Source organism: Pelophylax lessonae, assembly GCF_965119305.1.
Source record: "Pelophylax lessonae genome assembly, chromosome: 1".
Taxonomy (NCBI): domain Eukaryota; kingdom Metazoa; phylum Chordata; class Amphibia; order Anura; family Ranidae; genus Pelophylax; species Pelophylax lessonae.
Window position 1 is genome coordinate 596637132 of NC_138768.1, and position 256784 is coordinate 596893915.

Below are 256784 nucleotides of genomic sequence, written 5' to 3' on the forward strand. Positions count from 1 at the left end.
GCAGTAATAAGCCATTATGGTCACAGGTGCAGATGTATCCTCCACCATATAGGTAAATTTCAAACTCATCAGAGCCCAATGCTGTCTAAGTTATAGGACAGAAATAAGGTATTTATCCATGGAACTCATGATCTTGGAAAGCCTGGAGATCTGATGATTAGGGATGATCGAACTTTTCAAAAGTTCGGTTCGGCCAGAACATCCGAACTTCCCGAAAGTTCGGCCCGGATTTCAGAACCCCATTGAAATCAATGGGACCCGAACTTCGGTAATCAGAAAACACAATTTTGAAGCCCTAAAACCCAATAAATGCCCCTAAAAAGTGCCTAGGGTTCTGGGTCATGCCCCAGGGCCTATTAATCACACAAAAAAAAGTTCTTAAAAATTGTCATTTTTGATAGAGAGCCAATTATTGAAAAAAAAAATTAGATTTTTTTATTTTGACTTTGGATTTAGTGTCTGGGGGGTCTAAAAAGTGTACCTGTGAAGTTTCAGCTCTGTAGCATGTCCAGAACCATAAAAAAAGATTGTTTGTATTATGTCACTTATAGAACAGGGATATGGCTCCGCTATTTTCACACCTTGCCGGTTTAGTAGCAGGAGTTTTTTTGGGCATTTTTTGGGTTTTTTTGAGGCAGGCAAAACATCTGAACTTGTGTATAGGGGTATATATATATATATACACACATACTTATATGTATATATACCCATACACATATATAGGTGTGAAAGTAGCAGAACACTATACTTGCGCTAATGAAATAATTAACACTAATATGGCTCCGCTCCTAACACATCTATATATGTGTAAGTGTAAAATACATATAAGTGTGTGTGTATATATATACCCCTATACAGAAGTTCAGATGTTTTGCCTGCCTCCAAAGAACCCAAAAAAATGCCAGCACCAAACGATGGTCGACCCGAACATTGACTGTTCGAGGTTCGGCCGAATTCTGAACTTTTTGCTGAAAAAGTTTGGAATTCGGCAACCAGAACCGACCAAAATGCAATGGGACAGGAAATGGGCTTTAAAAGCCCGTGATTGGACCAGAACCATCAGTAAAAGCCAATTGAGGGGGCAGGAGAATGCTAGGAATGTGATTGGAGTGACTAGGGGGTCCAGAGGCCAATCATTAGTGAATGCGCCCCCCAGTATAAGATAGCCCCGCTAAATTCCTAGCATTGTAATACAGGGACGTGGAAGAGAGTGGAAGCAGTTCTGTTACTTCTGCTTCAAAGTGTCATTTAGCAGTTATTCTGTGCTATATTAATTCTAATACAAACAAACTTTTTTTTTTCTGTTTCTGGACATGCTACAGAGCTGAAACTTCACAGGTACAATTTTTAGACCCCCAGACACTAAACCCAAAGAAATCTCTTTTTTTTTTCAATAATTTTTTCAATAATTGGCTCTCTATTAAAAATGACAATTAAGAACTTTTTTTGTGTGATTAATAGTCCCTGGGGCATGACCCAGAACCCTAGGCACTTTTTAGGGGCATTTATTGGGTTTTAGGGCTTCAAAATTGTGTTTTTTGATTCCAGAAGTTCGGGTCCCATTGATTTCAATGGGGTTCTGGAATCCAAACAGAACTTTCAGGAAATTCGGGTGTTCTGGTCGAACCGAACTTTTCAAAAGTTCGATCATTCCTACTGATGATATCAAATACTGAGATTTTCCTCCGACAGTGTAGATTGCTCAACATGCCAGATGGGAGAGTTTGAATAAAAAGAAAAGGCTCATGGTGTAGAAATAAAAATTGAATAAAACATTTCTGCAACACTGACAAGCCAGTACAGTGTAAATAGAATAAAAAACAATGATAAAAAGAAAAAACTCACATCAAAAGCCACCACTGCATGTATGGAGTGATGGCTGGACCTTAGGCGTTGAGGTAATAGCTCATTGAACACGCTGGATTCCTGTTCACAATATGTGAGAGTCAGTCACTCATCTAGAGTGGCATTTGTTTGGCTTTCCTAAAGTAGCGCAGTGCTAATCGTAAAAAATGCTGGTCATGAAGGGGGTACACCTACAGAAACTGAAGTGGTAAAAAAGACTATGCAAAAGTCTGCTGTCATTCATCTCTGTACCACTGCAAAATGGTATAATATATAATATTACTGTATCAGCACTTTCAAAGAGCTCCTTTCCTCCTGGTCTTCCTTTAATGATTGCCTGGTTGTCACTGAACAACTGGAGGACAGCGGACATTGAAGAATGGCCAAGATGATGTTCATGTGGACAAAACGCATCAGATCGTACTGAGTTTGCTCCATGTCATTGCGCCTGTTGGATGCTACCTGTGATCACATCATTTGTACTTGAATTGCTTGTAAACTGCACAATGGATGTAAGTTTTCTATGATGGTTTTACACTATGAGGAGACTTTTTGTTTTCTTTGGGTATCTGAGTTCCTATACACTTAGAGAAAATTTGATTTGATAAAGGAGACATTGACAGCCATTCAGAGATCATTGTTTCATCACAGTTTCAATACCTTTTTTTTCTGTAAACGACTCTCTGCCACTGGCCACTGGCAGTAGAGTCCAAAAACTCTTGTAAGAGCTTTTGACTCTCCCCTGTGGTGAAGGTCGCACCTTTCTGGCAAACTTCCATTCTGAACACGGGATTCCCTTTTTGGATATGGACTCTGTCTTTTATTTGAACACACATTAATATTCACGTTTCTGAGGATTATACATATTTTATTTTTTTTGTTTTTGTCAACTAGAGGTTGCTTGTTTATACATTTGTCACTTTGCACTTTAAATGGTTTTACAATTTTCACAGGTAACTTTTATACCAATCACTGTATGTTTATATGCAGCACTTTATAGGTTTGATTGTCTTATGCATATAGTGTGGCACTTTTCCCCTTTATTGAAGAGTGAAGGACTGTAAAATCTCATTTTGTAGTTTCCAATACATTTACCAACAATTACAAACTGCAAATGCATACTAATTTGATATAGACTAAATTGATAATTTATGTTGGCTTTTGTCCTAAATAAGTATTGGAGGATTATATAGTAATTTTAAAACCAATTGTAATATAAAGTAAACAGCTAGCATTATTTTCTCCTGTTGTCTCCAAAGGTTTAACAAAGCCGATGGTGGCACTGGTTGAATTTTCTCCAAAGACAAAGTTCCTGTTTATATACAGTAGACTTACTTTTACTTGTTTTCATATGGGGTACATTCTATTTCCCCCCCTAAAGCAGTGACCAGTGGCTGTTTATATGAGTACTTAAGTTACAACAAGCCGTAAAGTGATATCATCTTTACAGTGGTCAGCAAGTGCAACTTTCTATATGACATAAGGCTCAGATCACAAAGGTTCAACACAAAGATAAGGATCTTCATATCAGCCATGTGACAGTATTGAATCTCACTAAATACAGATGAAAATAATTCAATAATTTTTTTTCTAAAAAAGTGTCTTACCCCGAGCAGGACATTCTGCAAAATAGAGCTAATAATGCATTATACTGCAAAAAGACATATCTTTTTCTGTTTCTGCTTGAAACTTTATTTTTTCTTATTCAGAGGCACTCCAAGCATTAGTAACCACTAGTTGTGCATTTTTGTTTTGTGAACAGGAAATTGTTACTTTTTGGCCATAGAAATTTTGAAACTCTTTTAAAAGCCTTTTATTTTGGGTTATGTCAACGTAATTACATTGCACAAATCAGCTAAATCAGATTACATTAAAGCAAATATTGTCTCTTTTATATGTGCCAAACAAATGTAAGCATTAGAAATAACACTGCTCCAGGAAAGGCCTTCAATTTAGAATAACAAGACTGTTCGGATGCTTAAAAAAGAAGAAAAACAAGTTAGAACAGTATATAATAAAAAAATATATATATATAACACACACATACATACACTGTATATTAGTCACTGTTCTTATATATTCCTATGTATGATCCAAACCTTTACTTATCTATTAAATATAATTCAAGGTGATGTCTGATGCTATATAATCTGGTCTAATATACTGGAATATACTGGAAAGCAGACGCAATGACATTATCATAAGTTCTGGTCACATGAATGAATTTGTCATTATGACATCTATGGGTAAATCTAGTGTAAAGAGGCGTTTAATGTAAGGTCATCATGTGGGTAATGTGGTGCATGGTGATCTCACTCCTGCCCCATCATTCTTTTTACTACTCATATTATAGATTGAAACAGGTAGTGAGTAAGGAAGTCCTAATTACTGTTGTTTTAAGCAAAATAAATACAGTTTGGCCAGATGGGAAAGTGAGAATCTTATTTCTACTAGCATGTGTTTTCCAGTATTGCCAATTATGCCATCATGCTTACAGTTCCAATTCATCTTTGTTGCCAGTTGCTTTAAAGCAGAACTTTATCTCAGAAAGGAAGTTACGCTTTATGTCGTTTAAAGTTTTCTCTGGGGGAGGGGGTGGAGGAAGAGGGAAGAGGAGGTATCTAGTTTTGTCAGGTACTCAATCCCATTTCTACTTAAAGTGTTCAGGCCAGGGGTCTCCAAACTTTAATAACAAAGGGCCAGAATACTGTCCTTCAGACAGGGGGGCTGGAGTATGGCCAGCAGGAGTTAAAAATGTCCCAGTGTCAGTGGGATTAACCACTTGCCTAATGGGCACTTTTACCCCCTTCCTGCAAAAAGAGCTTTCTTTTTTGCTAAATAAATTAACAAAGACCCAAAATTTTGAAAAAAAAACAAAAAAAACAACAACGACTGGGCACTGATATGCTGCACTGATGAGGTAGCACTGGTGAGCACTGATGAGGAGGCACTGATGGGCACTGGTGAATCTGTCTGCACTGATAGGTGGCACTGATGGGCACTGATAGGTGGAAATGATGGGCACTGATAGGTGGCACTGATGGGCAATGATAGGCACTGCTGAAAGGCGACACTGATGGGCATTGATAGGCAGCACTGATAGGCACTGGTAGGTGGCACTGAAAGGCAACACTGATGAGGTGGCACTGATGGGCACTTGTTGGCAGCACTGGTGGGCACTTATTGGCAGCACTGGTGGACACAGATTGGCAGCACTGGTGGACACAGTTTGGCAGCATTGGTGGGCACTGTTGGGACTGCACTGATAATCAGGACACTGATAATCAGTGCCTTGCTTATCAGTGTACATGCCCCTTTCAGAGAAGATGGTTATTGTCTCTCTTCTCGTCTCTCCCCTGTTACCATGTGGAAAGGAGTGCTGATCACCGGCTACTATGTACATCAGTGATCAGCTGTGATTGGACACAGCTGATCACATGGTAAAGAGCCTCTGATTGGCTCTTTACCTCAATCTTTGGACACTGATTACAGAGTGTGCCACCCGCGCCCCCTAAGAAAGCATACAGTGGGCGCGGTCATGGGAGGAAAGATCATATGACCGCCTCCCAGAACTAGCTAGCTACGTTGTAGCCATCATTAGGCTATAGTGCGGTCGGCAATTGGTTAAAAAAAAAGCCTCAGGATTGGTGGTCTGAGGGAAAAATAAAATTATATGGCGCCTATGGTCAGTAAGAGAAAGAAGAGTGCCCAATCATTGGTGCCAGTGGGAGGAATAGTTCCCCATAATTGGTGTCAGTGAAAGGAATCGTGCCCCATCATTGGTGTCAGTGGAAGGAATCTTGCCCCATCATTGGTATTATTAGAAGAATAGTGCCCCATCATTGGTATCTGTGGGGGGAATATTGCCCCATTGTTGGTGTCAGTCTAAGGTATAGTGCCTCATCATTAGTGTCAGGGGGAAGGAATGATGCCTCACCATTGGTATCAGTAGAAGGCATAATGCCCTGAAGGCCAGATAAAAGCAAACATCTACAACCCAATTCCAAAAAAGTTGGGACACTGTACAAATTGTGAGTAAAAAATTAATGGACTAATTACAAAACTCATAAACTTATATTTTATTCACAATATAATATAGATAACATATCAAATGTTGAAAGTAAGACATTTTGAAATGTCATGCCAAATATTGCCTCATTTTGGATTTCATGAGAGCTACACATTCCAAAAAAGTTGGGACAGGTAGCAATAAGAGGCCGGAAAAGTTAAATGTACATATAAGGAACAGCTGGAGGACCAACTTGCAACCTATTAGGTAAATTGGAAACATGATTGGGTATAGAAAGAGTGGCAGTGTCTCTCAGAAGTCGAGATGGGCAGAGAATCACCAATTCCCCCAATTCTGCGGCGAAAAATAGTGGAGCAATATCAGAAAGGAGTTTCTCAGAGAAAAATTGCAAAGAGTTTGAAGTTATCATCATCTTCAGTGCATAATATCATCCAAAGATTCAGAGAATCTAGAACAATCTCTGTGCGTAAGGGTCAAGGCCGGAAAACCATACTGGATGCCCGTGATCTTCGGGCCCTTAGACAGCACTGCATTACATACAGGAATGCTACTGTAATAGAAATCCCAACATGGACTCAGGAATACTTCCTGAAAACATTGTCGATGAATACAATCCACGGTGCCAAAACTCTATAGGCCAAAAAAGAAGCCACATCTAAACATGATCTAGAAGCGCAGGTGTTTTCTCTGGGCCAAGGCTCATTTAAAATGGATTGTAGCAAAGTGGAAAACTGTTCTGTGGTCAGACGAATCAAAATTTGAAGATCTTTTTGGAAAACTGGGATGCCATGTCATCCACACTAAAGAGGACAAGGACAACCCAAGTTGTTATCAGCGCTCAGTTCAGAAGCCTGCATCTCTGATGGTATGGGGTGGCATGAGTGCGTGTGGCATGGGCAGCTTACACATCTGCAAAGGCACCAACAATGCTGAAAGGTATATCCAAGTTCAAGAACAACATATGCTCCCATCCAGACGTCGTCTCTTTCAGGGAAGACCTTGCATTTTCCAACATGACAATGCCAGACCACATACTGGATCAATTACAACATCATGGCTGCGTAGAAGAAGGATCCGGGTGCTGAAATGGCCATCCTGCAGTCCAGATCTTTCACTCATAGAAAACATTTGGCGCATCATAAAGAGGAAGATGCGACAAAGAAGACCTAAGGCAGTTGAGCAACTAAAAGCCTATATTAGACAAGAATGGGACAACATTCCTATTCCTAAACTTGAGCAACTTGTCAAGTCAGTCCTCTGACGTTTGCAGACTGTTTTAAAAAGAAGAGGGGATGCCACACAGTGGTAAACATGGCCTTGTCCCAACTTTTTTGAAATGTGTTGGTGCCATAAAATTGAAAATCAACTTATTTTTCCCTTAAAATGATACATTTTCTCAGTTTAAACATTTGATATGTCATCTATGTTGTATTCTGAATAAAATATTGAAATTTGAAACTTCCACATCATTGCATCTGTTTTTTTTCACAATTTGTACAGAGTCCCAACTTTTTTGGAATTGGGCTTGTAGCTTGCAGACCACAGTTTGGAGAGTGCTGGTCTAGGCAACCTCCCCCTAAACCTAAGACCTCTCCCCCAAGCCGCAGCCTTCTGGGACACAGACTTTAATTTTTTTTTTGTTTTTTTGTCAGAATGAAGAACCTCTCTAAGTAGATATACTTATATTGGGGCAAAGCCAGTCACAATTTGCCAACCTCCTAACCAAAGCTTCATATTTCCATCCTGAACATGGCTAAATGGGCTCAGGTTGCTCTATCCTTAAGACTACAGCAGAATTAGGATGGAATTGGAATCATGGCCAGTATCCTATTGGATTACTTTGTCCACATTATGCCTGGTAGTAAACAGGATAATGCTTGCTGTGTGGTGCAGCCAAAGAGCTGGATAAAGACACTATAGAGGCTGGATGGGTTTATAAGAGTTGTGAGTCAGTCCACTCCTTAAAATCTTTCTATCATGTAGCCGCACTTTAGCAAACTGACAGGAATTGGTAAACAAGCAAGGAGGAATATAGGGACTGATAGACTACAGGATGGAGGTGTTGGTGCACCTTGGTACTTTCCTAATATGTTGTAAATAAACTGGCACAAAAACACATTTGCTGGCAATGGTACATTTTGGAATGTATTGTCTACAATGAATGTATTTCTACATATGGTTCTGAAGTTTTTTTTTTGTTTTTTTTTTTTTATTTTTTTTAGTACATGGATGTTAATCTCACATATAGATGATTAATTTTATGGTCAGTGGTTTGTTTATGTGCATATCACCACTTCTCTTATTCTACATGTTGGGTATAGTTTTTCAATATCTGTTCTAATTCTGTATACATGAGCCTCACATAGTACCATTTCTCTTGTTTTGTAAAACCAGTGTAATTTTCAGTATCTGTTGGCTCAGTATCTGTATTTATGGATACTGCAAAGTACCAAGTATTTTGTTTCGTATACTGGGTGTAATTCTAAGTATTCACCCCAGTTCAGTATGTATGGACAATGCAAACTATCACATTTCTTCTTCTGAATGATGAGTAAAATTCCCAGTATGGATTCTTCTCTATATTAAGGAATGCTGCACCCTTAACAGACAGCACTTTAAAAAAAATGATTGAATTTATTATTACAAATACCAACCTTTTTCCAGCTCTCAGAAGTTCAAACCCTTCATTTATTCGGGCAAAAGGCAAAGTATGGGTCACTAAACCATCAAGATCAAATTTGCCTGCCATGTACTCAGAAAATAACTGGGGCACTGAGTCCAAACTTTTATAACCTGAAAAAGTCAGACACTAGTTCAGTTTGGCTTACAAATCATACACACATGTAAACATGCTACACATTAGGCATATATATATATTCTATATAAATAAATAAATATATATATATATATATATATATATATATATATATACATACAGTGCCTTTCGAAAGTATTCGGCCCCCTTGAACTTTGCGACCTTTTGCCACATTTCAGGCTTCAAACATAAAGATATAAAACTGTAATTTTTGTGAATAATCAACAACAAGTGGGACACAATCATGAAGTGGAACGAAATTTATTGGATATTTCAAACTTTGTTAACAAATAAAAAACTGGAAAATTGGGCATGCAAAATTATTCAGCCCCTTTACTTTCAGTGCAGCAAACTCTCTCCAGAAGTTCAGTGAGGATCTCTGAGTCTCCGTTCACACTAAGGCGACCTGTGAGGCGACCTGGTCGCCTCACAGGTCGCCGTAGGTCGCCTTCCATAGGGAAGCTGCGGACCCGTTCTAATAGGAGCGACACAAGTCGCTCCGACTTAGAAAAAGGGTCCGGAGCTTCTTTGGGGCGACCCGGAGTGACCGTCATAGACTTCAATGTTATGAAGTCCGTGCCGGCCGCTCCGAGGTCGCGGCGCGCTGCTCGCACCGCGACCTCGGAGGTCGCCCCGGAAAGTAGCGTCGCTTGTATGTGAACGGGGCCTGAATGATCCAATGTTGACCTAAATGACTAATGATGATAAATAGAATCCACCTGTGTGTAATCAAGTCTCTGTATAAATGCACCTGCACTTTGATAGTCTCAGAGGTCAGTTTAAAGCGCAGAGAGCATCATGAAGAACAAGGAACACACCAGGCAGGTCCGAGATACTTCTGTGGAGAAGTTTAAAGCCGGATTTGGATACAAAAAGATTTCCCAAGCTTTAAACATCCCAAGGAGCACTGTGCAAGCGATAATATTGAAATGGAAGGAGTATCAGACCACTGCAAATCTACGAAGACCTGGCCGTCCCTCTAAACTTTCAGCTCATACAAGGAGAAGACTGATCAGAGATGCAGCCAAGAGGCCCATGATCACTCTGGATGAACTGCAGAGATCTACAGCTGAGGTGGGAGACTCTGTCCATAGGACAACAATCAGTCGTATACTGCACAAATCTGGCCTTTATGGAAGAGTGGCAAGAAGAAAGCCATTTCTTAAAGAAATCCATAAAAAGTGTTGTTTAAAGTTTGCCACGAGCCACCTGGGAGACACACCAAACATGTGGAAGAAGGTGCTCTGGTCAGATGAAACCAAAATCAAACTTTTTGGCAACAATGCAAAACGTTATGTTTGGCGTAAAAGCAACACAGCTCATCACCCTGAACACACCATCCCCACTGTCAAACATGGTGGTGGCAGCATCATGGTTTGGGCCTGCTTTTCTTTGGCAGGGACAGGGAAGATGGTTAAAATTGATGGGAAGATGGATGGAGCCAAATACAGGACCATTCTGGAAGAAAACCTGATGGAGTCTGCAAAAGACCTGAGACTGGGACGGAGATTTGTCTTCCAACAAGACAATGATCCAAAACATAAAGCAAAATCTACAATGGAATGGTTCACAAATAAACATATCCAGGCGTTAGAATGGCCAAGTCAAAGTCCAGACCTGAATCCAATCGAGAATCTGTGGAAAGAACTGAAAACTGCTGTTCACAAACGCTCTCCATCCAACCTCACTGAGCTCGAGCTGTTTTGCAAGGAAAAATGGGCAAAAATTTCAGTCTCTCGACGTGCAAAACTGATAGAGACATACCCCAAGCGACTTACAGCTGTAATCGCAGCAAAAGGTGGCGCTACAAAGTATTAACTTAAGGGGGCTGAATAATTTTGCACGCCCAGTTTTTCAGTTTTTTATTTGTTAAAAAAGTTTGAAATAACCAATAAATTTCGTTCCACTTCATGATTGTGTCCCACTTGTTGTTGATTCTTCACAAAAAATTACAGTTTTATATCTTTATGTTTGAAGCCTGAAATGTGGCAAAAGGTCACAAAGTTCAAGGGGGCCGAATACTTTCGCAAAGCACTGTATATATATATATATATATATACACACACACAGTTGTGCTCATAGGTTTACATACCCTGGCAGAATTTATGATTTCTTGGCCATTTTTCAGAGAATATGTATGGTAACAAAAAAACTTTTCTTTCACTCATGGTTAGTGTTTGGCTGAAGCCATTTATTATCAATCGACTGTGTTTACTCTTTTTTAATCAAAATGACAACAGAAACTACCCAAATGACCCTGATAAAAAGTTTACATATCTCCGTTCTTAATACCGTGTATTGCCCCCTTCCACATCATTGATAGCTTGAAGTCTTTTGTGGTATTTGTGGGTGAGGCTCTTTATTTTCTCAGATGGTAAAGCTTCCCATTCTTCCTGGCAAAAAGCCTCCAGCTCCTGTAAATTCTTGGGCTGTCTTGCATGAACTGCACGTTGGAGATCTCCCCAGAGTGGCTCAATAATAATGAGGTCAGGAGACGGAGATGACCACTCCAGAACCTTCACCTTATTCTGCTGTAGCCACTGACAGGTCGACTTCCGGGCTGATGATTACAAATTTTCCTCCATTATTTTTTGATATCATACTGCATTCATCTTGCCATCAAGCTCACACTTCCCCAAAACATCAGCGACCCACCTTTGTATTTCACAGTAGGAATTGTGTACCTTTCATCATAGGCCTTGTTGACTCCTCTCCAAATGTAGCGTTTATGGTTGTGGCCAAAAAGCTAAATTTTGGTCTCTTCACTCCAAATGACTTTGTGCCAGAAGATTTGAGGCTTATCTCTGTGCTGTTTGGCGTATTGTAAGCTGGGTACTTTGTGGCATTTGCATAGTAATGGCTTTCTTCTGGCGACTCGACCATGCAGCCCATCTTTCTTCAAGTGCCTCCTTATTGTGCATCTTAAAACAGCCACACCACATGTTTTCAGAGAGTCCTGTTGAGAAAAGGGGGATATAGGTTTCAAGGCCCCCCTTTTCCTCATGGGATCACCGCAGCCTGAGGGTTTCTAGGCTCCCCTTAGCAGGTGAGGGCGTGGTCCCATGGGGGGCTTGCACATGATAGGTAGGGGCTGTGGAGGCTGCTAGAAGCTTCTGGAAGCCCCTTTGGGGTCTATAAATATAAGGTGCTGACTAGAATTGGCGCCAGACGTCGCGGGATAACACAAGCTGCAGAGCTCAGGCAAGAGAGCTATACTGTATAGCGGACGGCGGTTCACCTCAAGTCATGAAGACTTTGCTCAGACAACTCATTGAGAGGGCTGAAGCAGAAGGTGGGGAAACCTGTATTCGGCAGTGCCTGAACTTACCTGCGCAGCAAGAAGTGTTATGTGAAGAAGCCGGTGGAAGCGGTATGGCACCTCAAGCGGCCGAAGGCGGTATTGAAATGGCTGACAGCGGAGCGGAGTCTGTGAGGGAAGAAGACGTTACATGGAGGAAGGAGCAACAGGGCGGAGAAAAAGGCGGAGCTGGAAGAGGAAGGAAGATGGAGTGTAGAGGAAGAGGGGTGAGGAAGCCGTATAGACCAATAACAGGTGCCCAGTAGGGCTGAAGAAAAGAGAGCGGCGGCGGAAGAAAAGAAGAGAAGAGGCGGTGAAAGGAGAAGCCATGTACGTCCCGCTGGGAGGCGGGGACAAGGGTTAATTCACCTGAGCATCAAAGAAGAAGTGAGGAGCAGAGTTATGAATGGCAGGACGCTGTAGGTGCTAACACAGGTCCTGGCAGGAAAAGAGCAGCTTCAATTAATGACACAGAGGTTTTGGAAGAGCAAGACAGGTTAAGTACTGGTGAGTGTGGGCAGCTAAATATTTTGTCTTCCTTGTCAGCAACTTTGTTGCAGCTAGTAAATAACTTGTCTACAGCCCCCACAGCTAGGAGGAGTGAGGATTTTGCATCAGTATGGGTGGATGAAAGTGGGGCAACCAATACAAGGGTAGAAAAGCTGCCAATTGAATTATCAGCAGGTTCAGCTATAAAAAACGATGTTAGAGACGCCTCATCTGCGGCGTGCAGAGAAATTATGCCTTGTATACTGTCACCGCTTGGTTTTCATGTAGCATTGAGTACAAAAGAAAAGATATGGCGGAGAGAGTATATTAAATTATTTTCATTACTTCCTAATCAAAAAGAATATTATTTTAAATCAGAAAAGGAGAAAAGCGAAGAGGATAAAAAGAAACCGATCCCAAGATCATTTAACAATTGGCTACAAGCCTTTGTTATATTTTCCAGTATTCTATGTGAGAAGTTTCCTGAGCTTAGTTCAGGTCTATTCCAACACATAGACATAATATTGGAAGCTTACCGAAATTTTGGTGGACTTGGATGGTTTTTCTATGATGAGGCATATAGGCAAAAAATGGCGGTTCACTCTAATATAGTTTGGGGTAATAAGGAGGTGGGTCTCTGGTTGAACCTATTTGTCCTCCAGAGACCTGCTCTACCTAGATTGAACAGTGTGGCAGTTAATAACCAAGCTAGTGGATATAAAAAAGGTGTGTGTTTCGCATTTAATGACACACAATGTAAATGGCCGAATTCATGCAAATTTCGTCATGAATGTGCTTTTTGCACTGGTCCCCACCCTATAAGCAAATGTTTCAAAAAATTGGCTCAGCAATCAAGTAAGGATAATTTTCAAAAAAGCCAAAACGCCGGTGAAAGTGGAAAGCATGGAGCCATGGCTGTGCCAAAATCCAGACCAGTTGACAGCACAGCAAATTAGACAGGGTTTTGCATTAGGTTTTAGATTACCAGTTTTTGATGGAATAGGATGTAGTTTGGTAAAAAAATTTAAAATCCGTGGATGAGCTATCTGATATTGTTAGGAGTAAATTAATTAGAGAATTAAAAGAAGATAGAATAGCGTCTCCGCTGGGGATCATCCCTAGGAACCAGGAGAATATAGACTAATCCATCATCTATCATACCCACGCAAATTTTCTCTGAATGATCAGTTCAGTGATGATTTGTGTTCGGTTACATATGCTTCTTTTGAAGAAGCTATTGTCAAACTTCAAAGCATAGGGCAGGCAGCGTTGATGGCAAAGGCCGATATAAAATCAGCATTTAGGCTGTTGCCATTAAATCCCGAAAGCTTCAATTCCTTGGGGTTACAATTTGAAGGTATGTACTTCTTTGACAAATGTTTACCGATGGGATGCTCAATTTCTTGCGCGTATTTTGAGAATTTTTCGTCATTTGTGGAGTGGGTGGTGGCGAAAGAAGCTAAGTCTGGAAACCTAGTACACTATCTAGACGATTTCTTATTTATAGGAAAGCCCAACTCTCAAGATTGTGTCAGTTTGCTTTTAAAATTTTTTGAAGTGTGCGAGAAATTTGGCATCCCATTGGCGCATGATAAAACAGTATTCCCTACTACATGTATTGATTTCCTGGGGATAACGATAGATTCTGTAAGAATGGAATATAGATAACCTATAGAAAAAAATTGAAAATATCTGTAATACAATTCTGAAGGTAATGCGTCTTAAGAAGGTTTCGGTAAAAATGATGCAGCAGTTATTGGGTTTGTTGGCATTTGCGACGAGGGTACTTCCGATGGGGCGTATTTTCTCCCGCAGGATGTACCTAGCAATTGCAGGCTTAGCAAACCCTTATGCACACATCAGGGTCACAGCAGAAATAAAGGAAGACCTGTTAGTATGGTATAAGTTTCTGGTAGAATTTAACGGTAGATCAGCATGGCAGGAAGAATTTATTGTCGACCGAGATTTTAAATTATATTCTGATGCTGCTGGATCTGTTGGTTTTGGGACAATATGGAGAACCCATTGGTGTGCTGCCAGATGGCCAGTAGGATGGATTAAGAATGGTTTAGTTAAAAACATAGTGTTATTAGAGTTATCCCCCATAATTGTAGCTATAGAAGTATGGGGACCTTATTTCAAGAATAAGAGGATCCTATGCTCCACGGACAATAAAGGAGTGTTGTATGCTCTAAATTGGTTATCATCAAAATCCAAGCCTGTGTTTCGTTTGCTGAGGTATTTAGTGTATAAATGCTTGTGCCTTAATATATGGGTAAAAGCTCAGTATGTAAGAGGAAAAAGTAATGTAGTAGCCGATGCTTTATCCAGATTTCAAATTAATCGTTTCTTCCAGTCTTTTCCAGAAGCAGACGCGAAAGGATCTTCTTGCCCCCCGCAACTATGGGAAATAGTGTGATCGCGGATAACATTATAAATCCTTGGCTCCTGCAACATGGTCGGGTTACAGGGTGGTGTGGTTATTATGGTTGGCCTTTTTGAATTCTCATTATATGGGAATTTTTGAAGTATCTGAAAGTCTAGCATTGTTGTTTTTGAATAATTTGATGGAAAAAGGATACTCTTGGTCACATATTAGTAAGATTTTTTCTACAGTTTCATTCGTTCCCATCTTTATTAAAATTCTTCTCTATAAGACAAGCTATGAAAGGTTATAAGAAGGCTAATTTAGTAGTGGACAAAAGACGTCCTATTACAATTCAGATCTTGTGTGAGTTATGTGAGAGTTTAGATAAGATTTGTCATTCACCGTTTGAGGCTGATATGTTCAGGGCAGCTTTCTCAATTTGTTTCTTTGCCGCTCTGAGGATATCAGAATTAGTTCCCAAAAATGGTAAAAGTGGGGACGGTTTGAGGAGGGATGATATTTTGACTACTTCGAAGAATATTAAATTATTCTTGCAGCGGTCAAAAACTGACCAAATGGGAAAAGACTGTTGGATCACTTTGGCTCGGTATGATAAAAGGGTAGTGTGCCAGGTGAGACTGTTAAATACTTATTTGGGGTCTAGACCAAAAAAGGAAGGTTTGTTATTTATTCATCAGGATGGTTCGCCCATGAGAAGATTCCAATTCCAAGCAGTTTTGAAGAAAGTGGTAAGATACTGTAAGTTGAATGATTTAGTCATATCCTCACATTCATTCCGTATAGGAGCAGCCACTGAGGCTGCAAGGTTAGGTTTAAATTCTGATAAAATTAAGCAAATTGGTAGATGGAAATCAAACGTGTTTAAATTATACGTGAGACCTAACAATATTTTTTGACTTACCTAGGTATCCATCGGATAGTGTGGATAGTCGGCCATTCATACATATTTTGGGCACACAGAAGAGCTGCTGCTAGAAGCTATACAGAATCCCTTGGTTTGGATAAAGAATTACATTCTGTTTGTTGGCATGGTATTGGGGGTATGGTGTGGGCGGATCTCCTGGCCGAATTGGGAACTATGGCGGGTATGTATTCCCACCCGGATGTAGTATTAGTGCACCTGGGTAGGAATGATATAGGGCATAGGAGAACGTTGGATTTGGTGTTTCAAATGAAGCACTATGTCCGAACGATTAAAGCTTTATACCCTGGGTCAGTGATACTTTTCTCTGAGATTATACCCAGGTTACAGTGGTCAGGTTTAAGTCTTTGTCGTTATGGGGAAAAGATCCGTAAAAGAATTAACAGAATAATGGAAAAGTTCATGTCTTTGGGTTATGGTTTTTCATTTCGCCATTCAGAATTGGAAGGTAGCATTAAAGGGTTATATAGAGGTGATGGAATTAATTTGTCCGATATCGGACTTGATATATTTAACAACAATCTTCAGACATGTATTGAGAAGGCTGTGGTATGGGGGTAGACAGAGGTTGTGCAAGGTGCACATCCTCTGTCTGTTTGGGGACAGTGTAATAATATTGTGATGTGGTTATTCAGCTCGAGCTGTAATAGCTGAGTTGAAAATTGGTATGGAAGTTAAAAGTTATAAGTCATATCGTTATGAGTATGAAGTTGAAGTTTTAATAAAGTGTGAATTCAAACCAATTAATAAAGGCCGTGGCCAAAATTTTGCCATTAAGAAGTCTAGTTGTGTGGTTATTTGCATGTCTGAGGATTGTTTTAAAAAATGAGCGCTGCGTGTGATCCCATGTTGAGAAAAGGGGGATATAGGTTTCAAGGCCCCCCCTTTTCCTCATGGGATCACCACAGCCTGAGGGTTTCTAGGCTCCCCTTAGCAGGTGAGGGCGTGGTCCCATGGGGGGCTTGCACATGATAGGTAGGGGCTGTGGAGGCTGCTAGAAGCTTCTGGAAGCCCCTTTGGGGTCTATAAATATAAGATGCTGACTAGAATTGGCGCCAGACTTCGCGGGATAACACAAGCTGCAGAGCTCACCCAACCCCCCCCCCTCCCCTTGTCGCGGCCTTATTAATGTGGTGGGTCACCTTTTCGTAAGAAAAGGGGGACAGTGTAATAATATTGTGATGTGGTTATTCAGCTCGAGCTGTAATAGCTGAGTTGAAAATGGGTATGGAAGTTAAAAGTTATGTCATATCGTTATGAGTATGAAGTTGAAGTTTTAATAAAGTGTGAATTCAAACCAATTAATAAAGGCCGTGGCCAAAATTTTGCCATTAAGAAGTCTAGTTGTGTGGTTATTTGCATGTCAGAGGATTGTTTAAAAAATGAGTGCTGCGTGTGATCCCATGTATTTCACCTGAAGTTATTTGTGGGTTTTTCTTTGCATCCCAAACAATTTTCCTGGCAGTTGTGGCTGAAATTTTAGTTGGTCTACCTGACCGTGGGTTGGTTTCAACAGAACCCCTCATTTTCCACTTCTTGACTAGAGTTTGAACACTGCTGATTGGCATTCTCATTGCCTTGGATATCTTTTTATATCCCTTTCCTGTTTTATACAGTTCAACTACCTTTTCCTGAAGATCATTTGACAATTCGTTTGCTTTCCCCATGACTCAGAATCCAGAAATGTCAGTGCAGCACTGGATGAAAGATGCAAGGGTTTGTCAGGAGTCCAGAAACTCATTGACCTTTTATAGACAAGCACTAATTACAAGCAAACAGATCACAGGTGAGGATGGTTACCTTTAATAGCCGTTCCAAACCATTTGTGTCAACTTGTGTGCATGTTATCAGACCAAAATCACCAGGGTATGTAAACTTTTGATCAGGGTTATTTGAGTAGTTTCTGTTGTCATTATGCTTTAAAAAGAGTAAACACAGTTTATTGATAATAAATGGTTTCAGCCAAACACTAACCATGAGTAAAAGAAACGTTTTTGTGTTATCATTCATATTCTCTGAAAAAAGGCCATGAAATCATAAATTCTGCCAGGGTATGTAAACTTATGAGCACGACTCTCTCTCTCTCTCTCTCTTATATATATATATATATATATATATCATGCAGCTCATACATATACAATATCTCACAAAAGTGAGTACACCCCTCACATTTTTGTAAATGTTTTTAATATCTTTTCATGTGACAACACTCAAGAAATGACACTTTTCTACAATGTAAAGTAGTGAGTGTACAGCTTGTATAACATTGTAAATTTGCTGTCCCTTCAAAATAACTCAACACACAGCCATTAATGTCTAAACCACTGGCAACAAAAGTAAGTACACCCCTAATTTAAAATGTCCAAATTGAGCTCAAAGCGTCAATAGTTTGTGTGGCTACCATTATTTTCCAGCACTGCCTTAACCCTCTTGGGCATGGAGTTCATCAGAGCTTCACACATTGCCACTGGAGTCCTCTTCCACTCCTCCATGACAACATCACGAAGCTGGTGCATGTTAGAGACCTTTTGCTCTTCCACCTTCCATTTGAGGATGCCCCACAGATGCCCAATAGGGTTTAGGTCTGTGACATGCTTGGCCAGGCCATCACCTTTACCCTCAGCTTCTTCAGCAAGGCAGTGGTCATCTTGGAAGTGCATTTGGGGTCATTATCATGTTGGAATACTGCCCTCTGATCCAGTCCATGAAGGGAGGGGATCATGCTCTGCTTCAGTATGTCACAGTACATGTTGGCATTCATGGTTCCCTCAATGAACTGTAGCTCCACAGTGCTAGCAGCACTCATGCAGCCCCAGACCATGACACTCCCATCACCATGCTTGACTGTAGGCAAGACGCACTTGTCTTTGTACTCCTCACCTGGTTGCAGCCACACACGCTTGACATCATCTGAGCCAAATACGTTTATCTTGGTCTCATCAGACCACAGGACATGGTTCCAGTAATCCATGTCATTAGTCTGCTTGTCTTCAGCAAACTGTTTGTGGGCTTTCTTGTGCAACATCTTTAGAAGAGGCTTCCTTCTGGGACGACAGCCATGCAGACCAATTTGATTCAATGTGCGGCAGATGGTCTGAGCACTGACAGGCTAACCCCCCACCCCTTCAACCTCTGCAGGAAAGCTGTCAGCACTCATATGTCTATTTCCTAAAGACAACCTCTGGATATGATGCTAAGCACGTGTACTCAACTTCTTTGGTCGACCATGGTGAGGCCTGTTCTGAGTGGAACCTGTCCTGTTAAACCACTGTATGGTCTTGGCCACCGTGCTGCAGCTCAGTTTCAGGGTCTTGGTAATCTCCTTATAGCCTAGGCCATCTCTATGTAGAGCAACAATTCTTTTTTTCAGAGGAGTTCTTTGCTATGAGGTGCCATGTTGAACTTCCGGGGGGGGGGGGGGGGAGCCAACAATACATTACAGCCTCGAGCAAGTTTAAATTACATTTTTTCCTATAGAAATGTCAGTATTGCTGCAATAGGCTACATACATAGTGCAGATGCGCTACTTTACAGCCACATTAAGAGGACCCACTACACACTATACTTAAAGGAATTTTTCATTTTTATTCTTTCACTTTAAATATTGAAAAAAATCACTGCTCCTGTAAAAACAATTGTTATAAAAAAATTTGCATTGATACATGTCCCCCAGTACAGTACCCATACACTTTTCATGGCAATAACTTGCATAAAAGCCTTTAAAATGAGGACTTTTGATTTTTCATGTTCGTGTCCCATAGACTTTAATAGAGTTTGCATGTTCGCAAACCAAACGGGGGGGGGGGGGGGGTGGCCCATCACTAGGGAGCAGTACACACCTGTGAGTCCGATTTTTACCTGGTACAAAACTTCCCAAGCTCTCGGCTCTAAATCATTTCACAAGCTCTACTTTAGTGGAGTTATCTTAAAAAAAGTGGGTAGTTTAAAGTGGTATTAAACCCAAAACCAAACATTTATTATATTGTAGCTCCCCAATTTTTAGATTTGATGACTACATTTGTTTTCTTTTTTTAGCTTTCCTTTATATTCACCTGGTTATCTGGGCAGTAAGTCGGTTGTTTTTCAAAACAGCAAGTTCTTTAGCAGAAGTATCAGTTACAGGGATGAGACAAACCATTAAAGCCATTTATTTTAATGTTGCTTATGTATGCTTTGTAATATATTTTCTGTGAATGTTTGCTGCACCATTTATCTCCTCTTATCAAAAAAAATGATATTTAAATAAAGTTAGACCAAATCTCTGAATGCTCTAATTGAAAATTTAAGAACTATGAAGGGAAAACTGCTCAGTTAACTTGCTCCGGTGGCAATCGCTTTCAGTCTAGGGTGAGGCTGAGTGTGTAACTGCCACATCATCTGGGCACAGAGTTGCAGATTGACTGTCTTATTACATCACGCAGAGCCGCTTCAAGCTTCAAGATGCTGTCTTGATGAGTTGTTGTACAGAAGGGAAGGGAAATCCAAGTCATAAAACCTACATGAAGACCCTACAAACTAGAGGATATGAGTTGAATAATTCAGGGAAACCAGTGCTACCTATATTCTCTGACTTGTAGCTTTTAAATTTACCATCATGCCATATGAGAAAGAAAGGCAGCTTGGAATGTCAGATGGGATGTGGCAACATAACAAGGAGAGTGGCTCACTAGAAGCTTCAAAACAATAGTGCCCGTGGTCTTGTCAACTGGACAGCAAAGGGTGGTGGAGGTTGTGAAATGCACAGTGGTTTGCAAACAGCAGCATGGAATGTTCACATTTGAACTTACAGACAGAGTGAAATAAAAAAAGGGACAATGTTACAGATGGCTTAGAGGAAGCTGGATCTTACATAATTAGGAAAGGATTATTCATCCATTTTTTATTAATGGGACTGAAAACTGAAAAAAGGCAGTGAAGAGGTATGTTACCATCTACATTTTTGGAGACTCCTCTTCTTTGCTATCTGCCATGATTGATTTTTTTTCTGATACTCACCTGATGTCATCTGAGGTATGATTTGCACATAAGGTTATATATAATATGTTACATACTTTTTCTCTGTTTGTTATTTTTGTCTCTATTGGAGATAGTCAATTTATTTCCTATGGTGATTATTTATTTTTCTTGTTTTTATCTTGTAGTCAGATCTGTGTATATTAAATGATCTAGATAATATATGTGGTCCTGATGAAGCGGGTGTGCCCGCAAATGGGTAGACCAGGGGTGGGGAACCTATGTCCCGGGGGCCGTATGTGGCCCTCAAAGTCATCTGGTCTGGCCTCCCGTGCAGCTGAGTCTGTGTCTCTCAGCTGATCTGTCAGAATGGAGCCAATGCTTCCTGTATAGTTCTGGCTCTGTTGTGACAGTCTGAGTGAGTCACAGGCGGAGTGATATCAAATGCACTCCACCTGTGACCAATACAGGAAACATTGCCTCTTCCTCCAGCGCGGCACCACCGCTAGCCAGCATTTCCCACCAGCAGCACACACAGCAGTACCAGCCAGAGCCAGCAGTACCAGCCAGAGCCATCAGTACTCACAGCAGTACCAGCCAGAACCAGCAGTACCAGCCAGAGACAGCAGTACCAGCCAGAGACAGCAGTACCAGCCAGAGACAGCAGTACACACAGCAGTACCAGCCAGAGTCAGCAGTACCTACAGCACAGTACCAGCCAGCAGTACCCACAGCACTACCAGCCAGCAGTACCCACAGCAGTACCAGCCAACAGTACCAGCCAGCAGTACTAGCCAATAGTACCAGCCTGAGCCAGCAGTACCAGCCAGCGGTATCCACAGCACAGTACCAGCCAGCAGTACCAGCCTGAGCCAGCAGTACCCAAGGCAGTACCAGCCAGCAGTACCTACAGCACAGTTCCAGCCTGAATCAGCAATACCCACAGCAGTACCAGCCTGAGCCAGCAGTACCCACAGTAGTACCAGCCAGCAGTACCCACAGCACAGTACAAGCCAGCAGTACCAGCCTGAGCCAGCAGTACCCACAGCAGTACTAGCCAGCTGTACCCACCAGCAGTACCAGCCAGCTATGCCCACCAGCATTACCTGCCAGCAGTTCTTTTCAAAACTTACCACCATAAAGTCGACTGCGCTCCAGACTGACCGACGCAAACCTGGAAAACCAGTTGCGAGTAGCAACATCATCAATACCAGCAAACATCACACACCTCACCAAAGAGAAGCAGTTGCAGCCATCACATTAGGGGTGAGTTAATTAAATGTTTGACCAAATATAACAGGCACATTTTTAAGTTGATAATTTTGTATGGCCCCCGAATGATTTTATAAATACCCAAATGGCCCTTGGCAGAAAAAAGGTTCCCCACCCCTGGGGTAGACCAACAAATTATTGGATCATTTATAAACAGAATTAAAACTCCATATATGTTTTATTGTCATGCTCTGTACTAGACACATAATGGTTTTAATGTACAGTATGTTTTTAACATGTGAATACATAAAGTTTGGAAAAAACTTTTTATATAAACTAGTCTGATTTTGGTTCTCAAAGACATATTTAAAGAACCTAAATTGTTTTGACCTTTATTTGTTTGTTTATGATCTAAATAGGTGCTTCACTAGTTTGTGCCCAACCTCTCCATTAATTTCGATATTTAACCCTGCTACACCAGGCCTCGTCACAGAGCATAGCTTAGTAGTAGCAAAGAGGAACCCACTCTTGTCTCTTGCATTCAAGTATATAATAGTCTGATTGGGAGTGCCCAGGTCACTGGCTGTTCAGACCTGCAGGAGTTGTGTATCTTCAGCTGCAGGAAGCAAGATGAGGGTGTAAAAAAAAAAGTGCTTTACCTGGGTGTATGGAAGTCCTACATGTGGCATCTAACTACACAGCCCCTCCTTCCTTTGGTGCTACAGTGCTCAAAAGATGAATGCACCCCACAATTTATGAAATGCTATAATTTGATACTCTTAAATATGTATTCAACACATTCTTTAATGCATGACAGTATAAGAGGTGTACCACACCAAAGAGATGAAATTGGTTCTTTATCAAGTTCACATCAAAAGCCAATGTGTTTCAGGTGCCAACAAAACTCCCCCTTTATCAGGGCTACAGAAATTCATATACATGTAAAAAAAAAAAAAAAAAGTATAAAACGTATAAAAAAGGAACTATGGGTTTTAAAAAGACGATGAATAAATAACTATTAAAAACAATAATGACTTACATATCGTATATATGGCCATAAAACCAATCAACAAATGAAGAACTGATGCTTGTTTGGTATGATCCAATTTAGCATTTTGTACTCTACCAACTCTTTTGCATGGTACATTTGTTGTATTCTTATGCTTTAAATGACAATCTTGCTACCCATTTTAGGGGATCTTTGCTTTATGTAAGCACTAAGCAGTCTTGCCAGGGACAATGAGCTTGTTGAATGATTGTATCCTCATCATTCCAATATAAACAGTGCTGAAGTACCTTCAAAGTATTCCTGTCATTTAATACAGTGAAAAACAATGGCAAATAGGTGTCTTATAGTAAAATATACCTCCATATATACTGCCTTTCCATGTGCGTCCAGTGAGAAGCAGAACAGGATCAAATGTGACCTTTGCCTCCTGGGGAGCTACTCCTAATACAACGCTGGTTCCATATCCTGGATGAGTACACTCCAGTGCTGCTCTCTAGTACCGAAGGAAAATAGAAATCAGGCTGAGGGTGTACATGACTTTGAAATAAGTTGAGTACCTATAAATTACTTTTAACAACATATAGTAGTGTCATAGAAGTTATAAAAATACAAATATGTAAAATAGTGAAATGACAGACCCTCAAAGATGTGTATTTTCCAAACATTTACATACCCAAGAGTAAAAATCTGCCTAGTTGCTATTTCAACAATATTGGTGACCAATCCAGATTGTACTGTGTATGGTGTGCTATCCAAAAATGTAAAATAAAATAAAACAAACCTGTGTGATATAAATTGTTTCGTGAAAAGTCAGTGTTTTGATGTGATTCCAATGCTGAGTATATAAATAAATGTGTAACCCGCTTCAATAATCATACAGTGTTACCAAATATAAAGTGCTGTGTGCTAATACCGTTGTGTTTAAAAAATCCTTGCAATCAATATTTGCTATGTTCTCTCATGCAAGAGTAAAAATCTGCCTAGTTGCTATTTCAACGATATTGGTGACCAATCCAGATTGTACTGTGTATGGTGTGCTATCCAAAAATGTAAAATAAAATAAACCTGTGTGATATAAATTGTTTCGTGAAAAGTCAATGTTTTGATGTGATTCCAATGCTGAGTAAATGTGTAACCCGCTTCAATAATCATACAGTGTTACCAAATATAAAGTGCTGTGTGCTGATACCGTTGTGTTTAAAAAATCCTTGCAATCAATATTTGCTATGTTCTCTCATGCAAACTGAAACCAATATATATATAAAAGATTCTAATACAGTATATATAAATAGTCCATAAAGTGCTATAATCTGTGAGTCCTTAATATAAAGAAAAAGTGCCAGGTGCTTGTGGAATAATCAGCTGCAGGTGCTCAATCCACCAAGTCTGTGGACATGTGGGTGTGTTCCCAACCGGTATGCTTGACCAATATATCACCAAACTCCATGCACCCCCTCGTGATTGGGCGCTCACCTTAAGACCGATATAGATATGCCTCTAATCGTATACAATATTAACTCCTCTGGGGCACTTCTCCTCCCTTCCACTGAGATACCGAAAGATCACTGGCAGTATCCTCCTACATGTAACTCCAACACTCCATAGGGGACGATACCATGTGAAAGAGATAGCTCCAGATAGTGCTTATATCGTTTTATACTTTTTATTAAATGCCAAGTGAAAAGTTGTACACTCACATTTCCAGGTGCATGTATGCACGTATGAATCGCTTTAACCGTCCCCGGATGCCTTTCGGATAAATAGGGAGCCACCTCGGCTTGTGACCGTCCTCCTTGGTCTGCCCGACAGCCTCACCTACGCTGGGTGCAACGCTCCGTCCGTCCTAGCCCCTCCCCTACGCGTGATGACACAGGGACCTCGTGTCTTCCTCAGGGGAGGAGAAGTGCCCCAGAGGAGTTAACATTGTATACGATTAGAGGCATATCTATATCGTTTTTAAGGTGAGCGCCCAATCACGAGGGGGTGCATGGAGTTTGGTGATATACCGGTTGGGAACACACCCAGATGTCCACAGACTTGGTGGATTGAGCACCTGCAGCTGATTATTCCACAAGCACCTGCCACTTTTTCTTTATATTAAGGACTCACAGATTAGAACACCTATAAGCACTTTATGGACTATTTATATATATTAGAATCTTTTATATATATTGGTTTCAGTTTTCATGAGAGAACATAGCAAATATTGATTGCAAGGATTTTTTGCATGAGAGAACATAGCAAATATTGATTGCAAGGATTTTTTGCATGAGAGAACATAGCAAATATTGATTGCAAGGATTTTTTAAACACAACGGTATCAGCACACAGCACTTCATATTTGGTAACACTGTATGATTATTGAAGCGGGTTACACATTTACTCAGCATTGGAATCACATCAAAACATTGACTTTTCACGAAACAATTTATATCACACAGGTTTATTTTATTTTATTTTATTTTACATTTTTGGATAGCACACCATACACAGTACAATCTGGATTGGTCACCAATATCGTTGAAATAGCAACTAGGCAGATTTTTACTCTTGCATGAGAGAACATAGCAAATATTGATCGCAAGGATTTTTTAAACACAACGGTATTAGCACACAGCACTTTATATTTGGTAACACTGTATGATTATTGAAGCGGGTTACACATTTATTTATATACTCAGCATTGGGATCACATCAAAACACTGACTTTTCACGAAACAATTTATATCCCACAGGTTTATTTTATTTTATTTTACATTTTTTGGATAGCACACCATACACAGTACAATCTGGATTGGTCACCAATATTGTTGAAATAGCAACTAGGCAGATTTTTACTCTTGCGCAACACTATTTATTGTATTTATAGCACAGAGCACTTTCTGAGGAGTGAGGTGTTTGCGGCAGTTGTAAAATCTAGATTAGGGGGGTAGCTCGCAGGATTCCAATCTGATTTACATACCCAAGCATGTTCTTCCAAGCATGTATGTAACTTTCTCTACAGTGAAAAGATAGCAAAGTATTCTGCCACAAAATACTCAAAATGGCCTATTTAGCTTGGTTTTGATGAAGCTCTAAAAATCCCATACTCTGCAAATGACAGATGTATATCCTGTATGTACCAATACCGTACAACATGTTCATTCTGTTTTTCCAATTTTTTTAATTAAGCGGTTCATTGTGCAGTAATCTATAAAAACTGATTTGAACTGAAATCTCAACAACCTCTAGAAATTATTGTACTTTTCTTTTTTTTTTCCACAATGTACTTTTCTTATTGTCATTGCACCATGCTCTGCTTTAAAAAGCAAGACATACTGAGATGAATTCAAAATGGATAAGCAGTGTAAAAAAGTTTATTCATCCTTTTTATCCATTTAAACTTTTATCACATTTATGTGCTGGATTTACAACCTGTGTTATAGTATAAGATTTTTTTTTACAGTAGTCTTTATGTAAATATCAATTCACAAGATTCTTGTAAACATTTTTCCTTCTGCCTCCATTTGCTTTCTCCTTTGTAACTCTAGTCAAGTGTATTCCATTTGGGGGTACTGGCCTATAGGAAACACATTTATCTGATTTCTAAAAATGGACACCGAGGTTGCTCTATGTCTCTACTCTATTGCTGGGTAATTACTATTAAATCATGCTTACTTTTTAAACTGTTTTTATTATAGCTATTTTCATTATATTTATAGTAAAGTGTTTTGTTTAAATTACTATTTTACACTGAACACAGTCTTTTTACATTAGCCTTATAAAGCAGGCCTAGTGACATTGATAAGGCACATGAAGGTAAAAATCTCAAAAGCAGAAGGGTGCCTCCATCTATTTCTCCTCTGTAATTCTAGCCCAGTGTATTCCGTCTGGGGTACCGACCTTCAAGAATCACATTTATCTCATTTCTAAAATTAGTTCTGTGTCTCTCACATAACCGCTTACATTTAGACCTGCACTGGGCCAAAATGATTCTACCATGCTCTTCCTAGTGGACCACTTACCACATTTGAAATATGGTAATAGCTCATAATCCAGCTTTTAGTCAAAGCTTCTCCAGTTCACAATACCAGTACTACATATACCCAGATGCAGTAGATACAGTGGGGATCGAAAGTTTGGGCACCCCAGGTAAAAATTTGTATATATGTGCATAAAGAAGCCAAGGAAAGATGGAAAAATCTCCAAAAGGCATCAAATTACAGATTAGACATTCTTATAATATGTCAACAAAAGTTAGATTTTATTTCCATCACTGACACTTTCAAAATTACAGAAAACAAAAAAAAAAAATGGCATCTGCAAAAGTTTGGGCACCCTGCAGAATTTATAGCATGCACTGCCCCCTTTGCAAGGCTGAGACCTGCCAGTGTCATGGATTGTTCTCAATCGTCAAGTGTAGAAGAAAGTGACCGCACTCCGAAAATTCTAATCAAAAGAGGAGTGATTTATTCTTCATCAAATACATCAAAAATCAAACTGTGAGACATGGGACAAAAGAAGGTAGACGCGTTTCACGACACAAGAGGTCGCTTACTCATTACCACAGACAGAACAGCTCGCAGGATTGTGAGAAAAACAATTCAAAACCCACGTTTGACTGCACGATCCCTCCAGAAAGATCTGGCAGACACTGGAGTTGTGGTACACTATTCCACTATAAAGAGATACTTGTACAAATATGGTCTTCATAGAAGAGTCATCAGAAGAAAACCTCTTCTACGTCCTCACCACAAAAAATCAGCGTTTGAACTTTGCAAATGAACATATAGACAAGCCTGATGCATTTTGGAAACAAGTTCTGTGGACCGATGAGGTTTACATTGAACTTTTTGGCCGGAATGAGCAAAGGTACGCTTGGAGAAGAAGGGGCACAGAATTTAATGAAAAGAACCTCTTTCCAACTGTTAAGCATGGGGGTGGATCAATCATGCTTTGGGGTTTTATTGCAGCCAGTGGCACAGGGAACATCTCACGAGTAGAAGGAAAAATGGATTCAATAAAATTTCAGCTAATTTTGGATGGTAACTTGATGCCATCTGTGAAAAAGCTGAAGTTAAAGAGAGGATGGCTTCTACAAATGGATGATGATCCTAAACACACCTCGAAATCCACGGGGGATTACATTAAGAGGCGTAAACTGAAGGTTTTGCCATGGCCTTCACAATCTCCTGACCTCAATATAATTGAAAATCTATGGATAGACCTTAAAAGAGCAATGCGTGACAGACAGCCCAGAGATCTTAAAGAACTGGAAGACTTTTGTAAGGAAGAATGGGCAAAGATACCTCAAACAAGAATTGAAAGACTCTTGGCTGGCTATAAAAAGCGTTTACAAGCTGTGATACTTGCCAAAGGGGGCAGTACAAGATATTAACTCTGCAGGGTGCCCAAACTTTTGCAGACACCATTTTTTGTTTTCTGTTATTTTGAAAGTGTAAATGATGGAAATAAAATCTAACTTTTGTTGACATATTATAAGAATGTCTAATCTGTAATTTGATGCCTTTTGGAGATTTTTCCATCTTTCCTTGGCTTCTTTATGCACATTAATACAAATTTTTTCCTGGGGTGCCCAAACTTTCGATCCCCACTGTAAGTGAGTAATATTTAAAGGGACCTTGTTTCTGTTTCCATAGCTGATTACAGACAGTTGGGAGCTTATTTTTCCCCTTCCCTCTTTTCTCCCTCTTTTTGTTCTGAAAGTCTTCTATAAATTAGGTATTTTAAACTATCAAAGTGTTATACTTTCATCAAACCTATAAAATCTTGCATTTTTCATATTAACAAGTCAGAATAAAGGAAATGTGAAAAAAGCACTTGTGGGTTACCCAATCATTTTTGCTTATTAGCTTCCATAAAACATCACTGGAGCTTGTCCGGTACTCATTTAAAGAGCCATCATTCCTCATGCAAGCAGAAGGCTGGTTCTTGGCAGAAGTAATGCAAATATCGAAAAGCCTTGATGGTTTGATGTCAGTTTGGATAGGTGAACGTTCCTAGGTAGTGCCCACATATGATGAGCCTCCATGATTGAAAGAACTGACATCCATTAAATGAAAGGGGTCAGTCGTGGACACTAAGCCTGGGGAAGAAATTGCTGGAGAATGTTGGACATCCTCCAGCTATGCACACTGTGAGAAGCTTACAGCCCTGAATGAAGGTGAGAATAGAGTTTAGCTTTAAGCTGCTTGAAAGATATCATTGCATTCATAATATCTTCCTTGGAGATTGGCCAACTATTAGTTTTTTCCTCATATAAAGATGAAACATTATTGAGCATATGCCTAGCTTGATTTGATCAATTGTAAATGGTAAGAAAGGAGTAAAGGAATCAAAAAAGCCCTCCAACTAGGTAAGCTCATAGCACAATAAGGCCTTCAAAGAAAGTATTCACATGTCTCATTCTGTCACATATCCCAAAAATAAGAGGAAAATTCCATTGTTTCTTGACAGTGGATGCAGTCCTCAACCAGATGCACATCAAGAACCACTGGTGTAAGGAGCAAATATAGCTGGATATTATATTTATTTTAAACTGTATACAGCTGCTTCAGGCTTTTTGTCTATAATCAGTGCAGTATATAAAAACCATGCCTTTTGTGAAGTAGAACTTGAAACCCAAGGAAAAAAAAGCCTTTCAACGGAATCAGCGCATTGGATTGGTAATTGTAAATCAAATTTTAAACTACATACCATAACTTCTGTACTGCCAATGCATTCAAAGGAATAATGCACTCCATCTCCTGTCATTTCCTTGATCACCTCCTGGATTGGCTTGCTAAAATCTTTAGGATTGATGCAGTCAGTGGCTCCAAACAGTTTTGCCTTTTCAAACTTGCTACTGTTTATATCTATAGCAATAATTCTTGATGCTTTAGAAACTTTACATCCAATAATGACTGACAGCCCAATGGCACCCAATCCAAATACAGCACAAGTAGTACCAGGCTCCACCTGTTGATTAAAAAAGTTGATAATATTCCTTTTAGATTTGTTAAAACTGATTAATGCCAATGCAATATGATATAGTACTTAAGTGTTTGTTTTGGATGGTTTGTGGAAATTTGAATTTTCTTATATATTACAATGTACTGTATTATTTTATATCATATGTTACAATCATTCTCCACTGTTTCTTCCACTGTTTTTTTCTTCCAGGAGGCTGAAAGCAATATAACTATATATATATATATATATATATATATATATATATATATGTGTTTTTTTATTTTAATCTAGAGTTTAGTATCACTCTAAAGTGATTGTAAAGGTAAAATAATAAAAAAACAAAAAATAACAAGCATGGTTTTCTTACCTACAATAATTTTCACAGAGCAGCCCTGACCCTGCTTTTCTAGGGTTCCCTGCTTGCACTCCTGGCTCATCTCCCCTGCTTAGTGCCCCCATAGCAAACAGATTGCTATGGGGCCACTCATGCAGGCTCAATCCCGAGCTGCTCTGTGTGTCTATTGGCACACACAGTTTGGCTCAGCCCCACCCCTCACTCCTTCCTCACTAGCTGTGATTGACAGCAGTGGGAGCCAATGGCTCCCACTGCTGTGTCTGAGCCAGTGAGGAGAGTGCAGAAAAGCTGCTCTCGTGCACAATGCTGGATCGATATCGAGCTCAGGTAAGTATAGGGGGGGGGGCTGGGAGGAGAGCAGCACACAAAAGGTTTTTTACCTTAATGCAGAATGTAAAAAACCTTCTGCCTTTAGAACCTCTTTAACAACTATTGATAATAGGAAACTGTCATGTATAATAGCGGTTATAATACCTCTGTTATAAATTATGTTAAGTTCTTGCCAAACAAGTAAATATTTGGGCAATCATCCATACGCTCCCAAACAGCCAAGGTTCAGTCCAAACTTGCCTTTGGAAGGAATGTGAAAAACCATCCCTAATCTTAACCCTAACTTTAACAATAAATGTTAACCTAAATCTTTTTTTTTTTTTACATTATTTTTTTAAAGAAAGGAGTACACCTCATACACTTTACAGAAAAACAGTTTACAAATGAAATTATTCAGGAAGAACAGAGCAAGAAGCACAATAATTGTGCAGGTTAGAAGGCATCTGTTGGCTTACACCAGTGGTTCTCAAATCCGGTCCTCGGGACCCACTAACAGGCCAGATTTTAAGTATTACCTTGGGGGATGCAGACTAGAATACTGCAATCACTGAGAAGCAAATGAGATCACCTGTGATGTAATTTAGTTATCTTGCAAACCTGGCCTGTTGGTGGGTCCCGAGGACCGGATTTGAGAACCACTGGCTTACACAACTCAATGTAATCTGAGCTTCCACATACATCAAAGTACAAATAATGAAACGAAGATAATTATATATATATATATATATATATATATATATATATATATATATATAAATATATATATGTGTGTGTGTGTGTGTGTGTGTGTATGTAGCATAATACGAGGAATAGATGCTAGTATAGAAGAGAAGAGGAGGAAGAAATAAAACAATCTTGTGGTCACAGTTTACAGCCCGGGGGGCTCAGTTTGTCAAGGGAGAACTTAAATCACTTGACCCTAATAACAGCACAACCCTTAAATGAATCCCTAATGCTGAATTTGCTTCTCATCATCTATCCACCCACCACCCCACCCCCCACAGACACACACACATAGCAGCGACAACGGCAGCATACACTTACTAAAGTGAGTGTATGCTACTGCTGCAGTGGGGGAGGGGAATGGAGTGGAGCAAATTCAAAGATACTATGTCAGGGACAGTGGTGCTGAACCCTCTCAGTCTTGTACGCAACAACAAAATCATAAGATCCCAGTGTACGAAAAAACTCTGGGCAAAATTTTTATTTTCCCATGCAGTGGGACTGTGCCCACTAGTGTGGGGCGAACAGTTTGAGTCGAGCAAAGGTTTGGCCCTAACATTGGCTGTTCACTAGGGTTGAGCAAACCCGGACTGTATTGTTCGGATTCATACCGGACTTTTGGATATTCGGTACCCGGACTCGAACCCGAACATTTCACTGTATGTTCGGGTATTGTCCGTTGTTCGGTAACGTTATTTAAAGTTTTGGCACGGTTTTAATGGCGCGGTTTCAACAGGTGCAAGGCAGCCAATCAGCAAGCGTTTAACTAGTGTGCCCTAGAAGCCATCACAGCCATGCCTACTAATGGCATGGCTGTGATTGGCCAGTGCAGCATGTGACCCAGAGTCTATATAAGCTGGAGTCACCTAGCGCCGCACGTCACTCTGCTATAGCTATACTAGGGAGAGGTTCCTGATGCTGCTGAGAGACAGATGGGAGATTACTGTAGGGTCAGGCTGGAGATTGCTTTGAGGGAAAGCATAGGAACAATCTTCTTTAATCAGACAGTGATCTACATTGATTTGATTGTGTGGGGGTGCAGTGCACAATCATTTTGCCCGGAGGGAGAGATTGGAGATTACTGTAGGGTCAGGCTGGAGATTGCTTTGAGGGAAAGCATAGGAACATTCTTCTTTAATCAGACAGCGATCTACATTGATTGTTTTGTGTGGGGGTGCAGTGTACAATCTTTATGCCCTGACCTGAGTCCAGTGAGGAGGAGAAAGGAGAAAAAAAAAACTTTTATCAGTCTGTTAGATGTGCAGTGCTGCACATTTAATGCAAGCTCAGTGCATGTGTCTGCTTAATCTGCATTTAAAAAAGAAAAAACATTTTTTCCTTCATATTTAACTTTGACATACAGTCTTTAGACAGACACTGCTTTACTAACCTGCTCTTCAAAAAGCACCAATGTAAGGGGAAAATAATTATTTTTCAGTATTTAGGGAAAAAAAATATTTTTCAGGTTTTCATTGAAATGTTTTTTTTTTAATTCAATAGCGGAATAGAACAACCACAGTATCCAACCTGTTAGGCGTGCATTTAAAAAAGAAAAAAAACATTTTTCCATCATATTTTACTTTGACATACAGTCTTTAGACAGACACTGCTTTTCTAACCTGCTCTTCAAAAAGCACCAATGTAAGGGGAAAATAATTATTTGTCGGTATTTAGGGAAAAAAATATATTTTTCAGCTTTTCATTCAAATGTTTTTTTTTTATTCAATAGCGAAATAGAACAACAACAGTATCCAACTTGTTAGGCGTGCAGTGTGTAGCGGCCATTTCCTGCAAGCTGAGTGCATATGTGTCTGCTTAATCTGCATTTAAAAAAGAAAATAACTTTTTTCCTTCATATTTTACTGTGACTTACAGCGTTTAGACAGACACTGCATTTCAAATCTGCTATTCAACAAGGACCGATTAAGGGGACAATTATCTTTCAGATTTTCATTCATATGTTACAGTGCGATACACCCATTGCATACTGTTGTATTCCGCTTTGCAATAAAAACCCCTTTAGGGGAAAAAAAAGTTAATTGCGGCCTAGGCTGCATATGTTACAGTGAGATACACCCATTGCATACTAATGTGTTGCGCATTGCAATAAAAACCCATTCAGGGGGAAAAAAAGTTAATTGCGGCCCTGTCTGCATATGGTACAGTGAGATACACCCATTGCATACTGTTGTATTCCGGTTTGCAATAAAAACCAATTTAGGGGATTAAAAGTAAACTGAGGCCCTGTTACAGCACAACAAGGCACAGAGGTCTCGCATTGAGGCCCAGTTACTGGTGGTGAAGTGGTGCTGTTCCGCAGAGCGACTTATGCGTGCGTGCTGCAGCTGAAACTCCACTATAGCCTGCTGCTGCTCGCACAGTCTGGCCAGCATGTGTTCCACATATAGGTAGAGTTCCACCTTGTGGGCACGTCACATATGAGGCGGTAAGCGGGAAGGCCGAAGTTACACTGCAGTGCTGACAGGCGAGCAGCAGCAGGGTGAGAACGCCGAAAGTGCGCAAAGATAGCCCGCACTTTCTGCAGCAGCTCTGACATATCGGGGTAATTTCTAAGGAACCTCTGCACCACCAAATTCAGCACATGCGCCAGGCAAGGGATGTGTGTCAAACCAGCTAGGCCCAGATCTGCTATGAGATTTCGCCCATTATCGCACACCACCAGGCCGGGCTTGAGGCTCACTGGCACCAACCACTCATCGGTCTGCTGTTCAATGCCCCTCCACAACTCCTGCGCGGTGTGTGGTTTTTCCCCCAAACAGGCAAGTTTTAAAACTGCCTGCTGTCGTTTACCCCTGGCTGTGCTGAAGTTGGTGGTGAAGGTGTTATGCTGACCGGATGAGGAGGCGGTAGAGGATGAGGAAGCGGAGTAGGAGGAGTTAGGAACAGGAGGCAAACTGCATTCCTCGTGGTGGAAGGACATGCGCCAAACTGCTATCCACCTCAGGCCCAACCGCCACTGCATTTACCCAGTGTGCTGTTAGGGAGATATACAGTAAGGTCCCTGACCGTGCTTACTGGTCCACGTATCCGTAGTTAGGTGGACCTTGCCACAGATGGTGTTGCGCAGTGCACACCTGATTTTGTCACCCACTTGGTTGTGCAGGGAAGGGATTACTTGCCTGAAAAAGTAGTGGCGGCTGGGCACGACGTACTGTAGGACAGCCACCGCCATAAGGCTTTTAAAACTCTGCGTCTCCACCAGACGGAATGACAGCATTTCAAAGGCCAGGAATTTAGAAATGCTGGCATTCAGGGCCAGGGATCGCAGATGGGTAGGGGGGGGGGTAATTCCTCTTCCGCTCCAGTGTTTGGGAGATAGAAAGCTGAACGCTTCCACCGGACATTGCGGAGATGGTTGTTGGTGACCCAGGTGGTGGTGTTGCTGGCAGATCCTCTGTTTGCGGGGTGGCAGGTGCCGGTCTCATTACAGAGATGGATGAAGAGGCCGAGACTGCAGCAGAAGAGGAAGCAGGAGGAGCCAGAGACCTTTCTTGCTTTTTGAGGTGTCTACTCCACTGCAGCTCGTGCTTTGCACTTAGATGCCTGGTCATGCAGGCTGTGCTCAGGTTCAGAAGGTTTATGCCTCGCTTCAGGCTCTGATTGCACAGCGTGCAAACCACTCGTGTCCTGTCATCCAGCCCTCAAATTTTCCACTCGCCTACTCGCATTTTGCGAGTGGAAAATTACTTAAGGCGAGCGTGGGGCTGCTCCGGGAAGAGAGTGGAAGAGGAAAGCCGATGGACGGGATTACCATAGAGCGGGGATCGTTCTGCTGTAACAGCATTCATTGTAATTGCCGGGAACTCGCCGACACACACAGTCCCGCCTCCTAGCCCGACTCCTTTGATAGACAGAACACCTGGCCAACCGGGACGTGTGACGTCTATCAAAGGAGTCGGGCTAGGAGGCGGGACTGTGTGTGTCGGCGAGTGCCCGGCAATTACAATGAATGCTGTTACAGCTGAACGATCCCTGCTCTATAGTAATCCTGTCCATCGGCTTTCCTCTTCCACTCTCTTCCCCTGAGCGACACCCGGAGCAGTGCCCGGCCATTCAAATTAAAGCTGTTACAGCGGGACGATCCTGCTTTGTGATTATCCGGCCAGATATCCTCTTCCTCTCCTCTCTCTTTTCTGCGCTGGTCAGTGCATTGATGGCCCAGGTAAAGCTGCATTGATGGCCCATGTAAAGCTGCATTGATGGCACAGGTGAAGCTGCATTGATGGCACAGGTGAAGCTGCATTGATGGCCCATGTAAAGCTGCATTGATGGCACAGGTGAAGCTGCATTGATGGCACAGGTAAAGCTGCATTGATGGCACAGGTAAAGCTGCATTGATGGGACAGGTATAGCTGCATTGATGGCACAGGTGAAGCTGCATTAAAGGGCACAGGTGAAGCTGCATTACGGGGCCCATGTAAAGCTGCATTGATGGCACAGGTGAAGCTGCACTGAAGGACACAGGTGATGCTGCATTGAAGGGCACAGGTGATGCTGCATTGAAGGGCACAGGTGATGCTGCATTGAAGGGCACAGGTGATGCTGCATTGAAGGGCACAGGGGAGGCTGCATTGATGGGCACAGGGGAGGCTGCATTGATAGGCACAGGGGAGGCTGCATTGATGGGCACAGGGGAGACAGCATTGATGGGCGCTTGTGAGGCTGCATTGATGGGCACTGATCAGGCTGCACTGATGGGCACTGATCAGGCCACACTGATGGGCACTGATCAGGCCGCACTGATGGGCACTGATCAGGCCGCAATGATGGGCACTGATCAGGCCACACTGATAAGCTTCATTGATGCTGCTGCACTGATGGGCACTGGTAGGCTGCATTGATGGGCACTGATAATGTTGTTATTAATATTTATTTTTATAACTTCTACATTAATGCAAAAACATTTAACAGTATCATTCTATGAGATAATTTATCAAGGTGTGTTTAGGGGCGGAATTAGGGGCAGGGTAGGAGTTGGGTGGGGCAACTGTTGGCGAGTAACACTTAAGGCCTGGCTAGTAGCTCAGGACTTAAAATTTTGAGCCCTGCTGTCATCATCACATTGTCTGAAGAACTGCCACGCTAGGGAACTCCTTTGAGCTGGCTTTGGTGTGCTCGGTCCCTTGCTGCGTTGGGCAGTAGCGGGCGTAGTGTCTAGGGCACGGCCGCTCCGCTTTTGCACTCTGCTCCCTCTTCTGCTGTGCTGTTGGCTCTGTGCGACCACCGCCTCTTCCTCCAAACTACTCAGGTCACCTGCATGACGTTTCTTCCATGTGGGGTCGAGGACCTCATCGTCCTCCACATCATCTTCTACGCAGTCTTTACCCCTGCAACCCTTGTCGGTCTCAACAAATCGGAATTCTGCAGCAATTGGCACCTGTGTTTTGTCATCATCCGAGACATGCTGCGATGGTCCTCCCATGTACTCATCTGGAAACATAAGTGTTTGGGCATCGGTGCACTCAATCTCTTTCACTTCTGGGGCAGGGCTAGGTGGATGGCCCTGGGAAATCATGCTAACAGAGTCATCAAAAAGAAGAAGAGACTGCTGTATGACTTGGGGCTCAGACTGCTTGGCTGATTTGCAAGGGGGTGAGGTGAAAGATTGTTTGTATTAGAATTAATATAGAACAGGGATATGGCTCCGCTATTTTCACACCTTGCCGGTTTTGTAGCAAGCGTTTTTTTTGGGCATTTTTTGGGGGTTATTGGAGGCAGGCATAACATCAGAACTTCTGTGTAGGGGTATATATACACACACACTTTTATGTATATATACACATACACATATATAGGTGGGAAAATATCAGAACACTATACTTGCACTAATGAAATAATTAACACCCATATGGCTTCTCTGCTATCACACCTATATGTGTGTATGTGTATAAATACATATAAGTGTGTGTGTATATATACCCCTTTACAGAAGTTCAGATGTTTTGCCTGCCTCCAAAGACCCCAAAAAAATGCCCAAAAAAACGCCTGCGCCAAAAAAAAAAAAAACCGCCCAGGTGTGTTATTACAGGCGTTTTTTTGGGCATTTTTTTGGGGTCTTTGGAGGCAGGCAAAACATCTAATGAAATAATTAACAGGCATATGTCTCCGCTCCTATAACACCTATATATGTGTATGTGTATAAATACATATAAGTGTGTATAACACACCTGGGCGTTTTTTTTTTTGTCGCAGGCGTTTTTTTGGGGTCTTTGGAGGCAGGCCAAACATCTGAACTTCTGTATAGGGGTATATATACACACACACTTATATGTATTTATACACATACACATATATAGGAGCGGAGACATATGCCTGTTAATTATTTAATTAGCGCAAGCATAGTGTTCTGCTACTTTCACACCTATATATGTGTATGTGTATAAATACATATAAGTGTGTGTGTGTATATATATACGTGCATCAACCGCCTCATTTGTAAATGCTGCAGTGGCTGCACATGCAGCAGAGGGCTGTCAAAGAGCACCTGTGTGAGTATGAGACAATGACAGGCTCAGGGCCGCTTGGCTTTAATACCACACGCCAATGGCTGCTGATAAAGGATGCATGCACTCTATTGTCACCATTTGAGGAGGCGATAAGGATGGTTAGTCATGACAATGCATGCATCAGAGACACAATCCCTGTTGTGTTCCAGCTGGAGCAAACTCTGTGTGGCATTATGGACAGGGTACTGGATGCAGAGCAGCTGGAGAAAGAGGAGGACTTCCTTTCCTCTCAAGGCCCGCTTTGTGCAGACACCATTCTTGCATCACCACAGACCACACAAGAGGAGAAGGAGGAGGAGGATTCTGGCAGTGTCAAAGGCTTTGAAGCAGAGGAAGACATACGTCAAACCTTAAGAGATGGTTTTCTGTCCCCAGAACCCTTGGAAGTAGTATGTGACTGGGAGAAGGCAGTTACAGATACTGTTATCCTCAGTGACCCCGAGGACTCTGCTTCTCATGCCTCCACAAACTTGCGGTGCATGGCCTCTCTTATGCTTCAAAGCCTGCAAAAGGACCCGAGAATGTATGGCATCAAGGTGAATGATCATTACTGGTTGACAACCCTCCTTGACCACCGTTACAAGGGGAACGTCTTGGAACTCATCCTGTCACCACAGAGGGAGCACAGCATAAAATATCTTCAGGACACTTTAAAGAGGTGTTTATGTAATGACTTAACAGTCTCATGGAAAAGCTAGTTTTGAAGCTTCTATCGGTCAAAGGAGGAGTGGTGGAGAAGGAGGTCACTTCAGTGATGCCTTTCAAAATTTTTTTAGTCCTCGGCAGTCAGAGCTGTCAGTTTCCACATTCCAATGGCAATGTCTGCATCATATGGTGGAAGATTTTCTAGGGATGAAAACCGGATGAAGTGTTTTTTGGGATGTGGAATCTGTGCATGACTGTCAAAGCTTGCTAGCTTTGTAGGTGTTGATTTTATCAGGAAGACATTTTTTGGTATAGGTTTCATGGGCGCAATTACCACCCAAGAACCGATTTTTCCGAAGCTGTTTGACAGGCGCATCAAATTTAAATTTTTTACAGCAAGGTCAATTCTTGCTTTCATAAAGAGTACCTCTATAGGGTTACAGTGTGAAGGCACTACCAACACCCAGAGCCCAATTTTTCCACACATGTTACTTCTATCCAAAGTCTGCAAAACAGACACCAGAATGTATCCAAAAAATCTCTAATCTTGTTCTGAGTGCACTAAATTTTGGCCCCATCATACTGGCCCCCCAAGCTGTTGTTTACAAAATTAAGAAAGCTTGCAGGGAAATTGTCTTTTTTTTTTTTTTTTTCTTTATAAATGTCATTTTTGCTGCAGCAGGTTCTAGTCATAAAGTCATCTTTGGATATGAGGACAGCAGGAACAGTCCATTGTTGGACATGGGGGGAGTACTGTTTTCCAGAGGATCGACAATAGCTTTTTCTTGTGCCTCTAGAAAGCTATGCAATTACACTGTATTCACACTAAATATACACTACACATTGAAAAAAGACCATTAACAAATTCACGTAGAAGGAATATTAGAATATCAGTAAGAAATTGTTTCCAGGGGAAGTGAAGCTGAAGAGCTGAATTTACAATATTACTGGAAGCTATATTTAGGATGACATGTTACCCATATATGGATGCTTAAGGAAAGGCATCAACTGGAAAAATGTATGTCCAGCGGCCTGATATTCCTGCAGTATGCACACTCAAAAAGACATAAAGGGGGAAGATTTACTAAAACTGGAGCACTCAGAATCTGGTGTAGCTGTGAATGCTTCTAACTTCAGATTGTTCAATTAAGCTTTGACAAAATAAACCTGAACACTGATTGGTTTCTATGTAGAACTGCACCAGAGATTGCATCTCCAGTTTTAGTAAATTACTTTTGTATTATGCCTCATTTAAAGTCCCATGGGCGAATATTGGTTGTATGTAGTTCTTTTTTTTTTTTTTTGTTTAATACATTTTTATTGAAAGTATTGAAAGAAGAAACAGATAACATGTAATGCAGTCATGGTCAAATGAGAGTACAGAATCTGGCGAAAACCAAACAGATCAAACAATGAGAGTAACAACCAGAAAATTGTGATGGGAACATTAGATAGTATGACGTAGTCCCAAGAGACAAGAGACCATGCCCATTGCAATTCTACATGGGGACGAGCATAGTCATAATCTCATGAGGCACCGCCATCGTAGCATATATATGTATGACATGCATAAACTACATAATGCAAATGGAGCACAAGTTATTATATAGTTATTTTGTATGTAGTTCTTAACATTGATAAATTTACCTTGGCAGTATTGACAGCTGCTCCATATCCCGTTGGAAAACCACATCCGAAAAGACAGGCCTTCTCCATGGGTGCTCTGTCATCAATCTTCGCAACAGCCCCAGCCGGCATTACAATATATTCTGAAAAGGTGCTGGTCCATACAAAATGATCCACAACTTTTCCCTTGCATGAAAACCTTGATGTCTTGTCAAGCAGTACAGTCTGTGGTTCAAAAAAAAAAAAATGAATTTTGTATGATGGTGGGTGAGCATAATATTGATATGATATGTTTTTCATTATTTCTGTTAGGTCTAATCCCAAAAACAAAAACGTAATATATTGCAGCTTAAAAATCCTTTGGTGAAGTGGCTGCATTTGTTTTCTTAAATTTTCAACCTTTTTTCCCTTCCTACTTTTATTCCTCCACTATATCTACGGAGAGAGCCTTGGTTGCCACTAGAATGATGTTTGCGTTTGCAGCCATGCTTTATGCCAAACACAAATATTGAAATATTTGTAAATCATGAACCAAACTAATTAAATGGCGGATTTGGCCTAATTGATTGTATGAAACTCTGGCTGAAACTGCAGCAGGAAGTTATTCATTCAGCCAATGAGGCTGTGCAAAAAAACAAACAAACACAATGGAAAAATGGAATTCCACCTGTAAATTTACACCAGAACCTTTTCCTTGATAGGGGTCTGGTACGGATTTTAAGGGGGGGGGGGGGCGCAAAAAAAATAAGGGCCCCCCCCCAGATATATAGCCAGTCCCTAATAATATGTGTGACTCCCCCCCACATGCATGACGTGTGCCTACATTGCTAAATGGTTTGAGTGACCGTGGATTTACCTCATGATATATTTTGGAATTTTCTGTATATTTAAATAATTTTAATAATATGTCCCCTTATTTTAAAGCGGGGTTCTAGATATGTTTTGTAAACAGAACAAAGCTGCTAGAAAATGTTGTTTAGCTGCAAACTAAATAGTGTTTTTTTTTTTGTAAATGTCTTTTTATTTTATTACATTCTAAATGTGAGCCATTTCACGGGCAGATTTAAAGCATTCACAAAACATGTATTTTAAAGGAATAAAGGTGTATTTTAAATGTTGTCCTACAAGCCTTATTAAAGAGCTACTCTCCATTGTATTTTCTAAAATTGTTTTTGCATGGGTACATGTCCCCCAGGGCAGTGCCCAGGTTCCCATGCCTTTTTTTGGCAATCCCTTGCCTATTAGCCTTGAAAATGGCTTTCTGTATTCATGGAAAAAAGGTGGCCAGGAAATGTCATTTAGCACAAATGGTATTTTTTTTTTTTTTCAAACGTCAGTTCTGCTTTAGTACATACTGCAACTGTACTACTTTACAGCCACGTTTAAGACACCCTCCAAACATGTTATTTAAAAGAATTGTGCATTTTTAATCTTTTGAACAGTATTTCTATATATTTTTTTCTGTATTGGTGCATGTTTTCCCTGGCAGAGACAAGCTCCCCATGCACTTTGTGTGACAAGCCATTGCCTATTAGACCTAAAGTTGAAGAGTACTTCATTCAAAGAGGATTGCTTTAAAGTTCACATTTTCCTTCTTTTTTCTTTTGAACATGTTCACAGAATGTGCCTGCCAATTATACCAAAGAAGATTTGTCTATCACTAGCTGCCACCCAGACTGGGACTCAAACATGTCTGCCTTTGTTTATCTCTATTACAGTATTTTAGTTGATGGAATTTGCAGTTCATACAAGAAAGATAAGGATGCTTGTGCTTTCTTTTTAGGTCTTAGACTCGGTTCACATTAGCGCGACTTGTCAGGCGACTTGTCAGCCTGACAAGTCGCGCTCCCTCGCGGTCCATTGACCACTACAGGACCCGTTCTAATAGGAGCGACACAAGTCGCTCCGACTTAGAAAAAGGGTCCTATACTATTTCGGGGCGACCTCGGAGCGACTTGCATAGACTTCCATTATGTTATTCCAGTAGTAAGGAGTCGTGTCGCCCCCAGTGTGAACCGACTCTTATGGTGTCAATATATGTAACAATATTATCAATCAATTCTTCACAGAATCAGATTTTTTGATCACCTCAAAATATTGGGTTATTTTATCGATTTCAAGCACAACTGATTAGTTTTCATTGAAATTATTCTAAGCCATCTGTAATAGAAATCTGATTGTAGGAATCAATATACGACAAAACAAAAAGTGGTCACCTCCCCCACCAATAACTGGTTCTGACAGTAAGGAGCTTTGGAAGGGCAAACGCAGGTCAAAGAAGCCAAGGAAATCCCCTTGCTTGTTTGACCTGTGTTTTCCCTTCCAGTGCTCCTTACTGTCAAGACCAGTTATAGGGGGGGGGGGGAGGTGACCACTTTTTGTATTGTCGTTTTTATTGGTCAGGCAACGCACTGACACCTTTGCTGCCATTGTGCAATATGCTGGGTGTTCAGTGTTACCCTGTGCCTTTAAGAAGGGGTGGGCTTCCTCCAGTCACCTGTCCTCCATCTATCTATTAGAATACATCTGCTCCCACTGTGGAGACTCTTTAAAGGTTTGCTGGGGACCTACATTGAAGGCTCTCCATCTGAGACCTACCATCTATCCCATACAGGCTTTGGTTTTCCCTTTATGGGCTGTATTTCTATCTTATGACTCTGATGAAATTGTTTTTAATTTTTTGTATATGTATTGTATCCACATTGATATGTGCATGATAGCTCATATTTGTTAACTTCAACAAATTCAATAAAATGTTAAATTTTTAATATGTTGGTTTTGATGTGATCCTTCTCCTCCCACCGGCCCGCAAAGCCCCACTTTTTTCTGTCCTTTTATTTTTGTATACATATCTAGGGGTATGGGCCTCATCACACGGTACCCTTTGTTGTTCCCACTCTTTAAAGGTAGAGTTAGGGTCTGCAGATATCAGGGTGCCTTGCCGTCTCCTGCAGCTTACGCATGTATTTGCAAATGTGTGCAAATAAACCCCTGTTTTTAACGCATACTGTTAGACAGGTTTATTCGCTTGGTTGCTGGCTGGTTGGCAAGTAGTGACTGGCAATCCCCTTGCTTCTTTGACTTAGGAATTAATATAATTGTAAAGTGTATGGCATATTGAACATTATTTTCAATATTCTGATCATATTTTCAATCATACAGTAAATCTTTTAAAAATACAATTATATTTAAAATCATTCCATGTATGACCAATCATTAGTAGGGGCAGGAACACTGCATTTTTGGCAAGATCAACAGGTATTTTCTATATTTAAACCTGAGAATAAAAACAAATGTAGCCACTGCATCTATCGGCTAGTAAGCTGCATAATATAACATGTCTGTTTTTCAATTTAGTTAAGCTAAAACAAAATTAGGCTGTGACTTCTAAGGCCAAATCATGATATTGTATTGCAGTGTATTGCGGTAATGTGTGCATTACTGTAACCCACATTAACTCATGTTACGTGCATTGCAGTGCCACTAATTTTAAATAGTACCAAAACACACCACAAACTTAACAACCTAAAAAATAAGAATAAAACTGATCCCAAATAATTAAAATGTCCATTTCAATCAAAAACTGGGTTTGTTTTTTTTATTTTTCTTCTATACATTCTTTGCAGGTAAAAAAAATATGCATTTATTTATTTTTTATTAGGAGCCTGTAAAGCATTGCACCCACGTTAATGCCACGGTCCTGCATACTCTCTGTGTAGCTGTCTGCTTGTACCTTCGATACAGGTAGGCAGTTACAGAATGGCAGGAAGCTCAATGAACTACCTAGAGCACTTAACAGTGCCCTCGTAGTTCACTAAGAGCTACAAGCCAACAGCCACAAAGGCTGTCGGTACTTGAAGTTCATTGATTCACAGTTAACTGTGAATCAATGACGTGGCCGGGTGGGCAGAGCCATGCACAGCTGAGCTCTCTTTGAATTGTGACAACAAGTGTGGGGAAAGATCCCTGGCTCACTGTCACAAGAAGGGGGAGATCAGGGAGAGAGGGGTCTGATGCTGAACATGTTACAACCTAAGATAAAAAATCTGGCGCAAAAGGAGAAAAAAAAAGACCTCACAGGTTCCACACTAGGGACCTAGAAGGCAGAGAACAGATATAGGGCACAGGCAATAAGCAATCCATAATATATAGTCCATAATAGTCCATATATCAGGTCCATATATGATCCATATATAAAATCCAAAAAACGCACTCTGTAGGCTGCACTGATGACAAGTAGAAGAGACTTGGGTGCAACTGTAGGGAGAACACAGGTGCCACTCTAAGTGCAGTATAAGGATTTATTGATAAAAAATCAGAAGAAAGGTACTCACAAAGGAATATGTATAATGTAGGAATATGTAGGAATATGCATGAGAATGTCCATGTATGTGAGATGGGTCCATCAATCCGGTGTCATGATCAGGATGGCTCGAGCGGTCTCGATCCTCAGAATGTGAACCGATGGTTGTCGGTACTTCCTGCTCGTTGGAACGCACTACGGGCCTCCCGCCGTCACTTCTGGGTATGACATGATAACTTAATAGCGCCGGTGACGCTTTCTCGGAGCATGCGCTCCTTCTTCAGGCCGATAAAGCGCCATATTGGATGTGGGACTTATATAGGGCAGAAGTCCGGGACAACTGGGTCCTAAGACCAACCAAGTCGGCCGGACCTACGACTACAACATGGAAGTAACTAATTGTGAAAATAGCAATTACAAATGCAAAAACGCTAAACCTAATCCTTATTGATATGCATTTAAATTATATATACTAAATGTACTAAGCTATACTGAGATATAAATGCAAAATACATACATAAAACTAAGGGGGAAAAAATGAATCCTATTTTAAAAATCATATATTACAAGCCATATGCGCACTGGTTGGAAAAAATGAAAATAAATCAATTAAAATAAACTGAATCAATTAAAATAAATTAAATAAAATTACATTGGAATTACAATATGAATACAATTCATATCCTTACTCTTCATAATTATTATTTGTATTGTAATTCCAATGTAATTTTATTTAATTTATTTTATTTGATGCAGTTTATTTTAATTGATTTATTTTCATTTTTTCCAACCAGTGTGCGTATGGCTTGTAATATATAATTTTTAAAATAGGATTCGTTTTTTCCCCCTTAGTTTTATGTATATATTTTGTATTTATATCTCAGTATAGCTTAGTACATTTAGTATATATAATTTAAATGCATATCAATAAGGATTAGGTTTAGCGTTTTTGCATTTGTAATTGCTATTTTCACAATTAGTTACTTCCATGTTGTAGTCGCAGGTCCGGCCGACTTGGTTGGTCTTAGGACCCAGTTGTCCCGGACTTCTGCCCTATATAAGTCCCACATCCAATATGGCACTTTATCGGCCTGAAGAAGGAGCTCATGCTCCGAGAACACGTCGCCAGCGCTATTATGTCATACCCGGAAGTGATGGCGGGAGGCCCGTAGTGCGTTCCAACGAGCAGGAAGTACCGACAACCATCGGTTCACATTCTGAGGATCGAGACCGCTCGAGCCATCCTGATCATGACACCCGATTGATGGACCCATCTCACATACATGGACATTCTCATGCCTATTACACATATTTAGGGTTGAGCGAACACCTAGATGTCCGTGTTCGACGGGTTCGGCCGAACTTTAAAAAAAAGTCCGGGTCCGTGTCCCGGACTTTTACCGAACTTTTCCCGGACACCGAACCCCATTGAAGTCAATGGGGACCCGAACTTTAAGGCACTAAAATGGCTCTAAAACACCAAAGGAAAGGGCTAGAGTGCTGCAAATGGCAGCAAAACGTAATTAAGAGCATGGCAAGTGCTCTGCAAACAAATGTGGATAGGGAAATAACTTAAAACAACAAAAAAAAACAGAAAAATAAAACAATGTTCTTCTTCATCTCTGAAGGACGAGGCCCATATGGAGTAGGAGGGAGGTTAAGGTGGTGGTGGATGTGGCGGTGACATAGGCGTGCGCACAGGGTGTGCTGGGTGTGCCTGGGCACACCCTAATCACCTAGGGCACATAGCATTGCCAGTGAGGAGATGGGAAAGATCTCCCTGGGACCTGCTCTGCTCTATTTCTCCTTGCCTACAGGTACATGGCCCCGATACATTACTCTCCCTGCTGGCAAACACATGCATGTGTATTTCAACTTTGGGGTGCACACCTTAATGCAATAGGCTGCGCACACCTATGGGCGGTGTAGGTGGAAGCGGCGGTGGAGGAGGACCAGGGCCGGATTAACAGCATCATGGGCTTGGTGCTGAGGATTTTGAAGGGCCTTAGGGCCGTGCCTTGCCATGCACCCAGAGGAGGAAGGGTGCAGCCATGCATGCCTAATTCAACATGGGATGCTGTCTCTGAAGCCCATAAACACATCCATGCATCGCCAACTGTCCCTCCTTGTCCGGCCTTCACGCTGTGTGGGGAGGTTCTGAGGGTGCTGCCTGGGGAAGCGAGCATAGAAGCCAGACTTCTGTGTTTACAAGTGACAGAAGAGCGGTAACAGTGAATATGGCCAACCCGGGGCCTATATAAAAGGTAGGGGCCTGGAGCTGCAGCTCCAATAGCCCCTACATTAATCTGGCCCTGAGGAGGAGGACGAGGTAGCCAACACTGCTTCTTTTCACAAATTTTAAATGAGGGTACACCCCAAAAGAGTGAGAAAGAGCAAAAATGGAACAATGGGTGGGTAAGGTCGGTATCCATTGCTATTCTGCATAAGGTACGGAAAAGTCCCGTGGGATCCATGCCTGGTTCATTTTAATGAACGTGAGCTTGTCCACATTGTCTCTGGACAGGCGGCTGCGCTTGTCTGTTATAACGCCCCCAGCCGTGCTAAATACCCGTTCAGATAATACACTGGCTGCAGGGCACGCCAGCACCTCCAAGGCGTAAAGGGCAAGCTCAGGCCATGTGCCCAATTTGGAGACCCAGAAGTTGAAGGGGGCAGACCCGTCATTCACTACATGTAGGCGTGTGCACACATACTGCTCCACCATGTTGGTAAAATGCTGCCTCCTGCTAAGACGTTCCATCTGAGCTGCTGGTGCTGCTGTTTGTTGTGGCGTGCTGACAAAGCTTTTCCACATTTCGGCCATGCTAACCCTGCCTTCTGAGGTGCTGGCGGTGCCCTGGTTGCGTTGGCGACCTCCTCCTCCTCCTCCTCTGCCTTGTGCTTCCACTGTGGCCCCGCTGTCAGATGGGAATGCCAGCAGCATGGCGTCTACCAGCGTGCGCTTGTACTCGCGCATCTTGCGATCGCGCTCCAGTGAGTGAATTAAGGACGGTACGTTGTCCTTGTAACGGGGATCCAGCAGCGTGGCCACCCAGTAATCAGCACAAGTTAGAATGTGGGCAACTCGGCGGTCGTTGTGGAGACACTGCAGCATGTAATCGCTCATGTGTGCCAGGCTGCCCAGAGGCAACGAAAGGCTGTCCTCTGTGGGAGGTGTATGGTCCGTGTCCTCTGTATCCCCCCAGCCACGCACCAGTGATGGCCATGAGCTGGCCTGGGTGCCACCCTGCTGTGAACATGGTTCCATCTCCTCCTCCAGCTCCTCCTCCTCCTCATCCTCCTCATCCTCCAGAACTGTGCCCCTGCTGGACAATTGCGTCCCTGGCGTTTGCGTGTGCAGGAACCCACCCTCGGAGCCCCTTGCGAATGACTGCCCTGAAAGCCTTGGAAATGTTACCTCTTCATCCTCCTCCTCCTCCTCATCCTGTGCCACATCCTCTTCCATCATCGCCCGAATTGTTTTTTCAAGGAGGCATAGAAGTGGGATAGTTAAGCTGAGAACGGCGTCATTGCCACTGGCCATGTTGGTGGAGTACTCAAAACAGCGCAACAAGGCACACAGGTCTCGCATGGAGGCCCAGTTAAATTAAATAGCGGAATAGAAAATATGATCCAAAAAAAGTGTATGTATATCACACGTACACAACCACACTAGGCCCCAATTACTATTGTTTGTACCCCTAAAAGGCTAGATGAGGAGTAGGGGGAGTATGGAACAGGCAGCACCCTCAAACCTTCAGAAGTATGAGATGAACCCCAACAACTTGGAAAGGTGGATCTCTCTCACACGTACCGACACAGACTATCCCGCAATTCAATTGATCCTCAAAGGTTTTTATTGAATAGCGGAATAGGAAATATGATCAAAAAAAGTGTATGTATCTCGCACGTACACAACCACACTAGGCCCCAATTACTATTGTTTGTACCCCTAAAAGGCTAGATGAGGAGTAGGGGGGGTATGGAACAGGCAGCACCCTCAAACCTTCAGAAGTATGAGATGAACCCCAACAACTTGGAAAGGTGGATCTCTCTCACACGTACCGACACAGACTATCCCGCAATTCAATTGATCCTCAAAGGTTTTTATTGAATAGCGGAATAGGAAATATGATCAAAAAAAGTGTATGTATCTCGCACGTACACAACCACACTAGGCCCCAATTACTATTGTTTGTACCCCTAAAAGGCTAGATGAGGAGTAGGGGGGGTATGGAACAGGCAGCACCCTCAAACCTTCAGAAGTATGAGATGAACCCCAACAACTTGGAAAGGTGGATCTCTCTCACACGTACCGACACAGACTATCCCGCAATTCAATTGATCCTCAAAGGTTTTTATTGAATAGCGGAATAGGAAATATGATCAAAAAAAGTGTATGTATCTCGCACGTACACAACCACACTAGGCCCCAATTACTATTGTTTGTACCCCTAAAAGGCTAGATGAGGAGTAGGGGGGGTATGGAACAGGCAGCACCCTCAAACCTTCAGAAGTATGAGATGAACCCCAACAACTTGGAAAGGTGGATCTCTCTCACACGTACCGACACAGACTATCCCGCAATTCAATTGATCCTCAAAGGTTTTTATTGAATAGCGGAATAGGAAATATGATCAAAAAAAGTGTATGTATCTCGCACGTACACAACCACACTAGGCCCCAATTACTATTGTTTGTACCCCTAAAAGGCTAGATGAGGAGTAGGGGGGGTATGGAACAGGCAGCACCCTCAAACCTTCAGAAGTATGAGATGAACCCCAACAACTTGGAAAGGTGGATCTCTCTCACACGTACCGACACAGACTATCCCGCAATTCAATTGATCCTCAAAGGTTTTTATTGAATAGCGGAATAGGAAATATGATCAAAAAAAGTGTATGTATCTCGCACGTACACAACCACACTAGGCCCCAATTACTATTGTTTGTACCCCTAAAAGGCTAGATGAGGAGTAGGGGGGGTATGGAACAGGCAGCACCCTCAAACCTTCAGAAGTATGAGATGAACCCCAACAACTTGGAAAGGTGGATCTCTCTCACACGTACCGACACAGACTATCCCGCAATTCAATTGATCCTCAAAGGTTTTTATTGAATAGCGGAATAGGAAATATGATCAAAAAAAGTGTATGTATCTCGCACGTACACAACCACACTAGGCCCCAATTACTATTGTTTGTACCCCTAAAAGGCTAGATGAGGAGTAGGGGGGGTATGGAACAGGCAGCACCCTCAAACCTTCAGAAGTATGAGATGAACCCCAACAACTTGGAAAGGTGGATCTCTCTCACACGTACCAACACAGACTATCCCCCAATTTAACTGATCCCCAGAGGTTTTTGATTAAATAGCGGAATAGAAAATATGATCCCAAAAAAGTGTATGTATATCACACGTACACAACCACACTAGGCCCCAATTACTATTGTTTGTACCCCTAAAAGGCTAGGAGTAGGGGGAGTATGGAACAGGCAGCACCCTCAAACCTTCAGAAGTATGAGATGAACCCCAACAACTTGGAAAGGTGGATCTCTCTCACACGTACCAACACAGACTATCCCCCAATTTAACTGATCCCCAAAGGTTTTTGATTAAATAGCGGAATAGAAAATATGATCCCAAAAAAGTGTATGTATATCACACGTACACAACCACACTAGGCCCCAATTACTATTGTTTGTACCCCTAAAAGGCTAGGAGTAGGGGGAGTATGTAACAGGCAGCACCCTCAAACCTTCAGAAGTATGAGATGAACCCCAACAACTTGGAAAGGTGGATCTCTCTCACACGTACCAACACAGACTATCCCCCAATTTAACTGATCCCCAAAGGTTTTTGATTAAATAGCGGAATAGAAAATATGATCCCAAAAAAGTGTATGTATATCACACGTACACAACCACACTAGGCCCCAATTACTATTGTTTGTACCCCTAAAAGGCTAGGAGTAGGGGGAGTATGGAACAGGCAGCACCCTCAAACCTTCAGAAGTATGAGATGAACCTCAACAACTTGGAAAGGTGGATCTCTCTCACACGTACCAACACAGACTATCCCCCAATTTAACTGATCCCCAAAGGTTTTTGATTAAATAGCGGAATAGAAAATATGATCCCAAAAAAGTGTATGTATATCACACGTACACAACCACACTAGGCCCCAATTACTATTGTTTGTACCCCTAAAAGGCTAGGAGTAGGGGGAGTATGTAACAGGCAGCACCCTCAAACCTTCAGAAGTATGAGATGAACCCCAACAACTTGGAAAGGTGGATCTCTCTCACACGTACCAACACAGACTATCCCCCAATTTAACTGATCCCCAAAGGTTTTTGATTAAATAGCGGAATAGAAAATATGATCCCAAAAAAGTGTATGTATATCACACGTACACAACCACACTAGGCCCCAATTACTATTGTTTGTACCCCTAAAAGGCTAGGAGTAGGGGGAGTATGGAACAGGCAGCACCCTCAAACCTTCAGAAGTATGAGATGAACCCCAACAACTTGGAAAGGTGGATCTCTCTCACACGTACCAACACAGACTATCCCCCAATTTAACTGATCCCCAAAGGTTTTTGATTAAATAGCGGAATAGAAAATATGATCCCAAAAAAGTGTATGTATATCACACGTACACAACCACACTAGGCCCCAATTACTATTGTTTGTACCCCTAAAAGGCTAGATGAGGAGTAGGGGGAGTATGGAACAGGCAGCACCCTCAAACCTTCAGTATGAGATTGTGTTCACTGTACCCCACAAAGATTGAGTTCACTGCACCCCACAATGATTGTGTTCACTGCACCCCACAAAGATTGTGTTCACTGCACCTCACAAAGATTGTGTTCACTGTACCCCCCAAAGATTGTGTTCACTGCACCCCACAAAGATTCTGTTCACTGTACCCCACAAAGATTGTGTTCACTGCACCCCAAAAAGATTGTGTTCACTGCACCCCAAAAAGGATGTTGTTCACTGCACCCCAAAAAGGATGTTGTTCACTCCACCCCAAAAAGATTGTGTTCACTGCACCCCACAAAGATTGTGTTCACTGCACCCCAAAAAGATTGTGTTCACTGCACCCCAAAAATGATTTTGTTCACTGCACCCCAAAAAGGATTTTGTTCACTGCACCCCAAAAAGGATGTTGTTCACTCCACCCCAAAAAGATTGTGTTCACTGCACCCCAAAAAGATTGTGTTCACTGCACCCCACAAAGGATTTTGTTCACTGCACCCCAAAAAGATTGTGTTCACTGCACCCCAAAAAGGATGTTGTTCACTGCACCCCAAAAAGGATTTTGTTCACTGCACCCCAAAAAGATTGTGTTCACTGCACCCCACAAAGGATTTTGTTCACTGCACCCCACAAAGATTGTGTTCACTGCACACCAAAAAGGATTGTGTTCACTGCACCCCAAAAAGATTTTGTTCACTGCACCCCAAAAAGATTGTGTTCACTGCAGCCCAAAAAGATTGTGTTCACTGCAGCCCAAAAAGATTGTGTTCACTGCAGCCCAAAAAGATTGTGTTCACTGCAGCCCAAAAAGATTGTGTTCACTGCAGCCCAAAAAGATTGTGTTCACTGCAGCTCACACACAGAAAAATGGATGTGGATCACTGACACCTGCCTATCTCCAATCCCACACCACACAGCAATATCGATTGTAGTTTGTAGAACACAGTTTCCCTAAAATTCAGCAGACTCTGTCCCTAACAGGATTGAGAAGAGATCGTAGATCAGGATTGAGTGCAGACCCCACCCCCCACACAGCAATATCGATTGTAGTTTGTAGAAGACACTGACCCTATATAATTCAGCAGACTCTATCCCTAAAATGCCTACAACTCGCCCTGCCTAAACACTCCGACCTGTCCCTCAATTCTATCCGGACACAAATGGTTTTTTCCTGCCTATCTTTCCCTAATCAGCAGCCAGCACGTTGATGTGTGCTCTGTCCCTGAATCTAAGCAGCATAATGACGCCGCTGCGGCTGCCTCGAACTTATAAAGACTTGGTCACATGCTTCAGACGGCCAATCACAGCTACTGAGACATTTGCAGGCATGGCTGGGATGGCTTAAGGCACACCAGTTAAACGATTGTTGATTGGCTGTTGAAAGCCCGCCATGAAAAGAGCGCCAAAGCATGCAAAACCCGGAAATAAAACGACCGAACACGGATTTTTACCCGAACATACAGTAAAGTGTCCGTGTCCGTGTTCGGGTACAAAAAATCCAATTATTCGGTACGAACACGAATAATACAGTCCGTGTTCGCTCAACACTACACATATTCCTTTGAGAGTACCTTTCTTCTGATTTTTTATCAATAAATCCTTATACTGCACTTAGAGTGGCACATGTGTTCTCCCTACATATTACAACCTAAACATGTAACATGTTCAGAAAGGTGAATGAGTATGTATCCATGTGCTAAAAGGTTTCTGTTTGTATGTAGTTTTTAATCATCTATGTGCTTTCATACAGTATACAGCGTTTACTTCCTTTGGGCTGTTCTGATTTTCTAATCTCACTGCAATAACTGGCAACCAGAGGGCTTTTTTTCCTTTTAAAGGAGTTTGGCATTCCTATACAAGTTTATTAGAATAAAGCAGGGTTGAAGCAGGTCAATGCAGGCAAAAAGGCGTCAACTGAAGGTAAAATGCACTTATTAAATAATTCATGTTTTTACCACCTTCGAAGGAGTCCTCAATAACCCAATAACAAAACATTTATTTTGCAGCTCACCAATTCTTAAATGTAATGGCTGAATTTATTTTCTTTTTTCAGGCTTTCCCCTTGTGTTTGACACGTGTTATTTATGCTTTAGCCCTTCCTCACAAATTCATTTAGAAAGAGAATTTTTTTTCGACCTGCAACATATTTAGCATCTATGTGGAACAGCTATACAATAGTCCCTTGTGAAATTAAAATAATTACGATTAACAGAAAATCTACTCAACTTCCCAATAACACACAAAAAAGTTTGCTGTTTCTTGAATACTTACTGTGATTTCAAGCAATAATTACTCTGTGAATTTAGACAAGAGCTGCACTTTCCGCATTGAGGGAGACAGAGTGGAATAACTTTATCTCCTAAAGCAAGAAAATGATTAAAGTTTCAAAATGTGTTATTTACTTTCTATAATGCATTTATTATGTAAAAAATTTATGTTCATCATGAACTTTTAGAGTAAATATTGTCCTTCATTAAATTGTACCTGACAATATATTGTAACATACTGTTCAAGCTTTAATGCACTGGCATCAAAATGTAATATATACAGCAGGTAAAATAAGGCAACTAGCCTTTACCCCTAGGTATTGTTTAGATTAAATCAGTCTATTTAAAATACACCTGCCATTACAGAAGTATGGGGTCTATCTTTGCTAACATCCTTTTGAAAAGGCTAGATGCTTGGCAGTGTATGAGAAAACCAACTTGGCAGTGCATACCTCGGAACCGTTCTACATTCCACGGGACTGTCCAAATCCTTTGTCCTGTGGATCCGAGCTGGAGTCCTGGAGCCCAGTGCCCAAAAAAGTTTCAACACTGGGCCCTACTATTGTACCTTGCATGGGTGTTCTAGTGTGGGGCACCCAGGGCACCTGCCCCATGTCTTCTGCGAGGTGCCCTGGATCCCAGGTGCAGTGATCACCCACTTTATTATTGTGACAGCCAGCTGATGGGGAGAGATTCCAGCTATCTGTCATAATACACCTCAGAACCATGGGCAGGTTCCCCTAGGCTCCTCCTCCATTCTGATGTGTATCATAATGCAACAGAAGGAGTAGCCAATACCTGGTTTTAATCCAGTTACTCCTTTTCCAACACTTTCAATTATTCCAGCTCCTTCGTGGCCAAAAATAACAGGAAAATTCAACCCTGGAAAATCACCATGGATTGCATGGTCATCTGTCCGACATATTCCGGTGCTTACCATCTAAGGATAATAAATAGAATTTGGAAAAATATAACAAAAAAACAAAATTGATTACCATATGAATGTACTATACATTTCCAGTGTATGGCTAACAGCATTACTACAGAGCTATGGATGAAAATAGATTTATGAGCAAATGTTGGATCTCTTTGGGGCTCATTTAAAAGGTAGTGAGATGGTCCCAATGCTGTAAAAAAACAAAAAAACAAAACAAAAAAAAACAAACATCCCACATTATTTATCTCCAAAGCAGCTTTGCTCTGGTCTTTCAACAGAGAAAGACATAGCAGTGGGCCATAAAAAAATCATGAACTTGGATAAAGAGAAGGATGCTGAGTGTGTGTATGTGTTTAGGAGTGAGGGTTGTTCCACTACAGAAAGTGAAAAGAATCAGGAGGGTTCAGGGGAGGATAAAATTAGAGTCCTTTGAGCCCACACTCCACCTTCCAGTGGCAAATCAGAGAACAAATTTGTATTTTAGCAGCTATGGTTGGATAATGGTTCAAAATAGGGAGTGCACTGCACAGTAGGAAGTCCAGTGATGGTAAAAGAAGGTCCAGCTACAAATCTTACTACATGTTTTCAGCACTAAAAACAGATCACTAGATAAACATAGATAACAGATTAAAAAATGTAAAAAAAGATAAAATTTTACCTTAATCCGAACTTCTTCTGCTTTTGGTGGTTGCACCTCGATTTCCTCAATTGACAGTGGCTGATTTGGGGCCCAAGCCACAGCTGCTTTGCATTTTATAACCTATAAACAAAACATACATTCAACTAATGAGATCAGCACAGGTGCTGTTTTATGATACTACAAGACATTGGTGGGTTTATTTGCTACAATGATGGAAAGAGCTATTTTCAGCCCTTTTGTTGCCATAGCCCTTTTTGTTTTCACACATACAAAAATGCACATATATTATATATTAAAGGCACTTACAACATTATGAATAGCCTGAAAGCAAAGGTCTTGTAGAATAAAATCAGAAGTGTTCAAAAACTTGGTACTGTGGGATTTGGAATTGATTTTACCAAAAAGAGGTTTAAATCAAAGGCATATTAGAGAAGGTATTGAATCTCTTGGAACACGAAAATAAATTATAGTGAGGCCTGCAGATAAAGGAGGTGGTGTGGTTATTCTTGATAAAGAATTGTGTCATCAACAGATAATAGAAATGCTCTCAGATGAATGTGCATACACAAAATGATCTAAAGACCCCACATTGGCCTAAAAAGACCAATTGAAACATCTAGTAGATTATGGTTATAAAACATATGTAGTAAACAAAAAAGAGAAAAAATATTTGGTCCCAAGTGTATGCAGAGTTCCCATAATATACACTCTGCCAAAACAACATAAAAATTTGACTTGTCCCCCAGCCTGTCCCATTGTAAATGAAATAGGATCAGTATCAGCGAGACTAGGAAAATATTTTGACAAGTTTTTAGAGCCTAGTGTCTTAAGGACTAGAGCCTATTTAAAAGACACTAAGAATGTACTAGTTGCACTGGAAGATATTAAGCTGTGTGATGAGAAGTCTACATACTTAGTAACAGTGGACGTATCGTCACTGTATACTATTATATAGCACGAGGATGCTCTGCTGGCTCTGAATTGGGCACTTAGTCAGAGGGATGAATTACCCCATGTTCAAAAGATATTTTTACAAAAATCATTAGACTTTTGTTTGTTCGCTCCCAGCCTTGTCAATTTTTTTATGGCGGAGTGGGGGAATAGATTTTTTTTTTGTAGACCTAGACCTGAGCTACGCATTTACAGGAGGTTCATTGATGATCTGTAATTTATCTGGGAGGGCTCTGAACATTCACTTGATCAGTTTATTGATCATCTTAACAACAACAATAATAATATTAAATTGGCTTATTAGAATAGCACCAGTACCATAATTTCTTAGATTTAACTATTTATAGAAAAGATGACCTTCTGTCTACAAAAGGTTATTTTAAACCCACAGAAGGAAAAGGTTATTTATCAATAATAAATGGCAGCCATCCTACCTGGTTGCGCAATATTCAAGGAGGCCAACTTATGCGCATCAGGAGGAATTGTAGTTCAACATGGAAGTTCAACATGGCACCTCATGGCAAAGAACTCTCTGAAGCTCTCAAAAAAAAGAATTGTTACTCTACATAAAGATGGCCTAGGCCATAAGAAGATTGCCAAGACCCTGAAACTGAGCTGCAGCATGATGGCCAAGACCATAAAGCATACAGGACAGGTTCCACTCAGAACACGCCTTGTCATGGTCAACCAAAGAAGTTGAGTGTAGGTGCTCAGCGTCATATCCAGAGGTTGTCTTTAGTAAATAGACGTATGGGTGCTGCCAGCATTGCTGCTGAGGTTGAAGGGGTGGGGGGATCAGCCTGTCAGTTCTCAGATGATACGCCGCACACTGCATCAAATTGGTCTGCATTGCTGTCATCCCAGAAGGAAGCCTCTTCTAAAGATGATGCACAAGAAAGCCGCAAACAATTTGCTAAAGACAAGCAGACTAGGGACATGGATTACTGGAACCATGTCCAGTGGTCTGACGAGACCAAGATAAACGTATTTGGTTTAGATGGTGTCATGCTTGTGTGGCGGCAACCAGGTGAGGAATACAAATACAAGTCTGTCTTGCCTACAATCAAGCATGGTGGTGGGGGTGTCATGCTCTGGGGCTGCATGAGTGCTTCTGGCACTGGGGAGCTGCAGTTCATTGAGGGAATCATGAATGCCAACATGTACTGTGACACACTAAAGCAGAACACGATCTCCTTCCTTCGGAGACTGGGCTGCAGGGCAGTATTCCAACATAACGACCCCAAACACACCTCCAATATGACTACTGCCTTGCTAAAGAAGCTGAGGGTAGAGGTGATGGACTGGCCAAGCATGTCTCCAGACCTAAACCCTATTGAGCATCTGTGGGGCATCCTCAAAAGAAAGGTGGAGGAGCGCAAGGTCTCTAACATCCACCAGCTCTGTGATGTCGTCAAGGAGGAGTGGAAGAGGACTCCAGTGGCAACCTGTGAAGCTCTGGTGAACTTCATGCCCAAGAGGGTTAAGTCAGTACTGGAAAATAATGGTGGCCACACAAAATATTTACACTTTTGGCCCAATTTGGACATTTTCACTTAGGAGTGTGCTCACTTTTGTTGCCAGCGGTTTAGACATTAATAGCTGTGTGTTGAGTTATTTTGAGGGGACAGCAAATTTACACTGTTATACAAGCTGTACACTCACTACTTTACATTCTAGCAAAGTGTCATTTCTTCAGTGCTGTCACATGAAAAGATATATTAAAATACCTACAAAAATGTGAGGGGTGTACTCACCTTTGTGAGATACTGTACCTGCTCTGTACAATGATTTTACACAGAGCAGCCTCTATCTACCTCTTCTCAGAGAATGCAGCGAATGCATTAAGGTAAAAAAAAAAACCTTCAGGCTTTGGAACCACTTTAAAGCTCTGTGTTTTTGAATTGCCACTCATTCATGTAATTTTTACAAATACATTTCAATCTTTTTTAATCTGCAGATTTTGCAGTAAAATAATATCTGGTGATCAAGCCAAGAAGGTTTTTGTTCAGGTGCCTCCTGTTAAAGGGTGACAACACTCTGTTCCTGTCTCCCAGTTGTGCTCCTGCATTGTCACCCTGTCACATGTAGTTCTAATAGAGACTGTATGTGGCTTTCCGAATGTATGTGTAGAAACACAGATCATGGTTGTAAAGACGATGCAGAAGATCAGTAGTAGGAATGTGAGTGTGACATTCCCTGCATATGTCTTTAATGTCTGCATTATTTCTGCATATTCCCTGCACATTCCTTTAATGTCACTGAATACCATGTCATTTTTTTTTTCTCCTTTTTGCATTGTTTTTCTACTTTTTAATGGATGGCATTTCTCTGTCTGTGACCTCTTGACATTGTACTGTGTGCTAGTTTTGATATGACCTGGATTTCCCATTTTCAAACCTGTGAAGGGTGCTCCTCACAACCAGTTATTCTTTGTACTGTATTATGCCATTGAATATACATGCCAGTGGTGACTTATGCGAGCACATTGTTGATTTATTTCCTTTGTGATACCTGTTTGTATCTTACTGTATTTAAAAACCTAACCTGATTATAAAAAAAAGCCTTTGTTTCAAATGTCAAATGGCTCTATTTATAGAAGTGCTAAAATGCTGCAAACAAAATATGCAAGATAATCTAGTTTATGAATTAGGTAATGCAATCTTTCTATACAAATAGAAAAAAATTCCAATGGCAAAATATATAACAGAAGTTTTGTGAATTATCTTATATCTCCAAGGAAAGCCATAACAAAATATTCTATATTTTGTGCTAATTATTAAGATTTATTTTTCTTTTATTTGCACCTGGTGATCTAACCAGTACCACATTTTCTGACTTAGGGTGTCTCCACTTAACTGGAGAGTAACAGGGACACCTTTGGATAGCATTTTTGCCAATCTGGGGAGAGGGTAGTTTTGGATGCACTAGAAGATTTAGATGAATTTAATTAACAAATTAAAGTCAAACTCCAGACAATAATTTTTAAGTATTTACAGCAGCAGTTTTTTTTCTCTTTGGGACGAGGGTTTTACAACGAATGAATAAAAGCTGACCATTGTAAGCACCTTTGTCAATGTTAAATAGTTTGTCTAAATCCTCTAATTGCCACTTTTGCTGAACAGCTTGGTGTGTTAAAGGAAAATTAGAAAATAACAGACGTACTGGCAGAATTACCATTGGAAAATAAAGCAAAAAAGAAAACGAATGCAGCCATCACATCAAAGAATAGACAAGCTGCAATATAATACATTTTTGTCTGTGGGTTTATTACTAGGTTTAACTGGGTTTAACACAAACTCACTGGTTTGAACATTTACTGACATCACATTTAATGCTTTATGCTTATGGCAAATGTTGCAGGGATAGTGTAATAAATATACAGTCATTGCGAATGTGACTGGATTTCCAAAAATGTTATAAATAAAGCAAAAAATCTTACATCACATTTTGCAGGGATAGTGTAATGAATGTACAGGCAATGTCAGCTAGGTTATCATTATAAATGTGACTGAATTCCCCAGAATGTTATAAATAAAGTAACAAATCTTAGAGGCATATGACGTCTTTTACCTTTCCTGCAGTGCTCATTGTTGAAATGCTGTCTTTTTGTCAGCTAGACAAATATTCATCCAACTTGCATTCTTAAAGCTGTTTTCTAAGGACATGCCCAGTTAATACATGCAAAAACTTGCTACATGCATTATTGCATAATTTTCCTTATTTGCAAAGAAGACTTTGATTTTTGCAGATAAATCTGTACACATTAGACAACATATACAGAATGGAGTATATTTATTTATCTGATCAGATATTTGTTTCAATGTTATAAGTTTGCTTGATCAGTGTATAATTGATTAACAAATTACCTGAGAATCAAAAGCAATACAGATCTGGGTTGCCTTGTTGTAACTGTAACATGTATACCTAATTATAACATTGTCATACTACATTTTAGAAACAAAGACATCATAGGAGTTACTAATGTGAAATAAGCTAAAGAATAATTTGTTTCAAAAACAAATTGAATACAGGGGAATAAAGACAGTAAATTTCTCCCGCACATGATTAAATATTTGAAGTAAACTTAACTTTAGCAAATGACCCCATAGCATCATTGTGCCAAACACAGCCCACCACCATAACATATTGCCTTTGCTTGAAGTACCTTGGAACCACCATCTTAATATTGTATTTAATCAACAAAATATCTAATGCTAGTGTGCTAGTGTGCTGTACTTCTTTTTTTTTCATCCGGAGTTTATGAAGACAAATCTGTTGAATGACAAAGCCCTGTCCGTGGCACTCAAGCAAGTTCATCTGCAGCTTTGATTCCCAGCAATTTACAGGATAATGAAACGGCCAAAGATATGGGGAAAGAACAGAGCAAGTGCTCCTCTTGGACAAGTCAGAACCTGCCTATTATTTTGTATGCGTTTGTTGGAGGACCTTAGATGAAGATTACATATGAGACATAATCTGACCTTCAGAAAAGGTTTTTCTGGTCATGTTCATGCTTAAACATGCACACCTAGCACATTTCGCCCTTCTGGTTATCATGGCAGTAGAAGAAAGCATAAGGCTGTGGGTTTTTATGAAGAGAACAATATGAATTTTAAAATGTTTTCACATCTTTTGGATTGATCTTTTACCTCTCCATAGAGCAGTCATTTGATAGCATGGATCTTCAGCAACATTCAGGTGTCTAATCGATTTTTTGGCAGCACCCAATAGCAAAAGAACAACTGGAGGAGTCTTTAAATTTCAAAATTGTTTCTTTTGAAAATACACCTATAATATTATTCCATCATGGTCCTGAAAAGTGTCTGTTTTATGAGCTAGTGGTATGGTGGTCCTTCTGGGGCTTCTACTCAATTAGTGGAGGTGTGAGCTCTATAAAGGGCCAAGGAGCAGAGTCTAAGGAGCTACCTCGTCTACACCAGTGCACGCACAGGGAGATAAAGAAAATTTGCTGCAGTACAGCTCCCAAGTTGTTGTCACCATTGCAGATAGCATCTGTTTAGGGAAAGGATCAGAACACTGTACCAAATCAATAAGCAACCTTATGAGGGCAGGTCAAAGTTCAGGGTTCAAGGTCGATAACACAAGAAATAGGAACATGCACTCTTCACAGTGAGTCCCTGCAGAAACATACACAGATCCATAGCCCTGCTCAAGACTGGCCTCTCCTGAACATGGACAACGTGGGTGTCGGCCATCACAGTTTGTCTCCACTCTTCATTGAAAACAGGAAGAGATATCAGCTTCACTCCAATTAGCTCTTCTTGCAGTATTTTTAGTAATCAATGAATTGACTGCATACAGTGATGTCTCCAACCCAAAACCAACCTTTTTTGACACGTTTCACCACTCCTGGCTTGCTCACAAGGATAAAGAAATGTACTGTCTTATTTCTTCCTATTTTCAGTGACTCCACTGCAGACACAGTGCCATCAAATGTGCTCTAACCTTTTTAAATGGGACCCATTAACTAATACGATCAGATGGTGCTTATGCCAGCCAAGAGTTAATCACTCATTCCTTTATGCAATTTCATATCCATAATGTGAGGGAGTAACCAATAGGCCAAGAAAAATCTCCTTCCACAGAAGGTTAGTCCCTCACTCACTTACTGTGACTTCATATCCCAAGCGAAAATGGACTCATAACAAACAGCAAGAATACTCATAATTAGGGTTTGAGTGAACCCGAACTGTAAAGTTCGGGTTCGTACCAGACTTTAGGGTTTTGGTACCCGGACCCGAACCAGAACATCTTACTGTATGTTCGTTATCGAGTTCGGTGTTCGGCAATTTAATGGCGCATTAAAAAAAGATGCAGGGCAGCCAATACACAAGCATTTAACTGGTGTGCCCTTAGAAGCCATCACAGCCATGCCTACTAATGGCATGACTGTGATTGGCCAGTGCAGCATGTGACCCAGCCTCTATATAAGCTGGAGTCACATAGCTCCACACGTCACTCTTCTCTGTCTAGTGTAGGGAAAGGCTGCGGCTGCGGCTGCGGCTGCTGCTGCGGCTGCGGCTGCTGCTTTGAGGGAGAGAATAGGATAGGAGGACAGAATCTTTATTCTTTAATCAGAACTTCAACTCAGCGATCTACATAGATTTTGTTGTGTACTAGGGAAAGGCTGTGGCTGCTGCTTTGAGGGAGATAATAGGAGGAGGACAGAATCTTTATTCTTTAATCAGAACTCACAGCAATCTACATAGATTTTGTTGTGTGGGTGCAGTGCACAATCTTTTTACCCTGCTCTGATCCTAGTGACAGAGAAAAAATACTTTAATCCGTCTGTTAGTTAGGTGGGTGGCAGGGGGGCATTTTATGCAAGCTCAGTGCACCAGCATATTCAGTGTGCATTTTAAGATATATATAGCTATAATTTTCTGGGTTTTTAAAAACACCCTTTTTCGGCTAAAATCCAAAATTTTATAGTCCTTGCTTGCTGCATCTGTACGTGTAGAATTCAAGCATTATATATTGCTGTCATATTGTGTTAGTAAAAAAACACCCTTTTTGGGCAAAATACACAACATACTGTTGTTCTATTCTGTTATTCAAAAAACACCCATTTAGGGCAAAAAAAAATAATTTTGCAGCGTTTGCTGCATATGTTACTGTGAGATACACCCTTTAGATACTGTTGTTCTATTTTGCTACTCAAAAAACACCCATTTAGGGGAAAAATCTTAAATTGCGGCCCAGTCTGTATCTGTACATGTGAGATACACCCTTTAGATACTGTTGTTCTATTCTGCTATTCAAAAAACACCCATTTAGGGCAAGAACCTAAATTTAAGAAATATGAGGAGAACGTCAAATAAGGGACGTGGACCGGTCGTGGTGCTGCTGGTGTAGCTTCTGTTGCAAGGAGAGGACGTGGTCGATCTGTGCCAGCTACACGCACAAGTGAAACACCTTCCTCAGGTGCGAGTAGGCGACAGATCCTGCAGCAGTATTTAGTCGGGCCAAATGCGGCTCTACCAATGTTGAGGCCAGAACAAGTACAGGCGATAGTAGAATGGGTTCCTGACAGTGCCTCTAGTGCCGTCACATTTTCTCTCACCCAGTCTCCTGCTGAAAGATCAGAGTTGGCACCTGCAGCTGATGTCCATCAGTCTTTCACCTCACCCCCTTGCAAATCAGCCAAGCAGTCTGAGCCCCAAGTCATGCAGCAGTCTCTTCTTCTTTTTGATGACTCTGTTAGCATGGTTTCCCAGGGCCATCCACCTAGCCCTGCCCCAGAAGTGGAAGAGATTGAGTGCACTGATGCCCAATCACTTATGTTTGAAGATGAATACATGGGAGGACCATCGCAGCACCTCTCGGATGATGACGAAACACAGGAGCCAACTGTTGCGGCTTTCGGAATTGTGCAGACCGACAAGGAGGGCAAGGGTGAAGACTGGGTGGAAGATGATGTGTAGAACGATGAGGTCCTCGACCCCACATGGAATCAACGCTATGCAGATGACCTGTGTTGTTCGGAGGAAGAGGTGCACAGAGCCACCAGCACAGCAGAAGAGTGAGCAGGGTGCAAAAGCGGAGCGGCCATCCCCTAGACAGTACGCCTGCTACTGCCCAATGCAGCAAGGGACCGAGCACACCAAAGCCAGCTCCAAGGAGTTCCCCAGCATGGCAGTTCTTCAGACAATGTGCTGATGAACTGACACGATTGTCAGCAATGTGCTCATGAAGACACGATTGGTTTGCACGCTGTGCAATCAGAACCTGAAGCGAGGCATAAACGTTCTCAACCTGAGCACAACCTGCATGACCAGGCATCTAAGTGCAAAGCACGAGCTGCAGTGGAGTAGACACCTCAAAAACCAAGAAGGGTCTCTGGCTCCTCCTGCTTCCTCTCCTACTGCAGTCTCGGCCTCTTCATCCACCTCTGTAGTGACAGTGGCACCTGCCACCCCACAAACAGAGGGTCAGCCAGCAGGGTCACCAACCATCTCCACAATATCCCATGGAAGCCTTCAGCTCTCTATCTCACAAACACTGGAACGGAAGAGGAAGTACCCCCCTACCCACCCACGATCCCTGGCCCTGAATGCCAGCATTTCAAAATTCCTGGCCTTTGAAATGCTGTCATTCCGTCTGGTGGAGACGCAGAGTGTTAACAACCTTATGGCGGTGGCTGTCCCACAGTACGTCATGCCCAGCCGCCACTACTTTTTCAGGCGAGCCATCCCTTCCCTGCATAACCAAGAAGGGGACAAAATCAGATGTGCACTGCGCAACGCCATCTGTGGCAAGGTCCACCTAACTACGGATACATGGACCAGTAAGCACGGTCAGGGACGTTATATCTCCCTAACAGCACACTGAGTAAATGCAGTGGCGGCTGGGCCTGAGGCGGGAAGCAGTTTGGCGCATGTCCTTCCACCACCGAGGATTGCAGGGGCTTCAGTTTGCCTCCTGTTGCTAACTCCTCCTACTCCGCTTCCTCATCCTCTACCGCCTCCTGATCTGGTTAGCGTAACACCTTCACCACCAACTTCAGCACAGCTAGGGATAAACTACAGCAGTCAGTTTAAAAAAAATGCCTGTTGGGGGGAAAAACCCTACATCGTGCAGAAATTGCGGAGGGGCATTGAACAACAGAGCGATGAGAGGTTGGTGCCAGTGAGCCTCAAGACCGGCCTGGTGGTGTGTGCGATAATAGGCAAAATCTCGTAGCAGCTCTGGGCATAGCCGGTTTAACGCACATCCCTTGCCTGGTGCATGTGCTGAATTTGGTGGTGTAGAGGTTCCTTAAAAATTACCCCAATATGTCAGAGCTGCTGCAGAAAGTGCGGGTCGTCTGTGTGCACTTTCGGCGTTCTCACCCTGCTGCTGGCCTGTCAGCGATGCAGTGTAACTTCGGCCTCCCCGCTCACCGCCTCATATGTGACATGCCCACAAGGTGGAACTCCACCTTGCACATGCTGGCCAGACTGTGCGAGCAGCAGCAGGCGATAGTGGAGTTTCATCTGCAGCACGCACGCATGAGTCGCTCTACAGAACAGCACCACTTCACCACCAATAACTGGGCCTCCATCCGAGACCCGTGTGCCTCGTTGCGCTGTTTCGAGTACTCCACCAACATGGCCATTGCGGATGACGCCGTTCTCAGCGTCACTATCCCACTTCTATGCCTCCTTGAAAAAACGATTTGGGCGATGATGAAGAGGATGTGGCACAGGATGAGGAGGAGGAGGAGGAAGAGGGATAATTTCCAAGGCTTTCAGGGCAGTCATTCACAAGTCGCTCAGAGGGTGGGTTCCTGCACCCACAAACGCCAGGTACACAATTGTCCAGCAAGGGCACAGTTCTGGAGGATGCCGAGGTGGAGGATGAGGAGGAGGAGATGGAGGAGGAGGAACCATGTTCACAGCAGGGTGGCACCAAGACCAGCTCATTGTCATCACTGGTGCATGCCTGGGGGGATACAGAGGACACAGACGATACACCTCCCAAGGAGGACAGCTTTTCGTTGCCTCTGGGCAGCCTGGCACACATGAGCGATTACATGCTGCAGTGTCTCCACAACGACCCATTGTAACTTGTGCTGATTACTGGGTGGCCACGCTGCTGGATCCCCGTTACAAGGACAACGTACCATCCTTAATTCCCTCACTGGAGCATGATCGTAAGATGCGTGAGTACAAGCGCACGGTTGTAGACGCGCTGCTGGTGGCATTCCCACCTGACAGTGGGGGCACAGTGGAAGCACAAGGCGAAGGCAGAGGAGGAGGAAGAGCTAGAACAACGCAGCCGGGGCACCGCCAGCACCTCAGAAGGCAGGGTTAGCATGGCCGAAATGTGGAAAATCTTTGTCAACACGCCGCAACAACCAGCACGACCAGCTGATATGGAACGTCTTAGCAGGAGCAGGAGGCAGCATTTCACCAACATGGTGGAGCAGTATGTGGGCACACGCCTAGATGTACTGAATGACGGGTCTGCCCCGTTCAACTTCTGGGTCTCCAAATTGGGCATATGGCCTGAGCTTGCCCTTTACGCCTTGGAGGTGCTGACCTGCCCTGCAGCCAGTGAATTATCTGAACGTGTATTTAGCACGGCAGGGGGCGTTATCACAGACAAGCGCAGCCGCCTGTCCAGAGCCAATGTGGACAAGCTCACGTTCATTAAAATGAACCAGGCATGGATCCTACAGGACTTGTCCGTACCTTGTGCAGAATAGACATGTATACCGGCCTTACCCAGCCATTGTTGTATTTTCATTGGAATATTCACCTGAGTGGTTTGCACTGCTTATTACACATTTTTTGAGTTCAAAATTATAGTCCAAATGTTCATGGCACCACTTTTTATATAAAATATTGTAACTTAAAGTTTTATTTTCATGGGTGTTGGCATGCATTGTGTTCAAGTAGCCAATTCACTTTGAATGGGCCCACAAGAAGCCATTTGTGGCGTTTATATTATTATTTATGTGTTGCTTCTATGGTTTTCTCAGTTATTTGCAATGGATTTACATTTCATAGATTCCCATGCTTTCGGTGTAAGCCTTTTCTCTGTTCAAAGTATTGAAAGGGTATTGCCCTAAATTCAAAGTGGTGATTGTTTAACCAGTTCTGGACCGAAAGAATTTTCCCCCTTAATGACAAGGCCATTTTTTGTGATTCGGCACTGCGTTACTTTAACTAAAAATTGCGCGGTTGTGCAACACTGTACCGAAATAAAACGAATGTCTTTTTTTCCCCACAAATAGAGCTTTCTTTTGGTGGTATTTGATCACCTCATTCCTGTGATTTTTATTTTTTGTGCTATAAACAAAAAAAAAGAGCGACATTTCTGAAAAAAAAAAAACATTATTTTTCACACTCTGCTATATAACATTCCCAGAAAAAAAATTTAAAAATCAAAAATTTTCATCTTTTTAGGCCAATTTGTATTTTACTACATATTTTTGGAATAAAAATAATTTTCGAAAAAAAATCGCAACAGGCAAATTTTGGTTGGTTTGCGCAAAAGTTATCACGTCTACAAACTACAGGAAAGATTTATGCCATTTTTATTTATTTAATTATTTTTTACTAGTAATGGTGCCAATCAGTGAGTTTTAGCAGGACTGCGAAATTGCAGCGGACAGATCGGACTCCTAACTGATATTTTTACACTTTTGGGGGGACTAGTGAGATTACTAAAGTAATCAGTGCTAAAAATATGCACTGTTACTGTAATGATGACATTGGCAGAGAAGGGGTTAACACAGTGGTGATTAAAGGGTTAAGTGTGAGCCTAGGGGAGTGTTTTCTAACTGTATGGGTATGGGCTTGTGAAATGATCATAGAGACCTGTGATCCTATATAGAAGGATCACAGGCACTCTGTGATCATTTCAGAGAGAAGAATGGTCTGCTGTGTTTACAATAGCCAATCATCCTTCTCTCTCAGCGGGAAGCGATCGTGGGTGCCCGGCGGCAATCGCGGCCACCGGCCCCATGGATCGGCATCCCCGCTGCCTACTGGGGGCGGGAGCGTGCCTCTGGCGGCGCACGCTCGCCCCCCACAACCATGCGCGCGACCGACATAGAGCTACGTCGTTTTGCGCAGCCGAGCCAGCCTGCTGCAGTGAAACTGTGGCGGGTGGTCAGCAAGTGGTTAAATAAAAACTTCATCCATTCAGTATAAGACTGGGTGGGATATCTCACTCAGATATATTCATTTTTTCTTCCTTTTAATAACCTTAATAATAATTTACTAATAATAATAATAATAATAATAACCCTAATAATAAACTTTAAATTATGAATAAATAAATATAAGTAGTAGTTTTGAAAACCTGATATTAGGTCTCAAATGCCTCGTTTCCACTGAGCGGAACGGTTCAGTTCGGTACAGTTTGGATGGGTTAGAATGGTCCGGTCTATTCAGGTGAGCGTTTCCACTGCAAGTCGGGCCACCAGGGACCATGCGCGGTTTACACCAAATGAGGTGTTTGTTTTGCTCTTTCATTTGATGTGAGCATTGATGGTTTCCTGTCCACCAATCAGTGGACTCTATCGTGTGACGCCAGTAGCTCCGCCCTAACCGTACCGTACCATTTCCTATGGCCCTACATCTGAAGCAGGACCAGGAATGGTGCGGTTTGGTTCGGTTGTATGGGCCGCTTTCATAATGGAAACACTCAAATTAGCGTACCGTACCAAACCGACCCGAACCGATCCGCTCAGTGGAAACGAGGCATTAGTTGTCCAATAAAGCCCGGTTGAAGCTATCTATTGTATGACTGCTTTCACAGTAATAAGTGTGGCTTCTTTTTTATTCTAATATTCTATTCTAGTAATGTTTTCTACAGCAAGGTTTTAAACACCCTGTGCAAGCAACCTGTAGCGTAGAATAGAGAGCAATGGCCTGGGTCTCCATTGGTCCGATATATTCCCTGCCTAGTGCTTCAATCAAATATGCAGCATTACAGTATTTATGTAGAAATTTCCAGTGGGGCTTTAGGACCCTTTAACACTGATCAGTTTTTGATGCACTTTTGCTGTTTCAAAAGTGGTAGAAGAATGCATGAAAAACTCTAAAACACTAAAAACGCACCTCCCTGTTGAAAGACTTACATGAAAATGAAGCCCTCCAGCGGCACGCTGTCACATAGGCTTGCCTGTAGGTATAAATACAAGAAACAACTTTACTACCACTTTAAATGTACTTGCATAGACTTCTGCATAAATCGTCTTTTCTATCAAGTATCTCTCACTGTGCTAATTGTCTTACCATGTGCTCCATTTTTTATTGCATATACTGTAACTATTTTCTTTGTGTATTGATAGAGACATGTAGCACCATCTTGTGGTGAAAATGTTTATTGTGTTTGATAAATCATGACACAAGAGAGAAAAACACAGAAAATTGAAAATTTACTATCAAATACTTAACGTAATTTTTCTTTCCTGATGAACTCCATGGCAGCATACGTTTGGCTAGCCTCGCCCTTGCTCCTACCCCATAGAGCCCCACTCCAGTACATTTTCAGGCTGTGCCAGAGGCCGCGTTCTGTAACTAGCCTACTCATGATTCTGGGAGGGAAATCCTGCTGCCATGGAGTCCACCAGGAAAGGAAAATTATGGTAAGCATTTGATAGTAAATCACCACGACGCAACCCGGAAGTTGGGCGGTAGCGAGACTTTGTATACAAGCGCTTGTTCATCTCCGTTCATGTAAGTGTTTTTAACCGTTGTGCAATAAAACTGTCTATGCGTACTACGCCATTGTGCTCCCCTTTTCCTTTATTGGGTACGTGGAACGCTGAGGGGCTAATACACCTGCTTGGGGCGGTCTGCCTAGCGATCCAGTGGCAGCAGTACGGCGAGGCATCCCTGACATCAGTCAGCCCATTAGTGGATGGAATTTTTAATATGCTCATTATCCTTTGAGCTCTGGTAAGCTTGATGTGAGCTCTATGCATGCGGCACCGTATGTGGATTTAGGCACGCAGAAGTGGTGTTTGATCTCCTTTTCTACACTGGACACCCCTCTACTTCTATTCCATTTGGACTTTATGTTTGATGGACAATATGTTTACTTTATGTTTGCATGACATCCAGCTAAACGAATATTGTTGGTCTTGTTGATGTTACAATATATGTTGGTTTATTTTGACTTGGGTTCATATCTATAATACCTGCTGGTTTGTTCTAGCAAAGTTCATCTAGTATATCAGTTTAGCGCAGCTCTCTCTTTACATATCTTTTATAGTGATTCCCACTACAGCTGCTGCTTGTCCCTTAGGCTTAGCGCGGTTACTTATTTTTACAACTACTCAAACTGGGCAGAAAGCCACAAGGATCCCTCTCAGCACAAGGCCCAGATCCCGGCAAACCTCCTGACTAAGGAAAAAGAACTCATAGAAAGGCTGCCTTCATGACTGAGGCTTTATTTAAAACTGGACTGGAAGATTCTATCTAGAGCAGCAAGCTGTCAGTGGGCCTTAAGGTCTTGACTCTGGCCAAGCTTCCTGCTAAGGATGGAGCCCTAGAGAGATTGACATCATGGATCAATCCTTACTCCAACTGGACTGGAGGGGATCCCATCTGGAGCTGTAGGTCACCAAAGGATCCTTCCTAGTCTAAAGCTTTGATCTTGGCAAACTTCCTGGCTGAATAGATAGCCCTTAGAGTGCATTTCTTCATAGCTCAGTCTTTACCCAAGCTGGACTGCAAAGAGATCTTATCTGGAGCAGGCAAGGTAGTCCAAAGCAAGTAGTAAACCTCCCCTAGAGAGACTTGGCTCTCCTTCAAGTCTCAGAAGCAGCCCCCATCAAGTTATTGAATGAGTAAGGTATAGTCTACCAATGAGACATTGGATTTGACAGGGACTGCAGAGATCTGCCCACTAAGATAGCTTTAGGAATTAGTTTAAGTCCAGAATGCACCTGGCCTGAGGACTGAAGCATAGAAAAGAAAACAGTCCAAACTGAACAAGCTCTATTCAAATCCTTTTGTAGGATTTATAAATATTAGCTTAGAGAAAACACAGCCAAACCTGATCAGTCTCTTCCTGCCAGGATGAGAAACTGGAAGAGAAGAACAACGGTGGAGTATTGCTCTCTACAACAAAAGATCTCATCCAAGAGAAAGAACTTCAATCAGGTACCCCGGTATCAAAGGCAAGAACCAAGGCTTGTTTGGCCAATAGGGAATTACTTCAAAAATTGCCACAGTCTTTATCTTCTCAGTGGTCTGACCCTTCAGGTTCTGACCTGCCCCTTGATGTAGGACAACACTGATATGTTGTTCAGCCTCACTGGAGACTAGAAAGCCTGCTGTCAGGTGACAAAAGGTGAAGGAGCATGAAAGAGCTGGCCAGAAAACCAGCATGTTTAAAATAAATTTCCAACTTGGGAGTTCTACTAGCAAAACAACTTCCTGACAGGGGAGTACCACTGGCAATAACTCAGTAGCACAGAAGATGTATTACTGTGCCAGCACTCAAGGCTTCACCTGCCTGTTTGCGAAACAAGAATAGCTGGGTGCATGATCAGCACTGGAGAAAAAAAACCCTTCAGGACAACAGTCCATTTCCATTGAGCACACCTCAATATAAAGATAGGAGAGACCATGGCGAAGCGCCTTTGAATTTTTTTTTCGGGAGCGGCGAGTTTCGTGATTGACAATGGATTTACATCGAGGGACACTAATTTTTTTTAATTTTAAATAAAGGACTTTTATGTTTATTTTTTTTTTTGTACACCTTTTGGTGAATGGGTATGGGTACGATGAACCCGATACCCATTTACACAGGGAGGGACAGGATCTGGGGGCCCCCTTGTTAAAGGGGGCTTCCAGATTCCAATAAGCCCCCCACCCGCAGACCCCCCACAACCGCAGCCAGGGGTTGTCTGGAAGAGACCCTTGTCCCCATCAACATGGGGACAAGGTGTTTTGGGGGGCACCCCAAAACACCCTCCCCATGTTGAGGGAAAGCGGCCTGGTATGGTTCAGGAGGGGGGGCACTTGCTCGTCTCCCCCCTATCTTGGCCTGCTAGGCTGCATGCTCGGATAAGGGTCTGGTATGGATTTTGGGGGGCCCCACGCCATTTTTTAATTTTAATTTTGGCATGGGGTGGGGAGGGGACCCCACGCCATTTTTTATTTTCATCTGTATTGCCAGGAGCCGACAATACATTACAGCCATGAGAAAGTTTAAATTACATTTTTTCCTTTAGAAATGTCAGTATTGCTGCAACAGACTACGTACATCGTACAGATGCGCCACTTTACAGGCACATTAAGGGGACCCCCAGGCACTATATTTAAAGGAATTTTTCATTATTATTGATTCACTTTAAGTATTATTAAAATCACTGCTCCTGTAAAAACATTTTTTTTTCATTGATACATGGCCCCCAGTGCAGTACCCGGGGCCTCATAAACATTTTTTGGCAATAACTTGCATATAAGCCTTTAAAATGAGGACTTTTGATTTTTCATGTTCGTGTCCCATAGACTTTAAATAGAGTTTGCATGTTCGCTAGAACTTTTTCCTTGTTCAAGATGTTTGGGTGCGAACCAAAAAGGGGGGTGTTCGACCCATCACTAGTCCTGATCATCAGGTATTGAGACACTGACAGGTGAAGAGAGGAAAGCCAGGATTACCCAGCCTCCTACCACCAGTTTGCTCTAGTGGAAAATGCTATGTATCCTGAACCATTATAGATTAAGCTCTAAGATACACATGGATTTGCGTAGGAGTAACATGACCCTTTTGAAAGACTAGCCAGCCAATCTCTTGTAGGGTTCCGAGATCTCCTTCTGTATACTTGACAGGAATCCCCGTCTAGAGAAGGAGTGGATCGAAAACCCAACCAACAGACATATATGCTGCATGACCCATGTAGAAAAAGAGGTATGTCAGAAGACAGCTCTGGGAGTTTGAAATAGGCATCCTTCTGAGCAACAATAGTACCCCTCTTAAAACTCACATCTGCTGGAATTGCCATCCCTAGAGACGGTAAGAACCAAGTTGCCTAGCAGAAATTGTCTATTGTTGTTCGAGCAAAGGATTTCTCCTGGCACAGTCAGAGGCTTGAAGGTGGCTGATTGACCAACATGACCTGAAGTGCTTAGACCTGAGTGTCTAACTGTCTGAGACCAAAACTTTATCTTCCTATCAGAAAAGGAGCAACCAAGTACCCATCAGATTGTCACACTTGCCAGATTTATTCTTTAGGATAGAATTATTATTCTTCATCCCAACTTCCATTGCATTGGAAGAGTGGTAAGGGTTAAGGTAGGCTCACAGGCTGCAACTGCAGACAGATATAGGGACAAGTCAAACACAAAGTTACCACCAGAAGGCGCTACACCCCCCAAAGACACACCCAATCTTAAGATAGTCTGCTTACCAACCAAATTAACCTAACAGAATGCATTTAAAACAGGGGTTTAGTTCCCGTTCCTCCTTAAATACACAGCGGCACACTGGATGCCCAGCACATAGCACAATGGGCTACCTCCAGGCCCACCTGCCCCCTTTCTATCCATTAGAATGAATGTGCTTCCACTGTGGAGACTCGCATAAATTTACAGGAGTTAGGACTGCAGGTAACACAGGGTGCCGTGAAGTGGCCTTGCAGCTTACGCATGCTGCGTTTGCAAATGTGTGCTAACTAAACCACTGTTTTTAACGCATACTGTTAGACAGGTTAATTTGGTTGGTAAGCAGACTGATTGGTGAGTTAAGCTGGGAATTTTTCTGGTTTTTGTCTTGCATGCGTTGCCCTTTCATGTGCGAAGGCCAGTTATAGGTGGGGGGAGGGGCCATTTTGTTTGTTAATGATTGAGTATACCCCTGAGGAACACAGCATCCTCAAATAACAACTCCATGTATATGGCTAGGCTCATGAAGGTCACATCAACCAAACAGGTGACTCATTATTCTGGAAAACCTCTTCCCCATAAGTGTCTTAATCTGATATCCTGCATTGAAGGTAGAAGTGTCCTGGTTGAGTTTTGAACTGAACAACCCAGTACTGCAAGGTGCTGACCTCTAAGGCATTCTGCTGCTCTGTCCTTCTGTTCAGTTTGCACCCCTTCTTCAAGAATGAGCTTCTAGCTTAGACATCATAGGAACAAAAGACAATGCACTCCTTTGGAAGTGCTAAAATACTTGCATTGCAGGCACTTCTGCCATTTTAGGCACCATAACAGCCTTACAAAAAGGAGGTACAAAACCTGCTCAAAGAGCTTCCTCATCTACATCTTCCTTTTAGAAATTGTTTGAAGAGGGTTAAATTGGCCAGTTGACTGGTCCTGGAAGGAAAAAGCTTAACATTCTCAGAGTAGAAAATCCTTGCACAGGGAGAGTTGTAACAGACTCCCTTAGAGTATCTTGAATACCCGTGGCAACCTGTTGGTCACTGTCATCTTGCCTCCTTCATGCCTGAACACTGCAGAAAGTTCATACAGGGTTTTATTCATCAGCAAATGCAGAGATAAGGGCAAGAAAAGGTAGCCACCTTTAGGGAAAGGACCTCTTGTGACAGGACAGTAAAGTGATCACTTCCCACAACTTACAACATGCGTTGCCCTTTCTTGTGACTCCAGACACCAGACTGCCCACCAACCTAGACTTCCCAACTGGAGTGAGGGGGAGGAGCCTCGGCTCAGTGCTAAAAATGAAATGAAATAAGTTGGATTAAAAAAATGTTAAAGCGCCCCCGTCCCCATGAGAAAGAAAATGCATATGAATATTTGGACATTGAACCAAGTGTGAGACCATAGGGGACTTCCATCCTATCCAACCTAAAGGGGATCAGGAGAGACAGGAGAAGTACATTCTTACGCTCAAGATTTCTTGTCATCTGGTAAGAGGCCCATTTGCTTATTGTAAGTTGTGGGAAGTGAGCACTTTACTGTCCTGTCACAAGAGCTCCTTTCCCTAAAGGTGTCTGCCTTTTCTCGCCTTTATCTCTGCATTTGCTGGTAAGAAGCAAACCTGTGAGGTGATGGGAAACTGTCACATCCATGTTGGAGCACTGTTTATTTTTCCAGTGCCAATTTTTTATCGTTTTTCACGTCAATTGTGACCCAAGATATCTGGACTTTTTATTGATCATTTTTGGGACTATTCACTCACCCCTAATTTGGGGCTTTGTTTCATTATCCCTACACCCATGGAGCACATGGTTTATATTTTCACTGTGGTGTAAATATTTGTTTAAGGAATATACAGTATGTTATATTCATTACAAGATTTAATTATTGTGTTTGCACATCACTTATTCTGTATATAACACTTCACAATTAGCGCACCAGACTATTTTCAACTATATTTAACCACTTGCTGACCACCAGCAATACATATACTGATGCAGGTCAGCTCTGTCCCACAAAGCACCGTAACTGTATGTCGCTTCGCAGGACTGTGATTGGGGAGCAGAAGCACCCATTCACCACGCTGATCTGCCGCTGGGCACCCGCGATCTCTCCCTGTGGAGAGAGAATGGGGGCTGCCGTTGTAAACATGGCAAACCGCTGTCAGCAATGAACACAGGGCTCCTGTGTTCCTCCAGGTCCTTGTGTTCATTCCATAAGTTCACCCCCCACACAGTTAGAAAGCACCCCCTAGGGACACATTTAACCCTTTGATCGCCCCTGGTGTTAATCCTTTCCCTGCCAGTGTTATCAGTACAGCATATTTTTAGCACTGATTACTGTAGTGATGTCACAGGTCCCCCCAAAAGTTTCAAAAATGTCAGTTAGGGGTCCGATCTGTATGCTGCAATGTCACAGTCCCCCTAAAAATCACTGATCGCCGCCATTACTGGTAAAAAAAAAAAAATTAAAAAGGACATAAATCTTTCCCGTAGTTTGTAGACGCGATAACTTTTGTGCAAACCAATCAATAAACTCCTATTGGGATTTTTTTTTACCAAAAATATGTAGCAGAGTACATATTGGCCTAAAATGATGAAAAAAATTGATTTTAATTTTTTTTTTTTGGGGAGTGTTATATAGCAGAAATTAAAAAATATTGTTTTTTTTTTTTTTTGTTTGTTTATATTTGTGGGAAAAATAGGACATAAGTTTTATTTTGGTACAGCATCGCACAACCGCGTAATTGGCAGTTAAAGTAACGCAGTGCCGAATCATAAAAAATGGCCTGGTCATTAAGGGGGAAAACCTTCCGGTCCAGAAGTGGTTAAAGGAATTTTTAATTTTGATAGTTTTACTTTAGGAATCAGTAAATCAGTGCTCATTTAAAAACTTGGATGGGAGAAGGGATGAGTGGGATACTCCTGGAACTAAACTAGGCACATTTGGCGGAGACACTTGAATATCGCTGTTTAGCGCTGACCTGACGCTGGCTGAATTCCTATCAACGCTGACTTGACGCTGGTTAACACTGGCCGGATGCCTGTTAACGCTGAATTGACTTGGGACTGCTTTCTGACTAAAGAAGTCCTCTTCTAGCTCCCCTAAGCACTCCTGCTGAGGTAGTTACTTGAATAAACTGCTGCACTGCTGAACACTTCAGGGTCAGCACCGGCACCCCCTTTCTCTCTCTCTAATCTTCAGGGCTTAGATACTGGCACTAGTGTTGGACGAACATCGGCCGGGGCGGTTCGCGAATGTTAGCCGCAAACTTTCTCAAATGTCCGCGAACCGCAAGTTCACAGCGGGCCCCATTGACTTTAATGGGAGGCGAACTTTAAAAACCTTTAGGTCATATTTGCAGCCACAAAAGACTTACTAGCTGTGCACAAGTAGTCCCAGCACATGGACAATGTCATAACAGAAGTATTTTTTTTTTGTTTATTACAGCAAAAAAATGTTGTTTTTTTTTCCTAAATCAGCCAGAACTGGCAGCAGCCGGTAAATACATGTCAAATACATATAGGGTCCATTCACACATCTGTAAAATGGGTCCACATCCATTCCACAATTTGGCGGAACATTTACAGACCCATTGATTTTCAATTCCAGTCTGAAAAATTAGGCATTCACAGGATAAAGAAGTAAGTGTCGGCCATTCCAGTCCCCAAAAATGAGTCCACATGCGTTTACCTGACAGCTAAGAACGTTGTATTCTGTGGCTGAAGGTACATTAGTCATTCACAGGATAAATAAGTAAGTGTCGGCCATGAAAGGCCCCAAAAAATAGCCCACATGGGTTTACCTGACAGCTAAGAACATTGTATTCTGTGGCTGAAGGTACATTAGGCATTCACAGGATACAGAAGTAAGTGTCGGCCAGTATAGGCTCCAAAAATTAGCTCACATGGTTTGAACTAACAGCAAAGAACTTCGTTTTTGATGGCTAGAAGTACAGTAGGCATTGACAGTACACTGTCAAAAAGCAGAATGTGAAATGGCCGCCAGGTCAGGTCTATTTATAAGGTAGGGGGTATGTTCATGTGCTGAAATGTTTCAATTTGCTGTCCCATTCCACCTGATGGCTGTGTCATGGGTCAAAGTTCTCCCCAATGTAAACTAATATGGCCACCGCAAACAACGCCATATGTTCGCAAAATCGGCAGGCTGCGAACAAGCAAAGTTCGCCGCGAACCAACCGCCGGGTGAACCGCAAGGCCATCCCTAACTGGCACCCCCTTTCTAAGCCGCCACTACTGGCTAGCTGGCTCCTGGATCCCTTTGACCTTCTGGTGTGGTCCCCTTCTCTCAAGCAGACCCCTGGGAAGTTTTGAGTACTTACAACACTGTATTTCCAGGAAACTTCTGCCCAGTAACTCCACTCGGTCCACAGCACTCTGGATCCTTCCTGTAGCCCAGTTCAGCCTCCAGTCCTCTAGGCCGACCGCCCAGAACACCCTCGCTGGCCCTGACAGGAGGAGAGACAGCCGACATCCTCCTCCTGGGACTCTGCTTCCTGCCAAAGATGCTCTGTCACATTCTCCCCTCAAACTTATATCCGATCCCAGGGTGCATTGCGGCAAACTCCACCCACTGAGACAGCTATAAGCCCTGGTGTGCATTTGGCCAGGTTTCCTCCACTGTTCAATAAGAGCCCTCATTGGATACAGTGAGGAGACTCCCCAGACCCAACAGACCACACCTGGAAACATATGACAGCCTAACTGAATGATCAGGCCCCCCTGATAAGCAGACAGGGCCAATATATCATTTTCCTAGCACCAACCTAGGAGGGTGCTACACACGCAAATTATGAGATGGATGTGACGTGAGACACTTTGGTTGGGGGGCTTGTGGAACCCCTATTGCTTTAGGGAGGTTGGGAGACTCCTTGTCCCGCATCCCCAGTCCCTCTTATGTGTAAATCACCCTGTGTCTATAAGGGGCACAGGGTGACCAAAAACCCCAGTCAGGCCGGCTCTGCACTAATCAGACTCTTGCTAGTGGGGGTGGGGGCTTATTGTTGATGAATACCTGCATTCCATTGTTATATTGTTATTATGGGATGGGTATGTTGAGTGGATTGACTAAGGGGGAGGGGTTGTCCCAGAAGTGTTCATCTCCATGTGCTTTGTGTTTGAATAAACAGTTTGATTCTGGATGACTCCAAAGCTTGTACTGTCGAGTTCTTGGGGTAACTATGGCCAGAATCACGGATCCCGGGTTCCAGAGCTTAGGAAGCAGGTTACTGGCGGAGATACCCAGTCGGTGGTGTCCGGATTCCGTCACAACGGAGTTCGAGCATCATATACTTTTGGGCAATGTCGGGACAAGGTCATCCAGCGCCCAAGGCAAAGATGCCAAACTGCGCCACCCCCCCCCCCCTTGACTTATACCCCCATCCCTGCAATAAACCACAGTGCCCAGGGCAGCTGCCTCTCCTACCCACCCCTTGTCCCAGCCCTGCTTTTGGACAGTGCAGCACATACTTGATTTTCCGGTTGCTCCCTACCAATGGATAGCATTATATGTAAATATACTGTACATATGTGTGGAACACTTATCTTTTCCAGTTAGAATTCCTTCTAGAGCTACCTGTTCTGAACTATCTGTATATATATATTGTGAGGGGTTAGCTCGGTAGTGGAAGAGGGTGACCCCTTGGGGGGGTTCGTTACACAGAGAGATAGCCGAGGAGTAGTTGAAAATAACAGTCTATGGTTTATTCTTGCAATTTTCTTCACACAAGTGCAAGCATCAAAAACAGCATAATTCAAAACAAACATAAAATAAAATAAACCCTGGCCACTGTGGGCGTCTACCTTCACACACAGGAACCTACCTAGGGAGTCTGTCCCAACCTACCTGCTGGGCAGACACTGCTGGTCATACAGCAGACAATCAATAGTCCATTTGTTTTCCTTTCACACAGAAAAAGTCCATGACCTCACATTGAGAAGTCTTCAGCTGACTGCTCTCCTCTGCGCACATCATTTCAGGAAGGAGGCAATCAGCAGTCATCCTCTGGATAACTTATAGAGGCCTTAATTGCCTCATGCTGAATAGCTGAAGCCTTTTCAACATCCTTACACCTTTCTGGCTACCTCTGCAGCCAACACCCTATAGTAATTGGTGAATTTTCTAAACAAGGTGGAAATGTATCTCCTGTCTGTGACAACACCCACAGATTTACCTGACTTCCTGTCACAATATATATATATATATATACAGTGGGTACGGAAAGTATTCAGACGCCCTTAAATTTTTCACTCTTTGTTATATTGCAGCCATTTGCTAAAATCATTTAAGTTCATTCTTCTTCCTCATGAATGTACACATAGCACCCCATACTGACAGAAAAACACAGAATTGTTGACATTGTTGCAGATTTATTAAAAAGAAAAACTGAAATATCACATGGTCCTAAGTATTCAGACCCTTTGCTGTGACACTCCTATATTTAACTCAGGTGCTTTCCATTTCTTCTTATCATCCTTGAGATGGTTCTACACCTTCATTTGAGTCCAGCTGTGTTTGATTATACTGATTGGACTTGATTAGGAAAGCCACACACCTGTCTATATAAGACCTTCCAGATCACAATGCATGTCAGAGCAAATGAGAATCATGAGGTCAAAGGAACTGACTGAAGAGCTCAGAGACAGAATTGTGGCAAGGCACAGATCTGGCCAAGGTTACAAAAAGATTTCTGCTGCACTTAAGGTTCCTAAGAGCACAGTGGCCTCCATAATCCTCAAATGGAAGGGGTTTGGGATGACCAGAACCCTTCCTAGAGCTGGCCGTCCAGCCAAACTGAGCTATCGGGGGAGAAGAGTCTTGGTGAGAGAGGTAAAGAAGAACCCAAAGATCAATGTGGCTGAGCTCCAGAGATGCAGTCAGGAGATGGGAGAAAGTTGTAGAAAGTCAACCATCACTGCAGCCCTCCACCAGTCGGGGCTTTATGGCAGAGTGGCCCGACAGAAGCCTCTCCTCAGTGTAAGACACATGAAAGCCCGCATGGAGTTTGCTAAAAAACACCTGAAGGACTCCAAGATGGTGAAAAATAAGATTCTCTGGTCTGATGAGACCAAAATAGAACTTTTTGGCCTTAATTCTAAGCGGTATGTGTGGAGAAAACCAGGCACTGCTCATCGCCTGTGCAATACAGTCCCAACAGTGAAGCATGGTGGTGGCAGCATCATGCTGTGGGGGTTTTTTTCAGCTGCAGGGACAGGGCGACTGGTTGCAATCGAGGGAAAGATGAATGCGGCCAAGTACAGGGATATCCTGGACAAAAACCTTCTCCAGAGTGCTCTAGACCTCAGACTGGGCCGAAGGTTTACCTTCCAACAAGACAATGACCCTAAGCACACAGCTAAAATAACGAAGGAGTGGCTTCACAACAACTCCGTGACTGTTCTTGAATGGCCCAGCCAGAGCCCTGACTTAAACCCAATTGAGCATCTCTGGAGAGACCTAAAAATGGCTGTCCACCAACGTTTACCATCCAACCTGACAGAACTGGAGAGGATCTGCAAGGAGGAATGGCAGAGGATCCCCAAATCCAGGTGTGAAAGACTTGTTGCATCTTTCCCAAAAAGACTCCTGGCTGTATTAGATCAAAAGGGGGCTTCTACTAAATACTGAGCAAAGGGTCTGAATACTTAGGACCATGTGATATTTCAGTTTTTCTTTTCTAATAAATCTGCAACAATATCAACAATTCTGTGTTTTTCTGTCAGTATGGGGTGCTATGTGTACATTCATGAGGAAGAAGAATGAACCTAAATGATTTTAGCAAATGGCTGCAATATAACAAAGAGTGAAAAATTTAAGGGGGTCTGAATACTTTCCGTACCCACTGTATATATATATATATATTTTATTATATTTTTTCATGTGACAACACTGAAGAAATGACACTTTGCTACAATGTAAAGTAGTACAGCTTGTATAACAGTGTAAATTTGTTTTCCCCACAAAATAACTCAACACACAGCCTTTAATGTCTAAACCGCTGGCAACTAAAGTGAGTACTCCCCTAAGTGAAAATGTCAAAATTGGGCCCAAAGTGTCAATATTTTGTGTGGCCACCATTATTTTCCAGCACTGCCTTAACCCTCTTGGGCATGGAGTTCACCAGAGCTTCACAGGTTGCCACTGGAGTCCTCTTCCACTCCTCTATTACGACATCATGGAACTGGTGGATGTTAGAGACTCCGTGCTCCTCCACCTTCCTTTTGAGGATTCCCCACAGATGCTCAATAGAGTTTAGGTCTGGAGACATGCTTGGCCAGTCCATCACCTTTACCCTCAGCTTCTTTAGCAAGGCAGTGGTCGTTTTGGGGATGTGTTAGGGGTTGTTATTATGTTGGAATACTGCCCTGCAGCCCAGTCTCCGAAGGGAGGGGATCATGTTGTGCCTTAGTATGTCACAGTACATGTTGGCATTCATGGTTCCCTCAATGAACTGTAGCTCCCCAGTGCCGGCAGCATTCATGCAGCCCCAGACCATGACACTCCCACCACCATGCTTGACTGTAGACAAAACACACGTGTCTTAGTACTCCTCACCTGGTTGCCGCCACACACACGCTTGACACCATCTGAACCAAATAAATCTATCTTGGTCTCATCAGATCATAGGACATGGTTCCAGTAATCCATTTCCTTAGTCTGCTTGTCTTCAGCAAATTATTTGCGGGCTTTCTTGTGCATTATCTTTAGAAGAGGCTTCCTTCTGGGACGACGGCCATGCAGACCAATTTTATGTAGTGTGTGGCATATGGTCTGAGCACTGACAGGCTGACCCCCCCACCCCTTCAACCTCTGCAGCAATTCTGGCAGCACTCATATGTCTTTTTCCCAAAGACAACCTCTGGATATGACACTGAGCACATGCACTCAACGTCTTTGGTCGCCCATGACGAGGCCTGTTCTGAGTGTAAGCTGTCCTGGTAAAAAGCTGTATGGTCTTGGCCACCATGCTGCAGCTCATTTTTAGGGTCTTTGCAATTTTCTTATAGCCTAAGCCACGTTTGTGTAGAGCAACAATTCTTATTTTCAGATTCCAGAGAGTTATTTTTCATGAGGTGCCATGTTGAACTTCCAGTGATCAGTATGAGAGAGTGAAAGCGATAACACCAAATATAACACACCTGCTCCCCATTCACATCTGAGAACCTGTAACATGACACATGACATCGAGGAGGGAAAATGGCTAATTGGGTCCAATTTGGACATTTTCACTTATAGGGGTGTACTCACTTTTGTTGCCAGCGTTTTAGACAATAATGGCTGTGTGTTGAGTTATTTTGAGGGGGCAGCAAATTTACACTGTTATACAAGCTGTACACTCACTACTTTACATTGTAGCAAAATGTAATTTCTTCAGTGTTGTCACATGAAAAGATATAATAAAATATTTACAAAAATTTGAGTGGTGTACTCACTTTTGTGAGATATTGTATATAAAGAACATTGGAATAACCCCTACCTGTTCTGAAGTCCACTGATAGATGGACGAAACGAATCAATGGAGTGATGTAATCATACTAGGATGTGATGTCTGGGTGTCCGAATGTCGATCCACGCCCATTGACAGGATGAAAATAGCCAGCTGGCTTTGTATTTCTCAGCACTATGGACCAATGGATTAAGGGATACAAGCTGCTATAGCTTGGCATCTTATAGCCACTAGCAACTTGGACAGATTCCTGGGAAGCACCATCATGTTGAGCGATACATGGAGCGTGAAGCAGTAAGTGAACGTGCACTTTAGCGGTAGGGTGATATCCCGCAGCTTTGCTTGCCTTGCTCCCTTCCTAGTTTTCAACACTTATGCTTCTCAAAGACTTTATGGCTGAATTTTCATGCTGGTAGCTTGTCACAGACTTATTGCTTAGTGGCTAGTCAGAAATCCATAGACAATTGCCATAGGATACTGAAAACTGACTACTCAGTAACACCACTTTGGATTACCTTAAGAGTGAAGCAGTTAGCAAAGATTTACATATCGCAGCTCAGCCTTTCACTCTTCATGCTCTCCTATTGCTAACTGACTTCTTCAGATACCTTTGGCTGAATTGTGCTTTTTTTGCTTACTGCTAATGCTACAGATATTGCTACTGTTTGTATTACTGGTTTTCCCTAATAAAATTATTAACATGCATGTGCTCTATATGTGATACACCATCCACCATTATATTTGTCAGGTACCAGGTGCTTAAGGCCAGGGGAGAGAGGGCTTCCTTTGCAGCTAATTACCAGATTCCTCTGAAGGTGAGACAGGAGGAGTCTTGCACAAAGTAGCAAGGTTGCTTGCCAAAGGACTCAGGGATACTGCTGATGTACTGAATGGAGGCTGCAGGCAGGTGGCGCCTGTAAGATGTGAGAGGTCTGCGGGAAGGCTGAGACAAAGGGATAGTCCGTTTAAGCCAGGATCCCGAGCCAGATGGATAACAGAGCAGAATTGGTCAGGTGGGAAGCCGAGGTCAAAACACAGGAAGGCAGGCAAAGAGAATCTATAAAACAAACCAAGGCTAAGGAGACAGGCACATAGGTCAGGATACAGTCAGATAAGTCAGGAACAGCCAGGTCAGTAATGAAGAATCACTGAAGCAAAGAAACACAGGAACACAGGAAGCTGAAGATCAATCAGTAACTTCAACCACTGACAGGCTTCCTTATATAGGCCCATGTGAAGTGTGGGTCCTAGAGTCATTTTCCTGCCGTTGGTTCCCTGACAGATGCTGGGTCCTAGAGTCCTTCTCTTACCGTTGGATCACTGACAGGATTTAAGAGTTACGCACAGGAACTCTCCATTACAGGAATATATATAAAAGGAATTCATCATAACATCATATCTACATTAAAACAGTGGGCTCCCTGGATGCTTGGATGACTGCTAGTGCCTATTATCCTACAGTCTGTACTATACTGCTGTAACCCCCCCCCCCAAAATTTTTCGATCCCTGATTGATGTGGCCACACTACCTTCTTACCTTCCAATTATAACATGCCAGCATAAGTTGCAAAACCACCGTGAGCCCTACACTGCTCAGGGGATCTTCTGCGGTTGGTGTGTGCTTGCTGCCGACAATGGACGCTCTGGGTGGAAGATTTTCTCAAACAAATAGGGAGAGAAGAGGAACTCCAATAGTGTGATATTGTTATTAAAAAAAGTATTTATTAATTAAAAGGCTGGAACACTCACATAGACGAAAAGCTGCAAAAACGGCATACAGCGTTATGACAGTCAGCCGGTCCTCCGGCAACGATTCCAATAGTCTATCAGCTTTCCCTATGCGTGTCGTCACTGTCACGTGACTTCATCAGGGAAATCGTTGCCTAGATTTTTTTGCCGTCAATTAATGCCTGTTTAATCAATTTCCTTTCTGGCTCATCATCAGCTGTTGAACATTTAGTACTGGGTTCCTTTTTATCATCCCAGTTCTATACAATATAGATTTCTATGCAATTAGCGGCTTTACTACATCTACCTCATTGAAAGGATTTAGATGTTAATTTCCTCTGTTATTTCAATGTATTGATTTTAATATTGCTTTTTATTTATACCTCCACATACCATCATTAGATAATACTTTTGCTACTAACGGTTTTATAATGATTATTTCTACTTAAAGCGGAGTTCCACTTGAAAAAAAAAAAAATACATAAAAATACCCTCGGGACAGTCAGGGCTAGTGCTTTCCACAATGGATAGCCTCTGAACTGTCCCGGGTTGCACTTACCTGCAAGAAGAAATACTTATCTTGAAAATGTCTTCTCCATCGCTGCCATCTCAGGTGTGGGCAGCTTGAAGCCAGCGCGATCCTCTTCTGCGTCCTCTTCCGTCCTCTTCGGTCCCACGATGCACTGCGCCGGCCCCACCGTCACTTCCGGGGCTGCAGCGTCATCCCTGCACAGCTTCTGGGCATGCCCAGAAGCTGTTTAGCAAGGTATGACGGCGCCTGCACTGGAACTGACGTCGGGGCCGTGCAGGCGCATTGATTCCTGGGAGTGATGACGTTCAGCTCCCAGGAATCATTGCAAGCCAGGAAGTGACGACGGGCCATGGCCACCGAGGGAAGAAGAGGAAGTAAGGTGAGTATATGTTCTTCTAAAACAAGGTAAGTGAAAAAAAAAATTGTGAATATCCATTTGTTTTACAGGTGACCCGGGGCAAGAAGATGGACCAAAGTAAAATTTTAGGGTGGAACTCCACTTTAAGTGCTTTGAACACATCTTTTTTTTCTCTATATGCATCTTGTGAGATTGCAACTCATACACACCTTTGCCCACCTCTATACATCTTTATCATTTCCAGCACATGCACTTTATTCATCAGGCACATTATCGCATGTAGTGTTATTATAATGGCACATTAGTGATTTATTTGATTTTCACACTATTGATAGAATAGCGCAGCACCACTTTCACTTTATTCATTCTGCACCTTTTTGGCATTGGAATTTGCCATTTTCGGGGCTTGCAGCTGTTTTATATAGATTTTTAAATGTTATACTTTTAAACGTGATAGCGCGTGGGTACCCCCCTTCTTGCTTTATTCTTTCACAAATGTTTGTAGAAGCAGTTTACATGCCTAGGTGCTTGATTTCATACATCGGTGGCCAATCGAGGGAGGTGATTGGAACACCTGAATTTAATGATTGGGAGGAGTGTCCCAATACTTTTGGCAATAAATAGTGTGTGTGTGTGCATATATATATATATATATATATATATATATATATATATATATATATATTTATTATGTTGTGATGTCTGTGTTTGTGTGATGTTCGTGAGTAGCCAGTTTGTAATCAATGTTCTTCCTTATTTTGCTGTTTTAGAAATAAATAGCATGCCTTCTCAATATTCAAATTCCTTTTGCACAGCAGGCATTTGGCCAGGTGTTAACAAAACAGGAGGAGTTGAAATAGTTGTAGACATGAACATAAAATGCAGTGCTATAAATTAAAATGTTGCTTTAAGATCCAGGTGCCTTTAAGTCACAAGTCTGTAAATATTAATGGTATTTTAATTAAGACTATGCAAAGGTCTGCTATCATTCTTTACATGCATGAAGTTTCATCTTTGTACAGCTGCAAAATTATATCATATATAATATTACTGTACCAGCTCTTTCAAAGAGTCCCTTTCCTCCTGGTCTTCCTTTGATGATTGCCTGGTTGTCACTTAACAACAGCGGACATTGTGAAGGACTGTAAAATCTTATTGTGCAGTTTGCAAAACATTTATCAACTATTACAAACTGCACATGCATACTAATTTGATATAGACTAATTTGATTATTTGAGTGGGCCCTAAAAAAGTCTTGGTAAAGATGATTATACAGTAATTTTACAATCAATTGTAATATACAGTATATTGCTAGCATTCATTTCTCATGTTGTCTCAAAAAGGTTTACCAAAGCCCAGGGGCGTACCTAGAGCATTTGGCACCCGGGGCGGATCCTATATCTGGCACCCCCCCGGCGTGCAGGCGACGAACCGCACATTGACCCGGCGACCAGGCCCCTCCTACTCTGCAAAAACGGCGCCGATTGACTTGAGGCGCCAGACAGAAACACATGTAACTGGCAGTGGCATACTTACTGTGTGCTACTGCCAGTGGTGTCACTAGGGTTGGTGTCACCTGGTGCAGTAAACCATGGTGTCGCCCCCCCCCCCCCCAAATTTTTTTTTTCTGTTTTCTGAAAGCGTGCCAAAGATGCAGCATGCAAGACTTTTGGTGCGCTTTCAGAAAATGCAGAAAAAAAATCTATAGGACTGCAGTAATAACTGCGAGTAAAATGTAGGAAGACCCCCTTTACATTACACAGCCCCCGTACCCCTGGACCCCTTTACATTACACAGCCCCCCCATTGGAACCCTTTACATTACACAGCCCCCCCCCCATTGGAACCCTTTACATTACACAGCCCCCGTACCCCTGGACCCCTTTGCATCACACAGCCCCCCATTGGAACCCTTTACATTACACAGCCCCCCCATTGAAACCCTTTACATTACACAGCCCACACCCCCCTCATGGAAACCTTTATGTTACACAGCTCCCGCCCCCCCATAGAACCTTTTCCATTATACAGCCCCCCTCCCCCAATAGAACCCCTTACATTACACAGCCCCCATCCCCCATGGAACCCTTCACATTACACAGCCCCTGCCCCCCAAAAGAACCCCTTACATTACACAGCCCCCACCCTCCCATAGAACCCTTTACATTACACAGTTTCCGCACCCCCCCCCCCCCAATAGAACCCTTTACATGACATAGCCCTCGCCCCACCTCAATAGAACCCTTTACATTATACAGCCCCCCAATAGAACCCCTTAACAATACAAAGCTCCCGCCAATAGAACCCCTTTACAATACAAACCCCCCCCAATAGAACCCCTCTACAATGCAAACCCCCCAATAGAACCCCTTTACATAAAAACACCTCCAATAGTACCCCTTTACAATGCAGACCCCCCCAATAGAACCCCTTTACAATACAAACCCCCCAATAGTACCCCTTTACAATACAACCCCCCCCCCATAGAACCCTTTACAATACAACCCCCCCCATAGAACCCCTCTAAAATGCAGACCCCCCCCCCCCCAATAGAACCACTTTACAATACAAGCCCCCCAATAGAACCCCTTTACCGTGCAGACAACTCCCCCCCTCCAATAAAACCCCTTTACAATGCAGACTCCCCCCAATAAAACCCCTCTACAATGCAGACCCCCCAATAAAACCCCTTTACAATGCAGACCCCCCCCCCAATAAAACCCCTCTACAATGCAGACCCCCCCCAATAAAACCCCTCTACAATTCAGACCCCCCCCCCCCAATAAAACCCCTTTACAATGCAGACCCCCCCCAATAAAACCCCTTTACAATGCAGACCCCCCCCCAATAAAACCCCTCTACAATGCAGACACCCCCCCCCCAATAAAACCCCTCTACAATGCAGACACCCCCCCAATAAAGCCCCTCTACAGTGCAGACACCCCCAATAAAGCCCCTCTACAATGCAGACACCCCCCAATAAAACCCCTCTACAATCCAGACACCCCCCAATAAAGCCCCTCTACAATGCAGACCCCCTCCCCCCCAAAAGAACGACTGTCTTTACAATACAATTGCCCCCCCCCCCGCCCCCCTACCTTATTAGGAGAGCAGAGAGGGAGGAACTGTTCAAAGCAGAGAATGGGAGAGAGCCTCACGAGCCCTGCATACACAGCAGTCAGCGGGAAATGCCAACGTTGACAGTGCTAGTTAATGAGCCGGTGATTGGTTGCTAGGCGGTCCTAGCAACCAATCGCCTTCTCGTTATCTAGCAGAGTTAACTTCGGCATTTCCCGCTGTGTATGCAGGGCTCGTGAGCGAAGTGAGTCTCTCTCCCATTCTCTGCTATACAGTTTCTCCTCCTCTGCGCTCCTGTGTCAGCGAGCGGCGGAGGCAGTCCGCCGGCCGGCCCCGGTGTCACCCGTGTGCTCGCTGACACCCCCCTAATGTGTGGCACCCGGGGCGGACCGCCCCCCCCCCGCCCCCCCTATTGGTACGCCACTGCCAAAGCCGAAGGTGGTTGAATTTACTCCAAATACAGAGTTCCTGTTTATGTAGACTAACTTTTAACTGTATGGGCTACATTCTATTTCCCCCTAAAGCCTAGTATATACAGGCCAAATGTCAATCGATAAATAAAAATCATCCAGCATTTGACTCGTGTGTATGGCAGCAGGTCCGACAGAAGCCGGCCAGTCAGACGAGCATGCTGGAAAACCAGCAGCCGACCGGCTGAGCCAATGGCTGAGAGCGCTGACTGGAGCGTTCTGGTGGAGGGTGTCCCCATGTCAGAATACAATAGCACAGCATGGGAGCTCACTGCGCCAGCGTGGATAGTTAGTACAGCGGCCTCGACCGGAGCTGTGAGGTTTTGTTCGTTCAACCCGCTGGGCTGAACGAGAAAATACTAGTGGTGTGTACCAGGCTCAAAGCAGTGACCAGTGGCTGTTTATTTGAGTACTTAGGATACATTAAGCCATAATGTGATATCATCTTTATAGTGGTCAGCAAGTGCAACTTTCTACATGACATAAGGCTCAGATCACAAAGCTTTAACACAAAGATAAGGATCTTTATATTAGCCATGTGACAATAATGTATCTCACCAAATATTGATGAAAATAATTCAATATTTTTAAAATAAAGTGTCCTACCTTGAGCAGGACCTTCTGCAAAATAGAGCTAATAATGCATTTTACAACATAAAGACATTTTTTTATCGGTTGAACTAGATGGACTTTTTCAAGCAGACTAACTATATGTAACATACCTTTTTCCATTTCTGCTTGAAACTTTATTTTTCCTTATCTAAAGGCACTCCAAGCATAAGTATCCACTTGTGCGTTTCGCATTTTTGTTTTGTGTACAGAAAATTGTTACTTTTTGGCAAAAAAATAAAATAATTGAAACACTTTTAAAAAGCCTTTTATTTTGGGTTGTGTCAAAGTAATTACATTAATCAAATCAGCTAAATCAGATTACATTAAAGCAAATATTATCTCTTCCATATGTGCCAAACAAATGTAAGCACTAGAAATGACACTTCTTCGGGAAAAGTCTTCCATTTAGAATAACAAGACTGTGCGGATGCTTAAAAAAGAAGAAAAACAAGTTCAGAAAAGTATATTATAAATATATATATATATATATATATATATATACTGTATTAGTCAACGTTCTTATACTGTATATTCCTATATATGATCCAAACTTGTACTCTGGTATTTATTAAATATAATTCAGTGTGATATCTGATGCTATATAATGTGGTTTTATATACTGGAAAACAGACCAAGTGACATTATCATGAGTTATGGTTACATGAATGAATGTCATTTGACATATATAAGTAAATCTAGTTTAAACACTTGCCGACCGCCCGCCGCATATATACTGCGGCAGGCTGGCTTGGCTGCGCGAATTACCATACCTGTACGGTGATCCGTGGGCGTGCTCCCCCCCCCCCATGAAGCAGCGGGGATGCCGATCAATGGGGCAATCAGCACCACTGGCCACCCGTAATTGCTCCCCGCTGAGAGAGAAGGACAGTCTGCTGTTGTAAACACAGCAGACCGTTTTTCTCTCTGAAATGATCACAGAGCGAGCGCCTGTGATCCTCCTATATAGAATCACATGTCTCTGTGGTCATTTCACAAGCCCCTCCCCCCACAGTTAGAAACACTCCCCTAGGCTCACACTTAACCCTTAGATCACCCCTAGGTTAACCCCTTCCCTGACGGTGTCATTATTACAGTAACAGTGCATATTGTTAGCACTGATTACTGTAGTAATGTCACTGGTCCCCCCAAAAGTGTCAAATGTCAGTTAGGTGTCCGATCTGTCAACCGCAATGTCGCAGTTGAGCTAAAAATTGCAGATCGCCGCCATTACTAGTAAAAAAAAAAAAAAAATAAAGTTTATAGATGGAATGCATTTTGCACAAACCAATCAAAATACGCTTATTGGGATTTTGTTTTACCAAAATTATGTAGCAGAATACAAATTGGCCTAAAAGGAAGAAAAAAAATAGATTTTTAATTACTTTTTTGGGGGGGGGGGGTGTTATATAGCAGAAAGTGAAAAATATTGCGGTTTTTTTTCAGAATTGTCGCTATTTTTTTGTTTATAGCGCAAAAAATAAAAATCGCACAGGTTATAAAATACCACCAAAAGAAAGCTCTATTTGTGGGAAAAAAGGAAATAATTTTTTATTTAGGTACAGCATTGCACGACCGCGCAATTGTCCGTTAAAACAATGCAGTGCCGAATTGCAAAAAATGGCCTGGTCTTTGAGGGGGCAAATCCTTCCAGTCCAGAAGTGGTTAAAGAGGCATTCACTGTAAGGTCATCATGTGGGTAATGCGGTGCATGGGGATCTCACTCCTGCCCCATCATTCTTTTTACTACTCATATTATAGCTTGAAAGAGATAGTGAATAAGGTCTTATTCACCATTATTTTAAGCAGACAGCAAAATGAATACAGTTTGGCCAGATGGGAAAGTGAGAATCTTATTTCTAATAGAATGTGCTTTCCACTATTGCCACTTAAGCCATCATGCTTACACTTCCTCTTCACCTTTGTTGCCAGTTGCTTTAATGCAGAGTTTCACCCAAAAGGTGAAAAGTCCTCTCTCATTTTTGGAACTTTTTTTCTGAGGGGGGGGGGGCAGGTATCTAGTTTTGTCAGGTACCCACTCCCATGTCTGCTGTAGTCACCAGAATCATATCTAGGCGATTCCATGGGAAGTCCCCGCCCCAACCCCCCATCCGCAGCCTCCTGAGAAACTGACTTTAATTTTTTTTAATGTCATACTGAAGAACCTTTTTTAGTGGGAAAGGGTTATACAGGCAGTAAAGGTGTAAGGGGTTCAAGTAGATATCCTTATATTGGGGCAAAGCCACTTAAAATTTGCCAACCTCCTAACCAAAGCCTCATGCTTTATCCTGAACATGGCTAAACAGGCTCAGGTTGCTCTATCTTTCATACTGCAGCAGAATTAGGATGGCAATTGGGAACCATTGGAACTATTGCCAGGATCCTATTGGATGACTTTGTCTACATGGTGCCTGGTAGTAAATAGGATGTTATTTGCTGTGTGGTGCTGCCAAAGCGCTGGATAAAGATGCTATGGAGGCTGGGAGGGTTTATAAAAGTTGTGAGTCAGACCTCTGCTGAGAATTTTTCTATTATGTAGCAGCACTGTAGCAAACTGAGAGGAATTGGTAAACACAAAAGGCGGAATCTAGGGACGTATAGACTAGAGAATGGAGGTGTTGGTGCACTATTCTAATATGTTCAAAATAAATAGACACAAATACGATCTGCTGGCAATGGTAAATTATGGAATGTATTGTCTTCTATGAATGTATTTCTACATATGGTTTTGAAGTTAATTTTAGTACATGGATGCTAATCTCATACTTAGAGGATTCATTTTATAGTCAGGGGTTTGTTTACATGCATATCGCCACTTCTCTTGCTCTGAATGTTGGATATGATTTTCAATATCTGTTCTAATTCTGTATACATGAGCCTCACATAGCACCATTTCTCTAATTTTGTAAAACCAGTTTATGGGTACTGCAAAGTACCAATTATTTTGTTTAGTATTCTGGGCACAATTCTAAGTATTCTTCCCAGTATAGTATGTATAGACAATGCATACTACCACATTTCTTCTTCTGGATGATGAGTACAATTCTCAGTATTCATTCTTCTCTATATAAATGGATGCTGCACTCTTAACAGACAGCACATTAAAAAAAAAAAATAACTGAATTTATTATTACTAATACTAACCTTTTTCCAGCTCTCAGAAGTTCAAACCCTTCATTTATTTGGGTAAAAGGCAAAGTATGGGTCACTAAACCATCCAGATCAAATTTGCCTGCCATGTACTCAGAAAATAACTGGGGCACTGAGTCCGAACTTTTATAACCTGAAAAAGTCAGACTCTAGTTCAGTTTGACTCAGTTAGATACAAAACATACATGTATTGACCATATACCGTATTTAATACATTGTTTGCTATGACAGTTCCTTCAAATGAAAATGTCAGTAAGAACCGTGGTCTCTAAATTCCAGTATCCAAATTACACTATAAGGAGACATTTAAAAAACAGATTAATCACAAATTTTGCTGCAAATCTGTCGGTTAACAAAGTCTATGCAATAGGTTTTAATGTGTACTCTGCATTTGAAAGTGTGGGCAGCCAACTGCCACAGATTAGCACAGATCCAGTCTGGTTTTAGCACTGGAGACACACACACTCAAAACAGATGCACAATAAAGAAGTAGTCAGGGAAAGGTTTCATTCTGTTACAGTGGGGGGTATTTACTAAAACTGGTGCACTCAGAATCTGGTACAACTGTCCATGGTAACTGGTAACCAATCAGCATCCAAAATCAGCTTGTTCAAATAGGCTTTGACAATAAAACCTGGAACCTGGAAGCTGATTGGTTTCTGTGCAGAGCTGCACCAGATTTTGCACCCTGCAGTTTTAGTAAATCGCCCCCAGTGGTACTTAAAACGTGACTTCATCTAAAACATGAAGGTCTATTTTTTCTTCTCCTACCTCTTTCTGTACAACTTTTGGAGTGTCTATTTATGACAGGTACCTGCTCCAACTTGTGTTCTTCTTGCCTAGATGAGAAGAGCAGAAGTTGGCGACCCCCTTCCCACCTGCAAACTCCTGGGCACATTCAGGGAACTGTGAGACTAGTCCAAATATGCAGCACATCATGGTGGGGAGCTGGCTGTGAAAGAGCAGGAATTCACACACAGCTTCCCACTAGCAAGATGGCGCACTGGGCACCCAAAGACCATCGAGGAACCAGCCCGGTTGACAGTGCTGGACTCCTGGACCGGTAAGTGTCTGTTTATTAAAAGTCAGCAGTTACAGTATTTGTAGCTGCTGAAGTTTTATTTTTATTTTTTTAAGAGCAGCTAAATGGGGATTTAGGAATTTATGAATAATACTGCATAAATATAAAAGATCTATTTTATATTTTGACTCAAATCTGCGTCACTACTTCTGTTTAGCAATGTCTAGCTGGGATGCAGAATTGTTTAATGCCCCCATGTACATTCATATTTTTCTTACCTATCCCTACTCCATCCATTGCTAAAATAAATTAAAAAAAATAAATATATATATATATATATATATATATATATATATATATATATATATACAGCGAAAGATAGGGGAGCTTTGTGTGTGCATCTATAACACAGCTACAGTATGCAGTATAGTGCTACTCTACTAATTTAGGATTACAAAGAGCAAGAATAAAAGTAACTTGATTGTGCATTTAGAAAAGTAAATGTAGCCTAGAACAGTGGTGTTATACAATCATTTAGATAAAGAGTTATTTCTTCTGGTTAATTTTTAAAATTGATTAGCTTTTGGCAACATTTCTAATATGTGGAAAGCCTCAACATAGTGGAAGTTTGCCATTGTCAACAAGTACTGACAGTTTTAAAGGTCATCTTAGAAGCCATCCTGCCATTTGAAAAACATTTCAGGTTAAACAAGGTAATTGTTGAAATTCAGTGTTATAAAAGGTAAACTACACTTCATCACTGCTGAACTCTGACTTCAAAAAGAATACGTTCGAAACTTGTAAAAGTAGCACAGTTTAATTCAGGCTCTTTTGGTGGGAATCAATAGTATCTATTATGTTTAATTTATTTAAAGTTGTATTAAAACTATTACTGTACATTTTTTTTTTTTTTTTGGTGGGGGTGAGGGGTTGCCATAAGGTAAAAAAAAATGCCATTTAGTACCACTTTAATGTGTTTAGCATAGAACATATATTACATTCTGCATTTTTTTTTCTAGCCAGGTAAATTAAAATAATAACACTGACCTCTTGGCTCCACCTATCCCCACTCATGGCACCAGCTCTCCATGCAGCCCAGAGGACTACAAAGGTTTCCTTGACTGCACTAAATTCAATAATACTTATTGGATATGGATATAAAGTACCAGCATCTGTTTTTTTTTTTTTTTTTTTTGGGGGGGGGGGGGGGTTGTCTCCTTATTTTAATAAGAAAAAAAAGTGCTAACGTCTTGTAAAGTTATATAATTAATGGTATTTTTCCAGACTGCATCTTTCCCTTTAGAAGTATAACCTTCCTTTTGAGCAATAAAAAATATTCTGAATCACAACTGGTATAGGAGTAAGTCACCAAATGTACTTTTTGAGACTTTTTGTTTTTATAATGGTTGGGTGGATGTTTTGTAAAGTACTTATCCCTGCCTTGAAATTCACCTCCCTGTCTGTACTAGACAGAAGAGTTGTCAGTGGTTATTGACCAACTAAACCAAGTTTGAAAAATGTAAGGAAAAGGATGCTTGCAATATTTCTGGAACATAAGCAGTAGGGATGATCGAACGGTTCGGGTCGACCATCGGTTCGGCCCGAACATTGGGTGTTTGAGGTTCGGCCGAATTTAGAACTTTTTGCCCAAAAAGTTCGGAATTCGGCAACCAGAACCGACCAAAATGCAATGCTTCAGGAAATGGGCTTTAAAAGCCTGTGATTGGACCAGAACCATTAGCAAAAGCCAATTGAGGGGGCAGGAGAATGCTAGGAATGTGATTGGAGTGACTAGGGGGTCCCTAGACCAATCATTAGTGAATACGCCCCCCAGTATAAAAGATCGCCCCCACCATATTCCTAGCATTGTTATACTGGACATGGAAGAGAGTGGAAGCAGTTCTGTTAATTTTACTTTAAAAGTGTCATTTAGCATTTATTAGTGTGAGGAAAGGGATATCTAGTGTAGTTAGAGTGCTCCTTTACACTTAAGTTAGCTTCAAAAATTTAGTTTCTGTAGGGAAAGTGTTAAGTGTAAGGGGACCGTAGTGTAGTGTAGGGTTAACTGACAGTGACTGCTATGGAAGGGTGACAAAACCCTTCCATAGCAGGGTGACCGCTATAGAGAAATGATCATTTCTCTGAGTTGCTTCGGGACAGGAATATGGCTTCTCACCAGCCAAGCATTTTTCATGCTGCAGGGGTTGCCACTGCCAGTGCTTTTTTGAGGACATGTTTGATGTCAGACATGACATCTGAACATGTGTATAGGGGGTATATATACACATATATGTCTGTATATATACCCCTAGACATATATAGGTGTGATAGTAGCAGAAATATATGCTTGCGCTAATGAAATCATTTACAGTAATATATTTCTGCTACTATCACACCTATATATGGCTAGGTGTCTATATACATATAATTATGTGTGTATATATACCACTATACACAAGTTCAGATGTTTTACCCCTAAGTGAAAATGTCCAAATTGGACCCAAAGTGTCAATATTTTGTGTGCCCACCATTATTTTCCAGCACTGCCCTAAACCTCTTGGGCATGGAGTTCACCAGAGCTTCACAGGTTGCCACTGGAGTCCTCTTCCACTCCTCCATGACGACATCACGGAGCTGGTGGATGTTAGAGACCTTGCGCTCCTCCACCTTCCATTTGAGGATGCCCCAGAGATGCTCAATAGGGTTAAGATCTGGGGACATGCTTGGCCAGTCCATCACCTTTACCCTCAGCTTCTTTATTAAGGCAGTGGTCATCTTGGAGGTGTGTTTGGGGTCGTTATCATGTTGGAATACTGCCCTGCGGCCCAGTCTCTGAAGGGAGGGGATCATGCTCTGTTTCAGTATGTCACTGTACATGTTGACATTCATGGTTCCCTCAAGGAACTGTAGCTCCCCAGTGTAGGCAGCACTCATGCAGCCTCAGACCATGACACACTTGTCTTTGTACTCCTCTCCTGGTTGCCGCTACTCACGCTTGACACCATCTGTACCAAATAAGTTTATCTTGTCTCATCAGACAGCAGGACATGGTTCCAGTAATCCATGTCTCAGTCTGCTTGTCTTCAGCAAACTGTTTGCGGGCTTTCTTGTGCATCATCTTTAGAAAAGGCTTCCTTCTGGGATGACAGCCATGCAGACTAATTTGATGCAGTGTGCAGCATATGGTCTGAGCACTGACTGGCTGACCCCCCACCCCTTCAACCTCTGCAGCAATGCTGGCAGCAATCATACCTCTATTTCCCAAAGACAACCTCTGGATATGACGCTGAGCACATTCACTCACCTTCTTTGGTCAACCAAGTCGAGGCCAGTTCTGAGTGTAACACTAACGAGTCACATGACACGGGGAGGGAAAATGGCTAATTGGGCCCAATTTTGACATTTTTACTTAGTGGTGTACTCACTTTTGTTGCCAGCGGTTTAGACATTAATGGCTGTGTGTTGAGTTATTTTGAGGGGACAGCAAATTTACACTGTTATACAAGCTGTACACTCACCACTTTACATTGTAGCAAATTGTAATTTCTTCAGTGTTGTCACATGAAAATGTATAATAAAATATTTACAAAAATGTGAGGGGTGTACTCACTTTTGTGAGATACTGTATATTATATTCATATATATTGTATTCAGTATCTAAGAAATAGTACTTTCATTCTGTGAAAAATATGCTGGTTGTCAGATTGGGACAAGATTATGTCAGATTGTTGCCTTATGGAAATATAAATGTATTCCGCATAATTAACATTAATGATGTGTCTGTTTTGTTGAGTAGAATTAGTTCTGCAACACTCCATTGACAGGAAAGGCTATTGCAATTGGCAGTTCTGGTTTTGGTTTGGTTGGTTTTGGTATCATCACAACTACCATCTTGCTGACCAGATTGGCCTGACTCAGCAAGTTATCCAAACGCTGCACTAAACCAAAAACCAGACTGATTATATTCACTTTTAGGCCCCTTTCACACATGCGGACCGTTCAGATCCGCCTGTCAGTTTTTGTTGGCGGATCTGAACGGTCCCCCCATGCATTCCTATGGGGCATCGGATGTCAGCGGAGATATGTCCGCTGGCATCCGATCCAATCGGTCAAATCTGGACTGATGGAAACCCTATTTTCCATCCGTCCGGCGGATCGGATGAGAACGGACCGACGGTCCATTCCCAATCCGATTCCCCCATAGAGATGTATGGGGCTCTGACAGCTGTGTCTCCGCTGAGATAAACGGAGTCCGCCGATGGAGCGGATAGTGTGAAAGAGCCCTTAAACCCTTTTATTTTGCTGTTGCTTATGTATGTATTGTAATATATTTTCTGTAAATGTTTGCTGCACCATTTTTCTCTTCTTATCGCTAAAATTATATTTAAATAAAGTTAGGCTAAATTTCTGAATGTGTTACCTGAAAATTGAAGAACTATTCAGGCAAAACTGCCACACAGTGACACATCATTGTAAACATTCAGAGTTGCAGAGTGCAGAGTTGCAGAGTGAGGGGTCTATTTACTAAAGGCAAATAGACTGTGCACTTTGCAAAGTGCAGTTGCACTCTGCAAGAGCAGTTGTTCCAGAGCATAGTAAATGAGCAGAAGCTCTGCTGACTTCCATCATCATGTGCAAGCACAAATGCTATTTTTTTTTTATTTTCCTTGCACATGATTGGGTACTTTTTCAAAGTGAAGCTTTACCTCATTTACTAAGCTCTGGAGAAACTATACTTCCAGAGTGTAACTGCACTTTCAGAGTACAATTGCACTTTGCAAAGTGCACAGTCTATTTGCCTTTGGTAAATCAACCCCCGGCTGTTATAATATATCAAGGAAAGCCAATTCAAGCTTACTTATGCTGTGTATATGAGTTGTTGTACAGATGGGGAATCTAAGTCAGAAAGCTTACATAAAGACCCTAAAAATTAGTAGCTATGAGTTAGAGAATTCAGAGAAACCAGTGCTACCCACATTCTGTGACTTGTAGCTTTTAAATTTACCATCATACCATACAATACCAAGAAAGGTAGCTTAGAATGCCAGATAGTTTGTGGCCACAAAACAAGGAGTGGCTCAGCAGAAGCTTCAAAACAATAGTAGTTTTTCCCTCACAAAATAGTCTAGTTGTTGGAAGTTGTAGGATTGTTTTCCAAATGGATCATATTCCATATAATTTTTCAAAAATGTTTCAATAAACTTTTTGTACAGTACACTGCATTGGTAAATTTACTGCCTATCTTTCACTGCTTGTACTATACAGCTATCCCTTCTTTTTTTTGTCAAAACGATAGTACCTTTGGCCCTGTCAACTGGACAGCAAGGGGGGGGGGGGGGGGGGTTTGAAATGCACAATGGTTTCAGACAGCAGCATGGAATGTTCAAAATTACACATCTATACAGGCAAATTGTAAAAGGAAACTAGAACAGATGGTTTAGAAGAAGCTGGATCTTGCATAATTGGGAAACGATTAGTCATCCTTTGTTTACTAATGGGACTGAAAACTGCAAAAAGGCAATTAAAAGGTGGGTTGCTATCTAAATAGGTCCACTAGGTTGTGACCATCCTCCAATAATTTCAATATCTTCCCCTGCTACACCAGGCCTCGTCACAGAGCACAGTTTAGAAGCAGCAAGGGAACCCTCCCTTGTTTCTTGCATTAAATTATCTGCCAGTCTGATTGGTGCTCAGTGCTCACACAAAAGGCATAGGAAGTGGGAGTACTCATGTTACTGGCTGTTCAGACCTGCAGGAGTTATGTATCTCTAGCTGCAAGAAGCAGGACAATGTGACGTAAGAGCTTTAACTGGGTGTGTGGAAACTCTACATGTGGCATCCAACTACACAGTCTTGCTTTCTATAGGGTCCCAAAGATAAATGCACCCCACAACATATTAACTGCTATAATCTAATACTTTTAAATATATTTTAAAGCATTCCCTAAAGTATAACAATACAACGGGAGCACCACACGAAAGAAACGAGAGTGTCCAAAATGCTCTATTGATTTTTTAGCAAGATCACACCAAAGCCAATGCGTTTCGAGGGCCTAAAAAAAACTCCCCCTTTGTCAGGGCCAAAGAAATTCATATAAATGTAAAAATAATATAAAAAGTTTAAAAAGTATTAGAAAGGAACTATGGGTTTTCAAAACGGGGACGAATAAATATTAAATACTATTAAAAAACAATAATGACATACCTACAGTATATGGCCATAAAAACCAATCAACAAATGAAGAACTGATGCCTGTTTGGTGTGATCTTGCTAAAGAACCAATAAATCATTTTGTACTCTACCATCTCTTTTGTGTGGTACACCTGTTGCATTCCTATGCTTTAAATGACAATCCTGGTGCCTATCGTAGAGGATTCTTACTTTATGTAAGCAGTCTCGCTAGGGCCAATGTGCTTCTTGAATGTTCGTATACTCCTTTTTACAAAAGAATCAGTGCCTTCGAGCAGCACCTTCAAAGTATTCCTGTCATTTAATACAATGCAAAACAATGTAAATAGGTGTCCTATAGAAAAATGTACCTCCATATATACTGCCTTTCCACGTGCGTCCGGTGAGAAGCAGAAGAGGATCAAATGTGACCTTTGCATCCGGGGGAGCTACTCCTATTACCACGCTGGTTCCATATCCTGGATGAGTACACTCCAGTGCTACTTTCTAGTACCAAAGAAAAAAAGAAATCAGGCTGAAGATGAACATGCCTTTGAAGTAAGTTCTGTACCTATAAATTACTTTTACCAACATAGGTGTCATAGAAGTTAAAAAAATACAAAAATGTTCAAATGGTGAAATGAGAGACCCTCAAAGATTTGTATTTTCCAGACTTTTACATTCCCAAGCATGTTCATATCTTCCAAACTCGTATGTAATTTCCTCTGCAGTGAAAAGATAGCAAAGTATGCTGCCACAAAATACTCAAAATGGCCTAATCAGAATTGTCTTGATAAAGCTCTATAAAATCGCATACTCTGCTAATCTCCCAATGGCAGATGTATATCCTGTATGAACCAATAACTTTCAACGTTTTTGTAGCCAAGCTGGGACTACTATATATGTATATACAGTATGTCATAAATATATATATACAAGTTATTGTTATAATGCAGCCAGAGTGTTCCTTGAAGGCTTTTATGAGACAGGTCAGCTTTCCCCGGGAATGGACGAACTGGATTGTGGGAGATATAGTTTGGATCTTAAGGCAGACTGTTAAGTGGATAGCAGGAGAGACTATACTCCCAGGGAGCCATGGGAGAGAGAGAGAGGATCATGGGAGAGCTGATATACCTCCCTGCTGGGCTGGTAATGTACACCATTACTTTGGGATTACAAATATCACGTTGAAGAGTGATAAGAGCTCCAACTGCCGGCGAAGATTCTGCAAGGTCTTGCTAGGGCAAGAACTTTAGTACTTACTGTCTTAAAGGAGACCTGTTAGAATACTGTTAGATCCTTATTAAGGGAAGACGAGATATTGCTAGTTCTGATTTTAGAAGAGGTTCAGCCAGTGTTCAAGGTTAATATATATTACAATAACTTTGACAGTTAGAGCTGATAATACAGTCAGTTAAAATTATTTGTTGAATATAACACTCTGTTTGCTGAACATTTATCTCCACAGTGTCGGTCTCTTGAGCCCCATTGTGATTAGTGGGGTTTAACTGATTGACACTGCTTTATCTGTTATTACTGTATCCTATCCATTATCAATACGTTTGATTGATTTCCCCTTTTCTTCAGTAAATAATAAGATTTGTATCTCCATTGTGTCAGTGTATTTTTGGAGATTACCACTGAAATGTCAGAACCTAAAGTGCCTAGTGGGTTTGATAATTCTCAGGGTCAGGTGAGTGCAGAGGAACTTCCACTAACCAGCAGCCTTCAAGGGGGCTGTGCTACATGTTCATTCTGTTTTTTCAATTTTTCCAATTAGGCAGTTCATGGTGCAGTAATCTAAACTAACTGATTTGAACTAAAATCTCAATAACCTCTAGAATTTACTGTACTTTTCTTATTATCATTGCACTATGCTCTGTTTTAACAAACACGACTTACTGAGATCAATTCTCCATAATTAATTTTCCCTTGTTATTGGTTGACTTACATGGACTTTTGTATTTTTTCAACCAGACTACGGAACTATGTACACATCAATTCTCAAGATTATTGTATCCATTTTTACTTTTTCTTCCATTTACTTTCAAGTCAAGTCAAGTGTACTCCATTTGAGGGTAGTGGCCCCCAAGAAACACATTTAACTGATTTCTAGAAAAAAAAATTGACACCAAGGTTGCTCTTTGCCTCTTCTCCATTGCTGGGTGGTCTTCAATGATGATACCAGTCCAGCTCTCTGCAACAATTTACCTTGAGAACAGGGCACCAAGATGATGTTCCCCCCAGGCAGCCGCTCATGATGCCCCGCATTCACATGAATTGGGTTGAATAATGCTGGGCATCATTCAGCTTGGAGAAGGACTGGCGCTGAATTGCAGAGCAGGTGAGTCTGCTAGGAGCAGCTCTAGGGAGTAGTTGAGTATTGCAGCCAAAGCTGCTTTTTATTTAAAAAAAAAATGCTGGAGCACAATAAACAAAACAAAAATGGAATTGGGCTTTTAGTGAAACTCTCACCGTTAAACTTCTCTCACCGGTAACCCAAACTATTATATCATACTTACTTTTGAATTGTTTTTTTGTATTTGCTCTTTTCATTATATTTATAGTATTTTGTTTTAATTACTATATTACACTAAACACAGTCTTTTTACATTAGCCTCATAAAGTGGCCTTAATGAAATTGTTAGGGCACATGAAGATAAAAATCTCAAAAGCTGCACTCTTGCTCTCTTTTTTAAATTTACTGGGAATCATTGGCAAAACAAAAAAGTTCTGATTTGATGTGCCTGCTTTACAAATCTGTGGTAAACTGGAGCTGCAACAAATAATGGTAACAAGCATACATCAGAAAAGTGCCTCCATCTACTTTCTTCTCTGTAATTCTAGCCCAGTGTATTTTATCTGGGGTACCGGCCTCCAAGAATCACATTTATCTGATTTGGAAAAATAGGTCTGTGTCTCTCACACAACTTTCTGGCAACATTGCCCATAACCACTTCCATTTAGACCTGTACTAGGCCAAAATGTCCACATTTGGCAATAAAGTGATAACCCATAATCCAGCTTTTTGTCAAAGCTTCTCCAGTTCACAGTTCCAGTACTACATGTACTTAAATACAGTATATAAGTGAGTAATATTTACAGGGATCTTGCTTCTGTAAATGTTTTCTGTGGGCAAATACTCTTTACCATATTCAATTAACCGGTTGCCATCCGCCGCATGTACATATACTGCTGCGGTCAACCCCGTGCAGGCAAAGTGACGTACCGGTACGTCACTCGCCTGCAAGCCAAAAGGGGCGAGCGCGTGCCACTAGAGGCATGCTCCCGCCCCCGCTCGCTCACTCTGATCCCCCCGCGTGTGACCGGGGGACCCGATGTCCGCCGGTCACTCGCGATCGTCAGTTTCAGAGGGAGAAAGGCAGGCGGCTAGTGTAAACAAAGCCGCCTGTCACTCTCCCTTGTGTAACAGCAGAGATCATACGGTCCTGCTATGTAGGACCATAGATCTCTGCTGTTACATGAACAGCCACATCCCTGCACAGTTAGAAGCATGCCCCTAGGGACACACTTAACCCCCCCTTCTCCAATAAAGTTAACCCCTTCCCTGCCAGTGTCATTTTTACAGTAACAGTGCATATGTATAGCACTGATTACTGTAGTAATGTCACTGGTACCCCCAAAAGTGTCAAAAATGTCAGTCAAGGGTCCGATATGTCCGCCGCAATGTCGAAGTCCCGCAAAAAAATTTGCAGATCGCCGCCATTACTCGTTAAAAAAAAAATGACAAAAATCTTTCCTTTAGTTAGTAAACGCAATAACTTTTGCGCAAACCAATCAAAATACGCTTTTTGCAATTTTTTTTACCAAACATATGTAGCAGAAAACAAATTGGCCTAAAATGTTAAAAAATTTAGATTTTTACATTTTTTGGGGGAATTTCATATAAAAAAATGTGAAAAATATTGTTATTTTTGCAAAATTGTCGCACTTTTTTTGTTTATAGCACATGATCAAAAATCGCACAGGTGATCAAATACCACCAAAAGAAAGCTCTGCTTGTGGGAAAAAAAGGACATCAATTTAATTTGGGTACAGCGTCGCACGACCGAGCAATTGTCCGTTTAAGTCACGCAGTGCTGAATCGCAAAATAGGCCCTGGTCAGGAAGGTGGTAAAATCTTCCGGGGCTTAAGTGGTTAAAGACAGCTGGGAGCTGATTCCCATGTCCCTCTTTCCTCCTCAGCTGTCCCTCTTTTTGTTCTGATGTATAGACTTCTCTAAATAAAGGTAATTCTAACTACCAAAGTACTATACTTTTATGAAACCTATAAATGATTGCATTTGTCATGTTGACAAGCTAGAATAAAGGAAATGCAGTAGTGAAAATGCACTTGTGGGTTAATTAATCATTTTTGCTTGTTAGTTTCCAGAAAACATCACTGAAGCCTATCCAGTACTCCTATAAAGAGCCGTCAGCCCTGTGGAGCAGTGGGCTGGTTCTTGGGAGTTAATATGCAAATATCAAAGCCTTGATGGGTTGTTGTCAGCCTGGATAGGTGAACTTTCCTTGGTAGTGCCCACATATGATGAGCCTCCATGATTGAAAGAACTGACATCCAATGAATGAAAGGAGTCGGCCGTGGACATTAAACCTGGGGAGGAAATGGCTGGAGAATGTTGGAAATCCTCCAGCTATGCACACTTTGAGAATCTCACAGTCCTGAATGAAGGTGAGATTGGAGTTCAGCTTCAAGCTGCTTGAAATATATTGTTGCAATCATAATATCTTCCTTGTAGATTGACCAACTATTACCTTTTTCCGCATATACTGTAGAGATAAAACATTAATGAGCATATGCCTAGCTTGATTTGATTATTCATAAATAGTAATAAGGGACAAAATGAATCAAAATGCTCTCCAACCGTATCAGTTCATAGCACAGTAAAGCCTTCTTGGAACGTAAGGTATTCACATGTCTCATTCCATCACACATTCCAAAAATAAGAGGATAATATCTCTATTTCTGGACAGCGGATGTATCCTCACAAATCATTCCTTATGTTTCATTAACCAGATGCACATCAAGAACCACTGGTGTAAGGTACAATTTCAGCTTGATATTATATTTATTTCAAACTGCATACTGCTGCTTTAGGCTTTTTGGTCATCATCAGTGCTGTGTATGAATACCATGTCTTCTATGCAGTAGGAGTTAGGACCAAGGGAATCAAAAAGCCTTCCAAATGAATCAGCGCATAGTAATGGTAATGGTGAATCAAAGTTAAAACTACATACCATAAGTTCTGTACTGCCAATGCATTCAAAGGAATAATGCACTCCATCTCCTGTCATTTCCTTGATTACCTCCTGGATTGGCTTGTTCAAATCTTTAGGATTGATACAGTCAGTGGCTCCAAACAGCTTTGCCTTTTCAAACTTGCTACTGTTTATATCTATAGCAATAATTCTTGATGCTCCAGAAACTTTACATCCAATAATGGCTGACAGCCCAACAGCGCCCAATCCAAATACAGCACAAGTAGTACCAGGCTCCACCTGTTGATTAAAAAAGTTGATAATATTCCTTTTAGATTTGTTAAATTTGATTTAGCTCAATGTAATATGATACGGTATGCTACTTAAAGTGGTATTAAACTTTCATTTTGTTTTCTTAAAATAAAACAGACATGTCATGCTTACCTGCTCTATGCAATGCTTTTGCACAGAGCAGCCCCAACACTCCAGGCCCCTTCTCTTAGGCGGGGTTCTCCCACAGAAAATGGGGCACCCATATGGGGGCACCCGTACGTACTCGCTCCCGAGCCCACCCCCTGCTCCTGTATCACAGCATCGCATACTAGCCCATTATGTTTAACTTACCTTAAAACGAAGCCCCGACACGGACCCCCGGACATCGATGCGGGCGCTGCCATGATCCCTCGTCGTCTCTTCCGGGTTTGGCGGCTCCGGCGCGCTGATTGGCCGGAAGAGAAGGCTCCAGCGCGCTGATTGGCCGGAGCCGTGATGACGTCACTCCCGCTCATGCGCGCGGGAGTGATTTTTCCGGCAAGCTCCCGGCAAGTTAATTGAAGGTCCCCCCGGACCTTCAGAGCGCATGCGCCGCTCGCGCGAGCGGCTGCATGCACTGTAAATATCTCCTAAACCGTGCCGGTTTAGGAGATATTATTTGTACCTACAGGTAAGCCTTATTATAGGCTTACCTGTAGGTAAAAGTGTCAAAAAGCGGGATACAACCGCTTTAAGGCTTTAGAGCCACTAAAGCCACTTTTGGATGGTTGGTGGAAAAAATAATTTTATTATATATTACAATATATTATATTATATGTTACCATATGTTGTTGATATTCTGTGTGATCTTCTGGGTGGCTTATTTAAAGTCCCACTAATTTTTTTGTTTCTATTAAAGTTTATATTGCTTTCGCAAGATGCACCAAGAGCATTGTAGCATAGATACCTCAAAATTATACTCTTTTTTTTTTCTTCTAGGAGGCTGAAAGCAATATAATGAACCTTCCTTTTGGGACTGCATGTCTGGACTTTCTTTTCATTCATTGATCAAGATGATGTATTGATTCATGTTCACTCATGGACCTTAGCGCTGCTAGTGTGTGAAGGAGTCTATGAGCCTGTTGGCTGTTTGGATCTTTTACGCACCATATTGATGAAATATAATGAACCTAATGTAACTTTTTTCTTAACCAGAGTGTAGTGTCCCTTTAACCAGTTCCAGACCGCCCACCGCATACATACTGCGGCAGGGCAGCCCGGCTGCGAAAAATCATTTACATGTAAGTGATTTTGTGCATGCGATCTAGGGGGATGCAACATGCGATTGGACACAGCGGGAGCCAATCAGCAAGTCCTGCGGCCGCGATGGCCACCGGGACCCGCCGATCGTTCAGAGGAAAGGCATGGGAGCGATCGTTCAGTGAAAATGGCTGTTCTGTCAGGGAGTAAACGAGACATTTTGTGTTTCAGCTAACCTGAAACACATATCTCTCTTTTCCGCTAGTGCACCCACTCCCCCCACAGTTAGAAAGCACCCCCTATGAGCACACTTAACCCCTTGATCGCCCCTGATGTTAACCTCTTCCCTGCCAGTGTCATTTATACAGTAATAGTGCATTTATTTTTTAGCACTGATCACTATATTTGTGTCACTGGTCCCCAAAAAGTGTCACTTAGTGTCAGATTTGTCTGCTGCAATGTCACAGTCCCGCTAAAAATCGCTGATCGCTGCCATTACTAGTAAAAACAATAAAAAAAATAAAAAGTCAATAAATCTATCCTATAGTTTGTAGGCATGATAACTTTCGCGCAAACCAATCAATATACGCCTACTAGGATTTTTTTTTACCAAAAATATGTAGCAGAATGCACATTGGTCTAAATTGATGAAAAAATTTGATTTTTTTTAATTTTATTTTAAATACACATCTAAGCATTGCTTTGAATATTTAGGAGTCACAGACTTCATGGCAACAGGCTATAGGTCTCACAGTGTAAAGTGTGATTAAATCTTCATGAGAGATATTGTTAATAAATATTACTATCCCATTTGAAGTTACCTAAACCATATTCTCAATGTCCATTAAGTATCTGTCTTTCACTCCCAATGACGGTGAATACAATCACATATCTCTCCCCCCCCCCCCCCATAGGTAGACTAACCAGGTACCAGACCTCCAATCAGTCTATGCCTGAATTAGTCGAGTAACAGCTCCCAAAGAGTCAATCCATCATGCCTGCTTCCTTGACATAGTTCAACAAAGTTTGTAAGTTTGTCCCGGCAGGGTGCAGGGAGCTCTCATAGCCAATCAGTCTGTGGAAGTCTGGTTTGGGCAGACCAGACTTGGCTTCTTGGTCACCCTGTGTCCCTAATAGACATAGGAGGGGCCTAGGGGGCTGAGAGAGGTATTTCCCAACCTCTCTAAGGTAAGCTGTGTTCCACAGGCCCCCCAACCAAAGTGACTGACGTCACATCTCTCCACTTTCAGAAGGAGACTAACACAGGAGGGGACCCCAAACGGGTTGACTTTGAAGTTAGTCTGTAGTTCCAGTCCCCCAATGTCTGTACCCACCCAGTACGGCAAAAAAAATGTTCCGAACGCAGCATTACTCACCCAGCCAACATCTGCCTCTCTCGTAGAACATACCCGCTGCAGGGGAGAAGCGTGGACTGGCCCTTCTCCATGGAGTACTTTCAGCTGCTGGAGAAGACAGGGTGGCTGGGCTCACTTCTTCATGCTGTTGGGGACCTGGGCTGACTGCCCAGCATCCCTGGGATATAGAGGAGAAGACAGCAGTCTTCCACTACCACAGGAACGCCATCTTTTGTACGCTGAAGGCAGAGGCCAGCCGCACTCTGCTCTGTTGCCAGCTCTTCTGCTGGTTTGGTGTCATCATTCTGGGACAACGTCTGCTGCTGGGAAGAGGAGTCAGCTGCTCCATCATCCTTACCCTCATCTGGCGGTTGGGACAACCTTTCTCTGGTACTGTCTCCCAGATGTACAGATCCTGGCTGGGGGGGAAGACAGTTTCCTCCGCTCTGACTGACTGTTGGGGGGGGAGGATATCAACCTCCTTTCCCTTCTCACCCTGGGCCTCTGGAACTGCCACAGGTGTGGGGCAGAGGTCGTTGACTCTCTGTCCGGCTGCCAGCGCTTCAGCTGGGTATAGAAGCTTCCCTTCACCAGCTTGTCGCTGGGGTGAGCGGTCGATTTCCCCAGCTTCCTGAAACTCTGTAGCTGTTACGGGTGCTGGGCAGAGGTTGGTAGCACTCTGCCCTGTTGCCAGCACTTCTGCTGGGGACTCTACATAATCCGCTCCGGCTAACTGTTGGGGAGGGAGACTGGCTTCCTCCGCTCCCAGACTGTGGATCTCTCTCTGGGGAGGAAGGATGACCCCCTTCTTCTCCAAACTGTGCAGCTGCTGTCGGGGAATGATCACCACCTTCTCACCCTGGGCCTCTTCTCTCAAGGAGGTTGAAGCTGCTGTTGGTGTTGGGTAGCGCTCAGTGATGTTAGGCCCTGATGCCAGCTGTTCTGCAGGAAAGTAAACTGAAAAGTCTGTGGTCTTGCACACATCTTCCTGGGTCACCAATTGTTGCAGGCAGAGGTCACTAGTGCTATGCCTGGATGCCCGCTCTTCTGCTGTAGGCTCACTGGGATGTTCCTCCTCACCAGAAAAGTCTATTAAATCCCCAGCCTCTGGAATTGCTAAAAGTCCAGGGCATGGGCTGGTAGCTCTCGAGCCCAGTGCCAACACTTTGGCAGGTGATTTATCATCAATATCATCTTCCGATTAAAAGTCCATTAAATCTGTGATCCATGGTTGGGGAATGAAGATGGCTTCCTCTTCTCCCATACCTTTATCCAGCGGTCGGACAGATGCATTCCTCCATCCAAGCTTCTCCTGTGCAGAAACAGGTTTGTCAAGGTGAGTAAGCACTTGCTGCATCCGCCATAAGACCTCCACATCCAAAACCGTGGGTGCATGTGAGCAAAGCACACTATTACTGTGACACATTGTCGATTCTTCAGTCAGGATTTCTGGACTGTCAGCTGGTACTTCTGGATATTCCCAGGCAAGGGGAGTCGAGGTCCGGCGCTGAGCAGAGTCTAGCAGTCGTCTGTAGGCGATCTCCAGCTCCCATTCCTGAACGGCCAAAAACTCAAAATCTTCCAGTGCCCAGAACACTACCGAGATGTTCAGGATCTTCAAATCGTACCCAAAGTCGGGGTCCTTGGACAGCCTCTCTAGTAACAGCCCCGGCCGCCATAGCAAAAGCCTTACATTGGGCTGTCTTCCCCTGTCTATGGGCACACTTGGGTTACATACCAGCGGAGGGCTCTGTAGCTTTCGTCCAGCAGCATCTTCACCTGGATCAGCCTGCTTAACTCAGCTTTCCATTCCTTGTGATGTTGTCTCCCCAAAAACACCATTCAAACTTCGTACTGCGACCAGTACCTTTCCTGGAAGGAGGGGAGGATTTTTCTCTGGTGTCACTGCTCACGGGCTAGTGCTTCCTTCCAGAGTTCCCAGCAGATTACATCATACCATCCTAGCAGGACCTTCTCTGACACTGGTCCCCTGTGCTGTATCCGTATCTCTTGCAACTTCCTTCCGAATTTCTCTTCCATGGCAGCTGATATCTGTACCTCTTCTCTTCTGCTATCTGGACCTTGGATCCCAGTGGAGGTTTGGATGTCCCAGACTGCAGGAAGCATCCCACCGCTTGCCACCAATGTAACGGTACTGCGACCCACACTGTGTTTGTAGACTTCAGTCAGTATACGGCTTCCTCCCAGCCGTGAATATAGATATCAGGTTTTCCCAGTCGCCCCCATACAAAGCTAGCCAACAACTTAGCTTGTATGTATCTGAAAACAGCTAACTCCTTTATTGAACAAGAAACAGACCCTTTATACACATGAGAAGTAAGTCAGTCACTATATGAACAATGACCCCAATATTTACCCAAAACATCACACAATGGTTAGATAACGAGGTACAGCCGACTCATAGCTAATCCCATATAGGCAAGGTATCATTATCATTAACATGTTAATTCACTCAGCGCACTTAAACCAGACTGGAAGACCAGACTGCCGGCAACAAGGATAAAACAAAATACAAAATTACACATTATCCTAAGTATAAACACACAGACAATAGGAAGAGACCCCAGTAGCAGTCTGTCCATCTCCTACATTGAAGTACATGGAATACACATTTAAGCATTGCTTTGATTATTTAGGAGTCACAGACTTCATGGCAACAGGCTATAGGTCTCAATGTGTAGAGTGAGTACCGTCACAATAACTAAAGGCAAAACTTTTTTTATAGTTTTGGATAGAGTGGAGAGGAAACCCCTGTCAGTTTTTATTGCTGTCTGGGCCCCCATTAGGCAGATTTGACCTCTCTACTTGTCCTGTTTATCATTGAAAGTGAAAGTAAAATAATTTTGGGCTGTCCCCTAAAAAGTAAGAGAGGGTAAATCTTCCAAGGGGACACTAGTTCTGGTGACCTGGGGGTCCAGGTCTGCCCCCCCCCCCACTCCAAAGCACCTTGGCGCCATGTTAATGGGGACAAGGGCCTCTTCCCGACAAACCCTGGGCTGTGGTTGTGGGGGTCTGCAGGTGGGGGGGCATATCGGAATCTGGAAGCCCCCTTTAAAAAGGGGCCCCCCAGATCCCGCCCCCCAAGTGAATGGGTATCGGGTACATCGTACCCCTACCCAGTCACCAAAAAAGTGTAAAAACCACAGAACACAGTTTTTGTCCTTTATTAAAAAGAAAAAAAAAATTGTGTCCCTTGATGTAAATCCATTGTCAATCATGGCGCCCACCGGACCCAAAAAATAGAAAAAAAATTAAAAAATGCTTCGCCTCTTAAGAGTCTACCCGTTGTTAAAAATCATCTCTAATCCTAACCCTAACTTTAACAATAAATGTTAACCTAAATCATTTGACCCTAATAGATGAATTTCCTTACTCTCCGCCCCCACTCACACACACACACACTACACACACGCACACACTGCAGCAGCATACACTTACTCTATCCAGAGACACTATGCCAGGAGCATTGGTGCTGAACCCTCCCAGTCTTGTGCTCAACAACAAAAATATAAGATCCCAGTGCTTAAAGCTATTGATACATGCAATTACACTATATTCACGCTATATATTCACCATTTACACATTCACATAGAAGGAATATTGAAATATCCGAGTGAATGTGTTCCCAGGGGAGGAGAAGCTGAAGAGAGGAATTTACAATATTACTGGATGCTTTATTTATGGCATGTTACTCATATATACAGTATCTCACAAAGTGAGTACACCCCTCACATTTTTGTAAATATTTTATTATATCTTTTCATTTGACAACACTGAAGAAATTACACTTTGCTATAATGTAAAGTAGTGAGTATACAGCTTGTATAGCAGTGTAAATTTGCTGCCCTGCAAAATAACTCAACACACAGCCAATAAGTGAGTACACCCCTAAGTGGAAATGTTCAAATTGGGACCAATTAGCCATTTTCCCTCCCCGGTGTCATGTGACTCCTTAGTGTTATAAGGTCTCGGGTGTGATGGAGAGAAGGTGGGTTATATTTGGTGTTATCGCTCTCACTCTCTCATACTGGTCACTGGAAGTTCAACATGGCACCTCATGGCAAAGAACTCTCTGAGGGTCTGAAAAAAAAGAATTGTTGCTCTACATAAAGATGGCCTAGGCTATAAGAAGATTGCCAAGACCCTAAACCTGAGCTGTAGCACAGTGGCCAAGACAGGAGTTTACCAGGACATGGTTTTGCTCAGAACAGGCCTCGCCATGGCCGACCAAAGAAGTTGATTGCACGTACTCAGCATCATATCCAGAGGTTGTCTTTGGGAAATAGACCTATGAGTGCTGCCAGCATTGCTGCAGAGGTTGAAGGGGTGGGGGGTCAGCCTGTCAGTGCTCAGACCATCTGCCGCACATTGCATCAAATTGGTCTGCATGGCTGTCGTCCCAGAAGGAAGCCTCTTCTAAAGATGTTGCACAAGAAAGCCCACAAACAGTTTGCTGAAGACAAGCAGACTAATGACATGGATTACTGGAACCATGTCCTATGGTTTGATGAGACCAAGATAAACATATTTGGTTCAGATGGTGTCAAGCGTGTGCGGTGGCAGCCAGGTGAGGAGTACAAAGACAAGTGTATCTTGCCTACAGTCAAGCATGGTGGTGGGAGTGTCTTGGTCTGGGTCGGCATGAGTGCTGCCGGCACTGGATAGCTGCAGTTCATCGAGGGAACCATGAATATGTACTGTGACATACTGAAGCAGAGCATGATCCCCTCCCTTCGAAGACTAGGCCGCAGGGCAGTATTCCAACATGATAATGACCCCAAACACACCTCCAAGACGACCACTGCCTTGCTAAAGAAGCTGAGGGTAAAGGTGATGGACCTGCCAAGCATGTATCCAGATCTAAACCCTATTGAACATCTGTAGGGCATCTTCAAATGGCAGGTGGAAGAGTGCAAGGTCTCTAACATCCACCAGCTCCGTGATGTCGTCATGGAGGAGTTGAAGAGGATTCCAATGGCAACCTGTAAAGCTCTGGTGAACTCCATGCCCAAGAGGGTTAAGGCATTTCTTCAGTGTTGTCACATGAAAAGATATAATAAAATATTTACAAAAAATGTGAGGGGTGTACTCACTTTTGTGAGATACTGCATGTAAGGAAAGGCAGCAACTGGAAAAATATATGTCAAGCGGCCTAAAATTCCTACAGAAGGCTCACTAAATAAGACATAGAGGGGAAGATTTAATAAAAATGGAGCATTGTGCATGGTAGCCAGTCAGCTTCCAACGTCAGCTTGTTCAGTTAAGCTTTGACATTAAAACCTGTGAGCTGATTGGTTTCTCTACCAGATTTTGCACTCTCCAGTTTTAGTAAATCTCCTCCACAGTAAATCAAACAGGTCTAAACCTTGATAAATTTACCTTGGCAGTAATGACAGCTGCTCCATATCCAGTGGGAAATGCACATCCAAAAAGACAGGCCTTCTCCATGGGTGCTCTGTCATCAATCTTCGCAACAGCCCCAGCCGGCATCACAATATATTCTGAAAAGGTGCTGGTCCATATAAAATGATCCACAACTTTTCCCTTGCACGAAAACCTTGATGTCTTGTCAAGCAGTACAGTCTGTGGTTCATTGAAGCTGTATTTAAATTAAATAGGAAACAAAGGGTCATAAACAATTTTGCATTTACAAGTGCAATAGAATTTTATACTTTACCCACAGAATACATTTTCGTTTCAAATAGTTTTTATTGGATTTTTTTTCATTCAACATGGGAAAACAATAAGCAGGATTGCATGACATGTGTAACAGGTATTGCGTTGAAAGAATCAATTATCAATATTCAACCTAATCAATTTAGCTCATACAGCACAAAACATTTACAATACAAGAAGGTGTAAAGCATAGTGCATGAGATCCATATCCTCACCACTCATAACAGTTATTAACAACTTTAAAGTTCTAGTGCGCCATCTAGTGATCAGATTAGATTATACAGTGAAGTTCGAACTGAACCAATGATACCATAGGGACCATTTATTTCTTTCCTTATGATAAAGCTCGCTTGTGGGGGACATAATTAGCTCGTACGTGTAGTGCAATTGAGTAGTGTAAATAACGTCATGAAGCGATGGGGGTTGAACGCTCTTCCATTTCCTAGTTATACTTAATCTAGTTGCAAGAAGGACATTTAGCACTATTTTGCGGAGTTGCAGCGGTATTTTTTCTATTGTCAAATTCAAAAGACCTAACTCTGGAGACGGATCTAGGGGTATTTGAACAATTGTGGAGAGCAGTTGGAACACCTCTAACCATAGGGCTCGTATTGGCGGGCAATCCCACAATATGTGTTTGATTGTGCCCAGCTGGCCGCATTCTCGCCAACACGTTGGGGGGGTATTGCCATCGAATTCCGCTATTATGGATGGGGTAAGATACCATCTCAAGGAAACTTTTAGGTGTAGTTCTCTGATAGAAGCACTTAGGGAGGCTTTACAACCCGAGGTTAGGGCTAGGGACCACTGGCGAGGAGAGAATGCAGTCCCTATATCTTGTTCCCATTTGATCAGAGGGAGAGATTTGGTAAAGACATTTTTCTCACTGAGAATGGGATAGATAGTAGAGATGCCTTTCGCTTTCGGAGAAGGGGAAGAGAGGTATTCCCAAATTTGGGATGGAGGCTCTGAGCTGAGGGTTCTGTTTCAGGCAGGATTTAATTTGGATGTAACGGTACCATTCCATTGTGGGAATTTGAAACTCCGACGAGAGCTGTGAGAAGGGTTTAAGGACTCCGTGACTATATAGGACATCTAATGTTGTGGATCCGTGGTGTATCCACTGACTGAGATTCATATCTGGGACCACTTGAAGGATGCTAATCAAAGGGAGGGAGATTGTGGTAAGCGGAGTGTTTTTCCACCTAGAGTGTATCAAGTGCAACCAAGCCGAGACCGATGCTCTGATGGTCGGAGATATGTATTCTGGTAGTTTTTCCCCCACTTTTCCCCACAGAATAAATTTTAAAGTTATTCACAACTAAAGCTTCACTCTGGCCAAAACTTTTGTTTCTAGTTTTGGATGCAGTGGGTAAGAATAGGAACCCCTTTCAGGTGTTTGTTGCCATCTTGAGGCCACTTGTCATTTCCTGTAACAGCACAAACTTTGTTCCTTTCTCCAACAAGGCAAAGATAGAAATACAATTCCATAAGAAACTCTAAAGTATTACCCCATTCTTCTACTAAGAAAGTTTTTTTATTGTTATCAATGTACCTTTTGGAGATTTTTTTTTGTCACTGGAAATGTCACCATTTGGACCACAGAGAGCAGTATAAACTGAATAACGCTTCCTCATGTTAAAAAGGTTTTATTTGGAGATACACTTTAATAAAAAAAAGAAAAACCTTTGATTCTGCATGATGGTAGAGGGTGAGCAAAATATTGATAAGGTATGTTTTTCATTGTTTCATTGGATCCAAACCCAAAAACAAAAATGTAATATATTGCAGCTTACCAATCCTTTGGTGTAGTGGCTGCATTGGTTTTCTTTATTTTTAGCCTTTTTTTCTTTATTTTCAACTGGTAGTCCAGCAAACAACACACTTCCTGTCCCTGGGTGACTACCTTTACTCCCCCACTGTATCTATGGGGAAAGCCATGGTTGCTACTAGGAATGACGTTTGTGTTCGCCCAACTCTAAATATTTGTGTTTGATGAATCAGGCAAACAAATGGCAGATTTGCCTGTTCGCCTGTACAAAACTCTTGCTGAAACTGCAGGAAGTCATTCATTCAGCTAATGACACCATGCAAAAAAAAAAAAAAAAAGAAACAATAACAAACAACATGAAAAATGGAATTCCCCATGAACATCTATACCAGATCCTTAATCTTGATAGGGGTCTGCTACAGATTTTAAGGGGGGGGGGCCCGCAAAAAAATATTTATATAAAATAAGGGGCCCCTAGATATCTCACAATTCCCAATTAACATGCCTGGCAATCCCCCAACCTTGTCCATCATGCATGACATGAATCTACATTGCTGGATGATTTGATTGACTGTGGATTTACACTAGGGGTCTCCAAACTTTCTAAAGAGAGGGCCAGGTTACTGTCCTTTAGACTTTAAGGGGGCTGGACTTTGCCCAGCGGATATAAACAATGCCTGATCTTTGGTATTAGGCAGAGAAATAGTTGGTGTCAGTGGGAAGAATAGAGCCCCATTTTTGTTGGCAGTGGAAAGAATTTTGCCCCATTGTTGCTGTCAGTGGATAGTGCCTCATTGTTGGTGTCAGTGGCAAGAATTTTGCCTCAAGGGTCAAAAAAAGGCAAGCAAAAGGCCGCATCCAGCCCCAGGACCACAGTTTGGAGACCACTGATTTACCATAACACATTTTTGGGATTGTATGTATATTTTAATAAAGAACTTTGTCAAATGTGTTGTGTGTTTATTTAAATCTTACATGTTTTGTGAAAATGAATGACTCCTTACTTTATTCATGTTGGTTGGAGCTGGATATCCAGGGGTCCCCTATTTTTAAAGGGGGGTTCTAGTCATCTTTTGTAAGCAGAATATCCAGGGGTCCCCTATTTTTAAAGGGGGGTTCTAGTCATCTTTTGTAAGCAGAATAAAGTAGCTGGAAATTTTTACCTTTGTAAATGTCCCTTATAATTTAATACATCCTACAGGTGAGCCGTTTCACAGGCAGATATAAAGCATCCCCAAAACACATATTTTAAAGGAATAAAAGGTGTATTTTAAATGTTGCCCTACAAGCTTATTAAAAGAGCAACTCTCCATTGAACAGTATATTCTAAAACTGTTTTTGCATTGGTACACATTCCCCATGGCAGTGCCCAGACTCCCATGCCTTAGTTTGTCAATCCCTTGCCTACTAGCCTTGAAAATGGCTTTATGAAGAAACAAAACAAAGCTGGCTGGAAAATGTCATCTACCTGCTAGAGATGGGCGAACGGTCTAGCCCGAACATGAGCTCAGGCTGAGCATTTGCCTGTTCAGCTGTTTGCAGAACACCTGAATGAGCGCTGTACAGTGCATTCTGCACCCTGATTGGGCAAAGCCACCAGGTGATGTAGTCAGGTAGACCCGCCCCTTGCCTATATAAGAAAAGTCAAAGCACAGAGTGAGCATATAGAGGGAGGCCTCCCAGGAGGTGGAACATTTTTCATTTATTCTATTTTTCGGGTCAATGAGTAGCGTGGTTTACGATGGATTTACGAGGGACACTATTTTGTTTTGTTTTTTTAATAAAAGATTTTTCAAAAACTGTCTCTTGTGTTTACTACTTTTGTACACTTTTTTGGTGAATGGGTAGGGGTACAATGTACTTAATATCCATTCACATTGGGGGGTTGGGATCTGGGGGCCCCCTTGTTGAAGGGGGCTTCCAGATTCCAATAAGCCCTCCGTCCGCAAACTTCCACAACTACAGCCCATCGACAGGGTTGTTGATAAGAAGCCCTTGTCCCCATCAACATAGAGACAAGATGTTTTAGGGTGGGAGGGGCAGAGCACCTACCCTTCTATAGAGAGGGCATATGGCCTGGCATGGTTCAGGAGGGGGGAGCGCTCACTCGTCAACCCCCCTGGATAAGGGTCTGGTATGGATTTTGAGGAGGACCCCACGCCATTGTTTTTAAATTTTGATGTGGGGTTCCCCTTCAAATCCATACCAGACCCTAAGGGCCTGATATGGACTGGGGGGGGGGGGGGGGCACACCGTTTTTTTCTTGAATTTTTCCTGGCAATGGTAACCACAAGCCATTTTAAATGGGATTTGACTCTGTTTTGTTTTGTTTCTGTTGTCATTTTTGCTGTAGCATGTTTTATGTATTCTAGAGATGTGCCACTTTACAGGCACACTAAGGGGACCCCCCCCCCCCCCCGGCACTATATTTAAAGAAATGTTTTATTTTTATTGTTGTACTTTAAGCATAATTAAAATCACTGCTCCTGAAAAACAATAGTTTTTATTTTTATTTTTTAATTGCTACATGTCCCCCCAGGGCAGTACCCAGATCCCCATACCCCTTTTTTTTCAAATTAATTGCATTTAAGGAGTTCGGGAGTTCTACTGCGAACCGAAAACAGGGGTGTTCGGTCCATCCCTATTAGCCTCAAATTTTATTTTTTTACTAAATGTCTAAAAGCTGCACCACTAGGCAGGTTTAAGGCACCCTCCAAACATTTTTTTTTTAAATTGTGAATTTTTTAATGTTTCAAACTGTATTTTTTTTTTTTTGGTTCATGTTTTTCCTAGCAGAGACCAGCTCCCCGTGCACTTTGTGCGACAATCTCTTGCCTATTAGACTTTAACTCGAAAAGAATTCACTTCAAATGGAATAGCTTTAAAGTTCACAGTTTGCACTTTTTTTTTTTTTTTTTTTTTAAACGTGTCCGCAGAATGTTCCTGCAAATTAAACCAAAGAAGATTTGTCTATCACTAGCTGCCACCCAGGCTGGAACTTAAACATGTCTGCCTTTTTTCATCCATTACGCAGTTTTGAATAAGGATGTTTATGCTTTCTTTTCAGCTCTTGTGATGGCAATATATGTAACAATATGATCAAACAATTCATCACAGAATCAGATTATATGATTGGCTCTATGAATTATTAAAAAGACACATACTCTGTAATTGATCGGTTTCAAGCAAATTTTGGTTGATTAATTGAATCGAAACTATTTGAAGCAGCCTGGAATGAAAATCTGATTGTAGGAACATAGATAAATTAATTTGATTTTAAAATGTATGGTACATTGAACATTCTTGTCAATTCTCTGATCGCATTTTAAATCAGAAAGTAAATCTATGGAACATACAATCAAATTTAAAATCATTCCGTGTATGACCAATCAATAATAAGGGACAGGAACACTGCATTTTTTTTGCAGATAAACTAATATTTTCTATATTTAAACCTGAAAATAAAAATGAATACAGCCACCCCATCTAAGGGTTGGTAAGCTGCATAATAAAAAGTTTCTGTTTTCAGTTTAGTTAGTTTTAACTATAACAGATCTAGGCAGTGAGTTTAAGGCCAAATCATGATATTGTGTTGCAGTGTATTGCGGTAATGTGTGCATTACTGCAGCGCACATTAACTGCACATTAACTTATTTTATGTTTATTATGCATTGCAGTGCCACTAATTTTAAATAGTACCAAAACATACTAAGGCAACTCAGTTCTGACGCATTTGTGTTTCTGTACACCATACCGCATGTCACCCTGTATCAGTTATCATTCTAAATGATGGCACAAGTGTAGTTGTGACTTATTTAAAGGAAATGCATGGCTTTTCTTTATCCATACTTCCCTTCTTTTTTAAATATATTTAGTCAGGTACATCAAATTTCGCATCGCATTTGTGAATTTTTGATTTCCAACCTTCAAGACAGAGTTCTAGGCTCCTGTTAACATGTTTATCAGGCAAACATGACAAAAAAAAACCTTAAAGAGTTGAATGGTTAAAGCTTACACACAGCTGAAGGAAGGTAGAGAACTGACTAGTTTGCCTCTACTACTGCTCTCTACAGCTCCCTACAAACGATCAATTAGAAAGAGACAGTCTGAAAGGAAATAGCTACTGCCCTACTCTAGCTTCAGAAAATTCATAAAGTTGTTCAAAACCTGTGTTATGAGTACACTCTGTATTACGCTAATTTCCAGTGTTCCTTGCTGCAAAGACAAGTTATAGGTGGATGCAGTGGCCACTTGTTTTTATTTTGATTATATTGGTCAGGCAACGCACTGACATCTTTGCTGCCAAAGTGCTATGTGTTCAATGTGCCCCTGTACCTTTAGTTCAATCTCAGTTTATTGTTTCAAAAATATGAATAAAAAAGAATAAACCAATACAGATAAACACAATGATCATAAAAGGAGCAAGTATAAAGATCATTAGGTTTCAGAAAAAAAGAATTATTCATCAACACATGAATAATGGAGCAAACCCAAATAGTTATCATGGTAAGGGTTAGGATGCTATCAGGTTAACTTAGAACACAGAGTATATATATATATATAACTTTTACCCACATGTTTAAATTTAATATGCAGAGAAATTTTGTAGGGAACACATTTTTTAAACCTTTTTTATGACATAAATCAAAGGAGGAGGAGAAAGGAGGACAAGAATACATAGTGGAATCAAGAATCCAGAGAGATAGGTTTTGAATACTCCGTCATGATCCAGAAGAGGTATGTTTGGAATCACCCAAGGCCCAGGTGAGAAATTCAGGAGAGTAATGGAACATAGACCAAGATGCCCAGATTAGCGAAAACTGTTCTTCTCTATTTGCCTCCAGAACCAACAGCTGTTCTCTCTGATTGAGTCAACTTCCATTGTCCACTCTCCAGAGAAGGTATGTCAGTCATTTTGCAATGGCGAGGTATGACCATTCAAGCTGCAGATAAGAAATGGCGAAGAACGTCTTTTTTAAATGATTTGAAAGATCCAGGGGGTATTGACAGGAGAGCTATTTCAGGTGAGGGTTGTACAGAGGTCGACATCAATTTGCAGTAGAGAACGAAGATAAACTGCCGAAAGGATCTGATATGGCGCATTCCCACCAAATATGGATCATAGTACCCACGGCAGTGCCAGCAAGTATGGGGTATGGAGCAGTTACAATGAAGCAAAACATACCAGCACCTATACCATCTAGTGGTCACCATAAATCCTGTTTCTTGGTGCTTGGTAGCTAAGGAAAGTTTGTGGGTTAAGGTGAAACATCTCAGCCAATCAGATGGGGGGATAGAATGAGGAAGCTCAGATTCCCAGACCTGAGCATAAGAGGGTAGATCTGGAGATGACGCTGACAGAAGCAAACAGTATAATTGGGAGACTACATGTATTGGGGGATCATCCTGCAAAAGCAGAGATTCAAATTCCATTAGTTTAGCTTGCACCTCTCAAAGGGAAGGGAAAGAACATATATATGATAAGGCCTGCCGTCGCTGTAGCCATTGGAGTAAACTACCTACCAGTGGCATGGAGGGACAGGTCGTTGTTAAAGAAGGGTCTGCCCGAAGAAACTGAGCAAGTCTCCTATGTTCTTGTTGGTTCCAATTCCCGAACCTCTGTGTGTGAAAAGTTGGTGAAAAAGCCAGGGTACCAAAAAAGGGGGTCATAGGACACGTAGAGGGTGATAGATGAAGAGCAGAGTTTGTATGATCCCATAAGTGAATCATCTGTTGAGTGAGATCGGAAAGGTTTGAGAGCATGGGCCGAATAATCGGTAAGGTCCAATTAAGAGCGCAGAGATCTATAGGGTTCAAGTGGCCCTCCAACTGGACCCATAACTTAGACCCCTGTACCTTTAAGGAGGGATGGGCTCCTTCCAGGCTCACCTGTCCTCTGCCTATCCATTATAATGCACGTGCTTCTGCTGTAGAGACTCTTGGTAATTAGAGTTAGGACTACAGAAAACATCGTGCCTTCACGGGGCCTGTAGCTTACGCATGTATTTGCAAATGTGTGCAGACTAAACCCCTGTTCCTAACGCATATTGTTAGACAGGTCAATTTGGTTGGTCGCTGGCTGGTTGATAAGTTTGAGCTTGGAAATCTCTTTGCATTTGTTTGATATACGTCGCCCTTCCAAAGCTCCTTGCGGCAAAGACCAGTTATAGGTGGAGGCAGTGGCCACTTGTTTGCATTTTGATTACACTAATTTGAAACATAAAGATTTTTTATAACTAGTAAAATTAAAATAGTAGTCTTAAAACTTAACAACCTAAAAGAATCTTTAAAATGTCCATTCCAATTGAAAACTGTTTTTTTGTTTTGTTTTTGTTTTGTTTTTGTTTTTTTGTTTTTTTTTTTGTTTTTTTTTCTTCTATACAAGTGAAAGACATGAGCTTAAAGGATAACTTCACCTTTACAAAAAAATAATTGATGAATGCACATTTTTTGTAGGTAAACAAATATGCATTTATTTATATTTTGGTTAGGAGCCTGTAGCATTCCATCCACGATAAAGCCACGGTCCTGCATACTATCTGTGCAGCTTTCTGCCTGTACCTCCGATACAGGTAGGCAGTTACTGAATAGCAGGAAGCTCAATGAACTACCTAGAGCACTCGACAGGGCCCTCCTAGTTCACTGAGAGCTACAAGCTAACAGCCACAAAGTCTGTCTGTACTTGCAGTTCATTCACAGGGATGACAAGGCCATGTGGGTGCTCTCTTTGAATTGTGACAGCGAGTGTGGGGGAGAAGATCCCTGGCTTGCTGTCACAAGGATCAGGGGGAAATCAGGGGGAGAGGGGTCTGATGCTGAACATGTTACACCCTAAATATGGGTGTAACGTGACATCTTCAGAAAGGTGCACATATCCTTTAATGTACTGTCGATCATCTTATGAGTATGTATCCAGGTGCTAAAAGGTTTTGCCTCTACTTCCTTTGGACCATTCTGATTTTCTAATCTCACTGCAATAACTGGCAACCAGAGAGCTTTTTTCCTTTTAAAGGAGTTTGGCATTCAAATACAAGTCTATGATAATGTAAAACCTGTTTAAAGCAGGTTAAATGCAGGCAAGAAGGAGGTCAACTGCAAGAAAAAATGCACCCATTAATTAATTCTGAATGATCTCAGTGTCTGAAACTTCTGGTTTAGCAACTGAGCCTTTACCACCTCCAAATGATTCCCCCTTAAAGTTATATTAAACCCAAAAACAAACCATTTATTTTGCAGCTCATCAATTCTTAAATATAATTTCTGCATTCGTTTTTTTTTTAAGCTTTCCCCTTTATTTTTACCTGGTTACATAGGTACATAGTTAATCTGGATAAAAAAGGACACTTGTCCATCTAACATATACATCCATAAACCAACATATACATCCAGTTCAACCAATTTATTACCTTGTGATCCAGCCAGTAAAACACTTGCTCTATTAGGGTGTGAACACTCAGGATGAAGAAGCAACATAGACACTACGAGAGGGGAGTTGTAGATGCACTAGCAGGTTTAAAGACACTAACAAATTGAAGCCAAATTCCAGCTAATATTTTTAAACTGTTACAGCAAACATGTTTTCTCCTTTTTGGGATAAGGGTTTTACATAAATAATAAAAGCTGATCATTGTAAGCACGCCTCCCAGTGTTAAAACCCACAAATTGCTAAGTTGTAATATAATAAATGTTTTTGGAAAAAAAATGTTTGGATTTGGGTTTAAAGTAATAATAAAACCAAAACCAAAAATGTCATATAGTGCAGCTTACCAATCATTAGATGTGGTGGTTAAATTAGTTTCCTTTTTCTTGGCTTTTTTCCCTTGGTTTCACATGGTGATTTGGGCAGTAACACACCTCTTGTATTGATGATACACAACTGAGAACAAGGGGCATAGCAGACAGCACTATTGTCAGTTGGGGGGGGGGGAGTAGTATTAAAGGTATTAGCAGATTTATGACCACTAACAAATTTAAGCCAAACTCCAGCTCGCACTTTATAATCAGTTACAGCAAACAGATTTTTTCCTCTTGGTAACAAGGTTTTGTATAATCAAATAAAAGGTGATTATTTTAAACACCCCTGCCAGTGTTAAATGGTTTGTCTCATCCATGTAAACTGATACATTTTGCTGGAGAGCTTTGTATTCTGTGCTTTTAAAAACCAACAGACATTCTGGCTGGTTTACCAGATGAAAGCAGAAAAAATAAAGCCTTAAAAAGGAAACTATTACATCCATCACATCTAAGAATCGGGAAGCTGCATTATAATAATTGTTTGCTTTTGGATTTAATACTGCTTTAAAAGAGATGTATGGGTATTTTTTTTTTCTTTTTGATTCATACTTACCTTGGTGGAAGCAGCATCAGTTCGATGCTGCATCTGTCCCCCGCCGCCTCTACACTGAGAACCGAGCGAACACCACAGATCGCTCGATTCTCACAACTCCATGACCAAAGAGCTGCTGACTGTCAGTCAGCAGCTCACTGCTCTGACCCCTCCACGCTCACTGGAGCCCTGGTCTGTGAAGGGGCGGGAGGCTCAGGTTCTCAGTGGCCCACTGAGAGGCTAAGCCGGGTGCCGGTCCAGGCGTGTGGGCGGATCCAAACTCTGTGGTCAGTATGACGCGGTGCCTGGACCAACTCTTTAACATCAGCAGAGAGCGGACTTCAGCCTGCTCTCTGCTGAAAACAGGTCACAGGAGTGCAAAACGAACTGCAGTCCTGTGATCTATAGGAGAAGTACAGCCAAACGAGCTTTGGCTGTACTTCTCCTTTAATATCGCTTTACGCTGCAAGCATTATGGTTATGCAAAGTTCAGGGGTGTGCTACATACAGAGTGCAGAGTTCAGGGGTGTGCTACATACAGAATGCAGAGATCTGGGTGCACTGTATACAGAGTGCAGAATTTAGGGGTGTGCTAAGTACAGAGTGCAGAATTTATGGGTGTGCTAAGTACAGAGTGCAGACTTCGGGGGTGTGCTACATACAGAGTGCAGGGTTGAGGAGTGTGATACATATAAGGTGCAGGGTTTGGTTTCCTTGCATCTCACCTACCCAGCCATTTAGGCAGCTCCACCTCTATCTCTCGCTTGCAGGGAGATCATTGTTCAGCATCTCTGCACCCGGGCACAGATGGGGATCACAATGCAGCTTACCACATGATGCCCTATTCCACACTCCACCTGAATCTGCATCTCCCTTGCCGCTATCATGAGTGCAGGGCAGGCAGGAATCTGTGGGAGCCACCAAGAGCAAAGCTGTCCTTATAAACACAGAAGGCTTCTGTGTTTACAAGTGACAGTGGTGAGCAGGGAGCGGAGGGCAAGAGACTGAGATGGCAGAACAGTTCCGCCACGTTCCAGCTGAATAAAACCCCATTTGTGCAGGGGCCAAATGAAATGGCCTGGCGGGCCAGGTTCAACCTGCGGGTCTTGTGTTTGACAAATGTGATCCATCCTTTACCCCATCCTCAAAATTAATTTAGAAAGAGTAATTTCTTTTGACCTGAAACATTTTTAGCATCTGTATGGGAACACCTATACAATAGTCCCTTGTGAAATTAAAAGAATTCTGATTAACAGCAAATCTACTCAACTTCCTAATAACATATAAAGGTTTGCTGTTTCTTGAATACTTACTGTGATTTAAAGCAATAATTACTCCGTGCATTTAGACAAGAGCTGCACTTTCTGCACTGAGGAAGACAGAGTGGAATAACTTTATCTCCTAAAACCAGAAAATTATAACAGTTTTAAAATGTGTTATTTACTTTCTATGATGCATTTATTATGATAAAAATATATGTTCATTATTAACTTTTAGAGTACATTGTTCCTCATTAAAATGTTTAAGGTTTATTGCACTGGTATCAAAATGTAATATATATATATATATATATATATATATATACTGCATATGTAAATATATATCAGGCACACAAAGAGTAACACATATAATTCAAAGTACAAGCAACCAACCTTTACAATGTACAGTACAATGAGCAAATCTGATCCACAATGCAATTTAATGCATATGTTTAGACAGAGGCCCCTAGGTATTAGTTAAATTAAATTAGTCTATTTAAACTACACCTGTCATTACAGCAGTATGGGAACTACCTTTGCCAACATCCTTTTGAAAAGGCTAGATGTTTGGCAATGTATGAGAAAACCAACTTGGCAGTGCATACATCCAAACTGTCCTGTCAATTAAATCCTTTAGTCCTGCAGATCCGGGCTGGAGTCCCAGAGCCCAGTGTCGGAAGGAGTTCCGACACTGGGCCCTACTAGTGTACCTTGCATGGGTGTGCTAGTGTGGGGCAACCAGGGCATTTGCCCCGTGTCTTCTGCAAGTTGCGCTGGGTCCTAGGTGCAGTAATCACCCACTTTATTATCGTGACAGACAGCTGATGGGGAGAAATGCCAGCTGCCTGTCATAATAATACACCTCAGAGCCATGGGCAGCCTACCCTAAGCTTCTTCTCTGTTCTGCTGTGTATCATAATGTAACAGAAGAAGTAGCCAGGGAGGAAGGATGTCCCACTGGAGGGAGGCAAGATGATCCGGGGTCATTAATTAATATATATATATATATATATATATATATATATATATATATATATATATATATATATATAATTGGGCATAGGAGGGGGGGTAATTTTTTCTGGGAAGCGATTTGGCAGGAGAGAGGATTTGTTTTAGAAGGTGGGAGGAGGGGAGATGGGGGGGGGATTTGTGCTAGAAGGGGGAGGAGGATATGTGCTGGGGGATTTAAGCTGGAAGGCAGGGAGGATTTGTGCTAGAAGGGGGGAGGATTTAAGCAATCCCACATTGGTGCTAGAAGGGGGAGGATGTGTTCTGGGGGGATTTGTGCTAGAAGGGGGGGGATTTGTATTCAAATGGAAGGAGGATTTTGTTTGGGAAGATATGTACTAGAAGGGGGTAGAATTTATGCTGGGGGGATTTTTAATATAAGGGGGATAGCGGGGGGCATTTGAGAGGGGGAGAAGGGGGGCAGAGTTGATTTGAGCAGGAAAGGGAGGAGCATTTGTGCTGGAAGGAGGGATTTGGGTGAAGGATTTGTTTTGAGAGGGGAGATTTGAGAGGAGGGTTACATAGATTTGAGCTGAGCTGGGGGCAATTAGGCAGAGGGGGGACTAAGGGAAGGTGTTTTGGGGGGGTAGAATTTGTCCAGGGGGGTTTAAGACTAATAGGGGAGGAGGATTTGTGCTGGGGTGCATTTGTGCTAGAAAAGTGGGTAAGAGGATTTGTGCAGAGAGGAATGATTGAGGGGGAAGGGAGGTTGGGGAGGTTGGGGAGGTTGGGGAGGATGTGTGCCGGAAAGAATTTGTGCTGAGGGGAATTTGCGAAGGAATGATTGGTGCTGGTAGGGGGAATTTGGGAAAGGTTACAGGTGTGAGCTGGAAGAGAATTAGGGGGGTAGTTAGGAGGTAAGGAGGTAAGTAGTTAGGAGGTAAGTAGGAGAAGAGGATTTGTGCTTGGGGGGATTCGGGAGAGGATTTGCACTAGAACGGGGATTCGGATGATAGTATTTGCGCTGTCAGGGAAGATTTGGGGGGATATGTGACCTGGGTCCAAGATTTATGCACAACCGAGTGCATCCTTCTTCTCCAATTGTTTCCAGAAGAGCTGAAGTGCCACTGCAAAGTGCATGAGACTCTCGCCCTCCTGCTGTCTCCAGACAAAAAATCTGTGCCTTGCTCCAGCGTGGCCTGGTCCTCTTCTGGCAGAGCCATTACTGCTTGCTGGGCACAGTAAAAGGGGCCTGTAGATTAAAACAAACTGTGCAGCTTTGACTAGAGGTAAATAGTTACATAGTTACATAGTTAGTGAGGCTGAAAAAAGACACAAGTCCATCCAGTTCAACCTATGATGTGTGTGTGTGTTTGCTTTTAACCGTACATTGTATACCCCTGTATGTTGTGGTCTTTAAGGTGTCCATCCAATAGTTTTTTGAAACTATCAAGGCTCCCCGCTGATACGACTGCTTGCGGAAGAGAATTCCACATCCTTACCGCTCTTACAGTGAAGAACCCCTTACGCACTTTAAGGTTAAACCGCCTTTCCTCAAGTTTTAGTGAGTGGCCACGTGTCTTATTGTATAGTGCCCTTGCTATAGGTGTAGGCCATTTATGGTGGAAAAACTCACAGAGATGGCATCATCACCATCCCAACCACATTGCTAAGGCACTCCCAGGTGATTCAAACCCCATGTCCTCTCTCTCCCCTGTCCCAGTAGCTATGAGCTCAGTGATAATGAGATTGTGAGCCACACATGTGCAGGGTTTAAGGAGCTTATGCCTTGATGATAGGGATGAGCTGTGACTGCTGGAAGTGTCTTAGCAATCTCCTAGCAACAAGGCAGAATAATGCCTTCTCTGGAAGTTTTTTTGGCCAGACTTCGTTAGGTACATAAATGACCTACAACTATAGCAAGGGCATTATCCAACTTTAGTAAAAGCTGCAAAGTTTGTTTTTATCTACAGCTACCCCTTACCGGCATAGGCAATTTTTTTGGTAAAGGTGAACTAGCCCTTAAGGAAGGGACAAAGGGATTTAGTTCCAGAGGGGCAACAGTTCTTCTAAATCAGTTTTACAAATCGGTTTACATTTTAGCTACGCTTATGCTTCTAAAACATAAAAAGAAAATACCTGGTTTTAATCCAGTTACTCCTTTTCCAACGCTTTCAATGATTCCAGCTCCTTCATGGCCGAAAATAACAGGAAAATTCAACCCTGGAAAATCACCATGGATTGCATGGTCATCTGTCCGACATATTCCAGTGCTTACCATCTAAGCATAATAGAAACCAAACATAAACAAAAATGATAAGATTTAGAAAAAAATGACAAAAAACTAATTTGATTACCAAATGAATGTACTATACATACACATTTCCATAAAATGGAAAACATTACTTTTACTACAAAACAGGTTCTTTGGCTGAAAATTATTTATGAGAAAAAATTGGAGTTAATTTAAAAGGCAATGAGATGGTCTCAATACAGTAAAAAAAAAATCAAGCAACCAAACATCCCACATTATTTATCTCCAAAGCAGCTGTGCTCTGGTATTTCAACAGAGGAGGACAGAGGAGTGGGCCATAAACAAATCAAGAACTTGGATAAAAAGAAGGATGCTGAGTGGGGTTGTGACTAGTGTTGAGCAAACACGGACTGTATTATTCGGGTTCGTACCGAATAATTGGATTTTTGTTACCCGAACACGGACCCGAAAACTTTACTGTATGTTCGGGTTTAAAATCCGTGTTCGGTAATTGTATTTCCTGTTTTGTATGTAATGGCGCGCTTTTAATGGCGGGCTTTCAACAGCCAATCAACAAGCGTTTAACTGGTGTGCGCCATCACAGCCATGCCTACTAATGTATTAGTAGCTGTGATTGGCCATCTGAAGCATGTGACCCATGTCTTTATAAGTTCGAGAACCACAGCGCGGCCATCATTCTGCTGTAGTTTAGGGAGAGAGCACACATCATACGTGCTGGCTGCTGCTGATTAGGGACAGACAGTGAAAAATTGTGCCCCGAAAAGAATGCAGGGACAGGTCGGAGTGTAGGCAGGGACAGTTATTTGAGCATTTTAGGGACAGGCTGGAGAGATTAGGCAGGGACAGTCTACATCGATTTTGCTGTGTGGGGGGTGGTGCAGTGAACGATCTTTTTGAGCATTTTAGGGACAGGCTGGAGAGATTAAGCAGGGACAGTCTACATCGATTTTGCTGTGTGGGGGGTGGTGCAGTGAACGATCTTTTTGCCCTCACTTGAGCCCACTGAGGAGGAGGAGGAGGAGGGAGAAAGAAAATCTATTTTTATCAGTCTGTTGTGTGCAGCGTTCAGCTATATTTTACTACAGATTGCTGTTCTAATCTGCTATTTAAAAATTACAAATTTTAATTTTTTTTAAGAGCACTTGCCATGCTCTTAACTACATTTTTCTGCCATTTGCAGCACTCTAGCCCTTTCCATTGGTGTTTTAGAGCCATTTTAGTGCCTGAAAGTTCGGGTCCCCATTGACTTCAATTGGGTTCGGTGTCCGGGTAAAGTTCGGAAAAAGTCCGGGACACGGACCCCGGACTTTTTTTTCAAGTTCGGCCAAACCCGCCGAACACGGACATCCAGGTGTCCTCTCAACTCTAGTTGTGACCTAATATGTGTGTGTGTGTGTGTATATGTTTAGGAGTGAGGGTTGTTCCACTGCAGAAAGGGAAAAGAATCAGGACGGTTCAGGGGGAGGATAAAAATAGAGTCCTTTGAGCCATGTCCTACACCCCACCTTCCACTGGCAAATCAGAGTACAATGTTGTATTTTAGCAGCTATGGTTGGATACTGGTTCAAAATAGGGAAAGCATTGCACAGTAGGAAGTCCAATGATGGTAAAAGAAGGTCCAGCTACAAATCATACAACATGTTTTCAGCACTAAAAACAGATCACTAGATAAATATAAATAACAGAATAAAAAATCTAAAAAAGATAAAACTTTACCTTAATCCGAACTTCTTCTGCTTTTGGTGGTTGCACCTCGATCTCCTCAATCGACAATGGCTGATTTGGGGCCCAAGCCACAGCAGCTTTGCATTTTATTACCTATTAACAAAACATACATTCAACTGAGATCAGTAAAGGTGCTGTTTTATGGTACTACAAGAAATTGGGGAGTTTATTTTCTACAATGATGGAAAGAGCTATTTTCAGCCCTGTTGTTGCCATAGCCCTTTTTGTTTTTCACACATACTAAAATGCACATATTTTATATATTAAAGGCACTTACAACTTTATGACTAGCCTAAAAGCAAAGGCCTTGTTGAAAAAAAATGCTGTTGCTAGTTTTTATGTCATATGATTTTTAGGTTTCTGTTCACCAAATTTGTATTTTCAGTAAAAAATCACACTCAAATTATTTTAGTTTTCAGGTCTCTACATGTTATCAGTTTAGCATTAACCATGAATGATAGCCCAGGAATTATTACCCTCACTGCAGTGTGCGCACCAATACCTAATATGTGTGGAGCAATTGTCATTTTCATATGCAAACCCAGCAGATGCAGGCATTTGCGTTCATATGTGTAGGGGCAGGGGGACTTTAAAATATTTTTTTTAACTTATTTTATTAAACTTTATTTTTTAAAACATTTTTAACTTAATGTTTTTGCTATTATATGGGGCTAACAAGCCCCCTATGTGACATGATGATAGTTTAATTTTAAAGAGACAGCAGGGGTCTATTAGACCCCCAAATGCCACCTCTGCACTTAGTTAAAGTTGATTGAGCACAGACTGTACATTACATTAGTACATTACATTAGTATTACAAACAGCATTACATTAGTTGTTTACATAATAATAATAATAATAATAATTTTGTGCCAACTAAAGTCAGAAATCTTAGTTAGAAAGGCAATTTTTAAATAATATGTTTACCCCACAGCTTTTCTAAGATGGTGTCTGGGTTCCATAGCAATGTTGGGTCACAATTACTAAATCAAGAGGAGATTCCATTATGGTTTCAGGATTTTCTATAACTTCAAACTAGGATCACAAGGGCATGAATTTTGAATGTGACCCGACCCACTTTTATGATTAAATCCTGAATCTCTTGAAGTTCTTCCCCTCTTTTTCATTATTTTCTTTATCATTTTTCGATTCCATTTATGATCCATGGCTTATGTATTGTGGTTTACATTGGCTCTGTATCGGAATGTTAATCTATATTTGCATTTGCTATTGATGATCCCTTTTTTTACTTTTTCTTGGATATACTATATGTTCATACCTATTTTCAATGACGGGGATCTCTATGGTGGTATGCCTTCAATTTGTTTTGTTTTTTTGAGACAAAGTACTATATCTTATAGATCTTTTTTGTTTTTGATTTTTAGTTACATTTATTTATTTTTAATGTTTTTTCAAGGTTCTCCTTTGATATGTTGATTATTCATTGGTAGGTATACTTTTAATCTGTATAACCATAGAGCTTGGAACAAGGTCTGCAATCCCCAGATTGGAAACACTTGTGTTAACATGTGATTTTACATATATATTAGTGTGTGGTGACTGCATTCCCATGTGGTTTTGATAAAACACGTACTTCCTGGGAAATGCGTCAACCTTTCGGTCTTCCCCCTGCTTGTCAGTGGTGGTTGTTTTTATGGATATTTGCAAACTTCAATAAAATAAAAATGTGTGCTTGCGTATGTGTATGAGTGTGTAGATAGTCGCACAGATCATGACTGCAAAGATGATGCAAAAGATCAGCAGTAAGAATGTGAATGTGACATTCCCTGTATATTTCCCACATATTCACAGAAAGCATTTACACTACATTTTCACCATTGTGAAGTGGTGAATCTGAATTTTAGATACATTTTAAAGTTTGGGAAATGCAGAAAAGTGGCCATTTGGCATACTGTAGTAAAATAATCCTTATATTTATAATGAATGTTTTTTGTGCAGCAATTATGGTATACAACTAAAAAGATATGTAAGGAATTGGATGAAGAATGAGGCATAACAGGTTTTGATACTATATTAACCAGCTTCCTTGTCAGCAAATAAGCGGTTTTGCTTATAAGTCATGTAATGCATACAGTATTTAATATTAAACACATTTGCTTCTAACTATTAGCCTTATAGTCTCAGAAAAGAAAAGGGGGGTGAATGACATTATGGAGGTGGAACGTTGGATCCAAGATGTTGGAAACAAAGATGAAAAAATTCAAAGACATCTGGGCTGGTTGGGTGTACTATTCATATGAAATACCGAACAATTGATACCCTGTCCGAAAAAGGCAATCCCTTGAAAGGGTTATTTTTCTCATGTTAGTCTACTCATGACTCGCTTTTTCCCCTTTATTGAATATAGGCTGTGTAGATTTATTACATATTAAACTTGGTATTTGTCACAGGAAATGCACATTCCTTTAATGTCACTGAATAATGTGTAATTCATTTTTTCTTTATTTTTTTTTCAACTTTTTAATGGATGTCATTTCCCTCTGTCTGCAACTTCTTGACATTGTACTATTAGTTTTGATATGACCTGGTTTGCCTGTTTCCGAACCTGTGAAGGCTCCTCAAAACCAGTTGTTCTTTGTACTGTATTATGCTATTAAATATCCACGTCGGTGATGATTGATGCCAGCGCATTGTTGATTCATGTTCTTTGTGACACCTGTTCCTATCATATTTCAAAAACCTAATAAAAATTGATTATAAAAAACAGCCTTTGTTTCTCTATGTCAAATGGCTCCATTTATAAAAGTGCTAAAAAACAGCAAGCTAAATCTGCAAGATAATGTCTTTTACAAATTAGCCAATGCAATCTTTCTTTACAAATAGATAGAAAAAATGTATATGGCAAAATATGTAACAGACATTTTGTGAATTAACTTAATACTCCAAAAAATAACAAAATTGTCTGTATTCTGTGCTAGTTATGACGATTTTTTCCTTTATTTTCACCTGGTGATCCAGCCAGTAACACATTTCCTGTCTTAGGGTGTCTCCACTTCCCTGGAGAAGCAACAGGGACACCTTTGGATAGCATCATTGTCAATCTGGGGAGAGGGTTGTGTTAGATGCACTAGCAGGTTTAGATGGATTTGATTACCAAATTAAAGTCAAACTCCAGCCAATAATTTTTAAGCAGTTACAGCAACAGTCTTTTATCCTTTGTGACAAGGGTTTCAACTCTCTAACTGCCACTTATGCTGGACAGCTTGGTGTGGTAAAGGAAAATTAAAAAATTATAGACTTACTAGCAGAAATACCAGGGGAAAATAAAGCAAAAAAAAGAAAATGCAGCCACCACATTAAAGAACTGGCAAGTTGCCATATAATATATTTTTGTTTTTAGGTTTATTTCTAGGTTTAACTGGGTTTAACATAAATTCACTGATTTGAACCTTTATTGACATCACGTGCAATGTTTTATGCTAATGGCAAATATTGCAGGGGTAGTGTAATGAATGTACAGTCAATGCCAGCTAGTTTATTTATTCAAATGTGACTGGATTTTCCAAAATGTTATAAATAAAGCAAAAAAAATCTTATGGCACATTTTGCAGGGATAGTGTAATAGATGTACAGGCAATTTCAGCTAGGATATCATTATGAACTGGATTCCCCAGAATGTTATAAATAAATTAACAAATCTTAGAGGCATATGCTAAAGCTAAAAAATAAGTCTCTTACCTTTCCTGCAGTGCTCATTGTTGAAAAGCTGTCTTCTTGTCAACTAGAGAAATATTCATGCAACTGTTCATGTGTGCATTATAAAAGCTTTTTTCTACGGACATGCCCATTTAATACATGCAAAAACTTGATAATACCAAATTGCATAATTTTCCTTATTTGCAAAAAAGACTTTGGATTTTACAGATAAATCTGTACACATTAGATAAAATATGCAGACTGCAGTATATTAATTTATCTTAACAGATATTTGTTTCAATGTTATAAAGCTTTGCTTGATTGATTTATAAATCATTAACCAGTTACCTGAAAATCAAAAGCAATACAGATCTGGATAGTTGTGGCTGTAACATTTATACCAAATTATAACACTGTCATACTATGTTTTAGAACAGACATAACAGGAGTTACTAATGTGAAATAAGCTAAAGAATAATTTGTTTCAAACAACAAAATTGCATACAGGGGAATGAAAACAGTAAAATTCTCCTGCACATGATTAAATATTTGAAGTAAACTTAACTTTAGCAAATGACTAGGGTTGAGCGAACACGGACTGTATTGTTCGTGTTCGTACCGAATAATTGGATTTTTGTTACCCGAACACGGACCAGAAAACTTTACTGTATATTCGGGTAAAAATCCGTGTTCGGTCGTGTTATTTCCGGGTTTTGCATGCATTGGCGCGCTTTTCATGGCGGGCTTTCAACAGCCAATCAACAAGCGTTTAACTGGTGTGCCTAAGCCATCCTAGCCATGCCTACAAATGTATTAGTAGCTGTGATTGGCCATCTGAAGCATGTGACCAAGTCTTTATAAGTTCGAGGCAGCGCCGCTGCGGCGTCATTCTGCTGTTTAGTTCAGGGACAGAGCACACATCAACGTGCTGGCTGCTGATTAGGGACAGACAGGAAAAAAAAAACATTTGTGTCCGGATAGAATTGAGGGACAGGTCGGAGTGTGTTAGGCAGGGCGAGTTGTAGGCATTTTAGGGCGAGGCTGCTGCTGATTTTTAGGGTCAGACAGTGTGTTCTACAAACTACAATCGATATTGCTGTGTGGGGTGGGGTTTGCAGTCACCCGATCTACGATCTTATCAATCCTTTTAGGGAGAGAGTCTGCTGATTTTTAGGGTCAGACAGTGTGTTCTACAAACTACGATCGATATTGCTGTGTGGGGTGGGGTTTGCAGTCACCCGATCTACAATCTTATCAATCCTTTTAGGGAGAGAGTCTGCTGATTTTTAGGGTCAGACAGTGTGTTCTACAAACTACAATCGATATTGCTGTGTGGGGTGGGATAGGAGATAGGCAGGTGTCAGTGGTCCACATCCATTTTGCTGTGTGTGGGCTGCAGTGAACACAATCTTTTTGGGGTGCAGTGAACACAATCTTCTTGGGGTGCAGTGAACACAATCTTTTTGGGGTGCAGTGAACACAATCTTTTTTGCCCACTGAGGAGGAGGGAGAAAAGTATTTTTCTATCAGTCACTGTGTGCAGCATTTTTCCTTCAGCTGTGCTGTGCTGACTGATCATACACTGCTGTGTACAGTTCACATGAGCTATTATTGAGTGGTTTCAAAAATCATACACTTTTTTTCTATTCCACTATTCAATATACAGCCTTGGGTTAAAAAATTAAAATAATTAAATTGTGGCCTGCAGCAGGGCTGAATGATATTTGGGGTTTTTGGGGTTCATCTCATACTTCTGAAGATTTGAGGGTGCTGCCTGTTCCAAACTCCTCCTACTCCTCATCCAGCCTTTTAGGGGTACAAACAATAGTAATTGGGGCCTAGTGTGGTTTTGTACGTGTGAGATACATACACTTTTTTTGATCATATTTTCTATTCCGCTATTCAATAAAAACCTTTGGGGATCAGTTAAATTGCGGGATAGTCTGTGTTGGTACGTGTGAGATCCACCTTTCCAAGTTTTTGGGGTTAATCTCATACTTCTGAAGATTTGAGGGTGCTGCCTGTTCCAAACTCCTCCTACTCCTCATCCTGCCTTTAGAGGTACAAACAATAGCAATTGGGGCCTAGTGTGGTTCTGTACGTGTGAGATACATACACTTTTTTAGGTCATATTTTCTATTCCGCTATTTAATCAAAACCTTTGGGTATAAACAATTAAATTGCGAGATAGTCTGTGTCGGTATGTGTGAGATACACCTTTCCAATTTTTGGGGCGCATCTCATACTGCCGAGGATTTGAGGGTGCTTCAGTCTGCCTCCTGCCTCTTCCGAACTCCTCCTACTCCTCATCCTGCCTTTAGGGTACAAAAAATTGTAATCGGGGCTTAGATTGTGTTTGTACGTGTGAGATACACCGTTTTGTAAAATTTGTCCTATTCCGCTATTCAATATACACCCTGTTTGAGTGTAAAAAATTAAATTGTGGGATAGTCTGTATCGGTACATGTGAGATACACCTTTTTAAATTTGTTTGGCGCATCTCCTTCTACCGCCGAGGATTGCAGGGCGCTTCAGTTTGCCTCCTGTTCCCAACTCCTCCTACTCCTCTTCCTCATCCTGCCTTTAGGGTACAAAAAATTGTAATCGGGGCCTAGTTTGTGTTTGTACGTGTGAGATACACCGTTTTGTAAAATTTGTCCTATTCCGCTATTCAATATACACCCTGTTTGAGTGTAAAAAATTAAATTGCGGGATAGTCTGTATCGGTACATGTGAGATACACCTTTTTAAATTTGTTTGGCGCATCTCCTTCTAACGCCGAGGATTGCAGGGCGCTTCAGTTTGCCTCCTGTTCCCAACTCCTCCTACTCCTCTTCCTTATCCTGCCTTTAGGGTACCAAAAATTGTAATCGGGGCCTAGTCTGTGTTTGTACGTGTGAGATACACCGTATTATAAAATTTTTCCTATTCCGCTATTCAATATACACCCTTTTGGAGTGTAAAAAAATTAAATTATGGCATAGTCTGTATTGGTACGTGTGAGATACACCTTTTAAATTTATTTGGCACATCTCCTTCCCCAGCCAAGGATTGCAGGGCGCTTCAGTTTGCCTCCTGTTCCCAACTCCTCCTACTCCTCTTCCTCATCCTTCCTTTAGGGTACAAAAAATTTTAATCGGGGCCTAGTCTGTGTTTGTACGTGTGAGATACACCGTTTTTTATCCTATTCCGCTATTCAATATACACCCTTTTGGGGTAAAAAACATTAAATTGCGGCATAGTTTGCATATTTGACTGTAAAATACACCCGTGCGATACTGTTGTTGTTTTGCTCCGCTCTTCAATAAACACCTTTCTAGGGCAAGATCTTAAATTACAGAAATATGAGGAGACCGTCAAATAGGGGCCGTGGCCTGGGTCGTGGTGCTGCTGGTAGAGCTACTGTTGCAAGGAGAAGACGTGGTCGATCTGTGCCAGCTACACGCACAAGTGAAACACCTTTCTCAAGTGTTAGTAGGCGACAGAACCTGCATCAGTATTTGGTAGGGCATCATACGCCTCTAGAAGTGATGAGGCCAGAACACAGAGAGGCGATAGTAGATTGGTTTGCTGCTGACAGTGCCTCCAGTTCCTTCACATTGTCTCCCACCCAGTCTACTGCAGAAAGGTCAGAGTTGGCACCTGCAGCCGATGTCCAACCGTCTTTCACCTCACCCCCTTGCAAATCAGGCAAGCAGTCTGAGCCCCAAGCCATACAGCAGTCTCTTGTTCTTTTTGAGGACTCTGTCAGCAGGGTTTCCCAGGGCCATCCACCTAGCCCTGCCCCAGAAGTGGAAGAGATTGAGTGCAGCGATGCCCAACCACTTATTTCTCAAGATGAGTACATGCAAGGACCATCGCAGCACATCTCCGATGATGACGAAACGCAGGTGCCAACTGCTGCGGCGTTCAGCATTGTGGAGACCGACAAGGAGGGCAGGGGTGAAGACTGGGTGGAAGATGATGTGGAGGACGATGAGGTCCTCGACCCCACATGGAATGAACGTCATGCAGGTGACCTGAGTAGTTTGGAGGAAGAGGCGGTGGTCGCACAGAGCCACCAGCACAGCAGAAGAGGGAGCAGGGTGTAGAAGCGGAGCGGCCGTGCCCTAGACACTACGCCTGCTACTGCCCAATGCAGCAAGGGAACGAGCACACCAAAGTCAGCTCAAAGGAGTTCTCTAGCGTGGAAGTTCTTTAGAAAATGTGCTGATGACAGGACACGAGTGGTTTGCACCCTGTGCAATCAGAGCCTGAAGCGAGGCATAAACCTTCTCAACCTGAGCACAACCTGCATGATCAGACATCTAAGTGCAAAGCACGAGCTGCAGTGGAGTAGACACCTTCAAAACCAAGAAACGTCTCTGGCTCATCCTGCTTCCTCTTCTGCTGCAGTCTCGGCCGCTCCAGCCACATCTGTAGTGATACCGGCACCTGCCACCCCGCAAACAGAGGATCTGTCAGCAACACCACCACCTGGGTCACCAACCATCTCCACAATGTCCCGTGGAAGCGTTCAGCTTTCCATCTCCCAAACACTTGAGAGGAAGAGGAAGTACCCCCCTACCCACCCGCGATCCCTGGCCCTGAATGCCAGCATTTCAAAATTCTTGGCCTTTGAAATGCTGTCATTCCGTCTGGTGGAGACGCACAGTTTTAAAAACCTTATGTCGGTGGCTGTCCCACAGTACGTCGTGCCCAGCCGCCACTACTTTTCCAGACAAGCCATCCCTTCCCTTCACAACCAAGTGGGGGAAAAATCAGGTGTGCACTGCGCAAAGCCATCTGTGGCAAGGTCCACCTAACTACCGATACGTGGACCAGTAAGCACGGTCAGGGGCGTTATGTCTCCCTATCTCCCTATCTCCCTAACGGCACACTGGGTAAATGCAGTGGCGGATGGGCCTGAGGCGGATAGCAATTTGGCGCATGTCCTTCCACCACGAGGATTGCAGGGCGCTTCAGTTTGCCTCCTGTTCCTAACTCCTCCTACTCCGCTTCCTCATCCTCTACCGCCTCCTCATCCGGACAGCGTAACACCTTCACCACCAACTTCAGCATGGCCAGGGGTAAACGACAGCAGGCAGTTTTAAAACTCGCCTGTTTGGGGGAAAAACCACACACCGAGCAGGAGTTGTGGAGGAGCATGGAACAGCAGACAAATGAGTGGTTGCTGCCAGCGAGCCTCAAGCCCGGCCTGGTGGTGTGCGATAACGGGCGAAATCTCATAGCAGCTCTGGGCCTAGCCGGTTTGACGCACATCCCTTGCCTGGCGAATGTGCTGAATTTGGTGGTGCAGAGGTTCCTTAAAAACTACCCCGATATGTCAGAGCTGCTGCAGAAAGTGCGGGCCGTCTGTGCGCACTTTCGGCGTTCTCACCCTGCTGCTGCTCGCCTGTCAGCGCTGCAGCGTAACTTCGGCCTTCCCGCTCACCGCCTCATATGTGACGTGCCCACAAGGTGGAACTCCACCTTGCACATGCTGCAAAGACTGTGCGAGCAGCAGCAGGCCATAGTGGAGTTTCAGCTGCAGCACGCACGCGTGAGTCGCTCTGCGGAACAGCACCACTTCACCACCAATAACTGGACCTCCATGTGCCGATGACGCCGTTCTCAGCTTAACTATCCCACTTCTATGCCTCCTTGAAAAAACAATTCGGGCGATGATGGAAGAGGATGTGGCACAGGATGAGGAGGAGGAGGAGGATGAAGAGGTAACATTTCCAAGGCTTTCAGGGCAGTCATTCGCAAGGGGCTCCGAGGGTGGGTTCCTGCACACACAAACGCCAGGGACACAATTGTCCAGCAGGGACACAGTTCTGGAGAATGAGGAGGATGAGGAGGAGGAGCTGGAGGAGGAGATGGAAGCATGTTCACAGCAGGGTGGCACCCAGGCCAGCTCATGGCCATCACTGGTGCGTGGCTGGGGGGATACAGAGGACACGGACGATACACCTCCCACAGAGGACAGCCTTTCGTTGCCTCTGGGCAGCCTGGCACACATGAGCGATTACATGCTGCAGTGTCTCCACAACGACCGCCGAGTTGCCCACATTCTAACTTGTGCTGATTACTGGGTGGCCACGCTGCTGGATCCCCAATACAAGGACAACGTACCGTCCTTAATTCACTCACTGGAGCGCGATCGCAAGATGCACGAGTACAAGCGCACGCTGGTAGACGCGATGCTGCTGGCATTCCCACCTGACAGCGGGGCCACAGTGGAAGCACAAGGCAGAGGAGGAGGAGGAAGAGGTCGCCAACGCAACCAGGGCACCGCCAACCCCCTTTAGAAGGCAGGGTTAGCATGGCCGAAATGTGGAAAAGCTTTGTCAGCACTCCACAACAAACAGCAGCACCAGCAGCTCATATGGAACGTCTTAGCAGGAGGCAGCATTTCACCAACATGGTGGAGCAGTATGTGTGCACACGCCTAGACGTACTGAATGAGGGGTCTGCCCCCTTCAACTTCTGGGTCTCCAAGTTGGGCACATGGCCTGAGCTTGCCCTTTACGCCTTGGAGGTGCTGGTGTGCCCTGCAGCCAGTGTATTATTTGAACGGGTATTTAGCACGGCTGGGGGCGTTATCACAGACAAGCGCAGCCGCCTGTCCAGAGACAATGTGGACAAGCTCACGTTCATTAAAATGAACCAGGCATGGATCCCACGGGACTTTTCCGTACCTTGTGCAGAATAGCGATGGATACCGACCTTACCATGCCATTGTTCCATTTTTGCTCTTTCTCACTCTTTTGGGGTGTACCCTCATTTAAAATTTGTGAAAAGAAGCAGTGTTGGCTACCTCGTCCTCCTCAGGGCCAGATTAACGTAGGGGCTATTGTAGCTGCAGCTCCAGGCCCCTACCTTTATATAGGCCCCGGGTTGGCCATATTCACTGTTACCGCTCTTCTGTCACTTGTAAACACAGAAGTCTGGCTTCTATGCTCGCTTCCCCAGGCAGCTCCCTCAGAACCTCCCCACACAGCACGAAGGCCGGACAAGGAGGGACAGTTGCCGATGCATGGATGTGTTTATGGGCTTCAGAGACAGCATCCCATGTTGAATTAGGCATGCATGGCTGCACCCTTCCTCCTCTGGGTGCATGCCAAGGCACGGCCCTTAAGGCCCTTCAAAATCCTCAGCACCAAGCCCATGATGCTCTTAATACAGCCCTGGTCCTCCTCCACCGCTGCTTCCACCTACACCGCCCATAGGTGTGCACAGCCTATTGCATTAGGGTGTGGACCCCAAAGTTGAAATACACATGCATGTGTTTGCCTACATGTACATGGCCCCGATACATTACTCTCCCTGCTGGCAAAGAGAAATAGAGCAGAGCAGGTCCGAGGGAGATCTTTCCCATCTCCTCACTGGCAAACAGAGCGATAATGCTATGTGCCCTAGGTGATTAGGGTGTGCCCAGGCACATCCGGCACACCCTGTGCGCACGCCTATGAGACCGCCACATCCACCACCACCTCAACCTCCCTCCTACTCCATATGGGCCTCGTCCTTCAGAGATGAAGAACATTGTTTTATTTTTCTGTTTTTTTGTTGTTGTTTTAAGTTATTTCCCTATCCACATTTGTTTGCAGAGCACTTGCCATGCTCTTAACAATGTTTTGCTGCCATTTGCAGCCCTCTAGCCCTTTCCATTGGTGTTTTAGAGCCATTTTAGTGGCTGAAAGTTCGGGCCCCCATTGACTTCAATGCGGTTCGGTGTCCGGGTAAAGTTCGGCAAAAGTCCGGGACACGGACCCGGACTTTTTTTTAAAGTTCGGCCGAACCCGCCAAACACGGACATCCAGGTGTCCGCTGAACTCTACATATGACCCCATAGCATCATTGTGCCAAACACAGCCCACCAACACAGCATATTACATTTGCTTGGAGTACCTTGGAACCAATATCTTAATATTGTATTCAATCAACAAATGATCTAATGCTAGTGTGCTGTGCTTCTTTTTTTCATTCGGAGCTTATGAACACAAATCTGTTGAATGATTAAGCCCTGTCCGTGGCACTCAAGCAAGCTCATCTGCAACTTTGATTCCTAGCAGTTTACAGGAAAATGAAACGGATCAAGATATGAGGAAAGGACAGAACAGGTGCTCCTCTTGAAGAAGTCAGAACCTGTCTTTCATTTTGTGTTTATTTGTTGAAGGATCTTAAATGAAGATTACATGTGCAGGCATAATCTGACCTTCAATAGAGGTTTTTCTAGTCATGTTCATGCTTAAATATGTACACCTAGTTCGCCCTTCTGGTTATCATGGCAGACACCTTAAGACTCTTGGTTATCATAAAGAGAGCAATTTTCATATCTTTTGTATTGATCTTTCGTCTGTCCCAAGAGCAGTTATTTGGTGGTACTGTAGCAGCAAACAGTTGTTGGAAACCAGAAATGAAATTTGGACGCGGACTCCAGGAAAACAACATTTTTTAATTGCTAGTGAAAATGACTTAGCCCGGCTCATGCCCGTTTGCCAAGTGCCCAAATAAGCGTGTGCATTACATATATAACAGCAGTTACGTCACAGGTACATATTTTCCTAACTAGTTTGGCAAGCAATTCATATCCTTCTCATACAGATTTTCCTTGTAACATTTTACATTTAACATTTTAATCTGTATTCTCGTTAGTTACAAGAGAACAGAGAGAAAGAGAGGGAGAGAAGGGGTGTCTAAACTGTGCAGCTTGACTGTCCTTGTCTCTGTAGTACTACAGGGATCGTCAGAATCAATCATTTTGTTTTGCTAATTTATCCGCCATTTTAGAAGGCTTTCCAGGTGATGCCACATTCCCCCTTTTGATGCTATCATAGTTAGAGTTTGAGAGGAGACTAAACCTCTGGGATGTGAGAAGGAGTTATGGTAGTTCTGGTTCGTCCCAGGGAGCTAATGTTTGGTACTTCCACATGGTCATTACATGAGCTGCTGCCTTCCTCTCTACAGTGGCCTCAATGAAACCTCGGATCATCCTAGTCACAAGGGGAATTAGGCAAGGAAGAAAAATGCAGGCAGCCAGTATTGCCATTGCTACCCCTAACATGGCTTTTAGCTCACTTGCATTTGGAAACCAATCCCCAAACCAACTGCCAGCATTAAACCAATCCCAGACCTGTACAAGTACGTGAGCTAGCTTTCTTATCCTGTCAGTAATATCTTTGATAGCTTTCCCATGGTCATCAATCTTCAGACAGCAATTACTTAGATTAAACTTATCACACACCCCTCCCTCTGCAGCTAGCAGGTTGTCTAAAGCAAACCTATTCTGGTAAATACCAGTATGCCGCTTAGTTTCTTTGGGGCCTACTTTAGTAGTTTTGATACACAGGTCATATGATTTGCTCTCCCCCCTTACGGGTATGGCCAGTATTATTACTATGGCTACCAGTAAATGTATGAAAGCATTTGTAGCAAACATAATATTGGTGAATATTCCCAGCTTCAGCTGTACTTTGACCAGTCAGCTTCCGGGTGTGACTGGAGCAGGGCTAGCAGATATCAAACCTCCTTTTCTTCTGCCATGCGCTGGCCTGACAGCTTCCAGGTGTGTGTCAGGAGCAGGGCTGGAGATCTTCCCTCTAATTTCTCTGGTCAATTTTAGCTTTAACGGGACCTGAGGGTCTACTGTATTCAACCAGGAGTCTGTGTGGTCAGCAGCTCGCTTTACCCTGGAGTGGTGTATCCAGGGGTTCACCTCGGCCACCTTAATGTCTGTGGGGGTTAAAAGTAGAACAGTATAAGGACCCCTCCATTTTTTCCCTAAGGTGGTTGTGTTAAACTTTTTCACCCATACTGTATCTCCTAGCACAAAGGGATGGACTGGGTTTGACAGATTTATGTTTTTTATTTCCTGGGCCCATTTCCCTATGTCCTGCATATTCTCCCACCACACCATTTATGATGGGTGGAGGACTACCATATAGCACTTCAAAAAGGGAAAATGTTGTCCTCTTTGTTGGAGTACTCCGAATTCTCACCAGAGAAATGGGCAGCATCAAGTTCCACTTCATTTGGGTTTCCTGACAGAGTTTGGCCAGTTGCAATTTCAGGGTACGTTTCATCCTTTCCACTTTTCCAGAGCTTTAAGGTCGATATGCGGTATGTAGTTTCCAAGTGATCTTGAGTGCTGTTGCTAATTCCTGGAGGCACTTGTGAACAAAGACCAGGCCGTTGTCTGAGCCTATGGATGAGGGGATTCCATATCTAGGGATGATTTCATGAAGCAGGCATTTGACCACTTCTTTTGTAGTCTCAGTTCGTGTGGGCCAGACCTCTTCCCAGCCCGAATAGACAGACGGCCACCAGAAAATATTTGTATCCTCCTGAGGGAGGCATGACAGTGAAGTCCACTAGTACCACCGGTCTTCCCTGTACTTTCCAGGTTCAGCCTCTATCCATTCTTGTTCTGCCTTTACGTAGATTGGATCCCATTCAGAGAGTGGTACTGGGAACAAGGGGGGCATTATCTGTTGTGGGGGCCGCTGGAATGCTGCGTCCCTGGCAGCTCGGTCTGCTGTCCTGTTGCCTCTAGCTACCTGGGAGTCTCCCTTCTGATGGCCTCTACAGTGGATCACTGCAACTTCAGAGGGGGCCCATACTACTTCCAAGAGTTCCAGTATTTCTGTCCCATATTTGATGCTCTTCCATCCGGATGTAATGAGTCCTCTTTCCTTATACAGGGCTCTGTGAGCATGGAGAGTCAGGAAGGCATACTTTGAGGCCACATAAACATTCAGTCTTAGTCCGGTAGTGAGTTGGAATGCCCTGGTTAATGCAATTAGTTCAGCTTTCTGAGCAGAGGTTCCCTGTGGTAAGGCTCCTGCCTCTATCGCTGTCTCCTGTGTAACCACTGCATAGCCGGCATAGCAGATCCCATCCTTTACAAGACTACTGCCATCAGTGAAGTACTCAACATCTGGCTTTTCCAAGGGGCTGTCTTTCAAGTCTTGCCAACTTGCATAGACTTCATCCATTACCTGAAGGCAGTCATGTGCCAGAAGTTCTGGTGAGGTGGGAAGCAGAGTGGTTGGGTTTAGGGTATTAGCAGTCTCTAGATGAATTTGAGGATTTTCACACAGCATGGCCTGGTATTTGACCAACCGGCTGTTAGTAAACCAGTGATTTCCTGTGTAATCCATCAGATTACAACCTGTACCTGGTGTGGGAACCAGACATAGGTTTCCCGACCTAGTGATAGCTTGTCAGTTTCGGCCACCAAGAGAGCTGTTACTGCAACGACCCCCAGGCAAGGGTACACTAACGTACTGAAATATACTGTGTTAAACGTGCAATAAAGCACTGCAATATACTGCGGTAACTGTGAAATAACGCACTGAAACATACTGCGTCAAACGTGCACTAATGCACTGCAATATACTGCAGTAAACGTGCACAAACGCACTGTAATATACTGTGGTAAACGCGCAATAATGTACTAAAATATGCTGCGTTAAATGTGCACTAATGCACTGCAATACACTGCAGTAAATGTGCACCAACTCACTGAAATATATTGTGGTAAACGTGCACCAACGCACTGCAATATACTGCGTTGAACGTGCAGTAATGCACTGAAATATACTGCAGGAAAGCTGCTCTGACTAAAATAAATGACAAATAAAAATGAATGGTCATACCACACTCACGCTGTATTATTATTATTATATATGATTTATATAGCGCCAACAGTTTGCGCAGCGCTTTACAATGTGAGGGAAGACAATACAGTTACAATACAGTTCAAAACAGGAGGAACTAGAGGGCCCTGCTCGTACTATAACTAGATTCACACTAAACTGACACTAAAGTAAAGATTGAATGGTCGCACTACACTCACGCTGCACTATCACTAGATTCACACTAAACTGACACTAAAGTAAAAATTAATGGGCGCACTACACTCACGCTGCACTATAACTAGATTTACACTAAACTGATACTTTACACTAACAATAGAATCACAATAGCACACTATAGCACACTAACTCACTAGTAGCACTGAACAGAGCCCTGTTCTATCTCTCTCTACTCCAATATCACACTGCAAATGGCTGCTATGGGAAGAATATTTTTACAGTGTGGGATGGGACTAAGAACAATGAGCTATGATTGGATAGAGTCATCATGACAGTGTCCAATCATGGCTCTGACAGTGCTATGTGCCCTGATTGCAAAAATATTTAATTGCTTCAGGGCTTGCCAATCAGGGCTTCCAATGCACTGTGCAGCGGTGTAGTGCATTTTGGTCGTTCAGTGGGCCGAACAAACGGACAAACGCCCAACAATTCTGATGTTCACGAAACAGGTGAAAAGCCAATAATCACCCAACACTACCAAGCAGTATGCTAACCATAACCCTAACACTATACTAAACCTAACCCTAGCACTATGCTTACCCACACCTGAACCACAGCACTATGCCAACCCTAACCCTAGCACTATGCTAACCCTAACCTCTGCACTAACTCTAACCCGCACCACAACACTATGCTTACCCTAACCCGAACCACAGCACTATGCTAACCATAACCCGACCCACAGAACTATGCTAACCATAACCCAAGCAGTATGCTAACCCTAACCCTAGCACTATACTAACCCTAAACCTAGCCCTGGCACTATGCCAACCCTAACCCTAGCACTATGCTAACCCTAACCTGAACCCTAGCACTATGCTTACCCTGGCACTATGCTAACCCTAACTCGAACCACAGAACTATGCTAACCCTAACCCTAGCGCTATACTAACCCTAAACCTAACCCTAGCACTATGCTAACCCTAACCCAAACCACAGCATTATGCTAACCCTAACCCTAGCACTATGCTAACCCTAACCTGAACCCTAGCACTATGATAACCCTAACCCAAACCACAGCACTATGCTAACCCTAACCTGAACCACAGCACTATGCTAACCCTAACCCAAACCACAGCACTATGCAAACTCTAACCCTAGCACTATGCTAACCTAAACCACAGCACTTTGCAAACCCTAACCCTAGCACTATGCTAACCCTAACTCGAACCACAGCACTATGCCAACCCTAACCCTAGCACTATGCTAACCCTAACCCAAACCACAGCACTATGCTAACCCTAACCTGAACCACAGCACTATGCGGGCCTAACATAACGCTACTCATCCCAAACCCAGTATTGGCACTTATGTTGGAATACTCACCCATGTCTAATTCTTAATATAACAAATAGAACTGCCCTCTGGAAATATGAACAGCAATATGGAATGCACCCAATATCTCCTTTGGTGCCTGCACTTCAAGATATGTTTCCAATACATCAGTACAAGGATTAGCAACAGAAATGAGCACTCAATGTTTTTCCTTAGTGCAAACACACCACACCTACATGATGGAGAGGGGAAGTGATGTAAATGTGTGGAGGCGCAAATGCAACGTAAATGCATTGAAAATGCAATATGCGCTGTGGTAAATTTAGCACACCGCATTTTTAAATGGAGCAGTGTGAAAGGCCCTAAAAAGTTGAATGCAGTGTAATTAACTGATAAAATGTATTTACACTGAAAAAACACTAAAGCTTATGGGATTGTACTGCACACACCATTAACACCTATCATACCATAAGAATATACCTATAATAATTATAATATAAAATGTATTATTATAAGTAAACACACAACTAGGATTGTAGAAAAGTTTATGCCCCTTTTTGGGTTTAAACCAATTTTATTTATGAAATGAACTTTAATACCAAACAGAACGGCTGTTAACCATTAACAGACCAACATGCTTAGTCACTAAGACTCAAGCAGCAATATCGTACACCAACCAAATAACAGTTTACCAACCACTGTCTAGCCACAAAGTGGGTGACATTACCCCAGATAAAGGTGGACTGTGACGAGGGAAATTACCAAAGGGGCGGATGGGTGGAAGAGCAGGTCAAAAGATCCAAAAGGAAGACTGAAGATAATCCAGAGGTGAGTCCAGCTGACAGACCTGAGGTAAATGCTGACAGGACTGGAAAGGATATACAAGTGAAAGGTTACACTGGCTAGATGTTTCCCATTAAAAGATTTGTCACCAATCCAGTGCTCAGCAGCTGAAATAAACCTTATCAGCAAACCAGCAAACCAGCCACAGAGAATCATGTACTTACGTAACAAATGTACTTACGTAACAATTATCATAGCCTTCTATTAAAAGTACATTTTAAAAGAAAAAAAAAAACAGGTGATAGGCATGACAATCTGATGGGGCCACATCTTTTCTTTCGTGGCCCTGACATTCCATAGCATACGTGGAAACGTACGCTAAAACCTGTGCTTCAAGTGACATTCACATAACATGCAGTATATGTGCCTTGTGGCGCCTTGCCATTTATTCCTAATTGCACCTCAATGAACATATAAAATAAAAACAGAGGCACCTCTGCTATAGCACAACAATGCACTATGTGTTTCCAGAGAGTTCAAGTAATTTTTTTTTTATGCATGAAAACATAAGTGAATGTCTGCTATTATGGTGTAAATAAGTTCATAGTGAAGCATCTTTGTGAGTTTATTTTAATAAAACACAATGGTTTATTTGTATAGTTCTGTTATAAGGCTTTTATGAATTGTGAAAAGCTGTCATTCGATTAAAATGGAGCAATCATCAAATGACAGCTGGGAAGAAGTTAGCCTTATGAATAACATTAGTAAAATGTGTCAAAGTGCTTCATGCCATACTCATGGTTGTGATGTCTTGACTTAACACTGATGATCTGGATGTTCAGCTAATGTTTTGGAGATTAATTTGGAGAGGCCAACTTGGGACTTGGCACTGGAGTGGAGGTGAGCCTGTCCTAATAGGAGCAAATTTATTTTTGTACGTACAGGAGATGCTATGTACAGCTTTGGCTGTAATGGGCCTTTGCTAACCTACAAAGTCAGTCAGGAGGACTGGGAGGAGGATCAGCCAGGCGTGGCTGGAGGCAGCCAAGTGGGCTAGCATTTCGGCAAGCAAGTGAAGCTGGGATCATTGCCCACAGGGAAGCAGAAGGAAAGATGACATGCTGTTCACTCACATTGTAGAACTTTTTCTGCCTGTAATGAGCCTTTGCTGAACTAGCAATATTGTTCTAGTTCCCACAGGAGTGAGCAGCAGGTGCTTTGAAGTGAAAACCAAGTTTGTGCAGGTGGAAGGAAGAAGAAAACTTTTTGTAAATAGGGAGGAAGTTGTCACTGGTTCAGTGTTTTGGACATTTTCAAGTTGGGCATCCTATAATTCCCTAACCCTATCCAAGTTATCAACCCCTAATAAAAACAACGAAAAAAAACAAGCAAAGGACTTTGTTTTATGAGTTAGAATGAATGAAGGAAATGTTATATATTGGCTGTGCAGCAGTGGGGACCCGTGACATTAGCGACTCCTATGGATGTAGTGCTACATATAGACATAAAAAAACAATATACAGTCAGGTCCATAAATATTGGGACATCGACACAATTCTAATATTTTTGGCTCTATACACCACCACAATGGATTTAAAATGAAACAAACAAGATGTGCTTTGATTGCAGACTTTCAGCTTTAATTTGAGGGTATTTACATCCAAATCAGGTGAACGGTGTAGGAATTACAACAGTTTGTATATGTGCCTCCCACTTTTTAAGGGACCAAAAGTAATGGGACAATTGGCTGCTCAGCTGTTCCATGGTCAGGTGTGTGTTATTCCCCCTCATTATCCCATTTACAAGGAGCAGATAAAAGGTCCAGAGTTCATTTCAAGTGTGCTATTTGCATTTTGAATCTGTTGCAGTCAACTCTCAATATGAGATCCAAAGAGCTGTCACTATCAGTGAAGCAAGCCATCATTAGGCTGAAAAAACAAAACAAACCCATCAGAGAGATAGCAAAAACATTAGGTGTGGCCAAATCAACTGTTTGGAACATCCTTAAAAATAACGCACCGGTGAGCTCAGCAACACCAAAAGACCACGGAAACAAACTGTGGTGGATGACCGAAGAATTCTTTCCCTGGTGAAGAAAACACCCTTCACAACAGTTGGCCAGATCAAGAACACTCTCCAGGAGGTAGGTGTATGTGTGTCAAGTCAATAATCAAGAGAAGACTTCACCAGAGTGAATACAGAGGGTTCACCACAAGATGTAAACCACTGGTGAGCCTCAAAACAGGAAGGCCAGATTAGAGTTTGCCAAACGACATCTAAAAAAGCCTTCAAAGTTCTGGGACAACATCCTATGGACAGATGAGACCAAGATCAACTTGTACCAGAGTGATGGGAAGAGAAGAGTATGGAGAAGGAAGGAACTGCTCATGATCCAAAGCATACCACCTCATCAGTGAAGCATGGTGGTGGTAGTGTCATGGCGTGGGCATGTATGGCTGCCAATGGAACTGGTTCTCTTGTATTTATTGATGATGTGACTGCTGACAAAAGCAGCAGGATCAATTCTGAAGTGTTTCGGGCAATATTATCTGCTCATATTCAGCCAAATGCTTCAAAACTCATTGGACGGCACTTCACAATGCAGATGGACAATGATCCGAAGCATACTGAGAAAGCAACCAAAGAGTTTTTTTAAGGGAAAGAAGTGGAATGTTATGCAATGGCCAATACAATCACCTGACCTGAATCCGATTGAGCATGCATTTCACTTGCTGAAGACAAAACTGAAGGGAAAATGCCCCAAGAACAAGCAGGAACTGAAGACAGTTGCAGTAGAGGCCTGGCAGAGCATTACCAGGGATGAAAACCAGTGTCTGGTGATGTCTATGCGTTCCAGACTTCAGGTTGTAATTGACTGCAAAGGATTTGTAACCAAGTATTAAAAAGTGAAAGTTTGATTTATGATTGTTAATCTGTCCCATTACTTTTGGTCCCTTAAAAAGTGGGAGGCACATATACAAACTGTTGTAATGAATACACTGTTCACCTGATTTGGATGTAAATACCCTCAAATTAAAGCTGAAAGTCTGCAGTTAAAGCACATCTTATTTGTTTCATTTCAAATCCATCATGGTGGTGTATAGAACCAAAAAGATTAGAATTGTGTCAATGTCCCAATATTTATGGACCTGACTGTAAATACCTTTTTTCCCTTTTCTCATTTGCATAGAGCTGGGGGTGGGGGGGGGGGTGGGGGATACGAAGCAGCACACTGATCTTTCCAGTGACTGGCTGTGCAGCAGAAGGAGGGGGGAGGTGTTAGGACAAGTCTGATCATTGGAGGAGCATAGCTAGAGAACTGACCACACTCTGCTCTCCTGTTTAGTGTGGTCAATTTTTAATAGGAAAGCAGAGGGGCTGGCGGGCTTCACATAAAGGAAGCAATACAAAGAGAACAGGATACTTTATCATACAAGTGCACTGTACAGCAAGCACGTATCAGGAATAAGAAGTGTGGGGGTAACAAACGCTTTAAGGGGGAGTTGTCACACTCCAGCCAGCAAGGACTTGGTCTGGGTCACATTGTCACTTATTTTCACAGACATTTTGAAAATCACAGAACAAATCTGACATGATTTAACAATAAAGCACCCAGAGTTATTTCTGAATATCACAAACAAAGATCTCCCATCACACTTATCGGCTAGCCTGCAAAACAACCAAATTGACCCTTTCTAACAATTCACAATAAAATAAAAGTCTTTTGTTTGCACACATTTGAAAATATATGTGTAAGCTGCAGTCCTCCGTCAAGACTCCTCTGTATACAGCAGTCCTAACTCTATAATTTTCAGTGTATCCCAAGTTGGAGCACATTCAGCAGTGGATATATTGAAGGCAGGTATGTCTGGAAGGGGCCCACCCCTCCTCAAAGGCACAGGGACACAGGGGACGCCCAACAAAAGCACAATGGCAGCCGAAGGCATCCAGTGCGTCCCAGCATCCAGTTCAACCAATTGTACAAAAAATGGCAACCACCTCAACCTATAACTAGCATTTCAGCAAGATGCACATGGAAGGGAAACAAACTTCACAAGCAAAGATTCCCTGGCACACTAATCAGCTAGCCTACAAAACAACCAAAATGACCCTGTCTAACAATTCCCGAAAACAATTTTAACAATAAAGTGTCCAGAGTTGTTTCAGAATATACCCAGCATTTTAGCAGTACAATGTCAAATAGAGGCCAAATGTGTGCCTGCTGGAGATAAATGTGTGTTTTGCAGTTTTTCAAAATTAACTCCCATTCCATGCCGTACACAATTCTGAAATCTTTTGCAAACAGCTGACTGCGCAGATGGAAGGTTTTGGACATCAAACATGCTAAAATCATAGTAAAAATGTACTCCTCTGTCCTAAGTCCGTGATGACCATAAACTGCAAAAATTCCCAAATGCCTGGACCTTAAGGCAGGTCACAGTTTTCTATAGGACCTCCAAAGCCTAGGGAGACTACAGGATCTTAAATGACTGGTGCGTTTCAAAAGAAAAATCTTCTTCCTTCCTGAGGAAGGTTTATCCATCAAAATGTGTCAGCCATTCAAGATCCCAAAGTCCCCCTGGGCTAAGTAAGTCGCTACATCACATGGAATTTTATAATAAATGCGGTGTATAAAAAAAAAAAAACATAAAAATTCCAGTATACATACCATAGCTTGTAGACTCTATAACTTTCATGCAAACCAATCAATATACACTTCGTGTGAATTTTATTTTCTTCAAAGACCATATAGAAGAATACATTTTGGCCTAAATTTTTGAAGTCATTTATTTAACATGTTTTATAGCAGAAAGTAAATATTTTGGATTTTTTTTTTTTTTTCAAAATTGTGGGTATTTTTTATTTTATATATAATAAATAATAAAAAACCCAGTGGTGATCAAATACCAACAAAAGAAAGCTCTATTTTTGTGTAAAAAAAATGATTCAAATATCTGCGCAATTGCCAGTTAAAGTAGCGCAGTGCTCAGAGACATGCCAAAATCCGGAATATTGCTGCACTCCTTGGCATCTTTAATGAAGAATTAAAATACAATCACAGGTATGACAGGAACATAAAAGGTAATGTGTTTCACACTAAAGTCAGCGCTTACTCAAACCTCTGACTTTTGCATGAAACGCCTTACCTTTTATGTTCCTGTCATACCTCTGATGTGATTTTAATGCTTCAATAAAGATACAAAGGAGTGCAGCAATATTCCAGAGTTTTGCATGTCTCTGATTCCCACAGACGAGCTGTCCCCACCCTGGATTCCTGTTCACAATATGTGAGAGTCAGACACTCATCTAGAGCGGCATTTGTTTGGCTTTACTAAAGTAGTGCAGTGCTAGATAGCAAAAAAATGCTGGTCATGAAGGGGGTAGACCTACGGAAGCTGAAGTGGTAAAAAAGACTATGCAAAGCTCTGCTGTCATTCTTTGCATGCATGCAGTTTCATCTCTGTACCACTGCAAAATTATATAATATTACTGTACCAGCATTTTCAAAGAGCTCCTTTGCTCCTGGTTTTCCTTTGATGACTGCCTGGTTATCACTGAACAACTGGAGGACAGCAGACATTGAAGAGTGGAGGACTGTAAAATCTCATTGTGCAGTTTCCAATACATTTACCAACAATTACAAACTGCAAATGCATATCAATTTGATAAACACTAAATTAATTATTTGGGTGCGCCTTTGCCCTAAATAAGTATTGGTAAAGATGATTATACAGTCATTTTACAAGTTACAACCAATTGTAATATAGAGTATATGGCTAGCAATAATTTCTCCTGTTGTCTCCAAAGGTTTAACAAAGCCGAAGGTGGTTGAATTTCCTCCAAAGACAGAATTCCTGTTTGTGTAGCCTTACTTTTACTTGGTTTCATGTGGGGTACATTCTATTTCCCCCTAAAGCAGTGACCAGAGTACTTTTTTTTTTTTTTATATAACATTTTATTGAAGTTCAACGCATTACATCAGATGTACGTTACAACCATATAATAAACATACAATGCAAGCACAAATTAGAAGGCGGTTGGTCATGGAGTAAAAGCATATGAACTTGCGTGAAGAACTCCAGAGATAGAATAGCAGTAACCTTTGTAACCTGTGATATCAACCATAAAATCAACAATGAATAATATTGTTTTAGGGGTGAAAAAGGGAAAAGGTGGGATCAGGGGAGGAGCTATGGGGGGGGAGGTGGTGAGTAGCTAGACAGATGCACATAAACTAGATAAAGTCTCCAGATGGGAGCTTATGCCCACTAGAGTTGCCTCTGGGAGGAGCATGACTACAAGACAACGTTGAGTGTCAAGGTTGGGTACCGTCTCAGTTGCCCCTTGCACATAGAGAGTAGTATGATTCCTTTAATACTACACAACTAAATAAAACAAACATTAAGAGTATCCTCTACATTCAGTTGGACATGTCTCGGTGTCGCATAGTGTCAGATCGGTCCATTTCTGATGGCAGTTAGGAGTGAAGCAGCACCTGTGTATGAGGCAGGGGATTTAGACAAATCTTGTATATCTGTTAATAATTAAGTGTTCAGGCCGGGTCGGATATGGGAGTTCCCTGCCATGGTATAAAAGACAGACCATTTCCTGGCAAATCTAGAGGCGTTGGCAGGGGAGGTGTGCTGCAGGCCTGTGAATTCTCGGTCTCGCAGCATGTAGTTCCTTGAGTGTGGGGGGAGATGGTTACAACCAACGCTTGAGGATCAGCCTGCGAGCTACCATGAGGCAGGAGAGTATCCAGGGCTTGTAATTGAGTAACAGACTCCGGGAGTGTTTGGGTATATGAGAACTTAGTAGAGAGGGATCACCAAACAGAATAAGGTATATGTCCTTCGGTAGCGTCAGTCCCGTGCATTTTGATATATACCTTAGTACTTTGTCCCAGAAGGAGGTGACTGGGGGACACATCCAAAGTTTACGGATTAAAGAAGGGAATTGCCACTTGCATAGCGTACAAAAGTGATGGGAGACATCTGCGGACCATCGTACGTGTGGAAAATAGGCTCTATGTATAATTTTAAACTGTTGTTCCCTCCAGAACTCGTTTGTGATGAATCGGCGGGTGGTGAGATATCCGGATAGGATACGATGGTGTGCCGTATCAGAGTGGAGTATAGCATTCCACGGTTTCGCCACTTGGTTAGAGATGGTTTGGGAAAGCTCAACAAGCTAGGGCTTGTACAGGTGGGAGATCTTATGTTTGCCCTGTAGTAGCAACATGTCCAGTAGTGAAAGAGTAAAACGGTTTTGGGGCGTACGGCAGATTGATTCCACAAAGCTGAGACATTGTCTGAAGTATAGGTAGTGTCCATTCGGCAGATTAAATTGAGCTGCAAATGTAGCAAATGAGAGAGGCATACCTGAACATATATCAAACAATTGAGCGAACTTAGTAATACCTCGCCTCGTCCATTCCCCATAAGCGGGGCACTGCTGAGCCTGTGGGAACATGGGGTGATTGCAAATAGGTAAGCAGCTGGAGAGACGTTGAGGCAACTTAAAGCGTCTCCTCAACTCCCTCCAAGCCATCACAGTATCCCTGAGCAGCAGATTATTGCGCAGCGATACTGGAAGATCGGCTGTCCCACAGTGCAGCAGCGCCGCCAGGTTCCAGGGAGCGGCTAATTCTGAGTCCAAGGCATAATTAGTATATATCTGGATTCACGGCTCAGCCAGTCCATACAGTTCCTCACGAGGCAGACCACGTTATACAACCGAGTATTGGGTAGATCCACACCCCCTTCCCGTTTATTTAGGTGCAATTTGGCCAGCGATATTCTAGAGCGTTTCCCTTTCCATATGAAAGAGGAGACGGCCTTGTGCAGTCTGGTGATATCAGCGTGTTTCAGGAGAAGTGGAAGAGTTTGGAGAGGGTAAAGGAGTTTGGGAAAGGTGGCCATTTTATATAGGTGACACCTGCCGATAAAGGAGAGAGGTAGACTCGCCCATGTCTTAAGTTCCGCGCACATCTTATTAATAACTGGTGTGAAATTTAGACGGTATAAAGATGATGGAAATCGTCCTATTTTTATGCCCAGATAGGTTATATGACTGGTGTTAACCCGAAGAGTAGATGAGGATGCCCACTGTGGAGTGTGCAGTGTATTAAGAGGGAGGACTTCACTTTTGGTAAAGTTTATGCGCAGGCCTGAACATAATCTATATTCCGCAAACATGTCCTGTATAAGTGGAAGATCATGGCTAGGGTCCGCGGTGAATATTAGGACACCGTCCGCGAACATGGCGGTGCGGAGTTCCTCTCGGCCCACTTTGATCCCCCGGAGCTCAGGATGGCGCAGCATGTGTCTGGACAAAGGTTCCAGAGCCAGGTTAAACAGCAGGGGCGACAGAGGGCACCCCTGTCTGGTACCCTTATATAATTTGAAAGGTTGTGAGATTTGACCTGCTATAACCACCTGAGCCTCGGGGGATGCATACATAGTCCTGATTGTGTGTAGAAATGCACCGGAAAAGCCAAAGCGTATTAATACTTTGTCTAGCCACTGTATATTTACATTATCGAAGGCCTTTTCGGCGTCTAAAGTAATAATCGCCGCCGTGTTGTCAGGGTCTGATTTGGTAACTTCCAGAGCGGTTAGGACTTTTCTAATATTGGCGGCTGCTGAGCGGCCTTTGACAAATCCAGATTGGGCTGGGTGTATAAGGGACGGGAGTATGGATGCTAATCTGTCTGCAATAATTTTAGAGAGTAATTTCGAGTCTACATTCAATAGCGAGATGGGCCTATATGAACCCGGGTCTGTTGGATCCTTCCCCTTTTTATAAATTAGCTTAATGTGTGCCCGGTAGCCAGTCGGCATATATGGGTGACCTGACATAATGTGGTTAAAGATGCGTTGTAGGGTGGGGGCCAGGTGGTCTATGGCCAATTTATAGAACTCCGGTGTGTAACCATCGGGGCTGGGTGATTTCCCTGGTGACAGACCTTGAATGGTCTTCTGCACTTCCTCTATAGATATAGGGGAATTCAGGGCGGCCAGTTGGTCCGGAGATACCGTGGGGAGGTCTTCAGATGACAACCACCGTTCAGCTGTAGCTTCATCGCATGGTTCGAACCCGTATAGTGATTTATAAAAGTCCGCAAAGACTGAGTTGATGTCGGTGGGAGACTCCACAAGCTGACCATCAGCACCTCTGAGGGAAGAGACATGGGTAGGCCCATAAGATCCGCGGCACAAAGAGGCCAGCAGTTTCCGAGGTTTGTTCCCAAAAGAGTGAAATTTCCAGTCTAGGTGCGACCTGTAGAGTCTCTCCCTATTAGCAGCCCACGTATCAAAGTCTGTCTTCGCTTTACGCCACCTTTCCCTGTTAGGCGGAGAATTAACCAGATTAAGGTCGGACTGAGCTTGTCTAAGAGAGGTGCTGGCCTCTGTATAAGCTTTGGCCACATTCTTTTTATATGCCGTCGCATAAGCGATAATTCGCCCTCTCAGGACTGCCTTGCCTGTTTCCCATAGAAGTGTCGGGGAAATGGAAGGGGTGTCATTGATTCTGATAAAGTCGGCCCATACGTCGCCTAATAGGGCAGTGACCCCAGGGTCATTGGCCAAATATGAGGGGAACCTCCAGTTCTTGAAGGATGGGGCATTGGCGTGGATGGAGATATCTACGGAAATGGAAGCGTGGTCCGATATAGCTATATCATGGATTTTCGGTGAGCTAGTATACGGAAGCATTTTAGTGTTAGTGAATGCATAGTCTATCCTCGTGAGGGTGTGGTGGGGGTGTGAGTAGAAGGTGAACTCTCTGCCAGTGGGGTTCGATAAGCGCCATGTGTCGGTGAGATGCAAGCTTTCCACCATGTGGAGTAATAAAGGGGAGTGGTATGTGTTCTTGGAGAGTCTGGTCCCCATGTCACGCGATCTGTCTTCAGAGGGGTGCATGAGTTGGTTAAAATCGCCGGTCACAAGTAACGGTAAATGGAGGAAGGGTGCTAGGTCACTGGAAAGTGTTTGGAAGAAAGATGCAGAAGGGGCGGTGGGGGCATACACTCCCGCCACCACCCATTCCTGCATCCCATCTTTAAGATGCAGAATGGCGATGCGCCCGTCCTTGTCAAAGTGAGTGGCGTGTACTGTGGCCTTGTAGTTCTTGTGAATTAAAATCAGTACCCCTGATTTACCTTTCACCGCCGGTGAGCTAAATACCTGTCCTACCCAGAGCTTTTGCATTCTGTGGAAGTCCCTTTCCTCTAAGTGAGATTCCTGTAGTATAGCAATGTCCGCCCTCAGACGTTTCAGGTGTCTGAGGACCGCCATTCGTTTGTGTGGTGACCTAAGCCCTTTAACATTCCACGAGACAACGGTCATGGAGGATCATAAAAACTGGATTGAGCCGTGAAACCTTTCGGAGCAGTGTGAGGACTGAGACGGCACCCATCAAAAATCAGCAAGTAAATAACAAGAAATTGCAAGTGGCTCGGTGGGGGCAATACATCTAGCATACCAAGGAGGGGGAGCAGGGTAGGTATCAGCCCAACAGAGGCCGGGGTCAGGATAAGGAAAAGGGGATAAAAACATCGTATAGACTTCGCTTTTTTCCTCATGTAATAGGACACGTGGACGGACAGCGTTACCGGGATCTCTATGATCAGCGTCCGAAATAGGCATCGAGGTCGTAGTAAGTGTCGACACTACACGGCCCAAAAGGAACACCAAGTCTAGAAACCATAAGTAAAGCCGTGGCCCAGATCACATCGAAACTGCGATCACCTAGTAGTAAATAGACAGTAGATAGTAAAACATAACTCAAACTATACCATCAGAAAGTAGGTGAAGAGGAACAATAGGTACACATGATACGCTTTTACCTGTACCTACAGAGCAGTGATAATTCTCAGGACCGTGAAAGAGGGCAGCTAGGCCGCCGAGGTCTGGGGTGAAGTTCAGAGTTCTCAGGGCCATAGGAGCAACATGTCAAACAGTGGTCGCTAACACGGAATAAAAGGATATGCGCCACGTAGACGTGGCGATGTCAGGGCAGAAGTCTCCTCCTGGAGAAGAAAGAGCGGCCTGCACCATCAGGTGTGTGGGGTCACTCAACGATTCCTGCGTCCGGACGACGGTCCATTTGTGCGTTGCCTCTTTGTTGGATCCTTCCGTGGACTCCGTTGTTCTCTCCCCCCCCTGGGGGCGCTGGGGAGACGGGGACGCTGGCGGCTCCACTTGGATATTGAAGTGGCGGTCAAGAAAGTGCGTGGCTTCCTCCGGGTGTGTAAAAGACTTTTGTTCCCCTGACAGATCGGACAAGCGTAAGGTGGCAGGATAAGCCAGGGTGAATTTAATAGATTTGCAGTAAAGAGCCTGGCATAATGGCTAAAAGGCCTTTCTGCGCTTGGTAACCTCTTGTGAGTAGTCTGCAAAGATCAACAACTTGTGGCCATCAACTTGGAACGATTTAGAGTTCCGAAACAGTTTGAGGATGTTTTGTCGATCCATGTAATTTAAGTACCGCACTATGACAGGGCGGGGTGTTTTCCTGTCATTTGATGGGGCCCCCAGGCGATGGGCTCGTTCAGCGGTGCATGTGGTGTGGATCCCCAATGCCAGGGGAAGGCGGGTGGTGGTCAATTCCATTAGCGTTTCCATAAGATTCAGGGAGGCCTATGATCCGGAGGTTATTCCTCCGAGATCAGTTCTCTAGATCGTCCAGCTTGTCCAATAGGTAGCGCTGGGTCTGCCTGGCTTGCTGGTCCATGGAGAATGAACCCTGGAGCTCATCCTCCACGTCTGAAAGTCTGTGCTCCAGCTCCTGCAGCCTGCGTGTATGATCTCCCAGTTCCCTCTGCAGCTGGGCCATCCCCAGGGCTATCGCCTTGTCCACTGCCTCTGTGATCGTTGGAGAGAGCAGACTGGCCACTGCCTGTGCTAAAGAAGTGATTTGGGCTTCAGGCATGGGCGGGGGGGACTGACCTTGCTGTGCAGTCTGAGGTGGAGGAGCGGCGTCCGCCATGATGGCCTCCGTGTAGGCCGGGGATGAAGCCGCGGGCTCGATTTGCGGCGGTGCGGCGGGGCCGTTCGGACGAAGGAACTTGTCCATCCTGCTAGGTCCTCCGATGGTGTAGGGTCGGACCGTGGGGTCGGATGGCTCGTGCGGACTGATTAAGCGGTCTTTTAAGCGGGTCTGCCCGGAGCCGATGTCCCACACAGCCTCTCACATGGGCGCCGGAACCAGAAGTCGACCAGAGTACTTTGATTTACAGTGGTAAGCAAGTGCAACCTTTCTATATGACATAAGGCTCAAATCACAAAGCTTTAACACAAAGATAAGGATCTTTATATCAGCCACTTGACAGTAACGTATCTCACTAAATACAGATGAAAAGTCAATATTTCAATTCAATATTTTTCAATAAAGTGTCTTACCTCGAACAGGACCTCATGCAAATTACAAACCCGATTCCAAAAAAAGTTGGGACACTGTACAAATTGTGAATAAAAACAGAATGCAATGATGTGGAAGTTTCAAATTTCAATATTTTATTCAGAATACAACATAGATGACACATCAAATGTTTAAACTGAGAAAATGTATCATTTTAAGGGAAAAATAAATTGATTTTAAATTTGATGGCATCAACACATCTCAAAAAAGTTGGGACAAGGCCCTCTTCTTTTTACGTCTGCAAACATCTGGGGCCTGATTAGATAAGTTGCTCAAGTTTAGGAATAGGAATGTTGTGCCATTCTTGTCTAATACAGGTTTTTAGTTGCTCAACTATATTAGGTCTTCTTTGTCACATCTTCCTCTTTATGATCCGCCAAATGTTTTCTATGGGTAAAAGATCTGGACTGCAGGCTGGCCATTTCAGTACCCGGATCTTTCTTCTACACAGCCATGATGTTGTAATTGATGCAGAATGTGGTCTGGCATTGTCATGTTGGAAAATGCAAGGTCTTCCCAGAAAGAGACGACGTCTGGATGGGAGCATATGTTGTTCTAGAACTTGGATATACCTTTCAGCATTGATGGTGCCTTTCCAGATGTGTAAACTGACCAATCCACACGCACTCATGCAACCCCATACCATCAGAGATGCAAGCTTCTGAACTGAGCGCTGAGAACAACTTGGGTTGTCCTTGTCCTCTTTAGTCCGGATGACATGGCATCCCAGTTTTCCAAAACGAACTTCAAATTTTGATTCATCTGACCACAGAACAGTTTTCCACTTTGCCACAGTCCATTATAAATGAGCCTCGGCCCAGAGAAAACACCTGCGCTTCTGTGTCATGTTTAGATTTGGCTTCTTTTTTGGCCTATAGAATTTTAGTTGGCAACGGCGAATGGCACTGTGGATTGTGTTCACCGACAATGTTTTCTGGAAGTATTCCTAAGCCCATGTGTGATTTCCATTACAGTAGCATTCCTGTATGTGATGCAGTGCCGTCTAAGGGCCCGAAGATCACGGGCATCCAGTATGGTTTTCTGGCCTTGACCCTTACGCACAAAGATTGTTCCAGATTCTCTGAATCTTTGGATGATATTATGCACTGTAGATGATGATAACTTCAAACTCTTTGCAATTTTTCTCTGAGAAACTCCTTTCTGATATTGCTCTACTATTTTTCGCCGCAGCATTGAAGGAATTGGTGATCCTCTGCACATCTTGACTTTTGAGAGACACTGCCACTCTGAGAGGCCCTTTTTATACCCAATCATGTTGCCAATTGACCGAATAATTTGCAAATTGGTCCTCCAGCTGTTCCTTATATGTACATTTAACTTTTCCGGCCTCTTATTGCTACCTGTCCCAACTTTTTTGGAATGTGTAGCTCTCATGAAATCCAAAATGAGCCAATATTTGGCATTGCATTTCAAAATGCTTTCAACATTTGATATGTTATCTATATTATATTGTGAATAAAATATAAGTTTATGAGATTTGTAAATTAGTCCATTCCTTTTTTACTCACAATTTGTACAGTGTCCCAACTTTTTTGGAATTGGGTTTGTAGAAGTCGGAAGTAACGAAGTGCATCGGAGCATGGTTAGACGGCGCCACAGACACCGGGATGTGCAGCTGACATCCATCGGTGATGAGAGAAGCATTTGTTTATTTTTACTGCACTATGATTTATATTGTCTAAACGCCTACTCTATTTGTATTAACTGTGAGCAGCTTTTATAAGCATTTTAATACATTTTCAATTGTTTGGTTACTATGCCATTGAAAGTTTTCTTTTTGTTTTCGCATGATATTTGAGCAAGGGCTCTGAACTATGTCTTGGAATTGTCTAACTATTTAACAAGCAATTAATCATGCCAAACATGCAAATAGAAGGCAACATTAGCTGGTGAGTTTGACATCCATTGGGAGCGGGATCACTTGCACCTGATTTGGTGGTTTGAAACAAGACCTTGGAAAAGGGAGGCAATAACTAAACTTTAATAGGAGCTTTTAACCAATCTTTTTCACGAAGACTAGCTCTGGGTGTTTATGTCTATGGACTTTAGGAATATCAATATTCCTTTTGATGTTCACAGCATTACCTTTAAAGTATTACACTGTTACTTTTATTTTGTTATATTTAGAAATTTATGGTGGCAGCAGTGTGTAATTTTTGAGTATTTTATTCATGAGGATGATAGAAATACAGTGAGTGTTATTGCATACTATGCACAGTATATATAATTAATATAATTATTTTCTTTCACGGAGAGTCACATTAGATATACAGATTTTCATAGCACAGGGTGCACAATTGTTATTAGAGCTATAATGCAATATACAACAAAAAGACATATCTTTTTCTGTTTGTGCTTGAAACTTTATTTTCAGAGGCATTACAAGCATTAGTAACCACTAGTTGTGCATTTTTGTTTTGTGAACAGGAAATTGTTACTTTTTGGCAATTAAAATTTAAATTTTGAAACCCTTTTTAAAAGCCTTTTATTATGGGTTATGTCAAAGTATTTACATTGAACAAATCAGCTAAATCAGATTACATAAAAGAAAATATTGTCTCTTCCATATGTGCGAAACAAATGTAAGCATTAGAAATCAGTATACATGTTCCCCAGCACACCATGGATCTTGCATAGCAGTCCAAAAAACATGTTATTGTAAAAGGTTCACATCACATCAGGATAAGTGTAATGTTTGGGAGCCACGTAGGACCCCTTCGTCGTGCATGTTATGGAACATATCACATGCCTGACGAAGGGGTCCTGCATGGCTCCGACACAATGCACTTATCCTGATGTGATGTGAACCTTTTACAATAAAACGTTTTTAGAACTGCTATGCAAGATCCATGGTGTGCTGGCGAACATGTATACTTATCTGTGATATATCCAGTGTCCAGCTGGTGATCGCTGCAGCACCCATAACAGATGTGCCTATATCCAGAAACGTGTGCGATTCGAATATGAACTATTCAGCAAGCATTAGAAATAACACTGCTCCAGGAATGGTCTTCAATTTAGAATAACAAGACTGTGCGGATGCTTAAAAAAGAAAAAAAAAAACGAATTAGAACAGTGTATAATAATAATAATAATAATAATAATAAAAAATATATAAATGAATCAATGTTCTTATATATTCCTATATATATTCCTATATATGATCCAAATCTTTACTGGTATCTATTAAATATAATTCATGGTAATGTCTGATGCTATCTAATCTGGTTTAATATACTGAAAAGCAGAGGAAATTACATTAACATGAGTTCTGGTCACATGAATGAATATGTCATTATGACATCTATAAGTAAATCTAGTTTAAAGTGGCGTTCACCGTGTGGTCATCGTGTGGATAATGTGGTGAATGGTGATCTCACTCCTGCTACATCATTCTTTTTACTAATTTTATAGCTTGAAAGAGATAGTGAGTAAATTAGTCTTAATTAGTGCTTTTTTAGACAGACAGCAAAATAAATACAGTTTGGCCAGATGGGAAAATGAGAATCTTATTTCTACTAGCATGTGTTTTCTACTATTGCCAATTCAGCCATTATGCATACCCTTTCTCTTCACCTTTGTTGTCAGTTTCTTTAAAGCAGAACTTCCCCCAAAAAGGAAAGTTTCATTTCCTGCTTTATATCCCCCCCCCCCCTATCATTTTTGGAATGTTTTTTCTAGGGGTGGGGAAGTGAGGGGGGAGCAGGTATCTAGTTTTTCAGGTACCCAATCAAATTTCTGCTCGAATCATCCAGGCCAGGGGTCTCCAAACTTTATTAACAAAGGGCCAAATTGCTGTCCTTCAGACAGGGGGGCTGGAGTGTGGCCAGCGGAAGTTGAGAATGTCCCAGTGTCAATGGGATTAAACAATGCCTCAGGTTTGGTGGTCAGAGGGAGTAAAAAAATGCATGGTGTCTGTGGTCAGTAGGAGTAGGAATAGTGCCATATCATTGGTATCGGTGGGAGGAATAGTGTCCCATTGTTAGTGTCAGTCAGTGGAAGGAATTGTGCCCCATCATTGGTAATATTAGGAGGAATAGTGCCCCATCATTAGTATCGGTGAGAGGAATAGTACCCCATTGTTAGTGTCAGTGGGAGGAATAGGGCCTAACTATTGGTGTCAGTGCCAAGGAATGGTGCTTTATCATTGGTGTCAGTAGAAGAAAAAGAGGGTCAGATAAAGGCAAGCAAAGGGCTGCATCTGGCATCTGACCAGTTTGGAGACCACTGGTGTAGGCAATTTGATTCCACAGGAAGCCCCCTCCCCCCCCCCATGAGCAGCCTCCTGGGACACTGATTTTTAACTATTTTTTTTGTCAGACTGAAGAACCTATTTAAATATGAAAAGGCTACACAGGTAGTAAAGTTGTAAGAGGTCCAAATAGATATCCATATATTTGGGCAAGGCCACCCAAAATTTTCCAACCTTGTAGCCAAAGCTTCATACTGCCATCCTGAACATGGCTAAACAGGCTCAGGTTGTTCTATCTTTCATACTACCACAGAATTAATATGGAAATTGAGAAGCGTTGGAATCATGGCCAGGATCCTATTGGATGACTTTGTCCACATTATGTCTGCCATGAGGTGCTGCCAAAGAGCTGGATAAAGACACTATGTAGCAGCACTGTAGCACTGTAGAAAACTGACAGGAATTGGTAAACAAGGAAGGAGGAACCTAGGGTCTGATAGACTACAGGATGGAGTTTCCTAATATGTTATAAACAAATAGGAACAAATACACAATCGCTGGCAATAATAAATTATGAAATATATTGTCTACTCTAAATACATTTCTAAATAGGGTTCTGAAGTTTGTTTTAGTACATGGATGCTAATCTCATATTCAGACAGTTCATTTTATAGTCAGTGGTTTGTTTACATGCATATCACTACTTCTCTTGTTCTGTATTTTGGGTATGAATTTCAGTTTCTGTTCTAATTCTGTATACATGAGCCTCACATAGCACCATTTCTCTTGTTTTGTAAAACCAGTGTAATTTTCTGTATCTGTTTTTATTCTATAAAAATGGATAGTGCAAAGTGCCAATTCTTTTGTTTTTTTTTTATGCTGGGTGCAATTCTAAGTATTCTTTCCAGTTCAATATGTATGGACAATGCATACTACCACATTTCTTCTTCTTCTGGATGATGAGTACAGTTCTCAGTATTCATTCTTCTCTATATTAATGGATGCTGCAACCTTAACAGACAGCACATTAAAAAAATAACCAAATTTATTATTACTAATACTAACCTTTTTCCAGCTCTCAGAAGTTCAAACCCTTCATTTATTTGGGTAAAAGGCAACGTATGGGTCACTAAACCATCCAGGTCAAATTTTCCTGCCATGTAGTCAGAAAATAACCGGGGCACTGAGTCCAAACTTTTAAAACCTGAAAAAGTCAGACTCTAGTTCAGTTTGGCTGTTAGATACAAAAAATACACACATGTAAACATGTTACACGTTAGGTGTATATATATATATACTGTGTACAGTAAAATCTTGGATTGAGAGTAACTTGGTTTGAGAGTGTTTTGCAAGACAAGCAAAATTATTTTAAACATTTTGATAAACGAGCGATGTCTTGATATACAAGTAGCATCACCTCACAACTGAGTATAAAAGAGAAGAGAGATGCCTCTAAGTGTAGCAATATGGGTACATGTAAGGAAGGTACAACATTTAGAAACTCACATGGTTGATGTATGTTGATGTACATCTAAGTATGCAGGCATCTGGGGTAAAGCTGTCCACATAGACCATTCTCCGCACCGCCCTCAACGTAATCCACTTCCATGCTGCGCTCTACGAGCGATTCAAGCCTCACTTTCAGATCGCTCTGTTGCAGGGTATGATTGCAGTCATGATTGCAGACTGACAGCGGCGAGAGCCGGCGGTGCAGGGGATGGTCTATGTGAACAGCTTTACCCTGGGTGATTACATACTTAGATGTGCCTCTTTTAATCTTCAACCATGTGGGTTGCTAAATGTTGTACCATCATTAAATGTAACCATATTGTTACACTTAGAGGCGCCTCTCTTCTCTTTTATACTCTGTAGCTCCTGCTGGATTTTGCTTCTAATCCTCTTGTGAAGGCTGCCATTTGTGGATGAATATTTTATCACATTGCTATAATCTTTTTTATATGGACTATAAACTGAAGGATTTAGGAATAAACTATTGTGAAATGAATCATCTGAGTTTAAATGATTTCTTATGGGGAAACACGCTTTGATACACAAGTTTTTTGCATTACCAGCATGTTTCCGGAAAGAATTATGCTCCCAATCCAAGGTTTTACTGTATATATATATATATATATATATATATATATCTATATATATATATATATATATATATATATATATATATATATATATATATATATATGTCAGTTCCTGCACATGAAAGAACTGCGGTCTCTAAATTCCAGTCGCCCGTGACTATATGTGTGCTGCAAGTGTGCCTTGGTAGTTGTGCCATACTATACTATAAGGAGACATTTATCAAACAAATTAATCACAAATTTAGCTGCAAATCTGTCAGTTAACATAGTCTATGCAATAGTTTTATTGTGTATTTGTGTCCCCTGCATCTGAAATTTTGGGCAGCAAACTGCCACAGATTAGCAACAGATCCAGTCTGGTTTTACAACTGGAGACACACACTCAAAACAGATGCACAATAAAGAAGTAGTCAGGGAAAGGCTTCATTCTGTTCCAGTGCTACTTAAAGCGGGACTTCATCAAAAATATGAAGGTCCTGTTTTCCTCCTCCTGCCCCCTCCTGTACATTTTTTGGAGGGAACGGATGGCTATTTCTGACAGGTACCCATCCCACTTCTGCTCTTCTTGCCTAGGGGGAGAAGAGTGGAAGTTTGGCCACCACCCCCCCCCCCCCCCCCACCTGCAACCTCCTGGGACACGTCACAAGTCCCAGGATTCAGGAAGTTGTGGGACCAGTCTCAATGCGCAGTGCATCATGCACATGCACTGTGGGGAGCTGTCTGTGAAACAGCAGGAATTCACAGACAGCTTCCCACAAGCAAGATGGCGGCACTGGGAACCAAAAGACCAGCAATGAACCAGCCCAGGTGATCACAGTCCTTGTCTCCTGGATCATTAAGTATCTGTTAATTAAAAGTCAGCAGCTACCGTTTTTTTTTTCCTTTAAGAGCAGTGAAAGGGGAATTTATGAATGATGCTGCCTAATTTATAATAATCTGACTCAAATCTGCCCCACTACTCCGTTTAGCAATGTCTAGCTGTGATGCAGAATTGGTAAATGCCCCCTATTTACAATAATATTTGCCTTACCCATCCCTACTCCATCCATTATATATATATACATATATATATATATATATATATATATACTGTGAAGGACAAGGAAGCTCTGTGTGTTTGTGTGTGCATCTAAATAATTGTCTATAACACAGCTATGGTATATAGTGCTACTTTACTAAGTTAGGATTACAAAGAGAAAGAATAAAAGTAACTTGATTGTGCATTTATAAAAGTAAAGGTAGCCTAGAACAACCGCGTTATACAATCATTTAGATAAAGGGTTATTTCTTCTGGTTAATTTTTACAATGAGATTAGCTTTTGGCAACGTTTTTAATATGTGGAAAGCCTCAATATAGTGGACAATTGCCATTGTCAAGAAGTACTGATAGTTTTAAGGTCAATTTAGAAGCCATCTTGCCTTTTGAAAAACATAGTGTTTCCATAAAGTTTAAAAGAGGTAAATATTGAAATTCTGTGTAATAAAATAAAAAATAAACTACACTTTATCACTCCTTAATTCTGACTTCAAAAATAATAAGTCCAAAACGTGTAAAAGTAACAAAGTCAAGCTCTTTTGGTGGGAATCAATAGTATCTGTTTTGTTTAATGTATTTAAAATTATTTGAAAACAATTACATTTTTTTTTAGTGGGGGGTGCGGGTATGCATTAGGGTAAAAAATGTCCTAGCATTAAATACTACTTTAATGTGTTTAGCATAGAACAAATATTAAGTTCTGCAATTTTTTTGTAGCCAGGTAAACTGGAATAATAACACTGACCTCTTTGCTCCCCCTCAACCCTACCCCACCCCATCACACATACCTACCCCAACCCCCCACTAATTGGCATTAGGAAACATTTTTTTTTCTTACTTAAAATGGCTTTACATGTTCATCATTCAAAACCTGCCTTTCTTTCTTTCTTTCTTCATGCAGGATGCAATGGGTTGTGTGCAGAGTAGAATAGTGCACACTTGTCCCATCTACAGAAACTTTAACTTCCAGGATGTCTTACTGGGACAAGGGCATTGAGTGTTACTAAGTGGTCTGAACTTTTGTGGGTACTGTTGCTAGTAACCCCCAGAAATCATATCACCAGCATAATAACTCTCCCTGCAGCCCAGAGGATTTTCCTCGACTGCATTATATTCAATAATACTTATTGTAAATGGATATAAAGTACCTGTATCTGGTTTTGGGTCCTCTCTATTTTAATAGGAAAAAAAGTGCTAATTACTCATAAAGATATATAACTAATGGTATTTGTCACAGATGAAGAACATTGTTTTATTTTTCTGTTTTTATTTTTGTTGTTTTAAGTTATTTCCCTATCCACATTTGTTGCAGAGCACTCGCCATGCTCTTAACTACGTTTTGCTGCCATTTGCAGCACTCTAGCCCATTCCATTGGTGTTTTAGAGACATTTTAGTGCCTGAAAGTTCGGGTCCCCATTGACTTCAATGGGGTTCGGTGTCCGGGTAAAGTTCGGAAAAAGTCCGGGACACGGACCCGGACTTTTTTTTCAAGTTCGGCCGAACCCGCCGAACACGGACATCCAGGTGTCGGCTCAACTCTAATGACAAATAGCAAGGAAAGTGAAGTAAATGCAGAAGTATCATAAATCGCCACTAATCAGAATCCTCAAAAGACTCCTGATGAGGCCCTGCTGTAAATGGCCTGTTGTAAACAGTCTAGTGAGCAGTACACATCTGTGAGTCTGATTTTTACCTAGTACTGAACTTTCATCCATCCCAAGCTCTCAGCTCTAATTTATATCCAAAGTCCTAGTTTAGCGGCGTTATCTTAATAAAAAGTGATTACCTTAAAGTGATATTAAACCCAAAAACAAACATTTATTATATTGCAGCTTACCGATTTTTAGATTTGATGGCTACATTAGTTTTCTTTTTTAAGCTTTCTTTCTTCTATTTTCACCTGGTGATCTGGCCAGTAAGTCTGTTGTTTTTCAAAACAACAAGCTCTTTAACAGACATATCAGTTACAGGGATGAGACAAACCATTTAACACTGACAGGGGTGCTTACAATTATCAATTTTTATTAATGTGACACCTTGATCACAAAAGGTAAAAAAGGTAAAAGGTAAAAAAAAAATGTTCCTGTATCTGCTTATTAAGTATTAGCTTGAGCTTGGCTTTGATTTGTTAGCATATTTCAATCTACTAGTCCATCTAACACTACCCTTCCCCCAGACTGACAATGTTGCTGTCCAAAGGTGTCCCCTGTGCTCCTTCATCCAGAGTGAGGGCACTGTAATACAGGATGTATGTTATTGGCCAAATCACCAGGTGAAAAAAGAGGGAAAAAATCCTAGAAAAGAAACCTAGAAAAGAAAACGAATGCAACCACCATATCTAATGGTTGATAAGCTGCAATATATTACAATTTTGGTTTTGGGTTTAGTACTTTTTTAATGAATAAGCAGTTTCCAATCAGTTAAACACCAAACACACCTGATTTACAAGGTCCAGAAGACAAATAAGACACATTAGACCTCCTAGGATAAATATGCATAAGAGCTATAATAAATTAAAGTGGAGTTCCACCCAAAAGTGGAACTTCCACTCATTTGTTTCCTCTCCCCCTCCAGTGCCACATTTGGCACCTTTCAGGGGGGAGGGGGGAACGGGTACCTGCTTTTGACAGGTACCCTTCCCCACTTTCGGGAGACGGCGCCGTGGCGCTGTCCCTCGGAGGTTTGGCCTCCTCCTCCTTCCCCCGCCGCTGAGCCAATCCGAATGCGCTGCATGCTTCGCACATGTGCAGTAGGGACCCGCCCGTGAAGCCGCAAGGCTTCACTGCCAGGTTCCCTTACCGGCAATGGCGGCGGCAGCACCCGACAGCCGATGGAAACATCTGCTGCGGTGACGACATCGCTGGACTCCAGGACAGGTAAGTGTCCTAATATTAAAAATCAACAGCTACAGTATGTGTAGCTGCTGACTTTTAATTTTTGGAGGGGGAGTGGAACTCCGCTTTAAGTATCTAACAAATAGTACTTTCATTCTGTGAAAAATATGCCGGTTGTCAGATTGTGACAAGATTGTGTCAGATTGTTGTCTTGAAAATATGGAAATATAAATGTATTCAGCATCTTTAACATTAATGATGTGTCTGTTTTGTTGCATAGAGCTAGTTCTGCAACACCCTCTCCATTGACAAGAAAAGCTGTTGGAGGTTGCAGCTCTGGCTCTGGTTTTTACCATTGCAACAACCATCTTGCTGAAGAGACTGGCCTTACTCAGCAAGTGATCCAAACTCTGCACTAACCCAAAATCAGAACAGACAGAAGGGAAATCTAAGTTGAAAAACCTACATAAAGATCCTACAAACTAGAAGCTATAAGTTGGAGAATTCAGGGAAACCAGTGCTACGCACATTCTCTGACTTGTAGCTTTTAACCACTTACTGTCTGCTTACGTTGACACTACTTCGGCAAGCGGTCTGTTATCGTCTGGCGACGTAGACCTACGTCGCCAGACACTTCCCTTTCTCGGCGGCGCGCGCGTGCCGCCGGAGGCTCACTCCCGCTGTATTCAGTCACAGCGGGAGTCGGGCCAGGGGAGGAGCAGCGGCGATCGCCGCTGCTCTTCCCCGATCGTCGGGGATCTAGTGTGGAGATCCGCCTGCTTGTGTAAACACAAGCAGGCGGATCTCCTAAGTGACAGGCAGGGTCAGATTGCAGGGTTCAGCTATGCTGGATCTGTCCTTGTGTCACTCAGTCACCTCCCCCCACACACGTCAGTAAGCACCAGGCATACATTAACCCCTCCCTCTCCAATAAAATTAACCCCTTCCCTGCCAGTGTCATTTTTACAGTAACAGTGCATATTTATAGCACTGATTACTGCAGTAATGTCACTGGTACCCCCAAAAGTGTCAAAAATGTCAGTTAAGGGTCCGATCTGTCCGCCGCAATGTCGCAGTCCCGCAAAAAAAAATCGCAGATCGCCGCCATTACTCGTTAAAAAAAAAACACCAAAAATTACAGAAATCTTTCCCTTAGTTAGTAAACGCAATAACTTTTGCGCAAACCAATCAAAATACATTTATTGTGATTTTTTTTTTTACCAAACATAGGTAGCAGAAAACAAATTGGCCAAAAATTTAAAAAAATTTTGATTTTTACATTTTTTTGGGGGGGAATTTCATATAAAAAAATGTGAAAAATATTGTTGTTTTTTCAAAATTTACGCTCTTTTTTTGTTTATAGCGCAAAAAGTAAAAATCGCACAGGTGATCAAATACCACCAAAAGAAAGCTCTGTTTGTGGGAAAAAAAGGACGTAAATTTTGTTTGGGTATGGCGTCGCACGACCGCGCAATTGTCAGTTAAAATCACACAGCGCCGAATCGCAAAAAGTGGCCCAGACGTAAGACAGCAAAATCCTCTAGTGGTAAAGTGGTTAAATTAACCATCATACCAAATGATACCAAGAAAGGCAGCTTGGGATGTCAGATGAGTTGTGGACACATAACAAGAAGAGTGGCTCACTAGAAGCTTCAAGACAATAGTGCCCATGACCCTGTCAACTGGACAGCAAAGGGTGGGTTAAGTTTTGAAATGCAGTGGTTTGCAGACAGCAGCATGGAATGTTCAAAATTGTACATCTATACAGACAGGTTGAAATTATAAACGGAAACTAGAACAGATGGCCCAGAAGAAGCTGGATCTTGCATAATTAGGAAATTACTGGTCATCTATTATTTAATAATGGAAATTAAAACTGCAAAAAGGCAATGAAGGGGTGGGTTACCATCTAAGGGTCCTTTCACATGAGCGGTCATCTCGGCAGACCCCGCTTTGCTCAGCAAGGCATCGCTCCGCTGATCCCCGCTAAGTAGGTGGATGACAGATCCGCCTCCGCTCACTGTGCAGAACAGACAGACAGAGTCCTGTTCTCCCCTATGGGGAAATCGGGTAAAAACCAACTGCCTGTCCGTTTTTACCCGATCTTATCTGATCTGATCCTCAAGACGTTGGAAAATAGGGTCATCATCCATCTGGATTTGGCGGACAGGATCGGATCAGATAGCGGCAGGTGTCAGCGGACATGTCAGGGGTATATGAAGGGTCCGATCAAGTCCGCCTGAAAAACTGACAGGCGGACCTAATTGGACCCTCCATGTGAAAGGACCCTAAATAGGTTCTCCACTAGTTTGTGACCATCCTCTCCATTCATTAAGATATCTACCCCTTCTACACCGGGCCTTGTCACATAGCACAGTTTAGTAGCAGTTTAGTAGCAGCAAGGGACCCTCTCTTGTTTCTTCCACAAAAGGCATAGGTAGTGGGAGTACCCATGTCACTGGCTGCTCAGACCTGCAGGAGTTATGTATCTCTAGCTGCAGGAAGCAGGACAATGTGAAGTAAGTGCTTTAACTGGGTGTATGGAAGTCCTACATGTAGCATCCAATTATATAGCCCCCCCTTCCCATAGTGCCACGGTGCCCAAAAGATGAATGCACCCTACAATTTATAAACCGCTACAATTGAATCTTTTAAATATATTTTTAAAGCATTCCTTAAAGCATAACAAAGCAACAGGAGCACTACACCAAAGAGAGTCCAAATGCTTTATCCTTTTTTAGCAAGATCACACCAAAAGCCAATATGTATCAAGGATCAAAAAACTCCCCTCTTATCAGTGCTACAGAAATTCATATAAATGAAAAAATCATGTAAAAAAAAAAAACAAAGTATAAAAAGATGATGAATAAACAACTATTAAAAAACAATAATGGCACACATATAGTATATGGCCTTAACACCAATCAACAAATGAAGAACTAATGCCTGTTTGGTGTGACCTTGCTGAAGAACCAATAGAGCATTTTGTACTCTATTGTTGCATGGTACACCTGTTGCATTCCTATCTATGCTTTAAATGACAAATGTAGTGTCCATTGTAGGGGATCCTTGCTTTATGTAAGCAGTCTTGCCAGGGTCAATTAACTTGTTGAATGATTGTATCCTCATTGCTCCAAAGGAATCAGTGCTGTAATATCAGCACCTTTTTGAAACCTTCAAAGTATTCCTGTCATTTAATGCAGTGTACAGCAATACCAAATAGGTGTCTTATAGTAAAATGTACCTCCATATATACTGCCTTTCCACGTGCGTCCTGTTAGAAGCAGAAGAGGATCAAATGTGACCTTTGCATCGTGGGGAGCTACTCCTATTACCACGCTGGTTCCATATCCTGGATGAGTACACTCCAGTGCTGCTTTCTAGTAGAAGGAAAATAGAAATCAAGCTGAGAATTTGCATCATTGAAATAGGTTAATGACCTATAAATTATTGTATTCAACATAAGTGTCATATACTTTATAAAAATACAAAATGTAAAACAGTGAAATGACAGACCCTCAAAGATTTGTAGTTTCCAGACATATACATACCCAAGCATGTTAATATCTTCCAAGCATGTATGTAACTTTCTCTGCAGTGAAAAGATAGCAAAGTATGCTGCCACAAAATACTCAAAATGGCTTATTCAGTTTAGTCTTGATAAAGCTCTATAAAATTCCATACTCTACTAATCTCAGGATGAGAGATGTATATCCTGTATGTACCAATACTTTCCAACATGTTCATTCTATTTTTTCCTTATTAAGCAGTTCATTGTGCAGTGACACAAACTTTTATATTACTGTTATATCATGCTTACTTTTGAATTGTTTTTATATTTGATCTTTTCATTATATTTATAGTGTTTTGTTTTTATTACTATATTACACTGAACACAGTATTTTACATTAGCCCCATAAAGCAGCCCTAATAAAATTGTTAGGGCACATGAATATAAAATTCTCTAAAGCTATATAATATAATTTCTTTTTTAAATTTACTTGGAATCAATGGTAAAAAAAAAAAAAAAAGTTCTAAATTTGATGTACCTGTTTTACAATTCTGTGATAAACTGGAGCTACAGCAAATAATGGTAACAAGCATACATCAAAAAAGTGCCTCCATCTACTTTCTTCTCTGTAATTCTAGCCCAGTGTATTTCATCTGGGGTACCGACCTCCAAGAATCACATTTATCTCATTTCACAAATTTCTACAAATACTGTAGGTCTGTGTCTCGCACAACTTTTGCCCATAACCACTTCCATTTAGACCTGTACTAGGCCAAAATGACTCTACCATTCTTTTTCTAGTTGACCACTTATTGCCTGAGTCCTCATTTGGCAACATGGTTATGGCTCAAAATCTAGTCTTTATTTAAGGCTAAGTTCACATGTAGGCGTTTTGGGGCGTTTTTGGGAGTTTTTCTGCTCTAGGATCAGCTCAAAAAATGCCCAATAAGACAAATCCTATTCATTTCAATGGCCCCTGTTCATCTGAGCATTTGACGTTTTAACCACTTGCCGTCTGCTCACGTTGCTGCTGCTGCAGCAACGTGGCTCGTTATCGTCTAGCGACGTAGTACTAGACTCCTCCCCCTGTAGGCGGCGCTCGCGCACCGCCGGAGACGTGCTCCCACTGTTTTCAGTCACAGCGGGAGTCGGGCCAGGGGAGGTGCGGCGGCGACTGCCGCTGCTCTTCCCCGATCGTCGGGGAATCTAGTTTGGAGATCCGCCCACCTGTGTAAACAGAGCGGGCGGATCTCCTAAGTGACAGGGAGTGACAGATCGCAGTGTTTAGCATAGCTGAACATCCGATCTGTCCTTGTGTCACTCAGTCATCTCCCCCCCACCAGGCATACATTAAGCACCAGGCATACATTAACCCCTCCCTCTCCAATAAAATTAACCCCCTTCCCTGCCAGTGTAATTTTTACAGTAACAGTGCATATATATAGCACTGATTACTGCAGTAATGTCACTGGTACCCCCAAAAGTGTCAAAAATGTCAGTCAAGGGTCTGATCTGTCCACCGCAATGTCACAGTCCCGCAAAAAAATTTGCAGATTGCCGCCATTACTCGTTAAAAAAAAAACACCAAAAATGACAAAAATCTTTCCCTTAGTTAGTAAACGCAATAACTTTTGCGCAAACCAAACAAAATACACTTATTGTGATTTTTTTTTACCAAGCATAGGTAGCAGAAAACAAATTGGCCAAAAATGTAAAAAAAATTTGATTTTTACATTTTTTGGGGGGGAATTTCATATAAAAAAATGTTAAAAATATTGTTATTTTTTCAAAATAAACGCTCTTTTTTTGTTTATAGCGCAAAAAGTAAAAATCACACAGGTGATCAAATACCACCAAAAGAAAGCTCTGTTTGTGGGAAAAAAAGGACGTAAATTTTGTTTGGGTACAGCGTCGCACGACCGCGCAATTGTCCGTTAAAGTCACACAGCGCCGAATCGCAAAAAGTGGCCCAGACGTAAGACAGCAAAATCCTTTAGTGGTAAAGTGGTTAAGCAAAACGCCCAACGCTCAAAAAAGTACATGAGCTTCTTTTTGGGCAGATTACAGGCGTTTTTATTTTTTTCCATTGGTTACTAGTCAACCTAAAAACGCCTGCACAAAAACACCTGTAAAAACGTCTGTAAAATGCCTGAAAAAACGCCCATAAAAATGCCTGAAAAAACGCCTAAAAAACGCCTGTAAATAGCAACGCCAAGATGTGAACGTAGCCTAAAGCTTCTCACTTATTTTATTATTTATTTATTTTACATTTACAGGGACCTTATGTGAGGGTCTCATTTCAATACCCCTCTTGTCTCTACCTTATTTAACCTTATACAAATTCTAGTTTAACCTCTTACCTCAATTCAGCATTCTCAGAGACCACGCGGGGAGTGCTATACACAGACAGATAACAATCAAGGTTGGTACAACACTCAAACCCTTTTTTCCGTGTTTCCTCTTTTTATAGGGTAATAGACAAAGGTACAGAATGTGATAAGAGATAAGGGTGTCACTTAATCATATGATAGTTCTTTATAAGGACACAGTCAACATAATGGAGTGTGTTTGTCAACCCCCAAAAGTACACCCTTAGTTTGTGACCACTTATCTGAAACCCCACCTATAAATGTTCTTATAATATAATATATTGTGTTCTTGTTCCTAATGATATTACAAATAGTTGTGGTTAAGCTAAGTCAGCAGGACTTCTCTTTTTCTATGCAAGCAGTGTTGCCAACCGTCAGTATTTTTACTGGCAGCCAGTAAAAAATTGGCTTTTTATTCCTGCCAGTAAATGCCAGTGACAGGAAAAGGGTGCCAGTAAAAAATATGGCTGTGATGCATGGCTTGGAACTGCGCATGCACAGTTCAAGTCCAGAGCCGGACGAGACCATGCTACAGTGTGTTTGTACAGCGCCGGCGCAGAGAGGGTCTGATGGAGGTTGTGCCTGAGCATATTGTGTGATGTCATGGGAGCCGAGCAGTGCTTGCCCATTCTAATTTCTTGCCCTCCTGAGTCCTGTCCCTAAGCTAATTGCTATATATCTAAAATAAAATACATTTTTTTTTTGCTTTATTACCTACTTTACATCACATTGTTAATTGCATATTGTACTTGTTTGTAGCCTAAATACTGAAATTTGCACTTAAAACTATAATTTTGTAACTTTTGGAAATGCCAGTAAAAGCTTTGCTGTGCCAGTAAATTTTGGGTGTTGTGTCAGTAAATTTTAATCTAGTAGGTTGGCAACACTGTATGCAAGCCATTTTGTGAATGCATAGTGTAATACAAAATCTTAAGCTTTAACCACTTTAATACAGGGCACTTCCCTCCCTTCCCGCCCAGGCCAATTTTCCCCTTTTAGCGCTGTTGCATTTTGAATGACAATTGCGCGGTCATGCAACACTGTACTTACACCAAATTTATATCATTTTCCCCCCACAAATAGAGCTTTCTTTTGGTGGTATTTGATCACCTGTGCGATTTTTACTTTTTGCTAAACAAATAAAAAAAGACAGAAAAGTTTGAAAAAAGAAAAAAGTTTTTTTGTTTATGTTATACAATTTTGTAAATAAATAAGTTTTTTCCTGCACTGATGAGCACTGATGAGACTGCACTGACAGGCACTGATGAGGAGGCAATGATGGGGTGGCACTGATGGGGTGGCACTGATGGGGTGGCACTGATAGGCGGCACTGATAGGCGGCACTGATAGGCGGCACTGATAGGCACTGATATGTGGCACTGATAGGTAGCACTGATATGCAGCATTGGTGGGCACTGATAGGCGGCACTGCTGGGCACTGATAGGCGGCATTGATGGGCACTGATAGGCGGCACTGACGGGCACTGATAGGTGGCACTGACGGGCACTAATGGGCACTGATAGGCAGCACTGGTGGGCACTGATGGGCACTGACGGGCGGCACTGATCGGCACTGACGGGCGGCACTGATGGGCACTAATGGGCACTGATAGGCGGCACTGGTGGGCAATAATGGGCACTGGTGGGCGACACTAAAGGATGGCAATGATGGGCACTTGTGGGCAGCACTGATAGGGAGGACACTGGTGGGCATCACTGATGGGGAGGGCAATGGGGGGCTCCCTGAGCCCTGATTGCCATCCCTGGTGGCCATAGTGGGCATCCCTGGGGTCATAGTGGGCATCCCTGGTGGATCTAGTGGCATCCCCCCCCGAGGGTCTGCACTGGTAATCAATGATCTGATTACCAGTGCCGACCCCCCCCTGTCAGGGGAGCCGCCGATCGGCGCTCCTTTACTCGTGCCTGTCAGGCACGAACTAAGGAAAGCCGATCAACGGCTGTTCCTGTTTTACTATGTGACCAGCCGTGATTGGACACGGCTGATCACATGGTAAAGAGCCTCCGTCAGAGGCTCTTTACCGAGATCGGAGATGCAGGCAGGGCCGGTTTTAGACAAAGTGTGGCCCTGGGCAAACCTAAAAGTGGGGCCCCAAATATTTTTATATTCTGCCAAAAATATAGGCGCCATATATGGTGATATGCTGCGCGGCACCCAATTGCACCAACCGGCAAGGGAAAGGGAAGAGAGGGGCCGTGTCCTTCCACAGGTACGCTAGGAATCTGTAAGATCGGTGATATGGGCTCCTGACAGTGACGTGGCCCCTTTGTAAAATCTTTGGCTCCGTTCACATCTAGGCGTTTTGGGGCGTTTTTGGGGCGTTTTTCTGCTCTAGGATCAGCTCTCAAAACGCCCAACAAGACAAATCCTATTCATTTCAATGGCCCCTGTTCACATCTGAGCGTTTTGACGCTGTATACAAAACGCCCAACGCTCAAAAAAGTACATGAGCTTCTTTTTGGGCAGATTACAGGCGTTTTCCATTGATCTCTATTCAATCTAAAAACGCCTGCACAAAAATCGCGGTAAAAATCGCGGTAAAATCGCGGTAAAAAACGCCGCAAAAATCGCGGTAAAATCGCGGTAAAAAACGCGCGAAAAACGCTACGCTCAGGTGTGAATGTAGCCTTTAGACACAAGGAACAAAAGTGCAATAATTTATAAACAAATGCAATATAAATAATTCACAAACCAAGACCAGTGCATTACAAAAATCATACATAGACAAAACCAGAGCATTACAATAGTAAATTGCCAGGTCTAGGTGGGGTAGGGTTGCTACCTTACCCCTTTAATCCAGGACACATACGAATTACCAGTGGCGGCTGGTGCTCAAAATTCTTTTTGGGGGGGGGGGGCGCAAACAGAAAAATGTAATAGGCATTGCTTTGCGGCAAAAAACGCTGTAAAAAATTGCGTGACTTAACAAACAATCATTAGGTTGGTTCAAGATTGACCAGCGTGTCCCCATTCACTGCACAGTGACCAGCATGTCCCCCATCAATACACAGTGTCCACAATGCACAGTGACCAGCATGTCCCCCATCAATGCACAGTGACCAGCATGTCCCCCATCAATGCACAGTGACCAGCATGTCCCCATTCAATGCACAGTGACCAGCATGTCCCCATTCAATGCACAGTGTCCAGCATGTCCCCCATCAATGCACAGTGACCAGCATGTCCCCCATCAATGCACAGTGTCCAGCATGTCCCCCATCAATGCACAGTGTCCAGCATGTCCCCCATCAATGCACAGTGTCCAGCATGTCCCGCATCAATGCACAGTGTCCAGCATGTCCCGCATCAATGCACAGTGTCCAGCATGTCCCCCACCAATGCACAGTGACCAGCATGTCCCCATTCAATGCACAGTGACCAGCATGTCCCCATTCAATGCACAGTGACCAGCATGTCCCCCACCAATGCACAGTGACCAGCATGTCCCCCACCAATGCACAGTGACCAGCATGTCCCCCATCAATGCACAGTGTCCAGCATGTCCACATTCAATGCACAGTGACCAGCATGTCCCCCACCAATGCACAGTGACCAGCATGTCCACATTCAATGCACAGTGACCAGAATGTCCCCATTCAATGCACAGTGTCCAGCATGTCCCCATTCAATGCACAGTGTCCAGCATGTCTCCCATCAATGCACAGTGTCCAGCATGTTCCCCATCAATGCACAGTGTCCAGCATGTCCCCCATCAATGCACAGTGTCCAGCATGTCCCCCACCAATGCACAGTGACCAGCATGTCCCCATTCAATGCACAGTGACCAGCATGTCCCCATCAATGCACAGTGTCCAGCATGTCCCCCATCAATGCACAGTGTCCAGCATGTCCCCCATCAATGCACAGTGTCCAGCATGTCCCCCATCAATGCACAGTGTCCAGCATGTCCCCATTCAATGCACAGTGTCCAGCATGTCCCCATTCAATGCACAGTGTCCAGCATGTCCCCCATCAATGCACAGTGTCCAGCATGTCCCCCATCAATGCACAGTGTCCAGCATGTCCCCCATCAATGCACAGTGTCCAGCATGTCCCCCATCAATGCACAGTGTCCAGCATGTCCCCATTCAATGCACAGTGACCAGCATGTCCCCCACCAATGCACAGTGACCAGCATGTCCCCATTCAATGCACAGTGACCAGCATGTCCCCATCAATGCACAGTGACCAGCATGTCCCCCATCAATGCACAGTGACCTGACCAGCATGTCCCCTATCAATGCACAGTGACCAGCATGTCCCCCATCAATGCACAGTGACCTGACCAGCATGTCCCCTGTCAATGCACAGTGACCTGACCAGCACGTCCCCATCAATGCACAGTGACCAGCATGTCCCCCATCAATGCACAGTGACCTGACCAGCATGTCCCCCATCAATGCACAGTGACCTGACCAGCATGTCCCCATTCAATGCACAGTGACCTGACCAGCATGTCCCCCATCAATGCACAGTGACCTGACCAGCATGTCACCATTCAATGCACAGTGACCTGACCAGCATGTCCCCCATCAATGCACAGTGACCTAACCATTATGTCCCCCATCAATGCAGTGTCCAGCATGTCCCCATCAATGCGTGACCCCCCCCAGAGGACTTCACTTACCTCTGGTGCCACTGCCGTCACCGTGTCTGGCGTGCTGCTCGGGACTCAGTCGGACGTCTTCTCCCTCCGAGTCCTCGCCTCGACCTGCATGCGCGCCGCCCGTCACCGTCCCGACTCCCTGGCGACCGTGCTGCTCGGGAGTCGACTTCTTCCTCCTCCATGGCGCTGCGACTCGGTCGGCGCCGCCCGCTGTCTCTTCTCTGACGGCATACGGGAAGGTGTGGTGAATTTGGTGGGGGGATCACATATTAGGGTGGGGGTGTCAGTGGTGAATTGTGTGCTTTTGGGGGGGGGGCTACACCGCCACTGTATCATACCCCCCCCCGCACACAATTCACCACTGATCTCCTCACCAAATTCACCACTACTGTGTCATTCCCTCCGAATGACACAGCAGTGGTGAATTTGGTGAGATTACATAATGGTAGGGGTGTCAGTGGTAAATTGTGTGGTGGTGGGGGGTGGGAATGACACAGCAGTGGTGAATTTGGTGAGATTACATAATGGTAGGGGTGTCAGTGGTAAATTGTGTGGTGGTGGGGGGTGGGAATGACACAGCAGTGGTGAATTTGGTGAGATTACATAATGGTAGGGGTGTCAGTGGTAAATTGTGTGGTGGTGGGGGGTGGGAATGACACAGCAGTGGTGAATTTGGTGAGATTACATATTGGTGGGGGTGTCAGTGGTAAATTGTGTGGTGGTGGGGGGGGGAATGACACAGCGGTGGTGAATTTTTTGGGGAAATCACATATTGGTAGGGGGTTTGTGCCACAGACAGACCCCCTACCAATATGTGATTTCCCCACAAAATTCACCACCGCTGTGTCATTCCCACCCCTACACCACCACTGACACCCCCACCAATATGTGATCATATCCCCCAAATTCCCCACTGCTGTGTCATATCCCCCACACCACCACCAATATGTGATGTCCCCCAAGTTCACCACTGCTGTGTGTGTCGTTGTCCCCCCATCACACAATTCACCACTGACACCCCCACCAATATGTGCTCTCCCCCAAGTTCACCACTGGCACTATGGTGAATTTAGGGGAGATCACATGTTGGTGGGGGTGTCAGTGGATGTGGTAGTTAGCTGGGCTTGCTTATTATCTACTCACTGACCTCTGTCACCACTTATGAGGACACCATAGAAAGACAGCGCCGCCGGGCCCCTCCTCCCACAGATGCAGCGCTGGCCACCGGACTCCTCCTCCCACTTCCATAGCACGGCCGCCGGGTCCCTCCCCTCCTCCCACTTCAATGCTATTGGCCGCCGGGTCCCTTCCCTCCTCCCACTTCAGTAGTGACAGCCGCCGGGCCCCTCCCCTCCTCACACTTCAATATAGAATTGGCCACCGGGCCCCGCCCCCTAATTCTATAGCGGCGGACGCAGGGCCCCTCCACTCCTCCCACTTAGCGCTGGTCGCCGAGCGGCAGTTCCCGGGCGATAGCCCGATGTTGTCTCACTCTGAGACAACATCGGGTGAATTAGTGCTGTACTGGGCGGCGGGTTCCCTTCCCGTCCGAAGTGCCCGACCGACCGGTGACCGCTCAGTCTGCCCCTGGAGCCCGCTGGCCGCTGCTGACAGTGGCCCAGGGCCCCTGGACATTCGGGGGCCCTGGGCAGTTGCCCAGTTTGCCCCCCCCTAACGCCGGCCCTGGATGCAGGGTGTCAGACTGACACCTCGCATCACCGATCGCCGCTCTGCGCGCCCCCGGGGGGCGCCCAGAGCGGTGTTATCCTGCCGCCGTCATATGACGTCCGGTCAGGATAACTCAACCACATTCCCGCCGTCAATTTGTAATAGGGCGGGCGGGAAGTGGTTAAAGTAGTTCTCCAGCCTTAGTTCCATAAAGCATTGCAAATACATGTAAATGATTAACTTCTGCAGGAAATCAATATTCAGAGAGATCAATATCCTATCACCTTGTTTCCGTAAATTTGTTCTGTGGTCAAATACCTTTTACCATATCCAATTACAGACAGCTGGGAGCTGATTCCCCTGTCCCTCTTTCCGCCTCAGTTGTCCCTCTTTTTGTTCTGATGCATTGACTTCTCTAAATAAAGGTATTTTGAACTACCAAAGTGTTATACTTTCAGCAAACATATGAATGGTTGCATTTGTCATGTTGACAAACCAGAATAAAAAAAAATGTAGCAGTGAAAAATACACTTGTGTGTTAACCAATCATTTTTGCTTATTAGCTTCCAGAAAACATCACTGGAGCCTTGTTACAGTACTCTAAAGAGCCATCAGCCATGATGCAAGCAGAAGGCTGTTTTTTTTGGGAAAAGTTATGCAAATATCAAAAACGCTAGATGGGCCAATGTCAGTCTGGATGCAGTAGGTGAACATACCTAGGTAGTGCCCACATATAAAGAGCCTCCATGAATGATAACAAACTGATATCCAATGAATAGAGAAGTGTGCAATGGACACTAAGCCTGGGGAGGAAATGGCTGGATGTTGGACATCCTCCAGCCATGCAATGTGAGAAGCTCACAGTCCTAACTGCTAACCATAATATCTTCCTTGGAGTTTGGCCAACTATATTAGCTTTAACTTCAAATAGAGATGAAACATTATTAAGCATGTCTAGCTTGATTTGATCAATCCTAAATGGTGAGAAGGGAACTAAAGTAATTAAAAAGCCCTCCAACTGAATCAGTTAATAGCACAATATTGCCTTATTGGAACACAATGTATCCACATGTCTCATTCTATCACATATCCCAAAAATAAGAGGATAATTCCTCCATTTCTGGACAGTGAATGCAACCACACAAATCATTCCTATACATCCAATCAACCAGATGCACATCAAGAACCACAGGTGTAAGGAGCAAATATAGCTGGATATAATATTTATTTCAAACTGCATATAGCTGCTTCAGGCTTTTGGTTATCATCAGTAGGGATGATGGAACTTTTGAAAAGTTCGGTTCGGCCAGAACATCCGAACTACCCGAAAGTTCGGCCCGGATTTCAGAACCCCATTGAAATCAATGGGACCCGAACTTCGGTAATCAAAAAACCCCATTTTAAAGCCCTAAAACCCAATAAATGCCCCTAAAAAGTGCCTAGGGTTCTGGGTCATGCCCCAGGGACTATTAATCACACAAAAAAAAAGTTCTTAAAAATTGTCATTTTTGATAGAGAGCCAATTTTTGAAAAAATTAAAAAAAAAAACAAAAAAAAAAGATTTTTTGATTTTGACTTTGGATTTAGTATCTGGGGGTCTAAAAAGTGGGCATGTGAAGTTTCAGCTCTGTAGCATGTTCAGAACCAGAAAAAAATAGATCGTTGGTATTTTGTCACTTTCAGAGCACCAATATGGCTCCGCAGTTTTGTTTGCTGCAGGCGTTAATAGTGCTTTTTTGAGGACATGTTTGGAGTCAGGCATGACATCTGAACATGTCTATAGGGGTATATATACATACACCCATGTCTGTATATATACACCTGCACATATATAGGTGTCAAAGGAGCAGAACGCTATACTTTTGCTAATTAAATAATTTGAACTAATATGGCTAGGCTCCTAACACACCTATATATGTGTAAATGTAAAATACATATCAGTGTGTGTGTATATATATATATACCCCTATACAGAAGTTCAGATGTTTTGCCTGCCTCCAAAGAACCCAAAAAAATGCTAGCGCCAAAAAAAAAAAAACGCCCAGGTGTGTTGTTGCAGGCATTTTTTGGAGGCAGGCAAAACATCTGAACTCGTGTATAGTGGTATATATACACACATACTTGCATGTATTTTTACACTTGCACATATATAGGTGTTGGGAGCGTAACCATATTAGTGCAAATGATTTCATTAGCAAAAGTATAGTGTTCTGCTCCTTTAACACATATATATGTGTATGGGTATATATACATATAAGTGTGTATTTTTATATACCCCTATACAGAAGTTCAGATGTTTTGCCTGCCTCCAAAGAACCCCAAAAAAATGCCCAAAAAAATGCCAGTGTCAAAAAAAAAAAATGCCCAGGTTTGTTCTTGCAGGCATTTTTTTGGGCATTTTTTTGGGGTTCTTTGGAGGCAGGCATGACATCTGAACTTCTGTATAGGGGTATATATACACACCTACACATATATAGGTGTGAAAGTAGCACAACACTATACTTTTGCTAATTAAATAATTTGCACTAATATGGCTAGGCTCCTAACACACCTATATATGTGTAAGTGTAATATACATATAAGTGTGTGTGTATATATATATACCCCTATAGAGAAGTTCAGATGTTTTGCCTGCCTCCAAAGAACCCAAAAAAATGCCCAAAAAAATGCCCAGGTTTGTTCTTCCAGGCATTTTTTAGGGCATTTTTTTGGGTTCTTTGGAGGCAGGCAAAACATCTGAACTTCTGGATAGGGGTATATATATACACACACACACTGATATGTATATTACACTTACACATATATAGGTGTTGGGAGCGTAACTATATTAGTGCAAATGATTTCATTAGCAAAAGTATAGTGTTCTGCTCCTTTAACACCTATATATGTGCAGGTGTGTATATATACAGACATGGGTGTGTGTATATATACCCCTATAGACATGTTCAGATGTCATGTCTGACTCCAAACATGTCCTCAAAAAAGCACTAGCAACGCCTGCAGCATAAAGAATGCTGACGGGAGCGAAGCCATATTCCTGCAGCGAAAGTGACTTCAGAGAAACTAGCTTTTCTCTATAGCGGTCACACCCTGCTATGGAAGGGTTTTGTCACCCTTCCATAGCAGTCAGAGTCAGTTAACCCTACACTACACTACGGTCCCCTTACACTTAACACTTTCCCTACAGAAACTGAATAAATTAAAGCTAACTATAGTGAAAAAATAGCACCCTAACTACACTAGATATCCCTTTCCTCACACTAAAAATTGCTAAATGACACTTTGTAACACATTGTAACAGAACAGCATTCCACTCTCTTTCATGTCCCGTATAAGAATGCTAGGAATTTGGAGGGGGCTATCTTATATACTGGGGGGCGTATTCACTAATGATTGGACTATGGGCCCCCTAGTCACTCCAATCACATTCCTAGCATTCTCCTGCCCCTCAATTGGCTCTTACTGATGGTTCTGGTCCAATCACGGGCTTTTAAAGCCCATTTCCTGAACCATTGCATTTTGGTCGGTTCTGGTTGCCGAATTCTGAACTTTTTGGGCAAAAAGTTCTAAATTCGGCCGAACCTCGAACAGCCAATGTTCGGGTCAAACCGATGGTCGACCCGAACCGTTCGATCATCCCTAATCATCAGTGCAATGTATGTAAACAATACTTTCTATACAGTAGGACTTGAGACCCAAGAAATCAAAAAGCCTTCCAACTGAATCAACACATAGGACTAGTAATGGTAAATCAAGTTTAAAACTACATACCATAACTTCTGTACTGCCAATGCATTCAAAGGAATAATGCACTCCATCTCCTGTCATTTCCTTGATCACCTCCTGGATTGGCTTGCTAAAATCTTTAGGATTGATGCAGTCAGTGGCTCCAAACAGTTTTGCCTTTTCAAATTTGCTGCTGTTTATATCTATAGCAATAATTCTTGATGCTCCAGAAACTCTACATCCAATAATGGCTGACAGCCCAATGGCACCCAATCCAAATACAGCACAAGTAGTACCAGGCTTCACCTGTTGATTAAAAAAGCTGCTAATAATCCTTTTAGATTTGTTAAAACTAATTCATGTCAATGTAATATGATATAGTACTTAAGTATTTGTTTTGGATGGTTGGTAAAAATCAGAATTTTATTATTAATTGCAATATACTGTTTTACAGTACTGTATATTATATTATATAATATTATATTATTAGTGAAAGAAAATAGGTGCGCAGTCCTAAAGTGATGAAAAGTGAAGTGAAAGCAGCACTGAAAATTAAATTAAATTAAATTAAACGTGAGAGGATGGCAATATGGAAAACATTACCAAAGTGCGCTAAACAAATAATGAACCAAGTGTTCAAAGGTACATGGATGGTATCCGGGTTAATACCAAAATCATGTGCATTCAGTCCAAAACAAAAGTGCAAAAACTGTGAAAAAGTCTTTCTTTTCAAATTGGAGTGAAGGTGAGGGAGTGTTGGGAGGTGGGTGGGGCCTCGTCCCAAAAAATGATCCAAAGTGATTCTCAGTGGCCTGATATACACATGTGGACACCCAGTGTTAGGAGTGGACTCTTACCACAATGTGGAGAGATGTGAGCATGTACTTTGTTGTGTCCAGAAGTCCCCAACTGATCAAGCTGGCAGGGATGGCTCTCGGAATGGGCCGGAACAATCAGCTGCTTCCAAAGTGGGGAGGGATCTGTAGGCTTCCAAGCAGGGGGAGATGCCAAAACAGAGCAAACCCAGAGAAAAGAAGAGGACTATAGTGCATTACCTTCGACTTTATTGATAAAACGAATGAGGGTACACTTACACATTCCGGACGAACAGACAGCAAATACAGGGCGGTCGCGGGTGTCTGCAGTACAAACCGGGACCTATGACAGCACGGCTGGCTCCCCCCGACGCGTTTCCACTAACAAGTCGGCTTCTGGGATTGGAGCTACAGCCGCGCTGTCCACATCTCTCATTTAAATGTTGGCAAGTGGAGACTTCCGGTGCGGACTCGGGGGGGACTCGGAAGTGCAATGACGCACTTCCGGTTGCGGAGTTGGCCAATCATAGCGTATTCCTCCGAAGACCCGGACGTGCAATGACGCACTTCCGGTTCCGGAGTCGACCAATCATGATCGCAATACTTCAAAGATCCGGAAGTGTTACGATATCTTTCCGGATTCTTGCTGGGCCAATTACAGCGGATGTCAACAAAGCAATTGATAGGTGGTACCAAAGTGTCCAAAAAAGGAAAAGCACTTTACCTAACAATGCATGGACTAGTGGTGCAATGTAAGAAGGCAAGCAGTGTGGCCATGTTTACCTTTCTTAACGGCTAAGAAGAGAATATTTTGATTAAAAGGCAAAAAATATATGGTTAAAAAGTGCTAATCTTCACGGTGAAAAAAATTATCTGTTGGTGAGAGTAAGCAATTTTGGAGGATAAATCATAAATGGCCACGATTTGGACTAAAAACTAAAAATCCAATAGATGGACATATTTTAATCAATGTTAAAAAACATAAAATGGATTTATTTTAAAAATTATTAAAAAACTTTTATGTATAAAACAATAAAAATAAAATTGTTGGTTAAGGTGGATCGCAATGGAAATCTCCATCCGCCAACTAGTATATTTAATGACAATGCATGTATAAAATACCAAATTTTCCATATATAAAAAATATAAAAAATGTCTAAAAAATTAAACACCAGATTTAAAGAAGGAGAATAATAATGAAGGAGGAAAGGCTTGGCTGAAAGAGAACAGTAACTATGAAAGAAAGTGTGTATCAATTATAGGAAGGACTAGTCATTGTTTATATGGGCATTAATGTCCCACTCTACATTCATGCCCCAGGGCTGGTAACACTTTAATTCATGAATCCAAAACGTTTCGCGCCTGGAGATAGTCCTTTTCATATCACTCCCTCTCCAATGGGGGGAGTAGCCTTCAATCACGACGGCTTTCAGTTGTGCATAGCTTTGATTATGACATCTGTCGTGATGGGCTGAAAGGCTGTGTCCAGGGAATCCGATTTGTATGTTGGTAAGATGCTCCCCAATTCTTATACTAGGGGTTCTAATCGTTCTTCCAACATACTGCAACCCACATCCACAAGTAAGGAGATATATAGCTCCCCTACTTTGGCATGTAACAAAGTTTTGGATATCGTACTTTTTCTTGGTTACTGTAGAATTAAAAGTTTTGGTTCTCTGTGTTTTTAACTCTTTACATACCCGGCATTTTTTGCAAGGAAAAAAGCCTTTCATATTAGAAAACATTCTAGGGATGGCAGGCTTCTCAACTGGAGTAGGAGCAATCAGGTCTTTCAAATTCCTGGTTCTCTTATATATGATGGGGGGTCTTTCGGGAAGATTTGGTCCTAGGATTCTATCTCCCTTAAGGATATGCCAATACTTCCGGAAAGTCTTGTTAACCCATCTATATCCAGTGGAGAAGGAGGTAACAAAGGCATATTCGAATTTAGAAAAGGCGCCAGTTTGTTTGGGTTTAGGGACCACTAGTTCTCTTTGTGGTACATCTTTGACTTGGAGGATGCTTTGTTCCAAAGCTTCTTTCTTGAAACCTTTTTCCAGGAATCTATCCTTCAATATGTCGCTCTGAACCTTGAAGTCGTGAGAGTCCGTACAATTACGGCGGATCCTCCTAAACTGACTGGTGGGGACCGAAGATAGCCAATTTGGATGGTGGCAGCTATCAAGGGGGATGAACCCGTTCTTATCCGTGGGTTTAAAAAATGTCCTAGTGCCAAACTTACATCCTATCCTATAGATGGTAAGGTCTAGGAAGTTAATGGAAACCTCACTGAACTGGTAGGTGAGGCGAATGCCCCAATCGTTGCAGTTCAGTCGTTCCATAAAAAGTTTGAGGGAAGGGGTGTCACCCTTCCACAGCAGTAGGACATCATCTATATATCTCCTCCATAGGAAGATATTAGGCTCACGGTTATCATAGATGTTACGGTCCTCCCATAGTGCCATAAACAAATTTGCAAGGCTGGGAGCAAATTTTGCTCCCATCGCCACTCCAGTCTGTTGCAAATAAAAATTCCCACCATAATAGAAATAATTGTGCTCCATTCCGAACTGTAAAAGCTCCAGAATGAACACTTTTTGTTTGAATGGAAGGTCAAAATGGTTGTCAAGGAAGGTGCTGACAGCTTCATATCCCATTTGGTGAGGTATGATGGTATACAGGGATGAAACATCCGCTGTAACCATCAATACCTCACCATCTGTCTCCAGGTTGGTGAGTTCCTGGATACACTGGGAGGTGTCTTTTAAAAATGCGGGGGTTTGCTGCACAAGAGGCTGGAGGAAATGATCCACATATTTACCTATACGTGAGGTGACTGAATCTATCCCACTTATTATTGGTCTACCTGGGGGCTTTATTAAGCTTTTGTGGACCTTGGGTAGATAATAAATAAGTGGGATTCTGGGGGCTAAAGGAACTAAATGTTCTTTTTCTTTTTCATTGAGAATGCCCTCTTCATAACCTCTCAAAATTAAGCGTTCAAGCTTCCTCTTGTATAGGTGAGGCGGATCATTTGGGAGGATCCGGTAAGTCTCACCATCAGACAATAAGCGGTCCATCTCCTCCACATAATCATCTTTTTTCAGCAGCACAACCCCACCTCCCTTGTCAGCTGGGCGTATGATTAAATCTTTACGCTCACAAAGTGACTTAACTCCTTCCATCAAATCTTTCTGAATATGGTGAGAGAATTTAGCTTCATCAAGGTCCTTCAAAACCAAATCTTTGAATACCGTGATGTTACTACTTTTGACACCTTGGGGGTTAAAAAGTGAGGCATTTTTTAAATTAGTGTGACTGTAAGGAGAAACTTGATAGCTGGTGTAATTTCTTTCCTTAGCATTTGACAAAAAATGTCTCTTCACATTTAATTTTCTAACATATTTGTGCACATCTATGAATGTGTCAAATTTGTTGATGCCTTTCTTTGGTGCGTATTTCAGGCCTTTGTCTAGGGTCCGTTGTTCTGAATCTGTCAGGGTGACTCCACTTAGGTTGAAGATGCCCTGCCCTTTCATCTTTTCCTTTTTCCTGGAGTCACCTCCCCTTGCACCCCCTTGTTTTTTTCTTTTGCCTTTGTTGTGGCCCTTCCCTAAAAAACCCCTCGGTTTTTGGCTAATGGGGGTGTTGGTAGAATGATTATGTTGAGGTTCATATTCATCATCCTCACTCTCGTCTGTGTCCTCTTGTAAAGATTCATATCTGTTATTGGACACTAACTTTCTTGGGTCTTGATAAGAAGGACCAAGGTAGTTTCCCTCATAATCCAAAGACAATCTTCTAGATTTTTTAGGAGAGGGTGAGGTACGGTGTTTATAAGCGGATCTATGATCTTCCTCCTCCCATCTCAAATTTTTGGTTTGAGAATGGGTAACCCCTTTTCCACTTTTTCCTTTCCCTTTGGTAGATTGGGAGAGGGATTTCTCCTTCAAGGGTTTAAATTTGGAGTGATAAGCTCCAGATGTAGAAGGTACCGGATTTCCCGCAGGGGGGAGTTTCCGGTTGTCAGGCTGTGAGTTTTCCTGCATTTCTCCTGAATTTGGATTTCCAACTTCAGTATTGACTAAAGTACTGGTGGTTGCACTAGAACCCTCCCCAGTGTTCAATTGCCACTTGAACACACGGGTAGAGTTGTAGTCTTCCAAATCTCGGAAATATTTTTTCCGTTTTTTTATTTTCTGTTCCTCTTCCTCCATGGTGAGGATCTCTCTTAGCTCTTGTGTATACATTTTGTAGGCCTCTTCTTCTTTAAATGGAGTCAGTTTCTCTTTGATTTCTAACATCTCCTTATTGAGTCTAATGGTCTTCCTCCTCTTTTTATCAACAAGGAAGTTTAGCAGGCTGATGCCTGCACCATTAAAGAACTGACTCCATTCTAGAAGTTCTGTATCCCCTTGGTCAGGGTTTAAGTTCCACCTGAGGCTACGGGGAACCATTTTTTCTGCTATATATCTCTCTAGGAAGACTATATCCCATGCGGCATGTAACTCTGCCACCATTACATTTTTTAGTCGCATGAATATTCCCCTGAGATCAGTGGATTCTGGTTTGGTTCTAGTAAACACATCATCCACTGCTAGTTTGCGGGAACTGTGATATTCAAAGATGTCCATTCCCTAAAAAAGGACGCAGCTACCTGTAAAGGTGTAAATGAATAGTGAAAGAAAATAGGTGCGCAGTCCTAAAGTGATGAAAAGTGAAGTGAAAGCAGCACTGAAAATTAAATTAAACGTGAGAGGATGGCAATATGGAAAACATTACCAAAGTGCGCTAAACAAATAATGAACCAAGTGTTCAAAGGTACATGGATGGTATCCGGGTTAATACCAAAATCATGTGCATTCAGTCCAAAACAAAAGTGCAAAAACTGTGAAAAAGTCTTTCTTTTCAAATTGGAGTGAAGGTGAGGGAGTGTTGGGAGGTGGGTGGGGCCTCGTCCCAAAAAATGATCCAAAGTGATTCTCAGTGGCCTGATATACACATGTGGACACCCAGTGTTAGGAGTGGACTCTTACCACAATGTGGAGAGATGTGAGCATGTACTTTGTTGTGTCCAGAAGTCCCCAACTGATCAAGCTGGCAGGGATGGCTCTCGGAATGGGCCGGAACAATCAGCTGCTTCCAAAGTGGGGAGGGATCTGTAGGCTTCCAAGCAGGGGGAGATGCCAAAACAGAGCAAACCCAGAGAAAAGAAGAGGACTATAGTGCATTACCTTCGACTTTATTGATAAAACGAATGAGGGTACACTTACACATTCCGGACGAACAGACAGCAAATACAGGGCGGTCGCGGGTGTCTGCAGTACAAACCGGGACCTATGACAGCACGGCTGGCTCCCCCCGACGCGTTTCCACTAACAAGTCGGCTTCTGGGATTGGAGCTACAGCCGCGCTGTCCACATCTCTCATTTAAATGTTGGCAAGTGGAGACTTCCGGTGCGGACTCGGCGGGGACTCGGAAGTGCAATATTATATTATTGTTGATATTATGTATTTATTCCCTGGGTGACATATTTAAAGTCCCATTCATTTTCTTGTGTGCATTAAAGTTTATATTGCTTCGGGATGATACCCTCAGGACATTGTAGTATGGATAAATCATAATTCCACTGTTTTTTTTTTTTATTCTAGGAGGCTGAAAGCAATACAATGAAATAAATATATATATATTTAAGCCCAGAATTTAGTGTCACAATAAAATGATTGTAAAGGAGAAACTTAAAAAAATAAAAAAAATACATGATACACTTACCTACACAGAGCACACCAGATCCTCCTCTTCTTGGGTCGCCCACCTGCGCTCTTGGCTCATGCCCCCTTACTGAGTACCCACATAGCAAGCCGTTTGCCATGAGGACACTCATGCAGGCTCACTCTTGAGCCGCTCTCTGTGTGTCCATTGACACACACAGTGCAGCTCGACCTTGCCCCCGCTCCATTTTCACTAACTGTGATTGAAAGCAGCAGAAGCCAATGGCTCCCGCTGCTGTGTCTTTGTATGCATTAAGATAAAAAAACCTTCTGTGTGCAGCAGCCCCCTCAGCCCTCCTAATACATACCTGAGCTCCCTCTCTATCCAGCAATTTCCATGAGTGCCTCAGACGTCCGGGACTCTCTCTCTTAACCACTTTAGCCCCAGAGGATTTCCCTGCTTAATGACCAGGCCACTTTTTTCAACTTGGCACTGCGCGAATTTAACTGACAATTGCGCGGTCATTCAACGCTGTACCCAAACGAAACTGACGTCCTTTTTTTCCCGCAAGCAGAGCTTTCTTTTGGTGGTATTTGATCACCTCTGCGCTTTTCATTTTTTGTGATATTAATAAAAAAAGAGTGAGAATTTTGTGAAGAATTGACATTTTCTACTTTGACAGTTAAAAAATATCCAATATATTCAATTGTTGTCATATATTTAGGCCAAAATGCATTTAGCTACATGTCTTTGACAAAAAAAATTCTCAATGAGCGTATTTTTAACCACTTTAAGACCGGAATATTTTACCCCCTTCCTGACCATGCCGTTTGCGATTCGGCACTGCGTTACTGCGATGCTGTACCCAAATTAAATTTACGTTCTTCTTTTCCCCACAAATAGAGCTTTATTTTGGTGGTATTTGATCACCTGTGCGATTTTTATTTTTGAAAAAAAGAGCGACAATTTTGAAAAAAAAAATAATATTTTTCACATTCTGATATATAACATTCCCCCCCCCCCCAAAAAAAAATTTACAAATCAAAATTTTTTAACATTTTAGGCCAATTTTTTTGTCTTTTACATATTTTTGGTAAAAAAAATCACAATAAGTGTATTTTGATTGGTTTGCGCAAAAGTTATCACGTTTACTAACTACGGGAAAGATTTATGTCATTTTTATTGTTTATTTTTTTTTTACTAGTAATGGCGGCGATTTTTTTTGCGGGACTGCGACATTGCGGCGGACAGATCGGACCCCTAACTGATATTTTTGACTCTTTTGGGGGGACCAGTGACATTACTACAGTAATCAGTGCTAAAAATATGCACTGTTACTGTAATAATGACACTGGCAGGGAAGGAGTTAACACTGTTGGTGATCAAGGGGTTAAATGTGTGCCTCATGCTTACTGACGTGTGTGGGGGGAGGGGGTTGTGTGACACAGACACAGATCGCAGGTTCAGCTATGCTGAATCCTGTGATCTGTCCCTGCCTGTCACAGAGGAGATCCGCCCGCTTTGTTTACACAAGCGGGCGGATTTCCTCACTCCTTCCCCGACGATTGTCCGAATACAGCGGGAGCGAGCCTCCGGGAGAGGGAGGAATCCAGCGACGTAGGTCTACGTCGCTGGACCCAGCCGAGCCACTCTGCTGCAGTAGCAGCAACGTGAGCAGTCGGCTAGTGGTTAATTTGGCTAAGACACAGAAGCGGCGCCATTGGCTCCCGCTGCTATCAATCAAACTCAGTTAGCCAATTAAGAGAGAAAGGGGGTGGGGCCAAACAGCAGCTTCATGTCTGGATGGATACTCAGAGCTGCAGCTCAGCTCGGGTGCCCCCATCGCAAGCTGCTTGCTGTGGGGCACTCAACAGGAGGGGAGGGCAGGAGCTCCAGCCAGGGACCCGAGAAGAGGAGGATCTAGGCCTCCCTGTACAAAACCACTGCACAGAGAAGGCAAGTAAAATATGTTTCTTTATTTTAATAGAAAAAAATAGAGACTTTACAATCACTTTACGGAATCGCAGATAATGGAAGAAGATATGTCCAGCGGCCTGAAATTCCTACAGTATGCATACTCAATAAGACATAGAGGGGGAGATTTACTAAAACTTGAGCACTCAGAATCTGGTGCAGCTGTGCATGGTAGCCAGTCAGCTCCTAACTTCAGCTTGTTCAATTAGGCTTTGACAATAAAACCCGGAAGCTGGTTGGTTTCTATGCAGAGCTGCACCAGATTTTGCACTCTCCAATTTTAGTAAATCTCAGCAGCAATCAAACAAGTCTGAGCATTGATAAATTTACCTTGGCAGTATTGACAGCTGCTCCATATCCGGTGGGAAAACCACATCCAAAAAGACAGGCCTTCTCCATGGGTGCTCTGTCATCAATCTTCGCAACAGCCCCAGCCGGCATCACAATATATTCTGAAAAGGTGCTGGTCCATACAAAATGATCCACAACTTTTCCCTTGCACGAAAACCTTGATGTCTTGTCAAGCAGTACAGTCTGTGGTTCTTTGAAGCTGTATTTAAAATAAAATAGGAAACAAAGGGTCATAAACAATTTCTCATTTTCTCATTTGCAAGTGCAATGGGATTTCAGACTTTACTCACAGAATAAACTTTTAGACAGTCAGGCTCCATTCACACTATTGCGTTCGGGATGGCAGGCGGAATCCCCACGATTCCAAATCGCCGCAAATCACGGGACGCCCTTACAACCCCCTTTATTTTCAATGGCACTGAAATTGCAGGACGATTTTGCTGCAATTCCTGCTCAAAGAATCGCAGTTAAATCACGGAAACAGAATCGCGGTATGCCTGTCACCCAAAGTTCTGTGATTTCAGTGCCATTGAAAATAACAAGGATCGTAAGGGCGTGCCGCGATTTACAGCAATATGGAATTGTTGGCAAAATCACAGCCATTCCGTCCGCGATCTGGAACGCCATAGTGTGAACATAGCCTTAAGCCCCGTACACACGATCAGAATATCAAGCAATCTCTCGTCCGTTTTTTGTTGCATGCTAGTCTCATGTCGAAAGTGAAGAGGTTACTTTCATACAAAAATTCCTGTACGACAGAATTCTACTTCAGAAGTGATGTCGTGTTGAATTGTTTTGTATGTGTTCTTTCGTTTCTGAGCATGCCTAGTCTTGCTCTTACAATTTTTTTCAGACGAAAACTGTACTAATTAAATGAAAATCGGACGTTGTGTTGACGTACGATAAAAATTTTATAGCATGCACATCCAGTTTTTGTTATCCGAAAATTCATAATCGGCTGTTGAAAGCACCATAACAATCCGAAAATCGGCAGATCGTTAGTCGGACGAAATTTCCCTTCAGATTTTCGTATCGTATGTACGGGCCTTTAGGCTCCATTCCCACCTGAGTGTAGCGATTTACTGGTGTTTTTCGGGCGTTATTTTAAAGTGTTTTTGGAGCTTTTTACAAGCATCTTTAAAGCATTTTAGAAGCGTATTACAAGCGTTTTACAGCTTCAGGCATTTTTGTTTAGCCAATAGAATGCACTAGAGGGATGAGAGGGAGAGGAGATTAGGGGTGGAAAGCTGCTGTTTCAGTGACAAAATGCTTGTAAAACGCTCAAGTCAGATGTTTGTAGTCTGCCAAAAAGAAGCTCATGTACTTTTCCGAGCGACAGGCGTTTTGCTTAAGGCAGAACGCTCATATGGGAACAGGGGTCATTGAAATGAGTGGGATTTGGCTCGCTGAGCATTTTAGAGCTACAAGCTTTAATCAGAAAATCATTTAGGTGTGAATGAGGTCTAAAAGTTTCATTCCGGCCAAAACTTTTGTTTGTAGATTTGGATGCAGTGGGTAAGAATAGGAGCCCCTTTAAGGTGTTTGTTACTTTCTGAGGCCGCTTGTCATTTCCTGTAACAGCACCAATATTGTTCCTTTCTCCAACAGGGCAGAGATAGCAATACAATTCTGTAAGGAACTCTTTAGTATTACCCCATTCCTCTACTAAGAATGTTTTTTATTGCTATCCATGTCCCTTTTGGAAAATATTTATCACTGGGCAGTGAAACAGCAGCTGAGGTGAAAGGTCAACATTTGGACCACAGAGAGCAGTAAAATTTGAATAACAGGTCCTCGTGTTAAAAAAAGGTTTCATTTGTAGATACACTTTAATAAAAAAATTAAAAAAAAACTTTTATTCTGCATGATGGTGGGTGTGCACAATATTGATATGGTATGTTTTTCATTGTTTCAGTTAAAACCCCAAAACAAAAAAGTAATATATTGCAGTTTAGTAATCCTTTCCTTTGATGTAGCGGCTGCATTCATTTTCTTTATTTTTGGTCTTTTTTTTCCTCTTATTTTCAACTGGTAGTCCAGCGAACAACACACTTCCTGTCCCTGGGTGACTACTTTCACTCCTACACTGTATTTATAGAGAGAGCCTTGGTTGCCTCTAGGACGGACGTTTGCCTTCGCAGCCATGCAGGGTTTGTGCCAAACTCTAAAAATTTGTCATTCGTGACTCGGGCAAAGTAAATAACAGATTTGGCCTGTTTGTCTGTAAGAAACTCTGGTTAAAACTGCAGCAGGAGGTAGTTTATTTAGCCAATGACTCTGTGCAAAAAAACAAAAACTAAAAAAAAATGGAATTCCACCTTGAAATATATACTAGAGCCTTATAACAGGTTTCTGGTAGGGATTTTAAGGGGGACCCTACAAAAAATATTTATGTAAAATAAAGTGCCCCCAGATATATAGCCAGTCCCCAATAACATGCAGGACACCCCTCTCCCCCATCCTTGTCCATCATGCATGATGTAAGCCTACATTGCTAGATAATTTGATTGCCTGTGGATTTACACCATAATACATTTTTTGTGGGGTTTTTTTTGTATATTAAAAAAAGAACTTAGTCAAATATGTTGTGTGTTTATTTACTTCTTACATGTTTTATGTAAATAGGTAACTCCTTACTTTATTCATGTTGGTGGGAGCTGGATATTCAGGGATACCCTTATTGTAAAGGGGGTTTCAAGATATGTCTTGTAAATAGAACAAAGCAGCTGGAAAATGCAATTTAGCTGTAAATGAAATAGCATTTCTTTCTTTGTAAATGTCTCTTTTGCTTTAATATATCCTACAGATGAGCTATTTTCACAGGCATATTTAGAGCATCCCCAAAACATGTGTTTTAAAGGAACTAAAGGTGTATTTTAAATGTTGCCCTTTAAGTCTTATTAACCACTAGAGTTGGGCCGAACACCCCCCCTGTTCCGTTTGCACCAGATTTCACAGAAATGTAAAAAGTTTGGATCCGAGCTGCAAACTCAAATTAAGTCTATGGGACCCAAACTTGAAAAATGAAAAGTCCCCATTTTGAAGGCTTATATGCAGGTATCAGCCAAAAAAGGGGATGGGAGTCTGGCTACTGCCATGAAGGACATGTATCAATGAAAAATTTAAAAAAAAAAAACGGTTTTATAGGAGCAGTGATTTTAATGATGCTTAAAGTAAAACAATAAAAATGAAAAATGCCTTTAAATATAGTGCCTGGGGGGCTTAGTCTGCCTGTAAAGTAGAACCTGCTGCAGCAAAACTGACATTTATAAAGAAAAAAAATTACATTTAAATGCTGGAAATACAATACCATTGCCAGGAATACATATAAAATAGTGTCGGCCCTACCCCCCCCCCCCAATCCATAAATCCATACCAGGCCCATTGGGTCTGATATGGATTTTACGGGGAATCACATGCCAGTCCCCCCCCCCCCCCCAAAATCCATACCAGACCCTTATCTGAGCATGCAGACTGGCAGGTAAGATGCTCGCTCATCCTGCCCCCCTACCCTCGTGAACCATACCAAGCCACATGCCCCTCAACGTGGGGGGTACTTTGGGGCAGGGGGGCTCTGCAATAATAGGCAAAATGTATCTGTTTCTTGAGTACTTACTGTGCTTGAAAGCAAAAATTACTCTGTTTGTTTAGACAAGAACTGCACTTTCCACACTGAGGAAGACAGAGTGGAACAATTTTGTCTCCTAAAAGAAGAAAATAATTGCAATTTCAATTATAATTTACTTTATATGATGCAATTATTATGTAAAAATATATGTTCAACGTTAAATTTTAGAGTAATTATTGTCCCTCATTAAAATAAATTGTACCTGTAACCTGACAATATATTGTAACTTACTGTTCAAGCTTTAATGCACTGGTATCAAAATGTATGTGTATATTTAAATATATTTTATATATCAGGCACACAAAAAGGTTGATTTACTAAACTCAGATAAACTGTGCACTGCAAGTGCAGTTGCACTAGATCTGAGGGGAAGCTCTGAAATTAGGGGAAGCTCTGCTAATTTTTATCATCCAATTATGTGCAAGTGAAAATGCTTGTTTCTTTTTTTGTTTTGTTTTTCCCTTGCTTGTTTCCCTCAGATCCAGAGTACCTGCACTTGCAGTGCACAGACTATTTTCCTTTAGTAAATCAACCCCAAAGAGTACCAACACATATAATTCAAAGTACAAGCAACCAGTATTTACGATGTACAATGAGCAAAGCTAATCCACAATGCATGTATAGGCAGAGACCCCTAGGTATTAGTTAGGTTGAACCAGTCTATTTAAACTACACTTGTCATTACATAAGTATGGGCTCTACATTTGCTGAGCTCCTTTTGAAAATGCTAGATACTTGGCAGTGCATACCTCTCAACCATCCCACATTTGGCTTGCTAATTATCTGAATTAGACTATTGTTTCTGACCAGGCACTTAGCAATCCAAAAAGAGTTTAATATAGAAGTTTATGTTTTTTTCAAAGAAATAAACGGTAGATTTTGTATTTTGACTGGAATTCCACTTTAAAGCTGACATTTAGGTATGTATATTTTTGCATGGTTACATGGGTGTAGCTTGGACCAATATACTTTAATTATTGCATGTATTATACCTGGAAAATTCCAGTGGAAGATGGAAATCACTGTAGTAGGCACCACTACTATTTTAATGGTCTCCACTAGCTTCTAGGTCCTGTACCAAGCAGCTGTCCTGCTGCTTAGTGAACTCAGGAGGTCTCTTGCTGGGCACAGGTGCCATTCAGAGAACACATTTTCTCAATTAATGTAAAGTGTTCTTTGATTGGACAAGGCGGAGAAGCAAGGCAGTGATGGCACAACCTCATTCATTCATTTCAGAGAACACTTTGCACTGAGAGAACGCAAGAACAAACACATTTTATATTAACACATTTTACTTTTGTTTTATATGAGCCTTATACATAACCTGTGCAACTGTGTTAAGGTCATATGAAAAGTCCAGTGCAATAAAATAACTTTGGCAGTTAATAGTACATTTATTTTACAGATCTCTATGCCAGAACAAAAAATGTATTTCACGGGTTAGTTTGCCTTTACCAAAAATCTGCCTATGCAGGCTGTGCAGCTTTGGCCAAAGTTAAAAAATGATCTCGCGCTCTTCTACCAGCTCGGTCCAAAATGTGACGCGGCAGGACTAAGACCGTGAAAAAGGCTGCTCGGGTCATCATTGAAGAATACTACACCCGGCTGGGCAATTACTTCCACACCAACAAGTGTGTTTGCGAAGAGATCGCCATCATCCCCAGCAAAAAGCTGCGCAACAAGATCGCTGGGTATGTCTCACATCTCATGAAGCACATCCAGAGAAGCCCTGTCAGAGGCATCTCTATCAAACTGCAGGAGGAGGAGAGAGAGAGGAGGGATAACTATGTTCCTTAGGTATCTGCTCTGGATCAAGAGATTATTGAGGTTGATCCTAACACCAATTAAACGCTGAAGTTGCTGGAGTTTGGCGGCCTGTCCAACCTGCAGGTGACACAGCCCACTGTGGGGATGAACTTTAAAACGCCAAGGGGGGGGGGGGTTGTTTAATTGTTTGTATCATAATTTCCATTAAATTTGGGAAAACCCAAAAAAATGACCTTGCTATAGATGTAGGCCATTAGTGTACTTCCTGCCACAAAACTCCCAGAGGTTCTAAGACATTTCCAGATGATTCAAACCCCATGTGCCCTCTCTTCCCTGTCGCAGTAGCTTTGAGCTCAGTGTTGATGAGATGGAGAAGATAGTGCATGTGATGATAGGGGTGATAGGGGTGAGCACTAACACCTGGAAGTATCTTAGTAATGTCCCAGCAACAAGGCAGAATTATGTCATCTCTTGGAGTTTTTTGGCCAGGCCAGGCACTTAAATAGCCTACACCTATAGCAAGGGCACCATCCAACTTAAGTTAGAACTTTACAGTTTGTTTTTATCTACAGATGACCCCTACCTGCATAGGCATAGGTTTTTTAGTAAAGATGAACAGGGATGAGGGACAGAGGGATTTAGTTCCTAAAGGGAAACAGTCCCTCTAATTGAGCTTTACAAATCTGTTTACCTTTAAGCTACATTTATGCTTTCAGAAAGTTAAAAAGAAAATACCTGGTTTTAGACCAGTTACACCTTTTCCAACACTTTCAATTATTCCAGCTCCTTCATGGCCCAAAATAACCGGAAAATTCACACCTCCTATATCACCCTGGAGAGCGTGGTCATCTGTCCGACATATTCCTGTGCTTACCATCTAAGGATAAAAGAAACCAAAAATAAAAAATATAGGATTTAGAAAAAAGAGAAAAATGTGATTACTGAATGAATGCAAATCAGAGAACAACCTTGTATTTTAGCAGCTGTGGTTAAATACTGATTTAAAGAAGGGAGTACACTGCACAATAGGGAGTCCACTGATGGTAACAGACTTGGGTGAGGGAGGAAGGAGAACCTGGTGTCCAGAAAAATGCAACTTTTGATGTAAAGTTCTCAAAAAGTTTATTAAACATGTACATCAAGAAAAGAATCACCCTCCCCTTTAAAAGAATCACATTTTGTTGCTTTGCAGCCTGAAATGAAGACAGACACAGTTGTTGTTTTAGCCAGCTGTAATTACTAGTGCTTATAACATCCAAGTGTATATAACACCAAATGTCAGAAAAAAACGAAATAAAAAAAAAAAAATCAAAAACAAAATCAGTGAGTTGGATATATGATCACCCCCCCCCCCCCTTATGTCAGTATTTTACTAACCACTTCTGGACCGGAAGGTTTTACCCCCTTAATGACCAGGCCATTTTTTACGATACGGCACTGCTTTACTTTAACGGACAATTGCGTGGTCATGCGACGCTGTGCCCAAAAAAAAATTGATGTTCTTTTTTTCCCACAAATAGAGATTTCTTTTAGTGGTATTTGATCACCTCTGCGGTTTTTATTTTTTGCTCTATAAACAAAAAAAGAGCAACAATTCTGAAAAAAAATAAATAATATTTTTTACTTTCTGCTATATAACATTCCCAATAAAAAAAAATTTAAAAATCAAATTTTTTTTATCATTTTAGGCCAATATGTAATCTGCTACATATTCTTGGTAAAAAAAATCCCAATAAGCATATATTGATTGGTTTGCGCAAAAGTTATCGCGTCTACAAACTAGGGGAAAGATTTATGTCATTTTTATTTATTTATTTTTTTACTCGTAATGGCAGTGATATTCGATTTTTAGCGGGACTGCGACTTGGCGGCAGACAGATCGGACACCTGACTGACATTTTTGACACTTTTGGGGGGACCAGTGACATTACTACAGTAATCCGTGATAAAAATATGCACTGTTACTGTACTAACAACACTGGCAGGGAAGGGGTTATCACCAGGGGCGACCAAAGGGTTAAATGTGTCCCTAGGGGGTGCTTTCTAACTGTGTGGGGGATGGGCTTGCTGCATGAACACAGAGAGCTGTGTTCCTAAATAAGAGGAACACAGAATCCCTGTGTTCATTACTGACAAAACAGTGGTCTGCCGCGTTTACAACGACAGACCACCATTCTGTCTCCATGGGAAGCGATCGCGGGTACCTGGTGGCAACCGTGGCCGCCGGACCTACTGATTGGCTCCCCCCTGTGGCCAATCGGTGCATGTGCGCGCCCCCACTAGCGGCTCCGTGAAGCAACGTATATGTACGTCATTTTGAGGGACAGAGCCGACCGGCAAGTGGTTAAACAACCTTTTGCTTTAATTACAGCCTTTAGTCTGTTGGGATATGTCACTACTAATATTGCACATCTACACTTTGCAGAACTGCTCAAGTTCAGTTAAATTTGATGGTGACTGTTTGTGAACTGCAGTCTTCAAGTCATTCCACAGAGTTTCAATGGGGTTTAAGTCTGGGCTCTGACTAGGCCATGCAAGGACATTCACCTTTTTCTCATTCAACCACTGTGTGGTCATTTTTGCATGTGTCCCATGGAAAACTTTCTGGCAGAGGTTAGCAGATTTTCCTCAAGAATTTTATAGTATTTTGCCCCATCCATTTTTCCTCCTATCCTGAGAGGTGCTCCAGTCCCTGCTGGAGAGAAACACCCCCATAGCAGGATATTACCACCTCCATGATTTATTGTAGGATTGGTGTTATTTGGATGGCAAGCTGTATTGGATTTCCGCCAGACATATTGTTTGGTGTTGAGCCTAAATAATTACATTTTAGTCTCATCTGGCCACCTTAAACACACCTTTAATATTCTGAGGCCACATGGAAAAAGGTGTTATGGTAAGAGGAGACTAAATTTCTTCTCACTGAAACGACCATATGGTTGTACCTAAGAGGTGGCAGCCCAAGCCCTCCACCACCACCATCCACCATTGGGCTCAACACACTGGAAGTGATTCTTTCCACAGAGCTACCTACCTACCCAGTAAGTTGAGTGCGATCTCCAGCCCAAACTAGTGGTGGTATCAGGAAGTCCAGCTACAAATTTTACCATAAGTTTTCAACACTAAAAACAGATCACTAGACAAGTATAGGCAACAGTTTAAAAAAATGTAAAAAAGAGAAAACTACCTTAATCCGAACTTCTTCAGCTTTTGGTGGTTGCACCTCGATCTCCTCAAGTGACAGTGGCTTATTTGGGGCCCAAGCCACGGCCGCTTTGCATTTTATAACCTATTAACAAAACATACATTCAACTAATGAGATCAGTACAGGTGCTGTTTTTATCTATGGTACTACAAGAAATTGGTGGGTTTATTCACTTCAATAATACTAAAATGCACATATTTTATACAACAAAGGCACTTAGAGCATGATGAATTGTCATTAATTAGGCACTAAACATTTTTGCTGTTATCCTCACCCCATTACAGTATATCTCATTACTGAATGATGATTTTTTGTTTTTTTTTCTCCTAAAATTGATCCTTTAGCATGAATATGACATTCATTGTTCTAATTTTCCTATATTCACCTAATTTCCTAATCTATAGTTTACTTTTCTTTAAATTTATTATGCTTTTATAGCATTATAATTAAGTTTTCAATTCTTAAAGGTATTCTTCTGGGTTATGTGGATTTTCTCTCCAGTGAGGGGTTTTGTATGATCTTTTTCTTTTCCTTAGAAGTCGATATGCATCCCATTTTTTGCAGTCGATTACAAGATTATTAGTTCATATGTATAATATACAACTGAAGCCACCAGTTCTTTATTGCTGGCAATACTAACATCTAAAAAGAACATATTGCATCTCAGTCTCCAACAGACATAGTTACGATAAAGAGCCGCCAATGGTTTCAAACTGCTAGAGGAGACTTGTTTGCAGTAAATAGGAATATAAAGTTAAAATTAACGCTTTAAAGCCCTGTAATTTTGAATTACCACTCATTATTTTTTTTAAATCATTTTTCTCTTGCAGCTTTTGCAGTAAAATAATACCTGAGAATCCAGCCAGTAAGGTATTTATTCAGGTACCTCCTATTATGCAACACTCTGTTCCTGTCCCCCAGTTGTGCTCCTGCATTGTCACCCTGTTACACGTAGTTCTAATAGAGACTGCGAGTGGCTATTTTAAACTTTCTTTTTTTATTAAAATGTTGTCATAAAATAGACAAACAAATAACAAAAACATTGATAAAAATGTGACATGACATCAACATTCCAGAAAGAAGGATTAAGGCAGCATATGTATCAAGAAAATAATACAATAGGCCATAACGTCCACAAAGTAATCCAGAAGACCAAAAAAAGTGAGTCAGCCAGATAAAATATACATCAATGATAACACAGCGGTACAACAATGAAAACCATCTTATTTGAGAAGAGAAAAACCAACTGAACTATCAAGCTATATTGTGGTGGAAAGTGGACAAAAAGAATTTGCCAACTTATACAAAATCATAAATAGCTGCCCTAAGGCTGGCCATACACAATTTTCCTATTCAATTTTCTTTAGATTTACCTTCAACTATGTAATGCAAGAGCCTGCCTTGCTGCAAACACACTGAAAGTGTTTAGGTTTGACCTCAAATTATATGTTTTTGGTAAAACTAAAGGAAAATTGAATAAGAAAATTGTATAATGTATGACCAGCCTAAGAGTGTCACAAAAAAGAGAAGGTCAAGAAGGAAAAGACAAAAAGAGACGAGAGGTTAATGGTAACATACACTCTACCAGGCACCCCTAATAAGCCTCACACCAACCAAAACACCCCGAACATGGCACTTTATTGTCGTGCTTCCCAAAGATTCCAAGGATGCCTACTATTGAATTGAGAAAGTCTATTGCAAGTGGTTATTTTAACACAGAGGTATGGTCCACTGTTGTCATCAGGAAGCCTGTCCTGAGAAATGCAATGCAGCATCACTGAAGTGTGTGTGTGTTTAGAAAGGTCATGGCTGCAAAGGTGATGCAGGATATCAGTAGTATGAATGTGAATGTGACATTCCCTACATATTTCCCACATAGTCACAGAAAACCTTTACATTGCATATTCACCATTGTGAATCTGCATTTTTTGAATCTGCATGTTTTAAAGTGCAGGGAATGAAGAAAACTGTCTATTTGGCATATTGTAGTAATATAATCCTTGTATCCCATAATTGCTGCACAAAAAATATTTATAATAATAGCATAAAAGATATGTAATTTGATGAAAAACTAGGCTGTTGATTTTATTAAAAATATGCATAACAGATTTCGATCATATATTAACCACCCTTGTTGTAAACAAATAAATGTTTTTTTTTTTATTATAAGTCATGGGAATACATTTTATAAAATCTATATTTTTTGCATACAATGCACACAGTGTTTAGTATTAAAGCCCTCTGTTTCTCATGAATAGGTGTTGTATCTCTATCTCAAATGGCTCCATTTACCACAGTGTTAAAATGCTGCAAACAAAATCTGCAAGATAATCTCTCTTTTTAATTAGCCAAGGTGATCTTTCTATACACATAAAAAAATTTCCAATGGCAAATCATATAATGTAAGTTTTCTGAATTACCTCCTATTTCCAAAGAAAAGTTGGAAAACGGCGCTACCTAACGCATGTGCAAAGATGCGGGTGAAGAGGAAAAAAGTGCTTAGTGCGTACAAAGTGACATATAGATAGTTGTGTACATAGGTCAATATATATAAAACTTAGGCCAAGACAATAAATAAATAAATGAATAAAAGAAAGAAAGCGAAGTGTGGTAAAAATGTATGTTAAAAGATGTATATTAAATCAATACTATAGTGATTTCCAATAGGTACTGCTGAGTAAGTGATAATTAATACAATAATTAAATAGGTGAATAATGTAGAATAAATACTGTTGAATAAATAATATTAGGTAAAAAAACGCTCAATGTATTGGTTATAAATCGATCTTAAATCAAAGGAGCAGTGAGGATACTAATTGTATACCTTTTGGGATGTAGTTCTCCAGTTTAAACACTAGGTGTCACACTTACCCTAAGACCACAGATGTTAGGTATATGAGCCAAAAGACAGGATGTAGGTGAGATCCTCAAACCTGTCTACTGACGGTCCCCTCGGACCCAAAAAGATCCCATCTGGGTACAAAAGGGAGAAAAGAGAGAAGCTACTCAGTGTGATAAGTGTGGATCGGGTATACAATGTGATAGTAGCGACTCACGCTTGGGTAGATGCAGCAGATCCCTTCAGATATTGGCAGTCTGCGCCAAGGAAGCTCCTGCGTTCCAAGCCTCGGCGAGCTGCGGACCGGAAGTGACGTGGGTTTCCGCCCTACGTACGTTTCGTCATAGGACGTCTACGGGGAGCGGTACCCGTCAGTCGACCTCATCGTCCAGAAATAGCCAGAGTCATCCCCTCAGCCAATCATTCGCCCTGATACACATCTGAGGATGATTGTATGGAAATGGAAAAAATGGTGGAGTGTACAGGTTTATTATGGGATGTCTCTCTAGGCTATAGTGATCATCATAATAGATCATGCTGCCATCTAGTAGATCAATTTTGAGTTACAAGAATATAAGAAAAAAATTTTTTTATTAAGAACGAATATGTGTAAAAAAATTCCGTAAAAATAATGTATGCAAGAAGAGGAAAATAAAAAATAGAAAATAAAATTAAAATTAAAAATGGGCATCAGACGTTTATTTAAATGTGTTTAATAAGGAAAAAATATAGAGGTGATCGAAAAAGTGTTTTGTGAGACATAAGGGTCCCAAAGGAACATTAGTGATAATCTGACCACAAGAAATAATATTGAAGATAAAAAAATAATAATAATTTTAGTGTTAACGTCGATATATATATGAGTGTGTGAGTATATCCAATTAAAACATTGGTGAAAAGAATAGATGAATAGTATTAGTGGAGTGAAAAAGATGTGTAAGAAATACACCCGTGAAATATTTATGGCTATAAAGAAGTGTGGGAAAAAAAGTATAAAAAAATACTCATGAACTGAGGTTAAAAACATCCAGTTTGGAAATAACGTGTCCAATTACATTCTGAGGTGACAACAGAGGTCCACCCAAGGGGGAAATATAATAGTTATTCCTTAGAAAGCTTAAAATGTGGAGTGATGTTGGATGAGAAGGTCAAAAAAAATTTCATAAAAATAAAAATAAAAATAGGAGTGGATATCATATGTAAGGTAATAAGATAATAAATAAATTGATGCGTTGACTTCCATATCTCTCCAGAGATGGTAATCTTGATAGTAAGGAGAATTGATGTTTAAGCAAAAAAAATTCTAAAAAGGTTAAAAACATTTAGGAGGCGTTAAACAGTCATTTATCAGATAGGTGAAGATCCTCAACATAAATGATGGTATATTAATATTACCCAGATGTTAAATGAGGAGGCTAAAAAGAGGATGTTGGATGAGAAGGCTAGAAAAAATCCGCATCACAAATGACGTAAAATCCATAAGAAATATCTAAAAAAATCCAAAAAATAGAGATGCGTATCGAAAAAGGAAGAAGGCGTGTGGGAACAGGCTTAAAAAATACATATATAAAACATATGTAAAAACATATGTAAAAAATATATGTCAAGAAATATAAAAATATAAAAATCACACGTAAAGGATATCATAAAATGTCAGTAAAAAGGGGAAGTAAAAACAAAAAGTAAGAAAACAGAACCAAAGGAGGTTAAATCTTGAGGTAAAATCCAAAAGGAATAAAAATGAGTCATGTGTCTGTGATAAAACAATTTAAATCAATGTCGGCATTTAATCCCTCAGGACGGAGAGAACGCATTAAGAAAATCCATTTAGTTTCATTTTTTGATACCATTCTTCTCTTGTTGCTGCCTCTCCAATCGTTTTTTATTTTATCGATTCCATAAAAAATCATTCCTGTTGGATTCTGTGCATGAACCTCTTTAAAGTGTCTTGATAGAGTGTGTTTTTCAAATCCCTTTTTGATGTTCTTTATGTGTTCTCTAATTCTTACGAAGAGGGGTCGTGTGGTTCTTCCGACATATTGTAATTTGCAAGGGCATTCCACCACATATGTGACATGTGTACTCGTACATGTGATGGTGTCTTTAATTTTATACTCTGTGCCCGTGACATTGGATTTGAAACTTTTTATTTTTTTCTGTTGTTTCCTGTTGTTTCTGCAAGGGAGACATTTCTGACATCGGAAGAAACCATTGATGGCTGTGGGTAATAGGATCTTTTTGGGTGGATTAATTACATTATGCACAATTTTATCTCTTAGGGTAGGAGCTCGGCGGTAGATAAATGATGGTCTTGTGGGCAAAAATTGCTTGAGAGTTTTATCTGCTCTGAGAATAGGCCAGTGTTTTCTGATAATTTTTTCCATATCTTTATGTTGCTTGTTGAAGCCTGTAATAAATGCATACTCAAAGCTGTTACCGTTGTTTTTCTTTCTATTGTTATTTTCCGTGATTAAGTCCTCTCTTTTCATTTTCCTGACCAACTGTTTAATATGTTCAAGTTCCTTCTTCTTGTAGCCCTTTTCTAAAAATCTGGTTATTAGTATATCGGCCTGGTTGTCGAAGTCGTGTATGTCACTACAATTCCTCCTAATTCGTAGTAATTGGCCTTTGGGTATATTGCCTAGCCATCGTTGGTGGTGGCAGCTTCGTGTAGGTATGTACCCATTCTTATCTGTTTTTTTGAAGAAGGTTTTGCTTTGTAACTTACCATCCTTTTTAAAGAGCTCCAAATCTAGATAAGCGATTTTATTGAGGTCCCAGTTTCCCGTGAACGTAATTCCATATCCGTTATCACTAATCTCATCAAAGAAAACTTGTAATGATTCTGGGGTACCTCGCCATATTAAAATGATATCATCAATATATCTTCGATAAAACTTTAAAAAAGGTCTATCTACACTAAAAACTTGCTCCTCCTCCCACTTTTGCATAAAAATATTGGCCACACTGGGGGCATATCTGGCCCCCATGGCTACTCCCTTTGTTTGTACAAAATATTGTCCCTTGTACCAAAAGTAATTCGAATCCATCGCCATTTCAAGTCCCTCTAAAATAAAGTGCAATTGTGCCTGTTTAAAATCGGTAAAATTACTCAGCGCCCACTCTACAGCATCTAAGCCATCTTTTTGTATTATGTTAGTATACAGAGAATTGACATCAATTGTAACCAGGATGTCATCATCCGTTACCTCGAGATGTTTTAATTCATGTAACAGCTGTTTGCTGTCTCTGAGGTATGATTTACCCTGGGGTACTAGTGGTTGGATAAATTTATCCAGGTATTCCCCTAATCTGGAGTGGACTGAGTTTATTGCACTTACAATTGGACGCCCCGGTGGCTTTGTTTCATTTTTATGTATTTTGGGGAGGTAATATATAACCGGGGTTCTTGCTGCTTCCAACTTCAAATATTGGGCCTCCTTTTTGTTTAAAATATGCCCTTCCTTCCCTTTCTTTATGTATGTGTCTAAAGCCTTCTCAAATTTTCTCTTTGGATCTCCTTTAAGTTTTTTATATGTGTCTTCTTCCTTGAGGAGCCTTTCCATTTCTTCCTCATATTCCTTTTTATCCAATATAACCAGACCTCCTCCTTTATCCGCTGGTCTTATCACAATTCCCTTCCTCTTTTCCAGTTTTTTGATGGTGTTCCAAGTTTCCTCCTCTTTCCTGTTCCGTATCTTTAAATCTCTTATTTCTTGTTCTACCATTCTTTTGAAAACCTCTAGGTTTTCATTCTGGGGGTTTTTGGGGTTGAATGTTGATTTGTTTCTAAGGGTTGTATGTTTAAATTCCTCATTTTTCGTGTTTGTATTCTTCTCTTTCTTAAGGGCAAAAAATTTTTTTATGTTGAGCTTGCGGATATATTTTTGAAGATCTATGTATGCCTCGAATTTGTCCAAGTTTTTGTTAGGCGCATATTTGAGGCCAAGATCCAAGAGTTTCAGTTCATCCTCATCGAAAGTGACTGTGCTGAGATTAAAAATTCCTTTTCCTAAAAACGTCTTCTTCTTTTTCTTTGTCCCCCCTCGTTTTCCTCTTGGTTTGCGTTTCTTTCTTGTTCCCTGAACCCGTTGTTCTGTTCCCTCCTGTATGGGTGGTAACCTCCTTGTGTTCTGGGTGGATCCCCATCTCTCTCCTGTTGCGATCTGTATGGATGGTATCCTCCTTGTGTTGTGGGTGGTTCCCAGTCTCTCCCCTGGTAGGGTCTCCTTCCGTTGTCCCTCCAATTCATGTTGCGTCCCCTCTGTGGTCTGTGTCCTCCATGTGTTCCACCTGGGTGGTCGCGTCTCGGGGGTGGTGGTCTCCAGTTGTTCCTCTGGTTGTCCCAAAAATTTGGATTCCTTTGTGGGCCTCCAAAATTTCTTGGGGGTCTGCCTCTGTTCCCTCTCGGAAAAAAATCCCTTCTGGTGAATGGTTCTCTGTATTCGTATTGTTCCTCATTGTGATAGTCGAGAGGGGAAAACCTATTGTAGGTATCAACCCGATATTGATTGTGGGTAGGCGTTCTATCGTAATGTACATTCGGTTGTGGGCCATTTCTTGGCGGTCTTGGTTCAGTGGTCTGTTCATAAGGTGGTCTTCCCAAATTTCCCGGTGTTCTGGGAGTCATAGGGGTCACAGGAGTAGTGACCTCCATCCATGTATCATCATCCTCATCCTCAATTTCAGACGGTTCCCTTGATACTAAGTGGACAGGGTCCACACTAGTGCCTAAACCATTGTACAATTCATCGGATTGCCATTTATAGACTGTGTTGTTTCTATAGTCTAGAATGTCCCTCTTATATTTCTTCTGTTTTTTAGCTTGTATGGTTTTATCATATTTTTCTACAGCTTCTTGCAGCGCTTTTTCTTTATTTTTATACTCATTGGTTTCAGAATAAGGTGCCAATTGTTCCTTAATTTGTATAATCGTGTTTTCGATCTTTTTGAGTTTGTATTGCCTCCTCTTGATTATTAAAGTCAGCAGTTCTTTTTCACTTCTATTAAAGAAACCATACCATTGTTCCAGGAGACCAGGGTCTGTGATGTGGTCATTGGGGGATATGTCCCATCTAAGCCTCCTAGGTGCTATACCTTCCTTGGTGTATTTTTCCAATGTGGCAATGTCCCACCAGACCCTCAGTTGTTTTTCCATATTCTGTTTTAACTCTTTAAAAGATCCTTCCATGTCTTGCCTTTGTATTATGGTCTCCTGGTCAAAAATTTCCTCTATATTTACTGCTCTGGAGTTCATATACTTAAAAATATCCATTGCTGCTAGGTTGTAGTGACAAAGTCACTCAATAAGTTATAAAGGGGGGTTGTGAGAACCAGCGCTATGGATAAGAACTGACAGGCAGTAAATATATATAAGGTTGCAGCCACCAACCGAACCCCTAAGAAACTTAGGGGCAGGAATATAGTGTGGGGGTGAATAGTTGGAAAACGGCGCTACCTAACGCATGTGCAAAGATGCGGGTGAAGAGGAAAAAAGTGCTTAGTGCGTACAAAGTGACATATAGATAGTTGTGTACATAGGTCAATATATATAAAACTTAGGCCAAGACAATAAATAAATAAATGAATAAAAGAAAGAAAGCGAAGTGTGGTAAAAATGTATGTTAAAAGATGTATATTAAATCAATACTATAGTGATTTCCAATAGGTACTGCTGAGTAAGTGATAATTAATACAATAATTAAATAGGTGAATAATGTAGAATAAATACTGTTGAATAAATAATATTAGGTAAAAAAACGCTCAATGTATTGGTTATAAATCGATCTTAAATCAAAGGAGCAGTGAGGATACTAATTGTATACCTTTTGGGATGTAGTTCTCCAGTTTAAACACTAGGTGTCACACTTACCCTAAGACCACAGATGTTAGGTATATGAGCCAAAAGACAGGATGTAGGTGAGATCCTCAAACCTGTCTACTGACGGTCCCCTCGGACCCAAAAAGATCCCATCTGGGTACAAAAGGGAGAAAAGAGAGAAGCTACTCAGTGTGATAAGTGTGGATCGGGTATACAATGTGATAGTAGCGACTCACGCTTGGGTAGATGCAGCAGATCCCTTCAGATATTGGCAGTCTGCGCCAAGGAAGCTCCTGCGTTCCAAGCCTCGGCGAGCTGCGGACCGGAAGTGACGTGGGTTTCCGCCCTACGTACGTTTCGTCATAGGACGTCTACGGGGAGCGGTACCCGTCAGTCGACCTCATCGTCCAGAAATAGCCAGAGTCATCCCCTCAGCCAATCATTCGCCCTGATACACATCTGAGGATGATTGTATGGAAATGGAAAAAATGGTGGAGTGTACAGGTTTATTATGGGATGTCTCTCTAGGCTATAGTGATCATCATAATAGATCATGCTGCCATCTAGTAGATCAATTTTGAGTTACAAGAATATAAGAAAAAAATTTTTTTATTAAGAACGAATATGTGTAAAAAAATTCCGTAAAAATAATGTATGCAAGAAGAGGAAAATAAAAAATAGAAAATAAAATTAAAATTAAAAATGGGCATCAGACGTTTATTTAAATGTGTTTAATAAGGAAAAAATATAGAGGTGATCGAAAAAGTGTTTTGTGAGACATAAGGGTCCCAAAGGAACATTAGTGATAATCTGACCACAAGAAATAATATTGAAGATAAAAAAATAATAATAATTTTAGTGTTAACGTCGATATATATATGAGTGTACAATGATTGTTCCTCATTGTGATAGTCGAGAGGGGAAAACCTATTGTAGGTATCAACCCGATATTGATTGTGGGTAGGCGTTCTATCGTAATGTACATTCGGTTGTGGGCCATTTCTTGGCGGTCTTGGTTCAGTGGTCTGTTCATAAGGTGGTCTTCCCAAATTTCCCGGTGTTCTGGGAGTCATAGGGGTCACAGGAGTAGTGACCTCCATCCATGTATCATCATCCTCATCCTCAATTTCAGACGGTTCCCTTGATACTAAGTGGACAGGGTCCACACTAGTGCCTAAACCATTGTACAATTCATCGGATTGCCATTTATAGACTGTGTTGTTTCTATAGTCTAGAATGTCCCTCTTATATTTCTTCTGTTTTTTAGCTTGTATGGTTTTATCATATTTTTGTACAGCTTCTTGCAGCGCTTTTTCTTTATTTTTATACTCATTGGTTTCAGAATAAGGTGCCAATTGTTCCTTAATTTGTATAATCGTGTTTTCGATCTTTTTGAGTTTGTATTGCCTCCTCTTGATTATTAAAGTCAGCAGTTCTTTTTCACTTCTATTAAAGAAACCATACCATTGTTCCAGGAGACCAGGGTCTGTGATGTGGTCATTGGGGGATATGTCCCATCTAAGCCTCCTAGGTGCTATACCTTCCTTGGTGTATTTTTCCAATGTGGCAATGTCCCACCAGACCCTCAGTTGTTTTTCCATATTCTGTTTTAACTCTTTAAAAGATCCTTCCATGTCTTGCCTTTGTATTATGGTCTCCTGGTCAAAAATTTCCTCTATATTTACTGCTCTGGAGTTCATATACTTAAAAATATCCATTGCTGCTAGTTGTAGTGACAAAGTCACTCAATAAGTTATAAAGGGGGGTTGTGAGAACCAGCGCTATGGATAAGAACTGACAGGCAGTAAATATATATAAGGTTGCAGCCACCAACCGAACCCCTAAGAAACTTAGGGGCAGGAATATAGTGTGGGGGTGAATTCCCCTTTTTACTGACATTTTATGATATCCTTTACGTGTGATTTTTATATTTTTATATTTCTTGACATATATTTTTTACATATGTTTTTACATATGTTTTATATATGTATTTTTTAAGCCTGTTCCCACACGCCTTCTTCCTTTTTCGATACGCATCTCTATTTTTTGGATTTTTTTAGATATTTCTTATGGATTTTACGTCATTTGTGATGCGGATTTTTTCTAGCCTTCTCATCCAACATCCTCTTTTTAGCCTCCTCATTTAACATCTGGGTAATATTAATATACCATCATTTATGTTGAGGATCTTCACCTATCTGATAAATGACTGTTTAACGCCTCCTAAATGTTTTTAACCTTTTTAGAATTTTTTTTGCTTAAACATCAATTCTCCTTACTATCAAGATTACCATCTCTGGAGAGATATGGAAGTCAACGCATCAATTTATTTATTATCTTATTACCTTACATATGATATCCACTCCTATTTTTATTTTTATTTTTATGAAATTTTTTTTGACCTTCTCATCCAACATCACTCCACATTTTAAGCTTTCTAAGGAATAACTATTATATTTCCCCCTTGGGTGGACCTCTGTTGTCACCTCAGAATGTAATTGGACACGTTATTTCCAAACTGGATGTTTTTAACCTCAGTTCATGAGTATTTTTTTATACTTTTTTTCCCACACTTCTTTATAGCCATAAATATTTCACGGGTGTATTTCTTACACATCTTTTTCACTCCACTAATACTATTCATCTATTCTTTTCACCAATGTTTTAATTGGATATACTCACACACTCATATATATATCGACGTTAACACTAAAATTATTATTATTTTTTTATCTTCAATATTATTTCTTGTGGTCAGATTATCACTAATGTTCCTTTGGGACCCTTATGTCTCACAAAACACTTTTTCGATCACCTCTATATTTTTTCCTTATTAAACACATTTAAATAAACGTCTGATGCCCATTTTTAATTTTAATTTTATTTTCTATTTTTTATTTTCCTCTTCTTGCATACATTATTTTTACGGAATTTTTTTACACATATTCGTTCTTAATAAAAAAATTTTTTTCTTATATTCTTGTAACTCAAAATTGATCTACTAGATGGCAGCATGATCTATTATGATGATCACTATAGCCTAGAGAGACATCCCATAATAAACCTGTACACTCCACCATTTTTTCCATTTCCATACAATCATCCTCAGATGTGTATCAGGGCGAATGATTGGCTGAGGGGATGACTCTGGCTATTTCTGGACGATGAGGTCGACTGACGGGTACCGCTCCCCGTAGACGTCCTATGACGAAACGTACGTAGGGCGGAAACCCACGTCACTTCCGGTCCGCAGCTCGCCGAGGCTTGGAACGCAGGAGCTTCCTTGGCGCAGACTGCCAATATCTGAAGGGATCTGCTGCATCTACCCAAGCGTGAGTCGCTACTATCACATTGTATACCCGATCCACACTTATCACACTGAGTAGCTTCTCTCTTTTCTCCCTTTTGTACCCAGATGGGATCTTTTTGGGTCCGAGGGGACCGTCAGTAGACAGGTTTGAGGATCTCACCTACATCCTGTCTTTTGGCTCATATACCTAACATCTGTGGTCTTAGGGTAAGTGTGACACCTAGTGTTTAAACTGGAGAACTACATCCCAAAAGGTATACAATTAGTATCCTCACTGCTCCTTTGATTTAAGATCGATTTATAACCAATACATTGAGCGTTTTTTTACCTAATATTATTTATTCAACAGTATTTATTCTACATTATTCACCTATTTAATTATTGTATTAATTATCACTTACTCAGCAGTACCTATTGGAAATCACTATAGTATTGATTTAATATACATCTTTTAACATACATTTTTACCACACTTCGCTTTCTTTCTTTTATTCATTTATTTATTTATTGTCTTGGCCTAAGTTTTATATATATTGACCTATGTACACAACTATCTATATGTCACTTTGTACGCACTAAGCACTTTTTTCCTCTTCACCCGCATCTTTGCACATGCGTTAGGTAGCGCCGTTTTCCAACTATTCACCCCCACACTATATTCCTGCCCCTAAGTTTCTTAGGGGTTCGGTTGGTGGCTGCAACCTTATATATATTTACTGCCTGTCAGTTCTTATCCATAGCGCTGGTTCTCACAACCCCCCTTTATTTCCAAAGAAAGACATAATAAAATATTATATATTCTGTGCTAGTTATAAATATTATTTTTTCCTTTATTTTCTCCTGGTGATCCAGCCAGCACACATTTCCTGTCTTAGGGTGTCTCCACTTACTGGAGGAGCCACAGGGACTGCATCATTGTCAATCCGGGGAGAGATTTAGATGGATTTGATTTACAAATTAAAGCTGAACTCCAGCTAATAATTTTTAAGCAGATACAGCAACAGTCTTTTTTTTCCTTTAAGACAAGGGTTTTACACAAATTAATAAAAGCTGACCATTGTAAGCTCCTCTGTCAGTGTTTAATGGTTTTTCTCAACCCTCTTACTGACACTTTTGCTGGACAGCTTGGTGTGTTAAAGGGAATTGAAAAACAACAGAATCACCAGGTGAAAAAAAAAGAAAACGGATGCAATCACCACATCAAAGAACTGGTAAGCTTTTGATTTTGGGTTTAATACTATTTTTAACTGGGTTTAATACAAATTCACTGGTGTGAACATTTAATGACATCATCTTCAATGGTTTATGCTTATGGAAAATGTTGCAGGGATAGTGTAAATAATGTACAGTTAATGCCAGCTAGTTTATCAATGGAATCTCCTAAATGTTATAAATATATTTCTAAGAATGGAAAGCAAAAAAATATTAGAGGCATATAATAAAGATAAAAATCAAGTCTCTTACCTTTCCTGCTGTGCTCATTGTTAAATCACACTCTTCTTATCAGCTAGTGAAATGATCATCCAACTTTTCAAGTATTATAAATGCTGCTTTCTAAGGACATGCCTAGTTAATATAAAAAACTTGCTACATATCTTATTGCATAATTCTTCTTATTTGCAAAGAAGACTTTGAATTTTGCTGATAAATCTGTACACATTAGGCAACATTGGCAGACTGGAGTATATTTATTTATTTGTGTATAATTGATTAACCAGATACCTGACAGTCAAAGGTGATACAGATCTGGCTTGACATATTGTAACTGTAACACTGATAATAATTCTTCAGCACATGACTGAATATTTGAAGCAAACTTTACTTTAGCAAATTACCCCATATAGAATCATTGTGTCAATTGGTAATGGAGTACCTTGGAACCACCATCTTAATGTTGTAGTCAATCAACAAATTATCTAATTCTAATTCTAGTGTGCAGGGTGCTAAGTTCAGTGCTCCTTATTTTTCATCTGGAGCTTATGAACACAAATCTATTGAATGATTAAGACCTGTCCATGACACTCAGCAAGCTCATCTGCAGCTTCAATTCCCAGCAGTTTACAGGAAAATGAAATGGTCCAAGATATGAGGAAAGGACAGAGCAGGTACTCCTCTTGGACAAGTCAGAACCTGCATATATTTTTGTGTTCAGTGTTGGAGGACCTTAGATGAAGATCATATGTGCAGACAAAACCTGACCTTCAAAAAAGGTTTTTCGTACTTAAACATGCACACTTAGTTTGCCCTTTCTGTTATCAAGGCAAAAGAAAAAAGAGGGAGAAGATACCTTAACCTCCCTGGCGGTATGATTCTTTTGGATTTTAGGTGCTGAAAGCGGTACCATTATTTTGCATGTAATTCTTGTGAATGAGCAGCCCAAACCAACTGTATACATTTATTATATATATATATATATTTACATAAAAAGTACAGTAAAACTGCAGGAAAGGGCACTGGGGGGCAATGTAATGTGAATTTTTTTTTATTTTGAATGGCATCAGTGTGTTTGGTGTGTTTTACATTTGAATTTGCCGCCGGTTCCACCCCCTGGCGGATGTCACGTCGCCGGAGACGGAAGACGGGGCTCGCAGACGATCGGGAGGAAGCTCCGCCGCCGCATACCGCCCGCATTCTTCGCTGGATCCCGGAGAAAAGGTAAGTAAAACCTCTATCAGGATCCAGCGATCTTCCTAGCGCTACCCCGAGTGTGGCTCGGGGTTACCGCTTTTGGCTCTAAAATCTAACCCCGAGTCACGCTCGGGAATGCCGCTAGGAAGGTTAAGTGCCGGTTCACACTAATACAACTTGTCAGGCGACTTGGTCAGCCTAGCAAGTCGTGCACGGTCGCGGTCATTGAGTAGTACAGGACCGGTTCTAATAGGAGCGACACAAGTCGCTCCGACTTAGAAAAAGGGTCCTGTACTACTTCTGGGCGACCTGGAGGCGACTTGCATTGACTTCCATTATGTGAAGTCCATGCAAGTCGTGCCGAAGTCGCGCTGTACGCGATTTCACAGGTCGCCCCCTAAGTCGGAACGACCTAATGTGAACGGGCTCTTAGGCTCTGGATTATCATGAAGAGAACAATTGCAATTTTAAAAAGTTTTCCTATCTTTTGAATTGATCTTTATCCTCTCCTGAGCACAGTCAGTTGGCGGCACTGATGTTCAGCAACATTCAGGTGTCTAACCCAAAATTTTGGCAGCACCCTGTAGCAGAAGGTCAGCTGGAGGAGCATCAGAGCAAATGTGCCAGTATCTTTAAATTTCAAAATTGTTTTTTTGAAATACAACCAATAATTTCATCATGTGCTTTTCACAGACATAGGGTCCTGAAAAGTGTCGGTTTTGTGAGCTAGTGGCATTTTTTGTGATCCCTCTGGGACATCTACATGATTGGTGGAGGTGTGAGCCTAAAAAGGGCCAAGGATCAGTCTAAGGAAGTACCTGGTATTCACCAGTGCATGAACGGAGGGTGAGGGGGCTTTGCTGCAGGACAGAATCCAGAATGTGGCCACCAATTCAAATAGCAACTGATCTGGAAAAGAAACAGAACACTGTACCAAATCAATAAGCATTCTTTGAAATGAGGGCATGCCAAAGTTCAGAGCAGGCTGGAGAAAAGCATGGTCAGATACAGGGATAAGGTCAATAACCCAAGAGACAGGAACATGAGAACTCAGGGACATTGCATCTCAAGGACATGGGGACATAGGGGCCACCCGGGACGTTAAGCAAGAAACCTGAACAGGAAGTAGGCATTAAGAAAGCTATACTAATTTAGAGGTGAGATAGAGAAGTGGCAACACCTATAGCTTTCAGTCCTGTGCAGTTTGCGCAGTTCTGTGAGGTGAGACCGGACCATATGCTTGTAGAACTACAAGTGACAAAAATGACTAGCACGTTTGTGGAACCACAAGTGGTAGAACATCCTTGCTGCTGATCTGTGAAACCACAAATACCAGATCAGCTGCAAAGCTAAGATTATAGTGGAGTTCAAAGGCGAGACAATAAACAGGGTACTGGGAAAATCCTGACAGGCTAGTTTAAAGTAAAAAGCAAAAGAATAAAAGAAAAAAAAATATAGTAAAAATGCTTGCAATAAGGGTCAGTACAAGTCTGCCACATAGAAAACGATGAACAGAAATTGCAGCGCTAGACAAAACTTATAGAAAATATTTCACATACAAAATAAGTGCTATAGTAATGCAGTCACGAAGTGATGTCCGAAGTGTGTCAGTATTCACTAAAGCAGCAATCCATCTTCAATACCACCACCACAGTGAGTCTTAGCAAAATATACATTAACCAGATTGATGGGCTGCCAGGTGATAAGCAGCAAAAGAGCTCAATTCATTCCACAACTAGGTATCAGTCACAGTTTCCACTGGTGTCCAAAGATCTGGCCAACTCCTTCCTTTATCCTTCACTAGGGGCTGTCATCCACTCATGTTCTCATGAAGTAACATCACACACCATGAATGAAATATAACTCATATTGTAGTATTTATTAAAACAAAATTTCCATAAGCAATAGAGTGACATACAAAATCTATCAACAAACCCACCCACTGAAAGGTTCACAAATAAGATCAGATGTGATGGCGTGATGTTGTGCCCATAGCTCCACCCAACACGTTTCCCACAAATGTGCATCCTTAGGGACCTTAAAGTGAAAAATACAATTTTGTACCAAAAATCCCATACACTATATTGTCAAAAGTATTGTGTCTTTACATGCACATGAACTTTAATGGCATCCTAGTCTTAGTCAGTAGGGTTCAGTATTGAGTTGGCCCACCCTTTGCAGCTATAACGGCCATTGTTCTAGAATCGCATTTGTGAGGTCAGGCTCGATGTTCGACGAGAAGGCCTGGCTTGCAGTCTCCGCTCTAAATCATCCCAAAGGAGTTCTATAGGGTTGAGGTCAGGACTTAGTGCAGGCCAGTCAAGTTCCCCCACCCCAAACTCGCTCATCCATGTCTATATGGACCTTGATATGCACTGGTCCAAATCATTTGGTGGAGGGGGATTATGGTGTGGGATTGTTTTTCAGGGTTTGGACTTGGCCCCCTAGTTCCAGTTAAAGGGAACTCTTAAGGCATGAGCATACCAAGACATTTTGGACAATTTCATGCTCCCAACTTTGTGGGAACACTTTGGGGATGGCCCCTTCCTGTTTTTCCAACATGACTGCGCACCAGTGCATAAATCAGGGTCGATAAAGAGATGGATGAGCGGGTTTGGGGTTGAGGAACTTGACTGGCCTGCACAGAGTCCTGACCTCAACCTGATTAGAACACCTTTGGGATGAATTAGCCAGGCCTTCTATCCAACATCAGTGCCTGACCTCACAAATGCGCTTCTGGAAGAATGGTCAAACATTCCCATAGACATACTCTTAAACCCTGTGGACAGCCTTTGCAGAAGAGTTGAAGCTGTTATAGCTGCAAAGGGTGGGCCCACTCAATATTAAACCCTAAGGACTAAGACCGGTATGCCATTAAATTTCATGTGTGTGTAAAGGCAGGTGTCCCAATACTTTTGGTAATTTAGTGTATGTTAGTACAAGGTGAAAGATTTATAAAGATGAGTGAATATTAAAAAAACAACTTTGCTGCATAAAAATTGCCTCATTAAAAAAATCAGCAAAATTAGTTATTAGGAGTTTTCAAGTCTGCCTTTTAAGAAGTCTATTTTACGCCTGCCCTGCAATAAATCTTTTTTCAAACATATAGCTTGCATGCACTAATGGGTGAATCCCATTAGGTATAAATCTTCAAAAATATAAAAAAAAAGCGTGGCTCTCTATGAAATCACCATAAATCTTTTTTTACAAACAAGAAAACAAACATAAAAAAAGCCTGCATCTAGTGCGTACAAATATATACAAATATAATTACAAATGTCTAATACACAGTATATTTAACTCCAGGTCTGCGCTCACAAAAATCCAATAATGATAAGGCTAATTATCTTCATTTACACCTTCAATCTTCAGTGACACATTCCAGCCAAAATATAAATCTAATATGTGTAAATTTTTGGTTATTAAAAATCTTACAAACCTAAACACTACCCGCTTCTGGACTTGACCCTGGCGTGTTCCTGCTCTCACTTCCTCAAACTTGCTGTTCGTTTATTGTTGTTTGCTCCAATAAACTGCTTTATTTTACCTGCATCCCGGTGTGGTCTGGTTTCCTGGTACCCCGACAGAGACTGACAGACAGCAGCTACGGGGACTTGACATTCCTTCAAGCCTTTGTCCAGGCCCCCAGCTGCCAACTGTCCCTCTCAAGACCCTGAATCTTCCCAACCTCACCCAGAATGTTGCACACCACCACCTCGACAGGAAGGACTTTTTTGTGGAGACCTGACACTGCATTCCACCGTGCATTCCATGATGTTGCTAGAAGCATTGTAACGTTACCCATAGCTCTGCCTATAGGGTCTGTTGAGCATTTTTACCATAGGTCTTCCTGGTGTTTTACAGGATTTTTATCAATATATTGTCCCATCCAGGCACCTACGGATCCAATTCCATTACTATAGGTCTTCCTCATGGTTTTACAGGATTTTTATGTATTTTTAGGTCTAAATATATGATGGGTACCTGGCATATATTAGGGATTAGAAATTTTGCTTCCTTATCATTCAAGATTTTCTTTTCTATGCCTCTTCTGACTACCGTAGTTTCCCCGGGTCTTCTTTATACTTCATTGTAGGGTTCTCCTTAAGTACAATATATGTGCCTTCATCCTCAAGCCTCTCCATTTTCTCTTTATAATCCGTTTTGGACAAGACCACTTTTCCTCCTCGCTTGGACAACTATGTGCCTCTTTTTCTATAATTCTCATATCCCCTTGGTGATATGTATCGGGACTCTATTTTCTTTTATCTTTGGTTCCTCTAGCTCTTCAACAACCATTCTCTTGAATAAATCTACAAACCTGTTCTCATTTAGTTGTGGGTTGAAAGTAGATTTGTTCCTAAGATCACTAAGTCTGGTCACTTCATCGGTGTTATTTCCCATCCGTATACCTTCTTTCTTTGTTTCCATTGACATATATTTTTTATTGTTGATCTTTCCAATAGTCTTATGTATGCTAATATAGGTCTCAAACTTATTGAGATTTTTAGGGGATGCAAACTTAAGACCTTGGTCTAATACCTTTAATTATTTCTTGGAAAGGGGAATTTAGGTGATATTTTAAATCCCTTCCCTTACTGCTCTGTCCTCTTCTCTTGTTTTCTCTTCCCTCCTCGGCATCCCCTCTTCTTTCTGGTATTTTTTGTTATGCTCCTAGATTCCTGTATGGGTCTGTGTGAATCCTGGTGGATTGAAGGGGCTCAATGTAGACTGTAATTGTTTTATTTCAGATAAATACTGATATATATATATATATATATATATATATATATATATATATATATATATATATTGTACTTTGTGTGTGTGGGGGGGGGAGTGTGTCTATCATTGTAGTTTATTTATATTACTCTCTATTATCTTGGCAATGTGTCCCTTGGGGGGGGGGGGGGGGGTTCTCTTTAATAGCTCCATCATTACTTATGATGGAGGTCTTATCCTTCACTTGCTAGTTATGTTCTTACTTTAGATAGCAGCTATTAAGTGTTAATATCTATATAAGCAGTAGTATGCTTTCCACACACTAGACGACACTAAACTTTCTTATTGTTTTTCCTTTGTAACATTCAGATATTGTTCACCCTCGGAATAGATTATTATAGCTTCTTATTCCCTGGTGGCTGGCGGGTATAAGAATTACACTTATATCTAGTAATACCCAGCCCTGACTAATATGATTCTTATGTAGCTGATATAATTTACATCAAGGCTTTGTATTCATGTCTGCCCAGGACAGCTCATTCTATATCCCTTTGGCTTTTTGGTCTCAGGTAGAATGGCCGCCAGTGTACCCTTTGCCCATTCAGTATGCAAAACAGGTGGGTTATGGGAAAATGGCCGCTGCAGGCTCCAACAAAATGGTGCCTGTATTGTTTGCAATCATGACTCACTATATACACATGCTAGATGACGCCGGGACTCCTACTTCTTCAGAAAGTCAAGTGACGAAAGGCATCGGGGTGGGACCTAGAGACGTCATCTCACACATACAGGAAGTTCATGCCCTGGCTGTTCAGATATGAGGCTCGCAACATCCAAATAATCCTTAAGGGAGCTTCACACCCCTAATGTGCTAAGCTTGTTACCTAGGTGCATGTGCACAGTGAAATGTGAGTTTTAACTTTTTACGTTTTTATTAAAAGATTGTTTTATTCAATTCAGCACTATGCCAGCCTTTTACAATTTTTTGGGGTACTACCTACTCTGTGCTGGAACAAATGTGTCCGGAATAAGATCCCTAAAACCTATTGATGAATATATATACCCCTTAAAGGGGAAGGCTCATAGTGACCTGTAGCAAGTAAAGGCTGGAGGTGAGTGCATAGTTTGGAAGGTGGGGGGCACTGGAGGTCATTTCTGTTAATCTACAGCCATTTCACAGAAGAGTGCATTTATATATTGGACTCGATTTGCTTTTATACAACTGTTTGTCATTGCATGGAGCTGTGTCACTGTGTGGTGTGATCATTTTTTATATGTATATTTTATTGATATTATTTTGAAATGGATTGTGTATGGCTCACATTTGGTATCATTTGATTATTCATTTACACAAGTGGTACACATTGTGTGCATTAGGACACTGGCTTTCTTTTTACCACAAAAGGGGTAGCGCTTTACCATTTTTTTTTCCACATTGCCTGTAAGTCTTGCTAGCAGCAGGGCTGGTGATTACACTGGGTAGGTGAAATTGCCAGAAGGCTCCAGAAAGCAGGTAAACTGGTAGGTAGCAGACTGAGGCAGGCTGGTACTGCTGACAGCAGGCAGCTGAGACTTGTGCTGGTAGCAGACTGTAGGTCAGCCAGAGCAGCAAAGTGGTGAGCGGGTACCGGTGACAGCAGGCAGAGTAGCAGGCTGGGTCATACACAGAAGGATAGGGTACAGGGCACAGCAGGTAAGGAAACAAGCCAGGTCTAGAGCCAGTCAGTGAAGCAGGTGCCAATGGAGCAGACAGAAGCATATATCAGGGGACAAGCTTAGGTCAGTGCAGGCGGAGTTCAGAGAGTAGTCAAAACAAGCTGGGTCATTAACTGGAATCAGGATAAAGAATCAGAGGAACACAGGATACACAGAAGGCTAAAGACAAAGCCGCACTGTTCCTGAGCACTGGCCCAGTTTGAATAGGCCATTTGGCGCCAACATCTACCACAAGTGCAGGTGCGCACAGGTATGCGCATTAGCAAGTGCCCAACTTCTGCGAGCACGAAAGGGAACATGTATTAGCCTTTGCAGAGAAGTTCGTCCAGAGGAGCCATCTCATTTATTGGCATACCCTTCGTTAAACTGTTAAGCCTTTGCTCTATTTAAGGTATTGAAAGGTTAGTGCCATAAATTCAAGGTGGTGGCTGTTTAATCTCCCTGGCGGTATTCCCGAGTGTGGCTCAGGGGTTAATTTACAGTACCAAAAGCGGTAACCCCGAGCCACACTCAGGATTACCCCAGAATCCCACTCACCTTCCCTGTGATCCCCCGTCGTCCTCCCCGTCGTCCTCACACTCTCTCCCCGCTCTGTGTTCAGCAGATGCCGGCACTTGCCTTCTGGTTCCCTTCCCTGCGAGCGTTGCGACGCAGGGGGGTGGAACCAGCGGCAAATTAAAAAATGTAAATACACTAAATGACATGATACAAAGCTGTGATCCTAACGGATTACACTGTATCATGCCATTTCACCACAGGATTGCACCTGGTGACTTTTCCAGTGCCCTGCCTGTGCTTGTGGAATTTGGGAAGTATATCAAATGATTCAACAGAATTTCCAATGGAGCTATGTGCCAGAAAGAGACATCAGAATTGTTGCTGTCGTCACTTTCCGTACCTGGTGACGAATTTTCCCACGTATCTCTATCGTTCAGTTCTTCAAGTAACTCAGTTTCGCTGTCGCAGTTTTCGAGTTCGTCTAAAAGCGCTTTTGCGCAAAAAGATTGCTTTTTGGACGCCATGGTCATTCTCAATTTTCCAGGCACAAAGCACAGGCAGGGCAATTGAAAAGTCACCAGGTGAAATCATGTAGTGAAATGGAATGATACAGTGTAATTAGGATCACAGCTTTGTATCATGTCATTTAGTGTATTTACATGTTTGAAATCGCCACCGGTTCCATCCCTCTGCATCGCAAGGCTCACAGGGAAGGGAACCAGAAGACAGGTTCGGAGGACGGTGGGGGAGGATGGCAGGGGAGGATGACAGGCGAAGGTGAGTTTTAAAATCTAAAACAACAGATTTCCATGCAAAACAATGTACCGCTTTTAGCACAGAAATCTGGACATAATCAGACCGCCAGGGAGGTTAAAACAAAAATATCTCATAATTATTTCAATGACTAATTTAGTATTTTCCTTCCTCCTGTAATAGCCTCCTTTGAATTATGAATGAATAAATAAAGGTAGTAGTTTTGGAGACATGTCATCACGTGTTATAGTTATAGTCAGGGCCGGTGCTAGACTATTTTGCCCCCTAGGAAAGACCAGCTACTTGCCCTCCCCTCCCCCCCCCCCCCCCGGCAGAAAAAAAAATCTAAATGAATTCATTAATTTTAGCATAGAACTCCTACATAACACTAAACTGGTGACCTATAGGGGCTTTGCGTGTGTGCACCCATGAAACGGTGCAAAACTTCAGTACCCTATATTTTTTCATAGGCAATGATTTAAAAGCCCCTAAAGGACATCAGGTTAGTGTTATGCAGGGATTCTGATGCTAGATTGCTTGGTGATACATAACATGTGTAGGACAATTGCATACATTTTTGTATATCTGTGTGGGTGTGGGGGGGCTCTAAAATGTTTTGTTTTTTTACGTGTCTCTTTAAATGTTTAAAATGTTGTTTTATATTTTATTCTTTATTTTTTATTTACATAACTTTTATTGTCATTACATAGGGGACCAATAGCCCCCTATGTGATAGCATGTAGGTGACAGGTACTCTTTATTAGATATTCAGGGTCTATTAGATGTTTCCTCTGCACTCCGCTACAGCTGATGGACCGCAGATGGTGTTCCATCAGCTTCTTCCCTGAGCAAAGCTCCTGTAGAATGGCAGTGCCGGTCCAGTAAGTGACGTTATACAAGTCACTTCCTGGACTTTGATCAGGACAGAGGCTCTAAGGACATATGTGCCTACCCAGAGACATCCTGTGCAGAGCACCCCCATGACTGCACCCGGCCCCAGGTGGGATAGTGGAGCCCAGTAAACCCAGAAGTGGGATGCAGCCAGGTGGAGGGGGGGGCAGAGTCAGGTGGACAGGAGGGGGGGATTCAGCCAGGTGGACAGACGTGGGGGGATGCAGCCAGGTCAAGGGGGGAGGACCAAGCCAGGTGGCCAGGAGAGGGGGGGTGCAGCCAGGTGGACAGGAGAGGGGGGGTGCAGCCAGGTGGACAGGAGAGGGGGGAAGACAGAGCCAGGTGGACAGGAGAGGGGGGAGACAAAGCCAGGTGGACAGGAGAGGGGGGAGACAGAGCCAGGTGGGCAGGGGTGGGGGGGAGGACAGAGCCAGGTGGATAGGAGAGGGGAGAAGACAAAGCCACGTGGACAGGAGAGGGGGATGACAGAGCCAGTTGGACAGGAGAGGGGGGTGCAGCTACGTGGAGGGGGGATGCAGCCAGGTGAACAGGGGATAGGGGATGCAACCAAGAGGAAGTGGAATGCAGCCAAGTGGACAGTAGAAGGAGGACGCAGCCAGGTGGACAGGAGAGGGGGTGAAGCCAGGTGGACAGGAGGGAGGGTGCAGCCAGGTGGACAGGGGGGTGAAGTCAGGTGGAGGGGGGAGGACAGAGCCAGGTGGACAGGAGGAGGGGGTGCAGCCAGGTGGACAAGAGAGGGGGGGGGCGCAGCAAGGTGGAGGGGGGATGAAGCCAGGTGGACAGGAGAGGGGGGATTCAGCCAGGTGGAAAGGAGAGGGGGGAATGCAGCCAGGTGGAGGGGAGAGGACAGAGCCAGGTGGACAGGAGGGGGTGCAGCCAGGTAGAAAGGAGAGGAGGGATGCAGCCAGGTGGACAGGAGAGGGGGGATGCAGCCAGGTGGACAGGAGAGGGGGATGCAACCAGGAAGACAGGAGAGGGGGGGTGCAGCCAGGTGAAGGATGGGTGCAGCCAGGTGGACAGGAGAGGGGGGGATTCAGCCAGGTGGACAGGAGAGGGAGGATGCAGCCAGGTGGAGGGGGGAGGACAGAGCCAGGTGGACAGGAGGTGGGTGCAGCCAAGTAGAAAGGAGAGGGGGGATCCAACCAGGTGGACAGGAGAGGGGGATGCAGCCAGGTGGGGGAACCGGCGTCTCCTCAAATCGCCCTCAGACTGAGGGAAGCGAGGAGACTGAGCAGATGCAACAGCCTTTACACAGTAAAACAGTAAGTTTCTCTGGGATGGTCCTCCATCTACTGTCACCAAGTCACCTTTTAAACCAAATAAAGTACGTTTTTGGAAAACTATTTTTGCTCCACCTATTTTGCCATGGGGAATTAACAAATAACGGGTTGTATATAATTCCAGCTAAGGATACCAATAGAGGAATCATTTATACAAATAACCAGAGTGGACTATGATGACAACTGCAATTTTTCAGTAAGTATTATAAGTCGATTCAAATAACCCAAATACCAGAATCCATATACTATAACATATATTTATATATATCTTAAATATTTAGCCCTGCAAACAATATATCCTAAGGAAGACCACTTGAGCAACTTTTTAGCTGCATGGTGACTGGGACCTTGCAGTACACACTGTAAGTACTCGGCATTTAACTATAAATCATCCCTCTACTTCACTACACACCTTGGTCATTACAATATGTATGTCATATGTACCTACAGATTGTCAACCACCTTAGAAATACCCGGATATCCTCTCCGTTGCTCAACCTTCACAAATTACATGAAGGATCAAATAGACGACCTTACAATACATAGTAAGTTGACACCTAATGAGCCACAATATCCCATTAACAGATCCTTCTTCAAATCATGACTATATACATATACCTTCCAGGCTGCATCCCATTGGTTCCTGTTGCAAATCTTCTTCAGACACAGAGAAATTCACAAGAATAGGCAAAATGTATGTACTTTCTTTTTTAACCTAAATATGTTACAAAAATCTAATATGATATACATGAACAACTACCTATATTCATCACTATTCCTACAGAAACGGTGATACGAATATCCTTAAAAAAAGGCTACATTGTTAGCCGAAACGCGTAGGATCAATACCAGATGATCTCTGTGAACACAATTCCAAGCAATTTAGCCTGGAAAAACAGAGTTCCTCATCCAATAAAAGTCCCCTTATTTCACCAGTGTCACGGAAATTCTTTTCCGAACTTACCTTTCCTCTACGCACTTTGGGTCTATAACCCAACACTTAAGCACTATTATAACTGCCAGTTATAATTCTCATTGAATATATGTTTTCTTTTAACAATCAATAAATTATTTATTTTCTTCATTTATACAACCGTGTATTCATCACTTGCCCTGAAAGTCCCACACCTTGGCTTGAGGCACCATCACACACCCCCTATAGATATACAGGGACGGAGGCAGACAAAACTAAGCTCTCCAGAGATCAATCCTACCCCCCTACAGGTGGGGGAGAAGCAGCCAGGTGGACAGGAGAGGGGGGATGCAACCAGGTGGACAGGGGTGGGAGGATGCAGCCAGGTGGGGGGAAGCAGCCAGGTGGACAGGAGAGGGGGGTGCAGCCAGGCGGAGGGGGATGCTGCCAGGTGGACAGGAGAGGGGATTGCAGCAAGGTGGAGGGGGGATGAAGCCAGGAAGACAGGAGAGGGGGAGGTGCAGCCAGGTGAAGGGTGGGTGCAGCAAGGTGGACAGGAGAGGGGGGTGGCAGCCAGGTGGACAGGAGAGGGGGTGCAGCAAGGTGGAGGGGGATGCAGCCAGGTGGACAGGAGAGGGAGATGCAGCCAGATGGAGGGAGGATGCAGCCAGGAAGACAGGAGAGGGGGTTTCTTAACTTGGGGGATATCATCACTGGCACTTTTTCCTGACTCGCTCCATATGTCAGGCAGTAGCAGTCTGTGTCACATGTCCCATAGATCGGGATATGGGGGTCTCCTACAGGCTATGAGTCACAGCTCACGCAGGGGAGACCTCCTCCATGATAGGTCAGCTGATCTCTGGGTTTCACCCCCCCTCCCCCTGGGTCCAGATAACCGACCATTAACTAGATAGGCGGCCGGCCTCAGAGAAGCTGGCTGAGCGGGGTGGGCTGCAGGAGCATCTCAGCTTTGGGATTTCACTAGGACAAGTGACCCGGCAGCCCGGCCCAGCGTGTGCCCTATAGAGTTGCCACCTTATCCCTTTAAACCAGAACACATATTAATTACACAGGTTCTGAGGCTGATTTAATGCAGATAAGGCACTAAGTGAGTTTAATTACCACCTTAATCAGCCTCAGAACCTGTGTAAATAATGTGTGTCCTGGTTTAAAGGGATGAGGTGTCAACCTTAGTGCCCTATGATCAGTCAAGGCCTGGGTGAATCCATCCCAGCTGTCTCTGCCCACAATGCCACCCTGCTCCTCCAATGGATGCACATCGCCCAGGGAGGGAGGTGGGCGTAGAGTTGACAGGGCTCTGGACACTGGCACTGCTCAGATCCCAGGGACGGAAGAGGAGAGGGGGCCGATTGAGTGACTGAAAATCTCCCCCTCCTCCTTGGTATGTGATCTCGGCTGCATAGCCCTGGCTGTGCCCTAGGCGACTGCCTAGTTTGCCTAGTGGTAGCTCTGGCCCTGGTTATAGTTGTCCAATAAAGCCTAAGTGAAGCTACCTACTGTATGTTATTTTTGAAATGCTGCCAGTCACATGTCCAGATTTTACTGTTGCATGCTGGGAGTCAGGAAATTCTGTGGCGACCAAAGGAAGAAAGGACAGAACTTGAAGTGTCAGAGTAACTCAAGTGGAAGTCCACCTAGACGTGTCAGGTTTGATCCGGAGGAATTCATACATTCTGCGCAAGTACGTCCAGAGCTTTGGGATACTAATGATCCAAATTATTCAATCAGAAAAAATCAAGCCTGGGAGGAAACACATCCCAGATTAGATTCAGCTGTTAAGAAGTCAAAAAGAGGCCAAAAGTTTGATTTCTCTTTCAAATTATATAGACGTCTGCATAAACTTTTTCTATCAAGTCTCTCTCACTGCGCTAATTGCATTGCCATATGCTCCATTTTTTATTGCATACTGTATACTGTTACTATTTGCTTCGTGTAATGATAGAGACATGTAGCACCATCTTGTGGTGAAAATATTTATAGTGTTTGACAAATCATGACAGAGAAAAACACAGAAATGTCTTTACAAGCTGTTATGAATAGACAGGTGATATGTGTAAATGAACAGTAGCAAGTTTATTTCACAAATTGTATTTCAATAAAAGTTCCATGGAGCACAACAAATTCACTTTTCTTACACTTGATGTTCATAAACAAAAATTACAAAAACAGAAAATGTTTTTAAAAAATAAATCATTTCTCAACTTAGTTCACCAGCAGGAAACAAAAATAATCGTCAAAATTATTTAATTATTAAAAAAATCGTATGTTGTCTCACACTTTTAACTCCAGGCATAGACCTCTTTCCTCCTCTATCATGAACAGTGATTGTCCATATTTTGTTTGCAGCTTCCTTATCTATAACAAAAAAAATGGCAAACAAAATCCCCTCCAACCATTGAGGATGTTCTAAATAGAGTTAACACGCATTGTATAATGGAAAAGATTCTTGCATACAAGGAAATGAGGTCACATATATTCCTCAAACAAACATACTGTATATAGCCCAAATATCTCTACCTTACTTATTGGATATCTATATCTGTAACTATCCACACCCTATCATCTAGTGGTATATATTTTTTTCCCTCCTAATTTTGGAGTTTTATCTCTTGATATTCAACCATAACTAGGAGACCATCCTATTTTGTTCTGTTATGTTTGTAGAATGTTTGTAGTTTATTCTATGGTGCTGCCTTTTCAGATTGGTCTACTTTATTCCACGAGACCCTTAACAGGGTCCCGTTAGAACCCTCTTCTCTGTTATTATTTGAGCCTGACCACAATATGTTCCCACTGGGGGTGGCAGGCTGCCTTATATAGAGAATCACTTCTAAATATACCTTAGGGTTCTCCTGTTCGATTATTTCTTGTTTAAATTGCGTTGTCCTTTTGTACGATGTAAAGAACAGGTATACCTGTCAGTACCTCACTGTGTACTTTTTCTGTTTGAAGTTTACCCACTTCAGCTCCAGAAGGTTTTACTCCCTTAATGACCAGGCCCTTTTTTGCGATACAGCATTGCGTTATTTTAACTGACAATTGCGCAGTCGTGGGATGCTGTGCCCTAATAAAACTGGGTTAATGTCCTTTTTTCCCACAAATAGAGTTTTTTTTTTTTTTAGTGGCATTTCATCACCTCTGCGGTTTTTATTTTTTGAGCTATAAACAAAAAAAGAGTGACAGTTTTGAAAAATAAAACAATATTTTTTACTTTCTGCTTTAAAACACAAAAACACAGCCAATAAAAAAAAAAATTAAAAATCAAATGTTTTCATCATTTTAGGCCAATATGTATTCTGCTACATATTTTTGGTAAAAAAAATCCCAATAAGTTATCATGTCTAAAAACTAGGCGATGGATTTACAGCATTTTTATTTTTTTTACTAGTAATGGCGGCGATCAGCAATATTTAGTGGGACATTGCGGCAGGCTGATCGGACACCTAACTGACACTTTTGAGGGAACTAGTGAACTACAGTAATTAGTGTTAAAAATATGCACTGTTACTGCACTAATGACACTGGCAGGGAAGGGGTTAACACCAGGAGCGATCAAAGGGTTAAGTGTGTCCCCAGGGGGTGCTTACTAACTGTGTGGGGGTGATCTCACTAGATGAACACAGAGATTTGGTTCCTAAATAGCAGGAACACAAGTTCCTGTGTCCATCTCTGACAGAATGGCAGTCTGCCAAAAAAACTTATGTTGGACTATGCACATGAGGCCATTCCACAGGTGCTAAGTCATGGGCCAATGTGTCCTCAAAATGAAGATCTTTTTCTCTCACCAAATTATGAAGGATACATGACTCCTTAACCACCTTGCATACATTCTCAATTTCCAAATTAATTAGCCTGTGAAAGATTTGCCATTTGTTTGCAAGAATGCCAAAATCACACTCCACAAGTCCCCTTGCCCGGCGGAGGCGATAATTAAATATTCTCTTTCGGTCATCGAGACTTCTCAATAGATTTTCCCCAATAGCAAAGGCCTCATCAGAAACAAATACAAATGACATTTCATGAGCATTAGTACCAGATAAGGGTTTGTTGTCAGGTAAAGCCAGAAGATTCTTACATAGCTGCTGTCCAAATTGAGAATGCTGAAATACAGCAGAGTCAGCACAGCTACCATAACTTCCAATATCGACAAAAATAAACTTATATTTGGCATCAACAACTTTCATTAGAACAGCTGAAAAATATTTAAACTCGTTAAAAAAAACAGCTACCATTGTTAGAAGGTTTAATCAATCGAATATGTTTCCCATCGATAGCTTCCAGACAGTTTGAATTTTTTTTTTTTCTCCAGAACAAGTGTACTATCTCTTCCCACTGATTTTTGTTTGGAATTGACAAGAACATTTCCCTTTAATCCCTTCCAAATATCATTCCATGTGCCTCTCACTATTTGATGAGCCCATACAAAACTCTTAATGTACAGAGGTGAAGCTGTTTCCAGTTGCCAAATATCTGAAATAAAAATGCAATTTATTATTAAAGTGAATGCAAATAAAATAAGATGGAGAACCCTAAGGGACAACTACCACAGCGAGCTGAAAAAGCAGAAGACCTGGGTAAGAGGCCAAACCATTTGGTCGTGTATATTGCCACTTTTGGGGAACTGATGTTTTTTTCAAGCCCTCAAAGAAAGAACAACAGCAAAAAAAAAAAACATTCTGTGAGGTTGTTCAAAAACATATACACACTCAGGAGAGAGACCAGGGTAAACATTATGTTTGCCAAAAGCCTGGTTCCATAAATGGACTGCATTGATTCTGAATTGGTGGGTAAAATGTGAGTTGAAATAATTTGGGTTCTGGTGTCATTCCAGAGAAAGACAGCAGCCCAAAGATACAACAATGATAAAAACTATTAAAATTAACCCAATTCACCCTATAATAGATATTGGCAAGAACACAAACTGGACACACCTGAAAACTCAGTTTAATTCAAAATGTTACTTTATTATACTCCTGAACTAAGCTATGGGCAACCACTTGGCTATATTCACCTGCCAAATTATTCAGGTTTTTACTATAGTCATGCATGTGAGAGTGGTCAGGCAGGAACCTTTGAGGCACAAACATACAAGCAGGTAGTTCAACAACCTCGTCCTAGAGGTTTTCATTCTAAGTTTAGTCTTACAAAGTGAAATTCTTAATTACCTGTCTACCATCAGCTGTGACCTAGCCTATTTTTGGAAGCTAGTTCTGACTTTTTTCCCTGTTTCTGGTGATTGTGTTATATTTCATTTTTGGACTGTTAAAATATGCATTGTTATGCAATAGTTTATTATAAAGTGTACATTGCCTATTGGCCTGTTGCCAAATGCCTATGGCAATTTTAAAGTTGTTAATTTTGAAATTGTACTGTTATGTTGCTAATGTTTCAGCAATAACAAAAAAATTGCACCTACAGTTGTTTTTTTTAACCGCTTGCCGACCGCCGCATGACTATTTACTGCGGCAGTCAGCCCCGTACAGGCAAAACGACGTAGGGCTACGTCGCTCGCCTACGAGCCTCTAGGGGGCGAGCGTGCGCCGCCGGGGGCAAGCGCGAGCCGCCAGAGGCGTGCTTCCACCCCCGCTCGTTCCCTTACATGTCCGCGCGAGTGACCGGCGGCTCCGATGTCCGTCGGTCACCCGCGATCTCCCGGTGGAGAGGGAGAAAGGCAGGTGGCTAATGTAAACAAAGCTGCCTGTCATTCTCCCTGATGTAAGAACAGAGATCATATGATCCTGCTATGTAGGATCGTATGTCTCTGTGGTTACATCACTAGCCAAGCCCCTTTACAGTTAGAATCACGCCCCTAGGGACACACTTAACCCCTTGATCACTAATAAAGTTAACCCCTTCCCTGCCAGTGTCATTTTTACAGTAACAGTGCATATGTATAGCACTGATTACTGTAGTAATGTCACTGGTACCCCCAAAAGTGTCAAAAATGTCAGTCAAGGGTCTGATCTGTCCGCCGCAATGTCGCAGTCCCGCAAAAAAAATCGCAGATCACCGCCATTACTAGTTTTAAAAAAAAAACAATAAAAATGACATAAATCTTTCCCGTAGTTAGTAGCTGCGATAACTTTTGCGCAAACCAATCAAAATACGCTTATTGCAATTTTTTTTTACCAAACATATGTAGCAGAAAACAGATTGGTCTAAAATGTTAAAAAGTTTTGATTTTTACATTTTTTGGGGGGTAATTTCATATAAAAAAAAAATTGAAAAATATTGTTATTTTTTTGAAAATTGTCGCTGTTTTTTTGTTTATAGCACAAAAAGTAAAAATCGCACAGGTGATCAAATACCACCAAAAGAAAGCTCTGTTTGTGGACAAAAAAGGATGTCAATTTCATTTGGGTAGAGCTCGCACAAACGCGCAATTGTCTGTTAAAGTAACGCAGTGCCGAATCGCAAAATAGGCCCTGGTCTTTGAGCAGGAAAATCCTCCGGAGCTTAAGTGGTTAATCAGTTTAACCACTTGCAGCCCGCTCCTGCAGATATACTGCTTTAGGGTGACACATGCAGGCTTAGTCATATACATAAATATATATATATATATATATATAAATATGTGATTTGGCCTATCCCAGGTTAGAATCGCGCAGGGCATTCCTCATGTGGCCAATGTGCTCACTGGACACAGTGGATTACTATTTCCAGTAATTGCCAACCGAGTTATCATGTGATTGCTATGTTTGGTCATAGCAATCACATGATAAAAATATAAAAAAACAGTCATGAATGGTTTTCCATTTATGAATAGCTTGCTTACTGTTGTGATCTGTGATTGGACCAAAGCAATCATATGTTACCTGGCAACCTGTACCATGTGATTAGCCAATCACAGATTCCAACCAAAAGCATGCTGTTCATGAATGGTCAACCTATTCACGGCAGCTAAAACGATTGCTTATACAGTGATCATCACTGTATAGGCAATAGGTGTAAAAAAAAAAAAAAAAAATACTTGATCACTCCCTTCCCCCTTTGAACTACTTTGATGAAAGGATGTAAAATAAAAAAAAATTAAAATTAATTTAAAAAATTATACTTTTTTCTTTCCTACTGTCACCAGTTAGTATGCCTGACTGTAAGAAAACGTGGAACAAATTGTAAAAAATGTAATTTTCAAAAATAATATTTTGACAAGAAAATTACAACTTCAAAAAACTTGCCATGCCACTTACTAAATGCCTCACACTGTCTACTTTCCAAAAAGGGGTCATTTGGTGGATATTTGTACTGTCCTGAAATTTTGGAGCCTCGGAAAATTAAATAGGCCATCAGTGCATCAGGATTGATCAAATTTCAAATATATATATATACCATAGTTTGTAGACTCTAAAACTTTCACACAAACCAATTAATACTGTACTGTATATAAAGCCAGTACAATGCAATACATTTTTTTTATCAAAGACATGTAGCAGAATAAATTTTGGCCTAAATTTATGAAGACATTTGATTTGATTGGATATGTGTTATAACAGAAAGTAAAAAATGTTTAGTCTGTTTACGTTTATATAATAAAATAGGAATAAAAAAACAGTGCTGATCAAATATCACCAAAATAAAGCAGTATTTGTGTGAAAAAATTATATATATTTAATTTGCCTACAATATTGCATGGCCACACAATTGCCAGTTAAAGTAGCACAGTGGTGAATAGCAAAATAAATGCTCTGGTCATAAAGGGGGTAAAACCTTCCAGAGCTTAAGTAGTTAATGAAGAATCTCTTTGTCTGACTGAACTTCAACACACACAAATGCATTTTGGGGAATAAAAATGAAATTTTTTTATAAAAAGGGCAATATATATATATACATACATATATATATGTATATATATATAGATGTAGCAGACAAAGACAGATGTAGGTGCTAGACAAAGTATAGTGGGCCTTAGCTGCCTAACAGCAGGGCCATGATTTTCTGCCAGGCTTTCATGTCTCCCAGGTGTAGCTGTTGAGACTGGGGAGTCTCCCTACTATGCCCCATTAGAGGGTTCTCATTGGGCAGTGGTGGAAACCCAGCCAATGGCACACTCAGGCCTGTATCTACCCCAGAAAGGCAGATTCTGCCGCACAGGATTCTGGGAGAGGGTATAAGTTTGAGGGGAACATATGACGCAGTGTCTTTTGCGGGAAGCAGAGTCGCAGGAGGGAGAGTATGGCTGTCTCTCCTCCTGTCAGCAGGATCGGGTATCCCCGGAGGCTTGCCTGAGGGGACAGAGTGAGCTGAGCTGCAGAGAGGATCCGGTGTGCCGAGGACCAACGAGGCAGAGGGGGTCCAGTTTCAGGAAAGCATTCCCAGTTCGTGAGTCCGTTACCTTCTTGCTTCCTCCGTGAGTATGTTGGCTGACTTCCGGGGAGCGGAGACTAAAACGGAATCCGAAAGCCTTTTCAGGCTCATGAACTTATGGAACATGTGAGTGCCTTTCTACGTGTTGCGTTAAATAAATTGTCTACAGTCTACATTTAGAGGCACCTTGATGTCTTCTTTTTCATTGCAAAACTGGAAAAATTGCTTCAGTTTTTTCCCCCACCTGCCAATGGCTGCCTAGAGACTTGTGGACCCATCTTCTTATGGTGCCCCAAAAATTCCTCAAGACACTGTAAGTTCCATTAAGCACTTGATAATATTCAGAACCAGTGCTTATCTATTCTGTATTGTGTTTATATGCTCTATTTGGTGCTAGCAATAATTTTAGAAGATAACATTTTGTTTTGAAAAGTAGATTATCTGTTTGCCGACCAAATAACATAGTTATAAACCGGTAGATCGGTCCTCCTGCGCTGAATCACGTACTAGGTACGTGATCAGCACTTCTGCACAGGGGGCTCGCCCCTGCCAGCCTGGCGGTGCTGTGATTTGATACAGCACTGATCAGTCTTCAGGTTCAGGCCATTGATTTTTTTGCCTGGACCTGCTGATCAGTTCCGCCGAATCACAGATCAGCCAGTGGCTGTGTTTACAAAACACAGGCACAGGAAATGACGAGATCTTCTCTCCTGGAGCCCTTTTCTGTTCCAGAGAGAGAAGAGATCATTACTTTAAATAAAAACAGCACACATATATAGTAAAAACACCTGGCTAGGCACATTTAACCTCCTTATCACCCCCCAGTTAACCCTTTCACTGCCCTGTCATCAGTACAGTGTACAGATTTTTTTTCTAATCACTGTATTAGTGTCAGTGGCGACGCCAAATAGAGTTAGCGCCAGTTAGCTTCACTCCCAGATAACGTTAGATAGCGCCAGATTGTCCGCCATCAAATATCACATTTAACCCTTTGACTACCAACAACACTATCACAGACACACTATATATATATATATACACTGCTCAAAAAAATAAAGGTACACTTTTTAATCAGAGTATAGCATTAAGTCAATTAAACTCCTGGGGTATTGATCTGGTCAATTAAGTAGCAGAGGGGGTTAATCAGTTTCAGCTTCTTTGATGTTAATGAAATAACCAACAGGTGCACTAGATGGGGAACAATGAGACAACCCCCAAAACAGGAATGGTTTTACAGGTGGAGGCCACTGAAATTTTTTTTCCCTACTCATTTTTTTCTGCCTGTAACATCGTTCAGCACGACTGGTTTGGCGGTGGGTCAGTGATGGTCTGGGGAGGCATATCCATGGGGGGGATGCACAGACCTCTACAGGCTAGACATTGGCACCCTGACTATCATTGGGAATTGGGATGAAATCCTTGGACCCATTGTCAAACCTTATGCTGGTGCAGTGGATCCTGGGTTCCTGCTGGTGCACGATAATGCCCGGCCTTATGTGGCGAGAGTGCATACCTGACAACCTTACGTTGTCAGGTATGCATACAAGCACGTTGGAGCCATACAAACTACTGAGTACCATTTTGAGTTGCTGCAATGAAATTTCAGCAAAGTGGACTAGCCTGCTGCATCATTTTTTCACTTTGATTTTTGTGGGTGTCTTTGAGTTCAGCCCTCTGTAGGTTGATCATTTTCATTTCCATCAAACAATGTGACATTCTTTTTTATTTCTAGCACATTACCCAGTCCATATCAGTATAGATATCTAGCATGATTTTTTTTCCCCTTTGAGATCTGATGTGTTTTTTAAGAGTATTTCTTTAATTTTGTTGAGCAGTTATACACCTCCATTACTAGTATGGTGTCTAAATGAACCAGTATCTTTGATCAGATCAGAACTATACTAATGTCCCCAAAAGTATAGTGTCCCCAAAAATGCAGCGTTAGCAGGATCAGCCCGACACCTGCTAGCACTTGCATTTAGCACCTCCACCCCCCCCCCCCCCCCAACAAGTGCAGTGTCAGTAGATCACTGTCACTTCTGATGCATTGCACGAAAAACCACAGCCTTAGCTAGATCAAGTTTGATCTCTGCTAGCACTAGCAGGTACATTAAATTTTTAGTGATTCAAGCAGTCCCTGATAGTTAGGTGCTCTCTTTCCCGAGAGTCGCACTAGGTACCTGAAAATTTAGTAGCCAAAATGTCCAACAAAAGGTACACTAGTGAAGAGGCCCACAGGATTCTAAGTATGTTAAATGAGAGCGAAGGGGAGTTCTCACTGACAAAATCGGGCTCAGTATATGAACCTATAGAGAGCAGCGACACCCTGACAGGTAGCTCAGACGATGGAGAAGATGTCCCTGGTAAGGTCATGCATACTGACTCCCGTGTGCTCAGGTTGCTGAGGTGCTAGAATCGCATTATGATTCTCATATGCAGCAGAGTGTCAGTTACAGTACCACGCTACCTTTTGGTGAACTGGCAGGCACCAGTGTTCTAGTACATCCTGGCATCTTACACACTGCAGTATCTCATGCAGATGTGGTGAGTCCCAGAAGTGCAGTCCAATTTGGTGCGGTGGCTAGCACTAGTAGCACCTCCCAACCACCAAGAATTTGAACAAAGGCACATAGAGCCCATAGTGTTCTTCCTGCTTTCAAGTCCTGATAGGCAGCCCATAGATTCTGCAGCACTGTACTTCCTCTATTCACTGCCCAACCTGGAATTTAGGTGGAACCAGCAAATTTAACTACTTCCCTAGATTTTTTTGAGCTGTTTTTCACGGAAGATCTGTATTGATCGATTGTAAACCAAAGCAATTTATATGCTGACCAGTACATTGCTGCTAACCCAAATATGTACCTTGCCACACCATTCGAATAGAAGCGTATCATGGTTTCCTAGTTTTACAACATGACCATTGCAGAAAAGAATGAGTTGCAGTCATATTGGTCCACAGACCGGATTCATCATATGCCCATGTTCTCTGCTGCCATAGTGAACCATAGATATGAGAATGTATTGAGATTTATGCATTTCAAAGACAATACACTCTGTCGTCCTTGGGGTGACCTTGAATATAGTGGGCTCCACATAATTTGAGTCCTCGTAAATCACCAGTAATTTGCAGATATGTATACGTCCCAACAAAACATTTGCTTAGATGAGTCCCTCATTAATTTTTCTGGCTGCCTTTGCAGTCAAATAGCATCTCCCCCAGCAAGCATGCCAGATTTGGGGTCAAAACATATAAGCTCTATGAGAGGGCATACATGGAATTTTTAAGACGGAGCCCCCTGGATGCCGAGACTACATGGGTAGCATTGGACTTAGTGTCCCGTTTTTCCAAAATGGGTACCACTTGTATGTGGACAATTTTTATACAAGCATGACACTTTTTTGGCTTTTATTTGATCTTGGAATTGGCTCATGTGACACCGTGCAACCTAATCACCGGGGCTTCCCCCAGCAACTTGTAAACACTCAAATTAGAAAGAGGCAGAAAGCCTGCCTGAGACATAAGAAATTATCTGCAGTGAAGTGGAAGGACACAGGGGATGTTTTCATCCTGTCTTCCATTCACAAAGATACAACAGTTCAAATTTGCACGGTATCTGGTGTTGTTGAGAAGCCCCTCTGTGTCCGCAACTACAACCTTAATGTGGGAGGGGTGGACTTCAACGACCAAATGATAAAATCGTACTTATTTTCTCATAAAGCCAGCTACTGCTTTAAGAAAGTATCTGTATATTTATTGCAATTGGCTCTGTACAACACTTTTGTGCTTTACAAAGCAAAAGGAAGAAGTGGATCCTTACTAAAATTTTAGGAAGAGATCATCACTACCATTTGTATCCAGAATGTGCTGTGGCCCATTATCTAAATACAGATGCAGTTAGCTGGCTGCATGAGAGGCATTTTACTGGATGTCCTCCCTGGTACTCTGACCCAAAACTCACCCCAAAATAGCTGTTGTGTCTGTAGCAGACATGGAATTAGGCATGATGCCAGCTTTTTTTTTATCCCTCCTGCCCTGGCCAACCTTGTCTCTGCTTCAAAGACTGTTTTCATTACTACCACACACTAGTGGAGTATTAGTATAGGGTACAGCATGGCACAGTCTATGGTACACATTCACATAGGGTCTCCAAAGCTGTTAAATAGTCATGAAACTGTCAATCACATTTTGAGAGACACTAAAAACACAGCCTGGAAAATGTAAAGTTTTTATAAGTTACAAAAACAGTTTAAAAAAAAACCTTAAAAAGAAAGTAAAAAATAGTTGTCGTTTTATTGTAAACTATTGTTTGCTTTGCAGGAACGTCATTCAGCTGCAGCACTGGTCTTTTTTTTCTAACAGCAGCAGGGTGTGCTTACAGAACACATGCATCAGTGATTGCAGCACTGCAGGAGGAGATTTCTCAACTGCAGTTAAAAAAAAAGAACGTATATGCCCAAACTTGGGAGCCTGGGATGGTCAGTGGGCAGATTGCTCCTATGCTTCGGCATATATATTTTTATTTTTTGGCACAGATATAAAAAAAATGTGTTTTATTGAGTTAATGTTACTGTGTTTTATTGTTAACTGTTGTTGTTTGCTTTGCAGGAACACCAATCAGCTGCAGCACTGATATATTTACTCTAACAGCAACAAGGTGTTGCTCTCAGAACAAATATAGGAGATTTCTCATCCACAATTTAAAAAAATAATGTTTATTCAAAAGCATGGGGGCCATTTTTAAATTGGAAAAACATCTAATCATACCGATCTTGGTGTGATTAGTTGCTTTAAAGGCAGAGGAGAGATCTAGAGTTTATTAGACCCCAGATTTCTCAGAAAAGAGTACCTGTCACTGCCTAATGGTATCACAGGGGATATTTACATTCCCTGCAATAAAAAAATGCACACAAATACTGTGTGAGATAAAAAATTACAATACCCACCATTCTATTCTCTAGGGCCTCTGCTTTAAAAAACAAATATATATATAATAGTATTTGGGGGTTCAAAGTGGTTTTCTAGCAAAAAAAAAATGATTATTTCTATGTAAATAAAAAGTAACAGAAAATGCTTGATTATTAAATGGTTAGAAGAGTGGTTGATGTGTGGAATAGGCTTCTAATGCTGGGCATAAAATGCCAGGACAGTTCAAATAACCAAATAACCCCTTTTTGGAAAGTAGACAAACCAAGATATTTGCCAAGGTATTTTTTACACATGCCATGTATATGTGTAGAATTACACCACAAAACACATTCTGCTATTTCTCCTGAGTATGAAGATACATGTGAGAGACTTTTTGGCAGTCTAGTAACGTACAGGACCCCAAAATTCAATAAGCACCTTCAGGCTTCTAATGGACGTTATTTCCTCATTACACTTCCTGAATACCTATAACAGTTTCAGAGGTCCCGAAATGTCACGATACTACAAAATACCCCCAAAATGAACCCTTTTTGGAAAGTAGACACTCCAAGGTATTTGCTAAGAGGCATGTTGAGCGCATGGAAGATTTAATTTTTTGGCACACATTTTTTAAAAATGACAGTTTTTTTTTTTACTCAAAGTTGTCACTTCAATAAGATATGTCTCACACATGCCATGTGTATATGTGGTGCTAAAATTACAGAGTAGTACAAAACCCACCAAAATTACCCCTTTTTGGAAAGTTGACACCCCAAGGAATTTGCTGAGAGGCATGTTGAGCACATGGAAGATTATATTTTTTGTCACTTTTCCTTTTTTTTTTTTACACAAAGTTGTGGATTTAATTCTCACATATGCCATAGGTATATGTGGAATTACCCATTAAAAAACACTCTGCTACTTCTTTCAAGTAAGGGGATACTGCATATGTAAGACTTTTTAGTAGTCTAGCCATGTACAGGACCCTGACATCCAATAAGCACCTTCAGGCTTTAAAATGGTAATTTTTCCTCATTACATTTCTTGAATACCTATCAGTTTCTGGGACCCTGAAATGTCAAGATAGTACAAAACATCAAATGACCCCTTTTTGAAATGTATACACCCCAAGGTATTTGCTAAGAGGCATAGTGAGTATTTTGCAGATCTCATTTGTTGCCATATGTTTTTGGAAACTGAAGAAAGAAAATTTAAATATATTTTTTCTTTTCTTTTTCTATTTTTCAAAACCTTGTGCTATCTTGGCAATCTTTGAAATCGTATTATCCCCTCCAATAGCTTGAAGACTATTGATGTGCCCCCACATATGCCAACCTGTATCTGGGGGAGTGGGAGCAGGCGATCTTCTCAGACGAGGCCTTGTCTATGTACACCTGCCACATACTCATGTGGCAGAGGTACATAGATGACGTCTTTCTCGTCTGGGACGATTCCCTGGACCTTTTAAAGACTTTTTTGGACTGCTTGAACCAGAATGTTTTTAATCTGTTCTTCACCATGGTGGCCAGCGAGGAGCAGATTGACTTTCTGGATGTCACAATTTTTAAGGGAGAGAATGGCTTGTTGCACAGCAAGCTTTTTCGTAAGAAGACAGCTGGTAATAGCGTTCTGCATGCTGCCAGCTTCCACCCGGAGCCGCTGAAGAGGTCGATTCCGTACAGCCAATTTCTCAGGGCTTTGCGGAATTGTTCGACCCCTGGCGACTTCCGGGTGGAGGCGGATGTTTTGACTGAGCGCTTTTTAGCAAGAGGGTACAGCAAGTCATGTTTGCGAAAATCCTTTAATAAGGTCAAGGACCTGGAACGCAAGGATCTAATTTTCAAGCCTAAAAAACAACAGGAAGATCATACAGTTCGCATAATCACACGCTATTCAAAAGAACATGAGACCATACTCAAAGTTCTTGGTAGGCATTGGGACATCCTAACAGATGATTCCCTGTTGTCCAAATATGTTTCCAAAAAACCTTCTATTACACATAGCAGAGCTGGGTCCATTGGCCAGAAATTGGTCCAAAGCGAGTACAAGGGGGACCGCAGACGCGACCCCTGTCGTATATGTGGCACCTTCCCCTGTGGCTCTTGCTCCTTCTGCCCCTTTGTGCAGAGGAGACGTTCCTTTACCCTCCCCAATGGTGACAGATTCCAATTGCGCCACTTTGCGAATTGTAAGACCAAGGGGGTCGTCTACTTGGTGGAGTGTGAATGCGGTTCATTTTATGTTGGCAAGACCAAGCAGGAGTTTCAGGCTCGCTGCACCAAACATCTAGCAGGCATGCGTATTGGTGACCTATATCTGCCCCTAGGCAGACATGTGGCATGGGATCACCAATATCGCATGCCCTCTGTCAACTTTACCATCTTGGACCGCATCCACATTCCACCAAGAGGTGGCGATTGGAATAAGCAGTTGCTTCAGAGGGAAGCACGTTAGATACAAACTCTGAACGCCACCAGACGTCCGGGTCTTAATGAGATCGAAAGTTACAGACCCTTTCTACAGGGGTTTAGCTCAGGAAAGACCGATTGAATCTCCTCCAGCTTTTCTTTTCCCCCCCTTTTGGGGCCCCCTTTTCCTCCCCCCCCCTTTTTTTTTTTTTCCTCCTTACCATTTGATATGTTTCACATCAGAGCGAATTGTGTATAGTTGATATACTTTATGGTATTTTACCACAATTGTTGCCCAAATTTGTTTTATATGTTTTTTGATACATTGGGGCATGGATTGCTATTGCAATACCATCAGCATCTGGCACCTTGATCAGGGGTCAACAATGGGCGTGTGGGTGGTTTATGAATATATTTTTAGGGACATTCATCTCTCCCCCCTCCCCGTTTCTCCGTCCCCCCCTTTTTTTGGGGGTAGGGAGGGTCTTTATGCCCCCTTTTGCTTCCTTTTATATTAATACCAGATCATCATCTTCTTTGGTGGGATCCAAGCTTTACTTATATTTATATTTGATGCATATTTTTTGTTCCCCCAATTTTTTTTTTGATTGCTCCTTGTCCTTTACATACATTGTTATGTCCCCCTTGGGACTTACAGTGTTATGTGGTCTGGCTTTCCATCACTTTTTGTTCCTCCGGTCCGGCACATGTGGGCCCCCATACTTGGCTCGATTCCAGTTGGGGGCTTGAGTATGCTGCATGGTGGGGTGGAGATATTCTCTGCCGCCACATGCGGCGCTCGATCATGTGTCGGTGGTGATTAAGTCCTCTGTTCTCGCTTCCATCGGTAACCGGATGTTGACGTTTTCATCACTTCCGGTGCGCCGAGCACGACATTTCCGGTTTAGACGCGGGAACGCGGCCACTCTCGAGTGGCGCGAACCCGCGGGAGTGTAGGGAGGGCGTGTCCACGCCTCTCCTTAAACATAGGACGCCAAGGCTCACCATGGCGCCTCACTCCTTTGCTCCTCCACGTTGTGGGAGGTAGCTATCTATCGGGGAGCCACGGATTTTGGTCCATCTGTTACTCAGCAGCTTCTTTCGGCAATTCCAGTGGGAATGGTGTGGGTTGAACCCACATCCCTCAAAGGATTTTGACCTTCCTTTTTGTTATATGTAAGTAATCCCTGGGCAATGGTTTTCCCCTCTTTTTGGGGGGGGTTTTACCATACTTTTGGCTAGGCATTGGGGTCCATAGGCTCGATATATGCCCCCATTTGTGTCCCCACCTCTCTTTTGAATTCTTTGTGGTTTGGCTGATTGGGTCATAGACCCATTCTGTATTGCTGCTGCCATGTGTACACTAGATGTTTTTTGTGATATTTTTTGTGATATTTTTGGCTCCCAATAATATATTTATGTACATATATATTTGTTTGTTTTCAGGCACTATATGTTAAAGGGTACCTTTTTGTTGATACATACCCCGTGAGTCTACTGGAGGGACATATGATGGGTGCCAGACCTCATGCCCAGGACTATCTGTGAGCTATTCAGGCTCCCCCTTTTTTTCCTTTTGAAAATTAGTGGGAGTTTATTATTACTACTTTTCTTGCTGAAGCTTGGTTTCCTCGAGCAAGGACAACATTATGTTGCCATGAGGAGGCATTGGTGGGTATATATTTTTACATTTGTATACACACATATATATATAGTCACATGTTATTCTCATTTTCGCTCATTTTTTACATCCATGACCTTGGAAACAGGTGCAGGATGGGTCAAGCTATTCATGCCTCTAATGTATATTTTTTCTGTGTTTGTTTGTGGAATTTTCTTCTTTAGGTAAGAAAATAAAGGGACTAATAGACAAATCCCTGATGAAGATTGGAACTAAAAGTTCGTTTATTCTCTCGAAACGCGTTGGATTAATGCTCTCCTTCACCTAGGGTTGCACCCCGGTGTGGGAGAGATACTATTTATCCCTTGCTTTCTTGCACAGTTTCACCATTTTTGTTTATTTCCATTCTTGTATGGCTTAGATATATGTCACATGTTTTTGTGATCCATGGCCTGCCGTGGTTTTCCACAATTGGCCAGGGAACCTGCTATATCCATGTATTCATGACATGATATATTGTTTTTAACCAATAAATTATCATATTTTATTTATTTTGTTCTTTCATATGTTATTGCCTTAAAAATCCCCCCCCTTTTCTCAGAGGAGATCAACACTGCATAGTGTTAGTTTTTAGCATCGAATTTTTGGGATGATGGCAATTTGAGGCACCAATCACCTGGAATCAATTTTTGGAAGACTATTGATGTTAAGCTAACTGGTCTGTAATTTCCAGGGATATATCTCTGCCCTTTTTTAAATATTGGTACCATGTTGGCTTTTCTCTAATCAGCTAATACCATTCCAGTCAGTAAACTTTCCATAAAAATTAGGAACAATGGTCTAGTTATCACCTGACTGAGTTCATTAAGGACCCTTGGGTGCAAGCCATCTGGTCCTGGTGACTTATTTATGTTAGGTTTTTCAAGTCTATTTCTGATACTGGCTTCTGTTAGCCATGAGGGGGCATTCTGTGACGTGTTATTACCATTACAGTCTTGGCTACTATATCCCCCCTTTTCCTTCATGAAAACTGGGGAGAAGAATGCATTTAAAACCTTTGCCTTCTCTTTTTCTTTTGTAACAAAATTACATTTATTATCTTTTATGGGGCCAATATGTTCTGGCCTCACTTTCTTACTGTTAATATATTTAAAAAGTTTATTGGGTTTTTTTTTTTTACTCTCTTTCACTATGTGCCTTTCGTGGTCAATTTTAGCTGACCTGATTGCGCTCTTACATTTCTTATTGCATTCTTTGTATTGTTAGAATGCTGACAATGACCCCTCCATCTTATATTTTTTGAAGGCTTTTTCTTTTGCTTTTAATTGCATTTTTATGTTAGAGTTCAGCCACCCAGGATTATTTTAACTCATTTAAACTTTTTTTACCATTGGAATACACTGGCCAATACCTTTAATTAGTATGCTCTTAAAGCACTCCCATTTTTCATCCTTGTTCTTTGTTCTTAGGATTTTATCCCATTTAATATCGTCTAGCAAAGAACACAGTTTAGGGAAGTTGGCTATTTTGAAATTCAGTGTACTTGTATTACCCTTGTGCTTCTTATTTCTGTGATTTGTACTGAATCTAATTGACCTGTGGTCACTGTTTCCTAAGTTGCCCCATATTTCCACATTCGCGATCAGGTTTGTATTATTTGTAATCATTAGGCCTAGTAATGCGTTATCTCTTGTTATTGCATTCACCAACTGACCCATGAAATTATCCAGTAAGACATTCGGTGTGGGACCCCAACTAGGGAACCCCAGTTGATGGTTCATTCTGATGATGCAAGGAATCATGTTCTAATGCAGAACAAACATAAGTACATAAAAGATTACTTTTAAATTTAATCATCTGCTGTGTCATTTTAGGAGGGAGTTGTCACAGTCCAGCCAGCAGTGAGTAGATCTTAACTTCTGAAATAAATGTGTGTATTCCAGTTTTCAAAATTGTAAAAATGTAATAACACATAACTCCCCTTCCCTGCAGTACACAATTATGAAACCTTTTGTAAACATCTGATTGCACAGAGAGAAGTTGCTGGACATAAAACGTGCTAGCTTTATGGTAAAACAAAAGTAAAAATGTACTCATCTGCACTGAATTGAAGTCTGTGACTTCCATAAACTACAAAAACTCCCAAATGCCTGGACCTTAAGGCAGATCACAGTTGTCCATAGGACCTTCAAAGCCCAGGGGGACCTTGGGATTTCGAATGGATTTCGAAGCCTCCTTACCTCCTGTTTGGCTCTGAGGAAGAAGGGTTATCGTTCGAAACATGTCAATCATTTGAGATCCTGAGGTCCCCCTGGGCTTTACAGGTTGCGGAGTCGCAGGGACTTATAATAAATGCTGTGGGCTATTGCACTAGGGTGCACAGCAATAGTCAAAAAACATTTTTTCCTGGAGTTTCAGTTTAAAGTAAACTTGTTCAGATTGTCATTGTGGACCGCTCCTTCTGAGAATGCGAGCTGCCTGGCTGGCATGCTGATAATTTGGGTTCAATATTTTCTAGACCTCGGGTAAGTAAACACATGCACACAGCCAGGAGCTGCAATCCTTAAAAGGAATTTGACAAGGGCAACCCCATGTTTATCTCATTATCTCATGAAATTTGAACTTAACTAACAGTTTTATTTAGACACTTTCATAGATCATGATTTCAATGTCATTGCTCTGTGCTGAATATGCTATATTTTTCACATTAACCTGTACACATTGAGCAACATTTACTCACAGTCATGTTCTGAAGTAAATTTTTTATCTATTTTGAAACTATTGCACTCTGCTTGTCTAGGGCATGATCCATTAAATAGTATCTATAGCCAAAACGTTTATTTTTTAGTTATTAGATTTGTATTTATTAACTATGGCATAATCATTGAAGGGATACATTTTGCAGATATCAAAGAGGTAGTGACATTTTAACACTTGCAGAACAAAGTGTTGTTATACACAGTCATGCTCAAGGACAAAACAAGATAGACCTGACAAATACAGGACTAGACATGAAAAGGGAAAGAAAGAATTAGACAGATGGGGTATTAGGAAGGGAAAGATGTTGGGATCTGTCAGCCATCAGTTTTCACTGTGTAATAATGCATAAATGGAAATAAATATTATTGTTTATTTGGTGAGGTGAAACAAGAATCTGAGTAATTACTAGATTCTGATTGATAAAGGCTTACATAGACCCAGTGGAGAGATGACATCCATGGGAAGAGATTTTCATCTATGTTCTGGATAAAAATGAAATGTTATCCTGAGTGCTTTTGAAATAATCCAGCGAGCCCAAGGCTCTATTAATAATAAAAATAATAATTATTTTTTTATTATCTAGGAGATGTTTTTTTCCATTTGCCTTATCACTTATCTTCGACTTTTTAGAGCTGTTCTTAGATTATGGGTATGGTAGAAGAGTCACAGTATCACATAATTAAGGCTTTTGCTGCATGTAGATCAGGTAAGATAATTTACTTATAACTGCTTAACCACATCCCGCCCAGCCTACAGCAGAATGACGGCCGGACAGCTGGGCGTCCCATGGCGTCCAGCAGGATAATCCACTCGCACGCACCCCCGAGGGTGCGCATCAATCGGTGGTGTGGTGTGTCACTCTGACATACCGCAATTTCGACCTCGGTAAAGAGCCTATGACGTAGGCTCTTTAACATGTGATCAGCTCTGTCTAATCACAGCTCATCACATGGTAACCAGGAAGTTTAATTTATTGGCTCTATTCCTGCTGAAAACATGCTGGTAGAAGAGAGCCAATCAGCAGCTCTCCTGAGAGGGGGGTCTCCGCTGATAATGAGCGCATTGATTATCAGTGCAGATCCATCAAGGAAGCCCACAAGTTCCCACCAGGGATGCCAACCCGTGCCCTTCAGGGATGCCAATCAGTGCCCATCAGGGATGCCCGTCAGTGCCTCCTAATCAGTGCTGCCTATGAGTGCCATCTATCAGCGTCCATCAGTGCCCATCATTGCCCATAAGTGTCATTCATTGCTCTCATTAGTCACACTAAGAATTGTTTATGCCTTATCACTACTGTATATTTTTCTGGACATTTAAGCATGAAAGCAAGAAATGTTCACAAAATATAACCTTGTCACTGTGTGGATTGCATCACGTGGAACAGAAATCTTTGAAGTTTTATTTTAAAAATTTTAATGGGACTTAAAAAATGCATCACTGGTGGAATGGTAGGAGGAGATAGTTAGAGCTAAGGGGGAAAGACAGCCGATGAGTCAGACTGTATATGATGCATAGGTGGGTACAGGGAGCAATGTGACATCAAATGACAACAAGTATCAACAAGTGGCAGTCTGTATGCAGTTAGTTCATAGTTAAAAGTCCATAATTGCTGATGCAAATCACACTGGGGTGCACTTTAGGAGGTCTGATGCCAGCTCGCAGAGTATGAAGCAGCTCTGTAGTATGGAGACAGGGGGGAGAAAAGAGCGGCACCAATCTAAGTGCAACATAAGGTGAAGAAACAATTTATTTAGGATAAAAAACACTCACATTTTCCACAATGGTACAAGCATAGGTAGTGTGTAGGGCACCAGGACTCAGTTACACAGCGTGCCCTACACACTACCTATGCTTGTACCATTGTGGAAAATGTGAGTGTTTTTTATCCTAAATAAATTGTAGACTCTCCTCTTCTCAGGTCCCTCTTCAGCTCTCCTGGCCCCCCCTCACTTTGAGTGCCCCCACAGCAAGCAGCATCCATCCAAGCTGAATCACAGCTCCCTGCATCCATTCAGACACAGAGCTGTGGTTCGGCCCCACTCCCTCCCTCTCCTCATTAGCTAACTGACTTTGATTGACAGCAGTGGGAGCCAATGGCGCCTCTGCTGTGTCTTAGCCACTGAGGAAGCCCGGATGGCTGAGACATGGACATCGCTGGATCTAGAGGGGGTTCAGGTAAGCATTAGAGGGGGCTGAGAGGGGTTGCTGCACACAGAAGGTTTTTTATCTTAATGCATAGAATGCATTAAGCCAACAAGCAAGTCAAAATCGCACTGTGTATGAAGTGTCATTAAGAATAGATGGCACACAAACACACGCAGTTCCTTTTGCCAGGATTGCAGAGCGAATTCCTCTCGCTATTCAGTATCGTGAATGGGGCTTAGGGCTAGCTAATGAGCAGAAAAAGTCAGGCAGATGATCAGTTTTCAACTATGTGCTGTGTGTTCAGGCTGTGTGTGTACAGGGCAGGGATAGGAGACAGCTAGGCCCAGTTACTTGGCTGTCCCTGCATGTTCCACTGGTGCTAATGCAAACATAGCATCTCTGGCATCCCTTCAGACATTCTTGGGCCATGCTTGTCTGTGTCGACCACCACTACAGTTGCTATGCCAAACACGGCATCCCTCTGTGAACATTCATAGCAACAAGTTTACCATTTTGTTTTGGGCTGCATGCAGGCTGAGGGTTGGATACCCCTGCTGTAGACCTTGTTGTAAAAGAAATACCCAGCAAAGAGGGTGTAGCTGGGTGTGCTGCTGGCTGCATATACCTCTCTCCCTTTTATTTCCTGTACCAATCAGAGATGGGGAGAGGATTTACTATGCAGATACCGAGGATCATTTGAAATGGAGGTTTAAAGGAGCACTGTACAATACAAGTGAAAGGCTGCAGAACTACTATACTCAGGATTCCCTGTGTCAACAGGAGGAGAGATACAGCATTTTTCAGGCAAATTACCAGAGATTAGGGCAGACCAGTGTGGGGAACATGATAGTGCAGACATGCTGCTGGGGTCTGTGCACTGTCTGAGAGGGATCTGAGAAAAAAATGGTTGCACACCACCACAGAATCCAATGAAGAGAAGTTCCTTTATTCACATAAGTCATACAGGTACAAGGTACAGCAGGGTAGGACAGTAGACACGTTTTACACGACTGCTACGTGCTTGTTCACCAGTGAACAAGCACGTAGCAGTCGTGTGAAATGAGTCTACTGTTCTACGCTGCTGTACCTTGTACCTGTACGACTTATGTGAATAAAGGAACTTCTCTTCATTGGATTCTGTAGTGGTGTGTGACCATTTTCTTCTCAGATGCTTCTCCTGGTGGTGAGCCGAGGTTCAGCACCTACCCTGGCTAGTGGATTGTGATTTGCCTGAGCAGTGTCATCTCTTTTTATTGCCCTGTGTGAGAGGGGAAAGAGCTTGTACAGGGATCTGATGCTTTTGTCCATAGAAACCTGAGGACTGAGCTACAGAGAGAATGTTTGCTAAACTAGGACCGGTGCTAAGGGACTGAGCCATGTGAGCCCCTGATCATAAGGACTTAGATTTGTAGGACAACTCATAACTTAGCATACTGGGTGTGATCCATTGCATACCTGGAGTGATGAGCAGAACTACTAAGTTTACCCAGTTAATGCCAGCTAAAACTGACCTTACATAGCAGCCCATCAACCATCCCTTGTGTACAGTCTTTAAGGGCTACATGTGTACTACCTTCAGAAGAACCCCAGCGAAAGCCAGACAATACAGACCATTAGGCACCAGGTACTTATAGTTACCTCCGGGTGTATCCTTTGCCAGTGTAGCAGTCAGAGGAGTAGGGGACCGCAATGCAGAATTTAAGTACGGTACAGCAGACAATGAGGCTGAAGCAGATACCGGCCTTATTAACCAACAGAGTATAATGGCCGGAGAATGATGTTAACAGTAATAACAGATTACATAGGTTTACAGCAAAGTTAACTGCAACGTGATACATAAAATGGCGCTACCGCCAACGCACACACAGAAATACAGGCTACTCTGTTATATGATCCTATCTGATTCCTGCTAACCGGGACACGTTGCTGCAACGCTCTGTCTACAGAAACCTGCTCTATGCCCTGCCACAGGTTAGCATCGGTGCACACTCACAGTTCTGTAGGTACAGCTGCTTTATCTCAGTCTCTGTGATGGTGGATGCAGTCAGGTCTCTGGATCTGTCCCTTGCTGTCTGTAGCTTCAGTCTCTTATGCACTGGTCTGGGTTTCTTTGCAGGTTGTTTATCTTGTTCTGTCACGTGGAGGTCACTGCAGTCTGGCCCCTTGCTCTGTAACTTGCTTGAGGTGCTCTTTGATGTTCTCTCCTCTCTTTCTCTGGTTCTCAGTTGCAGTCCGTAGTACCACAGTTCAGCTCTGTCTCCTCTGGCAAGATCCTGTTGCTTTGTCCCTGGATTATACAGTCTATATCCCCTCTCAAGGCCACAGCATGCAGTACCTTTCCTCAGCTCAGCACAGCCATAGAGACAAACACCACACCGTCCCAGGAACTTCCTGCTCCCTCAACTGTGGCTTATTCTCATTAACAACAACAGTGACATCTTGTGGCTGAAAGATGCATGACAGTCTGTGGGAATTTCTCAATAGAAGTACAGTGTAATGGAGTTTAGTCATTCAAGGGGCTGACCCCCTACACCAGTACAGCAGAGGCTGTATTTGCAGAGTGCATGCAGGGATGCTTTTTTTGAGCAGTTGTTACTAAGAATTAAAGTCTGGTTACTTTTATGCCATTCATGCTTTACGGTTGATGCTATCCTTACTGATACTGTGTGGACTAGTGTGATGGGGCTTAGCCTTATTGCGGCATCAGCTAAAGTGATACTAAACAGAGAAGTGTTAATTGCCATCATTCATTCACATAAATCATATATTTCATGCCCCTGTATTTTGTTGTTTTTTTTTTTTAATCCTCAAAGTACCTTACTCCTGCAGCGCTGTTGTGTGGTCATGTAATCTTTCTCTATTATTTAGAATCTGCAGGGAAAGATCATTAGGAGGGGCTTCTTTACCTCTGCTGATGTATTCTATCTACATTATGAGTCTGTGTCTGGCCAGCTCTGATTGGTGCTGCTCCAGTCACATGACTAAAAAAAAAAAAAAAATGGTTTCAGAACAGCAATTCAAATGACATTATAATTATCAAATAACTATTTTAAAGCTCCCTTTACATCTTGATTGAACATCAAATGTGTTTATACATTTCTCAGTTTACCAGATAGATTTGCCCTGAAAATTCAAAATGCATTGGGAAAACAAAAACACAATTGAGAATAAAAGTGTCTAAACACATAGGGGCCATTGGTTCAGGAAAAGAGAGCAGTCCAGTAGCAATCCATTTTACATCTCATCATAAAATTTCTTTCAAAAATGTTAAAGTTAAAGGTGTTTTATGAACTAAAATTCAGTGCCCAGAACGGGAATTATATTGCATACTACACCACAAGGAATGTTTCTGAATTTATGACTGCACCCACTAGGAGCTAATGTTGGGGGTTTTCCTTTCATGAGGGTTGATATAAATAAGGCTTTCCTCTTAACCTATGGATTGGCTGTCTCAGGTGACAGTACCAATTAGTGTGTATATATGGGTTAATTTGTGTCCCATTAAGTGAGGTAATGAAGTAATACCTCTGGTGTGCAAATGTAGTACAGCATCTGTAGAAACAGCAGGAGTTTGTTATAAATGTGTAAGTTCCATGACTTATTTTGATTTGATTACAATTTTTGCTGCCAATGCAAAATATTATCACCTGAAAAAAAGGGGAAGTTAATGTCCCGAGCAGTAACTTCTTGATGCCATTAGTATGATGACTCTATGAAAGCCATGCCCACTGCTAGGATTTATTACAGGACTGAGTCTTGCCTTCATACATACTGGACACAGGGAGGATGGCCAAATAAGTACTGTATCCATGTACCTATCATTACCTATCAATGCCTATTCCCTGGAAATAGCCTTTATGTATATTACAATGCACCAAACCTGGGAACTTTAGCAGTGAGGAGATACACCAATCCACCATAATTTTTTGACCACTGACAGGTAAAGTGAATAACATTTATTATCTTGTAAAAATGGTATCTGACAGTGGGTAGGAATAACTAGTCAGCAAGTAAAAATGTTGACCCTGACGTTAATGTGTTGAAAGCAGAAAAAATAGGCAAATATAAGTATTCGAGTGACTTTGACAAAGGCCAAATTATAATGGCTAGATGATTGGGTCAGAGTAACTCAAAAACTGCAGATCTTGTGGGATGTTCCAGGTCTGCAGTGGTCAGGACTTACCAAAAATGGTCCAAGGAAGGAAAACTGGGCAACATGGGCAGCCCAGGCTCATTAATGCACATGGGGAACGAAGGCTGGCTTGTGTAGTCTGATTCAATAGGAGAGTTACAATAGCTCAAATTGCTAAAAGGGTTAATGCTGGTTCCAATAGAAAGGTTTCAGAATACACAGTGCATTGCAGGTTGTTGCACATTAGGCTGTGTAGGTGCCCATACTGACCTGTACCAGCCAAAAGTGCCTAAAATGGGCATGTGAGCATCAGAACTGGACCATGGAGCAACAGACAAAGCTTGCCTGGTCTAATGAATTCAAGAATGGTTTGAGGAACACAACACTGAGTTCAAAGCGTTGCCTTGGCCTTTAAATTCTCCAGATCTCAATCCAATTGAGCAGATGTGGAATGTGCTGGATAGAAAAAAATCCCATCCATGGAGGCCCTACCTTGTTACTTTCAGAACATCTGCTATAGTTAAGCCTGGAGGGTGCAGCAAATTGTTTTAAGAGGCTTGGCCTTTTGACGGAGACTCACAAGCTAAAGAAGATCTTGATTCTTATGTAATGCTGGCTGGTCAGGAGAGCGGCGTCTCTTTCATTTGTTGTATGCATTGCTCTGGATAGTCATTTTGACAGGCCCCTTCATCTGTGAATCTCGGGAATTCAATTCCCAGCTTTGAGCATCGTTCTAAGTCCAGTTTAAGGTAGCACTGACAGCTTGGTACAACATACCACAGCATACCTTCAGATGTCTAGTGGAGTCCAGGAATCAATAGGTTATAGCAGGTGATCATAATAGTATGGCTGATCTGTGTATACTTTGTTATCTTCATGCACATGATCTGTCATACTAGCAATACACTGCTTTATCCTCTTAATGTGATCACATCAACACACATTATTAGAATCACTGATCTTTGATTGCATTGCATGTGATCAGTGTGGTGCTGTGACTACCTAAAAGTAGGTTTGCAGGAAGTTTTGCAATGGTTCTAAATAAAGATGGCTTGTGAGATGTATTGAAGTTGATGACTTGGAGCAAAAAATCCAAAAAGAAAGAAACCACTATACAGGTATCCAAGGGTTTTTAGCAATCCTTGTTTATGCTTGTGCATTTATACCTCCGTTCCTGTAACTAAAGTTTATGTATCACAACCTTTTTATTTTTATTTTGTTGTAAGACAAATATATGCCTTTTTCTGTTTCTAATTAGCTTGTGTTTGTCATGTTAAAGGCAGTCTATACGGCAGTGTATGTGACATTTGTCAAATATTCACTACATGCAGATTTTCCTGGTGCATGTATTTAAAATTACAGAGAATGATTAACCACCGGTTAAATGTTTGGAGAATGTCACACCCACTTTTTTTATAAATATGCTGTTTACATTTTACATTTGGAATCAGTTTTCAACACAATGTAAAGCATTTTATTTTGGCTTGTGCCGAGCAAAGTACATTTTAGTGTAAAACTAAATTATTAAAACCCACACTAAAAAAGCATAAATAGATATGACGCACTTCCGGGCAGAGGAGCATCACACAACGTCACTTCCTGGAACCACCGTGGAACGCACGCCGGCAGCGTACGCGGAAGTGGGATGACTTGTAGTGATTGCTTAAACCCAATGCTGATTACAACTATACGTTTGTGAGTGATATTCTTTTATTTATGAAATAAAAACACCTACGGGCTTCACTATGTCTGGCTCCTTCCGCTTCTTTTAATATATGGTCGTGGAGAAAGTGGAGAGGAGCCATTATAGAGATACTCCTAGAGGCTGTGCTGGATCCATCCATCCATCCATCCAGGGGATATTGCCTCAGCTTAAGGCTTGTTTTTATCCTTGATTTGGTGAGTGCATCCCCATAGGGGTTTTTTCTTCCTGAGAGCACCTGGGCACTTTATGTGGATCACTTGAGCACCTTTTCAGCACCTTAGTTCCATTCAAGGGAACCATTTTGGACTGCACTTTAATTCAATATTTTTGCACTACTGGATATGG

At 41.9% G+C, this 256784-nt stretch overlaps 2 protein-coding genes and 2 pseudogenes across 4 annotated transcripts; 1 reads left to right on the forward strand and 3 right to left on the reverse strand.

Annotated features, from left to right (window-relative positions):
• Positions 1-3583: 3583 nt before the first annotated feature.
• Positions 3584-59673, reverse strand: LOC309555874 (alcohol dehydrogenase 1-like). The gene is made up of 9 exons (XM_082258042.1): positions 59553-59673; positions 55050-55151; positions 54253-54394; positions 53459-53546; positions 40141-40360; positions 29659-29919; positions 23320-23455; positions 8530-8668; positions 3584-3822 (listed from the first exon to the last, which is right to left on the reverse strand). The coding sequence occupies exons 1-9, from the start codon at positions 59568-59570 to the stop codon at positions 3798-3800; spliced, it is 1131 nt and encodes a 376-aa protein (XP_082114168.1). The 5' UTR covers positions 59571-59673; the 3' UTR covers positions 3584-3797.
• Positions 59674-89329: 29656 nt separating this feature from the next.
• LOC309548685 (uncharacterized protein) lies at positions 89330-216613 on the reverse strand. The gene is made up of 22 exons (XM_082248647.1): positions 216480-216613; positions 203028-203129; positions 200576-200717; positions 198062-198149; positions 194425-194644; positions 185638-185898; positions 172938-173073; positions 164789-164927; positions 162559-162573; positions 155622-156786; positions 152581-152647; positions 143528-144326; positions 143149-143351; positions 133205-133239; positions 129497-129598; positions 127645-127786; positions 124609-124696; positions 112902-113121; positions 104674-104934; positions 99786-99921; positions 92220-92358; positions 89330-89508 (listed from the first exon to the last, which is right to left on the reverse strand). The coding sequence occupies exons 1-22, from the start codon at positions 216495-216497 to the stop codon at positions 89484-89486; spliced, it is 4503 nt and encodes a 1500-aa protein (XP_082104773.1). The 5' UTR covers positions 216498-216613; the 3' UTR covers positions 89330-89483.
• On the forward strand, positions 198666-200023 carry LOC309544610 (small ribosomal subunit protein eS17-like; annotated as a pseudogene). The gene is made up of 2 exons: positions 198666-198691; positions 199624-200023. The product of its transcript is annotated as a small ribosomal subunit protein eS17-like (transcript).
• Positions 216614-232156: 15543 nt separating the features above from the next.
• On the reverse strand, positions 232157-232820 carry LOC309548696 (annotated as a pseudogene). The gene has a single exon. The product of its transcript is annotated as an uncharacterized misc_RNA (transcript).
• Between the last annotated feature and the right edge of the window lie 23964 nt (positions 232821-256784).

Coding starts and splice junctions, on each gene's coding strand:
- LOC309555874 (XM_082258042.1), bottom strand. Junction 29,920..40,140: donor CAGCTGTCAATACTGCCAAG/GTAAATTTATCA, acceptor TTTAATCAACAG/GTGGAGCCTGGTACTACTTG. Junction 3,823..8,529: donor CTTCTGAGAGCTGGAAAAAG/GTTGGTATTTGT, acceptor TTCTTTTTTAAG/CATCCGAACAGTCTTGTTAT.
- LOC309548685 (XM_082248647.1), bottom strand. Junction 133,240..143,148: donor TGATGCTGCCCATTTCTCTG/GTGAGAATTCGG, acceptor CTAGTTGACAAG/AAGACAGCTTTTCAACAATG. Junction 89,509..92,219: donor CTTCTGAGAGCTGGAAAAAG/GTTAGTATTAGT, acceptor TTCTTTTTTAAG/CATCCGCACAGTCTTGTTAT.